The sequence below is a fragment of the Carex rostrata genome, chromosome 5 (assembly GCF_964058835.1).
Source record: "Carex rostrata chromosome 5, lpCarRost1.2, whole genome shotgun sequence".
Taxonomy (NCBI): Eukaryota; Viridiplantae; Streptophyta; class Magnoliopsida; order Poales; family Cyperaceae; genus Carex; species Carex rostrata.
In genome coordinates, this window is record NC_135922.1 from 3,994,578 (window position 1) to 4,220,499 (window position 225,922).

The window sequence follows — 225,922 nt, forward strand, 5'->3', positions numbered from 1 at the left end:
TACGTGATGTGACACAATTTGATTAAAATGATAGAGTTCAATCACGTAACGTAAACGGTCACATCATGTGTGATCACGTCGTGACTAGACGTGACGTGATTGGTCACATTTAATTTTTTTAGGTTTTAAATTAGTTCATAGAAAAAATAAAACTATTAAAAATAAGAATTCATTGAAAAACAAATTAAAATAAGAAATATTGCAAAAATTTGTCGTGTGACGTGAAGTGATTGGATCTGTTGATGTAATGCGCTGTGACATGTCATTTTCAATTGAAAAGAGATACGACACACGAATGAATACACAGGTTATGTCATATATATAACTCATGTAACATCACGTGGGGTATCACCACCAAATCAATAACAACATTACTAATTTTTTTCACTAATCATATATTATTGTCCACAACTCTATATGTGTTGGCTCATGCCATGATCAAAAGATGAAGAGATCAAGGGGTGGCTACAGCATGTAAATAATTACATTACGTAAGTCACACTGTGTGTTCAAATGTGTTGTGATCAAATATAGTTCGCATGAATATTGATTAATTTAAGTTAGTTTATTCAAGATTCACTGTTTTGTCAAGATCTAACAGTCTTAATTACACGTAACTCACGTGATCATGTATCGTGACTAGATCATTCGCATGACGTGTTGTGTCAAATTTTCAAAAGATGATCACGACACGCAAATAATCACAGCACATAAACGACAAACGTATCATGCCGTAGCCATGCCATTCATTATAGAGCCGGCACCATGCCATTTTTTTCTGCTCTACCCATAACATGTCACCAGTCAAAATCTAGACCAAACATATTTTTTTTATTTTTTTTTATTACAAACAGTTAATTAAAATAGAAAAAATCATTTGTACCTTGAGACCTCTCATCCCATCACCTATTGGCTAGTGCTATATGTATATAGAGGAGGGTTCAAATGCACTCAAATTTTTGTGCACCCAAATGCACTCTATCTTTCAAATTCTTTTTTTCTGTTTTCAAAGTCTGAATAGTCAATCCGAACCGTTAGATGCGATCTATATATTAAGATGTGCTTGGAGACCAAAATTTACATTTTTTGGAATTTTTTTACTATTTATTAAGCCACTTTGAAAATCGCTGATTTTACATTTTCTGGACCATTGGATCAGTGATTTTCAAAGTGGCTTAATAAATAGTAAAAAAATTCCAAAAAATGTAAAATTTGGTCTCCAAGCACATCTTAATATATAGATTGCATCTAACGGTTCGGATTGACTATTCGGACTTTGAAAACAGAGAAAAAGGATATGGTGCACAAAAATTTGGGTGCACAAAAATTTGGGTGCATTTGAACCCTCCTCATGTATATAGAGAGAGAGAGAGAGAGAGAGAGAGAGAGAGAGGTTGGCTAAGATCAAAGTGGTAGTTCCTAAGCTTTGGTGCTACCAATTCATTTTTCAATTTTCAAAGTTCAAAATGTCAATCCGAACCGTTCAAGTTGTTCTCCATATTAAATTGTGCTTGGAGACCAAATTTTACATTTTTCTGAATTTGTTTACTATTTATTAAGCCACTTTGAAAATTCAGCTGTTTTCAAAGTGGCTTAATAAATAGTAAACAAATTCAGAAAAATATAAAATTTGGTCTCCAAGCACAATTTAATATGGAGAACAACTTGAACGGTTCGGATCGACGTTTTGAACTTTAAAAATTAAAAAACGAATTGGTAGTACCAAAGCTCAGGAACTACCACTTTGATTTTAGCCAACCTCTCTATATATATATATATGGGTTGCACAACCTTAATTATCCGCTAACATGAAGTTCCATGATTTAAGGTTCTGATATGTCGTAGAAAAACAAAAAAAGTTTCAGAAAAGAGAACCTCGCCAGATTTGTGATTTGTTTTTTAGTATTACGAGGTTGATTGATTGCATGGCGTCCTATACAAGAGCCGTTAGCTTCAGGCAAAACCTTCTCTTTTCTTCTTCTAAGCCATCCCCCTCTTATTTTTTTTTATTTTTTATTTTAAACCTAAGCAACGAGAGCAAACCGTTAAAACAAGATTTCAAAAAAGGACTAGTAAACTCTTACACATTAAAATAATTTGAAGACTATCGTAATTTATAGAGAGTTTGTAGATTTTCAATTTTTATAAATGAGTAGCATTAAATGTTCTATCGTTTTCATGTACTGTCTTGTATTCTTATTTTTGTTTTAAAAATTCGAATAGTTGATCTGAACCACTCAACATGATCTTTATATTAAAATGTATTTGAAGACTAAATTTTATATCTTTTTGAAATTTTTTAACTACTTTTTTAAAAAGGTACAAAACATTGTTTTTTAGATGGTAAAAAACTAGTAAAAAATATAAAAAATTAGACTTTAACCTTACTCTCTTTGTAAAATAATTATGGAACCGTAATAAATCAAATTAGACTTTTCTGTTTTGTCAAGTTCAAACTTCAAACAACTTGTTTTGCTTTTTCTTTGCAAAACTTCAAACAAACTAAACTGGTTAAAGAAATTGCAAGGACCATTGTCATATATCTCCATTTGCAATGAAGTACCGAACAGGTCCATTGCTAACCAAATAGAATATGTACAGTAGTACTCAGGAGACATGCAGTACCATACATAATATATGAGAAATTTCATGTATACCCTTCAAAAACTTTGAAATTACGTATATTTCCCTCTAAAATTCATAATATCACATGTACCCTTCTAAATTTCAGAAACATACAAATTTGTCCAATTTATTGTCTTTTCTAATATATTAAATTTAAATTTATAAATTTCTCATTTTACCTGTAGTTTATGCAATTTATAAAGTTTTAAATTGTTTAATATTATAATTGGTCGGTTTCTGAGATCAAATGATTTATTTCTCTTCTTATGACACATGCACAATGAAATTTTATGGAAGAAATACGTAATTTCAAAGTTTGTGAAGAGGATACATGAATTTGCCCCTATAATATAAATATAATCCTGAAAAATGAACTACATGCATGTTGCTCAAAAATCAATCCTGCTTCACAGAAACAATTAATACAAGATTGGAGACGATGTGAACTAGAAGAAATGTTTTATATTGAGAAGGAGAGACCACTTCTCACACATTCCCAAATGAAATGAAATCATATTGAATTAAACGAGCAAGATGGCTAGAACCCTAAATCTAGTTGTGTCTCTTCTCCTCTTCCTTTTGACAGCAAAAGTCTCTTTTGCTGATCCATCATCTCCTATACCTCCTTCTGTGGCTTGCCGCTCGACTCCCGACCCGCAATTTTGCAAATCAGTCCTTCCAACAATGCAAAATACCTCAAATTCTCTCTACTACTACAGCCGTTTCACCCTCTTGAAATCCCTTTCCAATGCTAAAAAATGGTACACAAAATTACAAGATTACCTAAATGATCATAATAACAATGCAAGTCTTTCACCGGCCGCAACGTCAGCTATAAAAGATTGTCTTATGCTGTCAGGACTCAACATAGAGTACCTTAACTCCACAATCAAAACCCTTAACGGTACGAATTCAAATACCCTATTAGACCCAAATGTAGATACTTTACAAACCCTACTTTCTGCGTTGCTTACGAATCAACAAACATGCGCCGATGGCCTTGTATCAAATGACATTACTATCCCTTCCATCGCCAACTGTTCTAAGCTCTATACCGTCTCTCTGGCATTATACACCAATGCTTGGAATCCTAACGGCACGAGACACCACTTCCGCAACGGGTTCACCACTCGAAAGGTTTTAAAGAACCCAAATGTGAAGTCAATAAGGCCCGGTGGTCGTCGGCTCCTACAAGCAGTCTTGGTGATTGATGTAGTAGTGGTTAACAAGAACAGGGGATCGAAATATAATACAATAGGTGCCGCAGTAGCGGCTGCACCTAAGTATTTAGACGGGACAAAGGGGTACTTTTTAATTTATGTGATGCCCGGTGTCTACAACGAGTATATCTCCATCGCTCCGAGTCAGAGTTATATAATGATTGTAGGAAATGGGATTGGCAGGACGGTGATCACTGGAAACCGAAATGCGGGTCCCATCTGGAGTACTTTTAGCTCGGCTACTTTTGGTACGTTAATTCATACTTATATTATATTAAAAATATTTCTTCAATAAAGTAAAGATTGTTCGTCTTCGATTTTTTTTAACTGAATTAATTACATTTTTTAAGCTGTTGGTGGCCGAGGATTTGTTGGGATCGACCTCACAATTCAGAACACGGCTGGGGCAATCAACGGGCAAGCGGTTGCCTTGAGGAACACTGCCGACTTCTCTTCCTTCTATGACTGCAGCATCGAGGGGTACCAAGACACCTTATACGCTCACTCCATGCGACAATTTTACCGTGACTGTGACATCTACGGAACAGTCGATTTCATATTCGGAAATGCAGCTGCAGTGTTCCAGAATTGTAACATTTATGCACGTGTGCCGTTGCCAGGCCAGAGTATCACTGTTACAGCACAGTCTAGATCTGATCCCAACCAAAACACCGGGTTCAGTCTCCAAGGGTGTCAATTCAAGGCCACACCCGACTTGGCAGCTATTGGAAATCTTGTACCGACATTTCTTGGTCGACCATGGAGGCCGTACTCTAGAGTGGTGGTTATGCAATCGTTCTTGGATAGTTTGATTAGTCCCGCGGGATGGTCGATTTGGTCCGGAAGTTACAGTTTGAGCACGTTGTATTATGCCGAGTTCGGCAATTGGGGGCCGGGTTCATGGTCGGATAAGAGGGTGACTTGGCCTGGATATCATCTGATTGGTAGCAATGAAGCTAGTAATTTTACAGTTAGTGTATTTATTACTGGAGATAATTGGTTGGGGCAAACGGGAGTTCCATATAATAGTGGTTTCCTTTAGTAGAGCTGGAATAAGATCACTAAAGTGAAATAATTTAATGGATATAAGTTGTATTTATGAAACATTTGTTTTGCTTGTTATTATTTTGTTATTTTCTTACACAATTATTTGTTTCCATTTTTTGTAAAATATGTCCACTAATGAATAGTTAATACCATGTAGGTTTCCACTTGTAACAAGTTTACACAACAAAATCGGCATGAAGAATTGAAGGTTTTCTTGAACAAAACTAAAAGTACATGAATATAAATAAGAGCATAATTATTTTTTGAAATTTTTTTGTAGTGTGTATTTATATCTGTAAGGCATAAAACCCTAACAATGAACTTTTTAAATTACCAGTATATAAATTAAACTGCCATCTCTCTTATACATGACAAATCAAGTACTTGACTGTGCATCCATAAATTCCTGCAAAAAAAATTATCATCCCAACAAAAGAAACCACCACCACCAATCGGCTCATCGAACGATCGATCAATCGGCCAACTGATCTAGTGTTTTTTCGCAGCAAGAGATCTGAGAATGGAGGCCGAGATACTGCAGAGACGGCCCACATTGCCATTCTGCTTGGTAAGCATGTTCTTGTACTCCGGCACGGGCTTGCAACCGACCTGGCACAGTCTGACATCACCTTGGGCCACGCTGACCCACTGAGCAGCCTCCCTGTATTTCTTCGCATCAAGTGCTGCAGTGGCATCGTCTAGTTGTTCCATGGCATCCTCATACTGCCGCAAGCACTCCTCGAGACACTGCTGGAGATCTGACATGTCCTCGGCTTTGTCGTGGAGTTCCACTATATCGTTCGCCAACTTTGAGGCGTTCTTGTGCACGATCTGCAGCGCAATTCTTGCGAGGCCATAGGCATTGGCGTTTCTGCTCTCACGCTATTCATCCGAAAAGAAAAGAAACCGGAAAATCAAGATGCCAAAAGTTAAAAATATGTATGTTTTGAGTTCAAAAATTCAATTCAATATTTCAATTCCTCCATATTGGACTGAATACAAACAATTAATGTAGCATGTATATATGTTTCTCATGTATAGAGAGATCAAAGAAGAGCATTAATGGATATCCGAATATTTGTGTTTATTTTTTTCCCTTAAATATGTAGGTATCATAGTAAGTAGCATATTATGGTTAACTCAAATAAATGAGAGAGAAAATATTACATTAATATTCAATGTTGAATAAAAATTATACTTATTTATACTTATACTTGGATCTGAATATCATAAAAATTACCATATATGATCTCAAATTACTTAATTTATTTTCTAATTAAAAGATGCTTTCAGTTATCGAAAACCATAATACTCTTTGTCATTCTATTAATATAAATTCATATACTTTACATTACTAATTAAGGAGAAAATTTAATTTATTATAATTATATAGTTTTATTTATTTATTTTTAAAAAATATATATATGTTAATTATTAGACCTTATATTATTAGAACTAATCACAAACTATTAATATCTATTAATAACAAAATTAGTAATGAAAACAAGTCTTTCAAAAACAAAATAAAATTTCTCACTACTTCCACGGTACAAAAGGAACATTCATTTCAGCAATATTCTCATGATTGTTCCCGTGCATATTCATGGACATGAGTTACCATATGCGAAAAATCTCATTCCGCATATATAATTCCGTGACAACTGAACATGCCATTATTATAGGTTCTAAGTCCATTTATTTGACAAACTACATCTTGTGAGGTTGAATTGCTTTAAGTGCAAAACCATGCATGACATAAACCTTTACCTTGGATGCCAAGACTTGGAAGCACATATTACGATGCACATGCGCGAACTTGCACGTCTCCTTGATGAGCCCTGCTCCGGCCAAGGCGGTAGTAAAGAGAATAGAGAGGCCTAGAGAGAGAACGAGAATGGTACGGAGGGAGAAGGCCATCTTTCTTGTCTGGAGAGAGAGACAGCAAGTTTTGAGGCCTTGGAGTAGGCTAGGGTTTGATGACAACAGTATGAAATTTGTTTTATAGATGTTTGGTTTGCTATTTTTAGCATGCAAAGTTTGACAAAACTGAGTTGCATGCATATGGTGGTCAACAAAAAGTTCCAATTCTGTGGGGAGAATTGAGGAGTGGACTGTTTGTTTTTTATTTGCCCAATTTAGAGCGTGCATGGTGGTCAACATGTGGTCAACAAAAGGTGCATTTTTCTGGTTGTTGGATTCAGTTATAAGATGTTTGTGAAGATGTAAATATGTATTGTGTTATTAGGTGAACAAATTAGAATGGGATCATAGGACGTTAGTGGACATGTGACTGATCATATTTGTTAACTATCTTTTTTTTTATAATTTAAGTTAGTTTATTCAAAATTCATTATTAGATCAATATTTTACTGTTCTGATCATGCATGACTCATGTGGTCATGTGTTGTGATCAGACCAATTTATATGACATGTTATGTTAATATTCCGAATGATGGTCATGTCACGAGAATAGTCATTATACGGGACATACAAATCACAAATACATGATCGACACACATGTACTATTCCATACTGTGATGTATTCGGTCGAGAATTTTTTTGTCTATAGAAAATAATAAAAAGAAGAGCTAAACATAAAGAGTACCAATAGATTTTCATTGGTAGAAATTATACCAATCCAAGTTTAAATTAGTTTAGATTGTTTGGATCGGTAGAATATATTCCTACCGATTCAAAACAATTTTTTTTTTTAACTTGCTCTATTAAAATATAAAAACTTTATAAGAAAATAGATGAAGTCTTTCTATTACATCTAAATTATAAGATATTTTATCTCTTTACTTAAAAACTTTTTATATTTTAATAAATAAAATTAAAAAAAAATAGTTTGAATCGGTACAAATTCTACCGATTGAAAAACTCTTCTGATCTACCCATGAAATTTTATTGATACTATTTATGTTTCTCTCTGTTTTTTAATATTTTATATAGACAGAATTATCTTTTAAAATACAATCGACAATGGAAAATTGAAAACAAAACGGAATATTTCATTAACCAAAAGTTTCACTCTATACCTTACATTACACAACACTTTTTGGGAAATAGATGTTCTAATCACACCATTGATTTGGCACCTATAATTAAAATTTTGAGCACATTTTCAGAAATGTAAAATGGAAAAGAAATTTTTTAATGGTATAAAAAGAAATCACTTATTACTAAATATAAGAACACATGAATGCTCTAAAATGTATCACAATTAGACTCAAGTTCACATCTCTACTCACACTAAAAACATTCTTTAATGAGTAGGGTTAAAATACCTCATTGTTTTATTATTTTTGTGCCCCTTTCATACTCCACATTTCTTATCTTCATTTTTAAAGTACAAATACTTGATCTGAACCATTCTACATAATATTCATATTGAAATGTGCCTCGAGTCTAAATTTCATATTTTTTTGGAAAAGGTTTACTATTTTTCAATAGATACAAAATTAGAAGATTTTGGACCATCCTAAAACAGTGATTTTGTACCTATCTAAAAATTTAGTAAAAAATTCTATAAAATATAAAATTTGGTCCTAAGTACATATTATTTTAATATGGATATCATGTTGAATGGTGAACTCGGAGAAAATTCACAAAAAATGAAATAAATGTTCATAATCGCAACTTTGATTGGGCAACTAAGATTTAAATAACTTATTACTAAATATATGAAAATATGAACGCCCTAAAATGTATCATAAATATATTCAAGTTCAGATCTCTACTCAACACTAAAATGATATTAAATATATTAAAAAAAATAAAAATAAAAACGAGAAAAAACAGCTGTGGTTCACAGTAGAAAGGAAGTAGTCTGACCAGTGGGGCTGATACTTCCGGTACGTGAAATCCGGAAACCATCCATTGCCTTTTGAATCTCCACCTTCATCGCACTATCCACGGATCCTGATGAAAACCTCTTATGTGACTTTTGCAAATGCAGTTTCAATGAACTGGTGCTGAGTCCTACGTTTTTACTGCAAATCGGACAAATTTTCATTTCCGGCCGCTTCTGCTGCCAGTCCATCGAGACCTTCCCGTGTACACGCTTATCTAGGTTTAGGAGAGCTTTAGCGAAACCATCGTTGGGTTGTGCCCTGCGGTGCATCTTCTTTAGTATGGACCATGCCTTTGAAAGCGTATACCCCCTACAAATTTCGTTGAAAAATTACTATACATGATTTAGTATTCTTTTTGAGTGAAGGTATGGTACTATGCATAGTGCAGTATGGTATGTACTATGAATCAATATCTAAAATATTTTCTAAAAAATGTAAAATTTAGTGTGCAAGTACATTTTCATATGGAGATTTATATTGAACAGTTCAGATCAACTATTTGAACTTTGAAAACAAAAATAATTGATCCATAGTACGGACCAATCCGCGCTATGTATAGTACCAAAGCCTCGCTATTTCTTTCTTCTCCAGCTATCTACCAAATAAGTACCTCATTTAGAAGGGAGAAAAATGGAAAAAGATTCAAGCATTTCAGATCAATGTTGGTTTCCTCCTTTGGACAGTAAAATTTTAGCTCATTTATTTAGGGGCGGAACCAGAAAATTGAGATAGGGGGGCATGATTTTCATTTTATGGGGTGGGCTAATAATCTAATTTTTTGTGAAAATAAAAAAAATAAAAATAAAGGACAAATTGGAAAAAAAATCTAATTAATAGTGGGTACTTAATACCCCTTTCCCTCAACCTACTTCCACTGCTGCATTTATTGACTACGATGCTATTTTGAGAGCTCAATTTGATATGTTACATATCGGTACCTTGTTGAAATGGAATTTAATTGATCTTACTTTCTTAAAATTAGATATGCAAGCACTACAGTGGCACTTCGGCTTTTTCCTTCAAAACAATGCACCAGAATCTTTCCGCCGGAATTTTCAACATTTACTATGTAGTCTGCTGCCTCCTCAAATAAGCCGCTGATGTCAGCATCCTCATCATCAAGTATCTACAGAAAACCCAATAAAATAATGGAAAAAAGTTCATGTATCAGATACCATTAAAGTCAAGGAAAATATTTATACTAAGAAAAAGATGTACACTAGTCAGAGGTCTTTATACAGTACCATATGCTTTTTAAATTCAATTTACTATTGAGTTTGACCTAAGTCCTTGATCTACCTTTGACTGTTCAAACATGGACACAGATGCAAATTAATCGGTTGAACATTGCAAATTAATCATGCAAAAAGAGAAAAACAAAATTCAAAATTCGTACTGAAAAGTTTTTGTATTGAAATAGTTCAGGGAACTGAGAATCTGATTGCCCAATCTCATTTGAACACAAGCAGAGTATATGAGTAATGCCTAAGTGTTGGAGCGTGTAAGTTGACTTGGCAGCAAGTGCACCACCGATGAACAAGTTGCTTGTAACTGGAGATGGTCGCTCTGTGCTTGCCGCTTCAGAAATCAAGGTAATTCTCTCCAAAATATGTTCAAGACGGACCTGAAAGAATGTAATAAGAAATTAAATTTATCTAGTTTTTCCAATATGCTTTTACACAGTACTAAGGATCAATATTTTTGTTTTTAAAGTCCAAATAGTTGATCTGAACCGTTCAACACGATTTCCATGTGAAAATGTACTTCCAGACTAAATTTTATTTTTTAACAATCTTTTTTATATAGGTAGAAACTCACTATTTTTGAAGTGTTATTCTACCTATCTAATCAAATAGTAAAAAAAATCTAAAAAATATAATATTCAATCTCCAAGTACATTTCCATATGGAGATCATGTTGAACGGTTCAGATCGATTGTTTGGATTTTAAAAATGAAGATTTTGATTAATAGTATGGACCAATATGCGCTGTACATAGTATCATAGCCTCACTCTTTTAACATCATGATAGAATACCTTAAGTTCATAGGCATCAACTGCAAGGTTACTGTCAAGCCCATCAAAGAATCCCGTGTTGAATTTATTTTCCTCGCAAAATTTAACAACTTCAGTCTTGAGACGTTCATTCCAATGTTCTATCTCTTTTGCTAACTCGGCATCATCCTATAGAAAGACTCAAAAAAATTAATAAAGCCTAGCTCAGAATATCAGTTCCCATGATAAAAAAATAAAATAAAAATAAAAAAGTATATACAAACCTTTGGTGTCTTGTGAAAATCACGCAATTTCATAGTCAACCTAATACCACGAAACATCTCTTTCTCTCCACTTGCTTTTGAGAATCGACCAACTGGAGAGGATGAGTCATGGGTCCCACGCGATCCAGAAGAAGAGCTCTTGGGGGTACTTCTATTACTCTCACTATCCATTTGGGAACCTGATTCCTGCACTCCCAAATCACTCATCTCACTCTCACCTGAATTTTTCCCAATTATTGACGAATATACCCTTAGAAGCCCTTCCAGTTTCTGGTAAAGCGCAAGGAGAAAAAGATGGAAACCCTCCAAATCCCTCAAAGCTGCACGGAATCCACCTCGAAATTCATGCACAGCCACTGCCATGTCAACATCATTACTCAATTCACCCATACTATTTTCAGGAAACCCTAACTTCCCACCTGAAATCTCGTACAAAATATTTCCCGAGAAATCTGAACTATTTAATATAAGCTCAACTACTTTTGGGTACCGCTCATAATCCTTCACTCTCTTTCCAGCTGGCGGCCGGCGTGGGACCCCCGAGTCAATCGCCACAACAGTGAAATTACTAAAACACCCCTCTCTTTCATCTTGAATTTTATGCTGTGGTTGGTGCGAGTCAAGCCGGCCATCAGCTGAGCTAGATCGCTGCTCCTTTTGTAAAACTGAGTTGACAAAAGGTTTCTTAGGTACTTTTGGAATTCTACTGAGGGTTGGTGAGTCAGATATCATGAGGTTTTCATGGTTACCGCGCCAACCGAGTTCATGGCAAGGAAGCCGATCTTCATTGCGTAATATGAGATCTAGCAACAGGACACGACCGAGAGATGCGGCAGTCATTCCTGCGGCTTCATGTGTATTGAATGCTTTTGATGCTTCGAGTAGAGGCGATCCATGTACATAACTGACATAGAACAAGAAAAAATTGGATAATATATAAGGAGAGATCTCATGGATTAAAGAGAAACAAACAAAGAAAATAACAAAACCATCCATCAAACTTTAGAGCATCTACATCAGTAAAATTAAGAAAAAATTAAAAACAGCTGTCAAGCACTACATAGAAATTAAGTTAATTTATATTTTTTTAGTGGCCATTTCAGCAATTAGAAACTATGTTATATCCCAAATATTATAATAGGAAATGCCACGAGTGCTTTAGAAATTAGAAAGAAATTTAAATGTAGATGCTCTTAGTACTCGATTCAAATCATGAAAAAAAAAAAAAAAAAAAAAGGCACCGAACATAGTATCTACAGGTGTTTGTACGAAATTGAAAATAATTGACAAAAGAGTTGATGGGAGTACTTCATGAGGAAAAGACATCTGCTAAGTTGAAGAGCTTCTAGCAAATCCGAGCATGTAATTTCACCTAGTTCGTCTCCATTTGAGGCAGCTGACTCACGTGCCATCTCAGCAGCTTCTATTATCCTCTGCCACTCAGCATTTGAATTGTGTATAACCCTAGCCTGATTGCCAGTTGAGGTACACAATGTCAAATTCATAAACAACAACAACAACAACAAAGCCTTTAGTCCCAAACAAGTGCAAATTTGAATTTTGTTTCTGTGAGGCATATTGTAAACCGGCCATTACTTAAACTCATACGATGCCTGTAAAAGAAGAAGTCATATTATGTAGAATTTTTTTCTCTCTTCTTTAATTTTCTTTGATATAAAAAACTTATCTCGACCTTTGAACTCCTCAAGATACCCCTACTGCCAGTATATACCAAATGGTATCATTATTTATGGCACATTCAAATTTAATGCAACACAATTATTTTAAGTAATAACACCTGAGGAGTGTGAACCCCAAGATGCTTAGCAAACTCATAGCCGAGACGTTCAGATTGTGTCGCCATTCTAGAAGAAGACGAGAACTTTATCACTGCAGCTGCTTCGTTTTTTGTGGTGTCATCATTGCTCAGAGCACCGAACAAAGCAAAAAACACAACTCCACCAGAGTTCACTGTCAACTGTATATGCAATTAGTCAAAATCAGGTTATACTGAGCTTCTTTAAACAATTCTAGAGCCACTTCAGGTTGGATGTACCAAACCATTTTATGCTGGTATCATGTAACATGATATACTGGTAGGGACGTATCGATAAAAACTTACAAATGGCTGCCAGTACAAGACAGTTATAAGTACATCCTTTCTCATTTTTTTATTAAAAAATGCCGAGGGCGCAAATCATACTTCCAACATATCTTATTCTAAATTATTTAATTCAAAGAAATTGCCCCAAGATATTAAGTTACCAATAATTAATTATTTGAGGGTGCATTTGGGTGCCAAGGAATAGCAGGGTTAGTCGGGTTAGCAACTATTCCACGTTTGGGCCAAAAAGTAGCTATTCTCAATACTTGGGTTAGCTCGGGTTAGTGTGCTATTCCGCTAACCCAATATTTAGTTGGGTTAGCACGTTATTCTCACTAACCTCACTCTCAATCCAAATGTACCCTGATTGATTAGTCACATACCTCCAAAACCTTGTTGCATTCATCCTCAGATTGATCGGCGCTGCTGGTGTGCTCAGAGTGGTGCAGAGACTGGAGGCGGTCCCACGAGAAGTCACTCGAGTCAATGTCCAACCGGGCTGCATTTCCCAACCTTTCCCATAAACTCGTCTCTTGAATCTGCTCTTCACAGACTTCTTTATCAACCACCACTGTCTTTTCTTTAACTGGAGGTATCCTCTCTGTTTCACCACTAACAGAGAAAAATAACAGCACATTAGCATGGTACTATGCATAGCGCATATTGGTATGTACTATGGATCAATATCTCAATTTTCAAAGTTTAAACAATCAATCTGAACCGATCAACACAATCTACATATGAAATTGTACGAGTAGATCAAATTTTACATTTTTTAGAATTTTTTTACCTTCTTTTTAGATATGTAGAAAATTACTTGATCTAAAAATTGTAGACCATTCAAAAGCAGTGATGTTGTACCTATCTAAAAATTAGTAAAAATATTCTTAAAAATGTAAAATTTTGTATGAAGTACATTTTCATATAGAAATCATGTTGAACAATTCAGATCAACTATTTGGACTTTGAAAATAAAAATTTTGCTAAAAAATCACTGTTTTTCAGAAGATTCTGGACCATTCAAAATTAGCGATTTTGAACCTAATTAATAAAGTAGTAATTTTTTTCCAAAAAATAAAAAAAATTGTTCTCCTAGCACATTTTAGTATGGAGATCATGTTGAGCAGCTCAGATTGAATGTTTTGTGTAAACACAGATAAATGTTAGGCATGATTGGGGCATTTTAACCCTACTCTAAAAAAAGTCATAATAGTACTCACAACTGGCTTGGTTATGTGAATTGACTAGTTGGTAACAGTTTAATTATCTCATTTTACTAACTATAACTTGCAAAGAAGTATACTGTTATCACATACCTGGTTTCCCGGCAAAGAAAAGAGGGCATGCATCTACTAGGCATAGATTCAGTTCGTAACTGTCTCCCCGGAAATCCCGACGGCTTAATCTTACTACTTCTTTTACGTACCAAAGTGACCCATTTCTCAAATGCATGTCCCGGGCTCAACTCTCCCAAAAGCAAGGACACCACCTTCACACACAAAATATAATACCAGTATTTGTCTCTTTTAGTTAATTGTACTTAGTTTTTCTAAAAAAATTGCTGGTACCAGTGGATACATGCCAATTTTAAAAAAATATATTATTGTTAACAGTGAATACATGCCAGTTTAAATAAAAAATTTGTTGGTACCAGTGGATACATGCCAGTTTTAAAAAAAAAAAATGTTGGTAGAGGTGGATACATGCCAGTTTAAATAAAAAATTGTTGGTACCAGTGTTTACATGCTAGTTTTAAAAAAAATTGTTGGTACCAGTTGATACATGCTAGTTTTTTTTTTTTTTTTAAAAAAAAAAACAATTGTTGGTACCAGTGGTTACGCCTAAAACTTACATGGGATGAGAGCCTGAATTCTTTCTCTTCCAAAGATTCCTGAAGTGAGACCGTATATAATTCAAATCAAAATTTACAAAAATTGAATTTGTCATTCAGACTTTGTTGTTACATTTGCATTAATTGTGCTTCCTGCTATTACCTAAACAAGTTAATAAATGTTTATGTTTGATTCAGGCAAGTAATTTAAATAATTGCATTTAGTATATGAACTGAAATCGGTGATTTGTATGTACCTGAGAGGGTAAAGCAGAGGTGCGAAGTGGAGAGGAGTAAGCCTTCATGGCTTCCCCTTCTCCTTCTCCTTTCTCTTCCATTAGAGAAATCAAGAGAAAAAACTCACGATATTTGAATCAAAAAGAGAGTACGAATGTATAATTAATCGAAAGGCGAGAGAGAGAGACAAGCCTAGAAAAGGAAATGATGATTGATGAGGCGTCGGCTCGAATTAATATCACCTAAAGTAACTCAAACTTTGATTTTAGATCTGGACCGTCCGATTAGAATCCGGGCTATAAACAATCCTTTAATATTCGTGTCACAATAGATTGGACGGTCTAGATCTAAACTTAAAATTTTGGTTACTATAGGTTTTAGCCTTGTCTCTACTTTTCCCGGGCTGCTCTAAAGCGGTGGTAGGGTAACACCTTTTAAAGAGCAGTTGACGCTTCATGAAGCGCACAATCGACAGAATAAAAATAGAGCTTCATATGGTTTGTGCGCTGTATAAAGTTAAAACTACTCTGTTAATATCATTACCCGCGGGGGTGGTGATCCAATTGATGTGAGATATTCTGTGGCAGAAAATTAGTCAATCTGTGCTGTGATGTACTAACAAAGGGCCCTGTATATTTTTTTTGTTTGATCAACTGGGAATTTATTCTGGTCAGGTAAGTACCTCGAAAGAGTCATATGGATTGTGCCACAAAACATTGGGGACTGGAATAGGTAGTGTGCTTTGTTCTGGTCGCACTGGCACTCCACTGTGGAAGCGGATTAATTAATTAATTCAGGTACAAATAATTTCACATATAACCTTCAGAAACTGAAAAATGTCATATTAAAACTTTGAAAATGTGAAAATTATCATATATACACCCGCTTTTTTGTATTTCAAAAATTCCATAATAAATTAGGGTCAAATTGAAATCTCTCCGCAATTTGAGGATGAGTACACTGGTTTAATTAAAGTCAGTTGGTCAAACTTAAGAGAATCAGCATCAAAGTGGGATTTTTAATTAAACGAATCAAAACTCTATTTAAATATATTTAAATACAGTTAAAAACTTAAAATGCATCATTGATTTTGAGTTCCAACTATGGCTCATATTTTTATCTTTCTTTTTTTAAGTTCAAACAGTCGATTTGAACCGCTCAACATAATATCTATATTAAAATGTGCATAGTGATCAAGTTTTATATTTTTTTGGAGCTTTTTTACTATTTTTTTAAATAGGTACAAAAAAAGTAATGTTTTTGAATGGTCCAGAAGTAGTAATTTTATACATATCTAAAAAAAAATTTTAAAAATATAAAATTTGGTCACTAAGTACAATTTAATATGGAGATCATGTTGAATAGTTCAAATCTACCGTTTGAACTTTGAGAACAGAGATGAAGATGTAAATTTGTTAAGATAGTTGGAACACAAAACTAAGATAGTATTTTAACTCTACTGTAATTAAAATTCATAAAAAGAGTTAAACATTTAAATTTGTTAAGCATGTTACATCATCTTTTCTTTCAATCATTATATTTTTTTTTCTCTCTTCAATCATTTTAATCGGATAACTTATATGTCATTATTTTTATTTTCTCATTGGTGCTTGATAGATATATCTAGATGCAGTTTAATTCACAAAGAAATCTATTTTTGTTTCGTTTTAATATGCATGAATTACACGCATCTAATTATATTCTTTATTTTTATACATCATTTCAGCATTTCTAAAAATAAAAAAAGTGTACAAAATTTATTTTGCAGGATTGGTGTTTAGCGTGACGACATATATAATTAAGAGATCTACTTGTAATTAATTACTAACGAATGCCTTAAAAGTTAACTACCATCTTAAAACAATCAATTAGTTGGCAACTTGTTAATTCAAAATAAATTTATTTTGACAATATTGACAACTGTAAAAGTTAACTTATATTGAGAACCAACATTTGATCTAATGACAAGCTAATGTTCTTTGTGTGGAAGGTCGCAGGTTCGAAATTTGAATGAGAAATTCTTTTTGAATATCAAATAATTGAGTAAATTGATCTCTAACCTTTACTACAAAAAAAATTATATTTTTTTAAATCCTGAAAATAAATGATTTTATACTTTACACCAAGGTTCTAAATAGCGTTTATAGCGGCATAACGGGGAGATCAAAAATAAAAAGCTTTATCGAATAGCGCAGCTATAGCGAAAGCTATCATAAATAGCATTTTTTATTTTAAAAATTATATTTTATATTTCTACTAATAGTAAACATGTCTCATTAAGAAAAAAAATACCAAATTAATTAAGAAGTTCTAATATACATATATATATACATATAGTTTCGTCTCGTTTCAATTTCTCACGGACAAGGTCCCTAGGTATTAATTGTTTTAATTTTTCATTTTTAGAAAGCCCAACAATAATGCATGATACAAAACTTAATTGATATAGCGGTATAGACGCACATATTCCATTGTATTGATATAGTTTGATAAAGTAAAAAAGTCCATCTGGACATTAAGACACATTAAAATTGCAAAATTATAAGCCCATATAGCATAGCGGATCGCTATTGTCGCTACGCGCTATAGCGGCCGTAACTCGATTAGCGCAATTTTACCCCGTAGTTTACTTTTTTAGGTCCAAAACCGCTATAGTTAGCTATTTAGAACACTGCTTTAAACATTAGATACATGAAAAATTATAAAATTTTATGCAAGTTCACCGTTTAATTATTAAATGACATAAATTTTGCGATGGTTCATATTTTAACGCTATTTGATGGAGCATCAAATGATACTTAAATTGTACAAAAATTAATACATAACTAATTATAAGGAAAACACATGTCTGTAATTTTTGTATATTTTTTAATTTCTTTTAAAAGAATTTAAAAAAGCTTTATTATTATTAAAATAATCTGTTATATATCAAGAGATCTTCACACTCTCGAATGAAAAGCTATTGTTGACCAGTTTATTAGTAGATATATATATTTTTGAGTAAAATAAGTTTGAAGTTCAAATATCTAACTATTTAATATCCATAAATAATTTTCTTTTTAAATTTTAAATCTGTGGTTTCCTATACCAAAAAACATTATCTTAATTTGTCACTAGATCAAAATACTGATTCTCCGTTGACAGATAAAATTGAACAATAGCGAAGAGACAATGATGATTTTTCAACAAGTATATGTTAAAAAAGGAGGGTTCAAATGCCTCCATCATGCCTCCATTTTTTTAAAACTTTAATAATTAAAAATTTAAAACTTAAAAGTCAAAATAAAACTGTTGAATATGATCTAGATCATTTCCTCTATGTGCTCATAAAAATTATGACATTTTAATTTTATTTTAGTTGTCATGAAGAGCTTGTAAAAAATGTACTAATGTGGATAATTTCTAGACGTTGATTTTTTAACTTATTGATTCACATAAATACAAAATGAAAATGTAATAATTTTTTTATGTACAGATAGAGAAAATAACATATATTACATCTAACGGTTTTATTTTTACTTTTAAGTTATAAATTTTGAGTTATTTAAGTTTTAAAAAATGGAGTGGAACAAAAAATGAAGGCATTTGAACTCTCATGTTAAAATGATTACCATTTTTGTGACTGTAGAATAATAAAGAGATTTTTTTCCTCGAATGAGTAAATTTTTGAAGGTGAAAGGCATGTCTATATGAGTTCAGAATAGAAGTGTATGGATGTGTGGTATGGATTGGATGGAGATATTTTTGTTTATGTACCATTTAAAATTAGTTTTACTAGTACTGTAATTTATTTGTTAATTAATATTAATAGATAATGAACTAAGAATGAACAATTATGAAATAAAACGATAAGTTAGAAAATTTAACACATAAATAAATATATAGAACACATTATCTACATAATATCATAAAATATAAAAATTATAATGTTTATCGCATTATTTTTAAAATATAAAAATTATAATTTTTATCGCATTATTTTTAAAATATAAATTAGGAATAAAATAAAATATTAGAAAATATGGGATGGGCTACGCTACTCCATGGAGTAAAACACGTTTGTACTCCACGCCGTATTTTCATTTTGAAAATCCAAACGACCAATCCGAACCGTTAGATGTGATCTCCATATTGAAATGTGCTTGGAGACCAAAGTTTACATTTTTTGGAAATTTTTTTACTATTTATTAAGCATTTTTTTTAATTTTTGTTTTGCTGTAAACAGTAAAAACAGTAAAATTTTCTGGACCATCGGATCAGTAATTTTCAAAAATGCTTAATAAATAGTAAAAAAAAATTCGAAAAAATGTAAAATTTGGTCTCCAAGAACATTTCAATATGGAGATCACATCTAACGGTTCGGATCGGTCGTTTGGATTTTCAAAATAAAATATGGCGGCGTGGAGCACCAACTCATTTTACTCCATGGAGTAGCGTAGCCCATCCCATAAAATATTGTATAAATCAATTTTGCCTAAAATTATTAATTAATAAACTATATAAATTGTTGAATTTCAATTTTTTCACAAGTTACTAAATAAAAATTATATAAGATGTTACAAATCAATAAAAAGTTATATAGCTATACATACTAACCAACAATCATCATATAAAATAATATATAATTTAATAGTTATTAATTATCTTATAAGATAACGAGTAGGAAATAGCTCCCTCACAATACAGCAAAAGTCCGGCTCTTTTGTGGCAAATCAAATCCAAAATAGAGTGACAATAGACAGTATTATTTATAAATTCATTACAAGGAAATAGTGGAAGTACTAATTCAAGCATATATATAAGCACATCACAATGAAAGAAAAAAATGAGAAGGAAAAAAATAAAAGATACTACATTAATTATGTACATAGAAAAAAAAGTGTTTACAAATTAAATTTCTTACTCTTTATGTATACCCCCTAATTACTTTTTAAAGTAAATATGTGCCGTTACTTTTTAAAGTAAATATTATTTTTAACCCAATAATCACTATTAGTTGGTCACTCAGTGACTCAGCAAATCTATCTTTTTCATGATAACATCTTTTTTCTGATATGGTCCCTGACCAACTAGAAATCTCACATTGATTCTTTAGTTATACTTAGCACATATTATCAGCAAGACCAATTAAATGAAAAGCATGCATTAATTTCTCAATCAAAGTTAAGATCACAAATTCATCACCAAACTCCAACAATCATTAATCAATCTCTAATTTTTCTCTAACTATACCTATTGATGTATGAACAATTTAATCAATCATACCATGGACTCCGACTCGACACCGGCCTTCTCCTCGATCGGAGTACGGCACAACGGGCAGTTCGCATGAGATTGGAACCATGTGTCGACGCACTCAACATGGAACCGGTGATTGCATCGTGGCAAAACCCTCATCTTATCTCCGTCCTTAAACTCGTTGAGACAAACCGCACACTCGGCCTTCTCGGTACCACTAATCTTGAACTCAATAATAGGTATAGAATTGATGATATTCAAATCGATAGCATGGGTGTTACGGGGTGAAGAAGGAGGTGTTGAATTGGGTGTATCGTTTGTAGCGGTTGATGAAGGTTGTTTACTGAAGAAGTATTTGTAGAAACACAAGTAGAGGAGGAGGATGAGAAGGACATTGACTGTGATGAGGAGGCCGGTGAGAAACCGGTTGTGCGAATGCCGTGCCGTGCTATATTGGTTAGTTTCCATAGGTGTATTGGTGTTGTTTTGCATCTTGTTCTCAAAATGTGGATCAATGGAGATTTGACTTTTGAGGAAGGAGAATTGGAGACAAGTTTTGGTGCTTTTTAAGTAGAGAGAGAGAGAGACCAACAAAGGGTCAAACAAATAATTATTTGGCAAAGGAAATTTAATTAATCACAAGAGATTAAACAAATCTATTGGCTACTTGAGAATTGAGATGAGAGAGAGAGAGGAAGAAGAAGAAACGACTTTTGGGGTAATTGAAATGATGCTAGTGGCATTATTTTTTTTTTGTCACTTGGCCAAGTTGCTTACTTGCAATTTTGCAAAGCTATTTTTTAACATGCCATATCTCAACGGGACTATTATGCATTTTCATTTCTATTTTTGACAGGATGCTTCTTTTATCACTTCTAAATATATTAAAATTGTGGGTAAAATTATTTGCAAAAAATTATTGGTATATATATCATTTAAACATTTTTTATTTGTTTATTTGCCATCAAAACACTTAAATTATCTATATCTCTATTTTAAAGTAAAATACTTCCCTATTTCTCTATCAAAACACTCAAATATCTTATTTTCTCACTCAACATGATATCACATTAGAATATGATTGGAAACCAAATTTTATATTTTTTTGGAAATTTTTTACTATTTTTTATGATAGGCAAAAAAATCATTGTTTTTAGATGGTCCACAATTTTCTGAAAAATATTGATTTTGTACATATCTTAAAAAATAGTAAATTTTTTTCAAAAATTATAAAATTAGATTTCTTAGCATATTTTAATGTGGATATCATGTTGAACGGTTCAGATCTTTTGTTTGAACTTTGAAATTAAAGATAAAGAAGTTGAGAGTACGATTGAGGCATAGAGTAATGAGGCATTTGAGCCCTCCTCTTTGATTTAAAATGAGAAAATAAAAAATTGAGTATCTTAACGTATACACCAACAATTCTCACCAAATATTTTGCCTCGGAACAACATTAAATGGTTTTATTTTCCTTACCCCACAACTTCAACAATTATTTGTACAATTCCTCTATACTATGTCATAAAACAAATTAATTCTGCAAGTACTTTGGAAGTGCAATTAAACAACTAAGATAACAAGTTATTTGAGGTTTTAAAAAAAATAAAGTCTAGCTACTCATGATGATGGGTTCATTCTTTATGAAAACACGCAATCCTCGTTTTAATTATTTATTTCAAAAAAGCAAGGGCTGTCCTGCAAAAGTGTGTACCAACAAAATTAAATTATATAATTGAATTGGTTACAAGTGGATTAGGACAATGATCTCAGATTCTCATTTACTGTAAGAGAGAAGCACGTTTTTTAAGCAATAATTTATAGGATTAATTTTTTGTATACCCCTACATACTTCTCTAATTTTTTATTTATCTCTAAACACTTCAATTTATTTAATTTATCCCTTAACTCTTAAATCTCTTTCCTTTTTACCCATTACACATAAACTATGATTAGAAATTAACCATAGTTAGTTCTATTATTAAAATTATAAAAGACCAATATACCCTTGTTTTCTTGCACCTGCGCTCTAGCTCCTTCATTTTTTTTTTGCTCTGCTTCTTTTCTCATCGTCATTTTCATCCGCTCATCCTGTTCTTGCAATCTTATTTTTTTATTCCTCTTTGTTATTGCTCTCAACTACAGTACAACTTTATTGCTGATGGTACCTTTCTAATTGATTTGAAATGAAGTGATGGAAAATGAGATTTAATATTTACCATGGTGTGCTGTATAAGCTTTTTAGCACTTCTACAGAGATAACATAAAGAAAAAGAATTTTGTACCAATTGTACCACTAAACATCCAAAATTGTGCCAAAAGCAGCAACTTCATATTAGCTATTCTCATATTGCTCCCTTTGATGGTTAATCTTAAAAGCAAAACACATGAAACAACGTGCTTTTTAATTTTCTGCCTCAGAAGTAATAGATATTAAAACTGAACTGAGATCAGACTTTAACATAGGAATACACACAATTAAGTCTTAAGCATATTAAAAACTAAACTAAAACGCTTTATTTTAGAAACTGTGCCAACAAATTTTTAACTTCAACATTCATATAGGATACAATACAATAACAAGAGGTACAAGGTGGTACTGTGGTGAACAATTTTTAATCCAAAATAGTATCAAATAAGAATCCTAAAAACAGTTTTAAGTTTTAACAAAGAATCATATCCAGAAGTGTGTAATTTAAAATACTTGCAATTATCTCACCGACTGACATTGAGAACAATGCAACACTAGACCACCATATCACGTGCATTATCGGGGCAAAAAAAAGGCGAAAAAGAGAACAATGTAATTGAAGCAATGTACTCAGGGGCACTTGATATGGTGTTCCCACTATCAAGATACATGAGGTTAGCAATGGTCTCAGGGGCATTTGATTGGGCACCTCATGCGCATGGTTTTTGAAGGTCGTCACATAGTTGTTTTTTCTACATGTTTCATGGTCCCTACCATTTTCTACCTAGAACAACATTATTGCCTTTCCTTTCAAGGCCAAGAGAGTCATTGAGAGAGAAGTGGGACAACTCAGTTGTGTAAATATAAAAAAAATTATTTAATATATCACTACAACAAAGTAGACACTTTTTGTGAGAGAAAAAACATATTTATGACGGTAGTCCGTCGCAAAAAAAAAAAAAAATTAAAAATGAGAGTAGTCCGTCGCAAAAAATCACTTTTTTATTCTCACGAAAAGTGTCTCATTATTGTAGTGTATATCAGCTCCCAAGATAATGACTGGAAATTTGTTGCAACAAATAATTTATCTTGTGACTCTTAGGTTACCCTTTTACATATTTTCTGTAAATAGAATTTGGCTAGTATGACATCAGTTTCATTTTAGTTTATATACTAACTAGAATAACTCAAAAAAATTAAAAAAATTGTCTGTAATTTCATCACTCATACAGTAAATTGGTTTCAACGGTTTGGATTTTTCATTTAAAGTATATCCATTAAGTTTCGGAATTAGTATCATATGCACCGATATCATATTAATCGGACTCCCACAAATTAATATTATAATGTGATCAGCAAAATGTAATTATGGCTGAATGGCTTTTCCAAAAAAAAAAATTAACTTAGTGTCTAAGAATAATGTAAAAAATAATATTTTAAATTCCAAGATATGTGTAACTTTTTTGTAGTGGAAGCCAGGCAAAGATATTCCTTTCCAGATTTTTCAGAAAGAAATATATATATATTGTTTAGTGCCTTTTTTTTAGGCATTGACCCAACTTTTAAAGTCGTGGAGGATCGAATCAACAAAATGTTTGAATTCACTAAAATATTATATTTGTGTGTGTATTTTAATTACTTAAACATATATATATCCACATGATTTGTTTAAACATATATAATTATATTCATTAATCAACTTGCATGTCAAGGTACAGCTTTTTGGTGACTGTGTTTTACCGGATTGAAATAAACAATATAACTAATTAATTAAATTAAAATATAGAGATACAATTCTTATAAATTAATGACAGAAGTCAAATATTTTGCAATATTATAAATAGAATAACAAATGTTTCTATTGAAGAACCAATAGAAATATACCACCTTGGCACATGGACAAATAATTGTAAAAATTTGTTCACGGAGTTGACCTTCACCTTATTTTATATATTAGAAACTTCTTGAAGACTGAGGCAAATGAAAATTATTTATTTTATATCTCAAAATTGGCTCATCTGGCCGGGAAACCGTATCTGTTTCCTTGAATTGTTTTAACAATGGTTTACTCATTATTTGTATATGGGGGAATTTCATGTATACCCCTCAAAAACTTCAATATTACGTATTTGCCCCTCTAAATTTTGAAATTACGTATTTTCCCCTCTAAACTTCAAAAACTCACATATTTACCCATTTTATTGTCTTTTATATTAAAACTAATTCTAAATTTATAAAATACCTACTTTATCCTTCATTAAAAGTGTGAAATGCCCCATTAAACTCAAATTTGAGTCTGAAGGGTTCCTATACTGTCCGATCCGAGTGCATCACAATAAGATTATTGCGTGTTCGCTTCAAGATTCGTGCTAATCTAGTCTGCACGGATCTCAAAGCAATTTTGATCCGCATGCAACACATTAAAATCTGTGCACATTGCTTCAATATCCGTGTGTGTTTGCTTCAAGATTCGTGTTGATGTAGCGCGCACGAATCTTAAAGCAATTCGGACGGTAGAGGAACCTTCAGATTCAAATTGGAGTCAGATGGGCGTATTATGCTTTTTTAATAAAAGGGTAAAATAGATATTTTATAAATTTAGAATGTGTTTTAATATAAAATACAATAAAATAGGTAAATATGTGAGTTTTTGGAGCTTAGAGGGAAAAATATGTAATTTTAAAATTTAGAGGGGAAAATACATAATATTGAAGTTTTTGAGGGGTATACGTGAAATTCCCCCTTTGTATATAAATACATATGGATATGCATATTACATAGCTGTATCATATATTCATATATCTATTTTAAAAGTCTAAATAGTCGACCTAAAAACAGTAAAATATGTCTATAAACAAAATTATATGTTATTAATTAAACTTTTTTTTGTATATTTTGAAATAGAAAATAATTTGATTTAAAGATATCTATCATCTGAAAGTGAATTTAGCGATTTTCTACTTAGTTAAAGAAAAAGAAAAATAATTCTAAAAAAAAAATATAAAATTCGGTTCCAAGATATATAAATTTTCATATAAAAATCATCTTGAGCCATTGAGATTTGATCATTTAAATTTTAAAAATAAAAAATATAAATTCATAGCACAGACTTATCTGTAATATGCATATTACTATAGGAATGTATAATTTTGCTATTTTTAAAAATTAAAAATCTCATTGTTATTTTTTAGGAATAGAAAATTCCACTGATCCAAATTATTTTGCTATTGGTAGAGTCATCATGCACTAATTAATCCAGTAAAATCTGATCATGTCAGAACAGTAAGGGCATGTTCGGCTGCACCGTGAAAATCACTGTTCACGTGGGAAAATGAAAATTCACTCAGATTGAATTTTTTTTCCCACATGAACAGTAATTTCCAGTTCAAAATTTTTCATTCCCGTACCCATTCCTATTCCCACTGGTGCAACCGAACAGGGCCTAAAGGAATGTGCTTCTTTTCTTTGCTTTTGAAATTTGGAATCTGCTTTATACCATTATTAAAAAGCAAATAGTATGAGCTTAACTGTACATTTTTGTTCAAAATTTAATATCCAAAGAGTTTTTGTTTAATAAGTTTTCAGTCATACCATACCAGAACATTCTCTTATCTTTTGATAGGTACTTTTGACTATTGATCATACAATTTCTATTTTGAATTGCTTCTATCAGTATCCTGGGGCCCATGAAAGCATGGGAAACAGCTTACAATTTTAAAATATGTACTATTTGTTGTTTTAATAATTAAAATTTCAAATTTCAAATGATAGAAGTGTATCATTCATTTTGTTTAATTTCACAACTCCCAAGCAATGTATATATATGCATACTAAGTTATTGCATTTTTTTTTTTTGGTGTAAAGTCCGTAGGTGATTTTATTGATATAAAATGTTATAAATTAGCTGGTACATGTGATTAGATAATAAGTGTCTTATAAAGCATTTAGCTGTAATTAAACTAAAAATGCACAGAAATATGTGCATCATATGGACACATAAAAAGATCAAAAGGCTAGTAGCAATTATTTTGTTGTGCCGTTGATCTTTGTATGGATAACTATGACACCATATATATTCTCCATATCTAATTTAAGATTAAATAGTCGACATCACATGTGATCTTTCTATGCACGTCTCTTGGATATTTTTTTAAACCCAACAAATAATTAGGCCCAATATAATACCAAATGCCCAATATTTTATCACATGGCATGGCTCATAGGAGGAATCTATCCAACTTATAGATTATAGGAGGAATCTATCCAATTAAATTTAACAGAAAATAAACTAATAGAACAAGATCACAAGGGCATTATTTATTTCTCTAAAAGAGAGCATTATTTCTGATATATAATTTAGTGTATAAGATAGTAAAAGGTCCCTGCAGATTCATAGCTAGACTAATAGAAAAAGTCCACAAGAAGATTAAAAAAAATAGTTAGTACACCAATGAAGAAATATGATATTATTTTAAAAATAGAATTTATATCGTTTTAATTAAGTTTCCAAAATCTTCCTTTGTTATTGAGCATTTTGCAATACTATATTCTTTTTCCTTTTTTATGTTGTGTTATGTTGCAATTTTATCGATAAATTAAAACAATACTAAAATTTTAATTGCATTAATGTGTTGGTTTTTGACATGGTTGGCAGTTGTGTTTACATGTTAGCAAATTTTTACTAGTAACTTTATACAAAGTTTACACTTTATGTAATATATAAATTTCAAATATTTAATGTTGTACAATTTTTTTCTATGTGAAGCATTAACCATATATCATATGTATATAATTTTTTTCATTTGAAATATGAATAGTGTATGTGAAAATTAATTACATCCGTCAAATGCGAACCCTATGAAAATTTATTTTGTCAAGTTTCAATGTAATTTTATTCAAAATTGACACTTATGGCAAACTTCAATTGTTTTGTACTAATGGCTATAAATATATAATAAATGTGGAATTTTCCTTGTTGACTAAATACCAATTAGCTTGCACTAGTTTGGTAAACACAGGAAAAACAAAATATATATCAAGGGCAATTCGTAAACACCATGAATTTTATAGTCATGGTATCACATTCTTTCAAGGTTCTAATTAGCGATTATAGTGTTATAGTTTTTAAGATTTGAAAAAGCTATAACGCAGCTATAGCGCAACCATAGCTAATTATTTAGAATCATTATGAAAGAAAAAAAGGTTAATAGCATTATAGCTTTAATTTGAGATCCGTAAAAGCTATAAAGCAGCTATTGCATAGCTATAGCTAGCTATTTGAACCCTAATATTTCTTTTCATAATAGCCAAAAATAATCAATAATTAACCAAGATCACTATAATATAAATATATGTGCCAAATATTAATTACAACAAAAACTAGAAACACGCTGCACAATTTCTTATATTTGATCTCTCCCAGTTGCACCTGTTGATCTGAATTGGGAGATGAAGGATTGACATCCACACGACACAATGGACAAGTAGAACGAGAGGCCAACCACATGTCGATGCATTCCAAATGAAACCTATGACCGCATTTCGGCAAAGCTCTCAATTTCTCTCCATCTGTAAACTCGCTGATACACACTGCACACGACTCTGAAACCTTGTCGTCTCCATGAAGAGAAAGCTCGATTACCGGAATCGAGGCAATAATGTTTTGATCGAGGCGGCAGGGACTAGGTTTGGAACTATTGGAGAAAAATAATTGAGGTTGTCGCCAGTGATCTAGTTGTTGTCTTCTATGACAGTGATACAAATAAGTGAAATAACTATATATAATGAAAAGGAGAATGAATATGGAAGAACATATAAGATGGTCTATTAGTATCAATTCATCTAGATTACCCATAATGGATTTGCTTATGAAAGATCGTGTTGGCTTTTGTGCATCTGATTGAAAAGACGGAAAATGATTTATTAATCCAAAAACAGTGCTAACTCCATGCTATTCTTGACAATCCAAATGCACCATATATGTTTCGTATGTATTTTGATTTGATGGTGTTTGAGGTGAAAAGATGGATGGATGGAAGTGTTGGCATCACTAGTGGAAAATATGGAATCAGGATCGGTTATATACACATATCAGTATCGGAATCCAACCGATCCTGTTGAAGGCGATACTGATACTATCAGGATCGGTTTTATATTTTTTAAAGAACCGATCCAAATAGAAACTATTAGGATCGGTTTTTTAACAAAACCGATCTTAATAGTTGTTATCTAGATCGGTTTTTGACTAAGAACCGATCCAGATACGTACTATCAAGATCGGTTTTTATAAAAAAACCGATCCTGATACAAATTTTTTTTTTTCAAAAAAATTTCTGCAAAAAAAAAAAAAAAAAAAAAAAAAATCAGGGTCGGTTTTTAATAAAAAACCGACCCTAATAGTATTAGGATCGGTTTTTTATTAAAAACCGACCTTGATTTTTTTTTTTTTTTTTTTTTTTTTTTTTTTAAATTGTATCAGGATCGGTTTTATTGCTAAAAACCGATCCTGATAGTACTATCAAGATCGGTTTTTATATAAAAACCGATCTTGATATTTTTTTCGAATTTTTTTTTAATTAAAAATTACATATCAAGATCGGTTTTTATATAAAAACCGATCTTGATAGTATTTTCGATTTTTTTTTTTAAATTACATATCTAGATCGGTTTTTGAATAAAAACCGATCTTGATACGTACTATCAAGATCGGTTTTTATATAAAACCGATCCTGATGTTTTATTGAGGCTAAAAAAAATATTTTTATTTATTTGACCAGCTTCCATATATATTTTGCTGGCCAGCATCCTAAATTTTTTTTTTTTGCACAGTAAGAAGCAATAATCAATTAAATATCATATACACATTCTAAATTAATTATCATACACATCTTAAACTATTACAAAAAATTCATGTACTTCATACAAAGTTTTGTGAAGCATTACATATTATAACAAGAAATTTAAATCCAAAAAAAAAATTAATTAACAAACATACAAGTGACTAATTGGGCTATTTCTTCAATTAACACACATTTATGCAATATACACAATTATGCAATTAATGTAAAGCACAACAATAAAAAAATCAATAATTACCTCTTTTGCAATCACATCACTTGAGATTAAAAAAAATCCTAAAAACAAAAACAAAGGTAACAATTAGATAGAAAAACATTTTCCAATAAAAAATACAAAAAAATGTGTTTTAAAAGTATAATAATGAGAAAATTAGATAAAGCTAATACCATGATAGTTGATCGGCCGGATGATTAAGTAACTTGAGAGAGATGTCCTCAAAACTGTAAAACAATATATAAACACCATTAATTCATTTTTGAAACAATAAAAAAAATAAAAAATTGGCACAATTGAGCCGGAGGTGCGAGATGCTCGGATTTGAGAGGAAGAGACGGAGAGAAAGATAGAGAGACACACGGAGGAGAGAGAGAGACGGAGACAGAGAGAGAGAGTACTGAGGATTTGAGAGGGAGATACGGAGACAGAGACAGAGACGCTAAATTGAAAATGAGAGGCGCGAAATGAAAATAAGAAGAACCCTAGCTAAGCTGGTTATATAGAAAGTTATCATTAGGATCGGTTGTTTATAAAGAACCGATCCTAATAGTATCAGGATCGGTTTTTTATTATAAAAAACCGATCCTGATACAATTTTTTTTTTTTCAAAAAAAAAAAAAAAAAAAAAAAAAAAAAAAAAAAAATCAGGGTCGGTTTTTTATTAAAAACCGACCCTGATTTTTTTTTTTTTTTTTTTTTTTTTTTTTTTTTTTTTTTGCAGAAATTTTTTTGAAAAAAAAAAATTGTATCAGGATCGGTTTTATTGCTAAAAACCGATCCTGATAGTATCTGGATCGGTTTTTAGCAATAAAACCGATCCAGATAGTTTTTTTCTTTTATTTGGAAAATCTTTTCATATGGTTATGTTTAAATAAATATAAAAAATTACATATTAGAAATATAAGTTAATTATTTAATAAAAATTTGATTTAATTTTCAAATGACTTGTGCATATAATATATTTTCTTTTCATATGGTTATGCATCAATGACTTGTGCCATATAATATATTTTATTTTCCATTTCAACACTTAAATAAAATGAAGGAAGGGGATTTTTTTTTTTCAGCTATATGTTTAATTTGATTATCTTTAGATATATATTGTGGTATATGTATAATTACAATAATAATTTATGGAAGAAACTTTCTTATTAAAACAACAGTTATCGGGTTAATAAATTAACAATGGCTATTTATATGATTTTTATGTAGGAGATTCTCTCTGATTTATAACAATTGACGACCAATGTCAAATTCATTAATTTCTATGTATATTTTGACCGGTTTGAAATGATCAGATTTGCAAAGACCAATATTGTTGCTCTTTATACTAGAATTGTTATTGGTCGTCAAAAGAACGACCAAAATGACTTTAAGATTCTCAAATATCATTAATAATAAGACAATAAACTTTTACATTTTTTTTAATTAATGTATATATATATATATATATATATGACAAATGATGTAAGCCTCATATACATATAGTGGTAAGTATAATATGAGTAAGGCTGGGGTGCTATGGATAGCATATAGGCCTCTATGCTACGGCTCAATATTCAAGTTTTTAAAATCCAAACGGTCGATCCGAACCGTTCATCTTATTCTCCATATTAATATCTGCTTGGAGACCAAATTTTATAATTTTCTGAATTTTTTTACTATTTATTAAGCCACTTTGAAAATCGCTAATCCAACGGTTTTACTGTTTTGTGCAGCCACCGTTGGATCAACAATTTTGTAAAATACTTAATAAATAGTAAACAATTTCATAAAAATGTAAAATTTGGTCTCCAAGCAGATATTAATATGGAGAATAAGATGAACGGTTCGGATCGACCGTTTGGATTTTAAAATATGAAATATTGAGCCGTAGCATAGAGGCCTCTATGCTATCCATAGCACCCAGCCTTACTCGTATAATATATATGGTTCATCTCTCATGAGTCATGATTATTAGATACATGCATTAATTTTGGATTGAGAAAAAAAAATGCACGCTTTCTAAAATTTCTATTAAATAATTAACTTATATTTCTAATATGTAATTTTTTATATTTATTTAAACATAACCATATGAAAAGATTTTCCAAATAAAAGAAAAAAACTATCTGGATCGGTTTTATTGCTAAAAACCGATCCAGATACTATCAGGATCGGTTTTATTGCTAAAAACCGATCCAGATACTATCAGGATCGGTTTTTAGCAATAAAACCGATCCTGATACAATTTTTTTTTTCAAAAAAATTTCTGCAAAAAAAAAAAAAAAAAAAAAAAAAAAAAAAAAAAAAAAAAATAGGGTCGGTTTTTAATAAAAAACCGACCCAGATTTTTTTTTTTTTTTTTGCAGAACCAATTTTGAAAAAAACATTGTATCAGGATCGGTTTTATAAAAAAACCGATCCTGATAGTATCAGGATCAGTTGTTCTAAACAACCGATCCTAATAGTTTAACTATTAGGATCGGTTTTTTAGAACAACTGATCCTGATAGTATCAGGATCGGTTTTTTAGAACAACCGATCCTGATAGTTCACAAATTTGGATCGGTTGACTAAAAAACCCGATCTAACTAGTTTTTAGGATCGGTTTTGTTCAGAAAACCGATCCAGATAGGTATTAGTATCGGTTGTTTCATATAACCGATCCAGATAGGCCGATCCTGATTCATGTTTTTCCACTAGTGCATGGTGTTATGTTTATAGGAGAGGTTGAGGGGTATTTGCATTGCATTAGTACGGAGCAAACATGGAGGGGGGCTTAAGGCCAGAAATTAAGGAAACACGCATGCAGGAAGAATTCAAAATAGAAAAGTAGGAACTAGTCTCAGGAATCCATATCCTCTGAGGTAATAGAATATTTGAGTTTGAATCCGGACCATCCGATCAGAATCCAGCTAGCCCAAGATGAAAAGCATGGAATTATTTAATATTCATATATGGCAAAACAAATCGGACGATCCGGATCTAAATTCAAATATTGTGTAATTACCTTTGGTGATACTAGTCCAAGGGGAAGATTCTTGCATCTTGCATGAGTCTTCACAGGAAGATGAGTTGTAATTTAGCCCTTTTAGTCCTACAGGAAGTTACATTATAATTTAATTAATGCTTGACAAATACTCGCCAATCACGGTGGAGAAATTGTAACAAATACATGCTCAAGGAACAGTAAGTTCATATATAATATTAATGATAATAAAAATAAGGGAAAATTGTTGGAATATATACCCATTGAAAATTAAACCCTGATTAATATATAGTGAGTGGGTGCCATGACTCATGTTAATTAAACCGTGATTAAAATTTAAAATTAACAGATGACTATGAATAACTATATCACCATATATATATATATATATATACACACACACACACACACACACATCAGATGGCATCATAGGAGGTATCTATCAAATTAAATGTAAAAGTAAACGAATAGAACAAGGCCACAAGGGTATTATTTATCTCTCTAAAAGATTTGTACAAGGTTCCTGTTTCGTAGATAGACTAATAGAACAATCACAAAAAGATTAAAAAAAAAAAAAATGGTTCTATGACTTCTGAACATGCGCTCTTCTTCTACAAGCGTTAACCAACAGCCTGTGCCTAGATCAACCTTGATCAATGTTACAATGTAAGTTATTAATTCTCTTCAGTATTAATGAAAAAATATAGCCCAATATGACTAGAGCCCATAAACCGCACCAGGCCCAAAATGTTGGAGCACAAGACCATGTTCAGCCAGAGAGAATACATCATATTACGTACCCTTCCAAATTTCAAGAACTCCAGAAAATTTGTCCATAAATTGACTTTTATATTATAACCCATTTTAAATTTAAAAGTATTTATTTTACCCTATATTACACGATTAAAAGATATAATTTGTGTAAGAAAAATGATCTGTATTCTACCTAATCGGTTTCAAGGATAAAAAGTTCATTTATATGTAGTTGTGACTCATACACATTGACATTTCTGTACATATTTGTGTCTGCATTACAAGTAAGAAAATGAACCATTTCCTCTAGAAAAACAACTAGTTAAAAGACTAAATAATATTTTTCATAAACAATTTACATTTTTTTTAAAATAAATGGTAAAATGAGTACCTTAAAATATTAAAATGAGTTTTAATAGAATAGTCAATAAATTGGATAATTTTTTTAGTGTTTAAAGTTTAGAAGGATAAATATAATATTATGAAAATTTGTGGGGAGAATACGAAATTTTGAGATTTTTGAGGGGTATACGTGAAATTGCCCAAATTTATTTTCAAGTTTCAATCATATAGGACTACAATTTTATTCGATGTTGACACTTATGGTAACCTTCATTTATTTGGTACTAATGGCCATAAATATCAAGAAATGCGGTATTTTGACTAAATAGATAATTACCCATTTACCCTTCACTAGTTTGGTAATTTCAACTAAGAAAAATAATATCAAGGGCAGTTCGTAAAAACCATGAATTTTACAGTGATATCAGATTCTTTCCATTTTTTGCGTTGATCAAGTCCTTCATAGGATTATAGCTCAAAAATAATCAATTACAATTCCTATAACATAATAATATGTGCAAACATAAATTACAAAAAAAAAAAAAAATCAAACAATGTGATCCAAAGGTGAGTGATGCCCGCTGCATAATTCCTTATTCTCAGTCTCCCCCAATTGCACTTGTTGGTCTGAATTAGGAGATGAAGAACTGACATCGGCACGACACAAGGGACAAGTAGAATGAGAGGCGAACCACATGTCGATGCATTCAAGATGAAACCTATGACTGCATTGCGGCAAAGCTCTCAATTTCTCTCCATCTGTAAACTCTCTGATACACACTGCGCACGATTCTGAAACCTTGTCATCCCCGTGAAGAGAAGGTTTGATTACTGGAATCGAGTCGATTATGTTTTGGTCGAGGCGGTGAGGGCTAGGTTCAGTACGATTGGAGAAGACTAATCGAGGTTGTCCCCAGTGGGCACGGCGACTACAACGTCTTCTATCACCTGGACTCGGGCAACTACAGATGATGCACATGAGAGCAAATATGAGGAAGGTGAATAGGAGGACTTTTCCTGTGAAAATTTCATCCGATTCGGAACGTTGCGGCGGGTCATCTGGCTTGCTCATGGATTTGTTTATGGAAGATGGTGATGACTCAAAGAATTTGAAGTTTAGTTATTTAATTATATGGTTTGTATTAATTTGGAATTGGATTGCTGTGTTTGAGGTGAAAAGATGTATGGATTTGGTTGAGGAGCAATGCATTACTTTAATTAAGTACTGACAATGAGAGGAAGTCAAGAGTCAGAATGAGAGAAAGAGAATTGATGTTAGCTAGTGACGGTTAGGAAGCTTCCCCTACTTTTTTTTGTTTTTTGTTTTTTAAGATTTTTTTAAAGCTGGTTATAAACCGTTCTATTAGTGTCAAAATACCTATGCTTATTTTCTCTGTTGTTTTGTATAACGGTACCAGAATGTTGATATCGGTCTATGATAAATATTGTATGACTGGTTTTCATTAATTTGGAAATCGGTGGGTTTTACTCACTGTTATAAAAAAAAAAAAAATCGTTCTACCAGTGTCAAAGTTCTTACGTACGGTTTATATTGATATATATAACGGTCCATGGATTCATTAAGTTTGAAATCATGCATTTACACGAATCTCAACACAATCTAACGGTTTAGATATGGCAATGATTTAATTTTGTCCGAAGCTCTTCGAACAAAAGTCAATTCCTTCTCTAATTAGCTAAAAGTTTGGGGTTTTCTACTTTATATCGGAGGGTTAAGATTCTGATCGGATGGTCCGAATTGAAACTCAAAATTTTAAATTATTTTTAGAGGATCCCGACCCACAAGTCTCCGAGGGAAGACTAGACTCTTTTGAGTCATCACAGGAAGTGAGGAAGACGAGTTGTAATTGTTTTTATTTTTTCTTTTAGGAAGTTTCCGAATGCTTGTCTCCTATGCTAAGGCTACCCCTACATTACACACAACAATAATGATTGACACGTCCGTGGACACGGTGGAAAATTTGTCACGAAATTTACATAGCAATAAGAGCATCTCCAACGAGCAATTGAATAGAATTCCACGTCATCTGTAAAGTACAATTTGGAAATTTAACAAATTTTAATTGCTAAAGCTCTGCAAGAGTGACACTCCTTGCACGTCTCACAAAACCAAAAGGTCTATTCTTTGCGATCTACGACCATGGTCAAATGCCTCCTTGCAATTCTCATCAAAGTAAAACTCCACGACTTTCTGCAGAAATCTGCATAGGGACGAAGAAATCTTGCAGAGAATTAAGGTGTTCAAACAAGGAAGGGTTCAAATGGGATTTCAACCCTCACCATTGTTGCTCGGAGAAACTCTCATCAGAGATTAAAAGAAAGGGAAATTTTTTTTTTATGCCACTCCAAAACATAAAATTTAGGAATTTGCCACCTCAAAACCTTAAATTAACTAATTGCCACTCCAAAGTCATTATATTTAGCCAATTTCCACAATTACACATATAATTCAGATATTTTATTAAAATTTGCTGAAAAGTAGTTTATAATAAAACGTATTTTGGTATTTTCAAAATTACCCTTCTCTCCAGTCTCCTCTCCTCTGCTCTCCTTTCTCTCCATATATAAAACAAAACCATACTAAACCAGAGCGCATCATAATTCCAATTCCGATCACTAACCTGGCTGGCAGCTCGGAGCAGCAGGCCGACTTTGTGTGCTGGACTGACGGTTCTTTTGAAGGGTTTGAAAGGGATGGCGCAGCTTACCTCTTACAAAATCATGGAAAACTGCTCAGGTATGAACTCATATTTTTTGATCAGGCTGTGTCTCCCTTCAAAATGGAAACATGCTCACTTCTGATGGCGGTCCAGGCGGCGTCAAGTCTTCGAATTGACAAATGTGTGTTCTATTCCGACTGTCAATTGCTGGTGGATACCCTTAATTCCAGGAGCAATGCGCAATCAAAGCAAACTGTTGATTGGAGAGCATATACCGAACTGGTACGCATCAGTAGGATTCTCAAAGAAAATCAGGGATATCAATGCTTATTTACACCCAGGGAAGGAAATCACAGGGCGCACCTTCTCGCTAATCTGGTGCGTACAGAGGAATTTGAATATCAGGGATCGACATTTCCTCTCTTCCCAGGAGTTGTTTAATCTTCCCTAAAGTTGCTTTTGTCTCTATGTACCAATGTTTCTCCATTTTGCAACGTACTGGATATATGTATTCGTATGGCTGTTTATGAATCAAGGGTCTATGGGCAATTTCAACCAAAAAATAATAATAATTCCAATTCCTCTTCCTTACCATCCAAGCTAACTAAGCACACAGCAGTGGCAACTGTACCAAGCTTGACTAAGCTATGCACACTTGGCCGCGGCACAACCGCCACAGTCTCTCTCGCTTCTGACCTTGATTCGGGCCGTCTCTATGCAATCAAGTCGGCCGAGATGTCAGTTTCATCTCCATTACAGCACGAGCAACGCATCCTCTCCAGTCTCAGCTCACCTCACATCATCTACTGTCATGGGTCGTATATCTCGGATTATCAATTTCACCTTCTTCTCGAGTTCGCCTCTTGTGGGTCACTCTTCGATCGCATTAACGGCCACACCGAAGGCCGGTTAGATGAGCGCGACATAAGATCGCACGCCAGAGATATCTTGCTTGGTCTCTCCTATCTTCACTCGAACTCAATCACTCATGGTGACATCAAGAGCCAAAACATACTAATCGGTTCTGATGGTCGCGCAAAGATTGCCGATTTCGGTGATGCGTTGCAAACAGGTGGGACTCATGATCAGAAGCCGGGTCAATTATCAGGTACACCGGCTTTCATGGCTCCTGAGGTGGCAAGAGGGGTGGAACGGGGCCCGGCAGCTGACATATGCACAGTTATAGAAATTGCAATCCCATCTTCAACGGGAGTATTTTGGTCACTATTGAAATTTGTTGAATTTTCAGAAAAATTTTAATCAAATGTTTGAATTATACATATAATTATAATAATTTGCTAAATATAATGATTTTGGAGTGCCAATTAGCTAATTTAAGATTTTGGAGTAACAAATTTCTAAATTCCATGTTTTGAATTGGCATAAAAAAAAATTTCCCTAAAAGAAAACCCCAACAGTTGAGATCTTAAAATGCACATAATGAAAAGGAAAAATCAACTAAGACTTTGAGAAATGATCGGAAACGAACAGATTTTGACTAAAATTAAAGAAAAAGTTTTTTTTTTCTTGTATTCGGTACAGAAGTTTGGAGAAGAGAGACTGGGCGGCCATTTTTATTAATACCCTTAAAAAAAAATTTAAAAATAACCCCGCATGCCATTTTTTTTTTAAATGTTCTGACCGCCTGGGCCTGGGGCGGCTCAAAAATCAAGCGGACCGCCTCGGCTTGGGGCGGGCCACACCCCAACCAAACCGCCCCTGCCAGGGGCGGTCCTCTTATTTTTTATTTATTATTATTTTTTTAAGAGAGATCTTAATATTTTTTATTTAAATAATTTTGTGAAATTTTTTTTTCTTGTTTAGAGTGTATGCCAAAAAAGAGACATTTGATATATTTATGAAGTGATGTCGTAATTCTTTATAACTTTGATTTTATTTGTCAGTTGGATATCACAAGTCTAAATATAACACTAATTAAGGACTTGACCTTTATTCAAACATTCTCAAGCTCTGACAGCTTGTTGATCTTCTTCTCTTTATTTATTATGGTACTAAAACAGTAGTTTAGAGCTACTAAAATATGTTCAAACATCAAATTAGATCTCTATCCATGCACAAAATATCCTAGACTGACCACTGATAAGGTACCAAGTCCAAGCTCAGCAGCCAAGCACTAGGCAAAGGCCACTAGTATAGTGCAATGCACTAAAAACATCAAATTTGACTTTTTCTGGTAAATCAGCAAGTATGGATTGATACAAGAACTAAAATCCAAAAGTTATTCCACCAGCATCTAGAGCATTAAAAAATACACAGAATTGATATAAATTTTAACTTATTTGGATTTTTCTACAGTTAGTTATGAATTTCTAAAGTTAAATTTTCAGAAAAACTTTAAATAACCATGACTTTGGCTAGGAAAGTCGGATTTACGCGTATGAGCACTTTTCGGAAAGGGGAGGACGAGATAGATCCGTTTTGCCAAGGTGGTACACCAAGCATCGTCGCATCAAAAGCATCAGAATTTCAAAAAAATGTCATTTAGGGCCTCAAAAATCCAATTTAAGTTTTCATTCGACGGTAGGCATTTGGACTTCAAAACTAGAGATATGAGCGCAAATTAAAACGCCCCGTTTAATTCACGAAGTATCATAGCCTTACTCTACATGTATATATATGTATATTATATATATAATATATGTATATGTATATGTATATATTTATAATATATACATATATACATATATTATAAATAAATGAGTTTATAAAAAAAATTGTATATATGTATATGTGTATATGTATATGTGTATATGTATATGTGTATATTGTATGTATATGTATATGTTATGTGTATATGTATATGTGTATATGTATATTGTATATGTGTATATGTATATTGTATATGTGTATATGTGTATATGTATATGTGTATATGTATATTGTATATGTGTATATGTATATGTGTATATTGTATATTGTATATGTGTATATGCGTATATGCGTATATGCGTATATGCGTATATGCGTATATGCGTATATGCGTATATGCGTATATGTGTATATGTCTATGTGTATGTGTGTGTGTGTGTGTATATGTATATGTATATGTGTATGTATATGTATATGTATATGTATATGTATATGTATATGTATATGTATATGTATATGTATATGTATATGTATATGTATATGTATATGTATATGTATATGTATATGTATATGTATATGTATATGTATATGTATATGTATATGTATATGTATATGTATATGTATATGTATATGTATATGTATATGTATATGTATATGTATATGTATATGTATATGTATATGTATATGTATATGTATATGTATATGTATATGTATATGTATATGTATATGTATATGTATATGTATATGTATATGTATATGTATATGTATATGTATATGTATATGTATATGTATATGTATATGTATATGTATATGTATATGTATATGTATATGTATATGTATATGTATATGTATATGTATATGTATATGTATATGTATATGTATATGTATATGTATATGTATATGTATATGTATATGTATATGTATATGTATATGTATATGTATATGTATATGTATATGTATATGTATATGTCTATGTGTATATGTATATGTATATGTATATGTTATAAAAATCGAAAAAAGAGAAGAAGATCAACAAGCTGTCAGAGCTTGGAAATTTTTGAATAAAGACCAAGTTCTTAATTAGTGTTATATTTAGACTTGTGATAACTAACAAATAAAATCAAAGTTCACCAAAAAAATTTAAAAAAAAAAAAAAAAATCAAAGTTATAAAGAGTTACAACATCACTTTATAAATATATCAAATGTCTTATTTTTTTGGCATACACTCTAAACAAAAAAAAATTCTTCACAAAATTATTTAAATAAAAAATATTAAGATCTCCAAAAAAAAAAAAAGAGATCGCCCCTGCTAGGGGCGGTCTGGTTGGGGTGTGGCCCGTCCCAGGCCCAGGCGGTCCGCTTTATTTTTTGGCCGTCCAGGCCCAAGCGGTCAGGGCATTTTTATAAAAAAAGACGTATGGGGTTATTTTTAAAATTTTGTTTTTTTTGGAGGATATTAATAAAAATGGCCGGAGACTGGGAAAAGAAAAAGATTGTTTTTTGACAGTCAATCATTTTGTTTTATTTTGCCACCGTGTCCAAAAGAAAGCCTTTGCTTTATAAGCAAATTTAATTTAGTAGAAATTGACCTACATCCCAACAATTTAAATAAAATCTGCCACGTTGGATTAACAAACACAAAACAATTATCGATGCTGATGCTCTGATAATGATAATGATAAAAAATCCAATGGGTCAAACATATATGGGATCAATTATATAATTTTTTTTATGAGAGTTAATTATTTAAAAAAATTATTACAGAGAATGAGAATCAATTTTACTGTACCATAACATTTTATGCTAAATTACATAGAAAATGAGAATTAAGATATTAGAGTTATTAAGAGAGAATTAGAATATTATAATAGTTTAGAGGATTTTATGATAAAAAATAGATTTAGGAATTATGATCATTTGATCCATTGTAAAGAAGTTTTTTTTTTATCAATAAAACCACTAATTTTAAAAAAGATAATGTACTATGTGAAATAATGCTGAAATTATTTTGTGTCTAACATTATTTGAAATAAAGTGATATTTTTTTATCACCGCTTTGATTATTAAAAGCAACATAAACAAAGTTTTACGAAAACATAATCAATCTCTTAAAGGTCAGAAAATTTATGACAGATGCTAATTAAATTCCTTCCTGGGTAATAAGGTAGAAAGGGATTTTAGTGATCTTCGGCCCACATACTCTTATAAGGTCCTTGGCGTCTCATATCACATTTTCAAATATTGGACGATCCGGATATAAATTCAAATATTGTGTTACCTTTGGTATACTAGTCTAAGCCTCTAAAGTAGGGGTGCAAACGGATCGGATAATATTCGATTTTATCCGGATCCGTATCCAAAAATTTGATACGAATATCTGATATTCGAATATCAATGCGGATACGGATATAGATATAGTTTTGAATTTTAATTATCTGTATCCGAATAGTAGATATATAATATATAGTTTAATATATATATTATAGAGGTTGGCTACTCTACTTACATAAGCATATGAGGGTATATGTTTATAAGTTATTTTTTCATTTTCAAAATTCAAAAAAACGATCTGAACAGTTAGATGTGATCTCTATATTGAAATGTGCTTGGAGACCAAATTTTACATTTTTCTGAATTTTTTTACTATTTATTAAGCTACTTTAAAAATTGCTGATCCAATGGTGACTTAACAAAACAGTAAAATCATAAGCCACCGTTGAATCAGCGATTTCCAAAGTGGCTTAATAAATAGTAAAAAATTTTAGAAAAATATAAAATTAGGTCTCCAATCACATTTCAATATAGAGATCACATCTAACGGTTCAGATCGACTTTTTGGATTTTGAAAACAAAAAATTGACTTATAAGCATATACCCTCATATGCTTGTGTAAGTAGAGTAGCCAACCTCATATATTATATACATACATACATACATACATACATACATACATACATACATACATACATACATACATACATACATACATACATATACATATATATGGAGTTGGGCTATGGTGCATTGCAATGTATAGACTCTCTTGTGCATTGGGCTATAAATTGTTAGTTTTGATTTCAAAACAACCGATCCAAATCGTTCAATTTGATATCCATATTAAAATGTATTTGGAGACCAAATTTTATATTTTTTTGGAAATTATTAGCTATTTTTTTAGAATTTTTGAAAATCGTTGTTTTTCTATGGTCCAGAATTTTCTGAAAAATAGCGATTTTAAAAAATTCTAAAAAAATAGTAAATAATTTTCAAAAAATATAAAATTTGGTCTCCAAGCACATTTTGATATGAAGAACATGTTGATCCCTTTAGATCGATTATTTGAACTTCGAATCCAACAGTTTACAGTTCAATGTACAAGATGACATATACATTGCGATGCACCATAGCCCAACTCGATATATATATATATATATATATATATATATATATATATATATATATATATATATATATATATATATATATATATATTACTAGTGCTTGGCTACTATGCTTATATAAGCATATCCCCACATATGCTTATAACTCATTTTTGCGTTTTCAATGTCCAAATGGTCGATCCGAACCGTTCATTTTGTTCTCCATATTAATATGTGCTTGGAGGCCAAATTTTACATTTTTCTGAATTTTTTTGCTATTTATTAAGCCACTTTGAAAATCGCTGATCTGATGGTCCAGAAATTTTTACTGTTCACAGAAAAACAGTAATTTTCAAAAATGCTTAATAAATAGTAAAAAAATTCCAAAAAATGTAAAATTTGGTCTTCAAGCACATTTCAATATGGATTAAACATCTAACGGTTCGGATCGGTCGTTTGGACATTGGAAACGCAAAAATGAGTTATAAGCATATGTGGGGATATGCTTATATAAGCATAGTAGCCAACCTCTATATTACTATATATATATAGAGTTAGGCTGGGGTGCTATGGATAGCATAGTGGTCTCCCGTGCTACGGCTCAATATTCAAGTTTTCAAAATCCAAACGGTCGATCCGAACCGTTCATCTTATTCTCCATATTAATATCTGCTTGGAGACCAAATTTTATAATTTTCTGAATTTTTTTACTATTTATTAAGCCACTTTGAAAATCGCTAATCCAACGGTTTTACTGTTTAGTGCAGCCACCGTTGGATCAACGATTTTGTAAAATACTTAATAAATAGTAAAAAAATTCATAAAAATGTAAAATTTGGTCTCCAAGCATATATTAATATGGAGAATAAGATGAACGGTTCGGATCGACCGTTTGAATTTTGAAAACTCGAATATTGAGCCGTAGCATAGAGGCCACTATGCTATCCATAGCACCCCAGCCTAACTCATATATATATATATATATATATATGAGTAAGGCTACCATACATTGCAATGCATAGGCATTGTTGTACATTGAACTATAAATCACTGGATTCAAAGTTCAAATAACCGATCCAAACCATTCATCTTGTTCTCCATATTAATATCCGTTTGGAGACCAAATTTTATATTTTTTGGAAGTTTTTTACTAGTTTTTTAGATTTATTGAAAATCGTCATTTTTCAGACAAATCTGAACCATAAAAAGCAGCGATTTTCAATAAATCTAAACAAATAGTAAAAAAATTTCAAAAAAAATATGAAATTTAGTTTCCAAACACATATTAATATGGAGAACAAGATGAATGGTTTGGATCGGTTATTTGGACTTTGAATCCGGTGATTTATAGTCCAATGTACAACAATGCCTATGCATTGCAATGTATGGTAGCCTTAATATATATATATATATATATAATGGCTAAGCTCAAATCGTTTGTTCCTGGACTCAGGAACAAACGACTCGGTTCTCTAATTTTCGAAGTTCAAACGGCCGATCCAAACCATTAGCTGTTTAATCTATATTTAAATGTGCTTGGAGACAAAATTTTATATTTTTTTAGAATTTTTTACTATTTATTAAGATGGTTTGAAAATCGCTATTTTTATTAAAATTCTGCACCATAAAAAAAACAGCGACTTTCAAACCATCTTAATAAATAGTAAAAAAATTCTAAAAAATATAAAATTTTGTCTCCAAGCACATTTTAATATTGATTAAACATCTAACAGTTTGGATCGGCCGTTTGAACTTCGAAAATCAAAGAACCGAGTCGTTTGTTCCTGAGTCCAGAAACAAACGATTTGAGGTTGGCCATTCTCTCTCTCTCTCTCTCTCTCTCTCTCTATATATATATATATATATGGGAGTTGGCTACGAAGCTACGAGTAGCATAGAGGGCCTCCGTGCAACGGCTTAATATTTGAGTTTTCAAAATTCTAACGGTCGATCCGAACCGTTCAATATGATCTCCATATGAATATGTACTTGCAAACCAAATTTTATATTTTTTAGAACTTTTTTATTATTCTTTCAGATAGATAAAAAATCACTTGATCTCAATGGAGATTAGCATTTTCCATATATATGTACATATGTATACACACATATATATCCGATCCGTATCCGTACATATCCATCTAATATTCAATTTGTATCCGTATCCGAAAAATAAAAGCAGATACAGATCGATATAATTTTACCACTATCCGATCCGTATCCAATCCGTTTGCACCCCTACTCTAAGGGGACGATTTTTGCATGAGTATTTACACGAAGATGAGTTGTAATTTAGCCATTTTAGTCCTACAGGTAGTTACATTACAATTTAATGCTTGACAAATACTCGCCAATCACGGTGGAGAAATTGTAAAGAATTTACATGCTCAAGGAACACTAAGTTCATAATAATAATGATAATAAAAATAAGGGAAAATTGTTGGTATATATACCCATTAAAAATTAAACCCTGATTAATATAAGTGAGTGAGTGCCATGATTCATGTTAATTAAACCGTAATTAAAATTTAAAATTAAAAGGTGACTATAGATAACTATGACACTATATATATATGAGGAGGGATCCACTTACACTCTTTTTTAATGACACCGAATTATACTCTACATTTTCGAAGTCCAAATAGTCGATTCAAACCATTCAACATGATGCATATATATTAAAATGTGCTTGCAGATCAAATTTTACATTATTTTCAACTTATTTACTATTTATTAAGATGGATACAAAAATTCAATGGTATGAAAATAACGATTTTGTAAAATACTTAATAAATAGTAAAAAAAAAATGTAAATTTGATCTGCAAGCACATTTTAATATATCCATCATGTTGAACAGTTTCGATCGACTGTTTGAACTTTGAAAACTTTGAAAATGTAGGATGTAATATGATTTCACAAAAAAAAAAGTCTGAGTGGATCCCTCCTCTATATACATATATAGTCTCCATATCTGATTAAGATTAAATAGTCTTAATCACATGTCATCTTTGCATGCATGTCTCTTGGTTATTAATACAACAAATAATTAGGCCTATTATTATAATACCAAATACCCAATATTTTATCAGATGGCATGGATCATATATAGCTATTAGCGTAATTATTACTTCTCTTGGTTTTATGTTTTCACACGAATGAAGCTATGTTTGAGGTGTTCGGATTAAATTCTATCTCTAATTACAAATGAATTTTTGTGCACATAGAGGAACTAGAAACATGATGTATTAATACATACAGTATAAATCTATTTTATAAGAAGCATTGAAAAGTATTAATACATACAGATATTATAAAATTTAATGGGCAGAATTACAAACTTCCTTTCGGCCTTTCTTCATCACTATTTTTATTTTAAAATAGTGAAATCAAATCATAATCATAATACATGATGTATGTATATCACAATTGACTGTCCAGAAAAGAAAAAAAAGAAAAAAAGAAAAAAAGAAAAACATTAATTTTGAAAACAATGCAAACTATATTTTTCTGAAAGTTATCCACAAGTTTATAGGGCTAACACCTATAAAAAAAATGCCATTATATACAAATTGGTTTTAATTTGTGCTCTCAGTTGATTCCGGAAAATCCATTGGTGTAAAAGAAGAGTGAATTTCAGTTCATTTCAATCCAATAAAAAGATCATCAGGAGATGCCTGCCCTGCTAAGACTAATGCCACCTGCTCCCAGAAAAAATTAAAGGTTCATAAATTGAAAGTGAGAATTCATACTATATTTTTCAGATATTTCACAAATTCACTAGTCACTGTTTCTCAAGTCAAGGCTGTCAAAATTCCATGCCTGATTGGGTTGTTGAGATTTGAAATTTTTAAAAAAGGAATATGGCAACTGAGAAAAACACAATTCTTCAAATTAAACAGGGAATATTTTCACCAATTATTAAATTATAGTTGTACCTTACTCATCACAGGCCGATTATGTGGTGATAGTCGTACACAAGCAGCTGCGCAAGCTATCATTCGCTTCATCTCATCATTGTTATATATATTACATAACCGTGAATCTACCAGAGAATCAAAATTATCATTTTCTAATGCTTCTGTAAGCAACGGCCTCGCCTGAAAAACGATCGATGCATGTATACATGTTTGTTACTACAGTTAATTACATAACTTCGTATAGCTTTAGATGATTTGGAAAAAAAACCTACCCAATTTTCTAGGGTTTCATGTGGATTCGAATCTTCTGAGAAAACGGAAGGATTTATTATCGGCTTTTTTCCAGTAATCAGCTCAAGAAGCACAACCCCAAATGAAAAGGTATCAAACTATGTGTACCTAATTAAAGTTGCCATATGTCTATGGACACCTACTGCCTTGGCACACTGCCAAAAAATTTCGCGTGAAGACACCTAATTCCAAACTGATAATGCATATTCTCATTCGAAGAAGTTTGACATCAGCATATTGCTCAATAAGGAAAGAAGTTTGACATTAGCACCTTTTCTAATAAGTTGCTACCCAAAAGCTTGCTTCAATGGTTTTTGAAACAAAGAAAAATGCTCTACCGATTCAAGGACCCCCATACAGAAGTCAATCTGTGCCACTCAATTGAATGCAAACGGAAAAGGGTGGCTGGCAGTGAAACCTGAAATATATTTCTTCAATGGTGAAACCGATCTGTTGTAGAAATGGCAGAGATTTAATTTAATTTCTCTCATAATGGGCTTCAAGACCAAAGTATAACATTTAATTTCTCTCATAATGGGTTTTGGGCCTTTTCAGGCCGATAACATATGACTATTTGTTTCCTCAGAAACACGCCTACTTGAAAGGGAGAAAATAACTAGAAATGACAAAGATGTATAATAATAGAGCAATCAAGCTAAATTCGTAAGATGTAAATATTAGTTCAAAGAATAAACAAATGTGAATAAAAATATATGCAATAGTTTAAATATTTGGGTAGAAAGAGCATTATCTTCTAATATTTCACATCAAATCATAAGCATTAGTTATACTTTTACAGTGAGGAACGAACTTATCTAGTATTTGGAATAAAAGAAAGTCCAACAAGACCTAATTACATGTTTTCAACTAATTTACAGGGGAAATTAATCAAACATACTTTGGAAGGAAGGAAAATTATTACTGTTCTATGAAACTAAGGAGAAAGAAACTATGGAAAATATGTAAAACTGTTAAAAATTAATAAGATGTTGTTGACATCATTGTAGCAAATTACTATCCAGCTCTAGTGTTTTGAGTATGTTATATGTAAGTTTCTCATATCAGTCGAGTTATTCACAGATTGGGAAATGTGTTACGGGTAAAATGTTTCTACGATCGAAGATTTGACAAATTTTTCTCTATAAACCAATCCTCGATGACTTTCACTACAGTCAGCACTTTCATCGTCACTTGTCTGTTATTGAAAAAAAATTATTGAAGCTAATTATTGAAAAAAAATATTGTATACTGCATTAATGAAAATTGAAAGGCACCATTACTATTTACTCCATTAATTAAAATTTAGAGGGATAAAAATAGCTTGTTCCTATAAAATACATATAACTTTTATTTCATAGTATTTGCACGGCATTAATATTGAAAATATTTGCAATAAACCTACAATGCAATTCATGCTAACCTCTTAAATCAAAGAAGAGTTTAAAGTTATTTTTCTTGAAAATGTACTGAACAAGAAATTATACTAGATCACATCAAATCAAGGGAATTCTATATCAGATCAGGAGCATTCAAAGTTTTAGTGTGCTAGTGTGTACTCTTTTTCAATTAAATTGAAAATTTGAGCTTTGTGCAAAAATATAATGCGGCTGCTCAGGACTATTGTTACATGGTTTTTTGTTTAATTGTTTCCCCCCTAATTAACTATATAATGAATTTTGGTTTTTTTCTAGTGTCCATCATTACCTTTGTCGTCAAATTTTCCATATAAAACATTTCCTAGATTTTCTCTCATCTCTCAATTGCATAATAATATTCAATAAAAATAATAAATGCATCTTTGATGGAACAACTACAAAACTATTGTACTTATAGATATCTAACATATGACACACTCATAAATCGCATGAATGCAATATCATCTCTATTGTTAGGAAATGAATTTGGTACTTCGTAAGTTTGTTTCGGTACTGTTCACCTTTTTTATATTCTTCGTATTTATCGGTAATGATCTAATGTCATGTTTCGAAAAACAGTCCCTCTTGAACAAGCCAACACAAAATACCCCATGCTAACATTCGAATTGCCTTCTCTGAGGCCGTGCATTACAAATTCATTTAGCAAAAAAATAAATAAATAAAGAAGGAACCATTAGAGTTAATTAAAACAGTATTAATGGGCTCTTGGCTTGGGTCAATATGGGCCTTTTTATCAGTTCAGGAGCGTTCATATTTTATATACTTCTTTGGGCCCTTCTCCAATAAGATAAAAATTTGGGCCTTTTTGAGTAGCCTTCTCTCTAGATTTTGAATTCAAGATATACAGAACAACAGAAAATTGGTAAAGAAAACAACACATCTGTATGAATTACCAGATTAATTTTCAACACAACAGAAAATTGCTTTCATGAGATTTATGAATGTGGGTACTAAATATTTATAAGTACAATATTCTGTAATTGTTCTATCAATGAATTCATTTTAATAATTCCTTTAGTATTCTAAAAAATATTAATAAGTATTAATATAAAAATTAAAATTAATAATAAGACTTTTAGAAAGGTAGATACAGTTTTTAATTTGCGAATAACTTTTCAAATTTAAGATTCCTCACAATTATTTTATGAGTTCAATCAAACAGTCACTTCAACACATTAGCATAAACATTATAGCTATAGTGTACATGCATATATGTATACCCAAGAGTATTAAGTTCCGACAAATTATTGTGAATTAATGCCTGTACTTGGAAAATCTCACCTTGCATAATTTTATGACAACTAAACAAGTTCTTCAATTGAAGATAATACTGCACCTCACTACAAACCTTAAACTAGACAAACTATGTACCTAAATAAAAAAAATACCATAATCTAATAGCAACAAATAATAAATTATGTTCGAATAAGAGGCAGATTCACGGCTCGAACAATAATTAGAAAAATAAGGGGCAGATTTATATACATATAATTCGAAAAATACCATAATCTAATAGCAACTAATAAGGAATTAATAGTCACATATAATTTGTATAGATATATTGTTTTTAGATGGCCCAAAATTGTTTGAAAAATAATAATTTTATATTTATCTTAAAAAATAGTAAAAAACTATAAATATTGGTCTCCATGGATATTTTTATGTGAATATCATATTAAGTGTTTCGAATCATCTGTTTGGACTTGGAAATCAAAGATAAAGATTGGGGATATGATTGGAGCATGAAAGCAATGTGGCATTTGAGCCCTCCTCATATATATACTTAATCATGTAAGATTAAAGATTAAAACTTAACAAAGATAATGCAATCTATCACTAAAATATGGCAACACACACACATATATATATAAATAGAGAGAGAGAGAGAGTAGAACTAGGGTGCTCTTACGCTCACCAAAGTTTTGGTGAGCTTAACTCTAAAACTCATCAAATCGATTTCAAATGATGAATCCGAACTGTGGAATGCATAAGTTCAAATCGATATCAAACTCATCAAATCCGAACTAGGGTGCTCTTAAGCTCACCAAAGTTTTGATGATTTATTTCCATGTCTTAACTTTCGTATATTATCAAATTAAGGGGGAATGCATAAGTTGAGGGGAGTACTCCATTTGGTGTTATTCTCTTCCTTTTGCATTATTTCCTAAAAAAGAGAGAAGACGGAAGGTGCATTGATACCAAAATCAATTGAAATATAGGTAACCACAAAAATATTCAAGAAAATACAATTTTTTATTGCTATATTCATGGGAAATAAAAACTATGCACTTTCTTATGGTAATTATTTTGCAAATGGTCAAAAGGGGACATTGTTGTTGTAAGCCATCTTTTGCGCTGTTTGACTAATTTGTAAAACATATAAACATTGAATTTGATATGTTATTTGTATTCGATTTAGTGCTATATATATAGACATATTATGTTGTTTGTCTTGCTATATATGGAGGCTAGCCCCTAATACATACATATATAATTAAAATATATATAAATAACTCGCCAATGGCCCAAAAATATTAACAGATGGCAAACTAGGACCTCTCAACGCTAACTCAAACAAAACATATGGTATAAGACACTTTTGAAATCAGCCAACAAAACCCAACAGAAGGAGTTAATTACTTATGGCATCGGTTGCAAAACGAAAGAGATGGCATTGGGTGGTCTACACTATATGGCCAATTATGCGCTTCCGTTGGCATAATAATTAATGCCATCGGTTTTGAGCCAATGGCATATGGGTCTATCTTTCTTATCGGAGCGATAGCCACCGGTTTGGAACCAGCGCTATTCTGATCAACGTGGAAAACATGTTTGGATTGCATCTTATTCAATACCGACGCTGTTCCAGAAAAAAAGCAAGCAGCATGTTACAAGCCCAATCAAAAAGGTTTACGAGCAACGTTCTAAACAGATATATTTAAATTTCTAACTTGTTAGACAACGCTCCGTAGGGAGATAAAGGATTAATAATTGTATTTTATTCTTATAATCATATGTATAGTAGAGGAAGGCTTAATTTATAAAACTTCTTTTAGGTTGTTATGGATTGAGCCAGCTTATATAAAACTTTTTTAAGGCTTTTATGGATTAGGCGAGAAGGGATTTTCTTATAAGTCTATATTAAGAAAGTTATGTTGACAAGATTAAGACATTAGTAATATCTAACGATAAGTAACTTCAAGGAAACAACTCCTAATACATTACAACTTACCAAAATTAAACTGAAATGTTTTTCTTGATTCACTGCTGGTTAACTTATGTCGGAAGAAAAATTGCCCAATTCTGCTCGGAAAATCATTTCTCATGATGTTACATATATAATAGTATTTGCAAATCTTATATTTATACGAAAACTATATATTTTGTATCTTATTACGAACAAACTATAACATTTAATGAAGGTGTTAATTATATTGCATGCAATTAAACAAAAAAATAATAATATCACTCTTGATCAATGAATTATTTCTAATTGCAAGAAAGCTAGTGGAATGCTACATCCATAGTACAGTTCCACAATTCCACAAGGACAGTTAAGTTATCTGAGACCGCACTATTATATGAGTATGGTTAACGAGTGAAAAACTGTGAAACCGTACTAATGGAGTGGTCCCAAATAGTTGTTTATGGTGGAACCTTACCATTATTGCACTTCATTTATTTCTTGGAAGAAAAAAATAATCATTTTCTTTGGCAATAAAATTTTTAGTTTCTAAAAAAATACAAAAGATACGTCCTTGCGGGTTTGTTATAGGTCGCAATCATTTCCTTTTCCTAGTGTGCTAATCACGAGTATTTTTCTACATGGACCATTGAACCATTACTAAAAAATAAAAAATCCATTGGATGCAAATGAGTTTATAAAATAAAATATCAAAGCGATGGATCCATAGAACGGTATAAGGCCCGGCTAGTTGTCAAAGGTTATATCCAAATATATGGTATTGATTACCAAGAGACCTTTGCTCCGGTAGCAAAGATGAATACCATAAAAATCTTGGTTTCAATAGCGGTAAATAATGAGTTGAACTTATGTCAAATGGATGTTAAAAATGCGTTTCTTTAAGGAACACTTGAGGAAGGGCTTTATATGATTATATCACCAGGTCATGTAAAAGAAAAATATACTAACCTTGTTTGTATGTTAAATAAGTCAATTTAAGGACTTAAACAATCGCTAAGGACATGGTATGAAAAACTCTCTCAATACTTAATTTTTCTCGGTTTTAAAATAAGCCAATCCGATACATCATTATTTTCAAAACATTTAAATAATGATACAACTATTGTTTTTGTTTATGTTGATGACATAATCATTACTGGAAATAATTTTGAAAAAATTGACAATGTTAAAAAATATTTAAAAGTAAAATTTGAAATAAAGGATTTTGGTAAACTTAAATATTTTTTAGAAATTGAAATAGTTCATTCTATCAAAGATTATTTATCTCACAAAGAAAATATACCATTGACCTTCTGAAAGAAACAAGAAAATTAGGATCCAAATCGGCCTCAACACCAATTGATAGCAACTGTAAATTGAATTTCAAAGAAGGAGAACCGTTGGAAGATATCAACCAATTCCAACTGCTTGTAAGTAAGTTAATTTCTCTAACGGTAACAATGACGGATATATTATTTGCGGTAAGCCAAACTAGCAAATTCATGCACGCACTAAAAAACCTCATTTGGATGCAATTGATAGAATTTTGAGATACTTAAAGAAATCACCTGGAAATTATGTATTGATAAAAAACAATAAATTTAATGATGTGTGTGGCTATTCCGATGCAGATTGGGCGGGGAGCTTTGATAGAAAATCAACAACTGGCTATTGCACATTAGTAGGTAGAAAATTAGTCACATGAAAAAACAAGAAGCAAAATGTTGTGGCATTATCAAGTGTGGAAGCCGAATATCGTACCATGGATCCACTGCGAGTGAACTCACGTGAATTAAATAATTGTTTGAAGAGTTGAACTTCAAAATTGATAAGCCAATGAAGATGTTTTGCGATAACAATGCGGTAAGGCACATTACTTCAAATGTCGTATTTTATGAAATGACAAAACATATTGAAATTGATTGTCATTTAATTAGAGAAAAAGTGCAAGCAAAGGAGATTGGAACCCCTTATGTGGAGTGTCAAGACCAATTATGTGGAGTGTAAACAAATTAAGGAAGGATTAATTTATAAAACTTTTTTAAGGGTTTTATGGATTAGGCGAGAAGGTCTAAGTCTATATTAAGAAAGTTATGTTGACAAGATTAATACACTACTAATATCTAACGATAAGTAACTTTAAGGAAACAAACCCTAATACATTACAACTTACTAAAATTAAACTGAAATGTTTTTCTTGTTTCACTGCTGGTTAACTTATGTCGGAAGAAAAATTGCCCAATTCTGCTCGGAAAATCATTTGTCATGACGTTACATATATAGTAGTATTTGCAAATCTTATATTTATACGAAAACTATATATTTTGTATCTTTACGAACAAACTATAACAATTAATGAAGGTGTTAATTATATTGCATGCAATTAAACAAAAAAATATATAATAATATCACTCTTGATCAATGAATTATTCCTAATTGCAAGAAAGCTAGTGGAATGCTACATCCATAGTACAGTTCCACAATTCCACAAGGACAGTTAAGTTATCTGAGACCGCACTATTATATGAGTATGGTTAACGAGTGAAAAACTGTGAAACCGTACTAATGGAGTGGTCCCAAATAGTTGTTTATGGTCGAACCTTACCATTATTGCACTTCATTTATTTCTTGGAAGAAAAAAATAATCATTTTCTTTGGCAATAAAATTTTTAGTTTCTAAAAAAATACAAAAGATACGTCCTTGTGGGTTTGTTATAGGTCGCAATCATTTCCTTTTCCTAGTGTGCTAATCACGAGTATTTTTCTACATGGACCATTGAATCATTACTAAAAAATAAAAAATTCATTGGATGCAAATGAGTTTATAAAATAAAATATCAAAGCGATGGATCCATAGAACGGTATAAGCCTCGGCTAGTTGCCAAAGGTTATATCCAAATATATGGTATTGATTACCAAGAGATCTTTGCTCCGGTAGCAAAGATGAATACTATAAAAATCTTGGTTTCAATGGGTTGAACTTATGTCAAATGGATGTTAAAAATGTGTTTCTTCAAGGAACACTTGAGGAAGAGGTTTATATAATTATACCACCGGGTCATGTAAAAGAGAAATATACTAACCTTGTTTGTAGGTTAAATAAGTCAATTTAAGAACTTAAACAATCGCTAAGTGTGTGGTATGGAAAACTCTCTCAATACTTAATTTTTCTCGGTTTTAAAATAAGCCAATCTGAAACATCATTATTTTCAAAACATGAAAATAATGATACAACCATTGTTCTTGTTTATGTTGATGACATAATCATTACCGGAAATAATTATGAAACAATTGACAATGTTAAAAAACATTTAAAAGTAAAATTTGAAATAAAGGATCTTGGTAAACTTAAATATTTTTTAGGAATTGAAATAGTTCATTCTATCAAAGATTATTTATCTCACAAAGAAAATATACCATTGCCCTTCTAAAAGAAACAGGAAATTAGGATTCAAACCGGCCTCAACACCAATTGATGGCAACTGTAAATTGAATTTCAAAGAAGGAGAACCATTGGAAGATATCAACCAATTCCAACGGCTTGTAAGTAAGTTAATTTATCTAACGGTAACAAGGACGGATATATCATTTGCGGTAAGCCAAATTAGCAAATTCATGCACGCACCAAAAAAACCTCATTTGGATGCAATTGATGGAATTTTGAGATATTTAAAGAAATCACCTGGAAATTATGTATTGATAAAAATCAATAAATTTAATGATATGTGTGGCTATTTCGATGTAGATTGGGCAGGGAGCTTTGATAGAAAATCAACAACTGGCTATTGCACATTTGTAGGCAGAAAATTAGTCACATGAAAAAATAAGATGCAAAATGTTGTGGCATGATCAAGTGCGGAAGCGGAATATCATATCATGGCATCCACTACGAGTGAACTCACGTGGAGTTGAACTTCAAAATTGATAAGCCAATAAAGATGTTTTGCGATAACAATGCGGCAAGGCACATTACTTCAAATGTCGTATTTCATGAAATGACAAAACATATTGAAATTGATTGTCATTTAATTAGAGAAAAAGTGCAAGCAAAGGAGATTGGAACTCTTTATGTGGAGTGTCAAGACCAATTAGCCGGCATCTTCACTAAGGGACTAATTCAAAAAGCATTTGAAGAAATAACACGCAAGCTAGGATTAATTGACATTTATAATTCTAACTTGAGGAGGAGTGTTGAAGAATAAAATAGAATAGAAGGGTAGTTTTGTAAAATAAGAAAATAGGGGTAGAATTGTAATTTAGAAATTAGGTAGGTAGACACGTCTGAACACCAGCTCTAAACATGTATATGCAATCACTTTCGTAGGTAGTTGTGCTAGGAATTAGATTTAACTCTGAACACAAAAAGTATGAAAGTTATGCAAGTACGAATATTAAAAACACGGCAACTTGTACATGCAAGGATAAACATAAAAAGTATTCAGTCTAATTGTTAGCTAGTGCAAGGATAAACACAGATATACTTGTCACGTCTTAATCACATGATCCGTGGTTCCAAATTAAAGCTGCAATAAATGTGCACAAAAGATGCCGTGTGTGTCGTGTGGTGCTTACTTGTCTGCTTATTACAGTCAATATAAAAATGCGCACGAGTTACTACAAAGATGAAGGCAGAAAACTCGTGCCAAATAACAAATTTTTCATGTTTTGCATCAATGGAATCTCCAAATTTTTACTAAATTGTATTGGAATTATCAAAAACCTTCATTGTATACATCCTAGTTACATGTAAATAATTCTACTCGTAATCCTCCCAAACTTTACTAAATATCATATCCGGCATTAACAAGCCTGTATTCCATTTCCTGGTCGCTTGCATTGAAGCCGCTATATTCCATCTAATTTTTATAAACTTTAGTAAAGACACCGGTATTATAATTAGTTTGGATATATGCAATATGTTTATATTACTATATCAGATTGTCACATTCACTTGATTATTTTTATTATCAAGTTTGAATATTTTATATTGATTTAGACTCAACCTAATTCTGAAATTAAGATGATAAGGTAAACATACGTAGATATATCATTGGACTTAAAAAATCTAAACAAAATATTTTGTTATCATACTCCTAAGGTTTACAAACTATTAAGTAACATAACGATTGTCAGAAGTTTTGTCTTGTCCACAGAATGGACAATCAATATGTGTCCCATCCAACCTCTTTTTGCTATCAAATAATATCAGAAAGCTTATTAGGGAGGTTAAAAATAAAGAGAAAATTAGTTATTTGTCACTCCCAAACTTTTAAATTGTAAAAAATGTCATCTTGAAATTTGTAATTTTGTCACTCTAAATAATTAATGACTAAAATGTCCTCCATTCTTCTTCTCATGCCTCTTCTTCTCTTGCCATGGCGAAAACAAGAAGCCTGTTTCTAATTGCTGCAGCATCGCAATTAGGTTTTTTTTGGTAAACAGTATCTGAAGATTTCAACACATCAACAAATCTCTAGAGTGAACAAGGAATCAATCAGAATCTGGTTACTGCCTTACTTGATAAGGGATAAGGATAACAGTTGTCAGGCTGTAAAATATCACCAGGTTCCTGGTACCTTGGACCTGGACTCATCCGTCTGCTTCGTAATCCAGTAACTGATAGTGATTAGATACTAAGAAACAAAATGCTCACAGTGACAACTAACAAGCTAGATATTTTTTTGTCATCCTTTTTAAGATTTACAAGACACTAAACCAAAACGAAGATATGTGGTAAAAAATTCAACAGTCACACTCACTTCCCCATCCTTTCTCCTGATTCACCCAAATATTGATAAGGGAGGATAAGGGCAAATCAGTTGTCATTGGTTGGAGTGACAAAAAAAATATTCGTAGGCTGCTTAGAAACAACCTTCTTGTTTTTGCCATGGTAGGAGAAGAAGAGGCAGGAGAAGAAGAAGAGGAGAAAGAGAGAGGGTATTTTAGTCATTAATTATTTACAGTGGCAAAATTACAAATTAATGAAGTTTGAAGTGGCATTTTTACAATTTCAAATTTCGAGATGACATTTTTACAATTTGAAGATTTTGTAGTGGCAAATAAGCAATTTTTCTTAAAAAAATGCACTCTATGTTTCTCGGCTTTTAAATAGGGAAAATTAGTTTTATGTCACTCCAAAACATTGAAATTATGAAATTGCCACCTCAAAACTTGAAATTAGTTTTTTGCCACCCCAAAACATAGAAATTTATGAAATTGCCACATCTATACAACTAATATACATATTGAATTAAAAATATTCTGAAAAGTATTGTATAAAAAATGTATTTTTATATTTCCAAAATTACCCTTCATTTGAACAGATGAAATTCTGAAATTGATCTCTCCAGTCCAAATCCCTTCGTCCCCTTCGCTCGCCTCTTCTCTATTCCCACGCCAGAACCATTCGTCCGCTGAACCTCCTGCCGACGTCACCTCTCCTCCGCCGAACCTCCTGCCTCTCCCCAACCAATTCTTGCTCCACCAGCACTGCTCTCTGCCGACCCTCCTGCCTCTTCGCCAAACCTCTTTCCACCTTCTGGCACCCTTGTACTGACAACTGGTACGACTATCCAATTGTCCTTCGACCCATTTGAGGGATTGCAAAATTAAACAGAAAAGGCGAGATCAAGCAATGTAAAATTTCATTGAATAATTATATTGAACCCCTCACCCCTGTCCCCCCATTTAACCCTGCACTCTCTCTCTCCAAATTAACTCCCTTAACTACCTTTTATCCCCGCATTAATTCCTCTAAGAATTTCCATTTATCCCCGCATTAATTACTGCCCTTTAATAACAATCCCCGCATTAATTAACAATCCCCACATTAATTATATTGTCCTCTAATAACAATTCCCGCATTAATTATACTATCATTTAATAACAATTCCCGCTAATAAATATTTATCTGTTTATTGATGTTCAAGAAAATATTTATCATTGTTCTGACAAATATTTATCCTTATGTCTGAGAAGTATTTATCATTGTCCCTGACATGATAATACTTTGATTTGATTAAACATTACTTATTGACAAGTTCAAGAACAAAGTTCAAGAAAGTATTTATCGTTGTTCTAACAAGTATTTACGAGTATATATGGGAAGTATTTATCGTTGTCACAGATGTTTTACTGTAAGTTGCAATTATGTCTAAGAAGTATTTATCCATGTAACATAAAATATTTATTTATGTAACATAAAGTATTTATCATTATGTCTGAGAAATATTTATAATTGATATTTTACTGAAAGTTGCAATTATGTTTGATAAGTATTTATCCATGTAACATATAGTATTTATCAATGTATCATAAAGTATTTATCCTTATGTCTGAGAAGTATTTATCATTGATATTGTACTGAAAGTTGCAATTATGTCTGATAAGTTTTTATCCATGTAACATAAAGTATTTATCAATGTATCATAAAGTATTTATCATTATGTCTGAGAAATATTTATAATTGATATTTTACTGAAAGTTGCAATTATGTTTGATAAGTATTTATCCATGTAACATATAGTATTTATCAATGTATCATAAAGTATTTATCCTTATGTCTGAGAAGTATTTATCATTGATATTGTACTGAAAGTTGCAATTATGTCTGATAAGTTTTTATCCATGTAACATAAAGTATTTATCAATGTATCATAAAGTATTTATCCTTATGTCTGAGAAGTATTTATCATTGATATTGTACTGAAAGTTGCAATTATGTCTGATAAGTTTTTATCCATGTAACATAAAGTATTTATTAATGTATCATAAAATATTTATCCTTATGTCTGAGAAGTATTTATCATTGGGTGAGGGGATAGTTTATCTAATGGTTCCCAGTTGTGCGGAGACAATCCAGAAAAAAAGAAAAATTTGTGCGGGGATAAATGGCAAGTATTTATGAGGGGATTGTTTATTTAATGGTCCCCAGTTATGCGGGGATGATACAAAAAAAAAAGAAAATTTTGTGTGGGGACAACTAATGGATTGATTTATTCTTTCCTAAATAGAGATCATTGCATAGGGATTAACACTTTGCAAATTCACGATAAATACTTTGATGTTTCAAGTTAAATACTAACAGTTTCTGCGGAGTATTAATTATTGAGCGGTCCCCCCCATGATATTTTTGGCAGTTTGTGCAGAGTTTTTTGCGGAGATAGATCTGCGGGGATTGTTATCAGGATCCAATTTCATTTCTAATTCCAGCTTAATTGAAACATAAAACAGAAGCAGCTCAGAATGTCTTTTTTTTTTTTTTTTAGGATCTTGGTAGAAACATAATAGCATAAAACAGATAGCAGAATGTCTCCTTTTTTTAGAATCTTGCTCAGAATGTCTCCTTTTTTTAGAATCTTGGTACCAGCTTAATTAAAACATAAAAAAGCATTATGCAGTATGCTACATTTAGCATCCCCTTTGAAGTTATCATACTAATTTATGAAGAACAAAAGAGCAACAAAATTGCACATAACATCACCGGTACAAGTCATATAAGTAATTAAATAAATCAAAAGTTCAGATCAGCTTTTATAATAGGAAAGTGTACCAATACAAACCGGTACAAACCAACCTTTTCTTAGTTACAAACATTAAATTCAATTCTGATACTGCAGACAACAAGTATGATAAACATGTGTACCAGAACAAACTGGTACAAACCAAATTTTCATCCCTTACATAAGCTCAATCGTACAATAATTAGGAACAAATTAGAAAAAAAAATAGCAAATTGCTTATCTAACAAAAGCAAATTTAAGCCATAAGCCCATAAGTTTAACAAAGATAAATGAAATAGCTACTCATTTACAACTATGTAGGGAATACATATCACATAGGATTTTCAGAGGCTATCATGCTTTTCTAATGTGAACTCAAAGAAGACTATTGTCGGAAAATTCAACAAGAATCAGCCTCCATTGTGATTTCACTATTAGACACTTAATCATGTTTCTCTTGCCACTTCTTTCATCTTTTTTTTTTGTTTCATGTACCTAAAATCAATTGAGTTAGATACCATCCTTGCCAAAATGAACTTTTATCTTAGGTGATAACTTCGGCATCTTCAATTGTGAAACTATCATTGGTACCATACCATATTAGTACATCACTAACACCTTTCAAAAGTGCATACAACTGTGATGTCATCAGGCCTGCAATCTTTAATCTTTTTTCTTGGCTCATTCATCTACTGGTATGCATATGATGCTCAGAGTCTCCAAGTCCTAGTTACTATTACCCTGCAATACATAAAACAGAAGTTCCAAGAAAATTAAAACAATAGAGATGACCTTGAGCCTACAATATTGGTAAGAACCTGACAAAATACCAAAATACCAAAAAAAGAAAATTCTGAAGTATAATCCTAAATAAATAACAAACATAAGAAATATTATTGCTATCTCTACTACAACGAACTGATTTTAGTGCCCGTTTCATTTTCCAACTCATTGCTTTCTTCATTGTTCATTCTTCATCAGTTCAAATAATATAAATTGGTACCAACAATTCAAATACAGTACTCAATTTAATAAAGAGATCAATAAATTAATAACATCTAAAAGCTTTAGGACATAAAAATTAATATAAAAAAAAAATTAAATACATTACAACATTGTAATACTACACCATACTGACAAATATGCCCTTGACTTTGCATCATTTCCTTTAGTTCAGCAAAAATAATTAATCAGGAGTATCAGATAATAAATTAACATTCTGGTGTTTTGTGTTACGAATTAAAGATAATTCATTTATAAAGTGTTTAATTAGTCTAATGCATCTTTATAAAGTCTAATATAAAATCTACTTAGGCCTAATAGATGAATCTGACTTTATTGACAATATTGTGGGAACAGAACAATACCACACTAATATCATACCTTATAGTGCCTCAATAGGTCAACTGAGAATCACTTCAACTCAAATTTGCATCAATTAAACCCTAATTGTTGAAGATTACATAGTAATGAACCGCACAAAACAAGCATCAATGTAAGAAACTAAATGAAATAACATTTCTTACAAAAGCTCCACATCTCATTTCTCAAGTCTCAACACGAGCAGAAAATTAGTTCATGCAGAACTATAACAAAAATTAGATTGATTAGATTTAATTTGGGTAGATGATTTATGTTATTTTCTCTATGAGCTTATAAAAAATTATCACATTTCAATTTTGTTTTTATGTCAATCAATAGTTTCAAAAATCAACGTTTAGAAATCATCCACATTAGTTTGTTTTTTACAAGCTCTTGATGACAATCAAAATAAAATTTAAATATCATAATTTTTTATATGTGCATAGATAAAATGATGTAGATCATATCCAATGGTTTTATTTTGATTTTTAAGTATTAAATTTTGAATTATTAAAGTTTTTAAAAATGGAGGCATGATAGATGCACAAAAAATTGAGGCATTTGAACCCTCCTCTTTTTATTAATAGTTATACTATTCATCTTCTAAAGTTTCTTCTGAATGAAAGAATTGAGGGATGCTCTAGTATTTTAGTATTTTAGTGAGTCCATATATGGGAGATAGGAGTTAGTTCGATGGAGATCAGACTTATTTTTAGATTCAATTAGCTTTAATACAATATGATTTACATTACCTCAATTAAGCATGAAAATTAATACTGACCTGCACGCATTTTAATGCAGAGCTCACTAATTTTAATACAAATCAAATGGTCATTATACCCATCAAATCAAAGTTGCAGTCCGATAAAGATCGGAACTACTGTGAATTCCATATACGAATCCCTTTGGGGAATGGGATGAAGTGCCATGCTTCTATTGAGTCCTGGCATGTGGCTCTGTTCAAAGAATAAATGTCTTCATACATATTTTATATATATATTGTCAAATGTTATATATATCGTGTTTGGTGTTTAAAATATTTGATTTGTGTGCATCACGTGGTAAGAACAGATAGAGATCTAGTGTAAGTGTGCATCACGCTTAAAAATGACAAATCAATTATTTATTTAGGAATCATATGACACTTGCACTAGATCTCTATCTGTTCTTACCACGTGAGTCTCTGAAAAAAAAATATTCTCCTTATTTTTTTATTCTATATGTATTATTTGTTTAATAAAAGAAAGATATATATCATGTTTCAATGATTAATTCCATGCAATATTCACTGCAAATTTTCCTCAAAATTTGTATTCCAAACAAAGGTATACAATATATAAATAGTTTGTGTAATTTGTCCGCCAAGTAATTAACTTGGTGTTTACATTAAATAAATTTTGCTCATTAACATAATTTGTTTTGGCACCATGAGACATGTTTACTAATTATAGGGCACCAAGTTTCTCTAGCGCATTAATAATTTCACTTTTGTTAATTTGTATAAAGAAAGAAGAATTATAATATAAGGACAATACTAATTAAGAAGACAATTTAAATTTATCTTTGTGCATGCAAATGGAATATTTTTTTTTTGAGGGGTTGAGATGAAGAAAGTTTTATCCATAGAAATTAATAAAATATATACGAGAGAGGGAAGTAGAAACAGTATTGTAGTTTATAGATTGGTTGAAAGATGGGATCCAATGTTTTTTATCTAAAAGTTTGGATCAAATTCAACGATTCAAATTCAAATCTTTTGTTCAATTTTAATTAATAGATTTACATGGACCACAGAAAATCTGAAGTCTATCCAAATTTTTTGCGGTCCTCACTCATTGCTCTCCATCCCTTTTTTTCTTTGAATAAAATTGAATAATTTCTATGTTGTTTTTTGTGCAACCTTTTGTGTTGCTGAGGCAAAATGCAACATAGAAGAGAAAAATTGAATCCGATCCAAATTTTTAAATCGAAAACATATATTGAACTCTATTGGTGCAAGAAAATTTGTACTCTTTTTATTTTCTTCTCTCATTTTTTATTGATTCTATGAATAAGAAATTCTCATGAGATGATATATATTTTGTCGGTGGATTAAAAGACAATTCCACCTTTTAGAATATACTGTACACGTGAGTAGAACTAGGGTGTTCTTAAGTTCACAAAGCCTCTTGGTGAACTCAATTCTAAAATCCATCAAATCGGCTTTAAATAGCGAATCTGAACCGTTGAAACCTGCCTATTTTATGAGTGATGTGTCTACATGTAAAAAAATTTAACTTTAAAATTAATTTTGCATAGAGTCAAGTGGTCAAAAAGTTAAAAAAATGAATGCATTAAAATTAATTTATTAACATTTTAATTTTGACTGCTTGATTTTATACGAAATTAATTTGAATATTCTAGCGTCAAAATGTTTGGACAGAGAAACTTAATTGGAAAATTTTCAATGAATTTAAGAACTGAGTTTTCTTTTTTCCTAAACTTAATGACCTTTTTGTTAAGTATAGAGGAAACTATTTTACTTTTTGACAGGTCGTATTTTTTTCAAAAAATGTACTATTATAATCAATATTTAACTATTAAGAAAAATCTGTCAATGTACTTATAAATTTTGAACTTTTAATGTTTGTGATTATTAGTTTGAAATGCATATATTGAAATAGGAGTATATTTTACTAAAAAAATTAGGAAAAGACATTATTTAAAATTTATCGAATCATCTATATATTTTTTTATGATTTTTTTAAAAATTTGTTTGAACTAATTAAGGAGACGAGTATTCTCTTATTGTATGTGGCTCTACCACTTAAACAAACTGCGATAACCGCAAAAACTAGGTATATGACAGAGATATATATAGTGGGGGCATATGACATATTACGATCCCTCTTTAATTTACCTTTATTTTTTTTATTATTGCATTCTACGAGGGGTCTGTCGTGAAGAGTTAATCTATCAGTTAAGTTTCGAATAATGAACACAAAATTAAGGCGATCTCAATTCATTTTAATTTCTGCCAAGGAAATAAAACTTTGTGTTCGTTTTGGCAACATTATGGACAATTTAAATGAAAAGTTGAACAATTCATTTGTATAATTTGGACGCCAAACAAATTAAATAGCATTTCTTATTGTATAAGGAAACCAACGCACGCAATAGTTTTATTTATATCATAGATTTTCAAGACATAAATGAGATATCATGAAAACAAACATTATTATGAGATAACATGGAACAGTAGTAATTAGCTAAGGAAATCTCAGGAAACTTAATCTTGTGCTTCCGAACATGTATTATTGCTTGAATATTTCCACCAGTCGCCAACCATACAATGATCAAAAGTGTGATACTCTTGAGTGAGGAACAAGTGTCATCCTCTTGAACAGGTATTGGGCACCCTCTGACACACCTTTGAGTATTTCCTCGTAAAGCAGGATACCTACCGTACTCTTAACCTGTTCCACAGTTGTGATATTCAGATCTGGGAAACCTTTGAACTTCCCAAATTTGTCAAATCGACGCATCTCCTTTGAAATTGCTTGCCATTCGTGGATCAATTTAACTATATTGGTGCCAATTTCTGGCTCCGTTGTACATAATTTGAGCATGCATGGATTCACAAACTCTGCTACTCTTTTGAATCTAATTGCCTCTGGGAACATTACCATTAGTTTTATCAACAAGCTGCGGATCTGTTGTTTTTCATTTTCATGGTATTTGGCAAGTCCACATATCGCATTTCTAAGGCTTTCTCTACCTACTGTGGTACTTGCAACTGCTGTGTCTGATGGATAGCTTCCAGTGAAAGGGAGCAGTTTTGAATTACGGGGGGCTCTGTTCCCTTCATCTTGGAATGCGTACCATTGATCATTGCTCCCTTTAAAAGCAACAAGGTATAGGTCGACTTGCTGGATTTGTACTGTGATGCTACAGTCCCCTTGTTTTAAAATGATGTGAAAATATTTGTTTCTAGCATCTTTCGCTGGGGGGAGCATTGGCACGCCTCCTGCATATGTATATACCAATCTTCTGCGAGGTTTTTCAATGAAGGAGGCATAATCGCGTGGATTTGTTAGAGTTTCAGTAAACAGTAAATCTTGTCCTATCAGAAAGAAAATGATGGTGTTATAATAAGAAACATTTCACTTTTATATAAACTGTAACATTTTAATTTAAAGAAAAATCCTTCTAAAATGAACCTTGATGATCGGTCCAGTAGTTATGGCTTAGATGACATGTATCTAAATAGTAAATACGGTAGCTACAAATATATCAAAATAAGTTTTGTTGGTAATTTCTAGAGAACATATATATTTCTGATAGACTGATAAATATTGACAGGTAATTTTGCCAATACACACAAATATTACTGCTACAATGCCCTTGAATTTGCCGCCAGTTGGTTTAAAGAAGAATACTACCATCAGAATAAGGTTTGAAAATTCTAAATTGAAAAACACTCTGAATTTGGGACAATGTTAGTGTCAAACTATAATTTCCACTTTGAATTTTTTTTTCTTTTTTTCGTTTTTTACCAAAGGCAGTACATCATATATAAACTTTCTTCAAAAAAAAAAAAAAAAAAAACTTTTAAATGAAGTGAGATAGACATGTAATACCAGTCACCAATACGGAAGATTGGATGAGCAGGGCGAGTGTGGCAATGGCCAGAGTAAGAATTATATATTTTGAAGCCATTTTCTGATTCTCTTTCTTTTTCTCTCTTGGTGGTTATCCAATGAAGATAGTCTGTGTATTTATAGGACTAAATGGGTGCGCTTTTGATTGATTGATTTATTACTGTAGTTATTGCTTGCATCATTTATTTTTGTCCTTTTTATATCACATGCAGAAAAGGTAATTGATGCATGTGTTATATTTTGGATGTGAATTATATTGGGTAATTGATGCATGTGTTATATTTTGGATCATCCCTTTTGGTTCGAATTCTCGGATTTTGGGTCATATTTGGATTGGGTTTAGGTCGAGTCCGACATGTTTATTGGGTATAGCAGTGTTTTTCAACTATATATAGAGGTATCAATTGTATTACTGGAGGATAGTCTAGCCGGTTCGAATCAGTTTAATTTCGAATCCTTTTGAAATTACAAATCGGTCTTAAATTGTGTTTTAATTCATCATCCATGTTTAAAATCCTCAAAACATAGAGTGCATTTTTTTTTAACCTCCCTATTAAGCTTTGTGATATTATTTGGCAAGCTCAGATTCCTTTAAAAGTTAAAGTTTCTCATGGCCGGTAAGAAAAAAAAAAAAGTTATGACAAAGGAAAAACCTATCAAAAAGAGGTTGGATGGGACCCATTGATTGTCCATTCAGTGTTTTAAAATGCGGCCACATGGGCCGCATATGCGGCCGGATATGCGTATGCGGTCAGCAGCAGTGCTCAAAATACCCATGTGGTTTTGACCATGAGGCCGCATATGCGGTCTGAATATGTGGTCATGCGGATTAAAATGCGGCCATGCGGTCCGAATATGCGGCCATGCCGTTCTTCCATGCGGTTTTGATAATTTGATTGTATTTTAATTAAAATTTATATTAAAAAAGTCAAAAAATTATTGTTGATTATGTCATTAATTATGTGAAAATAAATTCAAATATATAAATATATATATATATATCTCTGTGTGTGTGTGTGAATTTTTATTTTAAAATCCGCATATACGGTATGCAGTGGCCTTCCGCATGCATGAACAAACCGCATTTTAAAACACTGGTCCATTCTGTGAACAGACAAAACTTCTGACCATCGTTTATGTCACTTAATAGTTTGTAAACCTTAGGAGTATGATAACAAAATATTTAATTTGTAATTGAAGATTCTTCCTACCTTATCATCTTAATTTCAGAATTAGGTTGAATCTAATTAAATCAATATAAAATATTCAAACTTGATAATATAAATAATCGAGTGAATGTGACAATCTGATATAGTAATATAAACATATTGCATATATATCCAAACTAATTATAATACCGGTGTCTTTACTAAAGTTTATAAAAATTAGATTGAATATAGCGGCTTCAATGCAAGCGACCCGGAAATGGAATACAGGCTTGTTAATGCCGGGTATGATATTTAGTGAAGTTTGGGAAGATTACGAGTAAAATTATTTATATCGGCTGTAATAAGCAGACAAGCACCACGCGACACACACGGCATCTTTTGTGCACAATCACAAGTTAATATTTGGCATGAGTTTTCTGCTTTCATCTTTGTTGTAACTCGTGCGCATTTTTATATTGATTGTAATAAGCAGACAAGTAAGCAGCACACGACACACACGGCATCTTTTATGCACAATTATTGCAGCTTTGAAACCACAGTTCATGTGATTAAAACGTGACAAGTATTTCTGTGTTTATCCTTGCGCTAACTAGCTGACAATTAGACTGAATACTTTTTATGTTTATCCTTGTACAAGTTGCCGTGTTCAGGATAACAATTTAATCCTGTACATGCAATCACTTTTTATGTTTATCCTTTTTATGTTCAATCTCAAGTACTTTTTAATATTCATACTTTCATAACTTTCATACTTTCTGTGTTCAGGATTAAATCTAGCTATAAGCTTATTCCTAACACAACTACCTAAGAAAGTGATTGCATGTACATGTTTAGAGCTGGTGTTCAACGTGTCTACCTACCTAATTCCTAACACCACTATATATGTTTCGAGCAAAATTAGGGTGTGATGTGCTCACCATTAAAAAAGGTTGATGAGTACACTTTCAAAAGACTATCGGATTAACTTTGAACTACAAATCTAAACTGTTGAAATCCAAGTACTTCATTAGTGATACATATATATGTAAATTTTTTAAAATTTTGAATTCATTTAGTACATGGTCATGCGTTAAAAAAAATAATGAAAAATTAATACATAAAACAATTAAAAAAATAACTTATAAAATGTTAATTGTTTTGACCGCTTGACCATGTGCTAAATAAATTCAAAATTTTAAAAAATTTACATATATATGCATCACTAATGAAGTATTTGGATTTCAACAGTTTAGATTTGTAGTTCAAAGTCAATCCGATAGTATTTTGGAGGTGCGCTCACCAACCCCTCTTTGTGAGTACATCACACTCTAATTTTGCTCCTATGTTTGTACATGTCTCAAGGATAACTGTTAAAATTGCATGTCTTAAAAATATTAATTTCGGATAATAAATGAATCTATCAAACAAATCAAAAAGAAAATAGGAGACGCATGAATTTGTCGAAAGAAAAGAGCAGATGGAACGTGGTGCTACCGAAATATTTGCATAAATCAATGTTTAAATATTTTTTAATTTACTCAATGGAGGGAATATTTGAAAATTATTATTTTCACAAATTTAATATTAGATTAAAAAAACTAAATAAATATAAAGTTGAAAAATAGTTTATAAATATATATGTTGTTGAACATATAAATCGTCTAACTATCAAATTTTACATATATTATTTGTTGATATATCAAGGATTATTAATTTCAAATTATTGAAATTTAAGTCACTTGATCTACAACAAACATGTATCAATTTCATTAAATTTTATACAATTGATATTTGGATAATATAAAAATGTTTATAATATTAAAATCCAAATTTATGCTTTATTTTTTAAGTTTATCAAAACTGCCTCAACTTTATGTAACTCCATGATGAGTAATTTGGGGTTATGGAATTGTGCTTGTGTTGTTCTGCAATGTGCGGGGAACTGAACTAAGTTTCATTTTTTTCTGGCAACATGAAACAAAACTGAGGTTCTTTACTTATTTTTCTGCAAAGGGGAACAGAACTGAGTTGCCACTTGCCAGGTCAATCTTGTCAGACTTGCATCTCAGTTTACAACAATTACACAGTATAACTACTCGTGGGGTCCAATCGCTAGCAAGACCAGTGCTTCCTGTTGAGCTCAGGAGAGACTGGAGATGTATGAAATGGAAACCAAGAAAAAAAGAAGGGAGATGAGTCTTTCTACTGAGCTTCAATTGATTTTTTTTTTTAATTTTCTTTCTTAATTCATACTAATCTTTGTGTAATTGTGTAACTAACTGGAAGATATGTAAGATAGAAACATGTATTTTGGGACTTTATATCTCTTTACTCAGTCCATCAATTCTTCATTCTTTTACTGGACCAACAAAATTCCACTAAAATTTCAAGAAATTCATAAATATTGCAGAACCATTAAAGTTTTCTAAATGCAGATCTGAAAACAGAGACAGAATATAAAGAAAGATAGGAGAAATGCTTTTGAATCTCTTTTTCTTATTTCATTGATTGCAATTTTACAAAATGGTTTTACACGACTATATATAGCCTCTTGGTCTATAACTACCATCATTAGTCTAACTACCAGCTAACAATAAGACTAAACAAACTCAGCTGTAACTAATTATCTAACTAATAACAGAATTTTGTTTTAACTAAATTCTGTTATAGTTAGTTTCTCTCATAGCCCCCCCTCAAGCGGAAGTGAGTGGAACCACTGTGAGCTTGTATCGAAGTGCAGCGAAGCGTGAAGAAGAAAGTGGCTTTGTCATGAGGTCAGCTAGTTGGTCGGCAGAACAGATAAAACGCACAGAAAGTTCTTCAGAAGCAATCCTTTCACGCACGAAATGATAGTCGATCTCTACATGCTTTGTCACACCATAAGGTGGTAGGGATAGAAGGTGGTAGGGATAGAAGGAGGGAGGTGCAACTCGTGAAGAAGATAGCGTAGCCAAAGTAATTCGGCACAAGCAATAGCTAGGCTACGATATTCGGCCTTTGTGCTAGAACGAGAGACAGTGGCTTGTTTCTTAGCACTCCATGAGATGAGGTTGCGGCCTATAAGAAAATGCAAAATCCCGAAGTGGAACGCCGGTCATCTATAGAACCCGCCCAATCGGCGTCACAATAGGCGTGTAAGGAGAGAGAAGAGGTAGAGGAAAGGAATAGCCCATGGTGAAGTGTACCAAGAAGATAACGTAGTATTCGTTTAACAGCCACCCAATGAGAAATAGAAGGTTGTTGCATGAATTGGGAAACTTTATTTACGGCAAAAGAAATATCGGGTCGGGTAAGTGTAGCATATTGTAGTGCGCCAACAACACTACGGTATAGATGTGGATCCTCAAAACTCGGTTTGTCATGAATAGACAAGGTGGAATTTGTGGCCATGGGAGAAGAAGCTGGTTTGGAGTGTTGCATTTTAGTCCGAGTAAGGAGGTCTTTGAGATATTTTGTTTGAGATAGGTTCATTCCTTGGGATGAGCGGTTGACTTCAATGCCTAAGAAGAAATGTAAGTCACCCAAATCTTTGAGAGCAAATTCGGTTGAGAGGAGGGAAATGCATGATTTCAAATATTCATCATTGTTGCCGGTGATGATGATGTCATCGACATATACAAGAATAATAGAGATGTGGCCTTGAGAATATGAGATGAAAAGGGAGGGATCGTGTTGAGAGCCTTGGAAACCGTATTTGAGAAGCACCATTTTTAATTTTTGAAACCAAGCACGAGAGGATTGTTTTAGACCGTAGAGTGCTTTAGAAAGAAGGCAAACATGGTCGGGTTTTTGAGGATCAATAAAACCGGGTGGTTGAGTCATATAAACTTGTTCTTGGAGATCTCCGTGCAAAAATGCATTTTGGACGTCTAATTGTCGGATAGACCAATTAGAAGTAATGGCAATCGAAAGCATGAGACGAATGGTGGTAGGCCTAACCACGGGACTAAACGTCTCGAAATAATCGATGCCTTCGGCTTGATGGAACCCTTTTGCAACTAATCGTGCCTTATGCCGTTCGATCGATCCATCGGCTTTGCGCTTCACTTTGTAAACCCACTTGCAACCGATAACCTTTTGATTGGAAGGAGGAGGCACGAGAGTCCAAGTGTGGTTTTTGGAAAGAGCATCAATCTCGGCCTGCATTGCTTTTTGCCAACAAGGTTCGATTTTGGCTTGAGAAAAAGATGTTGGTTCAGATTCAACCGATACCGTAAAAGCAACATGGTTAGGATAGGTGCGAGGTTTGCAGGTTTGATCACGTGTGCGAGTAATCATAGGATGAGTAGAAGAATTAGGAACTGGTTCAGGAGGTTGAATAGTGGTGGAAGTTAACTGCACTGGAACCGTGGGTGTAGAAAAAACAGTGGGCTCGGGTGGATGGGTGGAAGGGCTGTCTGGGAGGGAATTGTGGGCTGTCAGGTTGCTTTCGGCCTGCTGGGAAGGAGCATCAGCAAGGGGAATTTCGGGTTGGGTCTGGGAAATGTTGGTTTGGGCTGATGTATGAACTAAATTAGTATGAGAGGATCCTGCAGCCGAAATGATGCTAAGCCAAGAATTTTCGGCAAAAGAATGTGAAGGTAGAGGAGCATCAGCTTGGGTGGTAAATGGAAAAATTGTTTCAATGAATTGAACGTTCCGAGAAATATAAATTTTATTGGTAGGAATATGCAAGCAACGGAAACCTTTTTGGGATGAAGCATATCCTAAAAAGACACAAGGTAAGGCGCGAAGTTGGAGTTTATGTTCATTATATGGTCGGGTGTAAGGGAAGCATAGGCAACCCAAGACCCGAAGTGAGGTGTAATCGGGATCCTTGTTGAAAAGCGTGGTAAATGGGATTTGAGAAGCGTGGTTTGGAAGTCGGTTGATGAGAAAGACCACGCTTGAGAATATTTCGTCCCAATAGGCACTTGGAATCGAGGCATGAGACATGGAGGCAAGGGATAGCTCGATTATGTGACGGTGTTTGCGCTCCGCGACACCATTTTTTTGTGGCGTGTATGGGCATGAAGTTTGGTGGATGATTTGTGGGAAACGAGATTGAATCGGTTTATACTCCGTCCCGCCATCCGTGCGCAAAATTTTTATGGTAGTGCCTAAAAAATTCTCAATTTGTGCTTTAAAACAAGAGAAAATATGAGAAACTTCACTCTTATTTTTCATGAAATAAACCCAAGTAAATCGGGAAAAATCATCTATAAATGTCACATAGTACCGATATCCATGAAAAGAAGTAATAGGAGAGGGTCCCCAAACATCGGAATGAACAAGTTCTAATGGAGAATTAGTAGAAGAAGTAGAAGAAAGAAAAGGTAAATGATGAGATTTAGCCATATGACAATTATTACATGGAGACAATTTATTGGAACTACAAGGCAAATTTTTTGAGCTAAGTAAATGCAATGTAGTTGAAGTGGAGGGATGTCCCAATCTAGCATGCCATTGATCGGCCGAAGCACGAATGCCAATAAAAGCTTGTGGAGAAGAAGAAAATTGCTTCAAAGGGATGGAGAAAAGACCATTAGCACAAGTCACTTGGAGTGGTGTAGTCCTCATGTGGCGGTCCTTGAAAACACAATGTAAAGATGTGAATTCAACAATCAAATGAGGATTATCAAGAAGCAATTGAGAGAGGCTAATAAGATTTTTAGAAAAATTTGGGACATGCAAAATATTGTGTAGGTGAATTTTGTGATTAGAGACTTGAAAAGAAGCAAAACCGATGTTTGAAATGGGGAGTCCTTTACCATTACCAATTTGGAGATTGTCGGTGCCCTCATAAGCATAGAAAGAGGAGAAGTTGTTGAGGTCACTCGTGACATGGTTGGTGGCTCCCGAGTCTAAAATCCATTCGGAGGTCTCATCATAACCCTCGGTCGGCTGTGCCAGGTAAGCATGAAAAGTGGATGGTGGCTGTGCTGGCTGGGGTGTCTCTCTGTCTTCAGAAAATCTGAAATAACAGATCTTGGCGGTATGGCCTATCTTCAAACAAATCTGGCATTGAGGCTTTGCTGGTTTCGGCCCAGAGAATGAAGAAGATCCAGCAGCTGTAGGCCTCGGCCCAGAAAAGTAACCACCATTAAATCCTCCACTGTTTCTGGCTTGCTGCGGCCCAGAAGAGTTCGGCCTGCTTTGGAAATTAGATCTGAATTGCTGCTGATAATTCGGGTAATGGGTAGGCGGGTTATCGGATGGGCGGAAGTGAGTTTTAGGCGGACCCGAATAGCCAGATCGGGTTGCAAGGGCAGCAGGAGACTCGATAGATGGCAAAGAAGATCCACTAGACTGACCTTGCAAGAGATGCTCGTGGGAGAGGAGCAATCCGTGCAAATCTGAGAAGGATAATGGCGAGTGGCGGCTTGCGGTGGTGACAGCTATCACAAATGGATTGTATTCTGCACCTAGACCATTCAGAACGGAGGAGACAAGGTCATCGTCGGTTAATGGCGATCCGATGAAGGCCAGCTCGTCGGAAATTTGCCGCATTCGCTGAAGGTATTCGGAACAGGTGGAAGTCCCTTTGGTAGTAGTTTGGAGCTGTCGGCGGAGGTCTGTCAGACGGGCTCGAGATGTAGCAGAGAAGATTTGAGTGAGGTTTGACCAAAGATCCGCCGTTGTCTCGCAAGATACCACCTGTGCCTGAATCGGCTCAGTCAAGGAGGATCGTATCCATGCCAAAATAAGCTGGTCCTGTCTCTCAGAGAAATCGGCATTGCCAGGTGTTATAGAAGTGGAATCGATGTATCTCCCGAGGTTATACCCTTTGATCACTGGCAAGATTTGAGATTTCCAGGTTAGGAAGTTTGTATGAGATAATTTGGTGGCAATTGGGAGGTTTAGAGAGATAATAGAATCGTTTTGGTTGATTGGTTGCGGAATAGTAGTGGTGTCAGCCATTGTGGCTCTGATACCATGAAAACAGAGACAGAATATAAAGAAAGATAGGAGAAATGCTTTTGAATCTCTTTTTCTTATTTCATTGATTGCAATTTTACAAAATGGTTTTACACGACAATATATAGCCTCTTGGTCTATAACTACCATCATTAGTCTAACTACCAGCTAACAATAAGACTAAACAAACTCAGTTGTAACTAATTATCTAACTAATAACAGAATTTTGTTTTAACTAAATTCTGTTATAGTTAGTTTCTCTCATAAGATCACTGTAGTCACGGTCAAACAAGTAAGCCCAATATGCTGATTGCAAGCTATATGCATGCTTAGGCAAAATGTTGTTCACCTGTAGTCTTTTGTCGATGAGTAATCTCCTCCACTCAAACTGATGAAATTTTAAAGTTAAAAGTTTCTATGGGATGTTTTTGTTCAGATCTTTGTTATGCATTCTTGTTTTTTATATTTCAGGAGTAAATAGAAGACCATTATCTATCAATTCATTTAAACCTTTCAATATATTTGAAATTCTTCAGTTCAAGTCCAAACGACAGATCAAGAAATTGTGATATTCAGTTAAGGTAGCAATGTGGGGAACCGAATAATTACATGTTATTGGCCTGAAAAGGCCCAAAGCCCATTATGAGAGAAATTAAATGTTAGAATTTGGTCTTGAAGCTTTTCCTCAGAAATGTTATCCGCTCCTTTTTAATTTTCTCTCTAACAGCTCCGATCCACAGCCACCAAGCTCAGACATGAAAATGTTTGTGGGGAGAATTCATATTTATCTTCATAGCCTCCTTCCATCTCTTCCCCTCCATAAGATTCGAACCACTCAATGTACATGCACAGCACTACCAAATCCCCAGTACTTTGCTGTACAATACCTCGTCCAATCGTGCCATCTTTCTTCTGATGAGGCACTCAAAGCATCCAAGTATATCCAATACCTCAAGTCCCCTGATAAGTCAAATGAGATTACTAGAATAATGGAAATACATCTAATCGTAATTTTTGCATAATTTTTGGGCTTACAGATTACTAGAATAAAGTAAATTAGTCTCAATCTGGAAAATAAAATTCATATGTTCATAGATGCATGTTTTCATGTTTTCACCTTCTCTGCATGCTTCAGAGCATTGACATTGCATAAGTTTACGTTAGAAAATTCAATAATCAAGAATATATTGATGAACATTGTGAAATTTCATTGCAATTAAAAGAACTGACAATATAATTGTAGATGTTGTGTTTTCTTTGCAATTAAATGTGCAAACTGAACCAGTCTAAGTTGAGGGACAATGAGCAAACATATAATTATTTAGATTAAGCCTCAATTTCATTTCATTAAAACATCACTCCCTTCAGGATGAACATCAATTCAATAAATCCGGTTATGAACCCTTGGGTGAAATTCATACTTCGCATGACCAAATTTCAAACTTGATAATAGGGAATGAGTCTATACGAGATCTGATGAAGAAGCACCAACTTGATGCTTTGGCACTAATCACAAAGGGTTCAATCTGTTTAAAAGCATGGTTCCGAAAATCGGCCGATTCCGAGTCAACTCGGAATCGGACGGGACCGGGCCGAGTTTTACTCGAGTCTCGCGCGTATGCGAGTTTTTCAGTAAAACTCGGATGAACAGTGCTTGACTTGGCAGAGTTATCCGATTTTTGGTCCGAGTCAACCGAGTTTTAGTCCGAGTTGAGCCGATTCTCTTCTACCTGGACCGATTCTCACCTACTTGATTCTTGGTGAATTTGATTCTAAATTTCTCCGATTTTTTCTGATTTTCAAATGGTTTTCTGATGAAGAAGAAAGGGTCTTCAATCGCAAATGGGCATGGTGCATGTACACCGCTAGGATGAACCATGGGACCCCTTTAACAGATGTGAGAAGCTAAGAAATACACAGGCATTGATTGGCTTATTAGGGTGGGCTCCATTTGTCGGGTTAAATGGGAGAGATGAAAACAGTGTTGTGCTTCACCTTGCATGGTCGCGGTTCGTAGAGAAACATGAGTCTGTTAGATGGTCCACAGCTGTTAAAAATGTGAACCGCTCTCAGCCCTCTCTTTTTCCTTTCCTTTTCTCTGCAAGCTGCTTCGATCTAATTCAAACTTTTTTCTCCTTTTATCCTCTCCATTTCATTTGTTAATGGTTACGTCCATTTATTCATTGTTTTCTGATTTTTTTTTAACTATTTCCTTTTTCTTTGTTGGTTTCTTTTATTTTCTATATACTCTCTATTTTCTTTTTTTTTAGGGGTGAACAAATGACCTTAGCAATACTTTGTACAAATTATTTTTTTCACAATTTTTTTCCTAATTTTTAATACAATTTTTTTTTTTTTTTTTAAGAAATTTCAATGTGGGTTAAACCTTTTGATAATGATGTCTATAATCTTTCTTCATTATTTCCTGTTTCACAAAAAATGAAATTTGATATATTTTGATCATCATTCCAAAAAATCATGTTAGATTAGTACGTATTGCTTCAAGATTCGTGCTATCAAGTTTGTGTGAATCTTAACAAGAATCTGACAGCTCTGACCCGTTGCCATTGTTCTTCACGGTGTTAAAAAGCATGCAAATTATTTTTATCAATTTTTTTCTACTTTTTGGCTACAAAACAAGCGTCTGTCGAAAAAACCCGAGTTACCGATCCGATTCTTCCGATTCCGGCCGATTCATCCGATTCCAATTCCATGGTCAAAAATCCGATTCCGATTCCGATTCCGAGTTTCGGAACCATGTTTAAAAGGACAATTTGTCCATAAGCCCATTAAAGTTTGTAAATCACCAGCATAGTCCCTAATAATTTACAGATATACCCCAATTACCAGCCCTGTTGATTCTCGGATTTTACCCAATTGACGCTGGAAACTTATAAAATCAAACTCAAGGCTTAGATCTTATATAATATCCTTCGATCTTATATAAATCAAACTCAAGACTTCTAAATCTCGGCTGTCCAAGATATTACGCACAAATCTTAATCTGATGTGATGATTCTGAGATGAGAAGTCTGCACAGCTCTGGACTGCTGCCAGGTTTTTTAGTACTAGGGGAGTAGACCTTGCGTTGCAACAGATTTATATCTCTACTTTCTTTTTATGGATCATTTTGAACGAGGAGTTTATTTTTTTATTTTGGAGTTGATTTGTTTGCTTAGAACTGCTTTATTTGGAGCAGATCAGAGATCGCAAAGAAGAGTATATATACTGGTAAGGAAAAGTAGGTACTGGTAAGGATCAGATCAGGGATTGGAAGTTATGTCATATGCAAGAAACAAGGCATCTGATACCATGTTTAATGCATGTAAACAGAAGAGTATATGAAAGGATTCTTTGTATTAATTTTGATCATTAAACTCCTAAGAGAAATGCTAATAACCAACCTTTGACAGTAGTCATAGGTGTGTTGTCTCTATTCTCTAACAAACATGAAAACTTTAAGTAATATTGCCCTTCTTTTTTCCTAATTAGACATTATCATCATGTAGGTTCTGCTGTGAATTTTTACAGAAATACTGGCAAGCTACTGCTATCTTTGGTAAGAACCTTACAATTAAATTCCAAGCCATTCACAATCAATTTCTCTATGGTGTGTTTCAAGTAAAATAATAAATTTGTAATCTATACTACCATTGGCGAAATCTCATACTTAATAATGCTCTAATTAAACGAGAAAAATCGAAAAAAATGAATATCATCACATAGTTTAATGACACTAAATTCAAGACAGAGATAATTTTGTATCTGCATAAATGAATTTTACCAGCTAAATTAGCTGAATGAATTAATCTATTATGTATAGTCCAGCATTATGTAATCTTCACAGAGGAGATGGACAAGGACAAAGTGGTCACTGTTCCTAGAGCGAACATTTTGCTATAATTTCAAACAAAGAGAAGGAAGGGATAAGGGTAAAAATGTCATTTTGCCATAATTCCAAAACCAATACGACTTGTGAAAAGAGAAGGATGGGATATGGGTAAAAATGTCATTTCAATTTTTAGATATTGTTCACTTTTTTCATGTACTTGTATATTTCGAATTGAATATTTGAGGGAAGCCTCCAGCAAAAAGCCCAATTTCTTTTATTTAATATATATATATATGCAATGTTTTAGCCATTTTTGTTTGGAAAGAGCTTGCTCTTCGAAATGTTTGACCAAGTCAAATCACAAGTCTTTGTACAGTAAGCAAGAATATCCAAATTCTATGACCAAAGTTGAATCAAATAGGAAGAAGAAATAAATGGACAAACAAACAAACAAGAGGAATCATTTACCAAAATATAACTGGACAAACTAAACTATGAACCAAACTATCAAGCAGCATTTGAAAGAAGTCCAATCATACCTAATTACATCATTCAACTAATATACAATTAAAATCAATCAAACATAGTATGAAAGAAAGAAAAAATCATTATTATTCTATGAAATCCAAGTATGTTACTCTTCATAGTCAATGAGATGCTGTTGAATTGTTGACCACTTTAATTAGAGCAAACCGCTTAGATAAGGAACTCCCGTTTGAGGCAACCAGTTATCTCCCAAAACAAAGTTGGTCACTGTGTAGTTACCCGCATCTGTGCCATTGATCACATGGTACCCCAGCCAACTGACCCGTTTACTCGTACCTGACCCGGGTCCATTGTTGCTCGATTCAGCATAATACAAGGTGCTCAGAGCAAAATTGCCATCCCACGGCATCCATCCTGCCGGGTCAATCAAACTATCTATGAATGACTGCATGATAACTGTTCTTGAGTATGCCTTCCATGGCCGGCCTAGGTATGATATCGTGGAACCGGGACTACCGGCCAAGTCGGGTGCAGCTGAAATCTTACAATTTTGAATTGATGTGCCGGTGTTTTGGTTTGGGTCAGTCCGACCCTGTGCCGTTATGGTGTTACTTTGACCTCGCATTGGTAGTCGGGAATAGATGTTGCAGTTCTGAAAGACTACAGCTGCATTGCCAAAGATGTAATCTACGGTGCCGTAGATGTCGCATTCGCGGTAGAATTGCCGCAAGGAGTGTGTGTAGAGGGTGTCTTGATAACCTTCAAAGCTGCAGCTGTAGAAGGCTGACAGGTCGGCCCCGTTTCGCACAGCCACTGCCTGGTGCTTAGCGGGACCCGCAGTGTTCTGGAAAGTCATGTTTACAGCCACAAACCCTTGCCCAACAACAGCTGCAATTGAAAAAAAAATGTTAGTACAAAGTCTTTTCTTAAAAAATGATTAATTACAATCTATAATATAGCTTTAATTTACATTTACCTGTGTTTAGATTTCATAAAGTAACATTACAAATGTGTCATGTTCAGTTTGTACTTTCATTGAGAATTTTGCAATAATATTATATTCGATTTCCTTATCTTGTGCACATACTATTTTGTTATCTAGTACCAATAAACAACTGTACATTCTTAGAATTTGGTCTCTCAGAGTACTGGTCCCATTTTATCCTTTGCACCACTAATATCTCGTTTTATATCGACAATCAAGATCCAAAATGGAACTAAAATATCTACTTTTAGTTGAATACATACCAAATGTAGCCGAGTTGAATGTGGTCCAGCCATCGACAACGCTGTGATTTCCGGTGATAATCGTCTGATTAATCCCGTCTCCAATCATCATAAGATACCGCTTGTTCTTCGGGACATTGACATATTCTTCGTAAATACCTCCATACACATATATCAAATAGTAACCGGTCGTTCCGTCTAGGTTATCGGGTGATGCATTTACTGCATCCGAGACTGTCGTGAAGTTCCCGGTGCCGTCTTTGCTAACCACGACAATGTTGTTGATCATCACAGCATCTGATGCTTCTAGAAGGCCGCGGCGGTCATTAGGGATTATAGGTATCTTTGAAGGGGTGAATCCCTTTTTCGGTTTCACCTTTTTGGTCTTCGGCACCCAAGCCTTGTTAAATAGTGCAAGCGAGACACTATATAGCTTACTACTATTTGATATTGGCACAGTTAGACCTTTATTTACCGACCATGCCGAGGCGGCTCCTTGAATGCCATCTAGGCATGTTTGTTGATTCGTTAAAAGAGCCGATAGAAGGGTTTGCACCTTATCTGCCTGTGGGTCTAGAAGTGTATTGGATGAACTGAGTGTGCCGGCAGCTGAGTTCAGAAAGTCAATATTTAGTGTCGACAAAAGTTGGCAATCGTGCAAAGCAGACACGGCCGAGGGAGACAGCTTGGAGGAGCCAGAGAGGTACTTGTTGATGAGTGCAAGGAACTTGTTTGCATTTGATATGGATTTGGTTATGGAGAAGCGACCGTAGTTGTAGAGGTTTTGCGACCCGCTTGGGGGCAGAACCGACCGGCAAAATGTCGGGTCGACGGTTGAGTTGCATGCAGTTGACGGCGACACCGGTGTTGCCGGGTCGGATAATGCACAGGAGAGTAAAGAGAGTAGAATGAGGAATGGAATTGTAGAGGATAATGTGGCCATTCTTTTTTGTTTCTTCTATATAAATTGAGGAAATGCAGTATGGAATTGTGATGTGAAGAGAATAGTGGTGAGGTTTCATTTATATAGAGATGGCAGGGGTTTCATCACCTTTGACAGTGGTTGAATAAATTTTGGATTATTTAATTTGGAGTCAACGGGAATTGGGCAAATTGGGATGAAAAGCGCGTATAAGGTAAATAAATGCAATTGCGAAGGTCAAGATTCACAGCTGTTTTGTTGAGTATTTTGAAGGTCTCTAGAAAGAAAGAAAGAATGAAATGTGGGATTTGGTAGAAAAGTTTTTTGTTCTCTTGTTACTTGGTTATCTATTCAATTATTTCTACATAATTAAAGTTGCATTTTATGAAAATTATAGGTTGAGTGGATATATGGCTGTCTGTCATATTTCTGACGTCTCATTTAAAAAATAAGATGTTACAAATTCAAAATATGTTTTGTTATTGTTAACTTTAGATTAAAAAAGATTTAAATCTTCTGGTCTGAATTAATGAATCTGATATATATATATATATATATATAGATGACTCATGATCAATTTTGTGTTCTACCTCATGTCCTACTACAAAAAATAATGTGGAATTTGACACAATTTATGTACTACTACAAAAAATAATGTGGAATTTGACACAATTTAGTAGGTGATGATGATTTTAAATTGATTATGTTGTTTCATTTGTATAAAGTTTGTGTTGGGAAGGGATTAGTGGAGTGATGTGGGTGTTTGGTTGCTAGCAAAATGCTTGTTATAATAAAGCTTGATGCAACTTTTAAGATGACGTGTGTCAACTATTACTTGTTTCTTTGTATAATTAATTTTGAGGCTGGTTTTGATGCTGACTCAACGCTGAATCTTAACCACAATTTATAGTTCAAATTTAATTTGAAACTTTTGATCGTTGTTTTGATGTCATTTTGATACCAGAAATACATTCTTGTCACAATTAAAACTATTTTTTCTATGCACTGTTTCAAAACTTTGTTACTGTCAAAAAATAAACTTTCCAATTAACAAAAAAAATATATAGGTCAAAGTGAGTCAAATATGCATTAATGACAATCAGGCAATTTATCTCACATTTATTTGTTTCTAGATATTAATAGAGATATGAAGAATTAATGATAAATAGTAATTTATTACAACGAATCCTTTAAACAAAATAACATTTTAGCAAGAAATTCTTGATTTCTCAGATAAATAAATTATAATTCTATTAATTAAGCTGAATTCTAAAAATAGTTGCAATGATAATAGTAACATTAAAAGTATATATAGTGCATCAGCTTACTAAATGGCGGAAATGATGCCATGTTGGGGAAATTTCTTGGAGATGTTTAACAGCCTGTATCATGATAATTTAATGGCAATTTAGGATAGAGCTATTGTTCGGTGCGCCGAAAGTCCCACCGACGAGGCACACAGGACATTGTACTAGTGACCATCAATCAAATATTTAGTGAAGCACTAATTTAATTTGTATAATGGAACTTGCAATTAGTGGATTTTTGGATATATCCATGTATACATACACAAGTATAATTTTAAAATAAAATGCTTTATCTAACTTGACTGACCACTATCCACAAATTTAATTAATTAGGCATTATGGAAATGATTAATTTAATTCATTGAAAAATTTGTTCAATCTTTTTTTTGATTGTTTGGGAATTTGATTCAATTAGAAGTCAAAATCTACCAAACAAATGGAGCCATGGAGGGCAAGGAATTGAATTGAAGGTGACTGTTTTATTTGACTTGAACAGTTGGTTGATTGCCCACTGATTCAGTCTTTAGTGGGATGAATGTCTTCTCCATTCCACTGGACCCAATATATAAAAATATATATTTCACTCATTTTCCAGAAATATAAGAAAATATATATCTACTAATTGCTTGGAAAATGTGTGGACAGTAATTATTCTGAAAGATATTATTTTTAATATATATATATATATATCGTAAAATGTATGCTGGTATTTGCTTTTATAATTGGACTTAATTAAAAAAGGAAATCAATTTTGACTCTTATGTACAAAAAAAAGTTTAATAAAAAGAGAAAAAAAAATTGCTAGGAATGTATCACATTATTAATTTAGTTATCCTCCGTTATATTTCATATTTAGGTAATTGAGATTTTTTATAACTGGAGAGATCCAGTGACTGAGGAACCGCAGTGATTCAAACCGTCAAATTTTGACCAGAGATGCCATTCTTAGATGATCTGTACACTGCAACTTGCCAAACAACTAGTGCTACACTACTAGTTTCCAGCTCTAATTTTGAAATCCAATCTTATTTTTTCTGAAAAATACAGGTGCTTAATATTATAAAACTTCAATGTCATAATTTAATTTCAACTACAGCTAGAATTTCAAAATATAGTCATTATTTTTTTCTAAAAAAAAAGAATTTCACCGAGAACTTGCTTAAGTTAATTCAGTAATTTTTTTTTCTTTTGTAAGAATAGGAAGTTAGATTAAGGAAATTGCCAAACTGGTTTTGTTATTTTTGAACAACCCTTTTAACAGTCAAATTCTTGGGTCTTCATTGTTTTTGAACAATGAATTGGTTAGTTACAAATTTCAAACCGGTAGATTTTCAAATCCACTTTCCATTATGATCAATGGTTGATTATTTTACCTTTGTATATGATTCATACTTATTGCTAACGAACTAATTGTTAGTATACCATCAGCAATTAGTTAAATTATTTATATATAATTCACAAATAAAACAAAAAAAGCTTGAAGAAATATTTAACCGCTAGCATTGCTAGCAATCTGTAAGCGAAATTTCTCTAACGAACGAAATTATTTTTCCTGTATAAAGGGGACTTCCAATTAAAAGTTTCTATAATTTTATCTTGTTGCAATTAATTTAGAGACATCATATATTTGTAACAACGGTTAATTTGCTGAAATTATCAAAATTCACAATGGATTAATTAATGGGGGAATTGTATACCCTCAAAAACTTTAAAATTACGTATTTCTCAATCTAAACTTAAAAACACACAAATTTAGAGACATCATATATTATAACTAATTCTAAATTTATAAAATACCAATTTTATCCTTTATTAAAAGCTCAAAACGCTAATGAGACTCAAATTTGAATCTGAATGATTCCTCCACCATCAGAATTGCTTTACAATAAGTACATGCTAGATCTTCACAAATCTTGAAACAAACACACACGTATACTGAAGCGACGTGCACAGATCTTATTGCAATGCGCATGGATCAAAATTGCTCTAAGATCTATGCGTGCTAGATCAACACGAACCTTGAAGCAAACATTTACGGATATTGAAGAGTCACGCACATATCTTAATACGATGCGCACAGATCAAACGATAAAGGAATCCTTCGGATTCAAATTTCAATATGATAGATATTTTATGCTTTTAATAAAGGGTAAAATGTGTATTTTATAAATTTAGAATGAATTTTAATATAAAAAACAATAAAATGGATAAATAAATTTATCAGTTTTTGAAGTTTAGAGGGAAAAATACGTAATTTCAAAGTTTTTGATGGGTATACATGAAATTCCCCCTTAAATAATGATCTATCACGTGTGCAGAAGAAAAGATGGGGAAAGTAAATTGCAGATGAAAATCTCGTTTGTAGGCCTAATGAGAAAGGCCCTGTGGACAAGTACAAAGCCCACTGGGCCTGAGAAAAAATAATACATTTATTGCTTCAATTTTCATACAAATGAACTCATGAAGAATTGATTATTCATTCATAAACATTAATTTCTTTTAACTTAATTATACAATTAATAATAAATTAGTTTCTTTTACAATTAACAATAAATAATAATTTTTTTTCAGGATTTTCTCCAAATTGACACCTAAGCAAGTCACTAACTGAACTGCAATATACATTTGTGGAAATTCAAAACCTCAAAATTCGGTGCTAATGCATGCCTTGGCAACTATTCAGGAATCCATTTAATTAATCACAAATTCATTACCACTACTTAAACCTAATTATTTCTAACTATCAAGTTAGTAGTTGCTACTAATAAGCTTTCTAAACAGTATGCCATTTTCAAGACCTAATTTATTCTTTATAAACTGTACCCATTACTCGCTAATCCAAAAATAAAAAATAGTTATTAATGACTAACTCAATTTTTGATTAGATTAGTAGAATAATGAGCTTATCAATAAAAGACAAATATATATAATAGTTGCTATATATATATCTGCTATTTCAAAATAGTAGTTACAAATAATGCTAACTCAGGTTAAAAACTATTCAATTGTTGACCTATTAATAATATATAAAATGACTTGTCGGTGTGGAGTTTTTCTTATTTACACTATTTTGCCACGCAGTTTTTACACTAGTTGTGACACATTAGAACCGTCACTGTTTGAAGGTCGGTGCAGAGGTCTTTTTGGAGTAGTGTTTTCTTTTTTATCTTATGAAAAATAAGTGGTACATGATATATACAACAAATGAATTTCATTACTATATATACAGCCCTGATTTTATGTACAAAATCGAAACTTACAAAGAATCAACAAAAGCATTATTAACAGTACTTCCCTGAGAAATTCAGTACGATCGGTTCTAGACCATCTAATACTCTGTAAACCCACTATCCATATGCTCAAAAAGTCAATAACTACACGTCTATCTGTCTATCTTTATCATGAATTAATGAATGCATGATTCAGCTTTTCTTTATCTAAAGTTGAAGGTTGATATATAGTTTTCGAAAGGACAATTGAAATTAATGTTTTACTATATAGCTAATAATTACAGTATAACAAATTTAACAAATTCCTAATTAACTTTAACTTTGGTAAAAATATTTCTCAATTAACATAATCATATGTACATTTGACTTTGATAAAAATGGTATCTAGATAACAAAAAGAAAAAAAGAAAGAAAGAAGGGTATCTAAGATGTATCTCTAACAATGGTACTGGTATTAACCAGAGTATAAAACAATTATAATTGGGAAATCAGGCATACAACCCATTTTCAATATATAATTAAGACAACTCTTAAAAAATAGACTTGTAAATTCGAATCCTTGATATTTTTTAAATTAATATCATTCCAAAGGGGACCATTAATTAATTAATTGGTTCAATGTATTTCTTTTCATATAAGCATGAACAAAACATTGAATGAATGCCTCCTAACCGTATTGTAACACTGTAATTTATTTTCATTATTTGAGTCCTTAATATCCAACACTATTATCACATGCATGCACCGCCAACTCTTGTAACTCAAAACCCATGTATAAATAAATCCTCAACCCCTCAATCCATTACACCACCTTATCTCTTCACATACACATTCACTGATCACTATGCAACCTTTTCTAAGTTTGCTCCTATTGCTCTCAATTGCACAATGCATTAACATTTCTCTAGCCTCCTCACAATACACACATTGTGAAGGCACACTATACCCTGAGCTATGTGCTTCTTCACTCTCCACAATCCCTAACCTCTCAAAGAAATCGTTACCGCAAGTGATATGCTCGGTTGTCAATAAGACGGTCGATGAAGTAAAAGCATCGTCCGCTAATTGCTCGGCATACCTCCATTACCGCACTCTTGAACCGATCCAACAACTAGCCATCAATGACTGTCTCGAGTTGCTCGATGAGTCATTAGATCAATTGTTACTTGCCGTGTCGAACCTCGAGTCGAAACCAAATGCTCATGTCAATGATGTGCTCACAGTGCTGTCAGCTACCATGACAAACCAATATACGTGCCTCGACGGCTTCCAAAACATCAAAGGTACATTATTTATGCTTCATTTTTTAGCCACATTATATATATTAGAGCTATCGATCGTTACATAACCCGTAACTGATTGATCGAGACTCGACAAATAACAGGTGAAAACATTCGGAATTACATCAAGGGCCGGCTTCACCACGTATCGCACCTAGTGAGCAACTCTTTGGCCATGGTTAAGAAGATTCCTCCCAAACAAAATGGAAGGCAAATGAGAGAGAAAAAAGAGCCATTCGAGGGGTACAGCACGATACACCGAGAATTTCCTCGGTGGGTCCGGCCATCTGACAGAAGATTGCTACAAGCACCATCCACCAATTCAACAGCGATTGTGCCCGATTTAACCGTGGCCAAGGATGGTAGCGGGAACTTCACGACGATTAGTGCAGCGGTTGCAGCGGTGCCAAACAAGAGCAAGAAGAGATTTGTTATTTACATAAAAGCGGGGGCGTATATGGAAAATGTCGAGGTGACGAAGAGTATGTTGAACGTGATGTTCATCGGAGACGGCATTGGCAAGACGGTGATCAAGGCTAGTCGAAATGTTGTCGATGGATGGACCACCTTCAGGTCTGCCACCTTAGGTCAGTACCATTTTTTCTTCTTATAAATTGTGTATAAATATGTTATGATTCATTAATTACTAGCATGTCAGAATAATCAGACCATCGGGTTAATTATATATTAATAGAGAACTTAGAAGAGGAACTAATTTAAATATATTATAAACATTATTACAATGACATAATATAAGGATATATCGCTGTAATTATTGAATAATTATATGTATTAACATTAGTAGATAAATTACGTGTTTGCCACAGAGTGAGGCTATATATATAGGTGATATATATGCAGTATGCACTATGGATTCATATTAAATGTTCGAAAAGTTAATCTGGACATTTCACATTTTTTTTATATTAATAAAATGTACTTTCAGACCGAATTTCACATTTTTTTTTAACTTTTTTTTTACTATTTTTAAATAGTTAAAAAATCACTTGATTTGGAAATTATGGACCATTCAAAATCAATAATTTTCTATCTATCTAAAAATAAAAATAAAAATGTAGAAGTTGATATTCAAGTATATTTTTATATAAAAATTACGTTCAACAGTTAGAATTAACTATTTAAATTTCTAAAATAAAATATAAATTCAGGATCTATAATATTCAAATTACCATGGCTGCCTCATTTTTTCCCAAATATATCATCACTAATTTTATTGGTACAAGGAATTCTGCTACCAGACATAAATAAAAACTATTGATTGATTGATTTGTCACGGACCAAAGCAAAGATGAACATATATAGCTAATATATGTCAGATGCACAGTTTAGGGGTCGGTTTATTGAGGGTATTATTTTGTTGAAATGTGAAAGCAAAGAAAGAGTCAAAATGACACGTGCCATGATAGACAAAATACTATTATTGGATCCATTTATAGCACCAATAGTGCAAAGTGCATGTGGGGCTGTGGGCCTACTGCATGTGCACAAATTATACGCCTAAAATCAATCCAATCAAATATTGGCTGTACTCGCCTTTATAAAGATATTATCGTCTCATAATTTTGCCCGCCTAGGGCAGCCCCTACCCTGCCCGTCCGTACCCTATGTCCGGGGTACCCGTGCCCAAGCCCGGGTATAGGTCGGGTAAACGGGTACATGGGTACGGGCAAAAACCGGGCCGGTCACGTTTTTTTTGGCAAATACCCAATTCTACCCGGACCGACCATACCCGTACCCGACCTTATCCGTACCCGACCTTACCCCTACCCGGGTACCCGTCTACCCTTACCCGTACCCGTACCCTTATATCCGACCTACTTTAATTCAAAACCCAATTTTGAAATTTCCCTCCACCCGGTTCAAATTTTTATTAGATTAATTTTGTGAATATGTTACATTAGAAAATATATAGTTTAAAAATTCGGATTTTGCAAAATAAATCTGCTATAATCTAACCTATTCAATATGTTTAATTTTGTGTAATCTACATTAGAAAATATATAGTTTAAAATATATAGTTTAAATGAACCGGGTGGAGGAAAATAAATCCAACTATATATTTTTATTAGATTAATTTTGTGAATATAGATATTCAAATTTGTTTTGATGTTAGGTTTTATTTTTGAAATTCATATTTATTTTTCATAGGTTTACAAAAAAAAACAGAAAAAAAAAATTCAAAATTCAAAAATATTTCTCCCCACCCCCTACAGTATATATACTGTATTATAGATATATGTATAGCGGCTATGGGGGCTGCCGGGGTGGTGGTTTAAATTAATTGTTATAAGAGACCTGTTTAGCTAATAAATGTTCAACAAAGTGTCAACTTAATTCCCTCCAATTACTAGCTATTATCGATATCTCATAATCATAATCATAATAATAATAATAATAATAATAATAATAATAATAATAATAAATATTAATATTAATAATAATATTAATATTAATAAAAATTATAATTATAATCATCATCATCATCATCATAACAACAACAACAATAAAAAAAATTAATAATAATAATAATAATAATAATAATAATAATAATAATAATAATAATAATAATAATAATAATAATAATAATAATAATAATAATAATAATAACAACAACAATAAGAATAAGAAGAAGAAAAAACATGAATATGAACCAATATAATAAAAAATGCAGCAACAATTAATAATAACAAAAACAAACTATAGCTGGCAGCCAATAAACTAGAATTTATTGATTCTTTTGAATGAACAATGTTGGGGGTTCAATAAACAAGAATTTATGGTGTCTAGTACTGATTTAGTACATTTTTTTTCTTTCCTTATACTCATACTGTCTAATAGATATATGTTGACAGAGAGAAAATTAATATTATAGGTATGATATATGTGATGCATATATATTATATCATGTTTACAAAAATAATAAAATTTGATGTGTGTTTTACTGTTTATAAAATGATTTGAATCTGATATAAAATTGATGGTTGTTGTTATGTCACCTAAGGATACTTAAATTGTATAAAATTTGATCATGGAATTATTTAGAGGAGGGATCAAGTTACAACAATTTTTGAGTTACAACAAGTTACAACAAGCATTTTTTACATTTTCAAAGTCCAAATCGTCGATCCAAACCGTTAGATGTGATCTCTACAATAAAATGTACTTGGAGACCAAATTTTATATTTTTTGGAATTTTTTTACTATTTATTAAGATGGGTACAAATTTCAATGGTATGAATTTGACTAGTTTTTGTACCCATCTTAATAAATAGTAAAAAAAATTTCAAAAAATGTAAAATTTGGTCTCCAAGCACATTTTATTGTAGAGATCACATCTAACGGTTTGGATCGACAATTTGGACTTTGAAAATATAGAAAATACTTGTTGTAACTCAAAAATTATTGTAACTTGATCCCTCCTCAATTATTTATATGTCATAACATATTTCACTTATTAACATATAACATTTTTTTTCACTTATAAACATATAACATTAGCATTCATCTTATATGTATATGTATATACATATATTATACATGTATTATATTTTATATACATATACATATATATACATACATGTATTATATTATATGAGGAGGGATCGAGTTACAACACTTTTGAGTTCCAACAAAGTTACAACATCTATTTTTTTCATTTTTAAAGTCCAAATTGTCGATCCAAACCGTTAGATATTCAATCTATATTAAAATGTGCTTGGAGACCAAATTTTATATTTTTTGAAATTTTTTTGCTATTTATTAAGATGGGTACAAAATCGCTGTTTTTTAATGGTACAGAATTTTAATAAAAACAACGATTTTGTACCCATCTTTCATCACTAGAAAGGTCGTAGGGGAGCAACTGATCCAAAAAAAAAAAAAAAAAATTCAATGTTAGAATCCGTAGAAGAGATCAATCGTAACCCAGTTCTTTTTTTGTTTTAATTTTTTTCTATTAAAATATAGATCATATTTAAGAAAATAGATAGAGCTAAAATAAAGACTCTATCTATTTTCTTAAAAACGTTATATATTTTAATAGAGAAAATTGAAAACAAAAAACATAACTGGATTTGGATCAGTATCTCCATTACCGATCTTAACATAGAATTATTTTTTATCGGTGACTTCTTTACCGATCTTTCTACTCATGAAGAACCACAAATATTCTCTCTTTCTCTCTTCTTTTATCATATTTTCTATAGGCAAAAAAATTATCTTGCTATAAAATCTTTCTAACATGTTTGTCCAACATCAAAACTATCCTTTTTTTTTATAAAGATGAGGACAAAAATAATTTATTTTAAATTGGTCATATTTTATTTTTTTGAAAAAATTGAAGAGTGAATTCTTTTTTCTTCTTTATAAATTAAAAATTAACAACATAATCTTTTATATTTTATAATTTTCATTAATATTTATACATCTTAGCTTCTTATAAAATAAAATTATATTACCGTAACTTGTTTAGCTCTGATTTTAATTTTCTAAATTATCCAATGAATTATAGAATTGAGGGATGCTCTAATATTTTAGTGAGTTTATATATGGTCCCATGGCCTACTACCTTTGGGGATTGATATGAAGACAGAGAAATAGAAGTTGATATATATATATATATATAGGTTGGTAAAGCTCAAAATGTTTTTTTTTCTAGCTTTCAGAACAAACGATTTGATTTTCTGATTTTTAAAGTCCAAACAGTCGATCCAAACCATTAGATGTTCAATCTATATTAAAATATGCTTGGAGATCACATTTTATATATTTTTTAATTTGTTTTACTATTTATTAAAATGGTTTAAAAATGAATAATTTTATTAATCTTGTGCACAATATATACTAATCTTGTGCCATGCCTCTATTGGGTGCTGGCATGTGGCTCTGTCCTAAGAATAAATGTCTTCATGTATATTTTATATATTGTCAAATGTTATATATTAATATATCCATATATATACATGTCATGTATAGTTTCTAGACTAATTGTGCACCTTTCGTCATGCTATGTTTTCCACTATTAGCTAGATTAGATCCGTGTTCCCCGGGAAAAGAAACAACAACTTTATTTTGTCCCATTAAATGTGCCAACTCATGATAATTAAAAAAATATATAATTATATCAACTATTAAAATCATCCCCTGTTTCTACTTCAAAAATGTAACTTATTTAAATTTAAACAACAACAAAAATCATCTCCTTAAGTATTATGAAACTTTTTGAATGTCATGTGATATGCTTTTTATCACTTTCACATGTGTATAGTACATTCTCAAAGGTGGAATTGGCTTTTATTTGTACATGATATCCTTCTTTTATAAACAAATAATACTTATAGAATTAAAAGTAAGGAGAATATTTTGTTCAGAGACTCACGTGGAAAGGACAGAGATGTGTCTAGTGTTAGTGTGCATCGCACTTAAAAATGACAAAACAAATATTTATTTATTGCTCAATCTTGTTTGCACTTCCACAAACTACAAATTTAGTACAATTTTGCGCAGAAAATTAATAAATAATTAAGGAAAATCTAGTACAATTTGCCTTGTCCTATGATTCCTAAAGTTGTTAATTTATTGAATTCGGTTTATTTGATTTTTCAAACACACCGACAAATTTTTGGTTAAATATGGTTCAATTTGGTTGAATTTTTTAATTACGGATTTTTTATACATTGTTTGATTTAATTTCTCTTATTCCAGTTCAATCAAACAAATCAAAATTTACTTCGTATCTTTTTATTAAGGTGTTATTTGATTAGTCAGTATGAGTTTTGAAAACCTAATAAATTAAATTTTAATTTAATTATTTTAATTTGGTTTTAACTGAACGGTTATTTCAACAACTAATGATTCCCATCTTAAAAAAAAAAATTTTAAAAACGGATGGTTTTATATGGAAAACTATAAGACGGTTCATATAAAAAAAAATTAACTACAATGTAATTTGATCAAACGGTTTAAATTGCATAGTAACAAGAAAGGGGAGAGTCGGTGGGGTTTTGTTTGATATGAGCTGAGGTCTTCATTTAATATAATGAAATGAATAAATAGTGCATCTCTGTCGTGTATATGATAGTGACTCTGTGATGGATAAGACACCACATCTCACCTCATCTACCGTCTGTTCCATATCCATTTCAATTTTTCTTAATTAATATAATATATACTAAGTAGGAATCATGCATATATATTTGAATACCTACTTGTTTTGACTTGAATTATGGAAAGTTACTGTATATAAATAGTCACATCATGTTAATTGCACCGTCAATACGTACATATTATGTTCGACTCAAGTCACACAATATTTGTGTGACCCTGTATCGTACTGTGTTGTATTAATTTTTTAAATAATCACAGTATGTAAAAAATATACAAATTATAACACATGACCGACACATACCGTGTCATACCTTGAGATATCCTATATATCAAAGTGTGATTTTGTTACATCCCTATCCACAGATGATTTTTTTTACATGTTTAGGTTATTCATCATATTTTTAAAGTTGGTAAAAATTAAGTAATTTATTTTTGATAGGAGTTCAAGTTGTATTTGATGACCTAACCGGTCCCCAGGTAGAGAGCACATGCAATGAATAGTATACAATGGCATTGAGGTATATATTATTATATTATACTAAAGTAAAACCGTGTGGGGGCAATCTAATCCCTTGAATGCTGTTCCAAACATACACTCACATGTTAAACTTTTTATTTTGCTGTCGTGCATTTGTTTTTCAATAAAGATAACGGTAATATTTCACTAATTTTCTTTTTTTTTCAAAAATTGACCAATTTTGTACTGCTCAAATGTAACAGCTGTAGTTGGCAATGGGTTCATCGCGAGAGACTTAACGGTCGAGAACTCGGCCGGTCCGAGCAAGCATCAAGCTGTAGCCGTAAGAGTTGGCTCCGATCTCTCGGTTTTCTACAGATGCAGCTTTGTTGGGTATCAAGACACTCTTTACACTCACTCCCTCCGCCAGTTTTTCCGGGAATGCGACATTTACGGAACAATTGACTTTATCTTTGGTAACGCAGCAGTCGTGTTCCAAAACTGCAATATGTACGCGCGAAAACCAAACCCGAACCAAAGCAACATCTTCACTGCTCAGGGTAGAGAGGACCCGAACCAAAACACCGGTATTTCAATCCAAAAGTGTAAAGTAAGCGCCGCCTCTGACCTGGCGGGAAATGTATCAAGTGTCAAGACATATCTAGGTCGGCCATGGAAGGAATATTCTCGTACTGTGTTCATGCAGTCTTATCTTGACAGTCTGATTGATCCTTCGGGTTGGTTGCCGTGGAGCGGTACATTCGCACTTAGCACGTTATATTATGGGGAGTACTTGAACACGGGTCCTGGGTCAAACACTGCGAAGCGGGTCACGTGGCCTGGTTATCGGGTGATTACCAGTGCAAAGGAGGCAGATCAGTTCACTGTGTCTTCTTTTATTCAAGGGGACCAGTGGATCAGTATGACAAATGTTCCATTCATGGCCGGATTGAATTGATTAATGGCATAATTGTAATTTTTATTATAATGTTTATTTTTGAGAAAAAAAAATTAATGTTAATGATTGTGTAAACATTGGGATTTTTTAAATAAATATAAGATGCTTTCAAATTGAAATTTTGCTGAAATGTTGATAATTCAAGATAGGAATATGAAGAATATGCATGAGAAAGGAACTCAAAATTGTGCACCAACAAATACACCTTTTAGTTTTGAAAAGAAAAAGAAGAAGTACACTTTGCTGTATATCCCTTAACTAAATCCAACTGATATGTTCAGATAACTGACAATGTTCTGTATACCAATTGAGAATTTATTAAACAAGACTTTTGGTATAAAATTTATGTCGGAATAGGGTAATTTACCCACCACATAAAATTTGCTATGGCTGCATCCATTTAAACTCCTAATTGGTAATTGGGCCCTAAATTGCGTGAAGCACAAACAGGTCTAAAAGCACCATATAAATAAAAAAAATCAGTACTAGGCCTTAAATACGGCCTATTTGAGACAGTATTGGGCCTTGTATGGGCCGGTAGACTCTCAAAGTTGGGCCAGAAGGGCTGGGGAGGACATCGAATTGGACCTCAACATGAACTTCCCACTGCCTTCTTTCCACCTCACAAAGATAATTAGATATAGACGCAACCAAATGAAGGAATTAAAAAAAAAAAACACAAACACAAAACAAAGCTACACCTATTCTATCTCCCATTCATCAAATTGTAACTTCACAATCTTCAAGTCTTCTAACTGGCTAAAGCCTCCAGAGGAACAGCTCAAAAATCGACTGTTGCATGCTTCATCAATATTGAGAACCTTAGTTCTAATCAGATTAATATGTCCATATATATACATGTCTTGTATAGTTTCTAGGCTCAGTTTGCACTTTTAATTGGTCATGCTACGTTTTCCACTATTAGATTAGATCGGTGTTCCCCGGGAAAAGAAACAACAACTTTATTTTGTCCCACTAAAAGCTCCAACTCATGATAATTAATAAATATAATTATATCCACTATTGAATTCATCCCATGATTATATTTCAAAAATGTAACTTTTTTAAATTTAGAAAAAAAACAAAAATCATCTCCTTAATTATTATGAAACTTTTGGAGTGTCATGATATGCTTTATAGTAAATTTAAGAATATTAAGTTCACTAAATATAATTTTAAACACCAAACAAGAGAGAAAATCATATCTTAATTATTATGAAACTTTTTGAGTGTCATGTGATATGCTTTTTATCACTTTCACATGTGTATAGTATAATCTGAAAGGTGCAATTGGCTTTTAATCCAAGATTTATATCATCTCCCCCCCCCCCCCCCCCCCCCCCCCCACAACCCAACACACACACGCACAACCAAAAAAAACATAAAATAATATTCCATTTGCATGCATAAAGATAAACTTAAATTGTTTTCTTTTGTATTCCCCTTATATTATAATTCCTCTTTTTTTTATACTAACAAAATTGAAATTTCAAATTATAATGTGCTAAAGGAACTTGGTGCTCTATAATTAGTAAATAAGTCTCATGGTGCCAAACACAAATTATGTTTAATGAGTAAAATTTATTTAATCTAAATACCAATTTTTTTTGTTTAAAACTATAGGTATTTTCATTAATTAAAACAAGAGTGAGTCTATGGTACTATGCATATCACGGGTTGTTACCGTGCTATGGCTCTATATTCGAGTTTTCAAATTCTAACGGTCGATCCAAACTGTTCATCTTGTTCTCCATATTAATATGTGTTTGGAGACCAAATTTTACATTTTTTGAAAATTTTTTACTATTTTTTCAGATATTTAGAAAATCACTTGATCTGAAAATTCTGGACCATCCAAAAACAGTGATTTTCAATAAATCTAAAAAAATAGTAAAAAATTTTCAAAAAATGTAAAATTTGGTCTCCAAACACATATTAATATGGAGAACAAGATGAACGGTTCGGATCGACCGTTAGGATTTGAAAACTCGAATATAGAGCTGTAGCACAGTAACAAATCGTAATATGCATAGTACCATAGACTCACTCTTAAAACAAACTAGTTACATAGTTTTGTACTAGTATATAAAATATTACAACTGAATCCCTTTACAACAGTAAACAAGAAAAAACGGAAAATAAAAGTAGAACTAGTGATTTTTGCACTCAGACCTACAAATATATATTGAGCCTGCAACATTTTATGTATTATTATTTAAATTGATAGATTATGAGCCTGCATAATTTATTATGCTTAGCACAAAACAATGTTCATATAATCAAGACGGAACTTGGATATATAAATCGAGTAGCCTTCGTGCTCATTTTATACCTTTGTTTGGAATAAAAATTTTGAGGTAAATTTGCAGTGAATAGTGCATGGACTTAATCATTTGAACATGATATCCTCCTTTTATAAACAAATAATACTTATAAAATAAAAAATAAGGAGAATAGTTTGTTCAGAGACTCACGTGGTGAGGACAGAGATGTATCTAGTGCAAGTGTGCAACACGCTTAAAAATGACAAATCCAATATTTATTTATTGCCCAATCTTGTGCATTGCACTAAAACAAACTACAAATTTAGTACAATTTTGCGCAGAAAAATAATATCAAATTAAGGAAAATCTAGTACAATTTGGCTTGTCCTATGATTCCTAAAGGTATTAATTTATTGAATTTGGCTTATTTGATTTTCAAACGAACCGATCGACAAATTTTGGGTTAAATATGGTTCAGCTTTTCAGTACAAATGGTTCAGCTCAGTGGTGAAGGTAGCATATGATAAGGATAGGCAGTTACCTATTCTTGAAATTTTATATTTTTTTAATTTAGACCAGGTTAAAAAACAAATCTTGCCTATCTCTGAAAATTAAATTTGCTTACCTCTGACCAGTCTAGCTCAATTAAATCTGTCTATTTAGAAATTTGAATTAGCGCTATCCACTACTCTTCTAAGTTCTAACCCGCTAACTTAACCAACTTGCTAGTATGCTACCCTTTTAATTTATAAATAGCAGAGCAGTGTAGTAAAATGCGGTCTATGCGGCCACATATGCGTATTCAGTTGTAATCCGGATAGAAATATGTATGCGGTTCCGCATATGCGGCCACATATTCAGCCATATATTACCATCGCATATTCGGCCGCATATTATTACTGCATAATCAACCACATATTACTGCGTATTTGTTTGTATGATACCTCATATTACCGCATATTACCACATATTACTGCATATTGCTACATATTACCACATACTTGTTACGGTACCGCCTCTTTGCTCATAACCCTAATTTTTTTTTTGGAAATTAGACAATAATAGAGTTTAACATGTATGATTTGTACATTCATGAATGACTTGATCTAACTGGAGTTTAGCAAAGCTCAAAGATAACTCTAATTTTTACATTCATGAATGACTGTGAGCCTGTGACTGGTACTGGTACACTTTTGAACTTTATACCAATTCCATGCATAATTTATACATCCATGAATGACTTGATCTAACTGGAGCTTAGCAAAGCTCAAAGATAACCTAATCAAGAAATTATTCCAGTTTATTCTATTTTTCAAATAAAAATGATGATAGTGTTTGCAAAGAAAATAGATGAGAATAAAAATAGAGGGGGGGGGGGGGGGGTTAGATATGAATTAACTTCAAATTAGTTGTTTACATTGGATAAATATATCTCTTTTATAAAAGAAGGATATATTTTGTTCTTTTGTTTTCACCTAGTCTAAATTATAGATGATTTATAAATTACATAACCATTTGAAAAACATCCAATTTATTGTAATGCTTATGTGGCTCTGTTGTTTAATTTAAATTTGACACTAATGTGTGATATGTAAAAGAATGTTTGTTATAAATATTTGATTAAGTTACAATTTTTTATGTTCATTTCTATTATTTTGATTAATATTGTAATTTTAATTATATTTAATTTTTTTGTAACATATATGTTTTCCTATTTAGTTGTATTATAAATATATTTGTCTACCTCTGATAAAAATTCTAGCTTCGCCACTGGTTCAGCTTGGTTGAATTTTTGAACTACATACTTTTTAATATTTTGTTTGGTTTAATAGTACTTATTTCGGTTCAAATAAACTAAAATTTACTTAGTTTATTTTTTATTCGGCTGACACATTTAATTTGATTAGTTTGATGAGAATTTTTAAAAGCCAAATAATAATTTTATTTATTTATTTTAATTCAATTTTAAGTGAACTGTCATTTCAACAACCCTAATATGATTCCATCTTCAAGAAAAAATAGTTAAAAGAAAACCGATTCGGTTTTATTCGGAAAATTGTTAGACGGTTCATATATATATAAATCAACTACAATGTAATTTGATCAAACGGTTTGAATTGCATAGTAACGAGAAAGGGAAGAGTCGGTGGGGTTTTGTTTGATATGAGCTGAGGTGTTCATTTAATATAGTGAAATGAATAAATAGTGCATCTCTGTGGGATCTATGTTCAGTATATGATAGTGACTCTGTGATGGATAAGACACCACATCTCACCTCATCTCCGTCGGTTCCATATCCATTTCACTTTTGCTTAATTATTATAATATAGAGTAGAACTAGGGGCATGTCTCTAAGTTTATGAAGCCTTTTTTGAACTAAACTATTAAGACTCATCTACTATCTTATGTGTAATGCATCTGCAAACAAAAATTTTAAATTTTCGAATTAATTAATATAATTAAAATTAGAATGTTTATAAATTAATTTTAATGCATTCAATTTTTGAACATTTTTAGGTCACTTAATTCTATACAAAATTAATTCAAAAATTGAAAATTTTTACATGTAGACGCATCACTCGTAAGATAAATGAGTTTGGATTCGCTATTTAAAGTCAATATGATAAAGTTTAGAGTTGAGTTCACAAAAAAGACTTGGTGAACTTAGGAACACTCTATTTCTACTTTATAATAGACTACGTAGGAATCATACATAGGAATTTAAATAGGTGTTGTGATTAGTTATGTTGTGACTTGAGTCATGTATTGTGTCATGATTAAATTGCGATAGATAGTTACTATACATGAATGGTCACATTATGTTAATCGCGTCATGAATATACATATCACATTTGGTCATATTAAACTACTTTTTTTAAAGTTTGAGTTAGTTTATTTAAAATTAATCATTAGATGAAGATCTAAAGGTTTAAATTACAGAGGACTTGTGTAACCATGTGTCGTGCCCTATATTACTAGACCAATTCGCATAACGTATTATACCAAGTTTTTTTTTTCAAATAATCACATAATGAAACATAATAGTCACAATACGTAACAGACACACATATCGTGCCATACCTTGACATATCTTGTGTATCAAAGTGTGATTTTGTTACATACCTACCCATACATGAATTTCAACATGTTTAGGTTATCATATTTTGAAGGTCCGTAAAAGTAAGTACATTTATTGAAGGTAGGCATTCAAGTTGTATTTGTTGACCTATACGGTCCCAGGTATAGACCAGAATAAATAGTCCCATGGCATTGAGATATTATTATATTATAACTAAAGTAAAACCGTGTGGGGGCAATCTAATCCCTTGAATGCTGTTCCGGACATAGACTCACATGCTAAACTTTTTATTTGTCTGTCCTGCTTTTTTTTCAATGAAAAGAACAGTAATATTTTGTATTTTAGAAACTAATGTTCACTCAAAAAATTTACAAAAATTGACCAATTCTATATTGCTCAATTGTAACAGCTGTAGTTGGTAACGGATTCATTGCAAGAGACTTAACACGCGGTTGAGAACTCGGCAGGTCCGAGCAAGCACCAAGCCGTAGCCGTAAGAGTTGTCTCCGATCTCTCGGTTTTCTACCGATGTTGTCGGATATCAAGACACTCTTTACACTCACTCCTTTCGCCAGTTTTTCCGGGAATGCGACATTTACGGGACAATCAAATTTACTTTGGTAACGCAGCAGTAGTGTTCCAAAACTGCAATATGTACGCACAAAAACCTAACCGGAACCAGAGCAACATATTTTTTGCTCAGGGTAGAGAGGACCTGAACCAAAACACCGGCATTTCAATCCAAAAGTGCAAAGTAACTGCTGCCTCTGACCTGGCGGGAAATGTATCAAGTGTCAAGAATGGCCTAGCACACAACATGTTTGTGTGTGTGTGTATCTGATTAGGTTACCCCATGAGTTTGTAAGGTTACCACATAAATGGGCTTACCACATGAATTAATTTCTGGAATGTTACCACATGAGTTTTCTGTGTTAGAAAGGCCTAGCACACAACATGAATTAATTTTTGTAATGTTATAATTGTAACCCCCACAACAGGAATTAATGTTTGTAAAGTTTTAATTGTTACTGCAAAAAGAACTCTGCACATTAGAAAGGCTATGCTCAGAACTAGAGTTATTTTGCACTTGACCAAGTCGCTGAATTGGGATGCAAAGTATGGAAAGTGCGATAATCATCATGTGTGAGAAAGTCGGTTGCGGCAGCATTCGCAAAAGCGATGTTTGAAACACTAAATTTTTCTCATTTGCCTCCGGTCACAATAGAATGGCTCCCTCCAATTTTGATGCTTTTCATGGCCGCTCTGATCATAATGAGAACACTTCGGGCATTCAGTGGTGGTTTGTTGGTTCTCATCATAGTTCCGCATCCTCTGCATCAATGCACCATTTGAGACTTTGAGTTTAGCACCGGACTGTTCAATCAGAATCTGGGCCAATGTGGTCTAATTCGGCCAATGCCTGTAATGCAAGTGAATTTAAATCATGTGAATTTAAATCAGATGGTCTAGATCTAAACTCAAATTTTTAGTTGACTCAGAGGATAGAAATTCATATATATCAGTTATATATATATATTTTTAATATAACTATAATATAAATTATGGTTTTAACTATGGAATGGAATGTATTTGCATTGAATTTACTTGAACTGGCATTAGAATTTATAAAACAAAAAAAATGGAAATTGTAGATTTTTTTTGTCGCAAAAATATACTATTAATCAGGCTTGGTGCGAATTAAAAATAATGAACTGCTGATAAAAATTAATAATACTGAATTGATAAATTTTGAATTACTTTCTCTACAAGAACTTGGTTTTAATTGTAATGCATTTTGGAAGCCTTACAGCATTTTAAATGTGTCTTATTTGAAAAATAAGTTACTGCAGCAGTATTATCTTGGTCTTATCTCGGTTCATCGATTCCAGATCCTATGAAGTAACTCAAACTTTGAGTTTAGATCCGGACGGTCTGATCAAATTTTAGACCAATCCATCTTGAGGTGGAATGTACGGAGTCTCTTTATTCGTGCTAAAGCAGATCGGACAAGCCAGATCTGAACTCAGGTGATATGAATTGCAGTTTATCTGTGTGCCAGCTAGCCTAGGTGTTGTCAGTACATAATAATCTTGAAAGTATCAATTATATCAAGGCAGTTAGATTTAATGAAGATATAGCCTTTGATATCAAGGCATTTAGATTTAATGAAATTATAGCCTTTGACTCAAGTAGTGATTACTATGACAGCTATCTCGAGCCTTTCTTTATATTACTTGGTACTCTTGAAGGCCAACAATAACCAGACTTGGAGCCCTAATTTGAAGGCTTAAAGTCTGTTTCAATACAATTCAGCTATTTCAAATTCAAAGTCTGTTGGAACATTCATAAATTAAAGATAAACTTGAAATTGTTTCTAAATTGACCAAAATGAACACATGAATAACGGGATAAAATATATGTATCCATGACAAAGTCAATTAATTATTTCAACTAAAGCTTCGACATAGCCTGATTTGTTCTTGTCATTCAGTTGCTGTACACAGTGTTGATAGTTGCCAACCTGAAATTAAATGAGATTTTCTGAAAATTAGATAAGAAGTAATGCACATAATATTAATTATCTTCCAACGTCCAATTGCTAGTAACAAAGAGAGTTCTCACCAAAAGAAAAAACAGGGCACAAACAGACCACAACAAAAAACTCCTGTCAAGATATAAGAGATCAAAGAAAGACTGGGAGTACTCTTTACACAACCATATTTTTGCAATGAAGAGAGCATTAATGAGGAAGAAGAAAAGGACACTGGAATTCCCTCATGCGCTAAGCAAGACAACATGGACTATTTCAGTACCATTTTTCATTGTCACAAGGAGAAAAGAGAAAATTAATTTATGAAAAAGAGGGACCTAGTGATTTAAACTAAAAACAGAAACATAAGCAATAGGAAAGATTTCAATATACTGGTACAAGGAAAAGGAGAAATCTGGTACATGAACAGAAACATAGTACTAAATTCTCATGACCACTAATATTATTCTGATTTCTGAAACCTCAAACCCTTTAGGTCCAACCGAAAAAATTACTTACTGATTCCATTATTTAGTCGTATAGTCGAACAGGGTAAGGCCCCAAGCTCTTCAGATAAGGCAAATTCTCTTTCTGTAGAAGCTATTCCAGTAGCACATCAATCACCTACATTTACCAGCATACAACCAATCATTAAAGACAATATGACAAACTTTATTATATCAATAAAATTTAATTCTCAATTATTACATACAGTTTATTACCCATGCTTCCTAGATGTAATGGTGAATTCTCACTAGTCTAAGCCAAACTTAAATTGTGCTTAACAGAGCAACATGAATCTAGTCAATCTTTCAAACTGGTATATCCAACTCAAACAAATGCCATGAATTAAAGGATGCAAACTTGCAAAGAAACAAACATGCAAGAGGCCAATTCTGGTAACAACATCCACCAATGATTCGTGAAGTTCAATTACATCCATCAGGTGACAACACAACAACACTCAACAATTTCTAAACGAAATCCTACAAACAATATAAAAGGTAAATGGAAGAAGATACCCTGAAATGTGGTAGAGGTCCGGTGAGGTTATGCACGAAAGAGACATGTGTACCTTCTCAGAGACAAAGTTTATGTAGACCAAGTTCCTTTCAAGACAAATTTTTAAGTTTAGAAAAAACTAAGAGAAAAAGTACCTAGAGGAGCTGCTGCGAGCTGCATGACTCATGGCTGAGCTTAGACAGATGAGAGAAATGGTGCGCAGGAATGTGGCGAAGAGGGAGGGAGGAAAACCCGACCAACATAGAAAATTTGGAAAAAGCGAGGGGACACGAAGAGATCAGTTGGATCAGCTCAAGAGATTGTTATGGTTGTTAGGGTTGTTTGGTGAGATCGATTGGTGGTTAGGTTTGAACTTTGAACCATAAAGTTTCTCAATGGACAGGAGTATGAGCTGCATTGAACCATTGATGACAACTGGTAAATAGTAGCAATATCATAGTAGGCAATATCGGCCGATACCAATCCGGATCGGCCGATACGTATCGGTATCGGCCGAGTCCGATCCGATACCGAGCCGATACTGATGGTTTTTCTGTTTTTGGTCCGATTTATGCTGTTTTGGTCCAATACCCAACTACCACATAGCAGTAAAAGATTTATATATGCTGCCAAGTACCTGAGGTTACCCCAGTTGTATTTGTTCATGGCCCCTATCATAGCAGCCGGTACAGCAGGGCTTAAGTCTCCAGATATGCCAGCATTTACTCTCAAGTCAAGGTGCAAGGCTGTGATTTTTCCATCTGACTTGAAACCCAGGGAATAGTATGCCTTGGTTGGATGTCGGCCTCCTATCATTATCATGTCAGTTTGGCGTTCAAGGTAAATCTTGACGAGACGTCGAAGCTTGTGTGCTGCAACAGCACATGCAGTGATGACCTAGAATATAACAAATGTAATTATTTAGTTAATTTTATATACAAAATTACAAACGAACATTTCCGTAGGAAATTGTATGCTTCAGCACAACAATCAGCAACAGAGGAAGTTGGTCTTGTAAAGGTTGAAATAGACTAAAATGTAATTATTTAGTTAATTTTTTTTTTTGAAAGAAATAGACTAAAATGTTTTATAAAGTAATATACTAAATATTCAAAATGAACTAAATTTTAATAGAAGAGTCTTGTGAATTATACTTCAAAGTAAAATAATACAGACAGCGATGAAGTGATGAAGTTATCCAGCCAGCACGACATAGTTTCTGGCAGTAAAAAAATATGTTTATAGTTTTAATGCTTGTATTATATTGTATTAGTGGATTATTTGATTGTAATCATTTATCTAAACATAAATTATTGAAAAATTAATTTTTATCATTTTTTTCCTATTTTTTTAGTGTAAAACAAGTTTCTGGCAAAAAAGTCCGATTTTCCGATCCGAATCGGCCGATACCGGCCGATACGCCGATCCCGATACCGATATTTCCTACTATGAGCAATATTATAGAGAAGATCTACCCTGTGTAGAATTCTGAATTTATTGTTTTACTTGGCAGAAGTTTCTAATCCCACTCAGATTGTTGTTTTTTTCGTTTTTTAATATTTTTCTTATTCAGCTTACTCAGGATTAAATTAAGGAACAAACCTTCAAGATGTACCATCCAATTTTTCTTTTGCATGGTAAAAGAGACCTAGCTGGCACCATATTATACAAATATTATCCTTGGTTTAATTGTATATATGTGCCATCAAATATGATTTATTGTAAAAATCAAAGTAAGAAAGACTGAATTAAACCATGGATGACACCTGGTAAGTAGTAGAAAATTAGCAATATCATATGGCAAATCTACCACTTTATAGGATTTCTGAATTGATTCTTTTACTTGGGAGAAACCTCCAAACCCGTCCTGATTTTTAAGAACAGATGAAAGTAACATAGCTTATAAGTTGATAACGATACTTTCCTCAAAGACCTACAAGATAGCAAATCGAATAAACAAACATACCTTGTAGGTAATGCTGTATTGCAACAGCACCATTCCCTTAAACTATATTGCCAGTGTTGTCCAATCTTGATATTAATCGTGCATTACCGATGCAGCAGTAGCCACTAGGTTCATGAACACTATCATCATCATTATTCTGGGCCTGTCAAGTTCCTGCCTCGTCATTTTCTTCGGTTTCAGATTTGTCCTTTTCCTGTTACACATCTCCTTTGATTCTCATCTCTTAAATTATGATTTGAATTTTTAAATTTGGATCAGACAAGAACCAACTTTTGGTTAGTGGCAAAAGGCAACACCCTTCATTTCCTAGGGGTTTACATTTTCAATTGTACAACCCACTATAGTTTAGAGAATAAACTGATTGCTTCCATGACAGATTGTATGTAACAATATCAAATGACATGACTAAAAAAAAAAAAAAATGAAAATTTCTGAGTTGAATGGTATGGGTGGAAATAAATACATTGTGTGATTCTTATTTTGTATTCCAGTAAACAAAATATAAAGCTTAGAAGTAGATAACGTTGACTTGGTGCAAATTGAAGTACCTTTTAGTTTCTCATCAAGTATCTATAATTCTATATAACAACAATATTATATAATATAAGCTATGAAGTACCTCGTAGTTTATTCCATGTTGCAAGCACCACTTCCTTAACCCGGGGCAAAGAGAAACCTCAAATTTGCAAGGTTCTATGGGAAGCAACTCATCCGCCAATACTTGCAATTTCAAACAGTTTGAAATCTCCAAACTTCTGAGTGAAGCAAGATTTGTCAACCCCAACAATGAGCTGTCATCTGAACCCTCATGGGCACACGTTGTCAATTCAGGAGAAGGTTCCATAAAGGAGTGCAGGTTTTGGCAATTGTCGATTGAAAGTTTGACCAATGATTTCAGCTTTTTTATTCCAGGTATAGATTCTAGCTGGTCGCATCCATAAATTTCCAGCTCTTCAAGTTCTAATGGCAATGACTCTGCTTTTAAGAATTGCAAACCGTTACAAAAGGTAATATTCAAATACTTTAGTTTGCATAGGCTTCCAATCCATTCTGGAAATGTAGTGCCACAGTAACCTATTATTTTAAGCTTGCAAAGATTAGGGTGAGGCTTGAGACTAACCATCACCGAAAAACAACTTCCATCTTCAAGAAATATTTTCTGACCACTTTTGATATACAACTTAAATAAACTGCCATCTATGCCCCAATAATGATCCTCATTCCAATCTATTATCAAGAGCTCCAAGTTACACATACTCACAAGGTTAGCACATTGGACATCCATTAAATTGGTAATATTTCCCAATCCACATAGACAAAGAGCTCCTCCCATATCAGAAAAATCCTTTAACCATCCTATTGTCTCGCATTTGAGTGTTACCTTTAGTGCTTGAATTCCAACAAGTTTGCTCAAGCCAAGTGGTAAATAACTCACACCAGTATCCCTGATTTCAAGAGTGTGAAGGTTTGTGAGGCTCCCCATGTCACTAGGAAGATCTTCAAGTCGTAAGCACTTAATAAGACAGAGTTTCCTCAAGGCCTTCAATTGACAAAAGGACTTAGGCAACACCTGTATACCACGACAATATCCAATTTCAAGCTCTTCTAAGCAAACTAGATTTCCTATGTAGTTTGGTAACTCCTTAATTTTATAGCATCTACTAATGAAGATTTTCCTCAAGGCCTTGAGTTGACAAAGGGACTCAGGCAACACCTCGAGGACAGAACAACCATCAATTATCAGCTCTTCCAGGCTAATTAGATTTCCTATTTTTGTTGGCAGCTTTTTGAGTGGACTATGGATAAGGGTTAGATTTTGCAAGCTATAAAGGCAGCATATGCATTCAGGTAGTGTTTCAATGAACATATTACTAAGTGAAAGATAATGAAGATGTTTCAAATTACTAATAGAAGAAAGAAATTCTAATTTGAAATCACGAGATCCTTGTATTTCTAGAGCTCTTAATTTGGGTGCCATTGAAAGGTGAAAAGTACTGAAAAAGTTTTTGACTGAAGAGCCCATAATGAGTGTGCGCAGAGTAGTGGACTTGTCAGATGGCATCGGATATATTAGGTTCACATGAGGAGCTATATACAAATGGTATAGCACATTTGGAAAAATTGGGATCTGATTAACCTCAACTGAATAGCAACCATTTTCCGAATTAAGACGTGCTAAATCATGAACTATATCATGCAACTTAAATTTTGGCCGAACAAAATCTTTCCCCTCATATTGGCCTTCTCTTTCAAACAAGGATCTCTGGCAGAGTTGTTGTGCATATTCAAAACCAATCTTTTCTGCAGTTTTGTTTCCTTTGGATTCAACGAAACCCTGGTACATCCATAATTTTACCAAATTTTGTACATCGTAGCAGTAACCTTTAGGAAACATGGAACAATATAGAAAACAAGACTTCAGGTATGTGGGAAGCCGTGCATAGCTTATTTGAAGAGGTGGAAATATCTCATTGCTAGCATCAGACTGCCATAGCTCATTTCCTAAAATCTCTCTCCAAGTATCTTCTTCTGCCTCATGCCTCAAAAGGCAAGCAATTGACTTCACAGCCAGGGGCAACATTCCACACTTGCTCATGATTTTCCTTCCAATTTCTACCAACGTTGGGCCCTTCTTCTGTTCTACTCCACCAAATACAAAATGTTCAAATAACTGCCAACACTGTTCAATTGATAAATAGCCAAGGTTCAATGTTGGCTCTGTTTGCATGATTTGTGCAACATAATCGTTCCTTGTAGTAACCAAAATTTTTGCAAATGCTACCGACATAAAAGGAGCCAGAAATAAATCCCATAGACTCATTTTCTCATTCCAGACATCATCAAGCACCAAAAGTATCCTTTTCCCACTTATCTCCTTCCGAATTTTCTCTTGCAAAGCACTCAAATTTCTAAGACCACACTCGTTTCCGGTAATAGACTCCACTAATTCTATGGTGAGCCTTTGAACACTGAAATCCTCTGATACGCATATCCATCCAAATTTATCAAACCTTTGTCGGATTCTTGGATCATTATAGGCAAGTTGTGCAATGGTTGTTTTGCCAATGCCCCCCATGCCAACAATTGTCACCACCGAAACAACATCCCGTTCAGAGGACAACAAATCAATCAGCTTCTCCTTTTCCTTCTCTCGACCGAAAATATTCGATTGAATTACAAAGTGGCTAGTTGGAGGTATGTGCAATTTGTTGTTGCAACGCTTGGGCCCATCTCCCTCTGATAGTTGAAGTGCTATCCGATCATTTGCAATCTCATCAAATATGCTCCTTATTAGCTGAATTTGATGAATCATACCATATGGATCCTGGAATGTTATTAGGGAATGTTATTATTACCTTGAGAGTATATTACATACTATAATGATCATGTGCACATAAAATACTATTTATATATATAGTTGAGGTATTTGCTGCATATCTGCAATTTGCAATGTGGTTTATATGGACTCATCATATTTTATATGGCACGCCATATGTCCAGCTAGTATCTTGTATTTGTATATGGCTCTATTTGGACCCGTGTAGTGAGACTATCGAGTAAAAACTAAAAAGTACATCTCATATTCTTTGTTTTATTGCTTAGAACTAACAATTTTTTTGGCAGTCAAGGAAATAAATACTGCTAACAAATGAACTTAATTAACCTTGTTGAGATATACATTCTTGGCATTTCACATCAACAAGTAGAAATTTCATTTTTATTTTTTTTGTCTGGAACTTCATTAGCTATTCCATTTACTCTAACACTAAAACATTTTAGTGACCCTGACTCATCAGCAAAAAGCCTATCACATATACCCTTTGTATACGTACAAGGGAATTAAATTACATTGGTTACCTGATCAATTAGCTTCCTTTTACGAGAATTTGGTCGAGAAGCATCTCTTGCCTCAACTTGCGCTCATAAGACTTCATAGTGGTATTCACCCAGTAAATCCTCTGCATCATATGCAACGCTTTTGAGCTCCTTCAGCCAAAGCTTGACTGACATGTCTCTGATCTCCCTCTGCTCTGCATCATACAGCGTGGCCTTTATCCGCTCCAGCATCCTCATAATTTTTTTCAATTCAGCCTCAATTTGGTGGTTTTGATTTACTGCGGGGGATGAGGATGAAGACAGAGCTTGTGCAGATGATTTGATAGCAGGCAGCAATTTGGCACCCAAAGAGAGAAGGTTGGAAATCACTCCGCCTAGACCCATCTATTTAAAATTGCAAAGTCTCTTCTCTTGTGTTGATATGAAACGATACCAATGCTAGCTAGAAAAACTAATTCTTTGGGAGTCGGTGAAGAGTGGGAGTATAACTCCATAAATTAATTATTGCAAAGTCTCTGGTTAGGTGTGCATGTGATGGTTTGGTGTGCTGTCGGTGTATGGAGATTCGGGTATTCTGACCCTATGTATTGGTTTCAATGTTATGGAGCACCTAATCTTTTGTCTATTATCATCCAAATCAGATTACTTTTAATATAATATTATATCTTTTGAGAAATCAGAGGTACGCATGTGACTTTACCCCTTTTTGGTGCACCCCTCAAAATTGAAATCAGTCCAAAACAATAATTAAAAAAAAAATTGAGTCTGCTTAGTGGCCTTAAATGTCTTCTTAGTGACTTTAAATACCTACCAACAATTTCATTAATAGAAAAACGTATTTCCAACGAGTCAAATTAATAACCCTCATTCTTCAGATCTACTAATTTATTCTCATCAATCCCTCTAAACTATCCTATTCTTCTAATTATATTTATCTGCACTTTAATCATACTATTACCTTATATCCTATCTCTCTCCATGACCAAATTCTCTCTCGTCTGAGCCACCGCACTCCAATGACCAAATTTGCTCATCGTTGCACTCCGATCGAGTGGAGACTCCATGCTCCTAGCTCTGACGATACCAATCTACCTACCTTCTCTCTCATTCTCCTCTCAGCTTGAGTCGGTAGTGACGAGATAGAGGATAATTTGTTATGTCAGGGGTGAAGCCTAAAAGGGTGAAAAGGGCAGAATGGGCCAAATGTCTAAATTCTTGAGAAACAAACATCTTGTCAATTCAATATGATGATTAAAAAGGCCAAAAGGCCCATCTTCATTGAAGATAAAGAAAAAAACGTTAACTTATACCACTGCTTTCAGTTGACTACTGCACCTTATTCAAAAACAACCCATCTAAACCCGAAATGCTCATGGAGCAAATATTGGAACCCAAAAATTGCAGCATGCTAGAAAAGAAAAATTAAAGCATTGTTCAAAGAACACTACCATAACAGCATAAAACAACTAAAAACAAGATTATAGCTAAGCCTCACAATGGGGTTGAGGTAATCACAAGCAAACACAAAATTTGGCTGAAAAGCCTGGGACTATCTTCTTGCTTCATTCTTCATAAATCACCATTTGCATCCCTCCATCTTCAACTCCTTGAGTCGCATCAGCTTCATCACCTGGACACCAACTCGCAAGGGGCAGCACATTCAGATCCTCTGGAAGCCACAGTGCAGTTGCTTCTGAGATTTGGGGTTTCACCTTACCTGACGAATAGTGGATAAGAGAAATAATAAGCAAAACAACTTGTCTAACTGTTTTTTTATTCCCTTGAGCAAAATAAAGTTCATTTCGATATTTCCACATAGTCCAACAAAATGCACTTAGAACTATTAAGAAAGCTGTTTTGTGTTTTCTACCCATCTAAAAAATCCTCAAAAATGTAAATCTTGGTTTATAAGAATTTTCTTATATAAATATCACATTTATTGACTATTTAAGTTTTTAAAATAAAAATATAAATCCATAAATCTATAATATGCATATTATCATGGCCTCATTTTTTGCCAAATATATCATCACTAATTTTATTGGTACAAGGAATTCTGCTACCAGACATAAAAACTATTGATCGATTGATTGATTTGTCACGGAACAAACAAAGATGAACATATATAGATAATATATGTCAGATGCACAGTTTAGGATCAATTTATTCAGGCTATTATTTTGTTGAAATGTGAAAGAAAAGAAAGAGTCAAAATTACACGTGCCATGATAGACAAACTATTATTGGATCCATTTATAGGACCATAGTGCAAGTCCATGTGGGGCTACTGTGCACAAATTAACAGCTTTGTTCTTTATATTTTACAATTTTTATTTATATTTATGCTTTTTAGCTTCTAAACTTTCTTCTGAATTAAAGAATTGAGGGATGCTCTAGTATTTTACTGAGTTCATATATGGTCCCTCTGGAGAATGGGATGAAGTGCGCCATGCTTCTATTGGGTCCTGGGATGTGACTCTGTTCAAAGAATAAATGTCTTCATACATATTTTATATATTGTCAAATGTTATATATTAATATATACATATATATACATGTCATGTATAGTTTCTAGGCTCATTTTGCACCTTTGATTGGTTATGCTATGCTTTCCACTATTAAGATTAGATCCGTGTTCTCCGGGAAAAGAAACGACAACTTTATTTTTCTCCCAATAAATGCGCCAGCTCATGATAATTAAAAAAAAAGAAAAAAATATATCCACTATGGATATCATCTATGATTGTATTTCAAAAAGGTAACTTATTTAATTTAAACCAAAAAAAAAAATCATATATTTTTATTTTAGTAGAAACGCCCTTTTTAGTAAATTTAAGAAAGTTAAGTTCATCACTAACTATAATTTTAAACACCAAATAAGAAAGAAAATCATAGCCTTAATCATTATGAAACTTTTTGAATGTCATATGATATGCTTTTTATCACTTTCACATTTCACATGTGTACAGTACATTCTGAAAGGTGGACTTGCCTTTTAATCCACCGACAAGATATATATCATCTCAACGGGAATTTCTTATTCATAAAATCAATAAAAAATGAGAGAAGAAAATGAAAAGAGTACAAATTTTCTTCAGCAATATAAAGATTGGATTCAATATTTTCCATTTAAAAATTTGGATCGGATTCAATACCTCCGATCCATTTTTTTTATCTTTTATTTTACATTTTGTCTCATTTTTTTTCTCTTTTATTTTCCATTTTGTCTCAGCAACACAAAAGATTGCACAGAAAACTACATATAAATTCTTTGGTTTTGTTCAAGAAAAAAAAAGAGAGGAGGGATGGAGAGCAGGATCAAAATCTGCTGTTATTTTCGTACATGAACAATGTTCCTGCTATTTCTGTCTTTTTAAATCCAGTTATTGAATTGTTTCGAGATGCGTGCACAGAAATTTTTAAAAAAAAAGTTGCTTTGAGATTTGTTCCCGAAAAAATTTGAAAGGTTGGATTCAAAAAAGTAGGAATAGCAGAGTTACTGTTCACGGAAAGAAAATAGCAGCGGATTTTATTCCTGAAGAGCAAGGAGAAGAGAGAACCTGCAAATTTGTTTGATATACTTCAGATCTTCTGTGGTCCTTGTGAATTTGTTTAAATAAAAAAAAATTGAACCTGGATAATTGAAACCTATTCAAAACTTTTTGATCAGAAACATTGAATCCAATCTTTCTATCAATCTAACAACTACAATACTCTTTCTACTTCCCTCTCTCGTATTTTATTAATTTCTATAGATAAAAAATTTCCTCATGTCCCCCCACCAAAAAAAAACTTCCATTTACATGCATAAAGATACACTTAAATTGTCTTCTTTAGTATTCCCCTTATATTATAATTCCACTTTTTTATACTAACAAAAGTGAAATTATCCATGCGCTAAAGAATCTTGGTGCTCTATAATTAGTAAATAAGTCTCATGGTGCTAAAAACAAATTAAGTTTAATGAGCAAAATTTCTTTAATGTAAATACCATGTTTTTTTAAGTTTAAAACCAAATGTATGTTCATTAATCATAACAAACTAGTTACATAGTTTTGTACCAATATATAAAATATTAGAACTGAATCCATAAAGTAGACAAGATTAATTTATTCTCGTTAGTATAAAATAAGACTGATATAATCAAAGCGAAACGGAGATATACAGAGGAGCCTTGGTGTTACATTCCGAAATTTTTAAAACTTGATTAAAATTGATAAATCGATCAATTGGCTTAAATAAAAAGTTTAATTAACTTAACGATCGTTCAGAATTGTCTGACCGACTAAAACGGAACTAAAATTTCGTAATATAAATAATGTATGAAATTATGTATAATAAAATTTAGAGATTTAGAATAAAATAAAATATAGTACTAGGGATAAAATTTTAATTATTCGGTAAATTAGAAACTTAGAAAATCCGTTACAATTCCTTTGAATTTTTCGGAAAGACGAAATTGATTTAATTGGATTCGTGTGAATAAATAAGTAATCGAATTCCAAATAAGAGTATAATTATACAAAATTATTCGTACCAAATGAATTATATAAGAGTTACCAAATTTCATTTAATTGAGAATTTAAGGATTTGATTTGATATTTATATATATAGACATAGATACTATCCGATATCGATTTATTCGAATTCTAAAATTGAATATATATAATTATATAAAAGGAAAATCAAATTATTCGAATCTTAAATTGAGAAATAAATATACAAATTATATGTACAAATATAGTTACAAAAATATTATGAAACTTCGACTCGAATTTATAAAAGAAACAGACCATAAATCAATTAAATGAGACTATACTTGAATTTCAGAATTTTGTGAACCCTTAGATTATTTCAACACGGATCTTAAATGTTGTAAATTAAATGTTGGAATTTTATTAACCACTCATCTCATCCAGCACGAATCTTAAAGCAGTCCATTTAACACCCCCACTCCTCTCCTTCTCTCTTTCTCTCCTTTCCCTCTCTACCCGTGAGACCCCCCCCACAGCCCCGCCCCCCCCTTTTCTCTCCTCTCCGCCAAATCAGAGAGGGCTCCGCCCTCCCCTCTTCCGTCGCCAGCGAACCCCACCGGACCCGCCTCTGATCTCTCCTCTCTTCCTCTCTGGCCGTGAGAGCCCCAGCTCCGGCCCCCCCCACTCTCTCTCCTCTCTTCTACACCGAAAACAGGGGGGCCCCGCCCCTCCCCTTCCGCCGCTGCCACGGCCAGCCGCCCGCCGCCCCCACTCTCTCCTCTCTTTCCTTCTCGGTCTGACCCGCCAGACCCGCCAGAGCCCCGCCCCTCTCACTCTTTCCCGCTTCTCCTTCCCTCCCATGAAACCCTAGAAATTAGGGTTCGGCTTGGTGATGTCTCGGTGCTTGATCGGTGCTGTTCTGATGCTTGGTTGGTGCTAAGCCGTGCTAATTGCGGGTTGTTGTGCTCCGGTGTCGATTCCCCTTTCCCCTTTGCTCTCTCCATACCAGGCTAGCTCTAATCGGATAAATTATCGAGCCTCTTGTTTAAATTAATTGTATTTTGTTGAGGGAATTGTAGTTAATTACACCTTTACTCGGGTTGTTGATTTTCCCGGCAAAGGTGCTGACTTGTGGCTTGTCTCTGTTTTGCTGGTTTTATTGTGCATGGCTGTGTTGTGTGCATGAATGGCGAAGTGCTGGTACCAGTGGTACCAGCCCAGTATACTACTGGTATGGTGCTAATTTTGTGTGTGTACCAGTCCTTGACTTGACAGGGACCAAAAATGTAAATAAATTAAATTGAAGGTTGTTTTGTGCAAAATACAAGTCTTGGGAATTTTTATAAAAATAAGGGGTATGAATTATAAAATATAAGGCCTATGTGAGTTGTATAAATATAAGGGACCAATTTGTAAGATGTTAATTGTTTGAGGCTATGGCCGGCCATGCATGTGAAGTATTATAATTTGAGCCATATGTGAATTTAAATAATTATAAAGAGGACTTGAATTGGAATAAAATAATTGATACGTCCATTGGACCAAAGTGTAATAAGGTGAAAGTTTATATAAGGGCCGACCACATATATATAATTTTGGAATTGGACTTGAATTAAAATGATTATAAATGAGCCGAAAGGTATAAAAGAATTGACGAATGGAAAGACGGCTTTTGGAATTTAAGTTTTGAGAATGTAACCGAACTAAACCAAGTAATTGTATAATATAGGTGTAGGCTCAGTCGAGCCAGATATCGCGAGGTAATTCGAGACGCCCGATCTGTAACTAAGCGGTACGCTCGTCATAATAAGGTGCGGGATTCTTGGACTTGTTTGATACTTTATTTTCAGGAATTAAACTGTGTTTTTCGTTTGTCATGTTGAATATCATTGATTGCATCATTGAATTGTGTAAAGCATTTGCATAGCCCAATCAAATTAAACTCGAATTGATATGACTTGAGTGATTTGCATGCTGGTATGGTTGTAGGTTGTGTCGATCTATTATGATCTGATTTGATTGAAAGTCACCACGATTTGATTTGGATATGTATGTGAATGGATTTACGAAGTTAAGCACTTGGATCCAATGAATTTGCCAAGTCGGGCTGTATGCTGACTTGGATTCCCAGGATCCTAATGGCCTTAGGTGAATGGCCCTCGATGTTCCCAGTACCGGTTGGGACGAGGGAGGGTGATTATGTTATGAGATGTGATTGGAAATCATGGGTGACATGTGTAACGTCTATGGCTCTGTGGCATTCTCCTACGTGTTAATGCATTTGAAAGGTCAATTGAATATTACGACTATTGGAATGATTCCAGAGAGGATTTTCTTTATATGATTCAAACCAGACCTTAATAAACTGTTAAGCCAAGCGATTGCAGATGGGTGTCAGATAAAGGGTCCAGCGGTTGGCCATCTGTAGGTGTCAGTAACCCTACAGATGTGGGTTTGATAATGGTTCAGCTCGAAAGAACATCTGTAGTTGCTACAAGCCCTATTGAATTGAGTTAAGCCAAAATATATGTTGTGTTTGAAATTCATCTTGGAAATTCCGTAAACTGTGTTTCAGGTTGATTAAATTGTTGTCGAGCATTGGCATTCTGTTATTTATGATTATATATATATCTGTTTGCATTGTTATTGTTTGGGTTTCATTGTTGAATATAGAGTTTGATTGCAAGTCCAATAATCTAAACTATGGCAAATTCGCACTGAGAATTTATTCTCACCCCCACCCTCCCGATTATTTTCAGGTTCATTACACGGACGCAGCAAGTGAGGATATTGGTAATGTATATAAAAGATCCACTACCTTGCGTGTATATGTGACGCTTGATTTATACACGCGGCAGGCTGTCAGACCTGGTGGATTTTGGGTGTGACACTTGGGGCACACCTTATACCTTTGTTTGGAATAAATTTTTTGAGGTAAATGTACAGTGAATAGTGCATGGAATTAATCACTTGAACATGATATCCATCTTTTATAAACAAATAATACTTATAGAATAAAAATTAGAGTAAAGATACTGTCCCCTGTGAGTTAGTCACCTAATAGTCCCCCTCAACAGTCTAACTGATCAGATTCTCTTCTAGTCTAATTTCTCAACTACCTGTTCCAATCTTACAAGAAAATAAAAAAAATAAAAAATATCTCAATGGAGGAGAAGAGATCTAATCATCCTTCTATTAAAAAACTTCGACGGTCTCCACCCTTCGGCCACCGAGATCGCGACGCCCTTCACTAGCCTTGACGGCCTCCTCCTCTTCTCGGCGAGGAGAACGTGGTGCACCGTTGAGATCCGACAAGGAGAGCGTGATGCACCGTCGAGATCCGACGAGGAGAGCGTGATGCACCGTCGAGATCCGACGAGGAGAGAGTGGTGCACCATCAAGATTCGGCGGAGAGAGCGTGGTGCACCATTTGAGGGGGTCCATGCTAGCCTAGCGAAGGTTGTCACAGTGGAACATATGAATATTTTATTAGTTAGATATGAATACTTTATTTGTTAGATATGCATACTTCATGTTAGATATGAATACTTAGAAGAGGTGGGGTGAGAGATGAATCTGACTTTTGAATGTTGAATTGTATAAATTATTTCGAACATGTATGAATACTTCATTTGTTATTTATGAATACTTCGTTTGTTAGATATATATGCATTCATGTTATTAGATATGAATATTTCTTAGAAGAGGTGTTCAAGAAGAAAGGTATGACTTTGAATTGTATAAATTATTTCAAACATATATAAATACTTTCTGCGACGGACTACTCTCATTGTTCAGTTTTTTCTAACATGAATGTGACGGAAAGTAGACACTTTTTGCGAGGGAAAAAACGCATTTATAACGGTCATCCATCGCCAAAAAAAAAAACTGAACAATGAGAGTAGTCCGTCGCAAAAAGTCACTTTTTTATCCTCGCGAAAAGTGTCTCATTCTTGTTGTGTAAATACCCTCATATCAGATGTTAGAGTCAGTTAGTGGTCCCCTGTCAAAAGTTGTTTGTCTTTAAGTGCGGGGGACGTTTAGGGGACTGATATGGAGGTACTGTTTGTCGTTCCCTAAAAAATAAGGAGAATATTTTGTTCAGAGACTCACGTGGTAAAGACAGAGATGTATCCAGTGAAAGTGTGCATCACGCTTAAAAATGACAAATCCAATATTTATTTATTGCTCAATCTTGTGCCTTGCACTTCCACAAACTACAAATTTAGTACAATTTTGGGAGAAAAATAATAAATAATTAAGGAAAATCTAGTACAATTTGCCTTGTCATATGATTCCTAAAGTTGTCAATTTATTGAATTCGTTTTATTTGATTTTTAAACTAACCGACAAATTTTGGGTTAAATATGGTTCAATTTGGTTGAATTTTTGAATGGTTCAGTTAGGTTAAATTTTTTTAATTACAGATTTTTTATACATTGTTTGGTTTAATCTCTCTTATTTAAGTTCAATCAAACAAATCAAAATTTACTTCGTATTTTTTTTATTCAGTTGTTATTTGATTGATAAGTTTAATTTGATTAGTCAGTATGAGTTTCGAAAACCTAATAAATTAAAATTTTAATTTGGTAAATGAACGGTTATTTCAACAACTAATGATTCCTATCTTAAAAAATAGTTAAAAAAACCGGATGGTTTTATTTGGAAAACTATAAGACGGTTCATATACAAAAAAAAAAAAATAACTACAATGTAATTTGATGAAACGGTTTAAATTGCATAGTAACAAGAAAGAGTAGAGTCGGTGGGGTTTTGTTTGATTTGAGGTGAGGTCTTCATTTAATATAATGAAATGAATAAATAGTGCATCTCTGTGGGATCTATGTTCTGTATATGATAGTGACTCTGTGATGGATAAGACACCACATCTCCGTCGGTTCCATATCCATTTCATTTTTGCTTAATTATTATAATATATACTAGGTAGGAATCATGAATATATATATATATATATATATATATATATATATAGAGTTAGGCTTGGGTGCTATGGATAGCATAGTGGCCTCTATGGTACGGCTCAATATTCGAGTTTTCAAAATCCAAACGGTCGATCCGAACCGTTCATCTTATTCTCCATATTAATATCTGCTTGGAGACCAAATTTTACATTTTTCTGAATTTTTTTACTATTTATTAAGTATTTTACAAAATTGTTGATCCAACGGTGGCTGCACAAAACAGTAAAACCGTTGGATTAGCGATTTTCAAAGTGGCTTAATAAATAGTAAAAAAATTCAGAAAATTATAAAATTTGGTCTCCAAGCAGATATTAATATGGAGAATAAGATGAACGGTTCGGATCGACCGTTTGAATTTTGAAAACTCAAATATTGAGCCGCAGCATAGAGGCCACTATGCTATCCATAGCACCCCAGCCTAACTCTATATATATATATATATACATAAATAGTAAAAAACAACGATTTAAAATTTTTTTAAAGAAATAGTAAAAAATTTCTAAAAAAAATATAAAATTTGGTCTCCAAACACAATTTAATATGAAGATCAACTTGAATAGTTCGGATCGACGTTTTGAACTTTAAAATCGTAAAATATGAGTGTGAAGTAAAACACTCGTTTTATTTCGCGAAGCACCATAGCCCAACTCTATATATATACCTACTATGTTTTGACTTGAATTATGTACTGTGTCATGTTTAAATTGCAATAGACAATTACTGTATATAAATAGTCACATCATGTTAATTGCACCATGAAAATACGTATCATGTTTTGTCATATTTAATTTTTTTTTTAAATTTAAGTTAGTTTATTTAAAATTCATCATTAGAATAAGATCTAATAACAGTCCAAATCATATAAAACTTATGTGACTATGTGTCGTGAAGCATTAATTGTTCGAATAATCACCGCATGTAAAAAACATACAAGACACAACACATAATCAATACACATACCGTGCTATACCTTGACATGTCCTATATATCAAAGTTTCATTTTGTTACATCTCTATCCATACATGAATGAATTTTCTACATGTTTAGGTTATTCATCATATTTTTAAGGTCAGTAAAGGTATGTACATTTATTGAAGATAAGCATTCAAGTTGTATTTGTTGACCTAAACGGTCCCCAGGTAGAGAGCACATGCAATAAATAGTATTCCATGGCATTGAGATATTATTATATTATCCCTTGTAATACCATGTGGGGGTAATCTAATGGCTTGATTCCTGATCCAGACATAGACTCACATGCTAAACTTTTTATTTGTCTGTCCTGCATTTGTTTTTCAATGAAAATAACAGTAATATTTCACTAAAAAATTTCACAAATTGACCAATTTTGTACTGCTCAAATGTAACAGCTGTAGTTGGCAACGGGTTCATAGCAAGAGACTTAACGGTTGAGAACTCAGCCGGTCCGAGCAAGCACCAAGCCGTAGCTGTAAGAGTCGGCTCTGATCTCTCGGTTTTCTACCGATGCAGCTTTGTCGGGTATCAAGACACTCTTTACACGCATTCTCTCCGCCAATTTTACCGGGAATGCAACATTTACGGGACAATTGACTTTATCTTCGGTAACGCAGCAATCGTGTTCCAAAACTGCAATATGTACGCGCGAAAACCAAACCCGAACCAGAGCAACATCTTCACTGCTCAGGGTAGAGAGGACCCGAACCAAAACACCGGTATTTCAATCCAAAAGTGTAAAGTAAGCGCCGCCTCTGACCTGGCGGGAAATGTATCAAGTGTCAAGACATATCTAGGTCGGCCATGGAAGGAATATTCTCGAACTGTGTTCATCCAGTCTTATCTTGACAGTCTGATTGATCCTTCGGGTTGGTTGCCGTGGAACGGTACATTCGCACTTAGCACGTTATATTATGGGGAGTACTTGAACACGGGTCCTGGGTCAAGCACTGCGAAGCGGGTCACGTGGCCTGGTTATCGGGTGATTACCAGTGCAAAGGAGGCGGATCAGTTCACTGTGTCTTCTTTTATTCAAGGGGACCAGTGGATCAGTATGACAAATGTTCCATTCACGACCGGATTGAATTGATTAATGGAATAATTGTAATTTTTATTATGATGTTTATTTTTGAGAAAAAAAATTAATGTTAATGATGGTGTAAACATTGGGATTTTTGAAATGTTGACGATTCTAGATAGGAATATATGAAGAATTTGTATCACAGAGGAACTCAAATAGTGCACCAACAACTACACCTTTTAAATTTGAAAAGAAAAAAGAAGTGACGACAATGGTAAATATTTTGGATTGACTAGGGGGATTTTATATTTAAGGTAAAATATAACGCTCCAACGATAAATAATATGAAAATAGAAGCAGAGCGGGTCTAATGGGCATCGGACTCAAATCGGTTCAATACCTGTTCGAAATCGTCTAATTCGCTTTATAATATGTACGCATCCGATTCACACGAATATTGAAACATAATGCCCAGGTCAAAAAGCGAATCCAACTGTTCTGAGCGGACATCAGAATGATTCGAGTCTGATGCCTATTGAACGCTTTGCTGTGTAACCCTGAGCAAATACTACTGATATGTTGAGTTAACTGACAATGTTCTGTATACCAATTGAGCATTCATTAAATAAGACATTTAGCATATAATTTATGTCGGAATTGGGCAATTAAGCCACCATACAAAATTTTCTCCGTCTGCATCCATTTAAACTCCTAATTGGCAATTGGGCCTTCAATTGCGTGAAGCCCAAACAGGTCTAAAAGCACCATATAAGTAAAGAAAAATCACAACACGGCCTAAAATATAGCTTTTTGGGACAGTGTTGGGCCTTGTATGGGCCGGTTGGACTCCCAAATTTGGGCCAGAAGGGCTGGGGAGGACATCGAATTGACCTCAACCTGAATTTCCCACTGCTTCCTTTCCACCTCACAGTTTAGATATACATGCACTCAAATGAAAGGAAAAAAAAGAACACAATCACAACACAAAGCCCACAGGTATCTCTCTGTTTTTTTCCTTTTTGGGAAAACTTGGTAACGGTTAACACCTAACAAATCAATCCCATAGCCCATAGTTTATATTTATTTTATTTCTTATATTTTCATATGTTTATTGTTGGAAATTGAAACGTACTAAGGGAGAGACTAGACAGGTGTACAATTCCCTTCCAACTTTTGAACTGCTAGTAACAAATAGAGTTTTCACCAAAAGAAAAAAGCAGACCACAGACAGAGCATAACAAAAAATCGTGTCAAGAGATATAGAAAGAGGAAACACTGCATTAATTAAAGGGGAAGAAGACAAGTACACTGCAGTTCCCACATACGCTAAGCAAGGAAACATGGAAAGGCCCAAGAGTGTTGGAAAGCACACAGTGCTTCAGTTCAAAGCGCACAGAAGTAAAAAAGTGAAAGAGAATAGAGAAAGAAAATTAATTTTGTGTACAAGAGGACTTCGGTTCACTGCACACCAACAGAACCAGGCAGGAGAGACATAGACAAAGATTGTTGGAAAATTGCTTATGCTGCTGCTCTTGGTGCCGCTGCTGTCTTTGTGCAGTACACAAGAAGTAGAGGCTGCATGCTGGAGCCTTTTCTGGTACACCTACTGATACACTTGCTGGTAAACAGAAACTGTTTCAGAAAATTCTTAATAATATTTCTTACACCTAACTAATGATTACACAACTTGTTTACATGTCTATAGCAAATACATCAATCCAAATTTAGACCGCCACTACTACTTACAACTACATGGGCAAGGAAGATTATTTGCACGAAGATTGAAGGGGCCCCGTGAAATTTAATCTGTGCCGAGTTTACTTGGATTCGGGTCGGATGTTTCAGATCCAAACTCACATTCTATCTTCGTGCAAATAATCAAATAGGTCCTCTTCATATTCTTCCTTGCAATTATGTCCTCTTGATATTCTTCGTTATCAAATAGGCCCTCTTGATATTCTTCGTTATCAAATAGGCCCTCTTCATATTCTTCGTTATCAAATAGGCCCTCTTCATATTCTTCGTTATCAAATAGGCCCTCTTCATATTCTTCGTTACCAAACGGGTCCTCTTCATATTCTTCGTTACCAAACGGGTCCTCTTCATATTCTTCGTTACCAAACGGGTCCTCTTCATATTCTTCGTTACCAAACGGGTCCTCTTCATATTCTTCGTTACCAAACGGGTCCTCTTCATATTCTTCGTTACCAAACGGGTCCTCTTCATATTCTTCGTTACTAAACGGGTCCTCTTCATATTCTTCGTTACCAAACGGGTCCTCTTCATATTCTTCGTTACCAAACGGGTCCTCTTCATATTCTTTGTTATCAAATAGGCCCTCTTCATATTCTTCGTTATCAAATAGGCCCTCTTCATATTCTTCGTTACCAAACGGGCCCTCTTCATATTCTTCGTTACCAAACGGGCCCTCTTCATATTCTTCGTTACCAAACGGGCCCTCTTCATATTCTTCGTTACCAAACGGGTCCTCTTCATATTCTTCGTTACCAAACGGGTCCTCTTCATATTCTTCGTTACCAAACGGCTCCTCTTCATATTCTTCGTTACCAAATGGGCCCTCTTCATATTCTTCGTTATCAAATGGGCCCTCTTCATATTCTTCGTTATCAAATAGGCCCTCTTCATATTCTTCGTTATCAAATAGGCCCTCTTCATATTCTTCGTTATCAAATAGGCCCTCTTCATATTCTTCGTTACCAAACGGGTCCTCTTCATATTCTTCGTTACCAAACGGGTCCTCTTCATATTCTTCGTTACCAAACGGGTCCTCTTCATATTCTTCGTTACCAAATGGGCCCTCTTCATATTCTTCGTTATCAAATGGGCCCTCTTCATATTCTTCATTATCAAATGGGTCCTAAATTAAGATTTGAATGGATTAAATTTGGATTAACACAACAAATTGAGGTCACCCTGGTTGGCAACCAGATCATACAAATTTAATCCGAGGTGTATGTACTGTTGTTTGTACAACCCAGTTCAATTTATAGGATAAACAGATTGCATTTACAACAGCTTGTATGTAACAACATCATATGACATGACTACCAAAAAATGTTATTCCAGAGTTGAATGGTTTGATAGAACTCAACATTAATTATCTAACAACAAAATAATAGAATTATAGGAATTAGAAAGTACCGTGTAGAATATTCTATGTTGCCAGCACCACTTCATTAATCCCGGGCAATTGAAAACCTCAACTTTGCAAGATTCTACAGGAGGTAGCTCATCCTTCAATACTTGCAATTTCAAACAGTTAATAATCTTCAAACTTCTGAGTGAAGCAAGATTTGTCAACCCCAACAATGACCTCCCATATGAACCATCCAACGTACACATTATCAATTCAAGAGAAGGTTCCATAAATGAGCAAACGTTCCCACAATTTTCGATGGAAAGTTTTACCAAGGATTTCAGCTTTTGTATTGCAGGCATAGATTCTAGCTGATGGCATGAAATAATTTTCAACTCTTCAAGTTCTAATGGTAGCGAGTCTGCTTTTAAGGATTGCAAACTATTACAGAAGGAAATACTCAAAAATTTTAGTTTGCATAAGCTGCCAATCCATTCTGGAAATGCAATGCCACTGTAACCCCAAATTTCTAGCTTGCTAAGATTAGGGTGAGGCTGCAGACTAACCATCGCCGAAAAACATTGTTCTTCAAAAAATGTGTTCTGACCACTTTTGATGTTCAGCACAAATGCACTACCATCTATGTTCCCAACATAACCTTCATCCCATTTTAGTATCAAGTGCTTCAAGTTGCACATACTCACAAGGTTAGCACATTGGATATCCTTTAAATTGGGAATATTTTTCAATCCACGTAGACAAAGAGTTCCACCCAAATCTGAAAAATCCTTTAACCATCCTATTGTCTTGCAGGCTAGATTCACCTTTAGTGTTTGAATTCTTACAAATTTGATCAAGCTAGGTGGTAAATAACTGATACAAGAATCCCAGATTTCCATAGTTTGAATATTTGTGAGGCTCCCCATGTCACTAGGAAGCTCTTTAAGAAAGGGGGCAAAATTAAGAGAGAATTTCCTCAAGGTCTTTAATTGAGTAAGGGACTCAGGCAACACTCGGCCAAAATATTTTTCAATTTGGAGCTCTTCCAGGCTAATTAGATTTCCTATTTTTGCAGGCAACTCTTTGAGATCACTATCCCTAACAGTTAGATTATGCAAGCTGTAAAGGGTGCATATGCATTCAGGTAGTGTTTCAAGGAATAGATAACTAAGTGAAAGATAACGAAGATGTTTCAAATTACCAATGGAGGAAAGAGATTGTAATTCACAATCACGCGAGCCACATATTTCTAGAGCTCTTAATTTTGGTGCCATTATTGAAAAGTCAGAAGCACAAAAAAGGTTTTTCACAGAAGAGCCTGTAATGAGGGTGCGCAAAGCAGTGAACTTGTCAGAGAGAATATGATCTATTAGGTCCACAGAACAAGCTATATACAAATGGTGTAGTACATTAGGTAAAATTGGGACCTTACTAACCTCAATAGAATAGCAACCATTTTCAGAATTAAGTCGTGCTAGATCATGAACTATATCATGCAACTTAAACTCTTGGCAAATAAAATCATTCCCCTCATACCTGCCTTCTCTTTCAAACAAGGACCTTTGGTAAAGCTGCTGTGCATATTCAAAACCAATCTTTTCTGCAGTCTTGTTTCCTTTAGACTCAATAAAACCCTGGTACATCCATAATTTCACCAAATCTCCCACATTGTACTTGTAGCCTTTAGGAAACATGGAACAATATAGAAAACAAGACTTTAGGTATGTGGGAAGCCGCTCATAGCTTATTTGAATAGGTGAAAATATCTTATTGCTAGCATCAGACTGCCATAGTTCACTTTCTAAGATATCTCTCCAATTCTCTTCTTCAGCCTCATGCCTCAAAAGGCTAGCAATTGATTTCACAGCCAGGGGCAACATTCCACACTTGTTCACGATTTGCTTCCCAATTTCTACCAACTTTGGGCTCTTTTTCTGCTCTACTCCACCAAAAGCATACTGTTCAAACAATCGCCAACATTGTTCAGCTGACAAACACCCAAGGTTGAATGTTGGCTCTGTTTGCATAAATTGTGCGACAGGATTGTTCCTTGTAGTTACTAGGATTTTTGCAAATGCTGCTGACATAAAAAGAGCTTTAAATGAATCCCAAAGATTATCGTTCTCATTCCAGACATCATCAAGGACCAAAAGTATCCTTTTCCCACTTATCTTCTTATGAATTTTCTCTTGCAAAGCACCCAAATTTGTAAGACCACACTCCATGCCTGTAATAGACTCCAATGATTCTTTGGTGAGCCTTTCAACATTGAAACCCTCTGATACACATATCCACCCAAATTTGTCAAATCTTTGTTGGATTCTATGATCATTATAGGCAAGTCGTGCAAGGGTTGTTTTGCCAACACCCCCCATGCCAACAATTGCCACCACTGAAACCACATCACATTCAGAGGACAACAAATCAATGAGCTTCTCCTTTTCACTCTCTCGCCCAAAGATATTTGACTCTACTTCAAAGTGGCTAGTTTGAGCTATATCCGATCCGTTGTTGCAACGCTTGGGCCCATCTCCCTCTGACAGTTGTAGTGCTATCCGATCTTTTGCAATCTCATCAAATATGCTCCTTATTTTCTGAATTTCATCGAGCATATTGTATGGAACCTGAAAAGTTATAATTACCTTCAGAATGTATAACTGTATATATGACCCATTATAATGTTCATTTACGCATAATACTAGTTATACAGTACATGCCTTTACTACATGTTTGCAATTTTCAAAGTGATTTATATGGGCTCATCATATTTTTCTACCGAATTTTTTAATAGAAAATAAAAAAAATAAATTACAAAAATAACAATTTATATATAGTATATGTCAGCCCTGCCATAGCTCATTGTTTTGTAATATATTTTTTTATATCTTTGTAATTCAGTTTTTACATCATTGTGATTAGCAAGAGTAAGGTTACGATACCTCATTGTTTTTGTTCCCCAATCATGTCTCACATCTTTTTTATCTCTGATTTCAAAGTCCAAACGGTCACTCTAAACCACTCAACATGATCGCCCTATTAAACTATTAAAATGTGTTTGAGGACCAAAATTTATAATTTTTAGAATTTGTTTACTAATTATTTAGATAGCTACAAAATCACTAGTTTGGATGGTGCAGAATCTTCTGAAAAACAATGATTTTGTACCTATTTAAAAAAAATAGTAAATTTTTTTTTTAAAAAAAAAATTTGGTCTCCATTAACATTTTAATATGAAGATTATATTGAGTAGCTCGGAATCATAGTTTGGATTTTAAAAACGGAGATAAGGATGGGAGGCATGATTGAGCCACGAAAACAATGGGTCATTTTAACCCAACTAGATTAGCAATTTTAAATTTTGATATGCCAATCTATCAGCAAAATTGTTAATTACACAAGTTAGGAAAATTGGTAATATTCTACATTAGCAATTAATTTGCAATTAGGATGAAGATTCTCTGAGAAAAAGTTTCATTGTAGTTCTAAAGTGTCTTACATAGAGAAATTATATTAATGGGATTATCAAAATAATTAGCTTGTATTTATGATCTGTGATACTTTTCAGACATGAAAAATAACGCGGTTAATTAATCGTGGAAATTCTTTGTTTACCCAAAAAATTGTATAAGAATTAACTCCCAATCAAAGAAAAATCTAATTTTCCAATAAAAAAAAGAAAGAAAAATAAAAAAATTACATCTGTTTATTTTTTAAACCCTTCTCCGCCAGAAGTTATATTCTAAGGTGTCCCATTTTTTTCTCTTTTTGGGCCGATTCCAGACGTCATAGCATACCGCATCCCCTTTTTTTATTTCTCCGCCCTGGACGATGTAAATCATGGCGTACTTGCTATGAAACAAGATTTCCTGAAATTGTTGTTTTTTTATTTATTTTTTTCTATTAATAAAAAATCCAGTATTTTCTACGGACGCATATGTCTAGCTCTACCTGGACCTAATCATAGTGATACTACAAAGAAAAGGTATATTTCAAATGAGTAGAGTTAAAATATACCATTGATTTTGTACCTTAACTGTACTCCATATCTTTATTATTATATTTAAAGTTCAAACAGTCAATTCAAACTACTTAATATCATCTTCATATTAAATGTTTTTCTAATTTTTTAGATACTTAAAAAATCACTACTTCTAAAGAATTCAAAAACAGTGACTTTGAACCTATCTAACCAAAGAGTAAAAAAATTCCAAAAAACATAAAATTTGGTCTCTAATTACATTTTAATATGTATATCATGTTGAGCGGTTCGGATCAACTGTTTGAACTTTGAAAATAAAGATAGAGATGTGGGGCATGGTTGGGACACAAAATCAATGTTGCATTTTCACCCTACTCACTTGAAATTATGCGTTTTAGTTCGCTAAGAGATTTATCTTTTCATGCATACTGACCCTGACTCATCATTCATCAATTCAAAACCTATCACATATAACCGTTGCACAAGAAAATAAATTAGTTACCTGAATTAGCTTCCTATTACGAGAATCTGGTGGAGATGCATCTCTTGCCTCAACTTGCGCCCGTAAGAGTTCATAGTGGTACTCACCCAGTACATCCTCAGCATCATGTGCAACACCCTTGAGCTCCTTCAACCAGAGCTTGACAGACGAGTCTGTGATCTCCCTCTGCTCTGCATCGTACAGTGTGGCTTTGATCCGCTCCAACATCCTCATCAATTTCTTCAATTCAGCCTCAATTTGGTGGTTGTGATCTAGTGCGGAAGACGAGGAAGAAGACGGACCTTGCGCAGAAGCGATGACAGCAGGCAGCAATTTGGCGCCCAAAGATAGTAGGTTGGAAATAATTCCACCTAGACCCATTGATGATCGATCTAAAATTGCAACGTTTCTTCTCTTCTCTGGGTTTATATGAAATGATCCAAAGGGAAAAAGGTAGAAAAACTAATTATTGGGAAGTCTGAGAAGACTGGGAGTATCCTTGTCATCTTTCCATTGCTAGTTATTTTTATTTATACTTTTTTGTTTATTGGTTCCATTTGTAAATATAAACAAAGGGTAAAGACGATGAATAGGATAAAATGGGAAAGATACGTGATAAATAACTTCGTCGTTTTTGTTTTTCAACAGATAATTGTTATTTTCTAGAGATTGAATTCTCAATATAATTTTAATTAATTAAAAATAATATAAGTAAAAATATATTGTAAAATTGCATATCATTCTAAAAGACATGGGCAAAGAAACTATCATGTGAAGTGCCGAGAAAATATAACTAATGTTATTATGTTAGACATCACTTTATTATTTAGAAATCAAGAAAGTGACATAGTTATCACTTTATTACTTTGTAATGGAAGCGGTGGTCAGATTGTTCACTTTATTTTTAAAAAAAAACTATACTTGTTCGAGAGTGACACATAAAGTGAAGAAAAGATAATTCTCATACATTGCTTTTTCATATTCAAATATGAAAAAGTAAAAGTTTTGGTCGGATCAAATAATTTGTCTTCCATATGCTGGGCTTTCCAATTAATTTACCACTGCGAAACCACCCATGTAAATAATGTTTGACCCAAATTATTTCAGCGTTATTTCCCAGCAAGTACATTAAATAGAGCTGTTCAATTTTTTGATGGCATCATATTTTTTTGCTTAGGATAACATAACACTGCAATTATGTACTTGATTCTATTTTCCTATTGCAAAAGAAAAGTCATGTTTCATATTAAGAAATGGCATTACTGCATATGCAATATTTCAGTCTCAATTCAGTTGCATAGTTATTGAACAACAATTAGGTTGCATTTCCAATCTAATTTGCCTGATTAAATAACAAAAATTGAGAAATATATACGACAGGGGTATCAGTTTTAACTTTTTTTAACATGATAGTATAATGTTTAAGAATTTCATTTTAAGCTACTGATTATTTGTACTAGAAAACTGCAGTGATATGCTATTTGGCAAAGATATTGACAGAGCACTTTCTTCTTCATGCAGTGCACATACAATAGAGTTAAAACAACTCTGTATATGATTTGTCCGCTGCATGAAGCTAAATACACTCTGTCAATTATTTCAATGCATAATGATCTTGAAAGTATCAATTGTTTCAAGTCACTTAGATTTACTGAAGATATAGCCTTTGACTTGATTGCTATTACTATGACTACTATCTCAGGCCCTTCATTATATTGTATTGGTATGCTAGAAGGCCCAAAGTAACCAGATTTGGAGCCCAGTAGCCAGCCCGGCTCAAACTCTTTAACCGGGCCTGACAGGAGTGCTTTAATGCCGGCTCATATACCGTGTAACTCGACCTGAAATTGGATCGGTACAGCCAGATTCCGATCTAGATCGGCTGATTCCGATCAAGATCGACTGATTCCGGTCCGGTACGGCCGAGTTTTCCTTCTATGATTTTTAATGCTCTTCATAAAATTAAAATTATACTATATTTATTGACTGCTCTATTTTATTGTTTCGTGATTTCTTTGTGAAAATTACAAATGGTCTGAAAAAGAACACCCTTTTTAAATGCAAAACAACTAAATATCATGGGTTTTACCAGCATGCATCTAATTTCCAGAATAGTTTTATCACTCGTACAGTCAGGTGATTCCTCATGTACAAAATCAAAGAATAACGAATACAATTCAGTTAATTCAAATTCAAACTATATATTGTTGGATCAATGGAGCACTATTTTAAAGAATAAACTTGAAATTGGTTGTGAATCCGCAAAAATCAAAACAATATCGGCATATTGGCATTCGTCCTTGTCATCAGGACCCCGTTATAACAGTTGTTGTAGGTGTCAATAGTTGCTAACCTGAAATTGATTGAGATTTGCCACAAATAAAATAAGTTGTACATAATGCACATAGATGGATAGATAGATAGATAAATAAATAAATAAATAAAAAAAAAACTGATATATCAATTGAAGCTGATTCATTTAAGATCGATTTTGACTACTAGTGGAATTAAAGGAATTCATACACAACTAATGGCCTATTTCAGTACCATTTTTCATTCTGAGAAGGAGAAAATTAGAGGTGGAAGAGAGAAAAGCGGAAAATTAATTTTTGTGTGCAGGAAGACTTCAATTCAATGCACACTGAGTTTTTTTTTTTAAAGAAAAAAATTAAGAAAAAGAGACATAGGGTATTGAAACAAAAAATAAAGGGATTAAGCAACAGGAAAAAATTCAATATATTCGTACAAGAAAAAGAAGAAATCTGGTTCGGGAACAGAAACATAGTATTATATCATGACCAAACTTTGATTTTGGAAAGCTCAATCCGATCAATTTCAACTAAAAAAATTACTTATTAATTTATTTAAATTTACCTCTGACACCAATCAGTATTGTTAGAATTTAACAATTTTTGTGAATTCCAGTTTCTATGTTTTGATTTTTGAAGTAATCAATATTCCTTAGTATATAGTATGAACTAGACATGATGTATTGAACGAACCTATAAGGACTGTCAACACAATGAAAGCAACTTTTGGAAATAAAATAAAAGAAAAAGGAATTTATTAGTCTTACAGTCCACCAGGGCAGGGCTTGCCTAGCTCTTCAGATATGGCGAGTCGTCTTTCTGTAGAAGCTCTACTAGTAGCACGTCACTTGCCTACATTTACCAGCATACAACTAATCATTAAGGACAATATGACAAATTTTATTACAACAAGCAAATGGAATTCACAATTATTACATACATTTTATTACCCTTCCTTCCTAGAGGAAATGGCGAATCAGATCTCCTGAATGTAAATGTTGAGCCTAAAATCTATGATCCGCATTAATTTTCAGATTCAAGTAAAAAATCCAAGAGAGAAACACAAGCCCCTCTTTGCAAATCATAGTTATGGTAATTGTATCAAATATCTATTGGTAAGAAATATCTATTGGTAAGAAAGCAAATTAAATAATAGAAAGTACCTTGTTGTTAATGCAGTAATGCTTATTGCAAGAGCACCATTCCCTTAAACTACGACATACCTACTGAATAGAGAAGATGGTAAGGGACCCCACTCTCCCGAGGGATATGCACGGTGCATTCCTGCCAAAGGCAGGAAAATGTTTGAGTGTGTGGGGCCTATGGGCAATTCTCAAAAAAAAAACAAAATAATAATAAAAACAAAATAAAACAAAATAAAACAAAATAAAAAATACCATCGTGGAAGGGTTCCTCTTCATAGAACTGCAACCAATGAGACAATAATCACTAATCCTTCTGATGAATAGAAACTTTATCTTACTATATTCTTTGTTAAAATTACAAAAATAAAAAATAAAAACAGTAAAATTGAACTATATGTTTAAATATGCATTTTGAAACACTGATAGCGAGAGATGCAACCAGTATTTTTAGGAGTTACTAAAAGTGTTGAACATTTAAATAAATAAATCTTAGTGAATGAAAATCCTTACAATATCCACGCTAAACTTTACTGAGATTGAGGAATCTTGGCCATTTTAAATTCTTAATTGAAATTTTTTATTTTCACTGTATTAACAGATTTGGATAATTGTTATAGAATAATAGGAACTAGGAGTACGTCTAGGACATACCATAGCTTATTTGAAGTATGTGGGAAGGCGTGCATAGCTTATTTGAAGAGGTGATATTATCTCTCTCTCAACATCAGACTCCCATAGCTCACTTTCTAATATATCCCTCCAATTCTTTTCTCCACCCTCATGTCTCAAAAGGCTAGCAATTGACTTCACAGCTAGATGCAACAATCCACACTTGTTCATGATTTGCTTCCCAATTTCTACCAACTTTGGGCTCTTTTTCTGCTCTACTCCACCGAATGCATAATGTTCAAACAATCGCCAACATTGTTCAGCTGACAAACACCCAATGTCGAATGTTGGCTCTGTTTGCATGATTTGTGCGACATGATCATTCCTTGTAGTAACTAGAATTTTTGCAAATGCTGCTGACATAAAAGGAACCCGAAATAAATCCCAAAGATTTCTATTCTCATTCCAGACATCATCAAGAACCAAAAGTACCCTTTTCCCACTTATCTCCTTCTGAATTTCCCCTTGCATATAACTCAAATTTGTAAGGTCGCACTTATTTCCTATAATAGACTCGAATGATTCCTTGGTGAGCCTTTCAACATTAAAATCCTCTGGTACTCATATCCACCCAAATTTATCAAACCTTTGTCGGATTCTTGGATCATTGTAGGCAAGTTGTGCAAGGGTTGTTTTGCCAATGCCCCCTATACCAACAATTGTCACCACCGAAACAACATCACATTCAGAGGACAACAAATCAATCAATATCTCCTTTTCCCTTTCTCGACCAAAGATATCCGACTGACATACAATGTGGCTAGTTGGAGCTATTTGCAATTCATTGTTGCAGCGCATGGGCCCATCTTGCTCTGATAGTTGAAGTGCTATCCGATCATTAGCAATCTCATCAAATATGCTTCTTATATGCTGAATTTGATCGAGCATGCCAGATGGAACCTGAAAAGTCATAATTACCTGGACACATGCTGTGGGAATGTCACTATGCAAGGTCCTTCTGGAGAGGGATCATGGGGGAATTCAATATCAGATTCCAAACAATTAGAGGCAAATCTTTACCGGATATATGGCTCCAAATCAGATCAGGTTTGAATGGGAGGCATAAACATAACTGGGATACGGTATGGGCTGCAGGCGCATGGGCAATATGGAGGGAAAGGAACAAAAGATTGTTTACTCAGAAAAATAGACCAGTGGGAATGGTCATTACGAGCACGGTATTAGAAATCAATGATTGGATACAAAATGCATAAAAATTGGGAAGCAAAAGAGAGGGGTAGCGGTAGGGGATATGCGAGTGCATATAGCCTAATGCTACAGGCAAGTTTCGACAAATAGAATTAGATGGGTAGGCAAGCAGGGTAGATGACCGCAAAGGTCAGTGTATAAATTTAAGGATTGTAAATAAACTTTTCTTATAATATATTTGTTAGATTGGCACTTTGCCAACTAACCTTCAAAAAAAAAAAACTGCCCATGTACACAGATAATAAGAGTTACATATTTGCAGTTTCCAATGTGGTTTTTATGGACTTATGATATTTCGGATGGCACGCCACATTTCCAGCTGGTACATTGTTCTATATGGGTTTACCTGAACCTGATATTAAGACAATTGGGCAAAAAGTATTTAGATAAGTTACCTGAATTAGCTTCCTTTTACGAGAATCTGGTGGAGTAGCATCTCTTGCCTCAACTTGTGCTCGTAAGACTTCATAGTTGTACTCCCCCAGTACATCATCTGCACGATAAGCAACACCCTTGAGCTCCTTCAACCACAGCTTGACTGACGAGTCTCTGATCTCCCTCTGCTCTGCATCATACAGCGTAGCCATGATCCGCTCCATCATCCTCATCATTTTCTTCAATTCAGCTTCAATTTGGTGGTTTTGATCTACTGGAGGAGAGGAGGAAGAAGACGGAGATTGTGCAGTTGCGGCCACAGCCGGGAGCAATTTTTTGCCCAAAGAGAGAAGGTTGAAAATCGTACCACCGAGATCCATGGATCTAAAATTGCTAAGTCTGTTCTCTTTTCTTTTGTTGGGTTGATATGAAACGATGCAAAGAGAGAAGAAAAGCTAATTATGGGAAAAGTGAGTGGGAGACTCGGAGAAGATTCAGAGTCGAGTCATTAAATAAATGCATTTTTATAACATTGGTCTCTGTCTTAATTTTTTTTTTTTTGGTTACCTTTTTCTAAGGCAAGTGTCGAATAAAATGGATAGGAGTCATTAAGAATGTCGTCCTTTCTATTTTTTAACATATAATAATATTTTTCTGGAGATTTAATCCTCAATTTAATTTTAGTTGAGTAAACAAAAATTTATATAAATAATAATATTTTGTAAATCATTGCAAAAGACATGTCACATAGGCAACGGAAATATCTTCTGACGCTCCACATAAATTTCGTACCCTCCTTTGGTGCTTATTACTTGGGAAAGAATATATAATGCTGTACTTAGTTTTCTGAACTTGAAGAGATTTGATCATGCTTTGGTAAAACTTTGTAATTTCTGTGGGCGTTGGTAATGGAAATGATAATCATAGAGATCACATTATTTACAAAAAAAAATGATAGTCTGCTTCGTTCACAGCTCAATTATAAAAAAACGAGAAAGGAGAAAATAATGTCAGATGTCTCAGATTGGCTGAATTATTTATAATTGATGAATAATAAAAATATAATATTTTTTAAATAAAATATTAAAAAAATCTTAGTAGACACATATAAATATCGTTATAATCAAATGAGTTCATAATTTTAACTTTATTATGTTTTAGGAACAACAAACACATTTTTTTTCAAAATAAGAAGAGAAGCAAATTAGCACACTAGACTGGACAGATGATGCTAGCATGGTGAGATATATCATTGAGGGGAGTTTAAAACATTTAATACATGGGGATTCATTTATAATGGATATATTGACAATATATTTTTAAATTAAGTTAGAAAAAAAATATAAAAAGGTTCATAAAATAATACACATTACGTTAAAAGCGAGATATATATATATATGGGCATTTTGTGGAGCTATTGATTTTTAAAATAAAAAAAGACATTAATTTAGTGTGCATTTAAATAAAAAAGAGAAGATTTTTCCTTCAAGATTCATAAAACATTGGTAAATATTTTGGAAAGACTATAAGAAGATTTTTCTAAAATAATTATTTTCCACTCTATTCAGAAAAAGAAATAAGAATTTTTAGGGTTAAGAGTTTGTGCAGCTCTGCTAAAGAGTTTCATATTTTGAATCCAAATACTCTCAAAGAATTTTCTGATGGAAATCAAAATTTGTGCAAATAAAAATTGAAGGAAGTCAAAATTAAATGTTTAGGGTTGTAAAATTGCCTCCAAAATTGCTTATTTTCTCCTCTCTTTTTTTATCTGTTGGGTTTGTGTGGGGCATTTTTGTAGCAAACAGCTAGGAATTCTGACGGTTCTAAATTCCTGGTTATTTAATAAATCCAGAACCATCAAAATTCCTGATGGTTTTATAAGAATAATTAGGACCGTTCAGAATTCTGACAGTTTAAACACTTTAAAAAAAAATTGAGTGTATGTTTGAAACTTTTTTATTTATGGAGGATTTACAAAACGAGAGGCAAATTAATTTAAACAACTAAATTTTTTTATTTGTGGAGTATGTAATAATCACAAACGCATTGCCAATTTTTTATTACATATATATAATTTTATATTTATGAATTATACCCTCTAGGGTAAATAAAATAGTTTTAACCCGTATTCTTTTCTGATAAGCTAATGAAATTATTTTTTTTACTCATGACCGTACAAGCAGAATTAATGAAAATAAATTCTTACACATATCCACTTTATTTATAATGCTTCTTTTTTAAACTGTTTTTCTTACTCATGAACACCCGGATTGAATTGATTGATGGTATAATTGTAATTTTAATTATAATGCTTCTTTTTTGAGAAAAATATTTAATGCTAACGATCGTGTTAACATTGGGATTTTTGAAATAAGATAAGATGCTTTTCAGGCAGTGTTTGCCTCTGATTATTTGCATGCATGGGACCTGATAAATTTGAAGATATTTTCTGTAATAAAAATGATTAGGATTAATTACCTTTTAATTATTTTATTTTAAATTACCTTTAAAATTGAAATTTTGTTGAATTGGTGACAATTCTAGATGGGACAAACTCAGAATAGTGCACTCGATCACAACTACACTTATTAAATTTGAGAAAGTAAGAGATAATCCTGAGAATCCCAAATAAATCACACTATCTAAGGGATATGTCATTAATTCACACGTAATAATTGAAAGAGTAGAGGAAGTTTGTAAACATACAAGCTTTAAAAGAAATCACCATTAGTATGAAATATACTTTGTAAACTAATATATAATTAGTCTTCAATACTTTTATTAAAAACTATATGATAAATAAATTAATCTGCAGGGGTGCAGATTATTGGAACGCAGAATAACATTACAGTACGAATTAGGTCATGTCAGTATGGGAAAAATGCAAAAAAAAGTTATGAAGTGCAAAAGATGATAAAATAACTAAAAATTTGTAATGTCCATTCTTAATTGCAAGGTATTTTATTTTTGTAATATCAAATACAACTTATAGTAAATATGTGCTGATAATGCTAATTAATTATATAATGAAAATCACTACTTTTAAGTACGAAAAATGTCGAAAAAGCATATGCTAAGTAGCCATTGTTTCAAATTATTTACCGCAAACGTGTTTTTAGATTATTTTGGCAGGCTTTGGAGAAAGTTGAGTATTTAGACCGAAAAAAGAGCAAAAATATCATATTTAAACTAATTCTAAATAAAGCGTCAAAATAAGGCATCATATGGAGTATGCAACACCTCAAACGAAATGCACAACATGCAACATGGTGAAAACACATAAAAAATCAGCTTGTCAGGTGTCGTGCGGATTGAAGTAGATTGTATACGGGCTCAGCGCGTACGCCGCATAGGCACATGGATTGGATCCGTGGACTGTCTTGGTTGGATTAAATCTCGACCGTTGAGTAGCAACCTTCTAGAAGGGCGAACCTACAGCCGTGACAGACTTGCTATGATTGGAAGTTTATATATGACGATGTTATTTGTAGTATTAGAGGCTAAAAATAACCTCGAAATTCTAAAGATAGCCTCCATTATCGCCTTGGCTACACCATTAGAATTACTATATAAACCCCTTATGTAATAGGATTTAGTATGCATGTTTTAGTTGTGTAAGTTCAGAAATTATAATAAAATAGTGTGCAAATTCTGAAATTGAAGAAGAGAAAGCTTTTAAAGTCGAAAGCAGAAGAATAATGCATCATCTAAGGAAGAAGGGTCTTCAATCTTGAAGAGTTGCCAATTCTTTCTCTGCTCTTCTATTGTGTTGATTTGAAACGATCGAAAGAGAGAAGGTAGAAAAACTAAAGATGTGCTCTTTTATTGGTGGAGTGCAGTCTGGGAGAAGACTGCAAGTCAACTCCATAAATATGTGCATTTTAGACAGGTGGAGGATAAAATTAATAAGAGTCATGATAAAGAATTTTTTTTCTTTCTATTTTCCAACAAGGCAGGTGTCTGTCTTCGTATTTTTGTTTTTTAACATTTTTATTAGTCAGGTGGAGGATACAAATTAGGAAGAGTATTGATAAAGAATTTCGTTCTTTCTATTTTTCGACATATAGCTGTTATTTATTTATAAATTTAATTCTCAGTTTAATTTGATTTAATTAAAAAAAAAAAAGTAATAGTTTATTGTAAAGTTGCGTATCATTCTAAAAGATATGGGTAAGGCATATATCATGTGAAGTGCTGACAAAATATCATGTGTGGGCCAAAGATGACTAGCCTTAGTGAACTCTTTATCATTTTTATAAAATAAAGTGACAAGAATATAACTTTATTTTAATAAAGTATATTTATTCGAGAGTGACACATAAAGTGACGAGAAGATAATTGTTATACATTGCTTTTACAAAACTGAAAAAGTAAAAATTATGGTCGTATCAAATCCTTTTTCTTCAATTGATTATGTTCTTTATGTTGGACCCAGATATAATTTACCCAAGTATATTAAATGGAGCTATTCTATTTTGTGATGGCATCAAGAAACTTTGCATAGGATAGCATAACACTGCAATGATAAATTGATAATAATTCTCATTATGTACTTGATATTGTATTTGGAACCTAGTGTATTTGAAAAGTCATGCTCAAATTTGGAAATAACATTTCTGCATATGCAATATTTTAGTATCAATTCAGCTGCACATTTATTGAAGAACAATTAGATAGGTTGCATTTCCAGGCTTCATTTGTATGCTATGGGCTGACAAAAGGAGTGATATTTTGAGGAAAGGATCAAGCAAAGGAGTTCAATGAATATTAGACCAAATTTTCACGAAATGAAGTTCGATATGCGTCGAGATTTGCTTGTCCGTTTATATTTACCAGATCGTTTATAATATTTTTTTTTGTACGAATCTCAACACTGATTAAACGGTCTAGGACGGGCACTAATGTGGAAAGATGGGACAAACCTGAGTCAAAATTACTTTTATTAATTTACATCCCCTATTTTTCAAATACAAATACATTTTAATGCTCTTCATAAATTAAAATTATGTTATATTATTGACTGGTCTAAATTTATTGTTTCGTGATTTTTTCGTGAAAATTGCAATGGTCTGAAAAGGAACACACTTCTTAAATGCCATACAATTAACTATCATGGATTTTACCAGCGTGTATCTTTCCAGCATAGCTTGATCACTCATACAGTCAGGTGATTACTCATGTACAAAATCGAAGAATAAAGTCTGTTTTAATACAAATCAGTTAAAAGTAGTTTTAACACTGGTTATTTAATAAAAAAAGGTGTTTAAAATATTTATAACAACGGTTTTTAACCAGTTGTAAAATATCTATATTTAATTTTCAGCAACCATTCTATTAGCAGCGGTACAAGAACAGGTGGTAAATGCCAATTTTAACCAGTGGTAAATCTGATTTCTATAGTCTCTTCTCTGCTCTTGTATTGTGTTGATATGCAACGATTCAAAGAGAGAGAAGGTAGAAAAACAAATTATTGGTGGAGTGACTAATGTAATTGTTATTTTTCTATAGATTTAATTCCGACTTTAGTTTTAATTAATTAAAAATTATTTTAAGTAATAATTTATTGTAAAGTTGCGTTGGCCGACAAGATTTCATGCCTGGGCCAAAGATGACTAACGTTAGTGATCTCTTTATTCTTTAAACATATATATTACTTCAATTTACATATTACTTTGTAACTTTGTAGTGGAAGCGGTGGTCATAGAGATCACTTTATTTAAAAAAAAGTATATGTATTTGGGGAAATAGATCTCGGAATTCTGATTCTAACTGTTTTTTCTGTATGAATATCCACAAAGACTAATGGTTGGGATCAAAAAAACAGGTTACTGTTATTTACAAGGAATAACAACATAATTATCCATATATATGTTGGAGGGTTACATATGAAGTGACGACAAGATAATATATATATAAAAACAGTGATTTTTAAACCATTTTAATAAGTAGTAACAAAATTCAAAAAAATATAAAATTTAGTCTCCAAGCACATTTTAATATATATTAAAGATCTAATAGTTTGGTTTGGCTGTTCGGACTTAAATCAGAAAACCAAATCGTTTGTTTTGGATGCTAGGAACAAATGTTTTGAGCTTAGCCAATCTCTCTCTCTCTCTCTATATATATATATAGAGAAAGAGGTTGGCTAATATCAAATCGATTGTTTCTGAGGTCTATGCAACTCAGTCGTTTTTCAATTTTCAAAGTTCAAAAAGTCGATCAAAATTGTTAGATGTGATCTCTATATTAAAATGTGCTTGGAGATCAAATTTTACATTTTTCTGATTTTTTTATATTTATTAAATCACTTTAAAAATTATTGATCCAACAATGGCTTAACAAAATAGTAAAATCAAAAGTCATTATTGGATTAACGATTTTCAAAGTGCCTTAATAAATAGTAAAAAAAATTCCAAAAATGTAAAATTTGGTCTCCAAGTACATTTTAACAGTTTGGATTGATCATTTGGATACATCTAATAGTTTGGATCGATCATTTGAACTTTAAAAATCCAAAAACGTAAAAAATATGGTCGGATCAAATAATTAATTTTAATTTGTTCTAGATGCTAGGACTCTTCAATTGACATTGGGTGCAATTGAGTTACTGATAGGCCTGCTAAGCCGATCTCCTCCCTGTCGAGCTCGCCGATCTCACCACATCTTCTCAAGAAACAAATACCATGAATTAAAGTATGCAAAGAAACAAACACTCAAGAATCCAATTCTGGTAACAACGTCCACCAAAGTGCTCCTTGCTCCTCATTTTAATTCTCAATTCCCCATGAAATGTAGTCATGAATGAACCTCACTTTTACAGTTATCTTAGTTACCTGAATTAGCTTCCTTTTACAAGAATCTGGTGGAGAATCATTTCCTTCCTCAACTTGTACCCGAAAGACTTGATAGTGGTACTCATTCAATATATCCTCTGTATTGCACGCAACTGTCTTGACTCCTTAAACCAGTGCTTCTCCTTCAACATAGATAAATAGTCAGTGAAGCACTGGTTCAAGGAGCTCAAGAGAGTTGCGTGAAATGTAATTTGGTCGGTGATCTCCCTCTGCTCAAGAGAGTTGCGTGGCCTTGATCCCCTCGAGAATCCTCATCAATTTCTTCAATTCAGCCCAGCGAGAGAAGATTGGAAATCACTCCGCCTAGACCCATTGATCTAAAATTGCTGGGGCAATAGGAGACTCGCAGAAGACTTTGGATCTCATTTTTTATAATTTCTTTTATAAGACAGGTGTCCGTCTTCAGCTTTTTGTTTTTAAAGAAATTAGTAAATATAGTTGGAGGGTAAATTTGTCATTTGTCTTATTTTACTATCCTTTAATCCAAATTTATTTCAAGATTCTTTTTTCAGCAGCCACGCTTACACACCAATAAAATTTTGATCGGATCAGAATTTTTTTATTTATACAAATTATTATTATTATTAATAAAGAGTTCAACTAGTATGACATCAGTGTCATATGATACTAACTTCAAAATTGATTAAATTGACATCAAATGATTAATCCAGTTCAAAACAATTTAAATTATGAGTGACGCGTTTACATGCAAATTTTGTATATTTTAGAGTTATTTTAGTATCAAAAACCGTGGTAAAAGATGTAGAAAATTCAATGTATTAAAATTAACTTAAAAACTCAAATATTTGACCAGTTGACTTGATACTAAATAAATTTGAAAAATTATAAATTTTGCACAACCAATAAAGTAGAATAGTTTGAATGGTTTGGATTCACCATTTGAAGTCGATTCGATAGGTTTTGAAGTTAGTGTTATATAGGCTGAAATGATAATGATGTACTAGAAGGACTGGGATGAATGACCTTTATTCGAAGTTTGAACCAGGATCATTGGTCCGGATTCAAACATTTTTCATTTTTCTTTGCACCAACACACCAAGCAGCAATTTGAGGAAAATGTTGGGTACGAAAAATCCGACTTAAAAAATATTTGAATATAGGCTATTAATTAATTCCGATCCAAACTTCGAATTTATTTCACTGGTTCCAGTCATTCTAGTACATCAAAATTTCACACTATATCTATTTTTCTATTTGTTAATAAGTAATTTATAAAAAAAAAAAATTCTGACCCGATCCAAATTTTGGTTGGTGTTAAATCCCATGGATCGGTGGAAATTTTAAGAATTCTAAGTTTTGGATTAAATCACAAAAAAATTGATGTAGTAAAATGACCGTATAGAGCGAGTCACATGTACTCTTAATATGTAGGCAGAATTAGAATTATTGAATTCTTACTTTTAAAGCATAATCTTCTAAAACTTGTAAAACCTTAGAATATTGGTGTTGAAAGTTAAACGCTTCCGTCTGATTTTCTGTGGCGGTTGTAATACAACAAAATGTAAGTCACAGCACTGACAAAAGAAGCTCCACTAATATGCATTCTTTTTCTAAGAGACATAACGATCAACAACTATGCCGGTCCTAGCAAGCACCAAGTTTTAAATGTCAGAATAGAGCTCGTAGCAGTCGTCTTCCGAACCAACAGTTGTAAAAAATAGAGCTCGTAGCAGGCCCATAGCTACGGGTTTAAATGTCAGAATATACAATTAGCAAAGAAAAATAACACATTGATTTTTAGATAAATTGCAACAACTGCAGCATGGTTCATTTTCTCGGTCATATATGGGCCCATATGGGTGTGCATCTTATTGGGCCAGAAATAAGTAGATTGTTGTAAGTTGAGGCCCATATGAGCCGCATTAGATCGCATTGTTGGGCCCAATACAGACTCATTGAGCCGGATAAAGGGGTACAAGTTGGGCCTCTCTGTGACACTGATTTCCCGAGTAAATGAGATCCGAACTGAAATGATTAATTTGATCAGAACTACGAATCACATGAGAATACATTTTTTGCCCTATGAATTGCATGATCTGTCTCTCAAGTTCTGAAATAATGAAAATGGAAAATGATTCTAACAGCTTCACATTTGGAATTTAACAATAATTCCACTGCACAGGGGCTTTAGACAGTGAAAAAGATAAAAAAAAAATATGTACAATTTGAGCAGGTGTAAATCAAGGGTTTTTATTATTATTATTTTTTTAATATAGGAAGGTGGAGGTCTATAACCTATCAATTTTTATTTAATTTTCATAAAAGATCTCTTATCCACATTACAAGCTCACATCCTCTTACACAGAAAATGTTGTCTTTTGCTAATAGATGAAAGATTGATTCTTAACTCAAGGGTATTTGTACAAGTGTACAGTTGTTATCTGACATGATTTGAACTAAGTTATTTAAGACATATATGGCCCAACAGCCGAAGTTCCTAATATGAGCTCATCAACATATTATCAGTTATATCACAACTCGTATGTATTAAATGAAAAAAATATTCTATCTATTGGTCAAAAAATGTTGGTCCCAGGCTAGTTCGCTCAAAGAAATATAGAAAGAAAAAAAAAAATATGGGGGTCTGCTGAATAAAATAAAACTAATAAAACCCAACAAAAACATACAAAAGCATAAGTAAAACAGTAAAACAGATATTTTTTCCTGTACTTAGGCAAGTTTGTTGGAGTGAGAAGAAGAAACAGATAAAAAGTTATAACAGGTAAGGACTAGTAAGTTATCGTAAATGGGTGCTCTAACAGCTCTACTGCCGATGGGTGGTCATCAGGGTTTAGTCTGACACATTGCGTGATGAAATCCCATGCTTCTCTTGACAGATAATTAGGTATCGGTGGTTGCTCTCCATTTCCTATCTTGCAGTAAGCTTGTGTCTACACACATAAAAACAAAACATAAAGTTACATGATGTATGTACTGCAGTAGTACTGTGAATTAGTTTTTGAAACAAAAAGGACCACAAAACAAAAAACAGAGATAATGAGATAGAGTGTGCGAAAAGATTGTGCTTACCCATTCAATATTAGGATAAGGAATCTGGCGGGTTAACATTTCAAGTACAGTGCAACCCAAGCTCCAGATATCTGCTGATAGCCCATAAGCTTTTTTAGGGTTTACAACCTTAAAATAAAAACAAAGAAAAAGAACTCAATTACAAAAAAGATTATCTGCATCAGCTCTGATATTTGTTTTTATTTTTTACTAATTCAAAAAAAGTTGAAGAGCTACAGGAGAATATCTGGTATGAATGAATCAAAAATATTTTCCAAAATTTCAAACTTCTCAAACTCAAAAGGCAAAAATTACTTCTGGAGCCATCCATTATACACTTTCTTCGGATAACTTCTGGATGTTAAATAAAATAATCACGTACTTAATCAACTCGTTTATATTTAGCAATCAATAGCTTAATACATATATATAGTCGACTGGCAACATGATGTAGTTATAAAGTGTCCACAAACTTTTTTTGCTAACCCAAAAATGGCGAGCTTCACCGATCCATTTGCATCAACCAATATGTTAGCACATTTTACATCCCTAAAAACCAAACAAGAAAGATTGTTCATAACATTCTATACAGATTGGAGAGAAATAATGTTCTATTGGGCCTTGCAGGTCTTTTATAGGGAAAAGCAGAAAATTAATTTATGTGTGCAGGAGGACTTTAATCCAATGCACGCAGAGCCACGCAGGCGAGACATAGATAAAGAGTTTTTCAAAAAAAATATGTAGAGAGAAAGAGAGACCTAGGGTATTGACAACAAAAACAAAAGAATTAAGTAACAGCAAAGATTTCGATATACTGGTACAAGAAAAATGAGAAATCTGGTTCATGAACAGAACAAAGTATTATTTTCACATGACCTAACTCTGATTTCGGAAAGCTCAATTCGTTCAGTTTCAACTGAAAAAATTACTTATTCCTTTATTTGAATTTACCTCTAACACCAATCACTACTGTTAAAATTTAAACTTTGTGCCTCAATTTTTGTGGGTTCCAGTTTTGTATGTTTCTGATTTATGAAGCAATCAATATTCCTTAGTATATAGTATGAACTACACATTATGTATTGAACCAACCTCTAAGGACTATCAACACAATGAAAGCTACTTTTGGAAATAAAATAAAAGAAAAATAAATTTATTAGTCTTACAGTCCACCAGGGCAGGGCCTGCCAAGCTCTTCAGATACGGCGAGTCGTCTTTCTGTAGAAGCTCTACCAGCAGCACATCACTTACCTACATTTACCAGCATACAACTTATCATTAAGGACAATATGACAAATTTTATTACAACAAGCAAATGGATATCACAATTATTACATACATTTTATTACCCTTCCTTCCTAGAGAAAATGGCGAATCAGATCTCCTGAATGTAAATGTTAAGCCTAAAATCTGTGATCCGCATTAATTTTCAGATTCAAATCAAAAATCCAAGAGAGAAATACACTCAAATAATAGTTAAGGTAATTGTATCAAATATCTAATGGCAAGATAGCAAATTAAATAATAGAAAGTACCTTGTAGTGAATCCAGTAATGCTTTATTGCAAGAGCACCATTCCCATGAACTATATACCATAGCCCATGAGACGGTCTTCACAGGACTGCAACCAATGAGACAATAATCACTAGTCCTTCTGATGAATAGAAACTTTATCTTACTATATTCTTTGTTAAAATTACAAAAATACAAAATAAAAACTGTAAAATTGAACTATATATTTAAATATTGAGTGAGTATATGGTACTATGCATATCACGGGTTGTTATCGTGCTACGGCTCTATATTCAAGTTTTCAAATCCTAACGGTCGATCCGAATCGTTCATCTTTTTCTCCATATTAATATGTGTTTGGAGACCAAATTTTACATTTTTTGAAATTTTTTTACTATTTTTTTAGATATTTAGAAAATCACTTGATCTGAAAATTCTGGACCATCCAAAAACAGTGATTTTCAATAAATCTAAAAAAATAGTAAATAAATTTCAAAAAATGTAAAATTTGGTCTCCAAACACATATTAATATGGAGAACAAGATGAACGGTTCGGATCGACCGTTAGGATTTGAAAACTCGAATATAGAGCCGTAGCACAGTGCCAAATCGTAATATGCATAGTACCATAGACTCACTCTTAAATATTATAATATGTTAAAGTTCAATGGGGTGTTACTGTAGGGAGGAACAGTAACACCCCGCCTCCTCGACGTTCGATGCATAGTGTATGCTTTAGGGAGAGATGCAATCAGTATTTTTAAGAGTTTCTAAAAGTGTTGAAAATTTAAATAAAGAAATCTTAGTGAATGATAAAAAAAAACCTTTACTGAGATTGAGGAATCTTGGCCATTTTAAATTCCTAATTGAAATGTTTTATTTTCACTATTTTAACAGATTTGGATAACTGTTATAAATAATAGGAACTAGGAGTCTAGGACATACCTCGCATTCTATTCCATGTTGCAAGCACCACTGCTCTAACCCTCCACACTTATTAACCTCAACTTTGCAAGGTTCTACAGGATGCCACTCATCCGCAAGGTTTGTCAACCCCAACCATGAGCTCCAATGTGAACCCTCCTGTGCACTCATTGACATTTCATGAGAAGGTCCCAAAATTGAGCACAGCTTCTCACAATCATTAATGCAAAATTGGACCAAGGATTTCAGCTTTTCCATTCCCGATATAGATACTAGCTGATCACATCTATAAATTGTCAAGTTTTCAAGTGCTAATGGCAGCGACTCTGCTTTCAAGAATTGCAAACTATCACACCAACTAATATTCAAAGACTTTAGTTTGCATAGGCTGACAATCCATTCTGGAAATGTATTGCCACCATAACCATATATTTTTAGCTTTCTCAGATTAGGGTGAGGCTGGAGACTAGCCATCATCGGAAAACAACTTTGATCTTCAACAACTAATTTCTCATCATCTTTAATGGTCAACTCTAATACACTATCTTCTTCGCCCCAATAACTACACCCTCTCCAAGATATTATCAACTCCTTCAAGTTATGCATACTCACAAGGTTAGCACATTGGACATCCATTAAATTGGAAATATAATTCAAATTATATAGACAAAGAGCACCTCCCAAATCGGGAAAATCCTTTAACCATCGTATTGTCTCACATTTGAGCTTTACCTTTAGCGATTGAATTCCTACAAATTTGCTCCCGCTAGGTGGTAAATAACTCAAACGAGTACCATGAATTTTCAGAGTTTGAAGATTTGTAAGGCTCCCAATGTCACTAGGAAGCACTTTAAGTTTGCCAATTAAAAGATCGAGTTTCCTCAAGGCCTTAAGTTGACAAAGGGAATCAGGCAACATAGCGAAATCCCGACAATCAAGAATTATTAGCTCTTCTAGGCTCATTAGATTTCCTATTTTTTTTGGCAGTTCTTTGAGATTACAATTTCTATAAAGAGTTAAATTTTGCAAACTGTAAAGGGAGCAAATGCACTCTGGAAGCGTTTCGAAGTACAAAAATTTAAGTGAAAGATAACGAAGATGTTTCAAATTACCAATGGAAGAAAGAGATTCTAATTCACTATTGTCAAAGATTTTGAAGCCATCGAAAGATCCATATATATTTAGAGCTCTCAATTTTGGTGCCATTGAAAGATCAATAGTATTGTTTAAGATTTTAAAACAAGAGCATGTAATGAGTGTGCGCAGATCATTGAACTTGCCAAGGATAATAGGATCTATTAGATTCCCAAAAATAGCTATATACAAATGGTATAGTACATCAGCAAAAATCGGGACCTTACCGATTTCAATCGAATAGCAACTATTTTCCGAATTAATTCGTGCTAAATCATGAACAATATCATGCAACTTAAACTTTACCATTTTCCCCCTGTATTTGTCCGCTCTTTCAAAAAGGGACCTCTGACACAGCTGTAGTGCATATTCAAAGCCAATATTTTCTGCTGTCTTGTTACCTTTGGACACAATAAAACCCTGGGATATCCATAATTTCACCAACTCTTCTACATAGTATTCATAATTTTTAGGAAACATGGAACAATAGAGAAAACAAGACTTTAAGTATGTGGGAAGGCGTGCATAGCTTATTTGAAGAGGTGAAATTATCTCTCTCTTAACATCAGACTCCCATAGCTCATTTTCTAATATATCTCTCCAATTCTGTTCTTCACCTTCGTGTCTCAAAAGGCTAGCAATTGACTTCACAGCCAAGGGCAACATTCCACACTTGCTCATGATTTGCTTCCCAATTTCTACCAACTTTGGGTCCTTATTTTGTTTTACTCCACCAAATGCATAATGTTCGAACAATGGCCAACACTGTTCGGCTGACAAATAGCCAAGGTTCAATGTTGTCTCTGTTTGCATTATTTGCCCGACATGATCGTTCCTTGTAGTAACTAGGATTTTTGCAAATGCTGCTGACATAAAAGGAACCCGAAATAAAGCCCAAAGATCTTTGTTCTCATTCCATACATCATCAAGGACCAAAAGTACCCTTTTCCCACTTATCTCATTCTGAATTTTCTTTTGCAAAACACTCAAATTTGACATGTCACACTCGTTTTCTGTAATAGACTCGAATGATTCCTTGGTGAGCCTTTCAACATTAAAATCCTCTGATACGCAGATCCACCCAAATTTATCAAACCTTTGTTGGATTCTTTGATCATTATAAGCAAGTTGTGCAAGGGTTGTTTTTCCAATGCCCCCCATGCCAACAATTGTCACCACCGAAACACCATCACATTCAGAGGACAACAAATCAATCAATTTCTCCTTATCATTCTCTCGACCAAAGATATCCGACTGATCTACAAGGTGGCTAGTTTGAGCTATTTGCAATTCGTTGTTGCAACGCCTGGGCCCATCTCCCTCTGACAATTGAAGTGCTATTCGATCCTTCGAAATCTCGTCAAAGCTGCTTCTTATTTGCTGAATTTGATCGAGCATGCCAGATGGAACCTGGAAAGTCCATAATTACCTTGAGAGTGTATGACTGCCCATTTACACAGATAAAAATAGTTATATTGTACATGTCTGTGCTGCATATTTGCAGTTTCTAATGTGATTTTTATGGACTAATGACATATCCACTTATCCAGCTGGTACCTTGTTCTATATGGTTCTACCTGAACCTGATAGTAAGACTCTTGGGTAAAAAGTATTTAAATAAGTTACCTGAATTAGCTTCTTTTTTTTAGAATCTGGTGGAAAAGCATCTCTTGCCTCAACTTGTGCCCGTAAGACTTCATAGTGGTACTCATCCAGTACATCCTCTGCACGATACACAACACCTTTCAGCTCCTTCAACCAGAGCTTGACTGCCGAGTCTGTGATCTCCCTCTGCTCTGCATCGTACAGTGTGGCGTTGATCCGCTCCAGCATCCTCATCAATTTCTTCAATTCAGACTCAATTTGGTGGTTTTGATCTACTGAGGGAGACAAGGAAGAAGACAGATCTTGTGCAGATGTGACAACAGCTGGCAGCAATTTGGAGCCCAAAGAGAGAAGGTTGGAAATCACTCCGCCTAGAGAACCCATGTCGATGATCGATCTCCAATTGCAAAGTCTCTTCTCTTCTCTTCTTTTCTCTTGTTTTGATATGAAATAATCCAATGAGAGAAGGTATAAAATCTAATTAATTAAGGGAGTGTTGGACAAAATTGAGAGTCAACTCCATTAAATAAATATATATAGTTTTTTTTTTTTGAGAAATACTGGTAGCAGCTACCAGTAGAAATAAATATATATAGTTGTAGCCCATCTTAGCACGTCTTCAGCTTATAATACTAAGACAGCAACATCCAAAGTTGAGAATTCCACAATTCCTCACCTTCCCACTTTTAATTAGTCCATGATTTATTTTGTTATTAACCCTTCTTTTAGTGTTCCGTGTTTCCAAACTAACATTTAATTATTTTTCTATCACCTGTCTTGTTCCAACGATTTGACCCCCTTCCTCTCAATCTCATCAATCTCTGTTTCCCATTACCAGCCATAATTTTTAAATTAACATTGCAAATTATTGTACCAATTTCCTTCCAGAGAGTTATACGTTGCACATTATTGGAAATCCCTTGTTAAATAATTAAATTACTGAAAATGCAAAATAATTCATTCTCAATTTGGAAAATTATGTTACTACACATGAAGCACATTTCAACGTGGGTCTGCCCCTTAAAAATTCAAGTCAGCAGAGCACATTTCACTTGTGTCTGTTTATTATACATTTTTCATTTTTTCTTGATTTTTTTGACCTGTCAATTATTTATTATTAAAATAAAATAATTTGTTTTACAAACAAAATAATTAACAAATACTATCGACAAAATTAATCTATTTGATAAATAAAAGTTGTCTAAGTTGTCAAAAATAATTATACACCAAAGCAGTTGTCAACATCACAGGAGTAGCAGGCTTCATATATAGCACTATTGAATGTGGGTAATAATATAGGTGTCAACGATTATGAAACGGGTCATATGAAATGTAGCTTGTAAAATCGGAGTCGAAATCTGAATCATCAACTAACTGTGGAATTGGAATCGGCTGAATCGGATCTGAAACTCAGATTTTTTTGCAAAAGTATGTTTTGTACTAAAAAAAGAAAAAAAAGATGTCAATAGATAATTTTGATTATTAAAAATAATAAATGTATAGAAGAAAAATAATGGAAAAAACGAAATAAAAAGGAGGTATAAAAAATAAACAATAATTCAAAAGCAAAAGTAAAAATGTCAAAAACTATGGAAATGGATGGATCCAATAAAGACCGAATTGGAGAGGACAAGAAATGTGGTGGCCGGCCAAAATATGTCATTAAGTCTTAGAAGTGGCCCCCATCTCCCATCTAAATTGTTTTGTGGCTCCTGGTTAACTATGAACCAAATGATTTTTCTATTACTAAATACACTTGTACACAGGTTCTTTCACACTTTTTTCCCAAATCAACCACGCTTCTTTCCGATAAACCCAAATTGACATAAAAAAAAAGACAGAATCGGCTCAGCTGAGAGAGAATCGCCCCACTAGTTAGAATATATCGGTTAAGACTCGCTTGATTAGGCCGAGTCTCCACTGTTTAACCCATTTTAACTCTGAATAAGCTTTTGCGTAACTCAGTCAAAAGTCAGATTGGTGTTGTCCGATTCCATTCTAACTCGGCCGGTTTCGATCTGACTCGGCCAAGTTTGCATACTATGGGGAAAGCATTTTCATACTCTGTTAGCAGTATAAATGGTAGCGATGTTATTTTCATACTATGGAGAAAGCATTTCCATAGTATGCAGAAACTTTGGATCTCATTTATATATATATATATATTTTTTTATAAGACAGGTGTCCCTCTTCAGCTTTTTGTTTTTAATGAAATTAGTAAGTCACTAGTGGAAAAACTGGAATTAGTATCGGCCTATCTGGATCGGCTATATGAAATAACCGATACTAATACCTATCTGAATCGGTTTTTTTAAAAAAATTAATCCTAAAAACTATTCAAATCGGCTTTTTAAGTGAACAGATCCTAATACTATGCTAATTAGAATCGATTCTTGGTAAAAACCGATCATAATAGCATTAGTATCGTTTATTTTAAAGAACCAATCCTAATAGTGCATACATTAGGTTCGGTTCTTCGAAAAAAACTGATCATAATACTATTAGGATCGGATATAAAGAACCGATCATAATGTATGCACTATTAGGATCGGTTCTTTATAATAACCGATCCTAATACTATTAAGATCGGTTTTTACCAAGAACCGATCCTAATTCTGCAGAAAAAATATTGGTTATGAAAAAAAAAAAAATCAGGATCGGTTATTTATAATAACCGATCCTAACACTTTTAGGATCGATTTTTTCTAATTAATCAATCCTAATTCTGAAAAAAAAAATATTGGTTCTGCAAAAAAAAAAAACAAGGAATTAAGATCGGTTCTTTATAATAACCAATCATAATACTCTTTTGTAAATAATTTAATACTATTTTTTTTAGAGATCTTAATATTTTGATTTAAATAATTTTGTAAATAAAAATTTTCTTGTATGACAAAAATAAGGTTCTAAATAGCACGCTATAGCGGCGCAAAGAACCCTAGATTGTCTCTGGTCTGGTACCAAGTCCAAACTCAGTAATTAAGCACTAAGCAAAGGCCACTGGTATAGTGCAATGCACTAAAAACATTAAATTTGACATCTTCTGGTAAATTAGCAAGTTTAGACTAATATAGGGACCAAACTGAAAAAATGATTACACCAGCATATAGAGAATTAAAAAATACATAGAATTGACACAAATTTCAATTTATTTGAATTTTTTTACAATTAGTTATGAATTTTCAAAGTTCAGTTGTTGAAAAAACTTTAAACAACCATAACTTTTGCTAAAAAAATCAGATTTGCGCGTATAACTTTTGCTAGTCTATTAAAATATAGAATGTTTTTAAGAAAACAGATAGAGCTAAACAGAAAGACTATCTATTTTCTTAAAAACGTTATTTATTTTAATAGAGAAAATTAAAAACAAAAAAATAACTGAATTAGGATCAGTGTCTTCTCTACTGATTTTGATATTGAAATATATTTTTTTTTATCGGTGATTTTCTTACTGATCTTTCTACTGATGAAGAATCACAAATACTCTTTCTATTTCTCTCTTCTTTTATCATATTTTCTATAGGCAAAAAAATTATCTTGCTATAAAATCTTTCTAACATGTTTGACCTACTTCAAAACTATCGTTTTTTTATAAAGATGAGGAAATTTAAAATTCTTTGAAATTTCAAAGACAAAAAATAATTTATTTTAAATTGGTCATATTTTTTTTGTGAAAAAAATGAAGAGTGAATTCTTTTTTCTTCTATATAAATTAAAAATTAACAACATAATATTTTATATTTTATAATTTTCATTAATATTTACACACCTTAGCTTCTTATAAAATAAAATTATATTACCGTAACTTGTTCAGCTCTAATTTTAATTTTCTAAATTATCTTCTGAATTATAGAATTGAGGATGCTCTAATAATTTAGTGAGTTTATATATGGTCCCTACTATCTTTGGGGATTGATATGAAGACAGAAATATAAGTTTATATATATATATATATATAAGTTGGCTAAGTTCAGAACGTTTTTTCCTAACTTGTGAAACAAATGATTTAGTTTTCTAATTTTTAAAGTCCAAATAGTTGATCCAAACCGTTATATACTCAATATATATTAAAATGTGCTTTGAGATTATATTTTATATATTTTAGAAATTTTTTACTATCTATTAAGAAGGTTTAAAAACCGATGTTTTTATTAATCTTGTGCCATGCCTCTATTGTGTCTTGGCATGTGATTCTGTCCAAAGAATAAATGTCTTCATGTCTATTTCATATATTGTCAAATGTTATATATTAGGGAGCATCTAGCTATCCCCCTGTAACAATCCCCCATTTCATCCCCCAGACATTAACTACTTCAATAACTACTAACTACCTAGGGGGACCACTTACTATTTTGGGACCACATAATATTTGAAAGATTTTATAACTGGCGCGCGCAAGTATTCATCTATAATGCATCAAGTATTAATCTATAACACATAAAGTATTCACACCTAATATATCAAGTATTTTAAAAAAAAAACTGGACACTTTTTTAGAGGTGGGATTTTTTCTTCTTCGTTCAATCTAATCAATATTTCTGACAATCAGTGAGGAATTTTGCAAATCTAAAACCACGAATATTTTTGACATAATTTTATCTTTAAAATGAGATCCATGATGATATACTTTTAAGTTGTCCGTTGTACAAGTATTCATCCATATCGAGAAAGTATTCATCCTCGTCGTACAAGTGTAAATATAAAAACTGGACACATTACTCATCCATCTTTTACACGTTTTTAGAGGTGATTTTTTTTCTCCGTTCAATCTAACCAATATTTCTGACGATCTATGAGGAATTTTGCAAATCTAAAACCACGAACGCTTTCTACACAATTTTATCTTTCAAATGAGATCCATGATGACATACTTTCGAGTTGTCCGTTGCACAAGTATTCATCTCTTATCGAGAAAGTATTAATTCTCGTCGTGTAAGTGCAAATATAAAAACTGGAACATCACTCATTTATCTTTTACACGTTTTTAGAGGTGGGTTTTTTTTTCTCCGTTCAATCTAACCAATATTTCTGACGATCTGTGAAGAATTTTGCAAATCTAAAACCATGAATGTTTTCTACATATTTTTATCTTGCAAATGAGATCCTTGATGACATACTTTCGAGTTGTCCGTTGCACAAGTATTAATATCTTGTCACGCAAGTATTCATTTATACACATTGAAGTATTCATCTCTAAGACATCAAGTATTCATTTATATATCTCTATTTTTTTTTCAAAATTTGTTTTTATGTCATCTATTTAATACGCAGTTGCCTAATTCACTATTAATAAAGCTTTGTTCTTTGCAAAACTTGCTACTTCATGAGAAAGGGGAATATAAACATGAAAGGAATTAATTGCATATACATATACAAAATTATTTTGATACGATCGACAGTGATAGATCTGACCCAGTAGAGACGTGCTCTAGTATTCATTCATACACAATGAAGTATTCATTCATACACGTTGAAGTATTCATTCCTGGCAGAGGCGTACTTGATTGGGATGGAGTGACGGATGATCTCCGGCAAAACGTTCACTGGAGCGGGAGCAATAGGCGTAGAGAGAAAAAATCGAGGCGAAAGTGTAAGAGGGAGGGAGCTTATTGTATTTACCATTTCGAGGTGGGAGAGGGTGGGAGGTGGGAGGTGGGAGAGGGAGGGGAGCTTATCGATGGAAAAATAGAGGCGGAGGAGATGGGATGCGGAGGTGAGGTGAGGTGTAGGAGGCGAAGGTGAGAGAGGGAGGTGGGAGGCGGAGGTGGAGAGGGAGGTTGGGAGAGGCGGAGGTGGAGGAAGGAGGTGGGAGAAGGAGGTGGAGGTGAAAGAGGAAAATGGAGGTGGAAGAGGAAAATAGAGGTGGAAGAGAAAGGGAGAAAGAGGAAAGAAATAAATGTTGTTAGAAATAGTAGTTATAGTTATAGTTAAAATATAAAGTTAGTTGGGGGATGAAATGGGGGATGGATAGGTGGGGGAAATTATAATTACCCTATATATTAATATATCCATATATATACATGTCATGTATAGTTTCTAGACTAATTGTGCAACTTTGGTCATGGTATGTTTTCCACTATTAGATTAGATCCGTGATCCCCGGAAAAAGAAACAACAACTTTATTTTGTCCCATTAAATGCGCCAACTCATGATAATTAGTTTAACTGAAAAAACTTTTAATATCATCTAACTTCCATTTCCAGCGCTAATATCAAAACATTTAAAGCTCCGTTTATAACATTTTACAATGCTACTCGTAAGCATTTAAACCTCTGTCTACAAGCATTAAAATTCTAAATCTGTATAGTTTTAACTCCTAACTAAACTACTTTTGTTTTCAAGCTAAAAATAGAAAGATTTCTTTCATCCACTTTTTTTTTTCTTCTCTGATCATTCTCATCAATTTTCTTGACGATTCATGATGAATTTTGCGAAAATCTAAAAATATGAACGTTTTATAATCCAATTTTATCTTTTAAATGAGATCCATGAATAATAACTTTCGAGTTATATTTGTGTCGTAATTTTTTTAACCACTTTAAATCTGTGACTTTTAGTTTTTTTTTTTTAAATTTTGCTTCAAAATAATTTAAACCTCTGTTTACAAACATATAAACCTCTTGTAAAAGCATATAAACCTCATTAATAACATTTTAAATCTCTAGAATAAAACATATAAATCTCATGTACAAAGAATTAAAACCTCAACAATAACATTTCAAAGCATATAAACCTCAACAATAGCACTGCATTTACAAAGCATATAAACCTCATGTACAATGCCTTGAAAATTTTAATGGTTATAGACTAAGATTTAAAAACTTCAAAATTTAAAGTGCTCATGAGTTTTATTTAAAAAAAAAAAACAAATGACTTTAAAATTACTCAAAAATATTTCTTCATGGATCTTATTGAAAAGATAAAATCGAATAGAAAATGTTCGTATTTTAAGATTCGTAAAATTTATCATGGATCGTTGGAAAAATAAATTATAATAATCAGAGAAAAAATAAAAAAGAGTGAATGAAAGGAATCTTTCCGTTTTTGGCTTGAAGACAAAAGTAGTTAGGAGTTAAAACTACGTAGATTTAGAATTTTAATGCTTTCAGACAGAGGTTTACATACTTGCGAGTGGCATTGTAAAATATTATAAACATAGCTTTAAATGTTTTGATATTAGCGCTGAAAATGAAACTTAGACAACATTGAAAGTTTTTTCTATTAAACTACTTGGGAGACGCGCTCAAGTATGCTGGCTCGGGATACCCGATGATTTCTCAAAATATAATTATATCCACTATTAAAATCATCCCCTGTTTCTACTTAAAAAATGTAACTTATTTAAATTTAAACAACAACAAAAAATCATCTCCTTAAGTATTATGCAACTTTTGAGTATCATGTGATATGCTATATTTATAGCAAATTTAAGAAAACTAAATTCATTAAATATAATTTTAAACACCAAACAAGATTGAAAATCATATCCTTAATTATTATGAAACTTTTTGAATGTCATGTGATATGCTTTTTATCACTTTGACATGTATATAGTACATTCTGAAAGGTGGAATTGGCTTTTAATCCACCGACAAGATTTATATCATCTCTCTCCCCCCGCCCACTCCCCCCCCCCCCGAAAAAAAAAAAAAAATCCATTTGCATTCATAAAGATAAACTTAAATTGTTTTCTTTAGTATTCCCCTTATATTATAATTCCTCTTTTTTTATACTAACAAAAGTGAAATTTCAAATTATTAATGCGCCGCTAAAGAAACTTGGTGCTCTATAATTAGTAAATATGTCTCATGGTGCCAAAAACAAATTATGTTTAATGAGCAAAATTTCTTTAATGTAAATACCAATTTTTTGTTTGTTTGTTTAAGAGTATAGGTATTATCATTAATCACGATAAATCAGTTACATAGTTTCTTACTAGTATATAAAATATTACAACTGAATCCCTTCACAATAGTACACAAGAAAAAACGAAAAAATAAAAGCAAAACCAGAGATTTTTGCGCTCGGCCTATAAATATATATTGAGCCAATAACATATTTTGTACTCTTATTCAAATTGATAGATTCTGTGCCTGCATAATTTATTTTCATTAGCACAAAATAGTACTGATGTAATCAGGTCTTAATAGGGATATATAGAGGAGCCTTCGTGCTCATTTTATACCTTTGTTTGGAATAAAAATTTTGAGGTAAATTTACAGTGAATAGTGCATGGAGTTAATCATTTGAACATGATATCCTCCTTTTATAAACAAATAATACTTATAGAATAAAAAATAAGGATAATATTTTGTTCAGAGACTCACGTGGTGAGGACAGAGATGTATCCAGTGTTAGTGTGCATCACGCTTAAAAATGACAAATCCAATATTTATTTATTGCTCAATCTTGTGCATTGCACTTCCACAAACTAAAAATTTAATTAGTACAATTTTGCGCAGAAAAATAATAACAAATTAAGGAAAATCTAGTACAATTTGCCTTGTCCTATGATTCATAAAGTTGTTAATTTATTGGATTCGGTTTATTTGATTTTCAAACTAACCGACAAATTTTGGGTTAAATATGCATGGTTCAATTTGGTTGAATTTTTGAATGGTTCAGTTAGGATGAATTTTTTTAATTACAGATTTTTTATACATTGATTTGGCTTAATCTCTCTTATTGAAGTTCAATTAAACAAATCAAAATTTACTTCGTATATTTTTTATTCAGTTGTTATTTGATTGATAAGTTTAATTTGATTAGTCAGTACGAGTTTTGAAAACCTAATAAATTAAATTTTAATTTGGTTTTAACTGAACGGTTATTTCAAGAACTAATGATTCCCATCTTAAAAAAGAAAAGTTAAAAAAACCGGATGGTTTTATTTGGAAAACTATAAGACGGTTCATATAAAAAAAATGAACTACAATTTAATTAATTTGATCAAACGGTAAAATTGCATAGTAACAAGAAAGAGTAGAGTCGGTGGGGTTTTGCTTGATACGAGCTAACGTCTTCATTTAATATAGTCAAATGAATAAATAGTGCGTATCTGACGGATCTATGTTCTGTATAGGATATGAATCTGCTGCTTTTCTTATAAAAAAACAGCTTGCTACTTTTCTGAATCTAACCGTTTAAAATTTTATATTCACGTATCTCTATAAAGAAACTTTTTTATGCACAAATCTCAACAAATTTAAACGGTTAGATTCGAAAAAGCAGCAGAATTGATTCCAGTTTGTATATGATAGTGACTCTGTGATGGATAAGACACCACATCTCACCTCATCTACCGACGTCTGTTCCATATCCATTTCAATTTTTCTTAATTAATATAATATATACTAAGTAGGAATCATGCATATATATTTGAATACCTACTATGTTTTGACTTGAATTATGGACTGTGTCATGTTTAAATTGCGATGGAAAGTTACTGTATATAAATAGTCACATCATGTTAATTGCACCGTCAATACGTACATATTATGTTCGATTCAAAATTCATCACTAGATTAAAATCTAAATGCTCAAGTCACACAATATTTGTGTGACCATGTACCGTACTGTGTTGTATTAATTTTTTAAATAATCACAGCACGTAAAAAACATACAAACTACAACATATAACCAACACACATACTGTGTCATACCTTGAGACATCCTATATATCAAAGTGTGATTTTGTTACATCCCCATCCACAGATGATTTTTTTTACATGTTTAGGTTATTCATCATATTTTTAAAGTTGGTAAAAATTAAGTAATTTATTTTTGATAGGAGTTCAAGTTGTATTTGATGACCTAACCGGTCCCCAGGTAGAGAGCACATGCAATAAATAGTATACAATGGCATCGAGGTATTATTATATTATACTAAAGTAAAACCGTGTGGGGGGCAATCTAATCCCTTGAATGCTGTCCAGACATACACACACATGTTAAACTTTTTATTTTTCTGTCCTGCATTTGTTTTTCAATAAAAATAACAGTAATATTTCACTAATTTTTTTTTTTTCAAAAATTGACCAATTTTGTACTGCTCAAATGTAACAGCTGTAGTTGGTAACGGGTTCATCGCAAGAGACTTAATGGTCGAGAACTCGGCCGGTCCGAGCAAGCATCAGCCATAAGAGTTGGCTCCGATCTCTCAGTTTTCTACAGATGCAGCTTTGTTGGGTATCAAGCCACTCTTTACACTCACTCCCTCCGCCAATTTTTCCCGGAATGCGATATTTACGGAACAATTGACTTTATCTTTGGTAACGCAGCAGTCATGTTCCAAAACTGTAATATGTACGCACGAAAACCTAACCCGAACCAGAGCAACATCTTTACAGCTCAGGGTAGAGAGGACCCGAACCAAAACACCGATATTTCAATCCAAAAGTGTAAAGTAAGCGCCGCCTCTGACCTGGCGGGAAATGTATCAAGTGTCAAGACTATCTAGGTCGGCCATGGAAGGAATATTCTCATACTGTGTTCATGCAGTCTTATCTTGACAGTCTGATTGATCCTTCGGGTTGGTTGCCGTGGAATGGTACATTCGCACTTAGCACATTATATTATGGGGAGTACTTGAACAAAGGTCCTGGGTCGAGCACCGCAAAGCGGGTTACGTGGCCGGGTTATCGGGTGATTACCAGTGCAAAGGAGGCGGATCAGTTCACTGTCTTCTTTTATTGAAGGGGACCAGTGGATCAGTATGACAAATGTTCCATTCATGATCGGATTGAATTAATTAATGGAATAATTGTAATTTTTATTATGATGTTTATTTTTGAGAAAAAAATTAATGTTAATGATGGTGTAAACATTGGGATATTTGAAATAAATATAAGATGCTTTCAAATTGAAATTTTGCTGAAATGTTGACGATTCTAGATAGGAATATATGAAGAATTTGTATCACAGAGGAACTCAAATAGTGTACCAACAACTACACCTTTTAAATTTGAAAAGAAAAAAGAAGTGACGACAATGGTAAATATTTTGGATTGACTAGGGGGATTTATATTTAAGGTAAAATATAACACTCCAACGATAAATAATATGAAAATAGAAGCAGAGCGGGTCTGATGGGCATCGGACTCAAATCGGTTCAATACCTATTCGAAACTGTCTGATTCGCTTTATGATATGTGCGCATCCGATTCACACGAATATTGTAACATAATGTCCAGGTCAAAAAGCGAATCCAACTGTTCTGACCGGACATCAGACTGATTTGAGTCTGATGCCTATATATTGAACGCTTTGCTGTATAACCCTGAGCAAATCCTACTGATATGTTGAGTTAACTGACAATATTCTGTATACCAATTGAGCATTCATTAAATAAGACTTTTAGCATATAATTTATGTAGGAATTGGGCAATTAAGCCACCACACAAAATTTGCTCCGTCTGCATCCATTTAAACTCCTAATTGGCAATTGGGCCTTCAATTGCGTGAAGCCCAAACAGGTCTAAAAGCACCATGTACGTAAAGAAAAATCACAACACGGCCTAAAATATAGCTTTTTGAGACAGTGTTGGGCCTTTTATGGGCCGGTTGGACTCCCAAATTTGGGCCAGAAGGGCTGGGGAGGACATCGAATTGGACCTCAACCTGAATTTCCCACTGCTTCCTTTCCACCTCACAGTTTAGATATACATGCACTCAAATGAAAGGAAAAAAAAGAACACAATCACAAACAAAGCCCACAGGTATCTCTCTGTTTTTGTTTTTCTTTTTGGGAAAACTTGGTAACGGATAAAACCTAACAAAATCAATGCCATAGTTTACATTTATTGAATTTCACATATTTTCATATGTTTATTATTGGAAAATGAAACGGTACCAAGGGAGAGACAAGACAGGAGTGCAATTCCCTTCCAACTTTTGAACTGCTAGTAACAAATAGAGTTTTCACCAAAAGAAAAAAGCAGACCACAGACAGAGCATAACAAAAAAATCGTGTCAAGAGATATAGAAAGAGGAAACACTGCATTAATTAAAGGGGAAGAAGACAAGTACACTGCAGTTCCCACATACGCTAAGCAAGGAAACATGGAAAGGCCCAAGACTGTTGGAAAGCACACAGTGCTTCAGTTCAAAGCACATAAAAGTAAAAAAGTGAAAGAGAATGGAGAAAGAAAATTAATTTTGTGTGCAAGAGGACTTCAGTTCACTGCACACCGACAGAACCAGGCAGGAGAGACATAGACAAAGAGTGTTGGAAAATTGCTTATGCTGCTGCTCTTGGTGCCGCTGCTGTCTTTGTGCAGTACGCAAGAAGTAGAGGCTGCATGCTGGAGCCTTTTCTGGTACACCTACTGATAAACTTGCTGGTAAACAGAAACTGTTTCAGAAAATTCTTAATAATATTTCTTACACCCAACTAATGATTACACAACTTGTTTACATGTCTATAGCAAATACATCAATCCAAATTTAGACCGCCACTACTTCTTACAACTACATGGGCAACGAAGATTATTTGCACGAAGATTGAAGGGGCCCCGTGAAATTTAATCTGTGCCGAGTTTACTTGGATTCGGGTCGGATGTTTCAGATCCAACCTCACGGATTGTGTTACCTCAGAAAATTTAATACTACCAGTGTCCTGAATATAATACTACCAGAAGTTTAATTGACAGGTACCAGATTGGCATCATTGTTTCATGGCAAGGCACAAAAGCAATGGCAGTTTAGCCACTAAATGAGGGCTATACAAAAATTAAATATTATAAAACTGCATATCATTCTAAGAAACATGGGCAAGGAAAATATCAGGTGAGGCAGCACTTACCGTCATCGGCACGAATATTAAACAAATCCAAATAGATACAACCTTCGCAAGCCTGATCCCCTAACAAAAAATGTAATTCCTGATTAGTTGAATGATTTGTGTGGAAAGAAATAGATCTGATTTTAGTTTTGTATTCAAGTAAAAGAAATAAAGCTTAGAAAGTAGATGATGGCACTCATCAAATATCTAACAACAATATTATAAAACAATAGGAACTAGGACGTACCTTGTAACTGGTTTAAGACAAATCCTCGTCATATTCTTCGGTTTCAATTATGTCCTCTTCATATTCTTCGTTATCAAATAGGTCCTCTTCATATTCTTCGTTACCAAATAGGTCCTCTTCATATTCTTTGTTATCAAATAGGCCCTCTTCATATTCTTCGTTATCAAATAGGCCCTCTTCATATTCTTTGTTATCAAATAGGCCCTCTTCATATTCTTCGTTATCAAATAGGCCCTCTTCATATTCTTTGTTACCAAATAGGTCCTCTTCATATTCTTCGTTATCAAATAGGCCCTATTCTTCGTTATCAAATGGGCCCTCTTCATATTCTTCGTTATCAAATAGGCCCCCTTCATATTCTTCGTTATCAAATAGGCCCTCTTCATATTCTTCGTTATCAAATAGAGCCTCTTCATATTCTTCGTTATCAAATAGGCCCTCTTCATATTCTTTGTTACCAAATAGGCCCTCTTCATATTCTTCGTTACCAAATAGGTCCTCTTCATATTCTTTGTTACCAAATAGGTCCTCTTCATATTCTTCGTTACCAAATAGGCCTTCTTCATATTCTTCGTTACCAAATAGGCCCTCTTCATATTCTTCGTTACCAAATAGGCCCTCTTCATATTCTTCGTTATCAAATAGGCCCCCTTCATATTCTTCGTTATCGAATAGGCCCTCTTCATATTCTTCATTATCAAATAGGTCGTGTTCATATTCTTCGTAATTAGATGGGTCCTAAATTAAGATTTGAATGGATTAAATTTGGATTAACACAACAAATTGAGGTGACCCTGGTTGGCACCAGATCATACAAATTTAATCCGAGGTGTATGTACTGTTGTTTGTACAACCCAGTTCAATTTATAGGATAAACAGATTGCATTTACAACAGCTTGTATGTAACAACATCATATGACATGACTACCAAAAAATGTTATTCCAGAGTTGAATGGTTTGATAGAACTCAACATCAATTATCTAACAACAAAATAATAGAATTATAGGAATTAGAAAGTACCATGTAGATTATTCTATGTTGACAGCACCACTCCATTAATCCCGGGCAATTGAAAACCTCAACTTTGCAAGATTCTACAGGGGGTAGCTCATCCTCCAATACATGCAATTCCAAACAGTTAAAAATCTTCAAACTTCTCAGTGAAGCAAGATTTGTCAACCCCAACAATGACCTCCCATATGAACCATCCAACGTACACATTATCAATTCAAGAGAAGGTTCCATAAACGAGCAAAGGTTCCCACAATTTTCGATGGAAAGTTTTACCAAGGATTTCAGCTTTTGTATTGCAGGCATAGATTCTAGCTGATGGCATGAAATAATTTTCAACTCTTCAAGTTCTAATGGTAGCGAGTCTGCTTTTAAGGATTGCAAACTACTACAGAAGGAAATACTCAAAAACTTTAGTTTGCATAAGCTGCCAATCCATTCTGGAAATGCAATGCCACTGTAACCCCAAATTTCTAGCTTGCTAAGATTAGGGTGAGGCTGCAGACTAACCATCGCCGAAAAACATTGTTCTTCAAAATATGTGTTCTGACCACTTTTGATGTTCAGCACAGATGCACTACCATCTATGTTCCCAACATAACCTTCATCCCATTTTAGTATCAAGTGCTTCAAGTTGCACATACTCACAAGGTTAGCACATTGGATATCCTTTAAATTGGGAATATTTTTCAATCCACGTAGACAAAGAGTTCCACCCAAATCTGAAAAATCCTTTAACCATCCTATTGTCTTGCAGGCTAGATTCACCTCTAGTGTTTGAATTCTTACAAATTTGATCAAGCTGGGTGGTAAATAACTGATACAAGAATCCCAGATTTCCATAGTTTGAATATTTGTGAGGTTCCCCATGTCACTAGGAAGCTCTTTAAGAAAGGGGGCAAAATTAAGAGAGAATTTCCTCAAGGCCTTTAATTGAGTAAGGGACTCAGGCAACACTCGGCCAATATATTTTTCAATTTGGAGCTCTTCTAAGCTAACTAGATTTCCTATGTTGTTTGGTAACTCCTTAATTAAAAAGGATCCACTAATAATTAGTCTCTTCAAGGCCTTGAGTTGACAAAGGGACTCGGGCAACACCATGAAGTCTGTAAACTCAGCACAATCCTTAATTATCAGCTCTTCCAGGCTAATTAGATTTCCTATTTTTGTAGGCAACTCTTTGATATCACTATTCCTAAGAGTTAGATTTTGCAAGCTGTAAAGGGTGCATATGCATTCAGGTAGTGTTTCAAGGAATAGATAACTAAGTGAAAGATAACGAAGATGTTTCAAATTACCAATGGAGGAAAGAGATTGTAATTCACAATCACGCGAGCCACATATTTCTAGAGCTCTTAATTTTGGTGCCAAAAGGTCAAAAGCACAAAAAAAGTTTTTCACAGAAGAGCTTGTAATGAGGGTGCGCAAAGCAGTGAACTTGTCAGAGGGAATAGGATCTATTAGGTTCACAGAGCAAGCTATATACAAATGGTGTAGTACATTAGGTAAAATTGGGACCTTACTAACCTCAATAGAATAGCAACCATTTTCTGAATTAAGTCGTGCTAGATCATGAACTATATCATGCAACTTAAAATCCTGGCAAATAAAATCATTCCCCTCATATCTGCCTTCTCTTTCAAACAAGGACCTTTGGTAAAGCTGCTGTGCATATTCAAAACCAATCTCTTCTGCAGTCTTGTTTCCTTTAGACTCAATAAAACCCTGGTACATCCATAATTTCACCAAATCTCCTGCGCTGTACTTGTAGCCTTTAGGAAACATGGAACAATATAGAAAACAAGGCTTTAGGTATGTGGGAAGCCGCGTATAGCTTATTTGAATAGGTGAAAATATCTTATTGCTAGCATCAGACTGCCATAATTCACTTTCTAAGACATCTCTCCAACTCGCTTCTTCGGTCTCATGCCTCAAAAGGCTAGCAATGGATTTCACAGCCAGGGGCAACATTCCACACTTGTTCACGATTTGCTTCCCAATTTCTATCAACTTTGGGCCCTTATTCTGTTCCACTCCACCAAATGCATAATTTTCGAACAATTGCCAACTCTGTTCAGGTGACAGACAGCCAAGGTTGAATCTTGTCTCTATTTGCATGATTCTCACAACAAGATTGTTCCTTGTAGTAACTAGGATTTTTGCAAATGCTGCTGACATAAAAGGAGCACGAAATAAATCCCAAAGATTATCGTTCTCATTCCAGACATCATCAAGGACCAAAAGTATCCTTTTCCCACTTATCTTCTTACGAATTTTCTCTTGCAAAGCACTAAAATTTGTAAGACCACACTCCTTGCCTGTAATAGACTCCAATGATTCTTTGGTGAGCCTTTTAACATTGAAACCCTCTGATACACATATCCACCCAAATTTGTCAAATCTTTGTCGGATTCTATGATCATTATAGGCAAGTCGTGCAAGGGTTGTTTTGCCAACACCCCCCATGCCAACAATTGCCACCACTGAAACCCCATCACATTCAGAGGACAACAAATCAATGAGCTTCTCCTTGTCACTCTCTCGCCCAAAGATATTTGACTCTACTTCAAAGTGGCTAGTTTGAGCTATATCCAATCCGTTGTTGCAACGCTTGGGCCCATCTCCCTCTGACAGTTGTAGTGCTATCCGATCTTTAGCAATCTCATCAAATATGCTCCTTATTTTCTGAATTTCATCGAGCATATTGTATGGAACCTGAAAAGTTATAACTACCTTGAGAGTGTATATATGACCTATTATAATGTTCATTTACAAATAATACTAGTTATATAGTACATGCCTTCACTATATGCTTGGAATTTGCAAAGTGATATATATGGGCTCATCATATTTTTCTACCGATTTTTTTAATAAAAAATAAAAAAAATCAAATTACAAAAATAACAATTTATATATAGTATATGTCAGCCCTGTGCCCTGTGGCAGCGAAGCCAGAGCTCATTGTTTTGTAATATATATTTTTATATCTTTGTAATTCATTTTTTACATCATTGTGAATAGCAAGAGTAAGGTTACGATACCTCATTGTTTTTGTGCTCCAATCATACCTCACATCTTCTTTATCTCTAATTTCAAAGTCCAAATAGTCACTCTAAACCACTCAACATGATCTCACTATTAAAATGTGTTTGAGGACCAAAATTTATAATTTTTAGAATTTGTTTACTAATTATATAGATAGCTACAAAATCACTATTTTGGATGGTGCATAATCTTCTTAAAAACAGTGATTTTGTACCTATTAAAAAATAGTAAAAACATTTTAAAAAAATAAAATTTGGTCTCCATTAACATTTTACTATGAAGATTATATTGAGTAGCTCAGAATGACAATTTGGGATTTGAAAACAGAGATAAGGATACGAGGCATGATTGAGCCATGAAAAAATTGGCTCATTTTAACCCTACTAGATTAGCAATTGTAAATTTTGATATGCCAATCTCAGCAAAATTGTTAATTACACAAGTTAGGAAAATTGGTAATATTCTACATTAGCAACTAATTTGCAATTAGGATGAAGATTCTTTGAGAAAAAGTTTCATTGTAGTTCTAAAGTGTCATACACAGAGAAATTATATTAATAGGACTATCAAAATAATTAGCTTGCATTTATGATCTGTGATACTTTTCAGCCATTAAAACTAACGTGGTTGATTATTCGTGGAAATTCTTTGTTTACCCAGAAAATTATACATGAATAACTTCCAATCAAAGAAAAATCTATTTTTCCAATAAAAAAATAGAAAAAAAAAACATTTGCATCTGTTTTTTTTTTTAAACCCTTCTCTGCCAGAAGTTATATTCTAAGGCGTCCCATTTTCTTATCTTTTTTCGGCCGATTCCAGCGTACCGCATCCCCTTTTTTTATTCCTCCGCCATAAACCATGGCGTACTTTCTATGGAACAAGATTTGCTGAAATTTGTTTTTTATATATTTTTATATTAATAAAAAATGCAGTATTTTCTATGGGCGCATATGTCTAGCTCTACCTGGACCTGATCATAGTGATAATACAAATAAAAGTTATATTTCAAATGAGTAGAATTAAAATATACCATTGATTTTCTACCTCAACTATACTCCACATCTCTATTATTATGTTTAAAGTTGAAACAGTCAATCTAAACTACTCAATAACATCTCCATATTAATTTATTTACTAGTTTTTTAGATAGTTACAAAATCATTGCTTCTGAGCCATCCAAAAATGGTGACTTTGAACCTATCTAAACAAAGAGTAAATAATTTTCAAAAATACATAAAATTTGGTCTCTAAGTACATTTTAATATGAATATCATGTTGAGTGGCTCGGATCAACTGTTTGAAATTTGAAAATAAAGATAGAGATGTGGGGCATGGTTGGGACACAAAATCAATGGTGCATTTTCACCCTACTCACTTGAAATTATGCGTTTTAGTTCGCTAAGAGATTTATCTTATCATACTGACCCTGACTCATCATTCATCAACTCAAAACCTATCACATATAACCGTTGCACAAGAAAATAAATTAGTTACCTGAATTAGCTTCCTTTTACGAGAACCTGGTGGAGAAGCATCTCTTGCCTCAACTTGCGCCCGTAAGACTTCATAGTGGTACTCACCCAGTACATCCTCTGCACGATACGCAACACCCTTGAGCTCCTTCAACCAGAGCTTGACAGACGAGTCTGTGATCTCCCTCTGCTCTGCATCATACAGCGTGGCCTTGATCCGCTCTAGCATGCTCATCAATTTCTTCAATTCAGCCTCAATTTGGTGGTTTTGATCTACTGGAGGAGACGACGAAGAAGAAGGAGCTTCTGCAGATGCGACGACAGCAGGAAGCAATTTGGCACCCAAAGAAAGAAGGTTGGAAATCACTCCGCCGAGACCCATCTATCTAAAATTGCAAAGTCTCTTATCTTCTTTTCTCTTCTCTTCTATTGTGTTGATATGAAACGATGCAAAGAAGGAAGGTAGAAAAACTATGAAGTGTTACCTTGTATTGATAACTATGGAAAGTTATTTGGGAAGTGGGAGACTCGGAGAAGACTGGAAATTAACTCCATAAAGATATGCATTTTTATATTATTTTATAAGAAAGGTGTCTGTCTTCATATTTTTGTTTTTTTAACCTTTTTATTAGACAGGCGTTGGATAAAATTAATAAGAGTCATGATAAAGAATTTCGACATATAAATTTTTTAACCTTTCTATTAGACTTAATTCTCATTTTAGTTTTAATTAATTTTTTATTTAAGTAATAGTTTATTGGAGAGTTGTGTATCATTCTAAAAGATATGGGTAAGGAATATATCATGTAAGGTACCGACAATATATAATGTGTGGGCCAAAAAGGACTAATGTTAGTGATCTCTTTATTCTTTTGAAAAAATGAAGTGACATTGAGATAACTTTATTACTTTGTAATGGAAGCGTTGATGAGAGAGATCACTTTATTTCAAAAAAAGTATATTATTATTGGAGAGTGACACATAAAGTCAGGAGAAGATAATTGTTATACGTACATTGCTTTTACAAAAATGAAGAAGTAAAAATTATGGTCGGATCAAATCATTTTTATTCCATATGCTGGGCTAGCTCTTCAATTGATTATGTTCTCTAAGTTACACCCAGATATTATTTACCACTGCCAAACCACCCATGTAAATAATGTTAGACCCAAATTATTATTTCAGCGTTATTTCCCAAGTACATTAAATAGAGCTGTTCAATTTTTGATGGCATCATATTTTTTTGCTTTGGATAACATAACACTGCAATGATAAACTCATAATAATCCTCATTATGTACGAGATATATATTCTATTTGGAACCTAGTGCAATGAAAAAGTCATGTTTCATATTCAGATATGACATTACTGCATATGCAATATTTCAGTCTCAATTTAGTTGCATAGTTATTGAACAACAATTAGGTTGCATTTCCAATCTAATTTGCCTGATTAAAAAATAAAAGTTGAGAAATATAGAGGACAGGGTTATCAGTTCTTCTTTTTTTAACATGATAGTATAATGTTTAAGAATTTCATATTAAGCTACTGATTATTTGTACTAGAAAACTGCAGTCATATGCTATTTGGCAAAGATATTGACAAAGCACTTTCTTCTTCATGCAGCACACATACAATAGAGTTAAAACAACTCTGTATATGATTTGTCCGCTGCATGAAGCTAAATACACTCTGACAATTATTTCAATGCATAATGATCTTGAAAGTATCAATTGTTTCAAGTCACTTAGATTTACTGAAGATATAGCCTTTGACTTGATTGTTATTACTATGACTACTATCTCAGGCCCTTCATTATATTGTATTGGTACGCTAGAAGGCCCAAAGTAACCAGATTTGGAGCCCAGTAGCCAGCCCGGCTCAAACTCTTTAACCGGGCCTGACAGGAGTGCTTTAATGTCGGCTCATATACCATGTAACTCGACCTGAAATTGGATCGGTACAGCCAGATTCCGATCTAGATCGGCTGATTCCGATCAAGATCGACTGATTCCGGTCCAGTACGGCCGAGTTTTCCTTCTATGATTTTTAATGCTCTTCATAAAATTAAAATTATACTATATTTATTGACTGCTCTATTTTATTGTTTCGTGATTTCTTTGTGAAAATTACAAATGGTCTGAAAAAGAACACCCTTTTTAAATGCAAAACAACTAAATATCATGGGTTTTACCAGAATGCATCTAATTTCCAGAATAGTTTTATCACTCGTACAGTCAGGTGATTCTTCATGTACAAAATCAAAGAATAACGAATACAATTCAATTAATTCAAATTCAAACTATATATTGTTGGATCATTGGAGCACTATTTTAAAGAATAAACTTGAAATTGGTTGTGAATCCGCAAAAATCAAAAAAATATCGGCATATCGGCATTCGTCCTTGTCATCAGGAACCATTGTAACAGTTGTTGTAGGTGTCAATAGTTGCTAACCTGAAATTGATTGAGATTTGCCATAAATCAAATAAGTTGTACAAAATGAACATAGATGGATGGATACAAAAAAAAAAAAAACTGATATATCAATTAAAGCTGATTCATTTGAGATCGATTTTGACTACTAGTGGAATTAAAGGAATTCTTACACAACTAATGTCCTATTTCAGTACCATTTTTCATTCTGAGAAGGATAAAATTAGAGGTGGAGGAGAGGAAAACGGAAAATTAATTTTTGTGTGCAGGAAGACTTCAATTCAATGCACACTGAGTTTTTTTTTTTTTTAAAGAAAAAAATAGAGAAAAAGAGACATAGTGTATTGAAACAAAAAATAAAGGGATTAAGCAACAGGAAAAAATTCAATATATTCGTACAACAAAAAGAAGAAATCTGGTTCGGGAACAGAAACATAGTATTATATCATGACCTAACTTTGATTTTGGAAAGCTCAATCCAATCAATTTCAACTAAAAAAATTACTTATTAATTTATTTAAATTTACCTCTGACACCAATCAGTATTGTTAGAATTTAACTTTGTGCCTCAATTTTTGTGAATTCCAGTTTCTATGTTTTGATTTTTGAAGTAATCAATATTCCTTAGTATATAGTATGAACTAGACATGATGTATTGAACGAACCTATAAGGACTGTCAACACAATTAAAGCAACTTTTGGAAATAAAATAAAAGAAAAAGGAATTTATTAGTCTTACAGTCCACCAGGGCAGGGCCTGCCAAGCTCTTCAAATACGGCGAGTCATCTTTCTGTAGAAGGTCTACCAGTATCACATCACTTGCCTACATTTACCAGCATACAATTAATCATTAAGGACAATATGAGAAATTTTATCACAACAAGCAAATGGAATTCACAATTATTACATACATTTCATTACCCTCCCTTCCTAGAAGAAATGGGGAATCAGATCTCCTAAATGTAAATGTTGAGCCTCAAATCTGTGATCCGCATTAATTTTCAGATTCAAGTCAAAAATCCAAGAGAGAAACACCAGCCCCTCTTTGCAAATAGTAGTTGAGGTAATTGTATGAAATATCTAATGGCAAGATAGCAAATTAAATAATAGAAAGAACCTTGTAGATAATGCAGTAATGCTTTATTGCAAGAGCACCATTCCCTTAAACTATATACCATTGCCGATGGGACCGTCTTCACAGGACTGCAATCAATGAGAGAATAATCACTAGTCCTTCTGATGAATAGACACTTTATCATACTATATTCTTTGTTAAAATTACAAAAATACAAAATAAAAACTGTAAAATTGAACTATATATTTAAATATGCATTTTGAAACACTGATAGCGAGAGATGCAATCAGTATTTTTAGGAGTTTCTAAAAGTGTTGAAAATTTAAATAAAGAAATCTTAGTGAATGAAAATCCTTACAATATATATGGAAAGTGGAATCCGGCCCCTGTCAAGAATTTAAAAAAAAAATAAAAAATTTACTGAGATTGAGGAATCTTGACCATTTTAAATTCTTAATTGAAATGTTTTATTTTTTTAGTATTTTAACAGATTAGGATAATTGTTATAGAATAATAGGAACTAGGAGCCTAGGACTTACTTTGCATTCTATTCCATGTTGCAAGCACCACTGCTCTAACCCTCCACACCTATAAACCTCAACTTTACAAGGTTCTACAGGATGCCACTCATCGCCAAGGTTTGTCAACCCCAACGATGAGTTCCCATGTGAACCCTCCTGTGCACTCATTGACATTTCAAGAGATGGTCCCAAAATTGAGCACAGCTTCCCACAATTATCAATGCAAAATTTGACCAAGGATTTCAGCTTTTCCATTCCCGATATAGATACTAGCTGATTGCATCCAAAAATTGCCAAGTTTTCAAGTGCTAATGGCAGCGACTCTGCTTTCAAGAATTGCAAACTATCACAAAAAGTAATATTCAAATACTTTAGTTTGCATAGGCTGCCAATCCATTCTGGAAATGTATTACCACCATAACCATCTATTTTTAGCTTTCTCAGACTAGGGTGAGGCTGGAGACTAGCCATCACCGGAAAACAACTTTTATCTTCAATAACTAATCTCTTACCACGTTTAATGATCAACTCTAATACACTACCTTCTTTGCCACAATAATGAGCCGATGGTCCTGATATAGACATCCAGCATAGTATCAAGTCCTTCAAGTTACACATACTCACAAGGTTAGCACATTGGACATCCATTAAATTGGAAACACGATTCAAATTATATATACAAAGAGCACCTCCCAAATCGGGAATATCCTTTAACCATCCTATTGTCTCACATTTGAGCTGTACCTTTAGTGATTGAATTCCTACAAATTTGCTCCCACTAGGTGGTAAGTAACTCAGACGAGTATCAATAATTTTCAGAGTTTGAAGATTTGTAAGGCACCAAATGTCACTAGGAAGCACTTCAAGCTTGCCTTCAAGAATATTGAGTTTTCTCAAGCCCTTGAGTTCACAAAGGGACTCAGGCAACACAGCGAAATCCCAACAACCACGAATTATTAGCTCTTCTAGGCTCATTAGATTTCCTATTTTTGTTGGCAACTCTTTGAGATTAGGATTACGCCCAAGAGTTAAATTTTGCAAGCTGTAAAGGGAGCATATGCACTCAGGAAGTGTTTCAAAGGACAGAGAATCAAGTGAAAGATAACGAAGATGTTTCAAATTACCAATGGAAGAAAGAAATTCTAATTCACTATCAACAATACTGGAAGAGATTTTGTAGCCAAGGCTAGATCCAAATATATTTAGAGCTCTTAATTTTGGTGCCATTGAAAGATCAACAGTACTGTTTAAGATTTTAAAACGATGATCTATAATGAGTGTGCGCAGATCAGTGACCTTGCCAGAGCAAATAGGACCTATTAGATTCTCAAGATCAGCTATATACAAATGGTATAGTACATTAGGAAAAATCAGGACCTTACCAGATTCAATTGAATAGCAACTATTTTCCGAATTAACTCGTGCTAAATCATGAACTATATCATGCAACTTAAATGTTACCATTTTCCCCTCATTACTGTCTGCTCTTTCAAAAAGGGACCTCTGACACAGCTGTAGTGCATATTCAAAGCCAATCTTTTCTGCTGTCTTGTTACCTTTAGACACAATAAAACCCTGGGATATCCATAATTTCACCAACTCTTCTACATCGTACTTGTAATCTTTAGGAAACATGGAACAATAGATAAAACAGGACTTCAAGTATGTGGGAAGGCGTGTATAGCTTATTTGAAGAGATGGAAATATCTCAGTGCTAGCATCACACTCCCATAGCTCACTTTCTAATATATCTCTCCAATTCTCTTCTTCACCCTCATGTCTCAAAAGGCTAGCAATTGACTTCACAGCTAGAGGCAACAATCCGCATTTCTTCATGATTTGCTTCCCAATTTCTACCAACTTTGGGTCCTTATTTTGTTTTACTCCACTGAAAGCATAATGTTCGAACAATAGCCAACACTGTTCAGCTGACAAATAGCCAAGGTTCAATGTTGTCTCTGTTTGCATTATTTGCCCGACATGATCGTTCCTTGTAGTAACTAGGATTTTTGCAAATGCTGCTGACATAAAAGGAACCCGAAATAAAGCCCAAAGATCTTTGTTCTCATTCCATACATCATCAAGGACCAAAAGCACCCTTTTCCCACTTATCTCCCTCTGAATTTCCCCTTGCATATAACTCAAATTTGTGAGGTGGCACTTATTTGTATTTCCTAAAATAGACTGAAATGATTCCATGGTGAGTCTTTCAACATTAAAATCCTCTGATACACATATCCACACAAATTTATCGAACCTTTGTCGGATTCTTTGATCATTACATGCAAGTTGAGCAACTGTTGTTTTACCAATTCCCCCCATGCCAACAATTGTCACTACCGAAACACCATCACATTCAGAGGACAACAAATCAATCAATTTCTCCTTTTCACTCTCTCGACCAAAGATATCCAACTGAACTACAAGGTGGCTAGTTTGAGCTATTTGCAATTCTTTGTTGCAACGCATGGGCCCATCTCCCTCTGATAGTTGAAGTGCTGTTCGATCCTTCGAAATCTCATCAAAGCTGCTTCTTATTTGCTGAATTTGATCGAGCATGCCAGATGGGACCTAGAAAGTCAAAATTACCTTGAGAGTGTTTGACTGCCAATTTACCCAGATAAAAATATTTATATTGTACAGGTCTGTGCTACATATTTGCAGTTTCTAATGTGTTTTTATGGACTATTGACATATCCTATGGCACGCCACATTTCCAGCTGGTACCTTGTTCTATATGGCTCTACCTGAACCTGATAGTAAAACTACTGGGTAAAAAGTATTTAAATAAGTTACCTGAATTAGCTTCCTTTTCCGAGAATCTGGTGCAGAAGCATCTCTTGCCTCAACTTGTGCTCGTAAGACTTCATAGTGGTACTCACCCAGCACATCCTCTGCATCATACGCAACACTCTTGAGCTCTTTCAGCCAGAGCTTGACTGACGAGTCTGTGATCTCCCTTTGCTCTGCATCATACAACGTGGCCTTGATCCGCTCCAACATCCTCATCAATTTCTTCAATTCAGCCTCAATTTGGTGGTTTTGACCTACTGGAGGAGAGGAGGAACTCGGAGCTTGTGCATATGCATTGACAGCAGGCAGCAATTTGGTGCCCAAAGAGAGAAGGTTGGTAATCGCTCCGCCTAGACCCATCGATCTGAAATTTGCAATGCTGGGTAGAAAAACTAATTATTGGTGAGTTGGGGAACAGTGGGTGTTAGGTTTTCGTATTCTAGAGAAGAAGCTAGGGAGTTACCTAAACTAATTTTGTTAAGATTAATTTACTTACAAAGATTCCTAACATATAACCATAGTAGGAATTATCGGCCGATACCGATACGTATCGGTATCGGCCGACACCGATCTGATACTGAACCGATACTCACAGATTTTCTATTATTCGTCCTATTTCTGTTATTTTGGTCCGATTCTGGTCATTATTCGTCTGAAAACTTGAACCCGTGATTGATTAAATAGAGTATAAACTATGCACATGCTGAAAACTCGTCACATTCATAGATTAAATAGAGTATCAGGTATCAACTATGTTGAAATAGAGAAATTTGAACCCGTGATTAAAGATGTTAATAATTTTTCATTTGGTTCTACAATGTCTTTTTTTTTTTGTTCCGGATAACAATATCCCCATTTTTATTATAATACAAACGACGATGAAGTGATCCAGCTAGTACGACATAGTTTCTGGCAGTGAAAGAGTGTGTTTATAGTTTTAATGCTTGTATTATATTGTATTAGTGAATTATTTGATTGTAATCATTTATCTAAACATAAATTATTGACAAATTAATTTTTTATCAATTTTTTTTCTATTTTTTAGTGTAAAACAAGCTTCTGGTCAAAAAATTTGATTTTCTGATCAATATCGGCCGGGACCGATTCCGATCCCGATACCGATAATTCCTACTATGCATATAACAACCGAACAAAAATACTTCCCTGCTTTTCATCTTTCATACTTTAACCAGCTTAACAGCATGGATTATTAATTTAAATAATACAACGCAACAGACTGCAGTCTCCAATGTTGACCAAAGACCAAGACGAACGGGCAAAAGATTAATTAATAAATGATTAATCCTTGAACTAATCAATGTTTAATTAATTTCATATTAAAAGATTCTGATCAGAGACAACAGACAAAGTTAAAGCCGACATCCCACCACCTAAATTTCCATATATTTTTAAAAATCATGTAAATTAATGAAGCAAAGTCAGTTATTTTAAAATAACTGATCCTAATGCTTATTTGAATTCACAAAATGTTGGTTCTGCACTTTTACAAAAAAAAAAAAAAAAAAAAAGATCAGTTATTTACAAAAAACCGATCCTGACACTATCATGATCGGTTATTTACAAAAAACCGATCCTGACACTACCAGGATCGGTTATTTACAAAGAACCGATCCTGATAGTATCAGGATCGGTTCTTTGTAAATAACCGATCTTGTTTTGTAATTTGTAAATAGCCTAAGTTTTTGGAAGTTTCGATTTAAGCGAATGTAAATATGACAACTCCTTTTCAATTTATAATTATTTTTTAAAACTGAAACTGATAGTTACCAAAAACCTCTACGAACTTGAATTATACCAGAGAACCTCAAGAAATATTCGCTCGAAAGTTTGCATTTTTTTTTTTTCAAATTCTTCAGTTTTAGCCTAGTATCAATCAACTTGAACTAGTTTTCAGATTTTTTTTTTTTTTTAAATATACTTGACAATTGCTTAATACATACTGGATCATATATATAAATATAAATTTAATTACTGTGCCAATGCACATTTGCTTGTTCAATTTTTTATATAGTTGACCAAAAACAGTTAGTTGTTAATTTATAAGATGAGTTATTAATTGAAGACTCAAATACAAATATACAAGATGGAATGATCAATCATGAAAAATGTAAACATTATGAAATATAAAAGAATAGATCGGTGAGGATAAGAGGGATTCAGATGGAGACAGTGTGGAGGTGATTAGTTTTACCTCAAATGTTTCACAAGATTAGTGAAAGGATGATGTATTAAGTGGTTTTGTTTTGTGACGAGTAATTATGGTATTCCACTTGAGTTATACTGACATAGTAGTTAAGCCGCAAAGTCCAATATACAAATTACAAAAAAAATATCTATTAAAGTAATAATTTCTCAAAACAAAAATAAGGTGATGGAGAAAACTGACCATCATATAAATCATATTAGTTTTTTCTTTTTTGAATAAGTAAAAAGAAGTGAAATTTTTACAAAAATTCAAGATAACTAAATTTATTTTAAATTACAATTGTTTGATATTACTGTATAGAAAATTTTTTTTGAATCAAAGCATGCAAGAGTTATGGTTTTATTTTTGTTGAAAACAATTCTTTTATTATAATATTATATGTTACATAAATTAAATCGAATAGAGATTTAAAATAAATATTGTACTAATAAATTTTGTTATTTCATAAATTACGTAATAAAATTTGTCATTTCATTAACACAAAAAAATTAACTATGGTTCCACATTTTCCAGTGAAAATGAGATAAATTTTTCTATTTATGACTTATTAGTGAGAACAATTTTATGACTTATTAATGATACTTGTATTATTTTCAAAAATAAATTAAAACATTTTTTAAGCTCAATCAAAAGTCCTAATTATGCATGATTTAAAAAAAGTTTGTTCAAAACCTTTTTCTTATTGTAAAATCACATATTAAAAAAATAATTAATCTCAAATAGATAATGCACATAATTTTTTGAGTAAAATGTTATAATTACTTGATGAGCTTCAAACTTGCAACTGAACAATTAAAATTCTTAATCCACTTGTTAGTAGAATGAAATGGTTGACTCGTTGGTTTATGTATCAAATACAAAATAAAAAATTAATTAAAGAAACATATTAAGTTAATTAAATTGACTATAGCCGTAATACTATCACATCAAAGCACCAAAGTTTATCTTTAAAATTTTACAATATGAATAAATAATTAAAGTAATAATATTTGGGTCATATATCATGTGGAAAGAGTCATGTAAAATTATAACAATCTCTTTTGGTCAAATGTTATGTAGAATTAGTGTATAGCAAGATTACCAAATTTCATAATTTTATTTCATCACTAGCTTCGGCATTGTATCAATCATTTTCTCAACACAGAGAACCTCTATACCCACAAAAGTTATGCGGCTTATTCCAGATCAAGTTTACTTTGAGCACAAGTTTGATATGAGCAAATTTCCAACTACCAGCCATTTACATACAAACTTACATAGTATAGTCTGTCTTCGTATTTTTGTTTTTTAACATTTTTATTAGTCAGGTGGAGGATAAAAATTAGGAAGAGTATTGATAAAGAATTTCGTTCTTTCTATTTTTCGACATATAGCTGTTATTTATTTATAAATTTAATTCTCAATTTAATTTGATTTAATTAAAAAAATTTAAGTAATAGTTTATTGTAAAGTTGCGTATCATTCTAAAAGATATGGGTAAGGAATATATCATGTGTGGGCCAAAGATGACTAGCCTCAGTGAACTCTTTATCATTTTTATAAAATAAAGTGACAAGAATATAACTTTATTTTAATAAAGTATATTTATTCGAGAGTGACACATAAAGTGACGAGAAGATAATTGTTATACATTGCTTTTACAAACCTGAAAAAGTAAAAATTATGGTCGTATCAAATCCTATTTCTTCTATATATATGCTGGGTTCTTCAATTGATTATGTTCTTTATGTTGGACCCAGATATAATTTACCCAAGTATATTAAATGGAGCTATTCTATTTTGTGGTGGCATCAAGAAATTTTGCATAGGATAGCATAACACTGCAATGATAAATTGATAATAATTTCTCATTATGTACTTGATATTGTATTTGGAACCTAGTGCATTGGAAAAGTCATGCTCAAATTTGGAAATAACATTTCTGCATATGCAATATTTTAGTATCAATTCAGCTGCACATTTATTGAAGAACAATTAGATAGGTTGCATTTCCAGGCTTCATTTGTATGCTATGGGTTGACAAAAGGAGTGCTATTTTGAGGAAAGGATCAAGCAAAGGAGTTCAATGAATATTAGACCAAATTTTCACCAAATGAAGTTCGATATGCGTCGAGATTTGCTTGTCCGTTTATATTTACCAGATCGTTTATAATATTTATTCTTGTACGAATCTCAACACTGATTAAACGGTCTAGGCCGGATACTAATGTGGAAAGATGGGACAAACCTGAGTCAAAATTACTTTTATTTACATCCCCTATTTTTCAAATACAAATACATTTTAATTCTCTTCATAAATTAAAATTATGTTATATTATTGACTGCTCTAAATTTATTGTTTCGTGATTTTTTCGTGAAAATTGCAATGGTCTGAAAAGGAACACACTTCTTAAATGCCATACAATTAACTATCATGGGTTTTACCAGCGTGTATCTTTCCAGCATAGCTTGATCACTCATACAGTCAGGTGATTGCTCATGTACAAAATCGAAGAATAAAGTCTGTTTTAATACAAATCAGTTAAAAGTAGTTTTAACACCGGTTATTTAATAAAAAACTGGTGTAAAAACAATGTGTTACACTGGTTATTTAATAAAAAACGGTGTTTAAAATATTTATAACAACGGTTTTTAACCAGTTGTAAAATATCTATATTTAATTTTCAGCAACCGTCCTATTAGGAGCGGTACAAGAACAGGTGGTAAATGCCAATTTTAACCGGTGGTAAATCTGATTTCTGTAGTCTCTTCTCTGCTCTTAAATTGTGCTGATATGAAACGATTCAAAGAGAGAGAAGGTAGAAAAACAAATTATTGGTGGAGTGACTAATGTACGTAACTGTTATTTTTCTATAGATTTAATTCCCACTTTAGTTTTAATTAATGAAAATATTATTTTTAAGTAATAATTTATTGTATGTACAGTTGCGTTGGCCGCGCGACAAGATTTCATGCGTGGGCCAAAGATGACTACTGCTAGTGATCTCTTTATTCTTTAAACATATATATTACTTGGTAGTGCAAGCGGTGGTCATAAAGATCACTTTAGTTTATATATTGCTTTGTAACTTTGTAGTGGAAGCGGTGGTCATAGAGATCACTTTATTTTAAAAAAAGTATATGTATTGGGGAAATAGATCTGGGATTTCTGACTCTAACTCTTTTTTATGTATGAATATCAACAAAGACTAATGGATGGGATCAAAAAAACAGGTTACTGTTATTTACAAGGAATAACAACAGAATTATTTCCATATATATGTTGGAGCGTGACATATGAAGTGACGACAAGATAATATATATATATATATAAACAGTGATTTTTAAACCATTTTAATAAGTCGTAACAAAATATTAAAAAATATAAAATTTAGTCTCCAAGCACATTTTAATAGAGATTAAACATCTAATTGTTCGGTTCAGCGGTTTGGACTTAAATCAGAAAACCAAATTGTTTGTTTCGGATGCTAGGAACAAATGTTTTGAGCTTAGCAAGTCTCTCTCTCTCTCTTTCTCTCTCTCTCTCTATATATATATATATATATAGAGAGAGAGAGAGGTTGGCTAATATCAAATCGATTGTTTCTGAGGTCCTATGAAACTAAGTCGTTTTTCAATTTTCAAAGTTCAAAAAGTCAATCCAAATCATTAGATGTGATCTGTATATTAAAATGTGCTCCGAGATCAAATTTTATATTTTCCTGAATTTTTTTATATTTATTAAGTCACTTTGAAAATCATTGATCCAATGGTGGCTTAACAAAATAGTAAAACGAGAAGTTATTGTTGGATCAACGATTTTCAAAGTGGCTTAATAAATAGTGAAAAAAATTCCAAAAATGTAAAATTTGGTCTCCAAGCACATTTTAATATAAATATCACATCTAACAGTTTGGATTGATCATTTGGACTTTGAAAATCCAAAAACGTAAAAAATATGGTCGGATCAAATAATTAATTTTAATTTGTTCCAGATGGTAGGACTCTTCAATTGACATTGGGTGCAATTGAGTTACTGACATGAGGATCCCGAGAAATTATTTATTCAAGAGCGATTATCTGTTAGCAGACTCAATGGTACCCATGTTATTGGCAATTACGATGTTCGGAACTTTCCAATGGTACCCCTGGACAATCTTAAAATTAAAAGAGATGCTGTCGATCAGCTTCCCAACGACATATTGATGTGTCAAATGTGTTTAAAGGAAGAAACGATATATGCTGTGCAACCACTCTTTAATTAAGGACTATTCTTATTTCAATGTCCATGGCTCCATGCATCAAGTGGTACTACTTTTAGCGCTTTAGACCTTTCATGTGTTAAGATATTCTAAAATCAAAGGCTACTCTGATGTTAATAACCCGAGTTGATTTTCGAGTACTTGAGACTATATTTTCAAATGAAAGCCCATGGGCTTTATAATTATCATTTGTAGGCTGAGATTGTCACCCCCACCCCCACCCAAGCATCAATAATTATCATTTGTACTTGCTATTTATTTTTATTTATTTATTGTTGGATATTAAAACAGCAAGGGAGAAACATAGACATGAGCGCAATTCCCTTTCCACTTTTTAAATGCTTGTAACAGAGAGTTTTCCCCAAATGAAAAAACAGAGCAAAAACAGAACACAACAAGAAACTCCTGTCAAGAGATAGAGACAGAAGAAAGACTCTGAGTATTCATTACACAGCCACAATTTTGCCATATAGAAAGGCAAGAAAACATGGAAAGCCATTTCAGTACCATTATTTCATTCTTAGAAGGAGAAAAGAAAGAGAGAGAAAGAGAAGGGAGAAAAGCAGGAAATAAAATTATTTGTGCACAACTAGGCAGGAAAGAAAGAAAGACCTAGGGATTCACACCCAAAATCAGTGTTATCAAATACGATCTATGCAGCCATATAGACAGCCACATATACATATATTCAGTCCACAACCGCATAATTTTTTACTATGTGCTACTGTATGCGGATTTGAACACATGCAAATATAATTAAATATTATGCAGTACTGTATGCGGATTGGAACACATGCAAATTTATTTATTATCATAAAATTTCAAATCCGCATCCAATAAAAATACGGATCGGGTATCCAGTTTTAACAGAAACCCACTCATCCGGACGACACGTGCGCACGCGAACAGAGAGAAGAGAAGTCGGTTGAATCTTCATATATTTTGTAAATCAAAGTGTTGGGCTGCTGCTGTTGAACATCAATATCTATATGAGCGCTGTGCTTTATCATTATGGGCTGCTTCTGTTGAAAACTTGAAAATACTCACTGCTGGGCTTGATCTTTATGAAATATAAATGAGCTGCTCAAATTTGAAAATTACAAATAGTTATGAAATTGTATGAATGGGCTGTTGTATGAATTGAAAATACTACTAAAAGCCCCATATATAAGTCTACATTAAAATCCACAGATGTGACCGCATACTGCATATGCAGTATGCAGAAGTCTTCTGCATATCGCATTAAAACAGCAGGAATTAAACAACAAAAAAGATTTCAATACACTAGTACAAGAAAAAGAAGAAGTCTGGTTCAGGAACAGAGTTATAGTATTAATTTCTCATGACCACTAATTCTGATTTCTGAAAGCTCAATCCCTTTATTTCCAACAGAACATGTTTACAAATTTATTCCTTTATTTAGATTTACTTCTAACACCAATCAGGATTGTTATTATTTAAACTTGAGCGTCCATTTTTGTGAATTCAATTTCTATGGTTTGAAGCAATCAATATTCACTAATATCTAGTATGAAGAACACATCAGAAACCAGCCTTCAACATTATAAAATCCACTTTTGGAAATAAAATAAAAGAAAAAGGAATTTATTGGCCTTACAGTCCACTAGGGCAGGGCCTTCAAAGCTCTTCAGATACGGCGAGTAGTCCTTCTACCACATCACTTGCCTACGTACATTTACCAGCATACAACCAATCATTAAGGACATTATGAATATATATATATATATATATATATATACACAGCAAATAGAATTATCAATTATTGCATACATTTTATTACCCCTGCTTCCTAGATGAAATAGCGAATCAGTTATCCTGAAGGTAAATGTTTAGCCTAAAAAGTTGACAAAAATCTATATAATATCACCGTGTTCACTGCTACTTCCTTGATTGACAAAAATATGTGTTCCGCAATTTTCAGATGTAAGTCAAAAATGCAAGAGACAACTTAACACAAGCCCCTGTGGTTTTGCATCAAATATCTAATAATGGCAAGATAGCAAATTACATAATGGAGATTACCATGTAGTTCATGTTAATTTTCTTGGTATTTAAATCTGAATTAAATTTTACTTAATAAAAAAGGTTGAATATGGGTAATAGTGTTAGTATATTGTAAAACTGCAAATCATTATAAAAGACAAGGAAAATATCATAGAAGGAAAAATCAGCCATTTCAGACCGAAATCGGGCTGTACCAATCGATATCAGGCCGAGTTCAATGGTATATGAATTTTTCATCCAATTTCAACCGAAACGGTCCCATTCCAGTCAAATTTTGACCGAAACATTTTTATTCCGGTCATACCATTGGCCAAAATGCTCAAATGTTTTTATTCCGGTCATTATTGTCCACCAAACAACTTATCACTGCACTAAGTTATCTTTTGCGAGAATGCATAACTATATTTAAATATAAATTTTGAAAAGTGTGTATTATATTGTATTAATGGATTATTTGATTGTAATCATTTGTCTCAACATAAGTTGTTGACAAATTACTTTTTTATTATTTTTTTTATTATTTTTAGTATAAAACAAGTTTTTGGCAAAATAGTCCATGTTTCCGATCCAATTCGGCCGATTCCATCACGATTCATGTGAAGGGCGAAGGAAATTTTATACCCTCACAAAGTGTGTGCGCCATGTAAAATGTCATGTAAGGTGCCAAGGAAATTTCTTATCCTCATATTGGGGCCGGGGGAGTATTTTGAAAATAAATAACCATCTAGCGCTAGTTGGCTCCATTTTGGAAGCTTTCTTTTAATTTTGCAACGAATATATTCTGAAGCGCCAAAGAAATTTCTTACCCTCATAAAGTGTGTGGGCTCAGGAAATCCGTGTCCCCCCACGAAATCCGTGTCCCCCCTGGAAATTCCCCACTTAGTGCGTCAATCAATCAATATTCCCACTCAATTAGTGCGTGCTAAGAAAAACAGAGCATATTATTTATAGTTCATGAATTACTTTACACACCACAGGCTGCTCTCCACCTCAATTAGCCCCTTATTTTTCCACACGCGCACATACCAACCAAATCTATCTCCAATGGTGGCATTTCGTCGAACACCTCTTCTCCTTTCCTTTCTGCTCTCCCTTCTCTCTACTGCTACTGCTACTTCTTTCACACCAAACACCTTTTACTACATAAACTGCGGTGCCACAAGGTCCATTAATCTCTCCAATGACTCCCCTCCTCGCACTTTCAAAGCCGATGATGGTTCAAACCTCATATCTAGTGAAAACACTGTCTCCCTTTCAAATCCAAACAATACCTTTACAGGATCTCTCTATTCCACTGCTCGCGCATCTTACTCTATTTTCACCTACAAATTTAATATGGACCTCAATGCTTTTAATGTGCTCCGCCTCCACTTTCTCCCCTTTTCAGCTCCATCTTATGAATTGTCAACTGCCAGGTTCAGTGTACATGCTCTGAACTACATATTGCTCGACAATTTCAATGTCTCTGATACAACTTCACCCACAATCAAGGAGTTCTTTCTTTGGACAGATTCTAGCAACATGGAAGTCCAGTTCATTCCTCAGAGTAAATCAATTGCTTTTGTTAGTGCTATAGAAGCTTAACCGCTCATCACCAACACCCATCGGCGACGCCACAATAAGTGGGGACTTAGTCAAGCAGGCGCTGGAAACCATGTATCGGGTAAACATGCCAGGCCCCATGATCACCCCAGACAATGATACACTGTGGCGAACTTGGGTTACTGATGACCCATACATCTATAGTGCTGATGGCTCTAATAAAACATCAGTGTCTACGAGCCCACACTATGTTCCTTCACAAGGGAGGTCAGAGGAGATAGCCCCACCGACCGTTTATAAAACGGCACGAACAATGAACGTCTCTGATGATGAGTTTGTCTCCAATCCTGATTTTAACATCAACATCACATGGAGTTTCAGAGTAGACTCAGGGTATCAATATCTTATCCGATTACATTTCTGTGATATTATATCAGAGACCAATAGTCTGGACGAAGACCTTATTTTCATAGTCTATATCATGAATTATTCAGCTCTTATTAATAACCTGAAAATATCTAACTATACCACCTATCCACAGGAGCCATTCTATATTGATTTTATTGTACATGTTACGAGTGCACAAAAAAAAAAAAACATAAATGTGAGCATTAGTATGGATAGGATAGGTAGTAAAAAAAAAAATGCTCTCCTTAACGGATTGGAGATTTTGAAAGTAAATAATCTTTCACCAGGCAAAAAAAATTATCTAGCTGTGATTCTAGGAACCACTATTGGTGGTGTCATTGTCATAGCCTTAACATTGTCATGTATTGTTGTTGTCTCAATTAAGAAACGACACCAAAAGCATACACCAGATGTGAAGGAGTCGCACCTATTGTTGTCTCCTATGACCGGAGGTGTCAATTCAATTGATAATTCCAGCAAATCGGCTGGCGCAACAACCATTGGTGCATCACCTAGAGTTGATCTGGGATTGCTCATCTCCTTTGCTCAAATTAAAATGGCGACAGACAACTTTGACGAAAAAAACTTAATTGGAGTAGGTGGGTTTGGAAAGGTCTACAAGGGTGTACTAAGCAATGGAGTTGAAGTTGCGGTGAAACGGGCCTCATCCCGATCCCAACAAGGTTTTCCTGAATTCCAGACCGAGATTGAAGTTCTATCTCAAATTCGTCACCGCCACCTTGTATCGCTCATAGGGTACTGCGATGAGGGCTCAGAGATGATTCTCGTGTATGAATACATGGAGAAGGGTCCACTGAGAAATTATTTATATGGCAATGAATCGTCATCTCTGTCATGGAAGCAAAGGCTAGAAATTTGCATTGATGCAGCCAAAGGCTTGCACTACCTCCATACCAGCTACTCCCAAACCATCATACATCGGGATGTAAAATCAACCAACATCCTTTTAGGGGAGGGTTATTTGGCAAAGGTATCAGATTTTGGTCTTTCAAAGTTGGGTGCCTCTATAGGCGAGACTCATGTCAGCACTGCTGTCAAAGGTACATTTGGATACTTTGACCCAGAATACTTCAAGACCCAAAAGCTAACTGACAAGTCGGATGTGTATTCCTTTGGTGTGATGCTATTGGAGGTGCTGTGTGCAAGACCTGTAATAGATCAATCCCTGGCAAGGGAGGAAATAAATTTGGCTGAATGGGCGTTGATGTGGCTACGTCGAGGCCAATTAGAAAAAATAATTGATCCAAGGCTTGTTGGAGAGATAAAAGAGAATTCGCTTAGGAAGTTTGGGGAGATAGTTGAGAAGTGTTTGCAAGAATACGGAATGGATCGACCTGCAATTGGAGATGTTTTATGGAATTTGGAGTATTGCTTACAGCTTCAAGAGATGGAGGTGAGACGTGAGCCGTACGAGGATAGCGGCACTTCTGAGGCACACTTTCCATTGGTCCCGTTTGTCAGAAGGATGCCTTCAAGTGTAGTCAGCCATGGAACTGCAACTTCAGGTGAGAGCCGCTCAGATATAACAAATAGTAATGTCTTCTCTCAATTAATCTCAGGTGAAGGCAGATGATTTTTTTTTCTTCTCCCTCCTTAAATTTTAAGATTAAAGAAGCAAAGTAGCTCTCAAGTTTTTTTTCTTATCTAAATCAAAAGAAATTGTCTGTTTAGATTAAGTCAATCAAGTGTATTATGTATGATAATGTTTCCATATTGTGGTTGTTTATATTATGTAATGTTATATGACTTGAAATGTCACTTGAAATTAGTTTTTCCAAAATTATTTGGATCTATTAATGTAGAGAACTCGGGTAGGTTTTATGTGCAACAATTTGATTTAGATCTTGATTTGTTCACTACCCGAAATCCAAATTTCATGTATAAAATTAATTTCGAGATAAGTAGAGTTTATCACTATATACGAAGCAGATATTTTTGTTTAGTCGTAGGAGCAGTCAACCTCTTCTCTTCTTTCTCCATGTCGGATATACATACTAGCAACATTAATTGGGTCTCTATTAGTATCCACACGAATAGGTTGACAAACAACTATTGATCGATATGCTAGTAGCGAGTAGACAGCCCATTATGTTTCCCTTTCTCTCCCACAGTTTTTGAATATATATGAATTCTGATTAGTGAGATTAACCGAAAAATGAAACTGCCAAAGAATATTTATAAACAACATACATCAGTTTGGTTGTATCTATTCATTTGCACCATTTTAGTTGAGCCTTTTCAGTTCTTATCTAGATACAATGAACCGAATCAAATCAGATTATGAGCAGAAATTTCGGGCCCATTATTGATACAGCTCAATAAGAATTGATCCATATTTAATTCTTTAAATTAATTATTATTTAGGTTCAAAATATTATGGCATGTTAGTGTATTTCTAAAAAGAGAAGGGTTCAAATGCACCCAAATTTTTGTGCACCCAAATGCACCCTATCCTTTTTCTCCGTTTTCAAAGTCCGAATAGTCAATTCGAACCGTTAGATGTGATATATATATTAAGATGTGCTTGGAGACCAAATTTTACATTTTTTGGAATTTGTTTACTATTTATTAAGCCACTTTAAAAAATCGCTGATCCAATGGTCCAGAAAATGTAAAATCAGTGATTTTCAAAGTGACTTAATAAAATAGTAAAAAACTTCCAAAAAATGTAAAATTTGGTCTCCAAGCACATCTTAATATATAAATCGCATCTACCAGTTCGGATTGACTATTCGGACTTTGAAAACGGAGAAAAATGATTTGAAAAATAGGGTGCATTTGGGTGCACAAAAATTTGGGTGCATTTGAACCCTCCTCTTCTAAAAATCTCCCACTTGTACTAAAGTCAAATATTTTATATATCTAATACATTTGTCAAAAATTAATATATGGATTTAAATTTGATTTTAACATTGTTCTTGTGTGTGACCCAATAGGTTCATACAATGTTGTGAGTGAGCTAAAAATTTTTTTTAGCACTATTGTACCCTAAAAAGTTGAGATTTAATTAATTTGGGGAAAGATGCCATTTAATTGACAAATTGGCCAATTAAAATATCAACCATATTTTAATTTGGTACAAGACCACAAAATAGGAGGCAAATTCCATAAAGTAAAATTCATGGTTAGGTTCTACGTATATACGATGAATTTTGATATAAAATACATCTCTTAGCTCAAAATGATTGAAAAATTATAAATTTTACAAAATACAAGAGTCTGATGAAGTGCCGACAAAATATCATTAATGGGCCATAGATGACCAATGTTAGAGATCACTTTATTATTTAAAATAAAATAAAGTAACATAGTGGTCACTTTATTACTTGGTATTGGAAACGGTGATCATAGAGATCACTTTATTTCAAAAAAGTATATATATTGGAGAGTGGCGTATGAAGTGACGACAAGATAATAGTGACAGCAACCATATTTTTTACTTTTTCACTGTAGGAGGATTTACTGCAAGAATGGAAGAGTACCTGTAAGAATAAAATTGACTATCTGTAAAGGTATACCAACAGAAAGATGCTTAACTACGGGCTTTTGAAGATAAAAAAAATTATGTTTTGTAAACGAGCATCAAGTAAACGAGGATGTTGGTAATTAATTAACAAGGCTTTTAACTACGGGCTTTTGAAGATAAAAAAAAAATTATGTTTTGTAACAATGCATGTTATTTGATATAGAATTAGAATTTCCGAAAGCCCAAGGCCGAACCGCCGAAGGCTCAAACTAAAGAAAGATATATAGAGTTTAACAGGGCATTAATTTGTTATGTTGAAGCTTGCTGGCAGAGCCCAAGGCCCAAACTAAAGCGAAGACCGCCTTGCATGCTGCAATCACTTATGAAAGTAAACATATTAGGTAACAATACATGTTATCTGATTTAGAATTTGATTTTCAAAATCATAATTATTTGTATTTCCCTTTAGTATAGTATTAAATTAATTAAGAGTACCTAAAGCCTTTAGTGCTACCCCAAATTCTTATTATTTTGCATAAATTCCTTCTTAATTTGCAGAGGACATTTGTTAGTTAGTTTTCGTGATATTAAAAATATAAATGTGGCCTAAATTGATTAAATACAGAACCAAACATAAACAATACTATGTTAGAAGATTTTTATGTGTAACACTCGATTTGTCTACATAAGTATTGCACAATAATTTATGCACTCTTACAAAATTAATGGTTGAGGTTATTTGGCAGAGTAGGTAATATTAGGAACATTAATGACACTAAAATATGATGATATACATTACATACACAAACTACGTATCGTAAATGCTATTTATAAATTTAGAATAATTTATGTGTAATTTGATCTATTTGTTTGATTTTTTTTGCAAATAAATTTAGACACTTTTAAAGGACTTATGTTTGAGGTTATCCATAGGTGATATTTTGCTTATCACAATAAGACACTTCACAATGTTATTTTTTTCATAAAAGTGGGTATACTCACCAATTTCCATTCCAGAAACCACAACTTTAGTGGGATGGTACCAAGCTGGTACCAACACGCTAAAAGTTCTTACAAACAAACTGGTTACCAGTACTTAAAGACAACATATATCAGCACTTCCTGCACTAAGGAATGGCTTGGTATCTGAGTTATAGAAACCAAGCCAGAAGTATCTGACAACACAAAATATTTCACTTTTGCAGTTAAGTCCACAAAAGTAACAAAAATTTGAAGCAGCAGCTGACAAACTGCCCCATCTGTCAATTTCCAAAGTGATCCTCTCTGTTCCACACAAGCCTGCCTACAAAGTACAAACCTTGGCAGGGCAGGGTTTTCCAAGCTCTTCTGAAATAACAAGTCAACTTTCTGCAGAAGCTCTACTAATAGAAGATCTCCTTCATTTAACAGCATACAACGGTACAACCAACAATTCAAGAGAATATTACAAATATTATTATATCAAGAAAATGGAATTTTCAATTGTAGGGGAAATGGCCAATCAGTTCTCTTGTAGGTAAAAGTGGAACCTCCATTTTTGTAAGTTCACACTAGTCCAAGCAAACCTTCAACTGTGCCTAACAGAGCAAAATGAATTTAATTAATCTTTGGAACAAGTATATCCAGCTAAAACAAATATCATGAATTAAAGGATGCAAAGAAACAAAAAAGCTGCAAAAGAATGATGGATCTGCAAAAGAACTCACTTTTACCATTAACTATCATGGGTTTTACCAGCGTGCATCTTTCCAGCATAGCCTGTTCACTATATTCAAGTCAGGTAGGATTGCTTATGTACAATTTTTGGATCTAAGGAGCACTATTTTTAAGAACATCCAAATATTAAATATAGACTGAAAATTGGTTTTGAATCTCCTGAAAGGAACACAAGTGTAGAGGGAAAAAAAAAATATGTATCTATGAAAAAATCAGTTTATTATTTGAACCAAAGCCTTAACATAGACGCATTCATCACTGTCATCAGATCCCAATTTCAGTACCATTTTTACATTCTGAGAAGGAGAAAAAAGAATGAGATACAGAGAATTAGAGAATTAGAGATAGGGATTGACACAAAAAACAAAGGAATTTAGCAACAGAAAATATTTCTAATACACTGGCATAAGAAAAAGCAGAAATCAGGTTCAGGAACAGAAACATGGTATTAGTTTCTCATGACCACTAATTCTGATTTCTGAAAGCTCAATCTCTTTAATTCCAACTGTAAAAATTAAAAGCTTATTCCATTATTTAAATTTACCTCTAACACCAATCAGCATTGTTATAATTTAAACTTTGAGCCTCCATTTTGTGAATTTTTGATTCTATGTTTTAAAGCAATAAATATACCCTAGTATCTAGTATGAGAACACCTGATGTACTGAACCAACCTGTTGAGGACTGTCAACAAGCTGGCCCTCAAGTATTTGCGGTAAGGTCCCTCTGACAAGCTCTAATTTTCAACTCATAAGAATTGTACCTCCAATGCAATATTTTCGTACCAGTGTGACCAGAGTACCAGAACCCTCCTCAAATCAACCGCATCAAGGACAAGCACTGGTACCGAGTAGTACCAGTGTAAAGTATTAAAAATAAGGATAAATCCAATTACATACACTCAATTACATAGTAGAAAACTAGATATCTCAATCGACTCAAGACTGAACATTTCAAGATGGGATATGCAAAAATTCAATTTTATAGATCAAATTTTTCCCTCTTATTCAATCAAATCAAGGCAAGCCTAATGAAATAACAAATTATCAAACAATTGAATCCCAACCATGGAGTAAGGGTTGGTTAAGTGTATTTAGTGTAAAACCCAATGAGAAATAGGAGGACACAGTTTTGAGTGGTAGCAAAATGCGAAGGCACAGTCACAAATTGACAATCACAGAAAGGGCTTAACATCACACATTTACAGTACAATTCAAAGAGTTCACAGCCCACATGCCATCACAAGGCATCACACAGAGAGAACAAAGAAAAAAGATATTTTTGTTTTGAGTATCTGGAAATTATTCCAATTGCAACAAGAAAGGAGTCTCTGGCAAGTTGTCTTTCTGTAGCAGCTCTACTAGTAGCACATCACTTGCCTACATTTACCAGCATACCACTAATTACTAAAAGACAGTATGATGAATTCTATTAAGAAAATGAAAATTGCATACCAATTTCCTTGCAGGTAAACATTGAGCCTTCGGTTCTGTAAGTTCACACCAGCCTAGATCAAACTTCAACTGTGCCTAACAGAGCAACATGAATCTAATCAATCTTTGAAATTGGTACATCCTGCTCAAACAAATACCATGAATTAAAGTATGCAAAGAAACAAACACGCAAGAAGCCAATTCTGGTAACAACGTCCACCAAATTGCTCCTTGCTCCTCATTTTAATTCTCAGTTCCCCATGAAATGTAGTCAGAAAAAAATCTCACTTTTACAGTTATCTAAGTGACCCTGACTCTAGACCACAAAACCTCACTTTTACAGTTATCTTAGTTACCTGAATTAGCTTCCTTTTACAAGAATCTGGTGGAGAAGCATTTCCTTCCTCAACTTGTGCCCGAAAGACTTCATAGTGGTACTCATCCAATACATCCTCTGTATTGCACGCAACTGTCTTGACTCCTTCAACCAGTGCTTCTCCTTCAACATAGATAAATAGTCAGTGAAGCACTGGTTCAAGGAGCTCAAGAGAGTTGCGTGAAATGTAATTTGGTCGGTGATCTCCCTCTGCTCAAGAAAGTTGCGTTGCCTTATCCCCTCGAGAATCCTCATCAATTTCTTCAATTCAGCCCAACGAGTGAAGATTGGAAATCACTCCGCCTAGATCCATTGATCTAAAATTGCTGGGAGAATAGGAGACTCGCAGAAGACTTTGGATCTCATTTTTATAATTTTTTTTATAAGACAGGTGTCCGTCTTCTCCTTTTTGTTTTTAAAGAAATTAGTAAGTATAGTAGGAGAGTAAATTTGTCATTTGTCTTATTTAACTATCCTTTGTCGTAATTTATTTCAAGATATTTTTTTTTTTCAGCGGGACGCTTACACACCAATGAAATTTTGATCGGATCTGAATATTTTTATTTATACAAACTTCGAATCTGTTTCACTAGTCCCAGTCCTTCTAGTACATCAAAATTCAATAAACTATATCTACTTTTCTATTTGTTAATAAGTAATTTCTAAAAATAAAAAATTTCTGACTCGATCAAAATTTTGGTTGGTCTTAAAGCGAATGGATCGGTGGAAATTTTACGAATTCTAAGTTTTGGATTAAATCACAAAAAAAATTGTAGTAAAATGACCGTATAGAGAGAGTCACATGTACTCTTAATATATAATCAGAATTATTGAATACTTACTTTTAAGAACTAAGCATAATCTTCTAAAACTTGTAAAACCTTAGAATATTGGTGTTGAAAGTTAAAGCGCTTTGGTCTGATTTTCTGTGGCGGTTGTAATACAACAAAATGTAAGTGATAGCACTGGCAAAAGAAGCTCCACTAATATGCATGCTTTTTCTAAGAGACTTAACGATCGACAACTCTGCCGGTCTGAGCAAGCACCAAGCTGTAGCCCTCAGAACCGGCTCCGATCTCTCAGTTTTCTACCGATGCAGCTTTGTCGGGTACCAAGACACTCACTCGCTCCGGCAATTTTACCGGGAATGTGTTCCAAAACTGCAATATGTATGCACGAAAACCTAACCAACAGTTATAAAAAAAAATAGTGCTCGTAGCAGGTCCACAGCTATGGGTTTAAATGTCAGAATATACAATTAGAAAAGAAAAATAACACATTAATTTTTAGATAAATTGCAACAACTGCAGCATGGTTCATTTGCTCGGTCATATATGGTCCCATATAGGTGTGGATCTTATTGGGCCATAAATAAGTAGATTGTTGTGAGTCGAGGCCCATATGAGCTGCATTAGATCGCATTGTTGGGCCCAATACAGATCCATTTATACATGGATAATTGAGCCTTATAAATGGGTACAAGTTGGGCCTCTTCTTGACAATAGTTTCGCAAATAAATGAGATCCGAAGTGAAATGATTAATTTGATCAGAAGTGTAAACCATATGAGAATACATTTAGCGCCCTATGAATTGCAATATCTGTCTCTAGTTCTGAAATTAAAATGGCAAATGACTCTAACAGCTTCACATTTGGAATTTAAGAAAAAGCCAGAGAAAAATGGTAGAGCAGGGGAAAATAAAAGTTTTTTTTTTTCCTTTTTTTTCTAATAGAAGTATGGCCTATCAAGTTGCATTTAATGTTCAGAAAAGACCTCTCATCCAGATGTCGAACCTCTTACATGGAAGATATTGCCCTTTGCCACTAAACAAAAGATTGATTCTTAACTCAAGGGTAATTGTAAAATACTAGTGTCAGTTGTTATCTGATATGATCTGAACCAAGTTATTTAAGACATGGTCCAAGAGCCTATCTAAGTTCCTAATATGAGCTCATCAATATATCACAACAATTCATATATATTACATGAAAAGAAATACTCTTTCTATTGGTAAAAAAAGTGTTGGTCCCAGGCTAGTTCGCTCATAGAAATATAGAAGAAAATAAAAAAAAATATATTGGGGTCTGCTGAATAAAAAAAAAAAAAAAACATATAAAGGCATAAGTAAAACAAAACATAAAATCTAGAGAGGATTCTTTTCCCGTAATTAGGCACGGACTAGTAAGTTATCGTAAATGGGTGCTCTAACAGCTCTACTGCCGATGGGCGGTCATCAGGGTTCAACTCTGACACATTTTGTGATAAAATCCTGTGCTTCTCTTGACAGATAATTAGGTACCGGTGGTTGCTCTCTGTTTCATATATTCCAGTAAGCTTGTTTCTACACAAATAAAAAAAATAAAAAATTGACTAGTAAGTTACATGATGTCTGTACCGCAGTAGTACTGTGAATTAATTTCTGAAACAAAAAGGAACAAAACAAAAAACAGAGAGTGAATGAGAGAGTGTGTTAAAGGATTGTGCTTACCCATTCAATATTAGGATATATAAAGAATCTCGTGGGTTAACATTTCAAGTACAGTGCAACCCAAGCTCCAGATGTCTGCTTCTAGCCCGTAAGTTCTTTTAGGGTTTACAACCTGAAAATAAAAAAAAAAGAAGAAAGAGAACTCAATTACACAAACGAACATCTACATCAACTCTGGCATTTGATTATAATAATTCAAGAGAAGTTAAAAGATCTACAGGACAATATCTGATATGCATATTAAACTAAAAGATTTTGCAGAACAGACCCTTCCAATATTTCTCAACTTTTTCAACTCACAACTCACAAGGTAAAACATACCTCCAGAGCCATCCAATATACACTTCCTTTTGGTTGAGTTCAGGATGTTAATCTTGGTCATCTGAGTCTAAATAATTAAACAAAATAATTAATCACGTACTTAACATCATTTATATTTTGTAATCAATAGTTCAATACAGATAACCGATCAGCAATATGATGTTGTTATAAAGTGTCCACAAACCTTTTTTGCTAACCCAAAATTGGCGAGCTTAACCGATCCATTTGCATGAACCAATATATTAGCACATTTTATATCCCTAAAAACCAAACAAGAAAGATTGTCCATAACATTCAATACAGATCGGAGAGATATATTGTTCTATTGGGACTTGCATGTCTTATAGAGTAATATGACTTGGTATGGTGAGCGACCACTACCAAAGAGGAGATCAAAATTAAGATATAGAATATAAATCATTTTTTTTAATATTCTAACAATAATTTTAATGTTGTTACCAATGAATTATGTTCCTTCCATGAAGATACACCAACCCGTATAGTATGATGCAAGAGAGCCTTGTTCACTAGTTCTAGAAAAATTGTACAATTTTGTTTCCTCCTGGTATAATGTTATACCAGTTAATTTAAAAAGTTCCTGGAACTTTGCACCATTGTCTAGCATACAAAATAGTAACAATCTAAAATTTACCTGGTTGGTTCCATAGTATTGAACTATGTTCTTATGCTCAAACAGACTCAAAAGAGCAATCTCCTGAAATTTTAAAAGCACAGCACATCCCACGCATGCAAATTGAGAATATATTAAAGCCTTAAAGGTCAATTACATATTGTATTTCCATTTGAAATTCAAAATTTCACACCGACCTGTTTCAATTGGGAGATGCTTTCCTGATCATTGATCCCTTGATCAATCAATACATCTTTAACCGCAAAAAAAAATCCATCACTGTAGAGAGTGATAAAATATAGTGTAAAAAACACAATTAGTTGTCTCTAGTCCACAAATAAAAATTCCTTTGTTACCAAGCCTAATATTGTCAGCAAAGTAAATTTAACATTTTGTTCAGCATTAATTGGTGTGGAGTTGGTAATGACCCGTATCAGTACTGCACTAGGGCATACATTCCCAAGCCTGACCAGGATGATGTAAATATAGAAATAGAAACAACATCATTTATATTATCTAATCGCCTCATAAACTGTGCCAGCGGACCCACCTCCGAACTGTGGGCCCCTAACCCAAGACTTGATCCTTCTCTTAAACTTTTCATTAGGTGCGGAGGAAGAAGACCGAGCATCTTGCGCAGATGCAACAACATCAGGCAGCAATTTGGCACCCGAAGAGTGTAGATTGGAAATCACTTTCAAACAATCTAAAATTGCAAAGTCTCTTCTCTTCTGCTGGGTTAATTTGAAACGATGCAAACTGCAAAGATTTAGAAGGTAGAAAAACTAATTATTGAGGGAGTGGAGACTCAGAGCAGGCTGGTAGTCAACTCCATTAAATAAATGCATTGTTTTATATTTTTAAAAGACAGGTGTCTGTGTACATCTTCAGCTTTTTGTTTTTAAAAAATAACCTTGCCTTCACATAGATTATATGGAGGAGCTGTACAGATCCTAAAGAAATTAGTAAATATACTTGGAGGGAAAATTTTTCATTTATCATATTTAACTACATGACATATATTGAGTTAATTATAGTAAAGATTGATTTCTAAAAATGCATTAATAGAAAAGAGGGATAAAACTCTAATTTTACCCCCAATTGAACTACATAATATCAGAGTTAGAGGCGACTCCTTAAGGGACCTAGCAATTCCGATGAGTCCTCGCTAGTGATTCTTCCTCCGCTGAAGACTTCTTTCTCTTCTGGCGAGCTAGTGATCTGAGTCACTATCTTCAGTGATCTGGTCCCTTCTCTCTGGCGATATACTCCAGCAACTAGCGACCAGGTCTCTTTTTTTTTCTCTTATGCACATGAACTAGCAATACTCATCTGCTGCTGACTTTAATTTTTAGAAACTTTTTGTTTCTGTTTTTGTTATACTGTGTAGAGAGTCATGCTACAACTCTGACATTCCGTTATGCACATAAACTTGGAGATGTAAGTAATAGATGGAGAAAACCGTAGTTGAGTTGTGTTTGATCTCGTTTCTGTGTTGTGTTTGAGATAAGAGCAGTCAAAGAATTGAAGGAGATCCTGGAGGGGTGGCCAGGGTGTTTCAGACCAAACTAGAGGAGACTTCTAGTAAGACAGTTGTGGCCATACCAGAGTCGGCGCAGGTAATCCAGAGGACAGAGTTACTGCCTAATGACATCAAGCTTGAGGGGAGTAGAAACTATCTGAGTTGGTCTAGGAGGGCATTGCTGAAGATAGCGATTCATTTGAGATATCAATTGAGATTGATTTTGACTACCAGTGGAATTAAAATTAATGGCCTATTTCAGTACCATTTTTCAATCTCAGATGGAGAAAATTAGAGGAGGAAGAGAAAGAAAAAGAGAAGGGAAAAGCAGAAAATTAATTTATGTGTGCAGGACTTCAATTCAATGCACATAGATAAAGAGTTTTTTAAAAAATATATAGAGAGAGAGTTTTCGAGGGTATTGACACCAAAAACAAAGGAATTAAGCAACAGGAAAGATTTTGATATATTGGTCCAAGAAAAATTAGAAATCTGGTTCATGAACAGCAACAGAATATTATTTTCTCATGACCTGACTCTGATTTCGGAAAGCTCAATTCATTCAATTTCAACTGAAAAAATTACTTATTCCTTTATTTGAATTTACCTCTAACACCAATCAGTGTTGTTATAATTTAAACTTTGTGCCTCAATTTTTGTGAATTCCAGTTTTGTATGTTTTGATTTATGAAGCAATCAATATTCCTTAGTATATAGTATGAACTACACATGATGTATTGAACCAACCTGTAAGGACTATCAACACAATGAAAGCTACTTTTGGAAATAAAATAAAAGAAAAAGAAATTTATTAGTCTTACAGTGCACCAGGGCAGGGCCTGCAAAGCTCTTCAGATACGGCGAGTCGTCTTTCTGTAGAAGCTCTACCAGCAGCACATCAGTTACCTACATTTACCAGCATACAACTTATCATTAAGGACAATATGACAAATTTTATTACAAGAAGCAAATGGAAATCACAATTATTACATACATTTTATTACCCTTCCTTCCTAGAGGAAATGGTGAATCAGATCTCCTGAATGTAAAAGTTGAGCCTAAAATCTGTGATCTGCATTAATTTTTAGATTCAAGTCAAAAATCCAACAGAGAAACACAAGCCCTTCTTTGCAAATAATAGTTGTGGTAATTGTATCAAATATCTAATGGCAAGATAGCAAATTAAATAATAGAAAGTACCTTGTAGTTAATGCAGTAATACTTTATTGCAATAGCACCATTCCCTTAAACTATATAACATTGCCGATGGGACGGTCTTCACAGGACTGCAACCAATGAGACAATAATACAAAAATACAAAATAAAGACACTTTATCTTACTATATAACATCACCGATGGGACTAGTCCTCTTGATGAATAGAAACTTTATCTTACTATATCTTTGTTAAAATTACAAAAATTCAAAATAAAAACTGTAAAATTGAATTATATATTTAAATATGCATTTTGAAACACGAGAGATGCAATTAGTATTTTTAGGAGTTTCTAAAACTGTTGAAAATTTAAATAAAGAAATCTTAGTGAATGAAAATCCTTACAGTTATAGAATGGCCTGCAGTCAGTCCCTGTCAAGAATTAAAAAAAAAAAAAAAATCTACTGAGATTGAGGAATCTTGGCCATTTTAAATTCTTAATTGATATTTTTTTTATTTTCAATATTATAACAGATTTGGATAATTGTTATAGTATAATACGAACTAGGACATACCTCGCATTCTATTCCATGCATGATGCAAACACCACTGCTCTAACCCAGGACACAAATAAACCTCAACTTTGCAAGGTTCTGCAGGACGCCACTTATTCCAAAAGTTTGTGATATTTGAAGAGCTCCCCTGTGAACCCTCAAGAGAAGGTCCCAAAAATGAACACAGCTTCCCACAATCTTTGATGGAAACTTGGACCAAGGATCTCAGCTTTTGCATTCCAGATATAGATACTAACTGATTGCATCCGACAATTACCAACTTTCTAAGTGCCAATGGCAGTGAATCTGCTTTCAAGAATTGCAAACTATTACAATAACTAATATGCAAAAACTTTAGTTTGCATAGGCTACCAATCCATTCTGGAAATGTATTGCCATCGTAACCATCTATTTTTAGCTTTCTCAGATTAGGGTGAGGCTGGAGACTAGACATCACCGGAAAACAACTTTGTTCTTCAGCAAATAATTTCTCATCATGTTTAATTTTCAACTCTAATACACTACGTTCTTGGCCATGATAAAAATCCCGTCTCCAGCATAGTATCAAGTCCTTCAAGTTACGCATACTCACAAGGTTGGCACATTGGACATCCATTAAATTGGAAATATAATCCAAATTATATAGACAAAGAGCACCGCCCAAATCGGGAAAATCCTTTAACCATCCTATTGTCTCACATATGAGCTGTACCTTTAGTGATTGAATTCCTACAAATTTGCTCCCGCTAGGTGGTAAGTAACTCAAACGAGCATGAATAATTTTCAGAGTTTGAAGATTTGTAAGGCTCCCAATGTCACTAGGAAGCACTTCAAGTTTGCCATTAAGAATATCGAGTTTCCTCAAGGCCTTGAGTTGACAAAGGGAGTCAGGCAACATAGCGAAATCATAACAACCATGAATTTTTAGCTCTTCTAGGCTCATTAGATTTCCTATTTTTGTTGGCAACTCTTTGAGATTAGGATTAAACCCAAGAGTTAAATTTTGCAAACTGTAAAGGGAGCATATGCACTCAGGAAACGTTTCAAAGTACAGAGAAGTAAGTGAAAGATAACGAAGATGTTTCAAATTACCAATGGAAGAAAGAGATTCGAATTCACTATTAACAGTACTGTTTAATCCAAATATACTTAGAGCTCTTAATTTTGATGCCATTGAAAGATCAACAGTACTGTTTAAGATTTCAAAATAAGATCCTGTAATGAGTGTGCGCAGATCAGTGAACTTGCCAGAGGGAATTGGATCTATTAGATTCACAAAATCAGCTATATACAAATGGGATAGTACATTAGGAAAAATCAGGACCTTACCAAATTCAATCGAATAGCAACTATTTTCCGAATTAACTCGTGCTAAATCATGAACTATATCATGCAACTTAAACCTTTCCATTTTACCCTCATATCTGCCTACTCTTTCAAACAAGGACCTCTGACACAGCTGTAATGCATACTCAAAGCCAATCTTTTCTGCTGTCTTGTTACCTTTAGACACAATAAAACCCTGGGATATCCATAATGTCACCAACTCTTCTACATCGTATTCGCAATCTTTAGGAAACATGGAACAATAGAGAAAACAAGACTTCAAGTATGTGGGAAGGCGTGCATAGCTTATTTGAAGAGGTGAAATTATCTCTCTCTTAACATCAAACTCCCATAGCTCACTTTCTAATATATCTCTCCAATTCTCTTCTTCACCCTCATGTCTCAAAAGGCTAGCAATTGATTTCACAGCTAGGGGCAACAATCCACACTTGTTCATGATTTGCTTCCCAATTTGTACCAACTTTGGGCTCTTTTTCTGCTCTACTCCACCGAAAGCATAATGTTCAAACAATCGCCAACATTGTTCAGCTGACAAATACCCAAGGTTGAGTGTTGGCTCTGTTTGCATGATTTGTGCGACATGATTGTTCCTTGTAGTTACTAGGATTTTTGCAACTGCTCCTGACATAAAAGGAATCCGAAATAAAGCCCAAAGATCTTTGTTCTCATTCCATACATCATCAAGGACCAAAAGTACCCTTTTCCCACTTATCTCCCTCTGAATTTTAGCTTGCATATAACTCAAATTTGTAAGGTCGCACTTATTTCCTATAATAGACTCAAATGATTCCTTGGTGAGCCTTTCAACATTAAAATCCTCTGATACGCATATCCACCCAAATTTATCAAACCTTTGTTGGATTCTTTGATCATTACATGCTAGTTGTGCAACTGTTGTTTTACCAATTCCCCCCATGCCAACAATTGTCACCACCGAAACACCATCACATTCAGAGGACAACAAATCAATCAATTTCTCCTTTTCACTCTCTCGACCAAAGACATCCGATTGAACTACAAGGTGGCTAGTTTGAGCTATTTGCAATTCGTTGTTGCAACACATGGGCCCATCTCCCTCTGATAATTGAAGTGCTATCCGGTCATTCGAAATCTCATCAAAGCTGCTTCTTATTTGCTGAATTTGATCGAGCATGCCAGATGGAACCTAGAAAGTCAAAATTACCTTCAGAGTGTTTGACTGCCCATTTACCCAGATAAAAATAGTTATATTGTACAGGTCTGTGCTACATATTTGCAGTTTCTAATGTAGTTTTTATGGACTAATGACATATCCTATGGCACGCCACATTTCCAGCTGGTACCTTGTTCTATATGGCTCTACCTGAACCTGATAGTAAGACTATTGGGTAAAAAGTATTTAAATAAGTTACCTGAATTAGCTTCCTTTTACGAGAATCTGGTGGAGAAGCATCTCTTGCCTCAACTTTTGCTCGTAAGACTTCATAGTGGTACTCACCCAGTACGTCCTCTGCACGATATGCAACACCCTTGAGCTCCTTCAACCAGAGTTTGACTGCCGAGTCTGTGATCTCTCTCTGCTCTGCATCGTACAGTGTGGTGTTGATCCGCTCCAGCATCCTCATCAATTTCATCAATTCGGACTCAATTTGGTGGTTTTGATCTACTGAGGGAGACGAGGAAGAAGACGGATCTTGCGCCAATGTGACAACAGCTGGCAGTAATTTGGAGCCCAAAGAGAGAAGGCTGGAAATCGCTCCGCCGAGACCCATCGATCTGAAATTTGCAATGCTGGGTAGAAAAACTAATTATTGGTGAGTTGGGGAACAGTGGGTGTTAGGTTTTCGTATGCTAGAGAAGAAGCTAGGGAGTTACCTAAACTAATTTTGTTAAGATTAATTTACTTACAAAGATTCCTAACATATAACCATAGTAGGAATTATCGGCCGATACCGATACGTATCGGTATCGGCCGACACCGATCCGATACGGAACCGATACTCACAGATTTTCTATTATTCGTCCTATTTCTGCTATTTTGGTCTGATTATGGTCATTATTCGTCTGAAAACTTGAACCCGTGATTGATTAAATAGAGTATAAACTATGCACATGCTGAAAACTTGTCACATTCATAGATTAAATAGAGTATCAGGTATCAACTATGTTGAAATAGAGAAATTTGAACCCGTGATTAAAAATGTTAATAATCTTTCATTTGGTTCTACAGTGTCTTTTTTTTTTGTTCCGGATAACAATATCCCCATTTTTATTATAATACAAACGACGATGAAGTGATCCAGCTAGTACGACATAGTTTCTGGCAGTGAAAGAGTGTGTTTATAGTTTTAATGCTTGTATTATATTGTATTAGTGAATTATTTGATTGTAATCATTTATCTAAACATAAATTATTGACAAATTAATTTTTTATCAATTTTTTTTCTATTTTTTAGTGTAAAACAAGCTTCTGGTCAAAAAATTTGATTTTCTGATCAATATCGGCCGGGACCGATTCCGATCCCGATACCGATAATTCCTACTATGCATATAACAACCGAACAAAAATACTTCCCTGCTTTTCATCTTTCATACTTTAACCAGCTTAACAGCATGGATTATTAATTTAAATAATACAACGCAACAGACTGCAGTCTCCAATGTTGACCAAAGACCAAGACGAACGGGCAAAAGATTAATTAATAAATGATTAATCCTTGAACTAATCAATGTTTAATTAATTTCATATTAAAAGATTCTGATCAGAGACAACAGACAAAGTTAAAGCCGACATCCCACCACCTAAATTTCCATATATTTTTAAAAATCATGTAAATTAATGAAGCAAAGTCAGTTATTTTAAAATAACTGATCCTAATGCTTATTTGAATTCACAAAATGTTGGTTCTGCACTTAAAAAAAAAAAAAAAAAAAAAAAAAAAAAAAAAAAAAAAAAAAAAAAAAAAAAAAGATCAGTTATTTACAAAAAACCGATCCTGACACTATCATGATCGGTTATTTACAAAAAACCGATCCTGACACTACCATGATCGGTTATTTACAAAGAACCGATCCTGATAGTATCAGGATCGGTTATTTACAAAGAACCGATCCTGATAGTATCAGGATCGGTTCTTTGTAAATAACCGATCTTGTTTTGTAATTTGTAAATAGCCTAAGTTTTTGGAAGTTTCGATTTAAGCGAATGTAAATATGACAACTCCTTTTCAATTTATAATTATTTTTTAAAACTGAAACTGATAGTTACCAAAAACCTCTACGAACTTGAATTATACCAGAGAACCTCAAGAAATATTCGCTCGAAAGTTTGCATTTTTTTTTTTTCAAATTCTTCAGTTTTAGCCTAGTATCAATCAACTTGAACTAGTTTTCAGATTTTTTTTTTTTTTTAAATATACTTGACAATTGCTTAATACATACTGGATCATATATATAAATATAAATTTAATTACTGTGCCAATGCACATTTGCTTGTTCAATTTTTTATATAGTTGACCAAAAACAGTTAGTTGTTAATTTATAAGATGAGTTATTAATTGAAGACTCAAATACAAATATACAAGATGGAATGATCAATCATGAAAAATGTAAACATTATGAAATATAAAAGAATAGATCGGTGAGGATAAGAGGGATTCAGATGGAGACAGTGTGGAGGTGATTAGTTTTACCTCAAATGTTTCACAAGATTAGTGAAAGGATGATGTATTAAGTGGTTTTGTTTTGTGACGAGTAATTATGGTATTCCACTTGAGTTATACTGACATAGTAGTTAAGCCGCAAAGTCCAATATACAAATTACAAAAAAAATATCTATTAAAGTAATAATTTCTCAAAACAAAAATAAGGTGATGGAGAAAACTGACCATCATATAAATCATATTAGTTTTTTCTTTTTTGAATAAGTAAAAAGAAGTGAAATTTTTACAAAAATTCAAGATAACTAAATTTATTTTAAATTACAATTGTTTGATATTACTGTATAGAAAATTTTTTTTGAATCAAAGCATGCAAGAGTTATGGTTTTATTTTTGTTGAAAACAATTCTTTTATTATAATATTATATGTTACATAAATTAAATCGAATAGAGATTTAAAATAAATATTGTACTAATAAATTTTGTTATTTCATAAATTACGTAATAAAATTTGTCATTTCATTAACACAAAAAAATTAACTATGGTTCCACATTTTCCAGTGAAAATGAGATAAATTTTTCTATTTATGACTTATTAGTGAGAACAATTTTATGACTTATTAATGATACTTGTATTATTTTCAAAAATAAATTAAAACATTTTTTAAGCTCAATCAAAAGTCCTAATTATGCATGATTTAAAAAAAGTTTGTTCAAAACCTTTTTCTTATTGTAAAATCACATATTAAAAAAATAATTAATCTCAAATAGATAATGCACATAATTTTTTGAGTAAAATGTTATAATTACTTGATGAGCTTCAAACTTGCAACTGAACAATTAAAATTCTTAATCCACTTGTTAGTAGAATGAAATGGTTGACTCGTTGGTTTATGTATCAAATACAAAATAAAAAATTAATTAAAGAAACATATTAAGTTAATTAAATTGACTATAGCCGTAATACTATCACATCAAAGCACCAAAGTTTATCTTTAAAATTTTACAATATGAATAAATAATTAAAGTAATAATATTTGGGTCATATATCATGTGGAAAGAGTCATGTAAAATTATAACAATCTCTTTTGGTCAAATGTTATGTAGAATTAGTGTATAGCAAGATTACCAAATTTCATAATTTTATTTCATCACTAGCTTCGGCATTGTATCAATCATTTTCTCAACACAGAGAACCTCTATACCCACAAAAGTTATGCGGCTTATTCTAGATCAAGTTTACTTTGAGCACAAGTTTGATATGAGCAAATTTCCAACTACCAGCCATTTACATACAAACTTACATAGTATAGTCTGTCTTCGTATTTTTGTTTTTTAACATTTTTATTAGTCAGGTGGAGGATAAAAATTAGGAAGAGTATTGATAAAGAATTTCGTTCTTTCTATTTTTCGACATATAGCTGTTATTTATTTATAAATTTAATTCTCAATTTAATTTGATTTAATTAAAAAAATTTAAGTAATAGTTTATTGTAAAGTTGCGTATCATTCTAAAAGATATGGGTAAGGAATATATCATGTGTGGGCCAAAGATGACTAGCCTCAGTGAACTCTTTATCATTTTTATAAAATAAAGTGACAAGAATATAACTTTATTTTAATAAAGTATATTTATTCGAGAGTGACACATAAAGTGACGAGAAGATAATTGTTATACATTGCTTTTACAAACCTGAAAAAGTAAAAATTATGGTCGTATCAAATCCTATTTCTTCTATATATATGCTGGGTTCTTCAATTGATTATGTTCTTTATGTTGGACCCAGATATAATTTACCCAAGTATATTAAATGGAGCTATTCTATTTTGTGGTGGCATCAAGAAATTTTGCATAGGATAGCATAACACTGCAATGATAAATTGATAATAATTTCTCATTATGTACTTGATATTGTATTTGGAACCTAGTGCATTGGAAAAGTCATGCTCAAATTTGGAAATAACATTTCTGCATATGCAATATTTTAGTATCAATTCAGCTGCACATTTATTGAAGAACAATTAGATAGGTTGCATTTCCAGGCTTCATTTGTATGCTATGGGCTGACAAAAGGAGTGCTATTTTGAGGAAGGGATCAAGCAAAGGAGTTCAATGGGTATTAGACCAAATTTTCACCAGATGAAGTTCGATATGGGTCGAGATTTGCTTGTCTGTTTATATTTACCAGATCGTTTATAATATTTATTCTTGTACGAATCTCAACACTGATTAAACGGTCTAGGCCGGATACTAATGTGGAAAGATGGGACAAACCTGAGTCAAAATTACTTTTATTTACATCCCCTATTTTTCAAATACAAATAAATTTTAATGCTCTTCATAAATTAAAATTATGTTATATTATTGACTGGTCTAAATTTATTGTTTCGTGATTTTTTCGTGAAAATTGCAATGGTCTGAAAAGGAACACACTTCTTTTTTTTGAGGGTAAGGTGGCTAGATGCCATCCTACGGTTTTTCATTGATTAAGAAAAATATTTACATCGGTACTAAAAGACCGTAATAACGAAAACAAATATAGAAAATAATTACAAAGGTTCTCTGCTCCCTAACAATGTGTCAACCAGTGTTGAATATCTCTTATTGTCTCGCCTAAAAGGATGCGGATCGTCTTTGTCTTTTGAGAGAAAAATCTGTTGTTTCTTTCCCGCCAAAGAGCCCAAAGTCCCGCCGCCCATACGACGTCCCATTCTCTTTTTTGAATCTTGTCCAACGGGTGCGAATGTGCTATCCAGAAGGCGATGTGTGAAGCTATAACCTGCGACGGCGGGGACCTCTGCAGTGACCGCATTAGTGCCCACCAGAATGCAGTCGAGTAAGTACACTCCCAAAATAGATGTACGCTTGATTCGACTATGTTTAGCCCACACATTACACATCCGTCCATCATGTGGCAGCCCCTTCTCATGAGCACCTCTCTTGTCAACAATTTGTTCTGAAATAAAACCCACATAAAGACACGAACTTTCGGTGGAGTTTTGAATTTCCATAGTCGACGAGCGAATTGACAATTGACTCCCCTTGTGTGTAACACTTTGTATGTCGACGCCGTAGAGAAGAGACCCCCGGCTTCCCATTTCCACACCACCGATTCCGTCGGATGTTGGAACACAGTTGATACCTCGACCAAAGGTACCAGAGATTTCAAATCCTTGAGGAAGAACGAGTGGTTCACGCTGGTGCCCACTTGCGTGATGTTATCAATATCATGTAAGAGTAATAGTGCCTCTGCCCAATTGCTCCTGCGGTCCTGTTGAAGCACCCATATCCATTTAGTCAGAAGTGCCTTGTTCTGTGTGTGTAGTTCTATAATTCCCAAACCTCCCTCCCGTTTTAGCGCACACGTTCTTTCCCAGTTAACCAGGCAGTTGATCGGCTTACACGGGCCATGTCCCTTCCATAGGAAGTTCCGTCTAATTTTGTCGATGTGTCTGATGACCCATTTCGGTATGAGTAGTGCTTGCATGAAGTGCAACGGCATAGATGATAGGACGGATCTTATTAGTGTCAATCTACCACCATATGATAATAGTGATGATTTCCAGCTCGCCACTCTTCCTTGTACAGCCTGAATGAGCCTCAGATAGTCTATCTTTTTAGGTTTCCTTACCGACAATGGTAAACCCAGATATTTGATGGGAAGTTCCGTACGTTGGCTCCCTAAAATTCTCTCAATACCCTGTGATAGGCGGTCTGGTATTGCTATCGGGACAAATGAGCTTTTAGATCTGTTGATCTTCAATCCCGTCAGTTTTTCATATATTGAGAGAATTAGGGTCAAGATTTTCAAAGTTTTTGGGTGTGCTTCTGTGATAATTATCGTGTCATCTGCATACTGAATTGGCTGATGCCATACAATTAACTATCATGGATTTTACCAGCGTGTATCTTTCCAGCATAGCTTGATCACTCATACAGTCAGGTGATTGCTCATGTACAAAATCGAAGAATAAAGTCTGTTTTAATACAAATCAGTTAAAAGTAGTTTTAACACCGGTCATTTAATAAAAAATGGTGTTTAAAATATTTATAACAACGGTTTTTAACCAGTTGTAAAATATCTATATTTAATTTTCAGCAACCGTCCTATTAGCAGCGTTACAAGAACAGGTGGTAAATGCCAATTTTAACCAGTGGTAAATCTGATTTGTATATATAGTCTCTTCTCTGCTCTTGTATTGTGTTGATATGAAACGATTCAAAGAGAGAGAAGGTAGAAAAACAAATTATTGGTGGAGTGACTAATGTAATTGTTATTTTTCTATAGATTTAATTCCGACTTTAGTTTTAATTAATTCAAAATTATTTTAAGTAATAATTTATTGTAAAGTTGCGTTGGCCGACAAGATTTCATGCGTGGGCCAAAGATGACTAATGTTAGTGATCTCTTTATTCTTTAAACATATATATTACTTGGTAGTGCAAGCGGTGGTCATAGAGATCACTTTAATTTATATATTGCTTTGTAACTTTGTAGTGGAAGCGGTGGTCATAGAGATCACTTTATTTAAAAAAAAGTATATGTATTGGGGAAATAGATCTGGGAATTCTGATTCTAACTGTTTTTTCTGTATGAATATCAACAAAGACTAATGGTTGGGATCAAAAAAACAGGTTACTGTTATTTACAAGGAATAACAACAGAATTATTTCCATATATATGTTGGAGTGTGACATGTGAAGTCACGACAAGATAATATATATATAAAAACAGTGACTTTTAAGTCATTTTAATAAGTAGTAACAAAATTCTAAAAAAATTAAAATTTAGTCTCTAAGCACATTTTAATATAGATTAAATATTTAATGGTTCGGTTTGGCTGTTTGGACTTAAATCAGAAAATCAAATAGTTTGTTTCGGATGCTAGGAACAAATGTTTTGAGCTTAGCCAGTCTCTCTCTCTCTCTCTCTCTATCTATATATATATAGAGGTTGGGTAATATCAAATCGATTGTTCCTGAGGTCCTATGCAACTAAGTCGTTCTTCAATTTTCAAAGTTCAAAAAGTCAATATAAACCGTTAGATGTGATCTCTATATTAAAATGTGCTCGGAGATCAAATTTTATATTTTTCTGAATTTTTTTATATTTATTAATTCACTTTGAAAATCATTGATCCAATGGTGGCTTAACAAAATAGTAAAACCAGAAGTCATTGTTAGATCAACGATTTTCAAAGTGGCTTAATAAATAGTAAAAAAAATTCCAAAAATGTAAAATTTGGTCTCCAAACACATTTTAATATCGTGATCACATCTAACAGTTTGGATCGATCATTTAGACTTTAAAAATCCAAAAACGTAAAAAATATGGTCGCATCAAATAATTAATTTTAATTTGTTCTAGATGCTAGGACTCTTCAATTGACATTGGGTGCAATTGAGTTACTGACATGAGGATCCCGAGAAATTATTTATTGAAGAGCGATAATCTGTTAGCAGACTCAATGGTACCACTGGACAATCTTAAAATTAAAAGAGATGCTGTCGATCAGCTTCCCAACGACATATTGATGTGTCAAATGTGTTTAAAGGAAGAAACGATATATGCTGTGCAACCACTCTTTAATTAAGGACTATTCTTATTTCAATGTCCATGGCTCCATGCATCAAGTGGTACTACTTTTAGCGCTTTAGACATTTCATGTGTTAAGATATTCTAAAATCAAAGGCTACTCTGATGTTAATAACCCGAGTTGATTTTCAAGTACTTGAGACTATATTTTCAAATGAAAGCCCATGGGCTTCATAATTATCATTTGTAGGCTGAGATTGTCACTCCCACCCCCACCCAAGCATCAATAATTATCATTTGTACTTACTGTTTATTTTTATTTATTTATTGTTGGATATGAAAACAGCAAGGGAGAAACATAGACATGAGCGCAATTCCCTTTGCACCTTTATAATGCTTGTGACAGAGAGAGTTTTCCCCAAATGAAAAAACCGAACATAAACAGAACACAACAAGAAACTCCTGTCAAGAGATAGAAACAGAAGAAAGACTGTGAGTATTCATTACACAGCCATAATTTTTCCCTATAGAAAGGCAAGAAAACATGGAAAGCTATTTCAGTACCATTATTCCATTCTCAGAAGGAGAAAAGAAAGAAAGAGAGAGAAAGAGAAGGGAGAAAAGCAGGAAATAAAATTATTTGTGCACAACTAGGCAGGAAAGAAAGAAAGACCTAGGGATTCACACCCAAAATCAGTGTTATCAAATGCGGTCTATGCAGCCATATAGACAGCCGCATATACATATATTCAGTCCACAACCGCATAATTTTTTACTATGTGCTACTGTATGCGGATTTGAACACATGCAAATATAAATATTATGCAGTACTGTATGCGGATTGGAACACATGCAAATTTATTTATTATCATAAAATTTCAAATCCGCATCCAATAAAAATACGGGTTGGGTATCCAGTTTTAACAGAAACCCACTCATCCGGACGACTCCGTCGAGCTAAGCTATTCTTGAGTCGTTGGACTAAAGTCTTAATTTCTCCAAACCCAATCCGGACGACACGTGCGCACGCGAACAGAGAGAAGAGAAGTCGGTTGAATCTTCATATATTTTGTAAATCAAAGTGTTGGGCTGCTGCTGTTGAACATCAATATCTATATGAGCGCTGTGCTTTATCATTATGGGCTGCTTCTGTTGAAAACTTGAAAATACTCACTGCTGGGCTTGATCTTTATGAAATATAAATGAGCTGCTCAAATTTGAAAATTACAAATAGTTATGAAATTGTATGAATGGGCTGTTGTATGAATTAAAAATACTACTAAAAGCCCCATGTATAAGTCTACATTAAAATCCACAGATGTGACGGCATACTGCATATGCAGTATGCAGAAGTCTTCTGCATATCGCATTAAAACCGCAGGAATTAAACAACAAAAAAGATTTCAATACACTAGTACAAGAAAAAGAAGAAGTCTGGTTCAGGAACAGAGTTATAGTATTAATTTCTCATGACCACTAATTCTGATTTCTGAAAGCTCAATCCCTTTATTTCCAACAGAACATGTTTACAAATTTATTCCTTTATTTAGATTTACTTCTAACACCAATCAGGATTGTTATTATTTAAACTTGAGCGTCCATTTTTGTGAATTCAATTTCTATGGTTTGAAGCAATCAATATTCACTAATATCTAGTATGAAGAACACATCAGAAACCAGCCTTCAACATTATAAAATCCACTTTTGGAAATAAAATAAAAGAAAAAGGAATTTATTCACCTTACAGTCCACTAGGGCAGGGCCTTCAAAGCTCTTCAGATACGGCGAGTAGTCCTTCTACCACATCACTTGCCTACGTACATTTACCAGCATACAACCAATCATTAAGGACATTATGAATATATATATATATACACAGCAAATAGAATTATCAATTATTGCATACATTTTATTACCCCTGCTTCCTAGATGAAATAGCGAATCAGTTATCCTGAAGGTAAATGTTTAGCCTAAAAAGTTGACAAAAATCTATATAATATCACCGTGTTCACTGCTACTTCCTTGATTGGCAAAAATATGTGTTCCGCAATTTTCAGATGTAAGTCAAAAATGCAAGAGACAACTTAACACAAGCCCCTGTGGTTTTGCATCAAATATCTAATAATGGCAAGATAGCAAATTACATAATTAATGGAGATTACCTTGTAGTTCATGTTAATTTTCTTGGTATTTAAATCTGAATTAAATTTTACTTAATAAAAAGGTTGAATATAGGTAATAGTGTTAGTATATTGTAAAATTGCAAATCATTATAAAAGACAAGGAAAATATCATAGAAGGAAAAATCAGCCCCTCCAGACCGAAATCGGGCTGTACCGATCGATTTCAGGCCAAGTTAGATGGTATGTGAATTTTTTGTCCAATTTGATCTGAAACGGTCCCATTTCAGTCAAATTTCGACTGAAACATTTTTATTCCGATCATACCATTGGCCAAAACACACAAATGTTTTTATTCCGGTCATTATTGTTAACCAAAGAACCTACCACTGCACTAAGTTATCTTTTGGGATAAGAATGCATAACTATATTTAAATATAAATTTTTAAAAGTGCGTATTATATTGTATTAGTGGATTATTTTGGGATAAGAATGCATAACTATATTTAAATATAAATTTTTAAAAGTGTGTATTATATTGTATTAGTGGATTATTTGATTCTAATTATTTGTCTAAATAAAAATTGTTGAAAAATTATTTTTTTATTATTATTTTCTTATACTTAGTATAAAACAAGCTTTCGGCAAAATAGTCCGTGTTTCCGATCCGATTCGGCCGATTCCAACACGATTCATGTGAAGGGCGAAGGAAATTTTATACCCTCACAAAGTGTGTGGGCCATGTAAAATGTCATGTGAGGTGCCAACGAAATTTCTTATCCTCATATTGGGGACCATTTTGGAAGCTTTCTTTTAATTTTGCAACGAAAATATTCTGAAGCGACAAAGAAATTTCTTACCCTCATAAAGTGTGTGGGCTCAGGAAATCCGTGTCCCCCCAGGAAATTCCTTACCCTCATATTATGTGTGTCAATCAATCAATATTCCCACTCAAGTAGTGCGTGCGAACAAAAACAGAGCATATTATTTATAGTTCATTAATTATTTTACACACCACTTGCTGCTCTCCACCTCAATTAGCCCCTTATTTTCCCACACGCGCACATACCAACCAAATCTATCTCCAATGGTGGCATTTCATCGAACACCTCGTCTCCTTTCCCTTCTGCTCTCCCTTCTTTCTACTGCTACTACTACCTCTTTCATACCAAACACCTTTTACTACATAGACTGCGGTGCCACAAGGTCCATTAATCTCTCCAATGACTCCCCACCTCGCATTTTCAAATCCGATGATGGTTCAAAACTCATATCTAGTGGAAACACTATCTCTCTTTCAAATCCAAACAATAACTTTACAGGCTCTCTCTATTCCACTGCTCGCGCATCTTACTCTATTTTCACCTACAAATTTAATATGGACCCCAATGCTTTTAATGTGCTCCGCCTCCACTTTCTCCCCTTTTCAGCTCCATCTTATGAATTGTCAACTGCCAGATTCAGTGTACATGCTCTGAACTACAAATTGCTCGACAATTTCAACGTCTCTAATACAACTTCACCCACAATCAAGGAGTTCTTTCTTTGGACAGATTCTAGCAACATGGAAGTCCAGTTCATTCCTCAGAGTAAATCAATTGCTTTTGTTAGTGCTATAGAAGCCTCCACTGCCCCACAAGAGATGCTTAACCGGTCGTCACCAACACCCATCGGCGACACCACAATAAGTGGGGACATAGTCAAGAAGGCACTGGAAACCATGTATCGGGTAAACATGCCAGGCCCCTTGATCACTCCAGAGAGTGATACAATGTGGCGAACTTGGGTTACTGATGACCTATACATCTATAGTGCTTATGGCTCTAAGGAAACATCAGTGTCTACAAGCCCACACTATGTTCCTTCAAAAGGGAGGTCAGAGGAGATAGCCCCACCGACTGTTTATAAAACGGCACGAACAATGAACATCTCTGATGTTCAGTTCGTCTCCAATCCTGGTTTTAACATCAACATCACATGGAGTTTCAGAGTAGACTCAGGGTATCAATATCTTATCCGATTACATTTCTGTGATATTATATCAGAGACCAATAGTCTGGACGGAGACCTTATTTTCATAGTCTATATCATGAATTATTCAGCTCTTAGTAATAACCTGAAAATATCTGACTATACCACCTATCCACAGGAGCCATTCTATATTGATTTTATTGCACATGTTACGAGTGCACAAAACATAACAGTGAGCATTAGTATGGATAGGATAGGTAGTAAAAAAAAAAATGCTCTCCTTAACGGATTGGAGATTTTGAAAGTAAATAATCTTTCACCAGGCAAAAAAAATTATCTAGTTGTGATTCTAGGAACCACTATTGGTGGTGTCATTGTCATAGCCTTAACATTGTCATGTATTGTTGTTGTCTCAATTAAGAAACGACACCAAAAGCGTACACCAGATGTGAAGGAGACGCACCTATTGTTGTCTCCTATGACCGGAGGTGCCAATTCAATTGATAATTCCAGCAAATCGTGTGGCGCAACAACTATTGGTGCATCACCTAGAGTTGATCTGGAATTGCTCATCTCCTTTGCTGAAATTAAAAAGGCGACAGACAACTTTGATGAAATAAACTTAATTGGAGTAGGTGGGTTTGGAAAGGTCTACAAGGGTGTACTAAGCAACGGAATTGAAGTTGCGGTGAAACGGGCCTCATCCCGATCCCAACAAGGTTTTCCTGAATTCCAGACCGAGATTGAAGTTCTATCTCAAATTCGTTACCGCCACCTTGTATCGCTCATAGGGTACTGTGATGAGGGCTCAGAGATGATTCTCGTGTATGAATACATGGAGAAGGGTCCACTGAGAAATTATTTATATGGCAATGAATCGTCATCTCTATCATGGAAGCAAAGGCTAGAAATTTGCATTGATGCAGCCAAAGGCTTGCACTACCTCCATACCAGCTACTCCCAAACCATCATACATCGGGATGTAAAATCAACCAACATCCTTTTAGGGGAGGGTTATTTGGCAAAGGTATCAGATTTTGGTCTTTCAAAGTTGGGTGCCTCTATAGGCGAGACTCATGTCAGCACTGCTGTCAAAGGTACATTTGGATACTTTGACCCAGAATACTTCAAGACCCAAAAGCTAACTGACAAGTCGGATGTGTATTCCTTTGGTGTGATGCTATTGGAGGTGCTGTGTGCAAGACCTGTAATAGATCAATCCCTGGCAAGGGAGGAAATAAATTTGGCTGAATGGGCGTTGATGTGGCTAAGTCGAGGCCAATTAGAAAAAATAATTGATCCAAGGCTTGTTGGAGAGATAAAAGAGAATTCGCTTAGGAAGTTTGGGGAGATAGTTGAGAAGTGTTTGCAAGAATACGGAACGGATCGACCTGCAATTGGAGATGTTTTATGGAATTTGGAGTATTGCTTACAGCTTCAAGAGATGGAGGTGAGACGTGAGCCGTACGAGGATAGCGGCACTTCTCAGGCACACTTTCCATTGGTCCCGTTTGTCAGAAGGATGCCCTCAAGTGTAGTCAGCCATGGAACTGCAACTTCAGGTGAGAGCCGCTCAGATATAACAAATAGTAATGTCTTCTCTCAATTAATCTCAGGTGAAGGCAGATGATTTTTTTTTCTTCTCTCTCTCCTCAAATGTTTAGATTAAAGAAGCAAAGTAGCTCTCAAGTTTTTTTTTTTTTTTTTTTATCTAAATCAAAAGAAATTGTCTGTGTAGATTAAGTCAATCAAGTGTATTATGTATGATAATTAATGTTTCCATATTGTGGTTGTTTATATTATGTAATGTTACATGACTTGAAATGTCGCTTGAAATTAGTTTCTACAAATTTATTTGGATCTATTAATGTAGAGAATTTGGGTAGGTTATATGTGCAACAATTTGATTCAGATCTTGATTTGTTCACTACTGAAAATTCAGATTCCATGTATAAAATTAATTCCGAAATAAGTAGAGCTTACCACTATATATACAAAGCAGATATTTTTGTCTACTCATAGGAGCAGTCAACCTCTTCTCTTCCTTCTCCATGTCGGATATACATACTAGCAACAATAATTGGGTCTCTATTAGTATCCACACAAATAGGTTGACAAACAACTATCGATCGATATGCTAATACCAAATAGACAGCCCATTATGTTTCTCTTTCTCTCTCACAGTTTTTGAATATATATGAATTCTAATTAGTGAGATTAACCCAAAAAATGAACTGCCAATTATAAACAACATGCACCAGTTTGGTTGTGTCTGTTCGTTCGCTCCATTTTAGTTCAGCCTCTTTCGATGTTCTTATCCAGATACAATTTACCAAATCAAATCAGATTATGAGCAAGAATTGATCCATATTTAATTCCTTCAATTAATTATTACTTAGGTCCAAAATATTAATTATGGCATGTTAGTGTATTTCTAATAATCTCTCACTTGTACTAAAGTCAAATATTTTATATATCTAATACATTTGTCAGAAATTAATTTATGGATTTAAATTTGATTTTACAATTGTTCTTGTGTGTGACCCAATAGGTTCATACAATGTTGGCAATGAATTAAAAATCTTTTTTGGCACTATTGTACCCTAAAAAGTTGAGATTTAATTAACTTGGGCAAAGATGCCATTTAATTGACAAATTGGTCAGTTAAAATATCAATCATATTTTAATTTGGTACAAGACCACAAAATAGGAGGCAAATTCCATAAAATTCATGGTTAGGTTCTACATATATACGATGAATTTTGATATAAAATACATCTTCTAACTCAAAATGATTGAAAAATTATAAATTTTACAAAATACAAGAGTCTGATGAAGTGCCGACAAAATATCATTTATGGGCCATAGATGACCAATATTAGAGATCACTTTATTATTTAAAATAAAATAAAGTGGCATAGTGACCACTTTATTACTTGGTAGCATGGAAACTGATGCACGAACGATCAAGAAATTGGAAAAAGTAATGGAAAGATAGATTTAGTTCTGAGATCACACAGATTCTCAATTCTTTGATAAAACCGATACATAAAAACTAACTTCTGCCAAAAGACATGACGTCTGTTTAAATACAAACCCTACAAACAGAAAATACATAAAAGATACATAAAGACCCTAAAAACTCTAAAATTATAAAGAAAGGTCCAAAAGTCCATGAAGGAAGACTCGGATCGCGAATCTGAGCCCGCAAAATGGGCAAAACGGATCGCGAATCTGTGGAGTTCCTGTCAAAATTTCAGCCCGATCCGACGGACGGATCAAAAGTTACGCCCCTTTTCGTGAAGCATGCGCAGGACCATATTGCATCAAAAGCGGTGATCATAGAGATCACTTCATTTCAAAAAAGTATATATATTGGAGAGTGACAGATGAAGTAACCAGAAGATAATTCATGTGAATAATGTTAGATTTAAATTATTACATCATTATTTCCCCTAGTATATTAAAGAGAAATGTCCTCTCCTGTGATGGCATTAATAAGAGTCATGATAAAGAATTTCTTTTATTTTTTATTTTTTGACATATAACTGTTATTTTTCAATAGATTTAATTCACATTTTAGTTTTAATTAATTAAAAAATTAATTTAAGTAATAGTTTATTGTGAATTAAGTTGCGTATGATGTAAAATATCATGCGTGGGCCAAAGATGACTAATGTTAGTGATCTCTTTATTGTTTAAAAAAAATAAAGTGACATAGTGGTCACTTTATTACTTGGTAGTGGAAGCGGTGATCATAGAGATCACTTTATTTCAAAAAAAGTATATATATTGGAGAGTGGCATATGAAGTGACGACAAGATAATAGTGACAGCAACCATATTTTTTACTTTTTCACTGTAAGAGGATTTACTACAAGAATGGGAGAGTACCTGTAAGAATAAAATTGACTATCTGTAAAGGTATACCAACAGAAAGATGCTTAACTACGGGCTTTTGAAGATAAAAAAAACTATGTTTTGTAAACGATTATCAAGTAAATGAGGATGTTGGTAATTAATTAACAAGGCTTTTAACTACGGTCTTTTGAAGATAAAAAAAAAAATTATGTTTTGTAACAATGCATGTTATTTGATATAGAATTAGAATTTCCGAAAGCCCAAGGCCGAACCGCCGAACCGCCGAAGGCTCAAACTAAAGAAAGATATATAGAGTTTAACAGGGCATTAATTTGTTATGTTGAAGCTTTCTGGCAGAGCCCAAGGCCCAAACTAAAGCGAAGACCGCCTTCACGCCTTGCTTGCTGCAATCACTTATGAAAGTAAACATATTAGGTAACAATACATGTTATCTGATTTAGAATTTGATTTTCAAAATCATAATTATTTGTATTTCCCTTTAGTATAGTATTAAATTCATTAAGAGTACCTAAAGCCTTTAGTGCTACCCCAAATTCTTATTATTTTGCATAAATTCCTTCTCAATTTGCAGAGGGCATTTGTTAGTTAGTTTTCGTGATATTAAAAATATAAATGTGGCCTAAATTGATTAAATACAGAACCAAACATAAACAATACTATTTTAGAAGATTTTTATGTGTAACACTCGATTTATCTATTTAAGTATTGCACAATAATTTATGCACTCTTACAAAATTAATGGTTGAGGTTATTTGGCAGAGTAGGTAATATTAATTACAAACATTAATGTGACTTAAATATGATGATATACATTACATACACAAATATATACCGTAAATGCTATTTAGAATAATTTATGTGTAATTTGCTCTCTCTGTTTGATTTTTTTTGCAAATAAATTTAGACACTTTTAAAGGACTTATGTTTAAGGTTATCCATAGTTGATATTGTGCTTAAATATGATGGTATACCCACCAATTTCCATTCCAGAAACCACAACTTTAGTGGGATGGTACCAAGCTGCTACCAACACACTAAAAGTTCTTACAAACAGACTGGTTACCAGTACTTAAAGACAACACATATCAGCACTTCCTGCACTAAGGTATACCTACTAACAGCAGACTAAACAAAATGAAACCTGAGTTATAGAAACCAAGCCAAAAGTACCTGACAGCACAAAATATTTCACTTTTGCAATTAAGTCCACAAAAGTAACAAAAACTTGAAGCAGCAGCTGACAAACAGCCCCATCTGTCAATTTCCGAAGTGATCCTCTCTGTTCCACACAAGCCTGCCTACAAACCTTAGCAGGGCAGGGTTTTCCAAGCTCTTCTGAACTGACAAGTCATCTTTCTGCAGAAGCTCTGCTAGTAGAAGATCTCCTTCATTTAAGAGTATACAACCAACAATTTAAGAGAATATTACAAATATTATTATATCGAGAAAATGGAATTTTCCATTGTAGGGGAATGGCGAATCAGTTCTCTTGTAGATAAAAGTGGAACCTCCATTTTTTTATGTTCACACTAGTCTAAGCAAACCTTGAACTGTGCCTACCATAGCAAAATGAATTTAATTAATCTTTCAAAAAAGTATATCCCGCTAAAACAAATATCATGAATTAAAGGATGCAAAGCAACAAAAAAGCAAGAGGCCAGTTCTGGTAACAACATCGACCCAATGATTTGTCAAGCTTTGAAAGACGGTAATAAAAAATAATTTATAAAATCTACTAAGCTCCAAGGCTATAAAAAGGGGAACAAAATTATGCACTCACTTAATTATTTGCAAATTTCCTTTAACCAAAAGACCAGCCACAACAGCAGCTCGTAAATTTAATTTTGAAAATTTCTTCTCAGCTTACAAAAAGACAAAGTACCCCTGCAAAACCAACAAACAAACCCAGCCTTTGGGAAGCATACTTGAGTGAAAAAGAGTAACAGGTTGTGGGATAAGGGCATGCGCATCTGACTTGATACCATCAGAATGGTTGAGGAGGTGATCTCCCTTCGACCGAGATCAGGCAACCCGCATCACATAACGGGTTGTGGGATCTTGCTCGGTGGATAGCACGGAGAGCTCAGTGGAGTTGGATTAGAGCTTTGAAGGCATATATTTTGGGATTAAAGAAGTTTGTCGGGATCGACGGCTGTGATCAGGGCGTCATCCGGTCGGAAAAATAAATTAGTTCATAGCTCATAATAGGCAGCGCATCCTGAAAATTTTGGAATTTGCTATATTAGAGTGCTTAGATTAGGTATAGTTGGCTAGTTATGCATCAGAAAACAATAATTAATTATCTTGTTACTATAAAGATATATACACACATTCTAAATTTCATCACTAAAGATTATTTAAAAGTAACGTTTGTACAATCCAGTATAATTTAGAGGATAAACATACAGCATCATATGGCATGGCTACCAAAATGTAATTCTAGAGTTTATTCCATGTTTGATGGCACTGTCATCAATTATCTAACAACAATATTATAAAATTATAGAAAATAGGAAAGACCTTGTAGTTTATTCCATGTTGCAAGCACCACTCCCTTAACCCAGGGCAATCAGAAACCTCAACATTGCAAGGCTCTGCAGGAAGCAACTCATCCGCCAATACTTGCAATTTCAAACATGTTGAAATCTTCAAACTTTTGAGTGAAGTGAGGTTTGTCAACCCGAACAATGAGCTCCCAGATGAACCCTCCCATGCACCCATTGTCAATTCAAGAGAAGGTTCCATAAACGAGCTCAAGTTCTCGCAATTATCAATGGTAAGTTTGACCAAGGATTTCAGCTTTTGTATACCAGGAATAGATACCAGCTGCTGGCATTCAGAAATTCTCAATTCTTCAAGCTCCAATGGCAAAGACTCTGCTTTTAAGAATTGCAAATTATTACACAATGTAATTTTCAAATACTTTAGGTTGCATAGGCTGTCAATCCATTCGGGAAATGTAATGGCATTATAACCCTCTATTTCTAGCTTTTTAAGATTAGCATGAGGCTGGAGACTACCCATCACCAAAAAACAATTTTGATCTTCAAGAAATATGTTCTGACCACTTTTGATGGTCAACTCAAATACACTGCCATCTTTGTCATCAAAAAAGACTGGCATGAACTCTTCTTCATCAAGTATTATGCCACCTGTCGCCTCATTCCAGTTTAATTTCAAGTGCTCCAAGTAACGCATACACACAAGGTTAGAACATTGAACATCCATTATATTAGTAATATTTTTCAGTCCATATAGACAAAGAATACCTCCCAGATCAGAAAAATCCTTTAACCATCCTACTGTCTCGCATTTGAGCCTCAACATTAGTGATTGAATTCGTACACATTTTCTCAAGCTAGTTGGTGAATAACAAACACCAGTAATTTTCAGAGTTTGCAGATTTGTATGGTTCCCCACATCACTAGGAAGCTCTTCAAGTAATTCGCAATAACTAAGACAGATTTTCCTCAAGGCCTTTAATTGACAAAGGGACCCAAACAACAACTGAAGGAGATTACAATTAACAATTATAAGCTCTTGAAGGCTTGCTAGATTTCCTATGTTATTTGGTAATGACCTAATTTTATAGCAATTCCTTATAAAGAGTTTCCTAAAGGCCTTCAGTTGACAAAGGGACTCAGGCAAAACCTGGATGTCAGAACAATCATCAATTATTAGCTCTTCCAGGCTAATTAGATTTCCTATTTTTGTTGGCAACTCCTTGAGATTTGTATCCCTAAGTGTTAGATTTTGCAAACTGTAAAGGGAGCATATGCATTCAGGCAGCATTTCTAGGAATAGATAACTAAGTGAAAGATAACGAAGATGTTTCAAATTACCAACCGAGGAAATAAATTCTAATTCACAATTACAGGATTCTTGCATTTCTAGAACTCTTAATTTTGGCGCCACTGAGAAGCCAAAAGTACTGAAAATGTTTTTCACATAAAAGCCTATAATGAGTGTACGCAGATCAATGAATTTGTCAAAGGGAATTGGATCTATTAGGTTCACATTATGACCTATAAACAAATGGTACATTACTTTAGGAAAAATTGGGAGCTTACAAGCCTCAAATGAATAGGAACCATTTTCAGAATTAAGCCGTGCCAAATCATGAACTATATCATGCAACTTAATCTTTTGCCCCTCATATCTTCCTTCTCTTTCAAATAAGGACCGCTGGCACAACTGTTGTGCATATTCAAAACCAATCTTTTTAACACTTTTGTTTTCTTTCGACTCAATAAAACCTTGATATGTCCATAATTGCACCAAATATCCAACATCGAGGACATAATCTTTAGGAAATATAGAACAATATAGGAAACAAGACTTTAGGTATGTGGGAAGGCGTGCATAGCTTATTTGAAGAGGTGGAAATATCTCATTGCTAGCATCAGACTCCCATAGCTCATTTTCTAAAATCTCTCTCCAACTCTCCTCTTCTGCCTCATGCCTCAAAAGGCTAGCAATTGACTTCACAGCCAAGGGCAACATTCCACACTTGTTCATCATTTGCTTCCCAATTTCTACCTTATTTGGGTCCTTATAGTGTTCTACTCCAAATGCATAATGTTCAAACAATTGCCAACACTGTTCAACTGACAAATAGCCAAGGTTTAATGTTGGTTCTGTTTGGATGATTCGCGCAACAGAATCGTTCCTGGTAGTAACTAGAATTTTTAAAAATGCTGCCGACTTAAACGGAGCCTGAAATGATTCCCAAAAACTCTTCTTCTCATTCCAGATATCATCAAGAACCAAAAGTACCCTTTTCCCATGTATCTCTTTCCAAATATTATCTTGCAAAGCACTCAAATTTTTAAGATGACACTCATTTCCTGTAATCGACTCCACAGATTCTTTGGTGATCCTTTCAACATTAAAATCCTCTGATACATATATCCATCCAAATTTATCAAATCTTTGTCGTATTCTTTGATCATTATAGGCAAGTTGTGCAAGGGTTGTTTTACCAATGCCCCCCATGCCAACAATTGTCACCACCGAAACAACATCACATTCATAGGACAACAAATCAATCAGCGGAGGGATCCGCTTACACTGTTTTTGGTGACACCTGATTGCACCTTATATTTTCAAAGTTGAAACAGGCAATCCAAATCGTTCAACATGATAAATATATTAAAATGTAGTTGTCGATCAATTTTCTTTATTTTTTTTACGATTTATTAAGAATTTTACAAAATCATTGTTTTCAGATCATTAAATTTTTGTATCCATCTTAATAAATAGTAAAAAATTAAAAGAAATGTAAAATTTGATATGTGAGCACTATCACATCCTAGATTTTGACTAGCCAAAGAGTGATTATAATATCATCATCGCAATTTTCCTTGGCTCGTTATCTGACATTGCCAACGGAAAGGAAAACAAAATAACAAAACAGAGTTAGGTACAAAGCTCAGTAACTGATTATTTAACGGCGTCAATTAATTTATCAACCATTCAAATAGGCTGGATTACTCCACACAAATACAAATCAAATTATGCATGCATATTTAATCGGCAATAGCACATCGGTGTAGGTTATCTGTAAAACAAGTCAATTCATATTCACACATGTATAATCCCTGCCACAGGTGATTCCCACATTCTCATAACACAATTCCTTAAACAGCCAATCGAATGGGAATTACATCCAACATTGAAAGGCCGCCAACTCACTAGGTAGTCCAACCCACAGTGGGTGACTACAATCACAAATCAAATTCCAACCTCAAACCCACTATTCCATTAAACACGACATCATAATCCAACATACAAATACCAATATTCAAATTAACCATACAAAAAGAAAAAATAGATTATAGAGAAGTCCAGTTACCTGATAGCAATATATTTAGAATTTCAAAACGGTTTGCAATGACAGTTTAAAATCATTGCAGCGTAGTCGGAATTCGAACCGGGCATCGATGAAAACTTTAACAAAATATTTCTTCTATTTACTTTCTTTTTGTTTCATATTTTTTTTTTGTCGGATATCAAACTGATCAAAGAGAAGAGAAGTGTCTCAGATATAGAACACAGAGAGATGTCTCGGATATAGACCACAGAGAGAAGGCATGTCTATAAATTCTGATATTTTCATATGTATATATATAATCGAAATGGTGCATTTAACGGAAGTTCAAATGACAAATACAAAAACTGATCCGAAACCGTGGATTTAATATAATTATTAAATAAAAATTGTTATCAGATAAAACCTGCTCCGAATTGAAACCGTCTGGCGCCTCTTAAATTTTTTTCTGAACGGTTATACTACAAAATTTGATGAAATGATTTTACTATATATTACAAAATTCATATATGTATTTAACTTTATAAAATATTACAAATAAAAAATTCAAATGTTCTAATTTAGTTGAATCTATTTTCTAATAATTATATATCACTATAGTATTTTTACGGAATGTTACAAGCACATTTTAATATATCCATCATGCTAAACAGTTTGGATCAATTTTTTTAAACTTTGAAAATGTAAGATGTAATTTGGTATCACTAGAAAACGGTATAAGTGAATCCCTTCTTAAATTAAATTGATGAATATTGAATTACTTGCATAATGTATTTTTTACTGTATTTTAAAAGTCATGTGCCTTATTTGGAAAAATTAGTGCATCAGTACTATCTTGGTTTCAGATGTCTCAGTTTATCTACTTCCTCGCCTAGGTGATATCAAGGGACATAATCAATTATCTTGAAAGTATCAATTATTTCAAAGCATTTATATTGGTATGCTTGAAGGCCCAAAATAACCAGATTTGGAGCCCAGTAGCCAGGTTCAAACTCTTTAACTAGGCCTTAGCTGTATTTATGGGCCGACAAAAGGAGTAATTTAATGCCAGAGTGCTGCTCTTATGTGGGAGTGAAAGGCCGAGTTAATTAGACCAAATTTGGTCCAATGCCCAGTCTAAACCGATCCACATCGAGAACCGCATGTCTATTTAGATTTGATTTTTTTTTCATATTGTATTTTATTAAATACAAATACATTCTAATGCACTTCATTAAATTAAAATTATATTATATTTTTTACTGCTCTAATTTTATTTTTTCTTCGTGATTTCTTTGTCGAAATAGCAAATTGAATGAAAAAGAACTCACTTTTCTATGCAATACAATTAATATCGTTCCAACATATGTTGTTCACTCATACAGTCAGGTGATTGTTCATGTACAAAATCAAATAATAAAGTCTGCTTCAATACAATTCGGTTAACATAAATTCAAACTATTCTTCGATCTATGATGCATTATTTAAAAGAACATCCATATATTAAATTAGGAGGGATCCAATTACACTATTTAATGGTGACACATCTTGACACCATATTTTTATTAGTCATTTTTACGATTTTAAAATCCTAACAACCAATCCAAACTGTTCAACATCATCTCCTTATTAAAATATACTTGAAGACCAAATTTACATTTCTTTGATTTTTTTTAGTATTTATTAAGATATGTACAAAATTGTTGTTTTCAAACAATTTTGGAGCATTGAAAAACAACAATTTTAAAAAATTCTAAATAGTAGCAAAAACTTTCAAAAATATAAAATTTGGTCTCCAAGCACATTTATTATAGAGATCATATTGAACAGTTCAGATCGACTGTTTAGATTTCGAAATTGTGATAAGATGTGTCACTGTAAAATAATATAATTGGATCCCTGTATTAAATATAATTTTGAAATTGGTTGTGAATCCGCCAAAAGCAACACAAGAGTAGTAAGAATAAAAATATATGTATCCGGTCATCAGGACCACTTGCTGTACAGGTTGTCAATAGTTGCTAACCTGAAATTGATTGAGATTTGCCAAAAATCAGATAAAGTGTACAAAATGCACTTTGATGGACACACAAAATAAAAAAAAATAAAAAATAAAATCTGAATTATCATTTGACATGTTGACGACCAGTGGAATTAAAGGAATTCTTACACAATCAATGACCTATTTTAGTATCAATTTTTATTCTCAAAAGGAGAAATTTAAAGGAGGAAAAGAAAGAAAAAGAGAAGGGAGAAATGCAGAAAAATAATTAATGTCCCTCTGTTATAAGGGTGTAACCCTACTCCCCATATTATTTTAAAATATGAACCCCTGATAACTGCCTCCCCTCTATTTAAACAAGATTCATTTCTTCTGTTTGCATCAAATCCGAATCGCCTGTGTTATGAATTTTGGACTTATAAAAACAATATATTAAATCGGATCTTGTATTTTGATGAGTAACTTAAATATGTAATTATTTTAGTTTAGTATTTAAAATACATGGTATTACATCCTTCCCCTCTTGAAAAATAATTTTGTTCTCAAAATTTAAATATTAAAAAGTAATTACTTTTATATACTAAAAATAAAATTAATCGATAATTGTTAAATTCAAACATTAAAATGTAATCATTTTTATATCTTAAAAATATAAGTAATAGATGAAGTGTTACATTTTGCCAGCATACAACCAACTATTAAACACAATATGACAAATTTTATTATATCAAGAAAAATGGAATTCTCAATTATTACTTACATTTTATTACGGTATTACCCTTGCTTCCAATAGGAAATGGTGAATCAGTTCTGTTGTAGGTAAACATGCTCAGTTTTGTAAGTTCACACCAGTCTAGACAAAATTTCAACTGTGCCTTACAGAACAACATGAATGTAATCAATCTTTGAAACTGGTACATCCAGCTCAAACAAGTGCCATGAACCTCACTTTTACAGTTATCTTACTTACCCTGATTGATTAACACAAAACCTATAACATATACTCTTTGCACAAGGAAATAAAATTAGTTAGCTGCATTAGCTTCCTTTTATTAGAATCTGGTGGAGAAGCATTTCCTTCCTCAACTTAAGCCCAAAAGACTTCATAGTGGTACTCATCCCATACATCCTCTGTATTGCAAGCAACTGTCTTGACTCCTTCAACCAGTGCTTCTCCTTCAACATAAATAGATAGTCAGTGAAGCACTGGTTCAAGGAGCTCAAGAGAGTTGCAGGAAATGTTATCCGGTTTGTGATCTCCCTCTGCCTAGACCCATTGATCTAAAATTGCAAAGACTCTTCTCTTCTGTTGCGTTGTTATGAAATGATGCAAAGAGAGGTAGAAAAACTAATTACTACATGAATGGGAGACTCGCACAAGACTCTGAGTCAACTCACAGAAGACTTTGGGTCTACTGGGCTTAAAAAATTTAGTAAGAATACTAGGAGGGTAAATTTGTCATTTATCTTATTTAACTATCCTTAGGGGTGTCAATGGGTACGATACGGGTTGGGTGGAGGCATTTTCATACTCGCCAACGTTATGATATTGACAAAAAATGTTTATCCTTACCCGTCATTTCGAATACTGTATGGGTCGAGCAAATGGATAAAAAAGTACCATTGGCATCCTATATGTGCTTTCGATAAAATATTTTTCAAAACAAGAAAAAAAAAAGAAAAAATAATGAATACAAATAATTTGTATTATAAAAATTTAATAAAATACTAAATTTTATTGTATCATCCTTATACAAATTTATATCTATGTATATAATTTTATTTGTAAAAATAATCTTATACAATTACGGGTAAGATAACAAAACAAAATCATTACCTTTACCTGTATTTGTTAAGCTAAATGAAAAAAAAAGAACTTACCTTTATCTGTAAATAAATAAAAGGGTTGCTGAAATGTGGGTCCACGAAATAATTTCTTCAAGAGATATTTTTGTAGTTCATCTCTTAGAGAAAACTCAACGAGTCATAACAAATTGACCAGCCATAGCATA

At 33.3% G+C, this 225,922-nt stretch overlaps 11 protein-coding genes, 2 long non-coding RNA genes and 4 pseudogenes across 27 annotated transcripts; 6 read left to right on the forward strand and 11 right to left on the reverse strand.

Moving 5' to 3' along the window:
* The first annotated feature begins 3,154 nt into the window (after positions 1-3,154).
* LOC144553724 (pectinesterase pseudogene) lies at positions 3,155-4,887 on the forward strand (annotated as a pseudogene).
* Positions 4,888-5,148: 261 nt separating this feature from the next.
* On the reverse strand, positions 5,149-6,876 carry LOC144554521 (putative invertase inhibitor). The gene is made up of 2 exons (XM_078302838.1): positions 6,660-6,876; positions 5,149-5,774 (listed from the first exon to the last, which is right to left on the reverse strand). Exons 1-2 carry the CDS (start codon positions 6,807-6,809, stop codon positions 5,382-5,384), a joined length of 543 nt encoding a protein of 180 aa, XP_078158964.1. The 5' UTR covers positions 6,810-6,876; the 3' UTR covers positions 5,149-5,381.
* A 1,675-nt stretch (positions 6,877-8,551) lies between these two features.
* On the reverse strand, positions 8,552-15,376 carry LOC144554180 (dual specificity protein phosphatase PHS1-like). Of its 2 annotated transcripts, XM_078302466.1 has the most exons (11): positions 15,217-15,376; positions 14,981-15,019; positions 14,445-14,617; positions 13,512-13,740; positions 12,823-13,002; positions 12,333-12,493; positions 11,025-11,928; positions 10,783-10,929; positions 10,143-10,370; positions 9,715-9,872; positions 8,552-9,055 (listed from the first exon to the last, which is right to left on the reverse strand). In XM_078302466.1, exons 1-11 carry the CDS (start codon positions 15,295-15,297, stop codon positions 8,701-8,703), a joined length of 2,655 nt encoding a protein of 884 aa, XP_078158592.1. In that variant the 5' UTR covers positions 15,298-15,376; the 3' UTR covers positions 8,552-8,700. The 2 variants fall into 2 exon arrangements, with proteins under 2 accessions (XP_078158592.1, XP_078158594.1); XM_078302468.1 differs by lacking the exon at positions 14,981-15,019 and having other exon boundaries at positions 15,217-15,374.
* An 18,935-nt stretch (positions 15,377-34,311) lies between these two features.
* Positions 34,312-34,836, reverse strand: LOC144553725 (E3 ubiquitin-protein ligase ATL42-like). Its single transcript, XM_078301930.1, has one exon. The coding sequence runs from the start codon at positions 34,834-34,836 to the stop codon at positions 34,312-34,314; it is 525 nt and encodes a 174-aa protein (XP_078158056.1).
* Positions 34,837-36,961: 2,125 nt separating this feature from the next.
* LOC144553726 (mitogen-activated protein kinase kinase kinase 18-like) lies at positions 36,962-37,705 on the forward strand. Its single transcript, XM_078301931.1, has one exon. The coding sequence runs from the start codon at positions 36,962-36,964 to the stop codon at positions 37,703-37,705; it is 744 nt and encodes a 247-aa protein (XP_078158057.1).
* Positions 37,706-45,892: 8,187 nt separating this feature from the next.
* Positions 45,893-46,745, reverse strand: LOC144554667 (uncharacterized). The gene is made up of 3 exons (XR_013511696.1): positions 46,627-46,745; positions 46,373-46,534; positions 45,893-46,135 (listed from the first exon to the last, which is right to left on the reverse strand). It is a non-coding gene; the product is annotated as an uncharacterized LOC144554667 (long non-coding RNA).
* Positions 46,746-65,060: 18,315 nt separating this feature from the next.
* LOC144553924 (uncharacterized) lies at positions 65,061-65,855 on the reverse strand. Its single transcript, XR_013511469.1, has 2 exons — positions 65,748-65,855; positions 65,061-65,230 (listed from the first exon to the last, which is right to left on the reverse strand). It is a non-coding gene; the product is annotated as an uncharacterized LOC144553924 (long non-coding RNA).
* Positions 65,856-78,082: 12,227 nt separating this feature from the next.
* On the reverse strand, positions 78,083-80,339 carry LOC144554690 (putative pectinesterase/pectinesterase inhibitor 41). Its single transcript, XM_078303013.1, has 2 exons — positions 79,380-80,339; positions 78,083-79,019 (listed from the first exon to the last, which is right to left on the reverse strand). The coding sequence occupies exons 1-2, from the start codon at positions 80,299-80,301 to the stop codon at positions 78,328-78,330; spliced, it is 1,614 nt and encodes a 537-aa protein (XP_078159139.1). The 5' UTR covers positions 80,302-80,339; the 3' UTR covers positions 78,083-78,327.
* A 5,257-nt stretch (positions 80,340-85,596) lies between these two features.
* Positions 85,597-119,925, forward strand: LOC144554689 (pectinesterase-like). 2 transcript variants are annotated; one of them, XM_078303011.1, is made up of 3 exons: positions 85,597-86,100; positions 86,202-86,684; positions 92,944-93,757. In XM_078303011.1, the coding sequence occupies exons 1-3, from the start codon at positions 85,662-85,664 to the stop codon at positions 93,636-93,638; spliced, it is 1,617 nt and encodes a 538-aa protein (XP_078159137.1). In that variant the 5' UTR covers positions 85,597-85,661; the 3' UTR covers positions 93,639-93,757. The 2 variants fall into 2 exon arrangements, with proteins under 2 accessions (XP_078159137.1, XP_078159138.1); XM_078303012.1 differs by lacking the exon at positions 92,944-93,757 and adding an exon at positions 119,144-119,925 and having other exon boundaries at positions 85,603-86,100.
* Positions 104,531-167,147, reverse strand: LOC144554683 (putative disease resistance protein RGA1). Of its 6 annotated transcripts, none has more exons than XR_013511706.1 (5): positions 166,676-167,147; positions 162,143-164,848; positions 161,122-161,859; positions 160,896-160,947; positions 160,110-160,431 (listed from the first exon to the last, which is right to left on the reverse strand). XR_013511706.1 is itself a non-coding variant. In XM_078302996.1 (3 exons), the coding sequence occupies exons 1-3, from the start codon at positions 167,033-167,035 to the stop codon at positions 104,552-104,554; spliced, it is 3,201 nt and encodes a 1,066-aa protein (XP_078159122.1). In that variant the 5' UTR covers positions 167,036-167,141; the 3' UTR covers positions 104,531-104,551. The 6 variants fall into 6 exon arrangements, 3 of the variants coding, with proteins under 3 accessions (XP_078159122.1, XP_078159123.1, XP_078159124.1); XR_013511704.1 differs by having other exon boundaries at positions 160,896-160,955; XR_013511705.1 differs by lacking the exon at positions 160,110-160,431 and having other exon boundaries at positions 160,483-160,947.
* LOC144554373 (disease resistance protein RGA2-like) lies at positions 121,200-127,707 on the reverse strand. The gene is made up of 4 exons (XM_078302696.1): positions 127,348-127,707; positions 122,932-125,490; positions 121,627-122,647; positions 121,200-121,387 (listed from the first exon to the last, which is right to left on the reverse strand). The coding sequence occupies exons 1-4, from the start codon at positions 127,705-127,707 to the stop codon at positions 121,200-121,202; spliced, it is 4,128 nt and encodes a 1,375-aa protein (XP_078158822.1).
* On the reverse strand, positions 142,392-200,764 carry LOC144554684 (putative disease resistance protein RGA4). Of its 6 annotated transcripts, none has more exons than XM_078303001.1 (11): positions 200,344-200,764; positions 197,627-200,117; positions 197,457-197,483; positions 197,097-197,182; positions 196,901-196,968; positions 196,718-196,802; positions 194,925-195,133; positions 194,572-194,653; positions 194,396-194,458; positions 142,939-143,046; positions 142,392-142,799 (listed from the first exon to the last, which is right to left on the reverse strand). In XM_078303001.1, exons 1-4 carry the CDS (start codon positions 200,701-200,703, stop codon positions 197,175-197,177), a joined length of 2,886 nt encoding a protein of 961 aa, XP_078159127.1. In that variant the 5' UTR covers positions 200,704-200,764; the 3' UTR covers positions 142,392-142,799; positions 142,939-143,046; positions 194,396-194,458; positions 194,572-194,653; positions 194,925-195,133; positions 196,718-196,802; positions 196,901-196,968; positions 197,097-197,174. The 6 variants fall into 6 exon arrangements, with proteins under 6 accessions (XP_078159127.1, XP_078159126.1, XP_078159128.1 ...); XM_078303000.1 differs by having other exon boundaries at positions 196,891-196,968; XM_078303003.1 differs by lacking the exons at positions 142,392-142,799; positions 142,939-143,046 and adding exons at positions 193,749-193,810; positions 193,928-194,003 and having other exon boundaries at positions 196,891-196,968.
* On the forward strand, positions 157,528-158,960 carry LOC144554374 (pectinesterase pseudogene; annotated as a pseudogene).
* LOC144554377 (putative disease resistance protein RGA3) lies at positions 171,968-173,876 on the reverse strand (the record flags this gene model as incomplete). Its single annotated transcript, XM_078302699.1, has 2 exons — positions 173,483-173,876; positions 171,968-173,257 (listed from the first exon to the last, which is right to left on the reverse strand). Coding segments are annotated over exons 1-2 (1,647 nt in total), but the record flags the coding sequence as incomplete, so codon positions are not given.
* LOC144554660 (putative receptor-like protein kinase At5g59700 pseudogene) lies at positions 182,962-185,708 on the forward strand (annotated as a pseudogene).
* LOC144554686 (putative disease resistance protein At3g14460) lies at positions 190,009-221,146 on the reverse strand. 2 transcript variants are annotated; one of them, XM_078303005.1, is made up of 2 exons: positions 218,620-221,146; positions 190,009-190,504 (listed from the first exon to the last, which is right to left on the reverse strand). In XM_078303005.1, exons 1-2 carry the CDS (start codon positions 221,092-221,094, stop codon positions 190,427-190,429), a joined length of 2,553 nt encoding a protein of 850 aa, XP_078159131.1. In that variant the 5' UTR covers positions 221,095-221,146; the 3' UTR covers positions 190,009-190,426. The 2 variants fall into 2 exon arrangements, with proteins under 2 accessions (XP_078159131.1, XP_078159132.1); XM_078303006.1 differs by lacking the exon at positions 190,009-190,504 and adding an exon at positions 218,199-218,317.
* On the forward strand, positions 211,279-214,000 carry LOC144554687 (receptor-like protein kinase HERK 1 pseudogene; annotated as a pseudogene). The gene has a single exon (XR_013511707.1). The product of XR_013511707.1 is annotated as a receptor-like protein kinase HERK 1 pseudogene (transcript).
* Positions 221,147-225,922: the final 4,776 nt, after the last annotated feature.

What these genes read in the sequence shown, in the direction of transcription:
- LOC144553725 (XM_078301930.1), bottom strand. Translation starts at nt 34,836, where the DNA reads ATGAGCAAGCCAGATGACCCGCCGCAACGTTCCGAATCGGATGAAATT.
- LOC144554683 (XM_078302996.1), bottom strand. Translation starts at nt 167,035, where the DNA reads ATGGGTCTCGGCGGAGTGATTTCCAACCTTCTTTCTTTGGGTGCCAAA. An exon ending in GTAAAAGGAAGCTAATTCAG is followed by an intron (nt 107,805 to 166,675) that starts GTAACTAATTTA and finishes ATAACATTCCAG; the next exon opens with GATCCATATGGTATGATTCA. An exon ending in AACATGGAATAAACTACGAG is followed by an intron (nt 104,687 to 105,098) that starts GTACTTCATAGC and finishes TGAGAATCAAAG; the next exon opens with GAGATGTGTAACAGGAAAAG.
- LOC144553726 (XM_078301931.1), top strand. Translation starts at nt 36,962, where the DNA reads ATGGCTGTTTATGAATCAAGGGTCTATGGGCAATTTCAACCAAAAAAT.
- LOC144554686 (XM_078303005.1), bottom strand. Translation starts at nt 221,094, where the DNA reads ATGGGGGGCATTGGTAAAACAACCCTTGCACAACTTGCCTATAATGAT. An exon ending in AACATGGAATAAACTACAAG is followed by an intron (nt 190,505 to 218,619) that starts GTCTTTCCTATT and finishes TGGTAAATGTAG; the next exon opens with GCAAGTGATGTGCTACTAGT.
- LOC144554684 (XM_078302999.1), bottom strand. Translation starts at nt 200,703, where the DNA reads ATGGGTCTCGGCGGAGCGATTTCCAGCCTTCTCTCTTTGGGCTCCAAA. An exon ending in TTTTTATCATGGCCAAGAAC is followed by an intron (nt 171,229 to 198,130) that starts GTAGTGTATTAG and finishes GTGGCAAAGAAG; the next exon opens with GTAGTGTATTAGAGTTGATC. An exon ending in AGAGTTGATCATTAAACGTG is followed by an intron (nt 145,887 to 171,198) that starts GTAAGAGATTAG and finishes ATAGTGTATTAG; the next exon opens with AGTTGACCATTAAAGATGAT.
- LOC144554521 (XM_078302838.1), bottom strand. Translation starts at nt 6,809, where the DNA reads ATGGCCTTCTCCCTCCGTACCATTCTCGTTCTCTCTCTAGGCCTCTCT. An exon ending in TCCAAGTCTTGGCATCCAAG is followed by an intron (nt 5,775 to 6,659) that starts GTAAAGGTTTAT and finishes TCGGATGAATAG; the next exon opens with CGTGAGAGCAGAAACGCCAA.
- LOC144554689 (XM_078303011.1), top strand. Translation starts at nt 85,662, where the DNA reads ATGCAACCTTTTCTAAGTTTGCTCCTATTGCTCTCAATTGCACAATGC. An exon ending in CGGCTTCCAAAACATCAAAG is followed by an intron (nt 86,101 to 86,201) that starts GTACATTATTTA and finishes GACAAATAACAG; the next exon opens with GTGAAAACATTCGGAATTAC. An exon ending in CTTCAGGTCTGCCACCTTAG is followed by an intron (nt 86,685 to 92,943) that starts GTCAGTACCATT and finishes CAAATGTAACAG; the next exon opens with CTGTAGTTGGCAATGGGTTC.
- LOC144554180 (XM_078302466.1), bottom strand. Translation starts at nt 15,297, where the DNA reads ATGGAAGAGAAAGGAGAAGGAGAAGGGGAAGCCATGAAGGCTTACTCC. An exon ending in TTTCTTTGCCGGGAAACCAG is followed by an intron (nt 13,741 to 14,444) that starts GTATGTGATAAC and finishes TTTCTCTGTTAG; the next exon opens with TGGTGAAACAGAGAGGATAC. An exon ending in AGATGTCTTTTCCTCATGAA is followed by an intron (nt 11,929 to 12,332) that starts GTACTCCCATCA and finishes GTTCTATGTCAG; the next exon opens with TTATGTACATGGATCGCCTC.
- LOC144554373 (XM_078302696.1), bottom strand. Translation starts at nt 127,707, where the DNA reads ATGGGTCTAGGTGGAATTATTTCCAACCTACTATCTTTGGGCGCCAAA. An exon ending in GTAATAGGAAGCTAATTCAG is followed by an intron (nt 125,491 to 127,347) that starts GTAACTAATTTA and finishes ATAACTTTTCAG; the next exon opens with GTTCCATACAATATGCTCGA. An exon ending in TATTTGCACGAAGATAGAAT is followed by an intron (nt 121,388 to 121,626) that starts GTGAGTTTGGAT and finishes TCTGTTTACCAG; the next exon opens with CAAGTGTATCAGTAGGTGTA.
- LOC144554690 (XM_078303013.1), bottom strand. Translation starts at nt 80,301, where the DNA reads ATGGCCACATTATCCTCTACAATTCCATTCCTCATTCTACTCTCTTTA. An exon ending in ATTCAACTCGGCTACATTTG is followed by an intron (nt 79,020 to 79,379) that starts GTATGTATTCAA and finishes TTTCAATTGCAG; the next exon opens with CTGTTGTTGGGCAAGGGTTT.